We start from the raw sequence: 288,358 nt of genomic DNA on the forward strand, positions 1-288,358 counted from the left end.
CCTTCGGGATTCTGTTCAGAATCCTTTCGGGATCCTGTTCAGAATCCTTCGGGATTCGGTTCAGAATCCTTTCGGGATTCAGGTTCAGAATCCTTCGGATTCTGTTCAGAATCCTTTCGGATTCGGTTCAGAACCTTTCGATTCGGTTCAGAATCCTTTCGATTCTGTTCAGAACTTTTCCGGATTCTGTTCAGAATCCTTTCCGGGATTCAGGTCAGAATCCTTTCGATTCGGTTCAGAATCCTTTTTCGGTTCAGAATCCTGGAGTTCGATTCGGCACAGAATCTCGTCGGGATTCGATTCAGAATTCTTTCGATTCTGTTCAGAATCCTTTCGATTCGGTTCAGAATCCTTTCGGGATTCCGTTCAGAATCCTTCCGATTCTGTTCAGAATCCTTTCGAGTTCAATTAAAATTCTTTCGGGATTCTGTTCAGAATCCTTTCCGATTCGGTTCAGAATCCTTCGATTCGATTCAGAATTCTTTCGGGATTCTGTTCAGAATCCTTTCGGGATTCTGTTCAGAATCCTTTCGGGATTCTGTTCAGAATCCTTTCGGGATTCTGTTCAGAATCCTTTCGAGATTCTGTTCAGAATCCTTTCGGGATTCTGTTCAGAATCCTTTCGGGATTCTGTTCAGAATCCTTTCGGGATTCGGTTCAGAATCCTTTCGGGATTCGGTTCAGAATCCTTTTGGGATTCTGTTCAGAATCTTTGTGAGATTCGGTTCAGAATCTTTTCGAGATTCTGTTCAGAATCCTTTCGGGATTCTGTTCAGAATCCTTTCGGTATTCTGTTCAGAATCCTTTCGGGATTCGATTCAGAATCCTTTCGGGATTCTGTTCAGAATCCTTTCGGGATTCTGTTCAGAATCCTTTCGGGATTCTGTTCAGAATCCTTTTGGATTCTGTTCAGAATCCTTCGGGATTCTGTTCAGAATCCTTTCGGGATTCTGTTCAGAATCCTTTCGATTCTGTTCAGAATCCTTTCGGGATTCTGTTCAGAATCCTTTCAGGATTCTGTTCAGAATCCTTTCTGGGATTCTGTTCAGAATCCTTTCGGGATTCTGTTCAGAATCCTTTCGATTCTGTTCAGAATCCTTTCGATTCTGTTCAGAATCCTTTCGGGATTCTGTTCAGAATCCTTTTCGATTCTGTTCAGAATCCTTTCGGGATTCTGTTCAGAACTTTCGATTCTGTTCAGAACTTTCGATTCTGATTCAGAATCCTTTCGGGATTCTGTTCAGAATCCTTTTGGGATTAAGTTCAGAATCCTTTTGGGATTAAGTTCAGAATCCTTTCGGGATTCGGTTCAGAATCCTTTCGGGATTCGGTTCAGAATCCTTTCGGGATTCTGTTCAGAATCCTTTCGGGATTCGATTCAGAATTCTTTCGGGATTCTGTTCAGAATTCTTTCGGGATTCTGTTCAGAATCCTTTCGGGATTCGGTTCAGAATCCTTTCGGGATTCGGTTCAGAATCCTTTCGGGATTCGGTTCAGAATCCTTTCGGAATTCGGTACAGAATCCTTTCAGGATTCTGTTCAGAATCCTTTCGGGATTCTGTTCAGAATCCTTTCGGGATTCTGTTCAGAATCTTTCAGGATTCTGTTCAGAATCCTTTCGGATTCTGTTCAGAATCCTTTTCGGGATTCTGTTCAGAATCCTTTCGGGATTCGATTCAGAATTCTTTTCGGATTCTGTTCAGAATTCTTTCGGGGTTCGGTTCAGAATACTTTCGGGATTCGATTCAGAATTATTTCGGGATTCTGTTCAGAATCCTTTCGGGATTCCGTTCAGAATCCTTTCGGGATTCTGTTCAGAATCCTTTCGGGATTCGGTTCAGAATCCTTTCGGGATTCGGTTCAGAATCCTTTCGGGATTCGGTTCAGAATCCTTTCGGGATTCGGTTCAGAATCCTTTCGGGATTCGATTCAGAATTATTTCGGGATTCTGTTCAGAATTCTTTCGGGATTCCGTTCAGAATCCTTTCGGGATTCCGTTCAGAATCCTTTCGGGATTCTGTTCAGAATCCTTTCGGGATTCGATTAAAATTCTTTCGGGATTCTGTTCAGAATCCTTTCGGGATTCGGTTCAGAATCCTTTCGGGATTCGATTCAGAATTCTTTCGGGATTCTGTTCAAAATCCTTTCGAGATTTTGTTCAGAATCCTTTTGGGATTCTACTGTCCTGACGGGATTCTGTTCAGAATCCTTTCCGAATTCAGTTCAGAATCTTTTCCGAATTCAGTTCAGAATCCTGTCAGGACTCTGCTCAGAATCCTTTCGGGATTCTGTTCAGAATCCTTTCGGGATTCGGTTCAGAATCCTTTCGGGATTCTGTTCAGAATCCTTTCGGGATTCTGTTCAGAATCCTTTCGGGATTCTGTTCAGACTCCTTTCGGGATTCTGTTCAGAATCCTTTCGGGATTCTGTTCAGAATCCTTTCGGGATTCTGTTCAGAATCCTTTCGGATTCTGTTCAGAATCCTTTCGGGATTCTGTTCAGAATCCTTTCGGGATTCTGTTCAGAATCCTTTCTCGGGATTCTGTTCAGAATCCTTTCGGATTCTGTTCAGAATCCTTTCGGGATTCTGTTCAGAATCCTTTCAGGATTCTGTTCAGAATCCTTTCGGGATTCTGTTCAGAATCCTTTCAAGATTCTGTTCAGAATCCTTTCAAGATTCTGTTCGGAATCCTTTCGGGATTCTGTTCAGAATCCTTTCAAGATTCTGTTCAGAATCCTTTCGGATTCTGTTCAAGAATCCTTTTCGGGATTCTGTTCAGAATCCTTTTCGGGATTCTGTTCAGAATCGCTTTCAGGATTCTGTTCAGAATCCTTTCAGTGATTCTGTTCAGAATCCTTTCGGATTCTGTTCTAGAACCCTTTCGGGATCTCTGTTCAGAATCCTTTCGATTCTGTTCAGAATCCTTTCGGGGATTCTGTTCAGAATCGCTTTTCGATTCTGTTCAGAATCCTTTGGGGATTCGATTCAGAATTCTTTCGGGATTCTGTTCAGAATCCTTTCGGGATTAAGTTCAGAATCCTGTTGGGATTCAGTTCAGAATCGTGTCTGGATTCGGTTCAGAATCCTTTCGGTATTCTGTTCCAGAATCCTTTCGAGTTCTGATTCAGAATTCTTTCGATTCTGTTCAGAATACTTTCTGGAGTTCTGTTCAGAATCCTTTCGAGTTCTGGTTCAGAATCCTTCGATTCGGGATTCGGTTCAGAATCCTTTCGGGATTCGGTTCAGAATCCTTTCGAGTTCGGTTCAGAATCCTTTCGGAGTTCGGTTCAGAATCCTTTCGAGTTCGGTTCAGAATCCTTTCGGGATTCTGTTCAGAATCCTTTCGGCATTCTTTTCAGAATCCTTTCGGGATTCTGTTCAGAATCCTTTCGGGATTCTGTTCAAAATCTTTTCGGGATTCTGTTCAGAATCCTTTCGGATTCTGTTCAGAATCCTTTACCGAGTTCTGTTCAGAATCCTTTCGGGATTCGATTCAGAATTCTTTCGGGATTCTGTTCAGAATTCTTTCGGGATTCGATTCAGAATTATTTCGGGATTCTGTTCAGAATCCTTTCGGGATTCCGTTCAGAATTCTTTCGGGATTCTGTTCAGAATCCTTTCGGGATTCGGTTCAGAATCCTTTCGGGATTCGGTTCAGAATCCTTTCGGGATTCGGTTCAGAATCCTTTCGGGATTCGGTTCAGAATCCTTTCGGGATTCGATTCAGAATTCTTTCGGGATTCTGTTCAGAATCCTTTCGGGATTCCGTTCAGAATCCTTTCCATTCCGTTCAGAATTCTTTCGATTCTGTTCAGAATCCTTTCGGGATTCGATTAAAATTCTTTCGGGATTCTGTTCAGAATCCTTTCGGGATTCGGTTCAGAATCCTTTCGGGATTCGATTCAGAATTCTTTCGGGATTCTGTTCAGAATCCTTTCGGGATTCGGTTCAGAATCCTTTCGGGATTCTGTTCAGAATCCTTTCGGGATTCTGTTCAGAATCCTTTCGGGATTCGGTTCAGAATCCTTTCGGGATTCGGTTCAGAATCCTTTCGGGATTCGGTTCAGAATCCTTTTGGGATTCTGTTCAGAATACTTTTGGGATTCTGTTCAGAATCTTTTCGAGATTCTGTTCAGAATCCTTTCGGGATTCGATTCAGAATCCTTTCGGGATTCGATTCAGAATCCTTTCGGGATTCTGTTCAGAATCCTTTCGGGATTCTGTTCAGAATCCTTTCGGGATTCTGTTCAGAATCCTTTCGGGATTCTGTTCAGAATCCTTTCGGGATTCTGTTCAGAATCCTTTCGGGATTCTGTTCAGAATCCTTTCGGGATTCTGTTCAGAATCCCTTCAGGATTCTCGTCTGAATCCTTTCGGGATTTTCTTCAGAATCCTTCCGGGATTTCAGTCAGAATCCTTTCGGGATTCTAGTCAGAATCCTTTCGGGATTCTAGTCAGAATCCTTTCGGGATTCTAGTCAGAATCCTTTCGGGATTCTAGTCAGAATCTGATCTAAATTCTTTCTAGTCAAAATTCTTTCGGGATTCTAGTCAGAATCCTTTCGGGATTCTAGTCAGAATCCTTTCGGGATTCTAGTCAAAATTCTTTCGGGATTCTCGTCAGAATCCTTTCGGGGTTCTCGTCAGAATCCCTTCAGGATTCTCGTCAGAATCCTTTCGGGATTCTCGTCAGAATCCTTTCGGGATTCTCGTCAGAATCCTTTCGGGATTCTGTTCAGAATTCTTTCGGGATTCTGTTCAGAATCCTTTCGATTCTGTTCAGAATCCTTTCGGGATTCTGTTCTGAATCCTTTCGAGGATTCTGTTCAGAATCTTTTCGGAATTCTGTTCAGAATCCTTTCGGAATTCTGTTCAGAATCCTGTCGGGATTCTGTCGGGATTCTGTTCAGAATCCTTTCGGGATTCTGTTCAGAATCCTTTTGGGATTCTGTTCAGAATCCTTTCGGGATTCTGTTCAGAATCCTTTCGGGATTTTGTTCAGTATCCTTTCGGGATTCTGTTCAGAATCCTTTCGGGATTCTGGTCAGGATTTCTGTCCAGAATCCTTTCGGGACTCTGTTCAGAATCCTTTCGGGATTCTGTTCAGAATCCTTTCGGGATTCTGTTCAGAATCCTTTCGGGATTCTGTTCAGAATCCTTTCGGGATTCTGTTCAGAATCCTTTCGGGATTCTGTTCAGAATCCTTTCGGGATTCTGTTCAGAATCCTTTCGGGATTCTGTTCAGAATCCTTTCGGGATTCTGTTCAGATTCCTTTCGGGATTCTGTTCAGAATCCTTTCGGGATTCTGTTCAGAATCCTTTCGGGATTCTGTTCAGAATCCTTTCGGGATTCGATTCAGAATTCTTTCGGGATTCTGTTCAGAATCCTTTTGGGATTAAGTTCAGAATCCTTTCGGGATTCGGTTCAGAATCCTTTCGGGATTCTGTTCAGAATCCTTTCGAGATTCGATTCAGAATTCTTTCGGGATTCTGTTCAGAATTCTTTCGGGATTCTGTTCAGAATCCTTTCGGGATTCTGTTCAGAATCCTTTCGGGATTCGGTTCAGAATCCTTTCGGGATTCGGTTCAGAATCCTTTCGGGATTCGGTTCAGAATCCTTTCGGGATTCTGTTCAGAATCCTTTCGGGATTCTGTTCAGAATCCTTTCGGGATTCTGTTCAGAATCCTTTCGGGATTCGGTTCAGAATCCTTTCGGGATTCTGTTCAGAATCCTTTCGGGATTCGATTCAGAATTCTTTCGGGATTCTGTTCAGAATTCTTTCGGGGTTCGGTTCAGAATCCTTTCGGGATTCGATTCAGAATTATTTCGGGATTCTGTTCAGAATCCTTTCGGGATTCCGTTCAGAATCCTTTCGGGATTCTGTTCAGAATCCTTTCGGGATTCGGTTCAGAATCCTTTCGGGATTCGGTTCAGAATCCTTTCGGGATTCGGTTCAGAATCCTTTCGGGATTCGGTTCAGAATCCTTTCGGGATTCGGTTCAGAATCCTTTCGGGATTCGATTCAGAATTCTTTCGGGATTCTGTTCAGAATCCTTTCGGGATTCCGTTCAGAATTCTTTCGGGATTCCGTTCAGAATTCTTTCGGGATTCTGTTCAGAATCCTTTCGGGATTCGGTTCAGAATCCTTTCGGGATTCGGTTCAGAATCCTTTCGGGATTCGGTTCAGAATCCTTTCGGGATTCGGTTCAGAATCCTTTCGGGATTCCGTTCAGAATCCTTTCGGGATTCGGTTTCACATTTCAAATAGAAGTCCATTCCAGATTATCTTGGTTCACGATTAAAGTTTTAACAACTCAATATTTAGTACTGAATCATCAGGAAGAAAATGAGTCCATTGCCCGCGGGCAATAATCTAAGCACATCTGTTGCTTGAAAATGCGATGGAGTAATAAGCTTTCAAGATCCTTCCTCACCGAGCAAGACGGACGCAAAACAGAACAAAAAAAATCACCGCACTCGCTGCTTTCAATTTCACAGAAGATAAAATCTCATTTACATATTTTTAATTACATCAGCTATGGAAATCTTCGCCGTGGAGCTTTTTTCCAGGACGCTTTCTGTTGTTTTTCCTTCACTCCCCCTGGTATCATCTGAAACTGCAAATCATCATATTCCACTAATCCGTGCGCCATGACTACGTCCGTCTGGCAGCCCGCGGGAAATCCTTTCACGTGCAAAATTTTCAGCAACAAAAAAAAGTGTTCACTGGGAAGATAATTACTTTCACTCTCTACGGTGTGCTTTCTCGGTTTCATTAAGATTTTCTCTGGATCGTTTGCTTGTTTGCGTTCGGTCCCGGCATTCCGGAGAAAAATTTCATAATAGCGCACGCTTTCCCTTTTTTCTCGCCGCGCCGTCAGGGGGCTTGTTGAATCCGAGATTTTTAATAAAGCAAACACTCCGGTTGAAATCTTCTCTGTGTGCGAGAAATGTACGTTTCTTTTGAAGTCACGTTTGATACTAATTAGTCAAGTTGGGCTCTTAATGAGAGTATGGCTATTTATAGCAATCAATTTTGTTTGCTCTTCAAGAGGATATCAACGACTAATTAAGAGCTAATGTTTCTGTGCTCGATAAATCAAGCTATTCGCAAGCACAATAAATCCTTCCCAGTATTCTCTACTCAGCTTGATAAATATTTTCCTAGCATTCTTCGAACAAACACAGATCCTGTGAAGAGCAAATCCTTTCAGCATTGCCACCGCAAACCAGCTCCGGACCTAATAAAGCATACCGCCCCATGGGAACGACCATGGGCCGAAAAGCATGGTCGCTTCTCCACATGCGTGTTCACATTTGCTTCCCATCCGCTCCCGGGTGGCAGAAAATCCTTCCAGGAAGCACCAGCTTTCGCAGTAAATCCCCAACATCCACACCGCAGGCTATCAATTTGGACAAAGGACATTTCTCGCAAAATTACGTTCCTGCCCTGCCTGCCCTGTGCGGTTGGCCGTTTTCCCTCCGAGCTCCGACTAGGTAGAAGTTGTAAGAAGCTGAGAACTAGGAGCAGGACGGTCGATGTTTTCCGATATTGGACCGTAATCGAGGCACGATGGAAGGCCATTTACTATTATAATGTCCGAGGATGGGGTTTACCGGGTCGTGCGGGTTTGGGGACGGCCGGACCGGCTTGCATTGTCTTTGTGTTGGATGCTTTTATTATTGAATTACTGGTTCGTAAATCATAAATTTATTTTCCCATTTCGCATTATTGGATGGAATATATGGTCGAACGCCAATGAAGGCGTGGTGTGACCGATTTGCAAGTGTTTATTTCTAGATTTAAGTTGTTAGGTTAACTACATGCGATACATGCGTTGAATTATGTAGAGCTGATTGCCATAAATAATCTGTTATAAATTCGAATAAAAAGACGAAAAACACAAATAACAGCAGATAACAGTCAGCAGAAATAAGGACTCTGAGAATATTTCGTATCCAGATTTTGATATAAATAATTTTAGGAATAAATCTTCATTTGGTAGGCTGACCAGATCATTTCTGTGAAAAAACGGGACAAACGCACTTGCAAAACGGGACATATAGAAAAAAAAATCGCTGCGAAAATTTCAAAATTTTATGGACTCAATTTTCATTTTCCATGTAAGCAGTTAGACTTAATTTTTCGAGTGAATCATTCACCACCATTACCTTCTATTGTATTAAGTTATAAAAAATACTAAACTACAAATATTTCACTCTTCAAAGGGGCGCGGAAAAACACAAAAGAATAAAAAATCACGCATTTCTCAAAATATTTTTTCATACCGGTCTGGTCATTAGAGAGATAAGAAAAAATAATTTCAAGAAAAACAATCTGTCAAAAGACAAATTCAAAAAGAGTAATTGGGTGGGATTATTGAATTCTTAAACCGCTGAAACCCTTTTTATGAATATAAGTGCGGAAAAATCTACGGACAAGAATAACAACAATCTCAACACGGAAAGAATATTAATTAAATGTAATTTAAATTATTTCCATGAACATGGTTGGCACATGTAAATAAATGTCAAACCTAATAAATTCACAGCCCTTTTTGATCGAAATTGATTTATATGACGCTAAAAGTAGCCTCACACCTCGGGAATCTTGTCCATTGCTTTTTTCCATGTGCTTCCAAAAAGGCGGAAGTCGTGCAATTTTGTCGCGAAAAGTAAAACAAATCCTGGCTAATCTATAGGCTGGTTTACAGTTCGAACTCTCGGAGATATCCACCGGATTGTATTTTGAATCGGGCCGAAATTCTAATTTCCTATAATGGAGTCCCATAAATCTCGCCCACACTTATGGAAGCGAAATTTGCAGACAACCTCCTGATCTGTAAACTAGTCTTAAAGTACGGGAGGACCGAAATCCGAACAAATTTTCCCTCGGTTTGAAACTGCCTTAAACTTGATTTTGAAAAGCTGATTTATGAATTATTTTTTAATGTCGTCGCGCCTCGTTTTTTGTTACAGTGGATGGTTTCAAAATATTTAGAATTATTCAGAAAGACTAAAATGTAATAAAGAAAATATGTAGAAAAGCAGATTTAAAAAAAATAGAACTTACTTCCCAAGAAAAAAAATCACTCAATCAGGAAATTAGAATGTCTGTTCCTGCGCTTCATTTCATTGACGTTGAGGCGTGACTTGATTTTCAGGATAAATGTACTTGCCTACCAAGTTACCGATTCAATTCAGTCCACTGATGAAATTGGCCAAATTTTAAAGCCTTCGAAAAAAGCAGAAAAAAGAAATTACAAAAAATTATGAAATAAAACTGTACGAAAAAATCTCCCATTGTCACCTGTTGTCATTAACTCTTAAAAGCCTTAAGAAATGTATATCCATGCAAAATAAATAACGGCATAAATAGCGTTCTTTTAAAAGCAACACTAATAATATAACATCTCACATTTGTCCACTTTTGGGTTTTGTCCACTTTCTTTGTATTTGGTTTTAGATTACTGCCTAAAATATTGTATTTGTTTGAATAATATTTTCGAGCTCTTTGGAAGAATCCGTGTTAAACTTATACCCATAAAAAAATTCTAAAATAAAGTTAAAGAAAAATCTTTGAAAAAATCAATGAAAAAACGGGACAAATTGAAGATTTTTCAAATTACGACGGGACAGCACAATAAGGTCCAAAAAACGGGACTGTCCCGTTAAATACGGTACGTATGGTCAGCATATCATTTGGCCAACTTGCATGTAAAATGAATTATGGCCATCTTTTATGAATTTCGTATTAGGTTTATGAGCTATTTTGATTCTAAATTGATTCGTTTTGAAGTACTATCAACCACTTTGAAATTTAAATACATTAATGTATGAAGGATTTAAAAATCCTGAGAAAAATTACAATGTTTATTGCAACATAGTCGTTAGCAAATTAATAACATTATTCAAAACCTGATTCAAATCAAAGCACCATGAAACTGCTAAATTAGACTATCTGACAATTTGCCAATTGACAATAACTAATGTTTCCTGAAATCTCTTGTCTTTTCAGGTAAGAACCCTCGAGTATAATTCGAACGATAGATGAGCAGCCGCTCGGTAAGAGTAAGTTCAGTCTTCCACATACATCGGTCACACACAACAGTTATACTTTAGCTCCAGTTGACAGCAGTGCAGACCATACAACTCCTATTGCTTCCACGAAACAAACATCTTGGCGACAGTTCCCGGGCAGAAGCAATAAACAGAATAACAAAACATGATATGGACTTGATTGATATAAGAGATAAAAGAACAGGCAACAATATCAAAAATTTGCACCGAAATATCATTTAAATATCAAGATATGCTATGGATAAGAACAAACTAATGGCACATGATATTGATCACTTATTACAAATAGCATAACTTGATCTTCTCATGATATTTTAGTGCAAAATATTGATATTATCGTCTGATCTTTTATCTCTTATATCAATCATGTTAATATCTCATTTTGCTATCTTATCAACATTTGATATTATTGAGCTATTTTCTTCTACTCGGGTTGCTGTTCAGCTCCCTGCAACAGATACAGGGCACTAAATCCGTGGTAAACTTCACACATAGCGCGGTAGATTTCGTGGCGGTTTTTGGACTCGGAAGTGGACTTAGACTTGCTGCATACCGTCATAAGCAGCAGAATTTGTTGCAGCTTCTCCAAAGATTCAGAACAGCATCAAAACGTCCATAAAAAAAGGTGTGGGTAATGTTTGTGTTCCTTTCAACACTCTTTAAATAATAGCCAGTGTTATATTGGTTGAGTGCTGTACTAAGAGGGTTCATGGCAAGGCAAAATCATATAGAACTGAAGGTATCGTCTGATGCTGAGAGTTATGAACCGTTAAACCTTTTCTCCATTGGTAATGTGTAGGTACAAATGCAGTACTTTAAGCAGGTACGAGTGAGGTTTTGAGTCGTACGCCTCCTGATAGTCGATATACGCCATTAGGGTCTCGCCGACATTTCTCACTAACACGAACGCAGGTTCGTGGTTGCAAACAAACCCATTTGATTTTGCCGTGACAGCTGCTCGTGGTTGCAAACAAACCGAGTAAAAGTGTGAGTGAAACGTGCGTGTACGTACACGATCGCTGAAAGCCTAATTCTCTGGTTTCTTTGCTTGTGATTGACCTACCCGACAAGGACTGCGTCAATGATGACCTGCTCCTTGCAGCCTCGTCGGTTGCGCGGCAACCTTTTTGTTTCTCGGTCTCCTGGGTGTTGACGTTGCAATGTGTTTGCATCTTCTTCGTCATTACCAATGAAAGCTTTCGAATGACTCATAATTAATCTGTACTTGGCTGAGTTCAAAGTGTTCCGATCCTTCGGTAGAAGAATAATGACACCCCTACTGATGATTTCTGTTTACTGTCCAGGGTCATCAAATGCCGTGTTTAAGCATTGCGCCATCCATCCGTGCGAAGTTCAGGCGATATCACATTTTTAACAACATTGCGAACAAGCTTTGTTAATCGATTCCCCTGCTTGTAACTACTGTGTTAATCGATCGATTTCCGACCGCAAGTGTGGCGATACGGATCTTGGTGTCCTGTGGTTGCAGCTACGTGGGTTTGTTTACGTGTTTTTGTACTTTGAGGCGTTCGTGTCCACCTCTCTCATCTTGCGGGTGCATTCGCAATTCCAACGTCCTTATAGCAACTACTACCACAGAACACACGATAAACTGCAGCTCTTCAAGGTTATCTACAGTTTAAGGAGTTTGGATGTTTACTCATCAACTCAACTCATCAACCGATAAGAGTACGGCAACTTGGGTATCCGGTGTCGGGACATGATGTCTGTTTCAGGAAACTGTGTAACTGCTGTGCTTATATGATATTATATGTATTTTCTTATATGTATTCTCTTCGGAATGATAACAAAATTCTTTCCATAATACTGGCGGGATTCTATTCTTGTCGAGATTCTCTCCGGGGTTCTATTCGGATACCTGGTGGGATTCTTTCCATAATCCTCACAGGATTCTCTTTATAATCGGGATTCTTGCAGAATTATTTTCCGAAGCCTGGCGGGATTGTCCCCAAATCATTGCGATTCCCTCAGAATCCTTGCGGAATTCTCTCAGAATCCTTGTGGGATTAGCTTCAGAAACCTGTCATGATTCCTCTCAGAATCCTGTCGTGATACGTTTAAATAAATTGCTGGGATTTCGTTATGAATTCTGGCTGGATTCTTTTCAGCATACTAGCGGAACACTTTTAAAATCCTAGTAGAATTATTTCCGTAATCTAGGCGGGATTCTCTTAAGAATTTTGGCGGGACGATATTCACACTTTTGACATGATTATTTTCAAAGTTCTGGCGGAATTATATTCAAGATCCTGGCAGAATTCTTGATAGGATTCTAACTAGAGTCCGGACGGATTCGCTTCAGAATCCTGGCGGGATTGTATTTCGAAATTAGGAAGCTCACCGTTTTTTTTTTAATCCTGGCAGAATTCTATTAAGCTTCCTGTGCCTGATTGGAATAACTGTGGGAGTTATCTCTATAGCAGTGTTCTCTCCTAATGCAATTTTCTCCAGATTCAGGGCGGGATTTTGTTTAAATCCTAGCGGAACTCTCTTCAGACTCATGGCAAGGTTCTATTCGGAGTCCTGGTGAGATTAATCCTGGCGCGATTTTCTCTATATTCAAGACGGGTTTTTTTCAGATTCCTGGCGGTATTCTCTTCAAAGTCCTGGCGGGATTATTTTCAAAATTCTGGTGGTATTTTCTTCAGAATCTTGGCGGGATTCTCCAGAATCTTGACGTAATTTTCTCAAAATCCTGAATCTCTGTCCAGAATGCTATTATGATTCTCTTCAGAATAGTTGTGGGATTCTCTCCAGAATGCTGATGAGATTATCTTCAGTTTCTATTCAGATTACTGGTGGAATTCTCTTTAGAAACCTGGTAAGATTCATTTCAGAATCCTGGGGTATTCTGTTCAGATTTCTGGCAGGACTCTCCAAAACCTGGACGATTTTTTTCAGAGTCTTGGTGGGATTCTCTCCATAATACTGGTGGCTCTCTCTGTAGAATCCTGGCTGAATTTTCTCAAGAATCCTTGAGCTTTCTTAGAAAGCTGGTGGGATTTTCTCCAGAATCCAGGCGAGATTCTATCTAGAATCCAGGCTAGATTATCTTCAGAATCTTGGCAGGATTTTCTTAAGAATCTTATCGGGATTTTCTTCAGAGTATTGTCGAGATTCTCTTCAAAATTCTGGTGGGATTCTCTTCAGAATGCTCTCTCTGTAGAATCTTGGAAAAATTTTCTAAAGAATCCTGGCGAGATCATTTAAGGAATCCAGGCAAGATTTTCTCCCGAATCCTGGCGGAATCCTAGCGGGGTTCTCTACAGAATTTTACTTTTACTTATGGATCCTGTACACCTCCGGTGGTGCAAAGGGCCGACTTGAAAGATCTCCATCCTGAGCGATGCCCGGCTATCGCTTTAACCTGTTGCCAGGTTAGATTTCGGTCGACTTCTTTTATTTCTTTATTATTTCTCTACAGAATCCTATTGCGATTTTCTCAGAATGCTGGCGGAATTTTCTCTAGAATCCAGGTTAGATTCTCTTTAGAATCTTGGCGGGGTTTTCTTTAGAATCTTCTCGGGATTTTCTTCAGAATATTGTCGGGATTCTCTTTGGAATCCTGGTGGAATTCTCTTCAAAGTTCTGGCAGGATTCTCTTCAGAATATGGGCATGATTCTTTCCAGAATCCTGGCGTAATTATTTCAAAATTTTGGCGGGATTCTCTTCAGAATCCTGGTGGATTCACTCCAGATTTGTGGCGGGATTCTCTCAGAATCCTACCGGGAATCTCTCTAGAATCCAGTCTAAATTTTCTTCAGAATGTTTACATGATTCTTCACAAAATCCTGGAAAGATGCTCTCCAGAATCCTGGCGGAGTTCTCTCAGAATATTGAAAATTTTCTCCAGAATCCTTGCGGGATTTTTCCCAGCTTCCTGGTAGATTTTTTTTCCATAATCCTCACGGGAATCATTCCCACTTCCTGGCGGATTATCTTCAGATCCTTGGCGGGATTTTCTCCAGAATCCATGCTAGATTTTCTTCAGAACCCAGGCATAATTTTCTTCCGAATCTTGTCGGGATTCTCTTTAGAACCCTGACGAAATTTTTCCTGAATCCTGGCGTAATTCTGTTCAGAATCCTGGGGAGATTACTTTCAGAATCCTGGCGGGATTCTTCAGATTCTTGACGGATTTTTCTCAGAATCATGTCAATATTCTCTTAAGAATGGTAGTGGAATTTTCTCCTGAATGCTGGCGGGATTCTCTCCAGAATTTTGGCATGATTCTCTTCATAATCCTGCCATGATTCTCTAAGAATCCAGGCGGGGTTGTCTTCAGAATCCTGACGAGATTTGCTCCAGTATCCTGGCGGGATTCTTTTCAGAATCCTGGAGGGTTTCTTTCCAGAATCCAGGCTAGATTTTCTCCAGAATCCTGGCATAATTCTTTTAAGAATCCTGGCAGGATTCTTTTCAGAATCATCGCAGATTTTTTTTTTCAGAATCCTGGCAGGATGCTTCTGAGGATCTTGGCGAGATTCTCTCCAGAATCTTGGCGAGATTTTCTCCAGAACCCTGACGGGGCTCTCTTGAGAATGCTAATAGGATTTTCTGCAGAATCCTGGCTGGTTTCGTTTCAACATCCTGGAGGGATTGTCTCCAGAATCCTGGCAGGTTTTATTTCAGAATCTTGGCGACATTCTCTCCAGAATCCTGGGTGGGTTCTTTTCAGCATCCTGATGTGATTCTCTCAGAATCCTGTAGTGATTTTTTCGGAATGCTGGCGGGATTTTCTTTATAATCCTGGCGAGAGTCGCACATAATCTTGAGGGATTCTCTCAGAATCTTGGCGAGACTCATTCTGAATTTTGGCAAGATTCTCTCTGAACCGTGGAAGAATTCTCTTTAAATTCCCGGTGGGGTCCTTTCCAGAATGTTGGCGAGATTCTTTTCAGAATCCTGGCGGAAATCTCTGCAGAATTCTGGCGAGATTCTTATCGGAATTCCAGCGGGATTTATTGAGAAACCTGGTAGATTTTCTAAGAATCCTAGCGGGATACTTTCTGGTGGGGTTCTTTCCTGCAGAGTTGTCCTACACAGCGGAAATCTTTTCAAAATCCTGGCAGGATTCCCTATAGAATCATTGCGAGATTCTTTTCATAATCCTGGCAGGGTTCACTTCAAAATTCTTGCGAGATCCTCTCAGAATCTTGGCGCGATTCTCTTTACAACCCTTGAGTGGTTCTCTCCAGAATCCTGGTGTGATTCTCTCAGAATGCTGGTGGTTCTGTGTTGCAGAATTCTGGTGGATTTCTTTCCAGCTTCTAGGCGAGATTGTCTCCAGAATCCAGAATCCAGAAGTTTGGCAGTATTCTTTCCAGAATAATGGCAGGATTCTCTTCAAAATCTTGATGTGGTTCATTCCAAAATGTTGGCGGGATTCTCCTCAGAGTTCTGACGAGATTCTCTACAGAATCTTTGCTGGATTATCTCCAAAATCCTGGTGGGATTTTCTTCAAAATTCTGGCGAGATTCTTTTTAGAATCCTGGCGGGATTCTCCGCAGAATTACGTTGAGATTCTCTTCGGAATTCGGCGGGATTCTCTTTAGAATTCTAGCGGAATTTCTTTAGAAACTTGGCAGATTTTCTAAAAATCCTAAAGGGATACCTTCTAGGTGTGTGGTACTAGCCAGGATGGTAGTGAACATTATGACGTGTGCTGAATATGGCATGATAAACCTCCATGCATATACTTACCGTGAGCCTTTTCCTAATCATCCAAGTAGCCACGATGCTGCCTTACCTCAATCAGTTTCTGACTGTCAAACAGACTGGACGAGCAGCTCGGAGTGGCAGCTCGGAGTGATCTCTTTCCGCCGGTATTTAAGTCTTCACAATGGCGATCCTGCCAGCAGAATTTTCACGATTTTCAGAACCTAAAAAAAACTGGGCAAAAAGAGATCACTCTGAGCACAAATTGCAGTGTTTGTGTAAGTGTTTTTAACTTATAATGACTAAAGTGATTTTATTTAGCGGTTCAGCAGATTTGTTTGAAGCAGTAAGTATGATTGATAACGGGTCAGAAAAACCGCGCAGATAGCAGGTCGGTTGGACTGCATACAAAGCGAGTCGATAAAACCCCGTGCAGATAACGGGTCAGAAAGACCGCGCAGGAAGCGGGTCGCAGAGACTGCGCAGGAAGCGAGTCGGAAGGACCGCGCAGGAAGCGAGTCGGAAGGACCGCGCAGAAAGCGGGTTGGAATGACCGCGCAGATAGCGGGTCAGTTGGGCCGCGCAAGTTGCAGGTCGGGAGGACAGAAAGCCGACAGGTCGGACAGGTCGGAGAGGCCGCGCAGGAAGCGGGTCGGAGAGACCGCGCAGGAAGCGGGTCGGAAGGACCGCGCAGAAAGCGGGTCGGAATGACCGCGGGTCGACCGGGTCGGAATGACCGCGCAGATAGCGGGTCAGTTGGGCCGCGCAGATATCGGGTCGGAAATACCGCACAGATGGTGGGTCGGAAAGACCGCACAAATTGCGGGTCATTATGACCGCGCAGATATCGAGTCGGGAGGACCGCGCATGTATCGGTTCATTAGGATCGCGCAGATAGCGGGTCATTAGGATCCCACAGATGGTGGGTCGGTAGGACTGCGCAAAAGTAGTCTTATAGGACCATGCACCAGAGTTGATAGGACTGCACAAAAGCGAGTTAATAGGAGCGCGTACAAGTTGATAAGTTGAATCATCTCTTGGAATCAATGTCGACAATTTGTGATTATTGTTTTACGTTGTTGAGATATTGTGTAGTGTATCAAATTATGTGTTTGGGACACTGTGATGAAATAAATTAATAAAGAAATAGCGGTTGAATAGAACCAAGACCATATAAGGTATTCATTATCGCGCATAACTAGTCAACAAGGTCAGGTTTAGCGGATGTGTGCTACCGCGCAGAATGATTAAACAACGTCCTGTCACGGTCGCCAGCTCTGGTTCTCACAAGTTCTACTACCATTTTCACGGGTCCTACAACAGATTATAGGAGTGATTCTATAAGTGAGGCCATTTTGCCCCGAGGGTGCATTATGCACTATTCTCCCCTACCTAAGATGGCAGTGGCATCACCGGTGGATAGGAAACCTTGGGCCAACAACATACTGTTCCCAAAACATCAATTTGTTGGAGAATCCAACAATGAAAGAATACGGACATGGAACGTATTAACCCTAGCCCAGCCGGGTAAATTGACACAACTTTCCAATGAGGCACGCCGCATGAACCTTGAGATCTGAGATCTGACTGAGGGAAGTCTTTTGGCCAAACTTCTGAGAACACAAATGCCATCGGGACAAATTCTGCTATTCTCTGGTTTACGGGATGAACACGCTTCCCGGAATAGTGGAGTTGGCTTCCTACTAACCGCCCAGGCACACTCTGCGCTGATTATGTGGGAACTTATAAATGAAAGGATAATCCAAGGATAATCTGTTACCAAGTTTAAAATACGGGTCCGAAACCTTACTATGATCGAAATCTTCTTTTCATTGGCATCACTGGGACATTTCCGCCTCGCAGCTTAGTGTTCATTTAGCACTTCTACACTTATTAACTGCGAGGTTTCTTAGCCAAGTTACCATTTTTACATTCGTGTATCTTGAGGCAAACACGATAATACTTCTATGGTCAAGGAAGTCGAGAAAAAGTCCAACCCGAAAATGTCCCAGACCGGACCGGGAATCAAATCAAACCACCTTCAGCATGGTCCTGGTTTGTAGTCACGCAGCTTGCCGCACGGTCAAGCCCCTATAGAAATCTAAACTGGCAACAAGTTAAAGCGATAGCTGCCATCACTCAGGGTGAAGCTCTTTGAAGTCGGCCCTTTGCACCACCGCACCGGGTTTTACAGAGGACCCATAAGTAAAGTAAGTCAATCAAATGAAATGAAGTTTAAAAGTAACTATAATGTTTTGAAAATATGCTAAATAACTAATACTAACTATTATTTTGAAATCAATCATAAATGAAGGCGTAAACATATTTTTGCAAGAATTTTATATTGGAAATCTGACGTATACTTTTTTTTTGGAGAGGAAGGTGGATGTGTGGTACTAGCCAGGATGGTAGTGAACATTATGACGTGTGCTGAATATGGCATGATAAACCTCCATGCATATACTTACCGTGAGCCTTTTCCTAATCATCCAAGTAGCCACGATGCTGCCTTACCTCAATCAGTTTCTGACTGTCAAACAGACTGGACGAGCAGCTCGGAGTGGCAGCTCGGAGTGATCTCTTTCCGCCGGTATTTAAGTCTTCACACTAGGGGGAGGGGTTTCTTTCCTGCAGAGTTGTCTTACACAGCGGAAATTTTTCCAAAATCCTGGCAGGATTCTTGTGGAAATCGGCTTCAATGCTGCCGACCAGATTGTACCGACCGGATTATTCACCTGCTGCTCTACTCCGACGTCCTGTCCGCCCGATGGTTCGAAGAAAATAGAGGGGGAGTCATGGCTTACTATGCGCTGATTGAAAACCGTAGATTACTCGTGCATAGTGCAATCTATAGATAGTAGAATCTGTAGATGAGCGAAAGCATGGCTGAGTCGATTTTTTTGACCGTGCACGCGCGCATATGACGTCACAGCCCTTAACATTTCCATTGAAATCGTGACGTCATGCTCGTTTGGAGACACGTTTGACAGTCGTTTGGAGACAGAGGATTTATCTTCGCTCATCTATATATTCCACTATCTATAGTGCAATCGTTAAAGGGATAGATGAATCCATATTCATTCATCTGCTAACATGCTAGGGCTATGTCTCTCAAAACACGCTAAGGGTTACCCCTCAATTCAACAGAAATATTGCGGAATTCACAGATTTCTCTTCAAAATCCTTGCGAGATCCTCTTCATAATCCTGGCGAGATTCTCTGCAGAATCCTGGCTGGATTCGCTGCAAATTCCTGTTTAGATTTTCCTCATAATTCTGACAGGATAAGATTTTCTTCTGGAAACTACCGAGGTTTTTTTTTGGGATTCTGGAGTTGTTCTCTGTGAACTTGTTGCACGAATCTCTTAGGAATTCTTGTCAGGATTTAACAGTCCTCAGGATACCAGGATTTTGAGAAAAATTCCGCAGGGATACCGTTGAGAATATCGCTGGGTTTCAGAAGACAATCTCAGGAGGATTCGAAACGAAACCTGTCAGAATTGTGAAAAGAATCCGATTTCAAAGAACATCCTTTTACTGTTTACAACAAAAGGAAGACAGCACGATCAGCAATTTTCAAAAATAGGTGGACAAGGGACATGTATTCGAAGTCAAGACCCGCCAATACTTCCCTTATAGGTTTGGTTGCTTTCCTCGGACACGGAGATATTTAGTTAGCGCAGATCTGGCCACGATGCTCCTCGCACGCCCACACGACATGGTCAATGTCCTGATAATCTGCGCCGCAAACACAGAAATTGCCTTCTGAGAGCCCCCCTTGGAAAAGATGTGCATTTAAAGAATATTGATTGGACATTAGACGACACATGGTTCGAATGAAGTCTTGTCCCAAATTTAATTTTTTGAACTATGGCTGCTTCGACACCTGTTGGCGAATTGAATACAACCATTTACTCATCTCCCCATTTGACCATTTTTGTTGCCATCTGATAAAGGTTTCCTGACAAACTAATGATCCTTCTAAAGTTCTGGAAATTATTTTTAAAGCTTTTAGTTGTAAATTATTTAGAGAAAGTTCAGCCGAGAAATTTATTTGCAAGTTCAGCTGAGCCTACAGATTTTTTTTTTCAAATTAAATATTTTTTGCCTTTCTCGTACAACAAAGTTGTACCGAAAGGCTATCATTTCACTCGGAAAACGAACTTTTTATAGAAGCATCGGAGACCCATAGTGTTATATACCAATCAACTCAGCTCGACGAACTGAGCACATGTCTGTCTGTCCGTGTGTATGTATGTGTGTATGTGTGTGCACAAAAGCTAAGAAAAACATTAGACAACTTTTCATATAGTAATCTTTAACCGTTTTTCTCGCAACAAGTTTTATTCGATAGGGGACAAAGCCTTGTTGATCACTATTGAATTTCATAACTATCGACCGCTGCTTTTGAAAGTTATGAAGAAAATGGTACATCGAATCATATATGCCCCTAAGGTTGGTGTCTTGACTAAATGCGAGAAAGGCAGCATCACTACTCGTTTTTTTTTTATAAATTTAAGGCGAATTGTTCGCTTGTGCAAAATAATTTGAATAGTTTCTGTGGCAGGTATAAGCAACGGCCACTCCATTCTTACTGCAAGTGCCACAGGAGGAGCGTTTTTGGCACTAAGATAGCCACATTGTTGCAAGTTGAACCTGCTTGATCGTACAATTTGTGCTACCCTGACAGAGAATTTCTTGTGGTGTCAGCGTTTGCTTTCTACGAGTTGGGGTATGGCGAGTAGGAATACTATTCCATTCGAATATGAATATTCAGCTCGAAGTTTTCTGTGTTTTATTTTGTAGCCACAGCCATTGTTCCTTTCAAACAGATGTAACAAATTGATCTCTGTGTTAAACAACATTAAATTATAGGTTGTTTGTAATTTACACGTGGTGCAATTTCACAGATCATATTAAGCCGTATCGACCTGAGCGAAGAAAAAAAACAAATTGCTTTCATGTTGTCAATTTTTGACGTAGTGGTCTGGATCTATCATTACTATGCTAGTACGGGATTTAGAACACATCTTGGGACTTGTGATGAGATCCTCTTATCCCGAGTTATTCCGATGGGTCATTGTGTAGGAGGCAGTTTTTGGCCAAAACTTCTTCTCTGGCAATATGTAGTCCAATCCAACAAAATCAAATTAGTCATTTTTGTTGTGAAATTTGTAAATACAATGTTGCTGTTGGTTCGCATTAAAATGTGGTGAATGTCATTCATGCCAAAGGAAATCCTCAATTCGCATTCGAGTTTCAACTTTCTTTTCGCCAAATTAAATCACACTACATCAACAGCCCGTACCGTATAGGTCTAACAGCCATCACGACTTTAACTCGGCATTCACTGCACAGACCGGCTGGTTACACCGTATTTTATGTACATCGAGACGAGGGCCCTCATCCCAAATTAAATTCACTCGCATCGCGACACTTCAAGCGTCAAAAACTCTTATCTTTTCCCTGTCATAAATCGCATTTGAGCGTTTATGCCAGCCTTGCTTGTATACACAGCTCTGCACAAAACAAGATTCGCCGGATTCGTCTGTGCAGATATATGTAAGAAAGTACCTACGTTTGCTTAGCGGTGTGGTGGCGGTGGTAACGGCTGCCGGTACATCACATTCGCATCGTTCAGCCATCCGAACGAGTTATTTTCACTTGCCAAAAATAAGATTTCCTGCTTCAGCCATTCCCGCCCGCTTCGCCCCACTGGAGGAATGGATTTCATTTCAATCTAATTTCTTCGCCACACTCCGAGGGACGCGACAAGTTATGATCAAGTGATACCGAGCTCGCAAATAGACTTCTCACAATTATTTGCAATTGAGAGCCCGGTTTGGCACGGAAGAAACACATTTACCCATGCGGGTATTCCTGTTTCGAAAATTGTCGCTTCTACTGGCGAAGAATTTGTAATGTTTATGGGATGATGAGACTTGTGTAGTGGTGCGTTTTCTGCTTGGAGTGTTTTCCACCAAAGCGTGTTAATTGAGCTACAAGTTATTGCTGTATTCATCGCTGACAAGCAGATTAGATTCGACGAAAGAGTTTCCACTTGAGCAAGACTTCAAAACCACCCTCTGAAAGCTAAAATCCTTAGTAACAGCTGCCGCCTACACATCAGTTTGACATTTGACATCTTCCTCCCGCACAGGAATAAAATGTAAGCCTTAGAGCTTCATGACGATGACGACGACGACGACTACGGTGTTGTTGGCAAGCATTTCACGAGTCAGTGCACTCCTGACAGCACACATGTTTTTCAATTTTCCCATTCCGGTCGGGGATCGAATCAAAAGTCCTCCCGCGCTCGGGAAAACTTCGTTCGGGGAAAAGTGTCCCGACCAGGCAGAGTTCTGTGCGGTGTGCAGTTATCGACCTGAAAATAAAAACATGTATCAGCCAACCATAATACGATGTTTTCTCGCCAACATAAACCAGGGCAATGCATTTCGCTTGTCATGGTCACTCTCAGTCATTGCGTTTGCCGCCGTCCTCGCTGTCCTCGTCGGTGTCGTCGTCGTTGCGGATCGATGTTGCTACATTTGAACGCTATGGAATTTATAAATTCAATTACCCCTCCCGCCTCACCAACGCATTTCGGGCGGCACATCCCTTCAAGCGTTAGGGCAGTTCAAATTTTAGAACAATTCTTGCGTTGCAGCACTCATGTCTCTATTGTAGTCCGCCCTAGTGATCATACGCCCCATTATCACTGCTTTAGTGGGTGAAAGAGATATGATACCGGACGGGGATGCCACTCCGAAAGATACCATATCGCACGCCACCCAACCGCCGCCGTTGCCGCCGCCAGATTGCACTCTCTTTGGGGACACTTTGCGGGAGGAATGCTGCAGTTGGGGCGGCGGCGGTGCTGTGGCGTGCGGTTGTACACATTTATGGTTAGCCCACCAGCGCAGCGCAGCGGTGTCCATCGAAGTCCGCGGTGCGTGGTGTTGTGAAGTCGTGTACGTACACATGTGCGGGTTGTCGGTTTAATAAATCAATTTAATAATTTGTTGAACCAATTACGCGCTGTTTGATACACAGTCATTTAGGTGACGGCAGGCCTGGCTCTGAATATTGCACGGAGTTCTTGAATTATCGTCTTACAGTAAACTTAGTATCAAGATTCAATACAGATAAGCCTCCTAGTATTATACGTTTTGAGCTAAATCGCTTTTATCTTTTCAAGTATTTTTAATCTTTCAAATTATTACAGAAGTTTCCGACCAGTGTATTGTTGTTTTAATGTTATAAATAAATGCTAGTAGATTTTCCTGGAGAGAACACTGATACTTGAGGAGAAGTATTTGTAAAACATTCAAGCTGTCAAGTTGTCAGCTACATGCAAATCCTGACCCAACGAATACCCTTCCCAATATCCAACTTTTTGCAGGGCATTTTGGCAAATTTATAAACAGTGAAAGAGTAACAGATAAATTTCTGGAAGTAAAAACTAGCAAAGATAGCAAGAAATCACAGGTAAACTTCGATATAACATACATTTGGATTTCAAAGTTGTACCTTGGATCGAATTGTACGTTATATCGAAACATGAATATTCATTCTTATTTTACAGTACTTGAATGTTGTTCAACCTTGTACTTTGTGGAACAGGTTTTTTGCGAACAATTCCTACAAATTTGTTCGAATTAAAGAAGAAAAAATACCCTTGTTTTGGTGATGTCGACTGCTTTCTATGTACTTTTCAGTGATTTATTTGGCGTTTCAGTCTGGTTTACTAAAACCTATTCAAATTATATGTGAACACTGTTGTGTTTACACTGTTTACACTTTGAGAGATTTCTTTAGGAATTCTTTCCTTACATAAAACCATACAAAATAACTGAATTCTATCCGACAATTTATTGGAAGAATTCTTCCAGAAATTTACTGTACTAAAGAAAGAAATAGTTTCTGAGGGGTTTCCAAAAGGATTTCCGAAGGAGTACTTGAAGTATTTTCCGAAGGAATTCCTGAAATAAAGCCCGAAGGAATATCAGAAACAACTTTTGAAGGCATTTCTCAGAACATGTTAGAAGGAATTTTTGATGGAATTTTATCGAAAATTTCAAAATGAGCTTTGGAAAGATTCTAAAATAAATCAAAAGAATTTTTAAAGGAGTATTCGATGGTATTTCCAAAAAAAAATTCAAGGATTTTCCTAAGAACTGTTAAAAGCAGTGGTCCCCAAAGTGCGGCCCTCTAAGCCTTTTTCTGCGGCCCGCGAAGGATTTCTGAGAATACACTACATGTGGACCATTAATAAGCATTATATGTCAGGAAAAGTGTTTTATCATTCCCAATATTTCGGTGTACTCGGGAACCGGTCGAGTTCACATCATTATGCAAATTTGTATTTAATCGCAGATTTAAAAGATTTAAAGGTTGAGCTACAGGTAAAAATAATGTAATAATGCTTTTATTTTTCAAATTAAGTTTTGGCAAAGTTGAACTGAAACTTTGTTGGATTATTATTTACATAAAATACGTTGACTATCAACGGTGTCAGGCCATTAGGCCGAAGGCCGTTAGGCCGAAGGCCATTTGGCCGAAGGTCATTAGGCCGAATGGACATTAGGCCGAATGGTCATTAGGCCGAATGGCCATTAGGCCGAATTAGCAAAAAGAAGAAAAAGTGAAAAATGAGAAGTTCTTTCTTCACCTTAGGCCTCCTTCCTTCTCCCTTCTTGCACTTTCCTTCTTCTATCTGTCTTCTTCCTTTTTCCTTCTTCCTTCTTTTTTCTTCCTTCTTCCTTCTTTATTCTTCCTTCTTCCTTCTTCCTTCTTTCCTTCTTCCTTCTTCCCTCTTTCCTTTTTCCTTCTTCCTTCTTTCTTCTTTCCTTCTTCCTTCTTCCCTCTTCCTTTTTCCTTCTTCCTTCTTCCTTATACCTTCTTTCTTCTTCCTTCTTCCTTCTTCCTTCTTCCTTCTCCCTTCTTCCTTCTTCCTTTTTCTTTCTTCTTTCTTCTTTCTTCCTTCTTTTTTCCTTCTTCCTTCATCCTTCTTCCTTCTTCTTTCTTCCTTCTTCCTTCTTCCTTTTTGCCTTCTTCCTTCTTCCTTCTTCCTTCTTCCTTTTTACTTCTTATTTCTTCCTTCTTCCTTCTTCCTTCTTACTTCTTCCTTCTTCTTTCTTCCTTCTTCTTTATTCTTTCTTTCTTCTTCCTTCTTACTTCTTCCTTCTTCCTTCTTCTTTCTCCCTTCTTCCTTCTTTCTTCTTTCTTCTTCTTTCTTCATTCTTCCTTTTTCCTTCTTCTTTCTTCCTTCTTTTTTTTCCTTTTTCTTTCTTCCTTCTTCTTTCTCCCTTCTTCCTTCTTCTTTCTTCCTTCTTCTTTCTTCCTACTTGTTCCTTCCTTTTTCCTTATTTCTTCTTCCTTCTTCATTCTTCTTTCTTCCTCCTTCCTCCTTCCTTCTTTCTTCTTTCTTCTTCCTTCTTGCTTCTTTCTTCTTTCTTCTTCCTTCTTCCTTCTTCCTCCTTCCTTCTTCCTTCTTCTTTCTTTCTTCTTCCTTCTTCCTTCTTCCTTCTTGCTTCTTCCTTCTTCCTTCTCCTTCTTCCTTCTTCTTTCTTCCTTCTTTTTTTTCCTTTTTCTTTCTTCCTTCTTCTTTTTCCCTTCTTCCTTCTTCTTTCTTCCTTCTTCTTTCTTCCTTTTGCTTTCTTCCTTCTTCCTTATTTCTTCTTCCTTCTTCCTTCTTCATTCTTCTTTCTTCCTCCTTCCTCCTTCCTTCTTTCTTCTTTCTTCTTCCTTCTTCCTTCTTCCTTCTTCCTTCTTCCTTCTTCCTTCTTCCTTCTTCCTTCTTCCTTCTTCCTTCTTCCTTCTTCCTTCTTCCTTCTACCTTCTTCCTTCTTCCATCTTCCTTCTTCTTTCTTCCTTCTTTATTCTTCTCCCTTCTTTCTTCCTTCTTCCTTCTTCCTTCTTCCTTCGTCCTTCTTCCTTCTTCCTTCTTCCTTCTTCCTTCTTCCTTCTTCCATCTTCCTTCTTTCTTCTTCCTTCTTCTTTCTTCCTTCTTCTTTCTTCTTTCTTCCTACGTCCTTCTTCCTTCTTCCGTTCTACTTCTTCCTCACTTCGCACTACTCACTTGTCACTCCCCAGTTTGCATTCGGCCTAATGGCCATTCGGCCTAATGACCGTTCGGCCTAGTGACCATTCGGCCAAATGGCCTTCGGCTCAATGACCTTCGGCCTAACGGCCTTCGGCCTAATGACCCAGCATCACTATCAGCAATTCTGTCAACGTACTTCACTCTACGAAAAATATTTAACGAAATTAAGATTTTTTTCATGTCTAGAATCCTGAATAGATTTTGTTCAGAATCGCGAACACATTTTGTTTCGAAACCCAAATAAATTCTGTTCAGAATACCATTTGGATTCAGATTCTGTTCAGAAACTTTAAACGGATTCTGTATGAATTCCAAATGGACTATTATCAGAATCTCAAACAGATTCTGTTCAGAATACTACACGTAAAAAAATCATACGAATTTCCAAAGGATTCTGCCTCGAATCTCGAACGGTATTCTGTTCTGAATCACGAATGGATTATTTTTAGAATTCCAAACGGATTCGTTTTAAAACTGCGAACGGATTGTGTTCAGAGTCCCGGGCGGATTCTTTTCAGGATCTGAAACGGATTCTGATTAATATCTCAAAGGGGATCTGTTCAGAATTCCAGGAGGATTCTGTTCAGAATCTCGAACGAAAGATGCTATTCTCGTGTCAAGTCCGCTACTGCAAAAACGTTACAATAGACTAGAAGTCAGCTACGGCGATAAAACATGTAGAAAGAAACCCATAGTACATAAAAAATATAATTTTACTTGAAAAGGATTCACAGGAGTAGAACATTTTGTTCAAATATACAATATTCTGTAATATTCAATATGACCTGAAGAACAAATGTTGCAAATATACTGCGGCCCGCTTCAACAACTTAAAATTTTTGTGCGTTCCTTGATATTAAGCATGCTGGGGACCACTGGTTTAAAGGAACTCCGGATTTCTTTAAGAATGTGCTATGAAAATTATGAAAAAAAAAAATCCGTAGGAATTTCCAGAGCGATTTCTGAAAGAATTGCTGAAACAATTTCAGAGGATCACGCGGATCACGCGGAGGAATTTCTAAAGAACTACCTCATTTCTTCAATTTCCTAAGGAGCTCCTAAATAAATTCCTAAAAAAATTCAAAGAAATTTCAAAACCAATTTCTGAAGAATTTCCAACGAGAATTTTCGAAACCTAAAAAAAATCCAAAGGAATTCCGAAAGAATCCCCAAAGAAATTTTTGAAGGGTTTCCGAAAGAAATTCCAATTTTTTTCCACAGGTATTTCTAAAGGAGTTTCGGAAGGTATTTCCGAAGAAATTTCTAAAGGAATTCGTAAATGTGTTTCCAAATGAAGGATTTAAAGAATTTCCGAAATACTTCCAGGAGGAAGTTTTGAATTCCGAAGTAACTCCTGAGGTAAAATCTAAAGCAATATTTAAATTGCTTCTTTCAATTTTCGAAGCACCACCCGGAGGAATTTGAAAATTATTTTAAGATTTTCTTCCGAGGTTGTTTCCGGATCGTTTTTTCGAGTGAATCCCTGAAGGAATTTCTGAAGGAAATCTTGAAGCAATCCTCAAATAGATGGTTGTAGAAATCTAAGAATGACGGAAATTTCTTCAGGGCTTCCTTCCAAAAAATCTTTTGGAATTCGTTCAGAAATTTCTCAGGAATTTCATAGAATTTTGTTCTATAATTTTGGAAGGAATTCCTGGGAGAATTTCTAAAAGTATTTCTCAAGGAATTGCCGAAGGAATTCTTGCAAGAATTTCCGGAGGTCCAAAGTAAATTCGTTTTTAAAGAAATTCCCGAGAATTTGATATGGAAATATTGAACTAAATTCTGAGGGATATTCCGAAGGTATTCCTGGAAGAATTATCGAAGGAATTTCTGAATTAATTTTCGCAGGACAATTCTAGCCGAGAAGAAATTCCTGGAGAAATCTTCAAAGGAATTTTCGAAGGAATTTTAGAATGCATTAACCCTGCATCTTCCAACTTTCATCGAACTGTTTCAACAATAAAAAGAAATATTTAGCGCATTTGCATTGAATAGCTTATAGAATCAATTTTGCGTAAAAATAATGGAACTATTGAAAACAATCAAGTAACTATTGATTTACAATAAAAACTTTTTTTTCGTTCTTCACTAATTTTAGCTATGCCAAAAAACTTTTGTTGTGCCATTCTTTTCAAAGATGATTCCTTTCTATTGAAATCGTTGAAAAAAATCGTGGGAAGGAAAGGGTTAATGGTGAAATTTCCGAAAAAATAATTACATGAGGCTATTTCTGAAGGAAATCCTGCAGAAAACTAGGAATGTTTTCGGAATTCCAGTATTTCTGTGGAAATTCTTTTTAAAGTTTCTTTCTAAAATCCTTTAGAAATTCCTTTAAAAAATGCTTTCGAAAATTTCTTTTTTCTATTTTGTTTCGAAAATTACTTCAGATGCTTCAGTTCAATCAAAGGTAATTGCCTATTTCCGGGGATTAAACCACCCGACTTGGACGTTAATTTACAATGTTATGAAAACTCATATGTGAATATGTACGTTATGTGGAAGATATTGATTTGGAAAATGTATTGGAGGTAACCACTTTCCCTTCGATGGGACTCGAACCCATGACCCTACAGTACGCTAGACTGGTGCTTTAACCAACTAAGCTACGAAGGACCTCCGTCGGCCTTCGCAACCTAGCGGCTACTGAACGAGCTCGAGATTCCCAAATAGGACGCATAGTCAAATCACTCGCAATGCATTTATCAAGCCAATACTTCCACATGTGTATTGTACACGTCCACATTAGAGGAGCGTGAGTATTTAGAATGTCTGGCGGCTTTACACATTCTTCATCAGCAACGGTACTGATCAAGTATTGGCTTGATAAATGCATTGCGAGTGATTTGACTATGCGTCCAATTTGGGAATCTCGAGCTCGTTCAGTAGCCGCTAGGTTGCGAAGGCCGACGGAGGTCCTTCGTAGCTTAGTTGGTTAAAGCACCAGTCTAGCGTACTGTAGGGTCATGGGTTCGAGTCCCATCGAAGGGAAAGTGGTTACCTCCAATACATTTTCCAAATCAATATCTTTCACATAACGTACATATTCACATATGAGTTTTCATAACATTGTAAATTCAGATGCTTGTTTCATTCCTTTATGAATGCAGTCGAAGATTATTGATTTGAAAATTTCTTCTGAAATTCATTCGAAAATTCCTACAAGAATTCCTCCCTACCCTCCCTACAAGAATTTCCTCTAGGATTATTAAAAAAATCCTATGCATATTTCAAGCTTAGATCTTCAATACCAATATCTTACTTGATATTGGCTACTTTAGACCTGAAAGCAGCCCGACATCAGTTCTGACTTCGACAGAACTTTTGCCCAATATCGCAAGACATTCGTCCATTAAAGAAAAAGGAATGATTGGGTTGAGGGGGAGGGGGTTTGGAAGGGTGATAGACTGCAGTTCTTTAATTTTTATGGTGAAATAATTCCCCATAGCTCCTAGAATTTAAAAAAATGACAGTCTGCAGTGTGTCAAAATTTTCTAAAAACCCATAGAGGAAGAATTCTCCATAATCTCTAAAGAGGTAAATCTTTAGATTTCCTAGGAAGGAATGCCCCAAAATTTCTGGGAAAGGAATAGCCCTGTAATTTTGCAACATGAGATTCTCAGAGTTTCTGGAGAATAAATTCCACCACAATTCCGCGGAGAGGATTTTCTCAAAATTGAAGAAAAAGGAAGCCTTCAAATTTCTTAGAGTGACAATTCCTCGAAATTCTTTGAGTTAGAGTTTTGTGGCAGGGTTCCCAGAATCTAGAAGGGTCTACTAAAAATGGTACCAGGAGGATTTCTTGGTTTGTACCAGTTATGTAAACAGGTGTTCGCTGATATTTCTAGCTCTTTCGTGTGAAATCGTTCAATGGTGATTTTGTCATCGTCAAAAAATGCTATGACGATCACCGTATCGCACCATTTGTTGACACATTACATCAAAATGTCTGTCTATCTTGGAAGCCTCATTACAAGAGACTCGTAAGCCTCTTCTTGAAAGGCTTGGAAGTCTTCTTTTCAATAGGCTCGGAAGCATGAACTTTATCAAATAGCCGGAGGTAAGGTGGCTCAAAAAACACTTTTACAATTTTTTGATGGGCCGCCCTCTTATTCGGTTCTATTTGATGCCCTGATGCTCTGGACAAAATTTTAGCCAAATCGGTCAACGTTTGGGCGGTGCTAAACTCGTTGGAAGTTTATATGAAAAAATGTATGCAGAAACATCCAAAAACAGTGATTTGCAGTTGGACGGCACAATTTACGATCAAGAACTATGATACACATTCAGTTCTTGTAGAATTAAATACAGAATGTTATGCCGAAAACCGTGAGAAGATTAGAGTTTGCCCGGCTAAGTTATTAGTATTTCTCTGAAGTGGGGTTTGAGCATTATCATTTCCTCCCCCTTCCCTACATTGACTTGCATTCTGACGTGGCAGGCGCCAGTACTTGTACATTGAAGATGTGTGCTAGTCCCAAGCAAAACATCTGTTGGTTCCCTGTACAAAAACAGCTGATCTGGTCATAATGGAGTAGCAACTACGAGCAGTCAATCAAGCTCAAGCTTATTTGCAAAAATTTTCAAATTAGGAGGTGGTATTGCCATAGGAAAAATTTGACCAACGAATTTCAACAACGGGTAGTGCACAATAGTTTCATATCCTCAAAAAAGGTCCGCATGCAAAATTTCAGCTCAATTTTTTTAAACACGAAAATTTCCCAAGGGTTGGGGGTGTATGGGTGTACAGGAAAATTTCGACATCGAATTTTTATTTTTAATGCCAAATGTCTAAGAAATGCATGAAACGTCAAGATCTGGCGTCACCTTGAAAAAAAATAGAAAAAAAATACTTTTTCGCACTTAAAAAAATTTGATACTTGCAATTTTATGAGAAATCAATTTTTTTATGCCAAATGTCTGCTTAAAACGTCAAGATCTCGTGTAACCTCGAAAAAAAATGTTTTTGAAGTTAATAGAGGGGGTCAAATGCAATTAGTAAGTGACAAAAACTTTGTTTTGAGAAAAATGGGTGCAAAGTTTTTCAATATTTTTTTGTTTCATACAAATTATATGAAGGTTCAAAAAAGTACTCATTTTATGTGAATTTTCACATTTATTATCAACATCGTACAATCTATATCTGCATATTGCCGCAAAGCTCTAGAACCAACGAATTTTTTGATATAGTCAACTCAATTTTGACAAAAATGTCACTTACACCCCTCTGCTTCAGACCCCCTCAATTGACTTTTTGGGACTCTGAAAATTTTTGGAACTTAGTTTTTTTTTTCGAAATCGAATTTTTTATGCCAAAGGTCTTTCAAAAAATTGTTCAAGTGATAGCACCACATCTCTACGTTTCATGCCTTTCCAAGTCTCAAAGTCATTTTTTTTATTTCTTTTCGAGATAGCACCAGATCTTCACGATTCTTGCCTTTCCAAGACATTTGCCATATAATAAATAAAAATTCGATTTTGAAATTTTCCTGTACATGTACCTGTTCGCCCTCAGGGAATTTTCGTGTTTCGAAAAAGTCTTGATCAGACACTTAACGAAGTCCGATTGAGCTGAAATTTAGCATAGGGACTTTTTTTCGAGGAGATGAAACTTTTGAGCACTAGCCGTTTTTGAAATTCGAAAAGACAATTTTCATTGGCATTTTTGCCATTTTTCGTCATTTTCGCTTAACGTCTTCCCAATAAGTGAAAAAAAAAAGTTTTCTTGAGAAATTGCAATGAAATATTTTTGTTTTGTTTAATTTGTCTGTTTATTCCAATGTAGCACTTCAATAGCTGGACCTTGTAATTTGCATCGATACAATTCCCTGCACAATAAAAAATGAGAGATAGGTGATTGATTTCACTGAACATTACAATAAAAGGGGTGAATCTGGTCATGTGATACATTTTGTTATATGAGAGGGGGTGGTCAAAAATGGCAGCAAAATAAAATTTCCATGAAGAATGAGAAATTTTCCATTAAAACAAGGAAATTTCCGGTAAAGAAATCAAGGTATGACAAAAAAATAAATATAGAATTTCCATATACAGTTGAGAATTTTCACAAACCAAAAACAAATTATCACTTTTTAAAGCAAAACAATTTTCCATGACGAAGGGGTCATCTATGAAAAAATGCTCAGTTTAATTGCTTCTTTATATTTCTTTAACCGATTCATAAGGATGGGTCACATATGACCCAAAGCGAAAATCAGCTGTCAAAAATCGGTTTTACGAGATAGAGCCTAGCTTTCTTCAGCAAAAATCTTCAAAATTGACTGTTCTATCCAGGAAAAATATTGAACAGGTCAGGATATGGGCACTGGGATGATCTAGAGCATCCAAACTATCCTTGAGTTGTGATTTTGATTATCTGAGGAATAAACACCATACTTTACCATATTCTGGTAAAATACTGGAATCCGAAATGCGTTATGATCTTCGCCTGTCCAGCGATACAATAGATCTATTTCAATATCTACGACGCTCCAAACAGTCCTTGAAGTCAGATCTCGATATTCAAATCGATCAACAAGAAGATCTACGATATTCCAACTATTTTTATGAGTTGGAATAGCTCCCGGGACTTCGGTACATCATACAGAATTCGTTAAACGGCTACGACACTACAAACTGTCGATGAGCTCAGTTCTTAATATTCAAATAGATCAACAAGAATTCGTTGAATATCTACGGCACTCCAAACTGTCCATGAGTTCAGTTCTTAATATTAAAATCGATCAACGAGAAGATCTACGATGCTTTTACTACTTTTATGAGTTGGAATAGCTCCACGGTACTTCGTTACAAGAATGAAGGGCTATATGAAAATTAGTCATATGAATGGCCAGATTATCCAAAGTTGACTTGTTAGTATGAAAATAGACTATTTGTGCTAATTATAAGGCCACCACTGTATACGTATTGAGCAAGTTGTGGGGTTTGAGTATATTACCATCAGCGTGTGATTGTACATTAACACTTCAGCGTGTCGATCAGTGCGCAGCAAGCCATGACTCGTCCTCTTCTCGTCAGACCTCCGTGGTGTGTACACGCACCCACGGAGAGTTGCTGTCACAACAATTTGCTCCGGCTATTTGGGGCTACACACAAGTAAGTATGAGTAACGCCTTCGTAGTGCAGCTTACTCCAATTATTATCGATTATGGAGTAGCAACAATTTACATGTACAGCTAGTCATCAACGGACGCCGTGGTTCCCGTAGACCAAGTTTTATTCTGTAACACTATGCGACAAAAGGAACGAAAAAATGTCAATGCGAAGTGTGTAATAACACGTTTTTTGGAGGTACGTACTGTGTAATGATGTCCATGGGCCTATTCCATCTATCAAGCAAGTTTGGGATCCTGAGCATCACTCTGAAGGTCTTGTATAGCTTCAATTTCCAGACTCAAGAATATTCTGGAGTTCCATAGTTGTTCTGAGAATACTGTGATTGCAATTTAATGTCTCATGGGGCTTCTTCAACTAACACACAAGCTTGGAAACCTATGAATCGCTCTGTTGGTCTTGTAGACCTCCAATATTTGAACTCAAAAATAGTTTGGAGTAACTTTGATGTTCTGGTAACACTGCGATTTAATAAAAAAAAAAGTTAAATTATGTCTCAAGTAGTATTTCCAGCTTCAAAATAGGATTGAGATCTAAACCCAAGGAAGGTTTGGAAGCCTATATATCGAAAAAAATATTTACCCCCATATTTCTACTTTTTCATGGTTTGCATCCGTTTTTGAAGCAGTATGTCCAAAATTTATGTTAAAACAAGGTAAAAAAAATCTGTTTCAAATCGATTAAGGAAATTTTCATATTTGTATTGCTATTTATTAAGTGGAAAATTTTAATTTTTTTATGGAAAAAAAAACGTTTATCTTGGAGCTTTTTGATTTCTTTATGGAGTTTTTTTTTCTATTTATTTTTGTTTTGTAGAAAATTCTTAATTGTTTATGGAAATTTAGCATTATTTGTGGAAATTTTATATTTATTTGTTGCTCATACCCTGATTTATTTATTGGCAATTTCCTAATTTATTATGGAAAATTTCTATTTTTTTAGAGGGAGTTTTTATTTTAGTCGTAAAAATCCAGTTTTATGTGTTACATAGTTTGTGCGAAAGCCTTATAACTAGAAATGAAAAAAAAAACTTAAATTATCTATAAAAAAAAACTATGTTTAAAAAAGCATAATCAAAGACCAAATAGTGGAGGAACTAAGCCAGTCTTGACTTTGTTCACTTGATTCCACAAAATATATGATTTATCAAGCTTACCTCAAGGATGCATGCGGTAGCTCTTGGCGTCTATTTTACATCAATTGTGTTTCCATTGTAGAAAACTTCGTCACTGTGCTCTAAAATTATACCTCCAATAACTGGTACACTGTGCCAATAGTTGCGATATTTGTTAATTTTTGTTCACTTAGTTATAAATCCCATTGTTTTCTATGATATGGGAGTCACTACCGCAACAATTGGTACAAAGACAATAAAATTCTAATGAAAATTAATTATACTTTGTCAGTGTTAAGACACGTAATGTTACCAAACAACAATGTGGGTTGCTGCGTTTAATTCGTATTTTCTGCGTAGAAGACAATACCGCAACTATAGGTACACCAACAATTATCGGATCATTTGCTCTATATGAAATCCTACTGCCAAAATAGTCTTTTCATAGCCATCTGCGTGAACAAATTCCATTCGATGGTGCGCTGCTTCATCTTTGACGACATGAGACATTTCCATAGGAAATTCTCTGAACAATTTCCGGTAAAACTTCTACTTTCGATGCAAATCTTGGAGGAAGTTGTAGGAAAATTCCTAAATGTGTTTCCGAGATCCAAAACTCCTGATACAGGATAACGGGTTTTAGACCTGTTACATGAACTAATTGGTATTTGGACCCCCTTGTGCGAATAAAATGGAACATAAATTTAATTTTGTAAGTTCAATAACATATTCGGTAATTATATTCAATTACCAACCAACAAACTTAATGAAACATGTTCATTGTTTATTTCCCCGAAATCCCGTCAATATCGAGTGTCAATTTTCATTTCACCAAACCACTTATTTGAAATAGCGAAATTCCCCGAATTAAATTCATTTATCTCAAAACCCTAATTGCATCACGCAGCCGAGCGAAAATTCCGCAAAATCCAGTGCACAATCCAGAAGCGAATTCCACTTGCCAACGCGACGACGACGGCATTAAACATTCATCAGCAAGGCTTTATCTGCCTGAGCTGTCACCGAATTCTAGTTTTCTCGTCATTTTATTTCACTTCCATTTTTTTGTTTGCTGTTTCGTAGTGCTGCTGCCAGCACGCGAGCGCATCTATTTTTACATTGCAATCCTCAATCCTCTCATCCTCAACGGGATGACAATGCTCCAACAGAGATAACAATTTCATGACAGGATGAGGACCGGCCGCTCCAAAATTGTGGAAACGTCGACGCAAACGACTACAATAGATTATGCCAAAAGCATTTTCTTCTGCCAGCTGAACAGAACAGAGTGAAAAAAATGGGTGAATGACTGAATGAAAAATCACAATCCAGCCACCCAACGGCAACAAAGTAATAATTCTTTGTTGGTTTATGGGAAAAGTATATCCGAATAGATGTCATTTTTTTTTTCGTTGTTCATCGGAAACGAGGAGAAAATCTCAATTTCACGTCAACCTGAGCCTCGTTGTTGCTGTTGGAAAACAAACTTTTCATCTGGTATCGCTATCTGGGTTGGAAAAATTACCTTTTCCTCCTTTGTGATGCTGTGAAAGAAATGTCTCCGACTCCGTCACCGGCGGTATGGAAAATAGGAATGCATATCTCCTGAGAAAGATAATCAATGAGATTTATCTTCGCAGTTGTACTGATTTATGGCTGCCGTTTCTCAATCCTGCAGATCGATTCCACACTGCTATGCGTCTCTCTATAATCAAAGCATTGTGGGTGCAATTATTCCTACGATGGAACTGAAGCACAGTCGTCCAATGCGATTGCAATTGCCCTGTGTATCGGAGCTTCGGTTTTGCGTGTACATTAATAATCCACAATGCAAGCAAGCAACCATGGAATTGATTCCTCATACAAACGGAGCAGAGCCCCAATTAGTAGCGACTCCTCCGCTCTGTATCAATTCTATATGCCTGTGGATGTTTGTTAGACTGGACTAAAAATGCTATAGATGATTTTTAGTTTCAATATAAGCCCTTGTTTCAATTTGTTAACGCTTACTAGGAAAGCCAAGTAGTGTGACTATGAGGATGGGTTCTGCACTGTACAACCAACTCACAAAAATTACCTCCCTCTGCACTCCCTTACTTGGAGCTGGGCCAGTCTAATGTCTATCAACTGTGAACTCAATGCGTCCTGCCATTATTTGCGGTGGAGTAAAACTCGCACCACCCTTTTCCTCGACAACGTCGTCATGGCCTGCAGCAACAGTCCAGCCATCAGCAGCAGCCAGCTCCGTTGATTACGACTTACACGCAGCTTCATAACCCATCTCGCAGGACCACCCACCCACCAACAATGCATACGATAGCCGCCCATTTGGTTTGTCGGTGCGATGATTATGTTTTCTCTGAATTACCCCCGCACCCGAACGGGAACTAACCGAAGCTCAGACAGACAGAGTAAATTGATAGAGCGAAATGTTGTTCTAAAACGCACTCACTGCCCCCTTCTAAACTTCACTCCCCCTGCCGGCAACTGATGTTATAACTGAATTTAGTATCAGTGCGCAAAAGTTATGGCACCAAACCGCATTCGAAAGCTACCGAACTAACCGAATCGAATGGGCACTCTGCAGCTTGGTGGTTGAGCCGGACAACGATCGACGGTTGAATTCGATGCAGGTCATTATTATGGTGGAATTAGTTCTCACCTCCGACGGAACTACGTGGTTTACTCGGCACCGATTTAGCGAGAACGTGTTTGCACTTTGCCGAAGGATGTGGAGATCGAGAATCGGGATCCGTTTCCGCAATATGATGAAGTGGAATCTCTGGCATAGTGTGTGCATTGTGGTTACGCATTTAGTTGTTTTAGCCCTGACGGCATATATAACGGTACAGCTATGAGCTGGTGTTTTATCAGTATGTAGTCGCTGCATAGATTTCCTCGTGCTCAAATCCAGTCCGTTGCAAATATGTAATTAAATAAAGATGTAATTCATTCAAGCTTTCGCTTTTTATTCAAATCTCCATAAGATAGGGTATATGGCTCAAACCTAAGCCTACTATTCTGTGGTTGAGCACATTTATCGATTTAAATATTCATATATTGAAGATCTAAACGAAATTATGTCACCAAACGGCTTTCTTTCTTTTGGTTATTACGCTAAGCAGTCAAAAACAACAATAATGGTTCAAAATCTATCATTTAATCCATCAAAAGTTTCATGCTTTTTCAGCCCATGAAATGTTGGTGCATTATTCACTGTAAATTGTTTGTATAAGCCGTAAGGTACACAAAATAGTAGTTTGTGCAACTAGTTGCAAAAAGATGATTTTTTCAGCACGAGTTGTACGTTTATCCAACGAGGCTTGCCGAGTTGGATAAATACTATGAGTGCTGAAAAAATCGAGTTTTGCAACGAGTTGCACACGCTATTTTTTGCAATGACGAAAAATGGGCTTTAATATGACAAATCTATACCAAAATTGTACAATCGAATTTACTCCACATGATCATTCATGCGAATAAATTATGTTGCGGCAGAGAACAATAAGATTCCATCTTATCTGCCAAATTGAATAGCTTGAAAAGCTATGAAGCGATGGATGCAATTGCCTTTGGAAAATTGTGATGTCATGTCCAACAAACCATTTCATTTATTACGAGACGCTTAGAGTACACTATTGAAACACTCACCCAACTAATTCAGCTAAAAGTAGTCATGTAACTACTGTCCCAATGTAGGTTTTTCATTATAGCATCCAAATGAGTGCTATAATGAAATTTATGCAACCCATTTGAGTTGCATAATGGTCATTAAAGCACCCATTCTGTTGGTATGGAAAAGTAGGCCGTTTTATCACTCAAATGACAACTGTAAACCAGGTATTATGATCAGGAATTGCAAAAAAAGATATTTTAGTTACTAGATAAAGATTGTCGCTTCGGTTCCCTTTGTTCTGCTGTCCGGAACATGTTGGGTACCAAGCTGTCAAATCGTATGGATTTTCCTTCTTTGACATTTAGCTCCCATATCCTCGCCAGCAAAAGATGTTCCGGACAGCGACGACAGCGACAATCTTTTTCTAGTAACTAAAATATCTTTTGTAGACAATTATAATGTGCTGCTTCAAGTAAAAATCGTCAGCCGTATTTGACAACAAGTGTTCTAATTTTGTTCAAAAAAGTTTTGGTTAATTGTGTCACAATACTAATAAAAATTGTGAATTTAATATGAATGCTAAAATAGTGTGATTGTTATCCGTTCATCTTGTGTGCGAAAATAGGTAGGTCTTTATTGGGCAAAAGAAAAATCTCTTACACTGCCTGCCTACTTAGGTGGTTGCTAACAAACCGAGTCAAAGCAATTTATCACGCAGGTTTATTTATCAGTTGAAGAAGTGCATGAATCGTGCGTAATGTTAGTAAAGTCGGCTCGATACACTTTTTCAATAAAGAATTGATAAATATCTCTCTACAAAACGATGCATTATTATTGAATTATTGAGTAATGTGCGTGATGAGCCATCATTGCATCCAGGCCTAACATTACATCCCGTTACGATATTTATTCAAATTTTCATCGGAAATTCATCCGACTTTCAATCAGGTATTCATTCAAATTTCATTTTTCGTTTCATTCACTTCAGAAATTTATTCGAATCTTTATAGGAAATTCATTTGAACAAACATCGGAAACTCATTCGAATTTCTGTCAGAAATTCATTTGAATATTCATTCGAATTTCAATCGAAAATTAATTCGAAATTCCATTGGAAATTCATTCAAATATTGATTGGAAATTCATTCGAATTTTTATCGGAGATCCATTCGAATATTCATCGAAAATTGATTAGGATTTCCATTGAAATTTAATCTTGATTTCCTATCTTTGATTTTTCATTCGAATTTCCATCAGCAAAATTATTCGTATTTCCATCAGGTTATTTATTCGAATTTCCATCGGAAATTCATTCGAATTTCCATCGGAAATTCATTCGAATTTCCATCGGAAATTCATTCAAATTTCCATCGGAAATTCATTCGAATTTCCATTAGAAATTCATCCGAATTTCCATTGGAAATTCATACGAATTTCTGATGGAAATTCAAATGACTTTCCGATGGAAATTCGAATGACTTTCCGATGGAAATTCGAATGAATTTCCGTTGGAAATTCGAATGAATTTCCATTGGAAATTAGTATGAATTTCCGATGGAAATTCGAATGAATTTCCGATGGAAATTCGAATGAATTTTCGATGAAAATTTGAGTGAATTTTCGATTAAAATTCGAATGAATTTCCAATGGAAATTTGAATGTATTTCCGATGAATATTTGAATAAATTTTCGATGGAATTTCAAATGAATCTCCAATGGATATTCGAATGAATTTCTGATGGAAATTCGAATGAATTTCTGATGAAAATTCGAATGAATTTCCATCGGAAATTCTAATGTATTTCAAATTGAAATCCGAATGAATTTCCAATGGAAATTTCTGCTGAATATCAAATTAAAATTTTCCGATGGAAATTCGAATGAATTTCCGATGGAAATTCAAAGGAATTTCCGATGGAAATTCGATTGAATTTTCAATGGAAACTCGAATGAAATTCCAATGGAAACTCGAATGAATTTCCAATGGAAATTCGAATGAATTTCCAATGGAAACTCGAATGAATTTCCAATGGAAATTCAAATTAATTTCCAATGGAAATTCGAATGAATTTTTGATGGAAATTCGAATGAATTTCCGAAGAATATTAGAATGAATTTCCGCTGAATATAAGAATGAATTTTCGATGGAATTTCGAATGAATTTCCGATGGAAATTCGAATGAATTTCCGATGGAAATTTGAATGAATTTCCGATGGAAATTAGAATGAAATTCCAATGGAAATTCGAATGTATTTCTGATGAATATTTGAATGAATTTCCGATGGAATTTCTAATGCATTTTATTCGAATTTCCATCGCAAATTCATTCGAATTTCCATCGGAAATTCATCCGAATTTCATTTGAAAATTCATTCGAATTTCCATCGCAAATTCATTCGAATTTCCATCGGAAATTCATTCGAATTTCCATCGGAAATTCATTCGAATTTCCATCGGAAATTCATTCGAATTTCCATCGGAAATTCATTCGAATTTCTATCGGAAATTCATTCGAATTTCCATCGGAAATTCATTCGAATTTCCATCGGAAATTCATTCGAATTTCCATCGGAAATTCATTCGAATTTCCATCGGAAATTCATTCGAATTTTCATCGGAAATTCATTTCGAATTTCCATCGGAAATTCATTCGAATTTTCATCGGAAATTCATTTCGAATTTCCATCGGAAACTCATTTCGAGTTACCATCGGAAATTCATTCGAATTTCCATCGGAAATTCATTCGAATTTCCATCGGAAATTCATTCGAATTTCCATCGGAAATTCATTCGAATTTCCATCGGAAATTCATTCGAATTTCCATCGGAAATTTATTCGAATTTCCATCGGAAATTCATTCCAATTTCCATCGGAAATTCATTCCAATTTCCATCGGAAATTCATTCGAATTTCCATCGGAAATTCATTCGAATTTCTATCGGAAATTTATTCGAATTTCTATCGGAAATTCATTCAAATTTCCATCAGAAATTCATTCGAATTTCCATCGGAAATTAATTCGAATTTCCATCGGAAATTTATTAGAATTTCCATCGGAAATTCATTCGAATTTCCATCGGAAATTCTTTCGAATTTCCATCGGAAATTCATTAGAATTTCCATCGGAAATTCATTCGAATTTCCATCGGAAATTCATTCGAATTTTCATCGGAAATTCTTTTGAAATTCCATCGGAAATTCATTCGAATTTCCTTCGTAAATTCATTCGGATTTTTATAGCAGATACATTCGAATCTTCATCGGAAATTCATTCAGATTTCCATTTAAAATAAATTTTGATTTCCATCGGAAATTCTTCCGAATTCAATTTCGGAATTTCATTCGAATTTCCATCGGGAAAACATTCGAATTTCCTTAGGACATTCGTTCGAAATTCCATCGAAAATTCATTCAAATTTCCATCGAAAATTCATTCGAGTTTCCATCAGAAATTCATTCGAATTTCCATCGGAAATACATTCAAATTTCGGTCGGAAATTCATTCGAATTTACATCGGAAATTCATTCGAATTTCCATCGGAAATTCATTCGAATTTTCATCGGAAATTCTTTTGAAATTCCATCGGAAATTCATTCGAATTTCCTTCGTAAATTCATTCGGATTTTTATAGCAGATCTCATTCTAATATTCATCGAGAATTCATTCGAAATTCTTACGAATTTCCATCGGAAATTCATTTGAATTTCCATCGTGAATTCATTCGAATTTCCATCGGAAATTCATTCATATTTCCATCGGAAATTCATTCGAATTTCCATCGGAAATTCATTCGAATTTCCATCGGAAATTCATTCGAATTTTTCATCGGAAATTCATTCGAATTTTTCATCGGATATTCATTCGAATTTTTCATCGGAAATTCATTCAAATTTCCATTGGATTCATTCGAATTTTCATCGGAAATTCATTCGAATTTCCATCGGAAATTCATTCGAATTTCCATCGGAAACTCATTCGAATTTTCATCGGAAATTCATTCAAATTTCCATTGGATTCATTCGAATTTTCATCGGAAATTCATTCGAATTTTCATCGGAAATTTATTGGAAATTCATTCTTATTTCCATCGCAAATTCATTTATTCATTAGAATTTCCATCGGAAAATCATTCGAATCTCCATCGGAAAAGCATTCAAATTACCATCGGAAATTCTTTCGAATTTCCATCAAAAAGTCATTCGAATTTCCATCGTAAAATCCAAGATGAATACACAGCTAGGTGTTTCAATCTGACCAATTAATGGGCGAGATGAAGGCGGGGGTGAAAAGTTCATTTTCGGTGCAAAACATAAACAAACCGGCTGGCTCTCCCATACTAAAATCCAAGATGGCTGAATCGTGAATTTGGCAGATTGGAACACCTAGTGGTGTATTCATCTTGGTAAAATCATTCGAATTTCCATTGGAAATTCATTCCAATTTCTTTCGAAAGTTTATTCCAATTTCCGTCGGATATTCAATCCAATTTCCATCAGAAATTCATTCGAAGTTGTATCGATTATTCATTCGAATTTCCATCTAAAAATTCATTTGAATTTTCATCAAAAAATTCCTTCGAAATTTTCCACGGTGATATAAATCGAGATTCCACGGATAGTTTGTTTAATTTTATCACCTACAAGTTTTTTATATGTCAATTTTTTTTTCAAAAACACACTTTATCCTTCTCCCCATGAAGACATCAGCGACTTGCCGAATCTCTGGAGCACTTTCAACGATTGTTGCATCACCTCCAAGAATTTCTTAGGAATTTTGTGCAATCCACATTGTGCTGCACCAGGTTTCAACACACTGCCGAACATGTACTGTGATTTGAACTGGTTTAAAACACTTAACAACTGTTTGATTTTACCTTTCATGGTTTGATTTCATGGAAAATATAGCACATTTTGTTTATTGATCTAAGTAATACAACTTTACAACACAACAACACTTAATTATTGTAAATAGTTGTGAGAAATAATTGTATTGTGTATCATTTGGAGAGAAATTGTATTCTGTTGGTACGAAAAGACGAAGAGGTTTTGCGCCCATTTGAGAGAGAACAAAAAGAGTTCAACTCAAACGGGCTTTTCCCTTTTCCTAAAAAATAAACAAATAAACAAATAGTCTAATTCTGTAAAATGATATTTTTGTGATTAAAACTTTTTAAGACATGTTTTAGGCTGAGCAACGTCTGTTGCTGAAAAGGCAACATATGAGAACGAATGAACCATCAGCCCAAAACGTCAGGGCCATATATTAACTGTCAAAGGTTGAGTCAAGTGCCCTGCGGTGTTTTGCTAGTGCGTTTGAATCATGTTATTCCATACGTCAAACATGACCGAAAATGTGAAGCATTTTTTCAAATTTCAAATTAAACGATGTTCCTTTCGACTTTTGAGTCGGAAGAAAAACTGACACGTTCAGGATGAATAACTTCATTGTTCTCTGAAAGAAAATCGAACATCGAATCTTCATTTAAGGACCCAATTTAAAAAGAAATACTGGAAATTGATAAAGCAAAGCTCTGACGAATTTTCTGAGAAACTTTGGAAGAAAAGTCTAAATGAAACCCATGGAAAAATGCGCTCATGGTGGATCGAATAAGTAAAAGACGATTTGTAGATTTGAAGCAGAATAAATACTAAGAGACTTCATAGCATAGAGGGTCTTCAAGCATGGAAATTTCTGTTGTATCAACTTTATGATACATTTTATTTAAAAAGAAATTAATAAAGATTTTAGAAATAATATTAGTTGATATCAGTTGCTCTTTCAAATGTCGTGTCAACTTTGTCCCCATCGGGGATATCAACTTTCGAGAAAAACGTAATTTTGGCAGAAAAAACGAATACAACTTTTGATCGGCAAAAGATATTGAACATATTTACACATCAAAAGTTGCATTTTTTTAGCTCCAAAAGACACACGAAGATGACTTTTCCAAAAAATCGAAAACAAAAAAGAAAGTAGATAAAAAATACTGTTTTTTAGGGACGTATGCTGAAAAAGTGACGTATGCGTCATTTTACAACATACATGTTTTTTTTATTTTTCTGTTAAACAGTACGATGAATACTACTCGTTAACACCATTTTTGAAAAATGGCGTATACGTCGCTCAGCGAGATTACGGCGGTACAGACATTTTTTTAGGAACTAGCTGCGCTTCAATTTTGTAGGACATTACATGTCAGTATTCCGTAAAAAAAAAGTTTTGGCGTAAAATGCATATTTTTTGTATTAAATTGTATCCTGGACCATAGTGCAATGACCCGCCCACCCCATCTATGATCTTTCCCTTAGGATACAGAAATTGTGTTCCAAATTTTGTTGAAATCGGTCTAGGGTTTCAGGAATTACACTAAATTGTATATTTTCTAAACAATACCCCTTCACCCACCCAAAACTTGTTTTCTCAGTAACCCTCTTTCCTTCCATATCGTCTGCCTTAGTATGCCTTGCCTGCCTGCCTAATCGACGCCTTAGTATAGAGAATATTTATACTAAATTTACTCAGCACAGGGGTTCAAATTTTTCATTTTTCAAATTATACCCCTCCCCACATGCCTTTCTCCTTTTCTCAATGACCCAACCCCTCTGTTATCTTCTTCTTAGGATAGACAATATGTGTTTCACGTTTGGTTGAAATCGGTCAATCTAATGTGATGCCAACCTCACAATGAAACATGCAACGATCTTCATCAAAATAATGACAAATTTTTCATATGTAAATTAGAAACAGTAAAAACATTTATTTAGTACTTGTTTAATGAATTGTTTTACATGTTTGTGAGACATGTTAGTAATAGAATTAGTTGATCATATTTATGACGCAATGTATTATAAACTCATTTCATAGACATGCAAAAATAAAATAGAATAAAATATTTGCAAGTGTCTAACACGTCGGAAAAAAAATATAATACAATTAAAAAGCTTTTTTCAAATAATTGTTTGAAATTCAAATTTTTATATTTACTCTTGCGGATTTTCAGATTTTCAATCAGTATTTTATTGTTTCACCAATATTGAAATATTTCATTTTTCTTTTTCTTTCAGGTAAGCCAGATTAAAACACAAATTCGCTCCTCTTATATACAGTGCTCTGTAAGTAAAAATATCCACCGTTAGGTTAATCTTTCACAATCAATCTCGAATTGACCTGCAGTTTCCATTGTACTTCTCCACACTTTTCCGTGAACTAAAGCGAATAAAACCCGGACCCTTTTGATCCCTCTGTTGTGCAATGGGAAAGAAAGGATTACACCACATATCCATCTTCAGTCGCCCACAAAACGGGTCACCTACCGGTGGATGATGATGGCGCACGCCTTGAAGAATTGATCCACCAGGCGCGACGACGACAACAATCAAGAAAGCATTCGAATGTTTATTACCTTATAGTCCATCCAGGGGGTAGGTTGGTTCGTAACCTACCGGGCGGGCGGGGAGACAGATTGTCATTTTGAATCACTTGCCAAGCCCCGACGGATCCGACGGTGGAAGCAACAAAAGGCTACCCGGTGCCTTTCTGGGGCTATTATAGGAAGCTGAGATGGTGACGGTTAATCCCATGGGTTATTCAAAAGAGCAAAACACACAGTTCCGTGTGTGCCCTCGACGCTCGCTGTCTTTTCATGGCTGCTCAACAGTTTCCCCCCATAGTAATGATCACAAGTAGGCAGGCTGCAGAAGCCGGCGATACTGTTCGCCCGAGAGAGCAAGAGATTAGTGTGCTAATTTATAGCGGTTGTGTGGTCCTAAGGCAGGCGCTCTTTAGGCAGCACCATCATCCTCCATGTACGGGTCGATGCCGGGCGAGCTGGACCGAAAATTTGTCCCCGACGACGATGCGATGACCTGCTTCCATCTACTACTAATACCACATTAACGAGTGATGATCCTCTCGTATTACGAGGGAATTTTTTCCTTGGCTTTCCAATTGAAACGAACCGAACGGTGGCGAAGACGTCCACCGAAATGGGGAATATCCACTGCATTTAGTGGGGATTTATCGAAATTTAATAGCAATTTTTGGCCCATTACAGTTTGTAAATAAGCAGGTGGATTAAAGTTTCCTCCGAGGCGGAGGTTGTTTGTTTGCCCACTTGTGGACACTGATAGAGGTGGATTAGAGCGACGCAGTAATTTACTGCGTTTTGTTCCGCGTAGACGAACACCAACCATGCGGTGGGCGTACTGAAACTAACATCATCATCACGCAATCGCCCATAGCTCGGGCATTCTGCGCGTGACAATGGTCACTAATTGAATAAATCGAATGATGAGCGGCCCGTCGGTATCCACACTGCGCAGTCATGAAATGGCCATGAATCATATTACCATTGCTGGGGCTGCCGCTGGAACCTCCCACTCAAACGCAACGGCTGTAAGTGTAGCAGCGTCTGGAGGAAGACTACCAACAGCCAGCATCAGCAGCGTCGAGAATCTCGAGGGGTTGTGCGGAATGGTGATGAGCGCTCCATGGATTAATTCGTTCAGCTTGATCAAGGCTTTGCGCTCCTCCCACTCGCAGTCTCTCTTGGAATTGGCTTTGCATTGCTTGGCTCACTGGCATCGGGTTAAGCCACGGTGGATTAACGCATTACCACTTCATTATCCGGGGAAAGAAATGGATACGGGTAGGTTTTGGTTGAAAAGATGTTTTCAATATCACGTTTTTGCTGGAAAAAGAAGTGTGACTGGTTGACCACTTCACTTCATGCGCCTGGAACTAGTGGATATCTATGACGATTGTTTAAAAGAACCTAATGCCGGAGAATTAGTATGGTTGGAGCGTTTATGGCTTCATATAAGAAGTGTTAATCTGAAATTCAGAATGATTTTTTGAAGTTTCCAAAATTATCCTTTAACAACTGTTGGATTTGGAGCTCGGGGACTCGAACCGTTACCTACAGAGACGGAACTGCTTGAGCGGTCCAGAACATGCAAGCCCCGGAAAGTTAAGACTGAGATTGGAAAAGATTTCATTTCTAAAATTGGATTCTGAAGGGATTCTTAGTAGTTCTCGAACGTATAATACATGACACATGCTGCTAGATTAGATGTTGGTTGTTAAGAAACTCTTAGAAAGAATTTTATCAATAAATTTGTATGTTTAATTGATGTAAGTTCTTGCGTGAAGCATTTCCTGAAGAAATCTATCGAGGAATTCCTAATGCTGGATGAATTTTAGATGGAACTTATAAGGATATTTTGACATACTAACACAAAAGTTTCTAATAATAAAAGCTGGTTTCAGATGATTTTTTAATGAAAACCTAATAATTTAAAAGGAACTTTAGTGAAACTTTCAATTTATGAGAAGGCTGTGGTTCGAGAAATCGAGAATCGAGTTCGAGAAATATTTTAAAACTAACTTAGAAAAAAAATTGTAAAAAAAAATCCTGGCACTCTGACAATCTTTCTGGTGCACGTTTGGGAGAATCCTTAAGGAAGTCTAGTAAACAGTCTGACGTGGATTTTTCTGGTACATGACTTCGAGAACACTTATTTTTAAAATTGTTTGTTCTCGAAGTCATGTATCAGAAAAATCCAAGTCAGACAATTAACGTCAATCTAAATAATATACTAGGAACAAACACAGTATTTTCCCCTGATGAAGACACCATCCTCGTATCGAAATATCAGACAAATATACATCTGGTTCCTATCCTTCAAGACTGAGTAGCGGGTCTTGAAATCGGAATAAAAAGTAGAAGGTTGCATCCGAGACACGACCGTTCTGATTTGAACCAATTTGTTTTCCATAATACGCCTATCCAATCTCAAGCAGCAATAAGGCTTATGATTTGAGCTTTGAAAAATATTTGTCTCGGCTCAACCTTCTCTCGTGTAAAATTAAGATTCTGCAAAGAACCCATTTGTTTTCAGTAATGCTTCTTTCCAATCACAAGCAGCGACAGAAACCGAAGCAGAATCTAGAGAAAATTTCATTTCATTGCTACTGACCTTAACGTTAGCCACTCGATAAGTTGCTGGTAAAACGCGCTAGACACCATCAATGCGAATCAATTTTCGCAGCATTTCCCTCCGAAGAGCGCTTGCGCTGCTACCGACGTCAAGCGATAATAATTTGCCCTTTGAAGAAGTAAAAGAAGAAGAAAATGCATTTGCCCTGGTTATGTACGAAAGCACTGGGATCAAACGAACGAAAGGCGGAGCAAGCAAGCCGGTGCCAAAAATACGGCCCCCAAAGGGGCGGTGCCTCGGTCTCCATGCAAACGTATTCTGACCAGCCGAAGTCTGTTTTTTTCGACAGAATCGGCAGGACAGTTGCATTGCAGCGCCAAACCAGACATCAAAGGCTGTGAAAAGGCAACAGCGATGATGGTTGCTACGGCTGGCGGCAGCAAGGCTCAGAGAAACATCATCAAGGGCGTCTCATCGAAGGCTTCGAGCATCATAAACAGCCTTGTAAAAGACACCTTCGTGCGTATCGAGCTGACCAAGTCTGTCGTCTCGGAGGGTTCCAAAGTTGTCAAAGTAGTCAGCTCCTAGTGAATGAACGAGGACGTAGCTCCACTTAAAACGGCCCTTTTTAAGGCCCCAGTTCCACACAAAAATGAAAAAAAAATTCGTACTGCGCACGCAGGAAATAAAAATTTTGAAATGAATTTCCACTTCACTGCTACTGATGCCACTGTCAGCCAATTTATGATTTGCCGCTGGAACACGATAGACGTCATCCATTCTAATGTGCAGTGTCTTCCTGCAACGGCGCTGTTGAACTAAATCTGAACTAAACTTAAAAATCCCTCCAAGGAGCGCATGGGCTGCTACCGACAAAGAATTTCGCCCGTCACAAAGTGATTATGATTTGCATTTTGATAAAATTTTTGTCTCGGCTCAACCTTCTCTCGTGTAAAATGATTATTCTGTTTCCAATGACGCGCCTTTCCAATAAGAAACAGCAAGAATACCGAAACCAGAATCTTGAGAAATTTCTTCCCTTTCTTCTAATAAAATTTTGGTCCTGAGAAGAATCGATTTTTTTTACAATGCGGCACTAACAGTAACTAAACGATAATCCGAAGATTGCTGCTTCTGATGACGGCCTCTCGATGATCGACTTTCTGCTGTTACGGGCGTCATCGTTGTGTCCGCTCTCCGAGAAAACTTAATTGAACTGAGGATTAGAGTCCAGCCCGTAAGTTGCACGATTTTGATGTCTGTGCTTGCAATGCACATACGCGATTGGTTAGTTTACCGATTTTTCACAGTGCCTGGCAAAATTCAATTTTTCAGTAGTTTGGCACCTTGAATGCATTTTTTCGATAGTTGAGCAAAATCTTAAATCGATTAATATCAAAATCTTTAAAAACGGTCTCAGATTTGAATCTGCAGAATGACCCCCCTATTTTCCCGAAGGACGTAATCCTACGTAAAAATGTACAGCCGATTCCGTAATTGTTCATTTTTATTATTATTGTCTATTGTTTTGGACTGGCTCATCTCTACGAACATTTCATGTCATTCAAACTGAACGCGTTTTTTTGAATAATGGCTAATGTCCTAAAATTCCGCTGTAAATTGACGAAAACAATAAATAAGAAATAGATTTTGGAAGTCAATAAATACATGTTGATGTAGCCGTAGGACGAAGGAAAACGGAAAAAAGTAAAAGGAAAGAAGAATTAAAAAATAAGGAAGCTCTAGTAGCACAGTTCAGATCGATTTTGTTGAAGAAACTTCATTTTGACTAGATTTGGTCGCATATAAGTTGCAGTGACTGGTATATGACGAGTATGCTACTCGGGAGGAGTGGGAAGAAGTAATAAAAAGAAGGGAAAATAAAGTTAGAAAAAAGAATAATGATGAAGAGAGGAGAATGGAGTAAGAAAGAAGAAAAAAAGAAATGAAGAGAAAGGACGAAGAGAAATGGGAAGGGGAAAAGAAGATAGGAAAAAATAAGTTAGAAAGAAAGAATAAAGATTAATTTCTCCTTCTCAATTCTCTCTTCCCAATTCCCACTACCCACTTCTCACTTCTCGCTTTCCACAGTCCATTTTTCACTTTTCTTTTCTCACCAGTTTTTTCCTCACTTCTTTTTTCTCGCTTCTCACTTCTTACTTTTGTGAGATCTCACTTCTTACTCTTGTTTTTTCACTACTCATTTATCAGTTCTCACTTATCATTTCTCGCTTGTCATTTCCCATTTTACACTTCACATTTCTCATTTTTCACATCGCACTTTTCACTTCTCACTCCTCCCTCAATCAACTTCCTATTTTTCACGTCGGAGAGATCAGTAGTTATCGACCAGGCAAGACGTATTTTTCATTTGTGCTGTCATTTTTTCTGTTTTCTTTTCAGGTTTGAAATTATCGAAGAATTTATTTTGAAAGATTTCGAATATGATAACATCGACTGCGGTATGCCAGCCCACATTCAAAAAATGTTCGAAAATCTTAACTTCCATAGGGTTTCTTACCCCATTCCCTGCCTTATTTATTTGATATTTATGACAGGAAGCAACTTTTCCTGAATTTCTATGGCCGTGCAATACTGCAGTGGGGTTCACTTTTGCTTAAAAACAGATTTTCTTGGTAAACATCGCCTGAAAAAGCTTTTATTTGATTTAAATCAACGATGTGCAGCACTCATTTCAGTTATAGCGATTGCATTTCCGGCCCACTTCCAAATCAGTACCCGGCCTAAGCAAAATTTCGCTCAATCTCTCAACATCTTACTCTCATTCTCTCTCGGGACGGTAGAAAATGCGACGTAAACAAAAATATGCACGTTCTGACACCTGAACACTCGAGGTGTGGGGATGACAAAAGGCCGACCTACTAAACCCACACAAGTAACAGAAGGTTGCTTGGGTTACCCTCTCTTCTAATGCCCTGATCCCTCCGGAGCTACCTTCTAATATTACTTCTGGAGAATAGGCAGTACTAAGCGTACTCCCCCCAAAACGGCACGTCTGAGCCCTTTGGCTTCCATTTGACCATTTATCTTTTGCTTGTGCCATTCAGCACCATATCCTATTTCTTTTCTTTTTTTAGCCATTTAGCTCTCTAAGTATTCGCAAGCTGCTCAGATAGCCCCCGGCGGCGGAGCTATCCCACCACGACGGGAAGTTCCCCGCCGTCGGAAGCTCCCCCGTAACCAACAATCTGTCTCAACGGGTGACCGGGCGAGTGCCGAGATCGATTCAAAGATTCCGGGAGGAGAGAACTTCCGGTTCAATGGTGCCCCGACGACCCAAAGCTGGTGCATTCGTACGTAACGGTCTACTTAGCTGGTCCCTGGCAGTCTACCGATAACCGATAACCGACTTTCGATGCCCTTGAGCCATTCAGCTCCCACCACCTTAATCGTTGAGTCATTTAGCTCCCGCCTCGGTCGCGATCTCGAACGACTCGGGTAGTCCCCAGCGGCGGATCTGACTTACTCCGACGAGAAGTTACCCAAAAGTGGAAGGTCCCCCGAATCCCACCGTTTCGCCACGTTTTACGGCTACGCGGTCGCCGCAAGCTGACATAGCTGGCATCAGCGTTTTCATACATAAATGACATATATTTTACGCGGCGAAGTACTCATGGGCCGATATCCGGCATGGCGGCCTGCTGCTGTTCCGTGCGCCAACTTCTTTGTAGGATGTCGGCTATCCTGGACGTCACTCTTGCGACCGCTCTCCATTGTTCAGGGTTCTGGCGCATTCTTCTGACGATGTTATCGGTGGTAGTGTCCATTCCGCATGACTGCAACATCGCACCGGGACCACGGGGACTGGGACCGTTTCGAACCGGGACCATGTGAACAGGATGTGCTCAGCCGTTTGGGTCACGTCTGGACATTGCGGACAGGCGGGGGAAGCCGCATTTCCGAACTTGTGCAGGTTCCACCTGAATCACCCGTGGCCTGTTAAGAACTGAGTCAAGTCAAAGCTTAGCTCTCCACGAGGTCTGCTAATCCACGCAGACACACTTTGGGACAAGGCGTTGTGTTTACCTTTCCTTATCCGAGTTGTCCCACTCCCTCTACCGTTTTGTTACCGTTGCTGCTTTGATATTCCTGCGAGTATTACCGGTGCCCATGAGGGCGTAGCACTCCTCGTTTTCCTCCACCTCCAGTTAGATAAGCATCATGCCCGCGAGTACACATGCCGCCTCGCGAGATTCGGTGCGATATGCGCTGATGACTCTCAGGCACATTAGCCTACGTGTACTCTCCAGCTTTCGCACGTTACAGTTTGCGCTCAACGCCGACACCCAGACTGCAGCTTCTTACTGCGCAACCGTTCCTCTACTAGACTTATCGAATACACGCAAAAAAAGCTTTCATAAATTCGTGAACTAATGAATTCACGGAGTATTTTTTTGGGAATAACAGTCACGGATTCGGGAATACAGTCACGTTGTCTGGAACGTTCTGGAAAACGTGACTAGTGTTCCCGAATCCATGAATTAAATCACGGTGTATTTTTGCTGGTTCACGAATTCGGAAACGCTTTTTTTTGCGTGTAGGTTTTAGTCAATTCGAGTTCCTCGATGGACTCTCCGTATACGGTCATGGTAACGTCATCGGCGAATCCCACTAACTTGACTCCTGGCGGAAGCTTCAATCCCAGCACGCCATCATACATCACGTTCCACAGTAATGGACCCAAAATTGATCCCTGCGGGACGCCTGCCGTGATGGGGGTGCTAATCAAGCACTCGTCTGTCTCGTAGATCAATACTCGATGCTGGAAGTAGCTTCTCAGAATCAGCACGCACTGTTGAATGCATTCCGTACGTCGAGTGTTATAACTGCACAGTAACGTATACCGCGTCGCTTGCATTTGATGGCGACCTCTGCAGTGTCAACCACCACCGATTCGAAGGCACCCAGAGTGGACCGTCCGCTCCGAAAGCCGAATTACTCGCTCGATAATCATCCTGCCTCCTCCATGTACGGTGTCATCCTGTTTTGGTCTATTAGACAGATTGGTTTGTACGCTGAGGTGTCTCCTGGTGGCTTGCCCGGTTTCGGTAACAGGACCAAACTCTGTCTCTTCCATATATCCCGGAATGTCCGCTCGTCCAGGCACCTCTGCATGGCTGACCTGAACTTGTCTGGATAGGTCATTATGGCTGCCTTTAACACTCTATGCTCGGGTCCCGTCCGGACCAGGTGCTTTACTCGGGTCGAGGCACTTTTCCACCGTCGTTAGCTACTCCACCATCACCATTGCTACCTCTTCGTCATCTGCTCCTATTCTCGCTGCTGGCAGCCAATGGGTTGGGCCGTGGTGCGGGAAAAGTACGTCGATGATCGTCTTCAGCTTCGTTGGAAAGTGTTTCTTGCTCTCTTTGATCGCCTTGTTTAAAAACGAAGGTTGGAGTCGTACATTTGTATTCATGACTATTTGACTTTGCATCGACATTCTACAGTATTTTTTTTATATTATCTAGTTTTTTTATACCAATTTTTTGCTGAATCCTAGAATGGTTTCTATCATTTAGTAGCTTTTGCTCGATTATTTGGAGGTTTGTTGGTGGCTCGATACGCTGTGTCAACTTTGCTTGACATCCAAAAGCTACGGAGTGACAACCCTAGTATCTTTTTTTTATATATTACTAGCTTTATGTACCCGGCTTTGTTCGGAATTTAAAAGAAAATTATGCAATTCAAATGTCTTATTGCGGCACCAAAGGCACATAAGTAGATAGTATGACCGAAAGATAGATCGATACGTAGATGAGTAATTCTCGCTGAAACCGGGCCACTATTTGCACGAGGTTCTTAAAAATGTCTAAATTTATATTCTTTCGAAAGCTTTCGGCAAGTATATTAAGGATCCGAGTTAAATTCTTCAGAAAGATGAACCCCTCGTTAGTTATACACGAAATTATTTTAATGGACCCCTCGATTTTTGTCAATTCTTGACTCACAAAAACTGTGTTAACTCCAACAATTCTCAACCGATTATAGAGATCAGTATATCGTTGGAAAGAGGAACAGTGTATCCTCAATTTGCAGTAATAAAAATATTAGCAGCCATATTGAATTTGGCCGCCATCTTGGATTTGTTTTTGAAAACTATTTTTCCGCCAGGTTCGCAACCACCAATTTTTAATATTAATACATCAATTAAAAGCTTAGCTTATATTGTGCATTGTGTCCGAAAATCTCAGGTGTATGTTTTTTCTATCAAAAGTTATGTACTATTTACCAATACCAAAATTCTTGAATTATTTCATGCAACAACTTGAATATGGCTCCGTTATGCTCAAAACTTTTGAGCCCATAAAATACTGTTGAGGATATGCTTTTCATTTTTGAAACATATTTGGCTTAGAATAGTGTATGAAATCAAGGAACTAACGTTGTAGTACCATATTACCCATAAAAATAATGTTCGTTGGTCAGATGGCCCTTCAAAATATAATTTGGTAAATCGTACATAACTTTTGATATAAAAAACATACACCTGAGATTTTTGGACACAATGCACAATATAAGCTACGCTTTTAATTGATGTATTAATATTCAAAATCGGTGGAAATCTAAGATGGCGGCCAAATTTAATATGGCTGCTTCTATTTTTATTATTGAAAATTGAGAATACACTCTTCCTTTTTCCAACGATATGCTGATCTCTATGATCGGTTGAGAAATGTTGGAGTTATGACAGTTTTGGTGAGTCAAGAATTGACAAAAATCGAGGGGTCCATTTCAATTATTTCGTGTATAACTAACGATGGGTTCATTTTTCTGAAGAATTTAACTCGGATCCTTAATATACTCGCCGAAAGCTTTCGAAAGAATATAAATTCAGGTATTTTTAAGAACCTCGTGCAAATAGTGGCCCGGTTTCAGCGAGAATTACTCAGATGCAAATCGGTGTGTACACTACGATCGGTTTCTCAATACTCAATAGGGTGGTTGTTCCGGTTTGTCTTTGTGCCCTACTTGGCGTTAGGCCGTTTGGCTTAATACTACAGTAGGTTGAACATTGCAACTCTCTGGCTGAATATTACATAGGTTCTTTATTCCTCTTTTCTCTCTTCTTTATTGCTTACTTCGGCCTCCATTGTAACTCTTTATTTTTCCTACTTTCTTCGACCTTTTTTGTATTATTATTATTTTTAATTTTTTTTCCATCTTCCTTAAGGAATTTGTTAAGAATTTTAAATAATTTCTTAAGAATTTTAAAGAATTCTTTCTCCTTATTTTTTCCTGGCTTTCTTTCTTCTTTCATTTTCTTTTGTTTTCTGCTTCCTTCTTTGTTACTCTTTGTTCTTCCTTCTGGCCTTTTCTTTTTCCTTTTTCTTTAAGGAATTTCTACAGTGAACTGAACGCCTATAGCCGTATGCCGGACCGTCTTCCCCGTCTTTTTTAGGTAGTTAAGTACGATGGCTTAGGCGCCACTCCCGATGGCTTATGCGCCACTCGACCGTTTTTAGATGTGCCCGACCGTTGAGACTCTCTAAGGACGAAGGTTCCTTTTTACCAATGATGGAAGACAGGTGGCTAACTTAAATTGCGCCTGTGAAGGACGCTACTAGTAACGACTTAATAAAATAATTGCCAGTTACCCAGGTACAACCGTCGGTCAGTGATGAAACAGTGTAGAGGGGGTTTATCATACCTGGTAAAGCGACCAAATTTTCCCTCAACCCAATCGTGTCGAATTAGAGAGTGGCCCGATTGGTTTCGGAGCCAATCTCCCCAGTAGAAAAATACTACAAAAAAAACTACAACGAAAAACGTACTACATTAAATAACTTCAACCAGTTTCACTTCATCGGGACCTCAAATAACAAGCACTATACAAATGATTTCAGTCTGCAGTGTTTATGGAAATGTTTCACGACATGTAAAAGTACAGCGAAGCTTTTATCGGTAATTTATTGGAATTATTTAAATTTACAAACACTAGTGTTCTTCTCGGTTCATCTTCTGCCTATCTCTTCGCTTCTACCATTCTTCACCGTCTTTCTCATTAATGCCTAATTCTGGGCTGCCCAACGTACGGCCCGCGGGCCGGATGCGCCCTCGGCTCCATTTTTGGTGGCCCGCGACGTGTAAGAAAAATGACCTCATAATCCGCCAGCTTTTCTACCTGGCTCGAGAAGTTTATTAAATTATTCATTATAAAATATGTAATTATTAAAACAAAGCTCGCGCTGTACAATCAATAATTTTAATTTGAAATGAAAATATTTTACATAATTTGAAATGATTGCATGTGGAACATCGCGTTTTCCATAAAGATTGATCAGATGATGATGTTCACGTTGAAAAAAGGAAGGCTGTTTTGCTTAATTTGTTCGGAAAGTTTTCTATATTGAAGGAATAGAACCTAAATCCAAGCATTCTATGAAATATGGTATTTGAAAGCGCTCAAGTAGGAAACAAAAGTTTATAGAACTTCAAAGGTTTCAATTTAAATTTTCATTTGTTGATTCAAATTATTGGTACAATGGATTATTAAAGCAACAAACTCTCTTTACTCAAGCTAAAACGAAGTCAGAAAATGCAGTACGGGCCAGTTTTGCTGTTAGTAAATTTTTGCAAAACGGATCAACCTTTCCAGGACGGAGAACTTGTTGAGGAATGAATTTCGGTTGTTGCTCACATCGTGTCCTAAGGAAACAACCTCCTTCAGTAGCATTAGTTTGCGCGGAATACGATGAAGAGTAAAAGTTCTCGCAGAAGATATGAAAGCTACGTTACGTAAAAAGGCGCCTGCTTCATATTCTACTCTCTCGCAAACGATGAAAATACTGACGTGAAAAACGTGGCAAAGGTGGCTGTCTTCATAAGGTCATTTTCAAATGACAGAGAAATTGGCAGCTTTGATGATGATTTCTCAATGCAGGGAACAACTAACGGGAAAAACCTTAAGGCTGTTAAGACCTGTGTAAAGGATCTTTTTTTATCTTTCAAAAACTTAAGTGACCTTACGATTGATGGAGCACCAGCAATGACAGGAAAGAATAATGGCCTTGTGATAATTCTAAGCAAGGGAAAGTAATCACATAGGTACGGCGATATTTCCCTGCCATTGCACAAAAAAAAAATATATATGCTAAAACGATCAATATTCCTCAAGAATTGACGCTCGTTATTAAGACAATTAACTTTATCAATGTTTCAAGGGAATTCAACCCCCACCAATTATAAATTATGTTGACGGAAATGAAAGCAGAATACGGAGACTTGTTGTATTATTGCGAATTTCATTGGTACCATGCTTGAGAGATTTTATTATTTTCGAAAGAAAATGGCACTATTTCTACAAGAAAAAGGAAACCACTGCCCGAGCTGAATGATTCTGAATAGATGAGTGACTTGACTTTTCTAGCAGATATCGCCAAATATCTTAATGACTTGAACATAAAGCACCTTGGCACAGTGGGTTGCTGAAATCTGGTACATTTATTTCATCCTGTTGAAAACAGTTCATGCAAATGTGCTGGTAAAGTAACGAAATTTCAATTTTTTAACATCCAGTAAACGTTGTAAATAATTTAATTTAATGTTTCAAATGGATCTCTAATGCAATGACTAATACAAAATAAACAAAAAATATTGTTTCAACGCATATAAATCGTGTTTAGTTTTTCTGAAAAAAAAAACAATGATTGTATTTTATATATTTAAAAAGTAATGTACAAAATATTTTCTGGCCCGCCAGCAACTGTGAATTTCAAAAATTGGCCCGTGGCTTGAAAAGGTTGGGCAGGCCTGGCCTAATTGGTCGGTCCCTAGCCTCCTATCGTGTGTGCTCTCCTGGTGTGGTTCACTCAGCAAAAACGTACAATGCTCTCGTAATCGGTTCTCAACATATTCTCACGGCGAAACCGTGTCTTCGCCTAGCAATGGAATAGGGCTATGTTGCGGCGGAAAATCGCATGCGCATGCATTTAAGAAGGGAGTAGGGACACGGCAGGTATTTTCGTCTGTTCGTCATAGTCTCGAAAACCAATAAAAAAGACGTTTTTTTTGTAAAACTCATACGTACCAAATCGTAAGCTCAGGAGAAACGTTCTGCTATAGTGGAGTTCTAGCAAATGTACGTTGCTTTCGTTGGTTTTAGCCCCTACGACGATGGACGGAAATACCTGCCGTGTCCCTACTCACTTTGAATGGACGACTTACGCGGCGTCCATGTGATAGATGCACTTGCGGACGATGGCGGTAAAACTACACGCTGATCGCCGGCGGATGCAGATGCTGCTACGGCTGGTATCGAATCGCTGTTCGTCGAACGGATGGGATGTACTTCCGTCTCATCTAAGGCGCGACGCGACACGTGCGTCGATATTCGGTCGGTCGTCACCAACGGAACGGAAAATGGTTGCCTTACTTTCTTCTTCTTCGATGATGCTCTACCTAGGGCGCGTTGATTGGCGATCGCGTCCCTCTTCCGGCGTGCCCCGGGGAAACCTCGCAATCTGATGATGGGGTCAAGAATGGCCTCGATGGTTCGTTGTGGGTTGTCGGGCGTCGTAGCGGCGGCGTGGTCACGGATCTGTCGTTAGCAACCACCAGCACACACGATAACACACCGTTCAACTATTGCACACACGACTAATTAGCTACGCTATCTTACACATACTACCACGGCGCGAGAACACTGGCGAGAACACTTGGGCCACTCTTGTTTCTTACACGGATCAGTTCGAAGTCAATCTGATCCGCTTCATATTCCTCAGATTAATCGCCGAATCAATTTCGTTACCGGAAATCACGAAGGTAATTTCGCGATACCGACGGTTGCTCTCATGCTCATAACAATCATTTCGCGCATATTCGCGTCTCTTCACACGAACAGCCTAAGTTAGCCACCTTTCTGTCCATGTGAAAGGGGCTTCGGGAAAGGTCAAAAAATCCCAACAGGTCGATGCATGCCGAAGCTCATATGCAAATTTTGCGGGATCAAGCAATTTGGGTGGCTTACGCAATTTAATCCCACGGTATCTCACCATCTGAGTTGGATCTCATAAATTATTTAATTCAGGGCAAATGCAGAAATTAACGCGAATGAACTCTCTCTAGTGGTTTCTGTTTTCCTCCTTAGACTGGTTTAAATTTTTATTTAACTTTATTGATTTAATTACTTCAACCGTGAAAACGAATGAAACATTTAACAAGAAACTAAGAACAATAATAACAATTAGAATATTTACAATAATTGTAACGACCCGAAGGCTCGTTACACGCCGTCGTGGACAATGTTTCGAAAGGTGACATCAAGATCTACATGGACGACTTCAATGCGAAGCTCGGCTCCCGCAATACGGACTTTGAGCGTGTCATGGGACGTCTAGTCTTGGAGTGAAAACGGAAGAATTCTGTGGCAATATAAGGATATGGTGATAGGAGGATTGCTCTTTCCCCATGATGGACAAACCAGGGGGAGAAGGCGGAGCACTGAATCCCTACCCCAACATGTGCGACATCTGGATTTGGTTCTAAACTGTAAACAACAGTGTTAATTCTCTACCACATTTTTGTTATGGCGAGGCAATTTTTATGCACACTTTTGTTTTCGATATTTTATCAAAATTAAACACTCAATCATGCAGCAATATAACGATATGGTATGCTTGAGATACCTGCTTGATTATAGGGACTCGAAAAAGAATTTATTTGCAGTAACTAACCAAATATAAAAATGTTCGCATTAACGATTGTGCCCTAACACCGGTTCTAAGCTTCGATGCAGAGTACACGAGCTTTGTTCGCCATTGACAGGCGTATGAGGCCCTTGAGACAAACTAAACATTAAATCGACCACATCTGCATCTGCCCGAAATGGAGACGGAACCTTTTTGATGTCCGGAATAAACGCAGCGCTGACATCGCATTTGACCATCACCTTCTTAATGGCGAGATCCGATTACGCATTGCTCGGACGGCGATTCAACACACGCCGACTAGAAGATCCAGCTGTGAAGAGATCGTTCATTGAAGAACTTGGAACTCGGGCAGCGGATGTTCCGGAAGGTGGCAGTGTAGAAGAGCAGTAGACGGCCATCAAGAATGCCTTTATCGAAACAAGCGAGAACAACCTAGGTGAGCTGCGCACTCAGCGGAAGGGGTGGATTACGGATGCAACCTGTCGGAAAATCGAGGAGCGTAGAGCAGCAAAGGCCGTGATAGAGTAAGAGCTAGAGCAGCCAAGTACGAGTCCCGTAAACGGTATTCGGATCTAGATGAGGAAGTTTAACGTTGCTTCAGACGGGACAAGCGAGCGTGGATGGACTCGCTGGCCGACGAAGGGGAGAAAACTGCAACAACTGACGATATTCACGACGCCTGAGTGGAGCAAGAATAAATCCGAGGATGCCGGTGAAAGACGCGACAGGTCAGTTACTCACCGACGCAACTGAGAGAAGATCCATAAAGTACGTCACGCAAAAATTGGCGATTTTTGAACTCCCCCCCTACCCCCTTTGTCACACTTTTTGTATTAAATCTCTAAAATTTTTGTATGAGTCGTCACGCTGCTTGGAACCCCCCCCTCCCCCCTAAGAGCGTGACGTACTTTGTGGATGGCCCCTGATCAGCTGAAACGTTGGTACGAGCACTTCGAGCAACTACTTCAAGTTTCGACACCGCGTCAACCATCAACATCTCGGCTTGAGCCGCCAAGGGTACGAAGCATTACCCGCACCAACTTCGAAGCTCCATCATTGCAGGAGATTGAACCAGCCATCCGAAGGATGAAATCCAACAAAACTCGTGGGATCTATCGCATTTAAGCAGAGATGCTCAAAGCTGACTCTTGACTTTCTCAAGACTTCAAGAGTTGAGAAATAATTTCTTAGTTGCTATCGTACGAACTTGGAGGCCTTTCAGCCGAAGGGCATAGAATACAGTCCACAACCCCAACCGAGCATACTGGTGGTTTTTCCAAGCAATCCTTCAGTGGGAAGGTGCCGCTGTCGAGACCAATATTCCGACAGTTTCCGCTAACCGTCCGTGATCGGACACTGACCCCGTGCTATCTGCGCAAATGTTGCATCAGCTTTCCTGCAATATCTGGAAAATCACAACCTTTCCGGCTGACTGGATGCAGGGCGTCTTAGCGAAGGTCCCAAAAAAAGGGGGATCTGGCTGTGTGGGACAATTGGCGAGGTATCATGTTCTGTGCAAAGTTATCCTAAATCGGATACAGGAAAAAATAGATTCGACTCTCCGACGGCAGCAGACAGGATTCCGCCCAGGAATCGCGTGTGGACCATGTTGTCACGTTTTGAATTATCCTGGAGCCAGTCAACGAATTCCAAGAGTCCCTCTACCTGGTATTCATTGACTACGAAAAAGCATTCGATCGTCTAAACCACGAAAATCGCCTTAGACGCAAGGGAGTTCTGGTTAAAATCGTCGGTCTCATCCAAGCGCAGTACAAAGCTTTTACGTGCAGAGTCCTGCATAACGGTGCTTTGTCTGACCCCATCCGGCTAGTCGCTGGAGTGGGGCAAGGATGTATTCTATCTCCGCTACTGTTCCTCATCATAATCGACAAGATCGTGGTGCGATTGACCGTGTGCCAAACGGTGGGCTGCTCTGGCAGACCATTACTATGGAGCATCTAAACGACTTAAATTTGGCTGATGTTATTGCTCTACTAGACAACGGTGCTGTGATATGCAGAATAAGCTTAACAACCTGGCCACACGCTCCTCAACGGCGTCTCACCATCAACGTCAACAAGACCTAATCGTTGGATGTAAACACAAACAACCCCTCCAACTTTACGGTAGCAATGGAGAAGGTCGAACATTTTCAATATTTTCATGAACCTCGTCGAACATTTTCGAGATCAGATGAGGACATGTTGATACTTTTCTAATATCCATACTAATTGGTAAAACGTAGAAGTTTGCATAGGACACATTACTCCGCCCTAGCACAGCTTTCTTCCCGTGGTAATTGTGGTGATACAGAGGTATTCTCGGTCTCTGGTAGCAACAATAACCACACACTAACATTTCCTTTCTTTCCCAACTGACTTTAAGGACTTGGTCGGTGCCATTATTGATTAACATTTGGAACGTGCACTGCGAGAATAGATGGTAAACCCTAACCACTATTCAATCGGATCGAATTGCAATTTGCAACACCTCTGATTGATCTGTACAGTCAGTTTAAGCTAATATTGGAATGACTAGCAAATGTTCGACTGAATATCTCAAGCTCCAAGGATAATTCTTTCATCTCCAAAATTATTGCTATAATCCCATGACTTTAAACATAATTTAATTGGAATAAAAATAAAAATATCACCGACAAATTTCTATAGTAGAAAAGTCTTTTTAAATGAAGGATAAACGCTAGATAAAAATTGTTACCAAACATTGGAAACTCTGTGCCACAAAATCGATTGCTCAAAACCGTAGATGTTGATTTAAATTTCTAATGCCATGTGATTTGAATACCGTCCCATACACAACCGCATTAGCATGTTTCGAAATCCTGTAGCAGCAAAACTTCGAAAAACACTTCGCTCACACAAGCTAACCCAATACTCGAATTTCCTCTTTTTTGTGTCCCGAAAAACACATTTTCAATTCCCAGCCAGGCAGCAGACGTGGCTACAAATCGAACATTGCTCAACTCGTGCATATTTCATATCGCTACTGCCTGTGTCATTCCGGAGTGCCTTGGCTGTCGAAAATAAAACTTCCCAACTGAGATGTGAATTAAATTTGAATTGAAAATTTGTTGCACATATCGTTCACCTACTCAGGACTTGATTCCCCCTGAAAAACGGGGGGTTCGCCTCCTAGCTTCCGGGGGATCCCTGCATCCACCACGGACCAATGTGAATGATCACATCTGACGGAAATCGCTCGGTGGCGAGTGCTATCCGATCCGAAGAATAGTAATCTCCTTCAGTCTGGATTTGCGAGTTCAATGGGGTTCGAGAATGGAGTTGCTGAACTCGATTCCTGTATGCGTTCCATTCTTCCTGGTAGTTCTGTTTCGCAACAACTTTGACGGTAACGACACGAGACGACACAACAGTTGTCGAGTGGAAAACGGAAGACAGCTGCAAGGTTTAAAAGTGTCGAATCTGCAGCTAAGAACAAGGCTTTGGGCTACCGGGGTGGCAGCGGTAACGATTGCAAAATGAGAATAAATATTCATTACTCCGCGCCGCTCGGTTGTTACCGTCTGTCGCTGAAGTTTGTAGTTGCTGCCGAGTGCATGCAAATAAATGCATTCCGATGATGATTTCTGTGGATCGTATGTGATGCTACCATTGGAACCGATTCCGGAGCGGTATGGAAATTTTTCCGAACCACATAGACGCGACTTATGGAGATTGTGTGCTCTCTGCAGTCGACGACGTATTATTCCGCCATCAGTATAAAGGAAAAAACTGGAATTTGGAAAACGATGAACATTTCGTCTAGAATTGTGGCTTTATTGTAGCATCTGTTAACGTCTCACACAACGCAATACGATAAACCGAGTTTATGAAATGCTGTTATAAGTTTTTGTGACCTTTGTGACATTTCTGCTCTCTCACAGGCTGTCCCAATAAATCCGTTTTTTTTGCATAAGCCATAAGCTGTTGAAATAATATCAAGAACAACTGAAGCCTTACTCCTATTTGTATCACTTCTTCTAGACGTATGAGTGAATACTGAAAATAACCGTTTTGTATCTTTCCATTAAACATACGATTAAAATAAATCAGAATATTCCTCATCCGTCAAGTTTGCTGAAGCTTCAAAAGTCACACTCGACCCATAAATCTCCACCTAATCTTACTTCCGCCTTCCCACGGTCCCATGATACAGCACCCGTCAAGTTTCCAGCAGGACTAAATTTTCATCTCACCCGTCACATGTTCCGAGCATCATAATCGCATCGTAGGGGATCGCCCCCGTAGCCATGTTGCTGCCATTTAAACTTCCATTTAATTTTGATAAATCGCTTCCCCTCTGCCGTATCAAGATACTCGCTTTTCTCTAATCCAGTCCCCCTAGCAGCCAGTAACTCCAGGGTCCGCACGCGGGACAAAGCTCCGTAGCTTTCTTGGACGGGGAACGAACTTTTGCCCAACCCCCGGAGGAACATCCTGTGTCATGTGCCCGGATTTGACTCAGCACCTCCGCACCGCCGCCCGCCTTATCGCACCGGGTTAAGGCGCTCGGTAGATTGTTAGAGCTTAAATTTCAAACTTTAATCAAATCTGCCTAGTCAGGTTGATGTTCCCAACCGCCTCCAACCATGCCTTACACTCGGTCTGGCATTGCCATTTACGAACCATACTTGTCGTCGTCGTCACTTGGTTCCTGTCAGATAAAGCGCTTTACACCGAAATGCCTGCCGGGCATCAATTGCAGACACAAACGATAGGCACAATCGGAGGTCCTCTGGCTCTGTTCGGCAAACTACGAGACGAAAGTTGTCTATGCCAGCAAAAAGGCTGCCAGGTCTGATTGCAGTTCGAGTCTGCTCGATGCCTCCCAAAGTTGAATAGAACAACTGTTTTCCCAAAAATCTAATCCGCTTTCGGAGCCTCCTTCCCTAGGACCTAACCATCTGGTTGGTTCTGGTGTACGTTCCTGCATGGGAGCGACGAAATCTCCAATAAAGTGGAAAATCCGTCAGACAAGCCGACAGCTCGATTCAAGCGAGAGAGACTTATGGTTTACACTGATAAAGATGTCAGTTGATAGGGCAGGATGATCCATATGGGTGGGTCATTTTTTTGAAACAATAACGGAATAATACTGATGATGTTGTTGTCTGTAAGATAAATTCTTACTTTTCCGATGATTTTTTCTCTAAAATTCTCTAAATTCCATGCTTATGCCGTAGGTCGGCGTTGAATACGTGAAAGTGAAGCAGCAACTGCTGAAGATCGAATCCTATTGCACATAGTACACACTCTATAAAGTAATGTTATTAAATATTCTTTTTTCATTTATTTTATCTATTTTATCTGGTATTGCAGAAACTGGTCCATATTGGCGAAGCATATGACATGGCTGGTCTAAACATGTGTTTGTAAATCAAAACTTTGTTTTAAAGACACAGCTTTGTTTTTCTATTTTTTAAGTGGCACTTAATACATTTGACTTAAATGCTTCCAATGTGACTTTCAAAAGTTGAATTTTGATCTAGCATACTTACGTCCTAAATGTTTATCTTTGCTAGACCAATTAATTGGAACCTTTTCATAGTGTCAATATGTCTGCTAGAAGCTTTCAAGTAAGAAGCTCTCGGCATATGTGGAAAAATTTTAAGCTGAGTTTTTGAGGCATTCGGGGAAATTTAACATTTTTTCAAGCAAGTGGAAAAAGTATCAAAACTAAAATCTTCTACAAATTACAATACAAACAAAAATGTTAGACACCCAGATGGTAGATCAGGTGAGTCCGAAAAAAAAATCTTACAATAGGAGCACAGTGTTCTGTCTTGTGGATACCAGCCCTTACAGGTAATCTATCAGATTTCGATTTCTGATAGTTAATCTGCAATAGGTGATCTGATAAACAATTTTAAAATTATACGGAGGAAAATTAAAATCCATAAATTTTAAGATCAAACATTCATGCCGACTCAAGTTCAAGGCACTGAAAATGGCCTTACTGTTAGAATCAAGTAGGGGGAACTAAATGGGATAGTACGAACTCGTCTTATGACATGTGAAGACATTCCTCTGAAATCCCAAAAAAAATTCTAATCACTGTCAAATGCTTTCTCTATATCAAGAAGAGCAACTCCAGTCGAATGTTCTTCAGATTTGTTAAGTTGAATTAAGTCTGTTTCACTTAATAACTGATGCATATCAGCAAAAATTTAATTGTCATTAATTAGAACCATCATCTCATTTAAAATGATATTTTCAAATAGCTTGTTTGAAGAAAGTAAACTGATTGGGCGACAACTAGAAGCCTTAGCTGGATTTTTGTCCGGCTTCAAAATTGGTACCACTTTGGCGTTTTTCCATTTATCTGGGAAGTACGCCAATTGGAAACATTTGTTTAATAAATTAACCAAATAATATAGCTCTCAGGAAGTTTTTTTTAATAAGTATGTGGAAAATACCATCATCGCCCGGGGCTTTCATTTAGTATATTTTTCTAGTGTTACATCTCACTTCATCCAAATTGAGTGCGTAATTAAACGTGTTACGCTACTTTCACAAGATCCGGGTGTTCAGCACTGATTTATGCGGTCGGATAGTGTATCAATTATTGATCGATCGTGTTTTGAGTGCGCGTATGCTCGTGTTTTCTGCCGGACGCACAACGATCACGCGTTCATCAAAATGTTCAGTTCTGCTTTGTACGGATGAGTTAATTGGAGGCCGTCCAGAAACCACGTGGTCATGTATGGGGGGAGGGGTTTTTTTTTGAAAATGATCACGATAAGCCACATGGGGGGAGGGGGGTGTTGCTCTCGAACCACGTGTTTTTTTACACGAAAAGCTTTTAATGAATAACAATAGCGATGTAAAAATACAAATCATTATATTATTAAACGCAAAGCGCATCTTAGGGTCGATGCCCACGTAGCGTCTTTTTAACTCAGCGTTAAAAGACGTAGGTGTGCATCGAAAATAGTAGGTAACGCAGCGTCGGTCGCAACGCCGATGCATATCTGCGTTATTTGACCATCTTAGCCTTAGATCCTATTTCCATAAAAAAATAAACGAAAAAACAAGTTGCGATTCAGTCTCAATTTTCACAAAAAAAAAATTGGAAAGGAAATGGGAAATGGAAATGGGAAAATAAAAAAAAATCCGTTGCGCCACGCCACCGCCGCAGATGGTTTTTGGCATCACGCCGCCGACACTTTTGCATCAGCGGACTGCAGCTACAATTTTGAAAAATGTTCATGTTTTTACAATGGGTTCTTTTACAAATTACGTAACGCTGAAGGGGGAGGGAGGGGGTTAAGCCGAAATACATATAATTTTCGGTGGAAAAAAATGTTCCTATTTTCATATATTTTATACATTATAATAAATTTCTTCGACAAGTTCTTCCGAATCTTCACCAAAAATTGTTCTTCATTTCCAAAAGAAGGTTTTCGAACATTTTAAGGAGTACACTTCAAAATGTTCAGTCTCCAGTTAGCCTTGCGAGCAAAGGCGTAGGATTGCCAATCCGGAGATGGCAAGTTCGATTTTCGTTCATGTCAATTTAGAACTGAGGAAACGCTAATAGAATATACTAAGTTGAAAAGTAGACCAACTTCCAGTTGGAATGTGGAGCCATAGAAGAAGAAGAAGACTTCTAATTTTTTCAAGAAAAATTCTTCTGAATTTCAAAGAGATATTAAACAGCTAATGCCACATGAAACACTTTGATATTTCCGTTGATTTTTTTTTTGCTTTTAGATATTTTTGTTCAAATTTGGAATTTTGAAATAAAATTTTCCGGAATACTTTTTTACGCTCTTTGTGAATTCTATCACATTTTTTTAAATTATCCTAGTTTTTTTATTCGAGGCATTATTTAGAATTTCCACATAAGAGTGTATGGATTATCTCCAAAAAAATCTTTGGATTTTTTTCAAAATTCAAAATTTCACCGGGTTTTCAATCTTTTTCGGGAAGTCATTGAGATTTCTTTGTAGGTTCAGCTAAATATTGCTTTAAATCTTTACCATGCGAAGATGCACAGGAAATGATTTTAAATTTTTTTATGAATTTTCACAGAAAATTACCTAATTCATCAGAAAATCTTTAAAATTTTGATTTGATTTTTTAAGGAATTCCTACTGGAAATGCTTCAAAAGTACAATTTTTTCGTTATTTCCACTTGTAAAAACATCGGAATTTCCTCAGGAAATTCATTATTGGTGTTTCAGATGAACTTTTTTCGATTTTCTACTAGAAAATTTTAGGAATATTTTGGTATATTCCGAATAATTATTTTTGAAAATTAAGAAAACTACTGAATATTTCTAAGAATTTCTTTTGGAAATTCATTAAAGTTGCCCAGGATTTTGAATAAATCTTCAGAGATTCTGTAAAAAAGTAACCTGGATTTTTTTCTAATTTATACTGGAAATTTTGTTTTTATTGAAATTTTCATCGTAAATATGCATTTCGGATCCTTCTACAGATTCTTCTAGTTCTTCAAAATTTCTACCGAACATTTTTCGGAACTCTTCCACAGAATTTCGGAAAAAATATCGTTGAAATTCTAAAGGTTTATCCGTGGAGACTTTGAAGAGTTTCTTGTCAATATTCCGAAGGGTTTCCCTTGCAACTTCAGAGTAATTATTTTTAAAAATTCAGAAGATCTTGGAATTTTAAATAAATCCAAGCAATAAATGTAGGCAATAATTTAGGCTTAAGAAGCCTAGTTTTTATGATATTGAACAAATGGGATAACTGATCGATTAATCGAATCGATTAATAATGCACCTAAATATTCTAAATGCACAAAATTCGAGTAGTGCGTATGAAAAAGGTTATGAGAAGCTTGGATTTAAAAAATCTACATGAAATTCTAAATAAAATGCTTTTTAAATTCATAAAAGGGTATTAGAACTAAGGAGATTCCTGCGATATGAAAAAAGTGTTCCAGAAAAAAACACTCCAATTCCTAAAACAATCTAGGTTAAAAAAAAAGTGTTATAATAACGATTGAAATTGAATTCCAAAACAAATCTCAACCCTTTCAGGACGGATGGGTCAGCTAGGTCAGCGGATGAAGAGCTAGGCCATCATTTTCTTTAGCAAAATTGTTCATTTAGATATTGGCTTTACAGAAAAAATATCAAATCAAATTTGACTGACCCTGAAAACACAGATATCCGAAACCTTGGGAAGATTTCGATTCTAATGAAGTTGAAATGTTTGAATCATTCTGAGCAGTCAGATAAGATGGGTCATCCTGAATGTTAAGCTAGTGATTAATATTCAGGAATACGAGTTGCTCAAGGTATTCCAAAACGTTCTCAAGTTCAGCCCTCGATATCTACCAGATCAATCAAGACTTTTGCAATGTCCTCATCATCGGTATATTCCCAAACCGATGCAATAAGCATATGATACTAATTTCCATTACCATGAGATCCAAGAGACAAGGTACCCAAAATTATCTTGAGTCAACATGAAGTTGCACAATAACAATGAGGTTTGTTCGCAAACTTTTTTGTAAGGCCTTAGAAGCACTGGGTTCACGGACTTGAATGATTAAGTACCGTCGTGCGGGGCTTCTTTTGAAAAATCAGGGGCTACTTTGGACATTTTAAAACAAGAATTTTAACGAAAATTACTATAAAATTGTCATTATCACCAATCGGGTGTCTTGTTTATAGTTGGATGGCAACTTTCTGTTTCAAATTTGGTATTTTTTCCGTTTATTTTTTTCAAAAAATCAAAAATCCAAAGTAGCCCCCGGAATCAAAAGAAGCCCCGCACGACGGTAGTTCAAACATTACGACTTCCAGGACGTTTTGTATAACCTAAAATTACTACAGACTTGTATAAATAATAATTGAAGTCATATCAAATGACCACGATAAACCACATGGGGGGAGGGGGGTAAAATTCTTCAAAAATATGACCACGTGGTTTCTGGATGGCCCCTTGCTTTGTACGAAGATGCAAAATAATTATTTAGTTGCTTACCAAGCAACTTCCTATAGGTTACCTTATCATCTAATCAACTATCCCTTTCCTGTGACGCTCACGGAGACACAGAGGATTGCTCGGTCTCTTGCAGCAGTAGGTGTCGAATTGATTTTCCTTATTATTGTATTTAACTGAGAGGCTTTAGCTCTTGGCTGGCTCACCTCTAAGTAATTTTCCTCTTTTAATCCTGTGAGGGCATGGACGGCAGATTTATTGGTCTTGAAATAATGAAACTCCAAAGCATGTACACATGTAATATAGAGTAAAGAGTAAAGAGTAAAGAGTGAAGAGTAAAGAACAAAGAGTAAAGAGTAAAGAAAAAAAATAAAGAGTAAAGAGTAAAGAGCAAAGAATAAACAGTAAAGAGACAAGAGTTAACAGTAAAGAGTAAAGAGTAAAGAGAAAAGAGTAAAGAATAAAGAATAAACAATAAATAATAAAGAATAAAGAATTAAGAATAATCCCAAGAAGACTATTCAATTGTTGAGCAGTGCATATTTGTTGTTTCTCGGCCGCAATCATGATTAGCAACTACGATGTGTACGGTAATTCAAGTTAAGCTAAGCTAAGATACATCTCACTTTATCCAAATTAGTTCCAATCGAAGGGTCAAACTAATTTTCTTGATCAAGAATGTCTTCGAGCCTGATCATCAATAGGACTGGTGAGACATGGACTAAAACTATGGGCACTCGTCATTTGTTAATTAATTTTTTTTCTTTCTTTTAGCGCTGGAATTGAATTCTGAGGTTTTTTAAAAAAAGAATTTCAGTCAATTCTTAAAAGGGTTTCGAACTGGGGTCCAACTTTGAGATATTAATCTCTAAGTAAGATTTTCTCGGAATAGCAGAGTGTTTTTTAATTTATCGGTCATTGAGGATTATATATATTTTTCCTAGATTATGTCCGACGTTAGCACTTGGGTTAATTGTCTAGGATTTATTTTGTGTATCGGAGTGTAATCTTCGGTTCTGGTTGAAATAAAACTTGCTCTGAATTGGCAGTCCCATCCAAGCAAATTTGAGCGAGCTTCGTCGTTTGTATAGTTCAAAAACAGAAGGATTTAAGAACCCAAACATATTGAATTTTCCCCAAAGTTTTCCCAAAATTGCTGTAAATGCCAAGTCCCAAAGTTTGTATAAACTTATTTATTCAACTTATTATAATAATTTGTTGGTGGCAATATAGTTGCCACTGCCTTATGAAAACTCCATCACAATGTTTTGAAAATTAATGACTGTATCGCTTGTTTGTAATAGTGATGCAATTGGTACGGAAAAGTACAGCAGCGATACATAAATTTTATTTACAACTGGGTGAAAATGGGGTGTTAAAGATATGCCAGCTGAACATAATGTTGCCAGTCTTGACGAAATGTTCATTTTATATCATAACACATGTTCACGGTTGGAATACAGTCAAAGCAGCCATTAACGACGCAGCGGAGAACGATGTCGGATATATGGGACGAAGTCGACGGAACAATTGGTTTGACGAAGAGTGCAGAAAAATTCTGGCGGAGAAGGACGCAGCGCGGGCGGTCGCGCTGCAGCAAGGTACCCGGCAGAACGTGGAACGTTATAGACGGAAGCGGAGACAGCAGACCCGCCTTTTTCAGGAGAAGAAACGCCGCCTGGAAGAAGCGGAGTGCGAGGAGATGGAACAGCTGTGCCGTTCTCAAGAAACACGCAAGTTCTACCAGAAGCCCAACGCATCCCGCAATGGCTTCGTGCCGCGAGCCGAAATGTGCAGGGATAAGGATGTCACCTTTAGTGAATGAGTTCGTGGGAAGATCAAGCCGGCTTCGTTGACGACCGCTCGACAACGAACCAAATTTTTATTATACCGCAAATCCTTCAAAAAATGCCGTGAATACCAGGTCCCAACGCACCATCTGTTCGTTGATTTCAAGGCGGCATACGACAGTATAGACCGCGTAGAGCTATGGAAAATTATGGGCGAGAACAGCTTCCCTGGGAAGCTTACCAGACTGATCAAAGCAACGGTGGATGGTGTGCAACACTGTGTGAAGATTTCGGGCGAATACTCCAGTTCGTTCGAATCGCGCCGGGGACTAAGACAAGCTGATGGACTTTCGTGCCTGTTGTTCAACATTGCGCTAGAAGGTGTCATGCGGAGAGCCGGGTGTAACAACCGGGGTACGATGTTCAACAGATCCAGTCAATTTATTTGTTTCGCGGATGACATGGACATTGTCGGCCGAACATTTGCAAAGGTGGCAGAACTGTACACCCGCCTGAAACGTGAAGCAACAAAAGTTGGACTGCTGGTGAATGCGTCATAGACAAAGTACATGCTTGTGGGCGGAACCGAGCGCGACAGGGCCCGCCTAGGAAGCAGTGTTACGATAAACGGGGATACCTACGAGGTGGTCGAGGAATTCGTCTACTTCGGATCCTTGCTAACGGCTGATAATAATGCTAGTCGTGAAATACGAAGGCGCATCATCTGTGGAAGTCAGGCCTACTACGGGCTCCAGAAGAAACTGCGGTCAAAAAAGATTCGCCACCGCACCAAATGTGTCATGTACAAGACGCTTATAAGACCTGTTGTCCTCTACGGACATGAAACATGGACCATGCTCGAGGAGGACTTGCAAGCACTCGGATTATTCGAGAGACGGGTGCTTAGGACCATATTTGGCAGTGTGCAAGAGGACGGTGTGTGGCGGCGAAGAATGAACCACGAGCTCGCCCAGCTCTACGGCGAACCCAGTATCCAGAAGGTAGCTAAAGCCGGAAAGGTACGATGGGCAGGACATATTGCAAGAATGCCGGACAGCAACCCTGCAAAGATGGTGTTCGCTTCCGATCCGGCAGGTACAATACGACGTGGAGCGCAGCGAGCGAGATGCGCAGACCAGGTGCAAAACGACTTGGCGAGCGTGGGGCGTATTCGAGGATGGAGAGATGCGGCCTCGAATCGTGTATTGTGGCGTCAAATTGTTGATTCAGTGTTATCTGTTTAGATGTAGATTAAATAAATTAATGTTCACGGTGTATCAAATATATGGGTACTAGCTTTATGTACCCGGCCTTGCTCGGAATTGCCAGTTTGGTTTTCAGTTTTTTTCACCATCAAAAAAAGATAAAACCAATTGGTCAACAGAGTAATTGTGCTAACTTATTGATACTTCATCATTTGATTTAAAGAAGGCTTTTGGAAGCATTGACTGATCTTGAAAAAGAGATCGTTGGTTTGAATAGCCTTATTCCGGGCAAACGTCAATTGCTAAAGACGGAAAAACATCCACCGATGCTTTATTCCGGGCAAACCCCCATTTTTAAAGAAGGGATCACACTCACCATTGCCTTATTCCGGGCAAATGCCTACTTTTAAAGAAGCAATCACATCCACCATCCAGATGGAAACAAATGAATCATTGCTTTTCACTGTGCAAACCATGATTCCGATGAAGGGTAACAATTACCATTGTTCTATACCCAGCATGCTTTCTATGAAAGGTTTTTCTGATGCTGTTCATAAATATCCCAAATGCCCTTCATGTCGAATGACCTTAGGCCAAATAGTGTTATGTTAATGGCCTGCTTCATTCAGGAATATGTCATTTCCAGGGAAATGTCATATTCTGGGATATGTGTATCGGTAAGAATCATTTTTGGGAAATATCATTTTCGTTGAAGTCATTTTCGGGGAAATGTTATTACCGGGAAAATGTTATTGTCGAAGATTTGCTATTTTTGAGGAATTCAGGAAATTTGTTTTCGGAGCACTGTACAATGTCAAAAAACCTCGAATGAACTAAATAAGAGGGATTTCATTTCATTTTATTTTTTTAATCTTTGTTAAGGTGTTTTTTTAATCTACAGACTAAGTTCAACACCGGAGAGGGATTTTAAATTTAGTCATTTTCTAAACAATACCCAACCCCAATAACCTCCCGCATTCCAAAAGTGTCTCCCAGCCTCTCTATAATAGTTTTGGGCAGAGATTACGTGTTTACAAATTTTGTGTGAATTTCCCCATTCAGTAAAAAGGTATACTAAACTGTTCGTTTACTAAATATACCCTCTTTCTCATTCAGCTATGACACTCCCACCCAGTCTGACATAGTCTTCCTTAAACTGAGAATATGGGTTGCAAATGTGGTGGACATCGGTAAATGGGTTCAAAAGTTATGCTGAATTGACCGATAACTAAACAATACCCCTCTCTCACACCCTCTCTCTTTTAAAATGACCTACCCACATCCAGTAAAATTGTTTCCTTAGGACATACAATATTTGATACAAATTTGGTTCAAATCGGTCATTAGATTCAAGACTTACATTGAGTTGATCGATTGCTGAACAATACTTATCCCCCCATACCCTCCCTCTTTAAAAGAGCATCCTTACCACACTACCGTCGTCTCCTTAATATGAAGAATGTGTGTTCCAAATTTGGTTGAGAACGGCCAATGGGTTCAGAAGATACACTGAGTTGATCAATAGCTAAGCAATACCCTCCCCCCCCCTTTTCTAAACAGCAATCTTAACTCCCCAATCTTAACTTAGCATCCCTAACCCCCATCGTCGTTTCCTTAAGATAAAGATTGTGTGTTCCAAATTTGGTTGAAATCGGCCAAGGGGTTCAGAAGGTACACTGAGTTGATCGATACCTTAGCAATACCCCTCCCCCCATACCCTATATCTTTTCCAAAGAGCATCCCTAACCCCCCTATCGTCGTCGTCTTAAGATAAAGAATATGTGTTCTATATTTGGTTGAAATCGGCCAAGGGCTTCAGAAGGAACACAGTTGATTGATAACTAAGCAATACCCCTCCCCACCACACCCTCCTCCTTTTCCAAAGAGCATTCCTGACCCCCCATCATCGTCTCCCTAAGATAAAAAATGTGTGTTCCAAATTTGGTTGAAATCGGCCAAGGGGTTCAGTAGGTACAGTGAGTTGATTGATAACTAAGCAATACCCCTTCCCACCACACCCTCCCCCTATTCCAAAGAGCATCCCTGACCCCCCATCATCGTCTCCCTAAGATAAAGAATGTGTGTTCCAAATTTGGTTGAAATCGGCCTAAGGGTTCAGAAGGTACACTGAGTTGATCGATGACTTAGCAATACCCCTCCCCCCATACCCTCCCCCTTTTACAAACAGCATCCCTAACCCCCATCGTCGTCTCCTTAAGATAAAGATTGTGTGTTCCAAATTTGGTTGGAATCGGCCAAGGGGTTCAGAAGGTACACTGAGTTGATCGATACCTTAGCAATACCCCTCCCCCCACACCCTCCCACTTTTCTAAAGAGCATCCCTAACCCCCCTATCGTCGTCTCCTTAAGATGAAGAATGTGTGTTCCAAATTTGGTTGAAATCGGCCAATGCGTTCAGAAGTTATGCTGGAACATACATACAAACATACATACAAACATACAAACATTGAGTTTTATATATATAGAATAGAAGATAGATAGATAGATAGATAGATAGATAGATAGATAGATAGATAGATAGATAGATAGATAGATAGATAGATTGATCGGTTAAAAAAAAATTATACACCACTTGGAATGTAACAGAAGCTTACTTAACATGTTTAAATATTTATTTCTGGTTTATTTGTTCATTCTGACAAACAGAAATGATTTTTTCCAATAAATAAATCTAGCAACGGTGAAGAGATGATTATTTTTTTGAGAATGCGTATACGTTGTAGGGGAAGGGGGGGCAATATGCGCTAGCTAAGCAAACACTGCTTTATTGTCTTATTTGTAACGCTATTCATGGGTATTTTTACATTATGCAACAGTTAAACAAGATAGCTAGTTGATGCCATTCAAAAATTGTTAAAAATCTCAATCATATTTATAATATTCACATTTCAAAAAAGTGGTGATATTCTGTTGCGTTTTGGGGCCTCTTCCCCTATTGCTCGGGTTTATAGATTTTTTTTGCGTAGATTTGGATGCGTAGATTTTGTACACTTATTGCGCTAGTTAATTTGAGTTATTCGCATTTCATTGCATTCACAAAAAGGTCGTCAAATATGTCTCAGTTCGATTTTTGGAAAGCAGTTTTCAGCAGTTTTAAATCGTGAAAAGAATTAATTGGTAGGGTCAAGATTGATTACTGTTTATAGAGCCTTAACCCTCTAGCACCCGCATTTCTGTTTTCGCTCAAAATCACTATTTTGCTTTCAAAAATCAATCTGAACACGTATCGAGCAATTAAATTTTTGTGTTCGCGATTTCATCAATTTCACATTCTAAATTTTTAGCATTTTGTTTTCTAGTTTTTTATCCAAAAAAATAATTTTCTGAAATTCATCCTTTTTAAGTTTTAAACTTATTAAGAGTGATTTGTTTATCGGCTTTATCGGTCAGTTCTACTCTTGAACTACGGCTTGAACAAGTATGAAACGATAGAATGTGAAAGGGAGGCATGAAGACCATCTATCAGGGTTTGCAGAAATCGCTCTCAATAGATAACATGCAACGATAAAAGAAAGGCAAACACTGTTCCGAATCGTAACAAGACATGATAACAAATAATTTATCAAACTGGTATTATACAGAATCGAATAGGCCCCCACAGAGAAGTGATGATTCTTGCTTTGTTCTCGCTTATTTTTGTGTTGTGCGGATCGCACTGCTTTGTAGAACAACCTGAAATTCATGATCAGAACCAGTGTTCCCCGCGTTATTTTCGTATATATATACAGAGATGATAAGTGAGAGACTTTTTTATTCTCTTTTGGATTCAATCCTTGCCACAATCGAAGCGTGAGTCTTCTTGCCAGGACGTTAGGCTTAGATTAAGTTAGTGCTATGGAAAACACCGTTCCAAGACAGGCATTCTCCACAAAATAATCAATAAAGAGCAATAAAAAAAATAAGGAAATTTCCATAAAAAATACAAAAAAGCAATTCAATTGATTAAATTTTCCATGAACTTTAAGCGCTTTTAAAGAAAGGGTCATCTATTAAAAAAATGCTCAGTTTTATTGCTGTTTCATATTTCTCTATGGAAATTTTCATATAAAATCTGTATTTTGTTGTTCCTGGTTGGAAATAATTTGTAATATAATGAAGAAATTATGCGTTCGGAATTCCACCTGCACAAAGTACTCGTTTTCTACTAATTTTACGAATTTGATACAGATTTTCTAGGCATTCTATGCCTTACGTATTCCATAGATTCTCCAGACTTTACAGATTCATCATGGAATGTGGAACATTTTCCGGGACGCCCGGTATTGCGGGACAACTAGGCTGAATCCAAGACGTCACGTTAAGCTAAGCTTCCACGAAAAATTCCGGATTTCCGTGGGAAAATTGTTTAACTTCCCTCGGAAAATAGTTCTGAAACGTTCTCCCCCGGTATGTTTATTAGTTTGACAAGAAAATTTTCTGAATTTCAAGAAAAATGCTTCTTTTGGATTTTTTTTGTTTGGATTATGGGTCAAGAAAAACTTCTCTGTAGCAGTTTTGGTGATACGCTCAAAGCTGTAATAGATAGTGTATGTATGTTTCATTGTGGGTAAGATTCGTGTGCCATTAGACTTTACAATTTTACATTAATTTTCCCCTTCCAAGTATTCAGTGAAATGAGCTCGTAGCTATTTCTGCTAACAGGTCTTACTATAGATATAGCACATTATGTTTAGCTTGGCAAAAGAGGTTTTCGGTTACACTTACAGTCCTATTAAAAATGAATCGATGTCGAAATACCTAGGGGATGCAAAAGAATAAAATACTGCATAATTTTTACTACGAAACGCAATCTTACAAGTCTTAAACTGATACTGTAGATCATTAGGTAGAAAATAACGATAACATCAAAGAATTCAATAAGTTTTATATTATTAACAAGTAACCGTTCATAACGCGCGGTAAGACGCGCGGCTACAAAGCAAGACCATGCTGAGGGTGGCTGGGTTTGATTCTCGGTGCCGGTCTAGGCAATTTTCGGTTTGGAAATTGTCTCGACTTCCCTGGGCATGAAAGTATCATCGTGCCAGCCTCATGATATACGAATGCAAAAATGGTAACCTGGCTTAGAAACCTGACAGTTAATAACTGTGGAAGTGCTTAATGAACACTAAGCTGCGATGCGGCTCTGTCCCAGTGTGGGGATGTAATGCCAATAAGAAGAAGAACCGTTCATAACACGTTTTAAAGCGCTCGGTGGCAATCCATATATGATCTCCTCATTATCTACGTTTGACGTCGGCTCATCTCTTTTGTATTGTGTTTGTTAAATGCATACTGTTTCGCTGTCAGGGGATTCCCCGCTTTACAGTTCAATCCTGTTGGTTCGAACACTTCATTTAAATTGTCAAGAGAAAATCCTCTAGAAGCATTTTGGATTTATGACTACGTTTTTCCAACAGATGACAAACTATGAAATATTGATATATCAGAATCTCGCCTTCCTAACTTTCTTTTTTTTTGTATTTTATTGTATTCCTATCCGAATTTCAAATAATTGAAATCCATAATTATCGGATTGATTTTTATCACAATTATCACAATTTGTTTTTTGTCACAGTTCCATTTGAACCCCATCGGAACTCCATTGTAATGATCTTTTAAGCTTCATTATAGTAATAGCATTTAAGACCATCCAAATTGTATACGAATGTAAGGCTCTCTTAAACCTGGTATCACGAAAGTAAACCTCCAACCGCCTGCAACAGAATGCGTATTATAGGACATGATCTAAATAGTTTGGATTGACAAAAACCATATTGCTCGCACATAAACAAACATAACTCACTATTCACGTTTATCTCCGCCTCCATTGGTACTTTTGCATCTTTTACGCTCAAACGACTTTGCAATTTTCATAGTTAGCAAACCTCGACTCGAACGACCCAGACAGGGTACGAAATTTCTCAGAAATTTTAATGTGCTGATGATGCCGAAAATGTTCCTAACCCATCATCGTGCTCGTTTGGGCCGTCGTCTGCGTCTACGACAGCATCGATATGAAAAATGAGCTCATCTATCTGTTGAATCTCCGCACATTCGTTGTTGTCACGCCGGTTCGAGGACGGAAGTCGTTTCGCACCCATCGAACACGAAAAAAAAGAAGATACAACAATCAAACCCAACAGAACGAATCTTTTTTGTCGACTCCAGCAGCTATCTTGGCGAGTCATCTCTGATGTCCCTCGTTCGCCCCACGGCACCCCACAACAGGGTGATGATGTATGGGCCACACTGCCTCGGAGTTCATCGTGGACAATGATCGCATGTGGCCCCAAACGTAGACTTTCACTAATTCGGAATAAATCACCAACTAATTTAGCCTCCGGACCCTTCAAACGACGCCTCGTCCAATCTCCCCATTTGAACATTCAACACGGAAGCATGCTGATTAGCATAGATAACTATCGAACTATGTTTTGTGTTGGTTTTTTTTCTTTCTTGTTATCTCCGCAGCAACAACATCGTACAGAGACCGAAAAAGGGACCTTTGGCCTGAGCTGCAGATGGCCGCGCTGGACCACAAGCTGGCGTGAAGCCATAAATTGCCGCTGCAGGTCCAAGGAGTGCGCTCGAAAACTGATTAATGGCAATAATTTGTATCTGTTGGACGACGGACGGCAACTCCCCGGCAATCTGCCGGGTCAGCTAGCACCGGGCACTCGAGTAGGTTTATGATCCGTGAAGTTTTGGATAAACAGTAACACAATGATGAAACGACTGTTTGACTACGGTTGATGGCGGCCAGCAAGTCACAGCCTCAGATGAATCATTCCGGAGGTAAAGTTTTTCCCACACAGTGCACTGCAGCAATCCAACCAACAACAACGGAGGAGAACCTTGAATTCAGATTTCCGCAAACAGTAATCCGTTTGGATTTATTGAATGAATCATTACTGTTCGTTAATCCGCACATTAGGACGCGTACCGAGCGGTGGTAATCGCAACCCACCCACGTGACCCGCGCAAGGGCAATCTGGCGCCATCACCAGTTATAATCCGAACATTCGCAGCGCGGACTATTAGATTTCATCGCCCCCAGTCGCGCTCTGGCACGGTTTGGACTCGGTCGGTAGCTCCGCGCAGCTGCATTAGTTCGAGATAGAACTTGATTCGTTAGTTCTGCCCCGGTTTGATCTCCGTAAAGCTGTCAGCTATCGTAGGCTATTGCGGGTGGACTAAGTTTAACCCCCGCACTTGATGAAAGCAATCTGAACAATCTGGCACAAAGCATGTCAAGTGAGCCGCACGTCGTAAAGAGAAACCTTTGTCTGGTGTCATACTTAGGGGTTGAATACTGAGAGCTACTGCTAAAGATTAATCGTACTCGGTGGTTTATGTTTATTGAACTGAATGCGAATGATCTTTGCGTTTGATCAAATGTACAGTTTATAGCGTAAAGCGTATCGCTTGTTTTAGGTTTATGAAGATATGGAATTATTGACGCCCAATAAAATTAGTTACTGATGATTGTGAACAGCTAGTCCAGGAAAATACAAAACTGCACTAAATGACATTCGCATTCAAAAATTTACATATCAATCTCATCAAACCCCATTAACTTTGCGACAAAATAAGTTCCATGCATTACCGTGTCTAATTTTAAACTAGGCTAAAAGTTTGCGGAAACGGGTTTTGAAGAAACCATATCGTTCATTCATGCACTTGAACGTTTTATTTACATACTTGCATTATTCATATTTCCACAAATTTTGTTTAACTTTCTTGATTACATCAACGTTATTTCTTCGGCAAAAATATATATGCGATTTATACCATCACAAGTATTGCCCTCCGCTTGCTATAAAATATTCATTCATTCATTTATTTAGTAAACATCTAAACAGATAACACTGAATCGTCTCGTACCTGCCGGATCGGAAGCGAACACCATCTTTGCAGGGTTGCTGTCCGGCATTCTTGCAACATGTCCTGCCCATCGTACCCTTCCGGCTTTAGCTACCTTCTGGATACTGGGTTCGCCGTAGAGTTGGGCGAGCTCATGGTTCATTCTTCGCCGCCACACACCGTCTTCTTGCACACCGCCAAAGATGGTCCTAAGCACCCGTCGCTCGAATACCGCGAGTGCTTGCAAGTCCTCCTCGAGCATTGTCCATGTTTCATGTCCGTAGAGGACAACCGGTCTTATTAGCGTCTTGTACATGACACATTTGGTGCGGTGGCGAATCTTTTTCGACCGCAGTTTCTTCTGGAGCCCGTAGTAGGCCCGACTTCCACAGATGATGCGCCTTCGTATTTCACGACTAACGTTGTTGTCAGCCGTTAGCAAGGATCCGAGGTAGACGAATTCCTCGACCACCTCGAAGGTATCCCCGTCTATCGTAACACTGCTTCCCAGGCGGGCCCTGTCGCGCTCGGTTCCGCCCACAAGCATGTACTTTGTCTTTGACGCATTCACCACCAGTCCAACTTTTGTTGCTTCACGTTTCAGGCGGGTGTACAGCTCTGCCACCTTTGCAAATGTTCGGCCGACAATGTCCATGTCATCCGCGAAGCAAATAAATTGACTGGATCTGTTGAAAATCGTACCCCGGCTGTTACACCCGGCTCTCCGCATGACACCTTCTAGCATAATGTTGAACAACAGGCACGAAAGTCCATCACCTTGTCTTAGTCCCCGGCGCGATTCGAACGAACTGGAGTGTTCGCCCGAAATTTTCACACAGTTTTGCACACCATCCACCGTTGCTTTGATCAGTCTGGTAAGCTTCCCAGGGAAGCTGTTCTCGTCCATAATTTTCCATAGCTCTACGCGGTCTATACTGTCGTATGCCGCCTTGAAATCTACGAACAGATGGTGCGTTGGGACCTGGTATTTTTGAAGGATTTGCCGTACAGTAAAGATCTGGTCCGTTGTCGAGCGGCCGTCAACGAAGCCGGCTTGATAACTTCCCACGAACTCGTTCACTAATGGTGACAGACGACGGAAGATGATCTGGGATATCACTTTGTAGGCGGCATTAAGGATGGTGATCGCTCGAAAGTTCTCACACTCCAGTTTGTCGCCTTTCTTGTAGATGGGGCATATAACCCCTTCCTTCCACTCCTCCGGTAGCTGTTCGGTTTCCCAGATTCTGACTATCAGTTTGTGCAGGCAAGTGGCCAGCTTTTCCGGGCCCATCTTGATGAGCTCAGCTCCGATACCATCCTTACCAGCTGCATTATTGGTCTTTAGCTGTTGAATGGCATCCTTAACTTCCCTCAAGATGGGGGCTGGTTGGCTTCCATCGTCCGCTGAACTGACGTAGTCATCTCCTCCGCTGCCTTGACTTTCACTGCCTGTACTCTCAGCGCCATTCAGATGTTCCTCGTAGTACTGCTTCCACCTTTCGATCGCCACACGTTCGTCCGTCAAGATGCTCCCATCCTTATCCCGGCACATTTCGGCTCGCGGCACGAAGCCTTTGCGGGATGCGTTGAGCTTCTGATAGAACTTGCGTGTATCTTGAGAACGGCACAGCTGTTCCATCTCCTCGCACTCCGCTTCTTTCAGGCGGCGTTTCTTCTCCTGAAAAAGGCGGGTCTGCTGTCTCCGCTTCCGTCTATAACGTTCCACGTTTTGCCGGGTACCTTGCTGCAGCGCGACCGCCCTTGCTGCGTCCTTCTCCTCCAGAATCTGTCTGCACTCTTCGTCGAACCAATCGTTCCGTCGACTTCGACCCATATACCCGACGTTGTTCTCCGCTGCGTCGTTAATGGCTGCTTTAACTGTACTCCAGCAGTCCTCAAGAGGGGCCCCATCGAGCTCACCCTCTTCCGGCAACGCTGCCTCGAGATGCTGCGCGTATGCAGTGGCGACATCAGGTTGCTTCAGTCGCTCTAGGTCGTACCGCGGCGGTCGTCGGTACCGAACATTGTTGATGACGGATAGTTTTGGGCGCAGTTTAACCATCACCAGATAGTGGTCAGAGTCGATGTTAGCGCCACGATATGTCCTGATGTCGATAATGTCGGAGAAGTGCCGTCCATCAATCAGAACGTGGTCGATTTGTGATTCTGTCTGCAGTGGCGATCTCCAGGTATACCGATACGGGAGGCTGTGTTGGAAGTAGGTGCTGCGAATGGCCATATTCGTGGAGGCGGCGAAATCAATTAGTCGTAGGCCGTTTTCGTTCGTCAGCCGGTGAGCGCTGAACTTTCCAATAGTCGGTCTAAACTCCTCCTCTTGGCCAACCTGAGCGTTCAAATCTCCTATGATGATTTTGACGTCGTGGCTTGGGCAGCTGTCGTACTCACGTTCCAGCTGCGCGTAGAATGCGTCCTTATCATCATCAGTGCTTCCGGAGTGTGGGCTATGGACGTTGATTATGCTGAAGTTGAAGAACCGGCCTTTGATCCTCAACCTGCACATTCTTTCATTGATCGACCACCACCCAATCACGCGCCTTTGCATATCGCCCATCACTATGAAAGCTGTTCCCAGCTCATGTGTGTTGCCGCAGCTCTGGTAGATGGTATGATTACCTCTAAACGTTCGCACCATTGATCCCTTCCAACAAACCTCCTGCAGCGCTACGATGCCGAATCCACGGTCCTTGAGCACATCGGCGAGTATGCGTGTGCTCCCGATGAAGTTGAGAGATTTGCAGTTCCACGAACCGAGTTTCCAATCGCTAGTCCCTTTTCGTCGCAGTGGTCTTCGCCGATGGTTCCGGCCCGTACTCTCTTGTTGATTGTTCGTTGCTTATGATTTTTTAAAGGCTGGCTTGCAGGGCCTGACACCAAACCCCCTAAATTTCCGGAGGACCATTCCTCCTTATTTCCGGTGGACCATGGTGCACAGTTTCACTTAGAGTCCCTCGCTGGCACTCGGACAATGATCAGCCGCCCCTAACATGGAGAACAGACGCTGTTGTGAGCCGATCCTGACATGGAGAACAGACGCTCAATAAGATTTGCACCTCCGGAGAGGAGCAAACCCCCCCCTTCCCTGTCAGCATACGACCATAGTTCCCACCGGGGTTGGTTACCCGATCTTCCCTAAGGTTGCTCGTATCCCGGCCAGCACCGCGGGGAGGTAGGGATAGGAGTTGCTGGGTAAGAAGCTAAGGACCGCGAGATGGGGTCTATTTTATTCCTTCAGGTACGCGAAGTACCAATGGTACGCTTTACCCAGCATTTGCCGTGCTATAAAATATACTTCTATAAAAAAAAATTCTTCATGCCTGCCGTATCCTAACGGAACTATCAAATCTATAGTTTCGTCTCTAATTCTGTCATGAACATGTATGTCTAAGTTTGGAAAATGATATTAGCATTTCCATGTCATTGTCAATCATTTAACGTAGATATAATACACTCATATTATAAAAAATGCTAATTTATGTTTTATTTTTTATTTTTTAAAGAATGAACATGAAAACTATGGGGTGAAAGACCGGAGCAAAAACTCTATTTTTGAGGAAGCTTCACCCAACGATTCGCTCGATTTTTCTGCCACAGCACTCGTGTTTTCGTTATCACTGACGAATTTTGTAGAGGATAAAAATGACAATGTATCCGAATCTTGAGATTAAAGGATAAGTAATTTTAATGGATGCGGTACGAGTGTTTCCTCAATATTAGCTAATGCAATTTTTGCTCACCGCTCTCATTCTGTAAAAGAAATCTCTGTATACTGTCAACATTTTAATCGTATGAGAAGCGTTACTAAAATTTCTGAAATTCAAAACAAAATTTTGAGATGTTTGTTTGATGTAATTTAGCCAATGAAACCAGTTGGGATGAAAGTGTGAGAAACGAAGAAGTTTTTGGTAACTATTACAATGTTTTTAGGGATGATCGCAATTATCAATTGTCTGCTAAAAAATCAGGTGGTGGTGTTCTAGTAGCCATTTCTACAATATTTAACTCTGACTCTATCAAAATGTAAAGAATTTGAGCAAGTATTAGTTAAAAGTTATCATATACTACTTCAAAATAACAATCTCATATGTTTTCATCTGTGTACTTTCCTCCAAGTAATGCCCGTAGAGGGATTCTTTTTTTGCTTTTTCTGAACAAATTTTATCTTGTTTACCACCAGAAGTTAAAATTCACATATATGACGACTTCAATCAACGTAAGATCGCAGCAAGCCATGCACGCGGATGGTTGCTTTTGAATTTGCTGTCACGTTTTTGTTCGTTTCCGCAAGAAATAGATTCGGCTGATGTCTATATTTTGGATGTATACTAGAAGAAAAAAGTTTAAGTAATAAAGTATGAAATTTACGCGTTTGGTGACCTTAAATAAAGTGCATTTCTTAATTGAGTGCGCGGAATCATTTGTGTAGTTTGTATACGAGGATGTCTTCGATGAAATATGTGTGGATGTGCGATAACAGAGCGTTTCGTACACAAACGAGTATCTAACTACGTCCGACTCAAATCTATTTTTTTCGCAAGTTATAATATCGATCGCGGCAGTTTATCGTGGGGAAAAGTTTCAAGCATTACTCGTGAATCAGAACATAACCGAAGATCAAACTGTTCCTATCAAAACTTTATTGTAAAAGTGATTTAAGAATCTGCTTACCCAGGGAAGCCAACTTGAATTAACGAAAAGTAGCGAAAACATTCAACTGTTGTGGTAGCATTGGGTTGGTATACGTATCAATACACGTCTGGTTCATTGCAACGGCAGTAGTGTAGTACCGGTAGTACCATTTCATCTGTTTTTGTTTTGCTCTGTGCATTGCACGCTTCACACACAGCGGTGCTGTATCGGATAGAGTCTCGAGTCTCGGTGCGTTCAGTGGTCTCAAAAACTGAAACACTGTAATTCTCGCTTAACTTTTCAAAAGGTCCTAAGTAACATTTTTTTCATGATTTAATTTGAGTACTGCAATCGAAAGCTTTCATATTGGTCTGTTGATTGCAATATTCAAATTAAATCATAAAAAAAATGTTACTTAGGTCTTTTTGAAAAGTTAAGCGAGAATTGATGTGTAGGATTCTGGTTTGATATCGGCTTTAGCGACGGTACGTAAGTAGTTTAACTTTCAGTGAGGACATCGGGAAACCTCTGTGCAATTGAATTGAGAGGAAACAGTGCATTTGTACGTATATCATCACTTTGTTATTACCTCATTTGTTTTGTTAGTAGTGAAATTCTTTTCTAGTTCGGAATCTTCAATCGAACAGATTTTTTAAATCATGAATACATGTAAAGCCTGCGGTAGGAATCCGGGGAGATCAGACAGAAGTGTTCTGTGCAGCGGGTCGTGTGGAGGACTTTTCCACCCTGGATGCGTTGGTCTGAACTCCACCAACTTCAAAGCTTGGACAGCCAATGTGGGCCTTCTTTGGTTCTGCGACAACTGTAGAGTCAATTTTAACCCCAGCATAATGGATCGAGAATCAGTAATCATGAAGACGATGCGGGATCTTCTACTTCGTGTCGACTCTATGGATCTAAGGATCGGACAGTTCGAGAGAATTTGAAAACCCTCTGCAACTTACTATCAATCTCCACTTCAATGCGCCGCGATTCCAACATTTCATCCAGACTACAGAACTTTTCGTCAACGGGACCAGCACTGCATGATCACTCCGAGTTCTACAACAGTATTGACCGCTTCAATTTGGACCTTTCTCTTCGATCGAATGCTGCAAATATGACGTTAACTGGTGCTGAAGGAGAAACTAATGCTGACTTGATTGGCGATGAATCTAGTGATCACATTAATGTTTCACCGCCTTGTCGATCCAGAGTTACTTTTCCTGCCAACAATAATGTAAATTCTGCTGATCCCACTACCTATGCCGCTACCGTCACAAATTGTGCCACTGCCTCCACTTCCAAAGCAACTAATGACACCGCTGCTGCCCCCGTTATCTACGCTACAATGAATACAACAAGCTCTGACACAAGTACAGCCACCACTTCCGTCGCCACCGCCCGTTCTGCCGCTACAAACAGCTCCGTCGCCACCACCCACTCTGTCGCCACCATCAGCTCCGTTGCCGCCAAAAACCCCAATGCCATAACCAACTCTAGCTCGTCTCCACATACTGTCAACAATGGTATCAATGGTATCAATCATCAAAACGTACCTAACGGTTTGCCTGCGGATGAGCAACAGAACTGTCGTCTGCGTGTAGTAAACAGAAGCTATCGTCGAGAAACATCCGCTGATAATCTGAAATCGTTCTATGTAACTCCCTTCCATGTTGAACAAAACGAAGAAGACGTCCTGGAATACCTCCGAGAAACACTCAACGTTGGAGAATCCACGCTGAGATGCGTAAAACTAGTGCCGCGCAACAAGGACATCAGTGAACTGTCGTTTGTTTCTTTTAAAGTGTCTGTGTCCGATGATTTGATTTCATTCATCAATGACAGATTCTACTGGCCAGAAGGCGTTGAAATCCGTGAGTTCGAATCAAAAAACGAGAAACGTTCAATTCCTCTAATAACAACATAAATGCCAATGTACCTTCCCATAATATTTCTCATTCAGAAATTTGCGATACAATTTACGATTCAAAAATTGAACTCCATTACATGGATTACAGTCAGGTGCAATCCCTGCTTCAAAGACGCTCTAAGAATTTTTTGAAAATTGGTCTACACAATGCCAGAAGTTAATTAATAACATAGCCAACTATCGTGCGCTCCTAGAAAAATCTGAACTTGGTGTTTTTGCTGTCGTTGAATCGTGGCTTAAATCAACTCATACAAACAAAATTGTTGAGATAAGTGGATATAACATCATCAGATCTGATCGACACACGAAGAAAAAAGTTCGAGGAGGGGGAATTGCCCTTTATTTGAAGAAGAATTTAAAGTTTACTGTCATCTCTAAATCGGGAAGCGAGAGCGATATCAATTACCTTTTCGTTAAACTTAAACAAGCCAATCTAGTCTGTGGAATAATATATAAGCCACCCGACATAAACCTATCTAAATTACACGTCGTATTCGATCTTATTTCTGAAATCTTCGCTACTGAGCCTAATATCTTGGTTGCAGGAGATTTTAATGTTAACATGATGCTAGAAAGCAATTTAAAAACAAGAAACATGTGTGATCAAATAAATGCACTGTCCTTTAAACTAATTAAAACTTTCCCTACCTGCCACAAGGTTGGCTGCACATCCTCTACAATCGATCTATTTACAGGAAACTGCACCAGTTTTATCAATAATGTATATCAATCATCTATTGGAGGTATTAGTGACCACGACTTCGTGTGTATTGATTTCAAATTCAGGCATCCTAAAACATGCTCTGAGGTGTATTGGGCTCGCGATTACCATGAAATTGATAGTGAATCATTCATCTCAAGCTTACGCAATTCTAATTTTGACATGATGTACCAACACAATGATGTTAATGAGAAACTTAATTACTTTAACAAGCTGTTTGTATCGATAATCAATCAACATGCTCCTTTGAAAAAGAAAGTTGGAAAAGACCCTAATTACCCTTGGTTGAATAATCATATTAAAAAAGTTTTTAAGAACCGTTCTGAGGCCTATGAGTGCTGGAAACGAGATAAAAATGATGATCGCAGGTGGAATAATTTTAAACGATTAAGAAATCTTGCAAACCGAGAAGTCATACGTGCGAAAAGAGAGTATTTTACAATCAATCTCAGTGCGGACCTTCCAGCCAAACAACTCTGGCGTAACATAAAAAGACTTGGACTGAAAAATTCCAATTCTAAAATGGGTGGCGGCGATGTTACTGCTGAAACCCTTAATAACTATTTCATTTCACATGCTTTGCCGTTTTCATTCAATGAACATATCAATGATTCAGCATCTCAAAACAATTTTTCATTTAAAGGAGTCACTAATGATGAAGTTCTGTGTCAGTTTGCCGCAGCTTCAAGTGATTCTATAGGTGTCGACCAAATTCCATTAAAAATGTTAAAAATGTCCTTAAATGTTATTTTGCCTCATCTAACAGATCTGTTTAATTCATGCATCACTTTTTCTGTGTTTCCCGAACACTGGAAAACAGCAAAACTTATTCCTATTGAAAAAAGTGATAGTCCTTTTACTGAGAAAGATTATCGACCCATCAGTATACTTTGCGCATTGTCCAAAATTTTTGAATCAATTCTTTCCAAACAGCTGAACGAACACCTCAATCAACATGATCTTATTTGTGAATCACAATCAGGGTATCGTAAAAAATGTAGTACGATAACAGCTTTGATTAAAATCGAAAATGATATTAGAGAAGCTATGGACAAAAAACTAATTACTTTGATGTCATTGTTGGATTTTAGTAAGGCATTTGACTCCATCGATCATAAACTGCTCTGCAATAAACTTTCAAGTAATTTTCTTCTTGATTCACCTTCAGTTAAGCTGGTGTTTTCTTATTTGTCAAACAGATTTCAATATGTTGAATTTGACAATAAACAATCAAATAAAAGGAGTCTCTCGTGTGGTGTACCTCAAGGTTCAATACTAGGTCCATTGCTTTTCTCAATGTATATAAACGATTTATTACTTGTATTGTCTTTTTGCAAATTTCATTTATATGCCGATGATTGTCAATTGTACCTTTCCGCGCCACCAAGTTGTGTGTCAGATATGGTTAGAAAAATGAACGAGGATATTTGCAATATTGTTAGGTGGTGTGAGCTAAATGGACTTGTGCTAAATACAAGAAAAACTCAAACAATTATCTTTCGATCAAAGCGTATGTCCAAAATGAATGCACCGTTAGTGAAAGTTGGGGACGATTTTATACAATATTCTGAAACAGTTAAAAATCTTGGTATTGTTATGGACTATTCCTTGGATTGGAATGCCCAGGTTAATTCAGTAAGTAGGAAAATTCATAATGCTCTACATTCACTATCTACTTTAAGGCAATGCACTCCACAACATATTAGAAAAAAAAATGGCCATATCGCAACTGATACCTATTTTCGACTATGGTGATGTTCGTTTTGGTCTTTTTTCACTGAGGAACTTAAAAAAACTTAATTTAGCCTTCAATACTGTTACTCGGTATGTTTTTAATCTTAAAAAGCATGATCATATATTGAATTATGCAGACTTGCTGTTAGGTTGTACGTATGATCTTCACCTTAAGCTGCGTACCTGCACCCAAACTTACAAAATTCTAAATAATCCCCCAAAATACCTTGAGAACTTTTTTACGTATGGGCGATCAACAAGAGCACCCATACTGATTGTTTCACGATGCATGACTAATTATTTGAAAGATTCTTATCGTCATAGAGCCGTCAACATTTGGAATAATTTACCAACTAATTGCCGACTTCAGCGCAGTCTTCATCTGTTCACAGAGAGTGTGTCTAATTTTATAAGAAATAGGTAGAATACATTGGCACTCGTGAAATAATTATAGTTCCATATACTTTGAAAACCAATAGAGGTTACTTATGTGGCTATGTAGATTATTATTAAATAAATAAAAAATAAAATAACATCAAAAATGCCTATAGGATAAATAATGAATTGCTCAGCATAGCTCTGGAATTGTTCCTGGACAATAGAAATGATTTTCACTTCCTCAGTTCCATTATCCGGAAAAGGATCAATTTAGTGAGATTATGTCAATATGATTCCAAAACTAAATACGCGCTGAATTTTAAAATTCGGAAGTTTGTTTATGGATTCAATGACTTATTGCACGTGAAAGTGACCTCGGACTGAACGTGAGTTACCAGGCATTCTGAAATGGGTCACTGGAGCTGCAGTAGAGCTAACACCTTCTAACTCCCGGGCTAATACTGACTTCATTACAAACCCTAACAAACATTTTTAGTTGAAGAAGACTATTTTTAATCTTTAACCTTTTGTCTGTGCCCTAACCCCAGGCTACTTTGAAAGGCTGCTGTTTTTTTTATATTTCAACCGAATTTCGTAATTCTTTGTAGTTTGGTAAAACTCGCCGAGATCTTTTCGCTTGAAAAATCTTGAAAATAAACGCTACAGGCTAATTTTATTGAAAAAGTTACGTCTTCTGTGCTCTGGGGTCTTATTGACCCCAAATTGAAATTGCTATAACATTTTGGTTGTAAGATCAATTCCGGATTTTTTGGGCTGTTTTGAAAGATAATTTAATCATATTTTAGAACGTTACCTGAGATTGACCATAGGTGGGCGGGTACCTCGCGGGAAGGGGTTTTCGTAAAAAAGGGTACGAAAACAATGATTTTTTATCCTTATTTTGCTTATATCTGAAAATCCTACCCATTTTGAACTGAACTTTTTCAAAACGGTTATGCAGGAAGGCGTGCATTGTGATATAAGGCATTGATTAGTTTAGAATTTGGCCGCTAGGTGGTGGTGTGTTTTAACCCATTATTTTAGACTACTCAAGATACTCCGATATATGGAATATTATACATTGTAAATATTTGTATCGAACAAATATGGAATTTGTAAAGATGATGTCTTTAGCAACGATCGTATAGTTGGAATGGACTGCCCTGTGATGGAAGAAGTAATTAGGAGTTTTACAAATAGGTGGCGTTAGTGTGCTTGCAATATTCTTATATGTATGAAATATGGCTCTAGCTTATAATCCTTTGTACCTACGCTCAAGTTGTATTCGGCAAAGTTGTTCAGGATGTCCAGGACTACAAAGCGGTGCTCAGTATATTGAGTACTTCTTCCAAAAAGTGGCGCTAGTGAGCAGTTGTATTTGAGTATATTGTTCCATGTAAGATCTGATGTATTTTGAGGCATAGTATTTTTGGCAAACATGAATGTTGCGGTAGGGTATTCCAAATTTTATTTTCATTCGACATGCTCTAGTGATGCAAATGTTAGAATGCTTTCACAGTATATGTTCTCGGCCATCCAAGAATTCTCTGGAGTTGAGGCCTTTGAGTCTTCATGAGTAACCAAAGGTCAGCCATTCTGTTTCATATGAGGTACATACTCTTAGTGTTACTATGGTTAGAATTCATTTTATGTGTCCAAAGGCCATTCTAACATTCTAACCATAGTATCTCTAAGAGTATGTACCATATTTGAAACAGGCTGACTGATCTTCGATTACATGTGTAGATCCAAAGGTCTTAACTCCAGGGAATTCTTGGATGGCCAAGAACATATACTGTGAACGCATTTTATTCATTTTATCACTAAGAGCATGTACCATATTTGAAACGGACTGGCTGACCTTGAGTTATGCGTGTAGACTCAAAGGCCTTAACTCCAGAGATTTCTTGGGTGGTCAAGAGCATATATTGTGAACGCATTTGAATTTTGCTATCACTAAGAGTATCTACAATATTTGAAACATAATTGCTGATCTCTAATCACGCTAATAGACTCAAAGGCCTCAACTCCAGGGAATTCTTGGATGACCAAGAACATTGTGACGCCACAATACACGGTCGTGGGTCGTGAAAAGTCGTTTTGCACCTGGTCTGCCCATCTCGCGCGCTGCGCTCCACGCCGTCTCGTACCTGCCGGATTGGAAGCGAACACCATCTTTGCAGGGTTGCTGTCCGGCATTTTTGCAACATGTCCTGCACATCGTACCCTTCCGGCTTTAGCTACCTTCTGGATACTTGGTTCGCCGTAGAGCTGGGCGAGCTCATGGTTCATTCTTCGCCGCCACACACCGTCTTCTTGCACACCGCCAAAGATGGTCTTAAGCACCCGTCTCTCGAATACTCCGAGTGCTTGCAAGTCCTCCTCGAGCATTGTCCATGTTTCATGTCCGTAGAGGACAACCGGTCTTATAAGCGTCTTGTACATGACACATTTAGTGCGGTGGCGAATCTTTTTTGACCGCAGTTTTTTCTGGAGCCCGTAGTAGGCCCGACTTCCACAGATGATTCGCCTTCGTATTTTACAACTAACATTGTTATCAACCGTTAGAAAGGATCCAAGGTAGACGAATTCCTCGACCACCTCGAAGGTATCCCCGTCTATCGTAACACTGTTTCCCAGGCGGGCCCTGTCGCGCTCGGTTCCGCCCACAAGCATGTACTTTGTCTTCGATGCATTCACCACCAGTCCAACTTTTGTTTCTTCACGTTTCAGGCGGGTGTACAGTTCTGCCACCTTTGCAAATGTTCGGCTGACAATGTCCATGTCATCCGCGAAACAAATAAATTGACTGGATCTGTTGAAAATCGTACCCCGACTGTTACACCCGGCTCTCTGCATGACACCTTTTATTGCAATGTTAAACAACAGGCACGAAAGTCCATCACCTTGTCTTAGTCCCCGGCGCGATTCGAACGAACTGGAGTGTTCGCCCGAAATCTGCACACAGTTTTGCACACCATCCACCGTTGCTTTGATCAGTCTGGTATGCTTCCGAAGGAAGCTGTTCTCATCCATAATTTTTCGCGCTACGCGGTCTATACTGTCGTATGCCGCCTTGAAATCAATGAACTGATGGTGCGTTGGGACCTGGTATTCACGGCATTTTTGAAGGGTTTGCCGTACAGTAAAGATCTGGTCCGTTGTCGAGCGGTCGTCAACGAAGCTGGCTTGATAACTTCCAACGAACTCATTCACTGATGGTGATAGACGACGGAAGATGATCTGGGATATCACTTTGTAGGCGGCATTAAGGATGGTGATCGCTCGAAAGGTCTCACACTCCAGCTTCTCGCCTTTCTTGTAGATGGGGCATATAACCCCTTCCTTACAGTCCTCTGGTAGCTGTTCCGTTTCCTATATTCTGACTATCAGTTTTTGCAGGCAGCTTTTCCAGGCCCATCTTGATGAGCTCAGCTCCGATACGATCCTTACCAGCTGCTTTATTGGTCTTTAGCTGTTGGATGGCATCCTGAACTTACCTCAAGGTGGGGGTTGGTTGAATTCCATCGTCCGCTGAACGGAAGTAGTTATCTTCTCCAATGCCTTGACTTTCACTGCCTGTACTCTCAGCGCTATATCAATGTTCCTCGTAGTGCTGCTTCCACCTTTCGATCACCACTCGTTCGTCCGTCAAGATGCGCCCATCCTTATCCCTGCACATTTCGGCTCGCAGCACGAAGCCTTTGCGGGATGCGTTGAGCTTCTGATAGAACTTGCGTGTTTCTTGAGTACGTCACAGCTGTTCCATCTCCTCGCACTCCGCTTCTTCCAGGCGGCGTTTCTTCTCCTGAAAAGGCGGGTCTGCTGTCTCCGCTTCTGTCTATAACGTTCCACGTTCTGCCTTGCTGCAGCGCAACTGCCCACACTGCGTCCTTCTCCTCCAGAATCTGTCTACACTCTTCGTCGAAGCAATCGTCGACATCGACGAGTTACCTTGATTGGTCTATATCCAGGGGATCAACCAAGAACCATTTCATCGATGACTACTTGGATAGCGTCCACACGGTCGAGGAAGCAGCAAAGCTAACGAGGAGGCTTCGAATTGCACGGGCTGTTTAATTCGAGAGAAATTTTGATTCGACTATTGGAAAGATCAACGCCCACCGGCTGGCGAACGAAAACTGCTGGTGGTTGATTGATTTCACCATCTTTAAGAAAATGGCCATTTGCTGAACCTACTTCCAGCACAGCCTTCTTTACCGACACACCTGGAGATCGACGACAGTACCTATCATGGCGCTAACATTGTTTCTGACCACTATACGTTATCAAAAATACTCGGTATCGACGACTGCCTCGGTACGACCTATAGCGGCTGAAGCATTGCGCAGCACCTTGATGAAACGTTGTCGAAAGAAGTGTCTCTTGAGGACTGCTGAAGTACAGTAGAAGCAGCCATTATAGCGACGCAGCTGAGAGCAACAATTGGTTCTACGAAATATTAACATATGCTGGTGGCCATGCTGCAGAAAGAGACCCTACAGAATGTGGAACGCTGTAGATGCAAATGGAGACAGCAGATTATCCTCTTGCAGGAGAAGATACACGGCCTGGAAATAGCGGAATGTAATTAAATGGAGCAGCTGTGCTGTTCTATACAAATACGCAAGTTCTATCAAAAGTCTTCAAGCGGGCCTCGTTGATGAGCTCTCGGCAACGGACCAGATTTTCATTTTTCGATAAATCTTTCTTTAATGCCATTCAAACCAAGTCCCGGTGCACCATCTTTTAATCGATTCCAAAGGCGGCAACGACAGTATAGACTGCGTAGAGCTATGGATGAGATGAGATCAGTTTTTTAGAAGCTAACAGAACTAATAAAAGCAACTAACCTGACTATATGAAAAGCTTAAAAAACAGGAATGCAGTTCACAGCTTTCTTCGAATCAAAAGCACGCCTGGTAAGTAGTCATCAGGAAGTTAAAGATATGTAGCTCTTGGTTTTCTTGTCAGTTGTTGCTCTTGAAAACCACTCAAAATGTGCTATAAAACGTGAAATGCTACTCGACACAGACCGCAACCAACTATGTGAAGTGTAGAGCACAACCCATTCCTCAATGGGTCATTGTCGCAGGGCGGCAACCCTGAAAAAAAGTACACCGTGTCCACGCCGTAGAGATTGCACTTGGTTAATAAAATAATAGCGGAACATTAACATTCTTTCTTGGATAGCAGGACAGGTTTCTTTTCTGCCGAGTTGGTACCGACGACGACCGGCCAATCGACCGCCCCACTATCTGCGCTCGCTCGTGGCATCATCATCGCGTAAAGTTGTCCTATTCAGTCTGGTCGTCGTTTTGCTGTTATTGCTTACTGAGCACTGACACTGTTACTTATGCTCCGACGCTGGCGCTGATGCCCCAAGGCGACACACGGGCAACGGGATAATCCAGCCCCGAAAGCGCATGCAACCGTGAAAATATTTAGATAAGAGACCCGGTTCGTTGCCCGCTTCCTCGGACGCGGTACAACTCCACGGTGAATAAGTGTATGCTTCTGGCTGTTTCTCCGATACCTACCCCAGTCCAATATTTTTTGCAGCACCCGCCAACAGGGGAAGGAAGGAAAACAATCAATTGACCATAAATTTTAATCTTTCGCCAATGATCTTGGTCCGCGTGCCGAAGAATTGGAGCATCGTCGTCGTCGTCGTCATCATCATCGTTGAATCCAATATGGGCATATCCCGTACTGGCTGACTCTGGGCTAGATTTGCGGAACAAAGGATGGTAGGAAAAGTGGGCTCGTAAAAATAATCCCCTCGTTCGGCGGCGGTCTATGACTTTTGCCTACGAACGGCGCAGAGATTAAAGTACCTACCCGGCCATCATTTGGAGCTACGAAACTGGCCTACGGTAGCGCATTGTTGTTGAGGAGCTGCCGCAGCAGCCGGTGCTCAAAGGATTTGAGCGATGGATATTATGCCTCAGGATAGTTTCCGTTTGAAGGTTGCTGCTTGGGAAACGAATGGAATATGGGATCTAAAGTTCAGTTTTTAGATCTGAATAGACCATAGGCACAGTTGGAAGATTTAGTCGGTCCAGTAATGCTGGAAGTAAAATTGAAGCACTTAAAATAGAGCTGGTTAAAGCAAATCATATAAAGCCGAAATGTATCGAATATGTGTAATAAGAACTTATAAACAACACTCAGGAACTCGCTTAGAAGTTTTTGAAGATATTCGGAAACTCTCATTAAATATTTTCGCAGCTCCCTCCAACTCAATTAACTTGCCACAGAAGATTTTGCAGTTAATGTCTGTTGAAAAAATGTAAAGAAACCCTTCACAAGAACGTATAAATTGATGTACATACTTATTTTTAGCTATTCGAACTGTTAATGACATTTCATCAATAAGCGTACCACAAACTCGTCCTTTTTTCATTGTTTCAAGAGCACCAACCGGTGATTCCTACAAATTTCCATTTCCTCGCAAAAAGCTTCATCTCAGCCATCTCGAGTGTGATGTATTTAATCACCGTTTTGCTAATTGACTTTTCCCAACGAACGCTTCGGTTGGTGAGGCAACGAAAATATTAATCATGTTTGCTACCCGCACACGCGCGAGTGTATCAACACTCATTAGTGCTGCTGTTCTGACACCCAGACGAGCAGCAAGCTGGAAAATCCTTTCGCGCTTCAGAGACTTGATAAGTTGCGATGATAAATGGCTTTTCCGAGAGGGCGACACACCCACAGCCCCGTAACGCAGGTAGATAATATGCTCGGCGCTTTGCGTTCCGGCTGCTTGGGAAGTGAGTTCTCCAAGCGCAAGGATTTTCCTGCCGAGGAAGTTTCACATGTGGCCAAAAGTGTGGAAGGATTTCTTCGAAGTTTTTCTTAGAAAACGAGCAGCAGGTTAAAATTTAATTAACACGAGACGGGAAATGATGAAAAGATTTTCGGTAATTTAACTAGAGATGTTGAAGTTTTGTTTGAAGCTTTTTCAGAAAGTTGGAATAGACAAAAAACGCTCGCATGTTAATAATGAGAGATAGTTTAGCGAAGCATTTTCTTGCGGAATCAATACTGCTTAGTAAAATCTTAATTTTTCTGTGACTTTTAGTACTGCTCCAGATTCATCCACAAGCATAGAATTTCGAATATTATTTCTCAGAGTAATCTTCAATCAGCTCAAATTCTCAAGATGATTGGCGTGCCTGCTGTTCAATCCAGATGGTTTACTGAATTTCTAATTCTGTAGAAATAAAATCAAACATTACCAGAAATCACAAACAATCATTCAAACAGCAAGATTTCACTGTAGACAATTCCCGCAGCAGCGCGACTGCTCCGACAAATAATAACTTGTTGAACTAAACCAATGAATAAACTGTTGTAAACAAGAATTATGATTGACACTCTTGCCAGTCAGCAGCAAACATGTATTCCTCCCGGAGTTCCGCAGTAATCCCTCAGCAGAGCACTGGTTGCGAGACGGCCATGGCGTAAAATTACCCAGCTTTGTCGTCCACCCCGTTGGCCACATGCTTCAGAGTCGTTCCTCTGCTGTCAGGCAGCTTATTTGTCGTCTCGTCCCCAATCTCAGCTCGTCTGGCTTTCAGCTAGCTACCGCACCGGTCCGTCAGCTGGCTGCCCAGTCTGCTCTCATTGCCACCGCATCAAGCAAAGTAACTGCAGTAACTCTTCATTCCTCTACGGAGACCAACTCAGCGGAAAATGTGCAATCTTTGTGGTTCTGCTGCACTGCTCACAAAAGACCGCATGCCATGACTGTCGAGATCCATTTTGCTCTTGTCACGTGTTGGATCCCACGAGATTTACACCACTCCGCTTGCTCGGGCTTTGACCAACCGACCAACCGACCTACCGAGGGAACCAAAGACACGCAATCTAAATTTAAGCTTTGTCTTAGCAACACTTTTCGATTTGAACTTTCTCACCCTCACCGACGGGGGGAGATCCCATCTTGCGGCGGCCATGGTCCGCATCCTGAAATGCCAAATAATCCATTTTTGGAGAGCGTTTTGCATTATTTAGCGTTTTGCACACACATTCCGCACACCTGAATGCGAAATGCCATCAAGATGTGACCTCGCCGCCGCGTTGACTAAATAAATCGTGCTCCGGGTCCAACGTACATAGGTACCTAACCTAGAAACTTATTTAGCTGATGATAAAAAAAGTCATGGTGGGCCTTTTATTTAGATGGTTGGAAAAAAAGAGCGGCGAGCCCTTGGCGATGCACAGTGGCAGAATAGACTTTTTACAGTAGTTTAAATATATAAGAAACTTCATTTGTGTTTATTTTATTTCAATCAATAAAATTGTTTAGTTGGTCAAATCAGGATCGACACAGTTGTTGATATGTAGTTTAAGACAGATACAGTGCAATTATTGTCTTGAGCAATTTATTCAAATGGTACAGTCATTTAAAATAACAAACTCTAAAAAATCAGTTTTTAGTGAGGTTTTAAGTGCTTTCCTACTTGCACCATGTACTCAGCCGCCCCCTCCCCCTTCGTTGGGGTTGAACTTCCGTTTCTGTGTCATAATCGAACCACTCGGCTGCTCGCAAATCAAGTTTCGCCACAGCACGTTGTAGAACTTCTCCACTTGTTTGTGCAACCGCCCTCCCTATTACTCCAGCTTGACTAGCATAAACTCGTTCGACACGCATCCTAGTCCAAAGGTTTCGAAACTTCTCGTCTTCAATCACAGATAGTTCACCTTTTTCAGTCGGCCGCATTTCTTCTCCACCAATCAGGGTTTGCAAAAGTGTTTCAAAATTGGGAAAGGGTCGTTTGGACGAAAGCCATTTGCCCATATATTTGTCATATGGCCCAATAGGTCATTTAACTGAACAGATCTTTTGTACGAATATGTTATTTGCAGGGTTCCGACTTTTCGTTTCAATGAGATCAAAGCAAGCATTTTTCGGGCCTTTGGAGATTTTTTTTATTTGTTTATTTTGAGGATCATCTTTCACCCATCAACTTTTCCCTAGAATTAACCTATGAAGATAAACGGAAATCTTGCCTATCCAGCTTTTTACGCGACAGTGCCATAAACAGGCCTGGTAGCGGGTCACTTTTTAGTGACTTGGTCACTTTTTTCGGGCAAGTTACTAAAAAGTCTCTTTTTTCGACCTCAAGTCACTAAAGTCTCTTTTTCTCGCAAAAAGTCACTATTTTCAACTATTTTGAAACTATTGACTATTTTTGAATGAAGCTTTATGTATAAGTCGGATGATGCTTTGTTCACGGCGAAAATGAAATTACGGATCTTGGAAAAATGATCGCTCTGAAACTTCGCCAGCCATTTTACTCGATGCTCTTATTGGCATTTCACCAGTAGCTAATTGACCTTTCCAGTCAACATTCTTTATTTGCTCAATCGATTCTTTATTTTATTTAAAGTCAACATTCTCAAAAAACCCATATTTTTTGACGCCCCTAAGTATTTTTAAAATTTTAAACAAAATATTAAAAAAGTGTTGTTTTTCAAGATTGGGCTAACATTCGCCGGATTTTGGACGAATGAAATTTTCAGACTGGTTCACTCGTGCAGCATTTTTTCTACTTTTGTTTTCGATTTTTAAAATAGACGCTTGAGAGAGAGTTGAAAGATAGAGAAAGAAAGTGAGACAATCAAACGAGATGTAATTTTTGACGGGAAAGGATATAGATATTATATAAAGGGAATAAAGTCTCCCTAATTTTGAAGATTGCATGCGCTAAGATACATCGAAAATGAGAAAAGTAGTTAGAGTCTGCCCAGTCTCCCCTATCAATTGCACTATTGGCGGTTCAGATTAATCTTTTCAATGTTAGATATTCTTCCTGGTGCTTCAGGGAAATCAATAGTTGATTAAAGGCTTGTTATTTAGTACATACCTAAAACAAACATGCTTATCAGTTTTGTTATAACAGAAAATTGTTTTATCACAAAGCTCGTGCTTTGAATCATAGGGGCGTAACTGCATTAATCCATTGCTCTTCGTCGATGTGTCGACTTTTTATCATTGTAGTGAATTGCCGAAGATTTAATGGTTTGGTGTGTTAAAGGATGATTGTATCTTGCACCAGACGCAACAATCACGGTTGTAACTGTTGAGTTATTAACGAAGTTATGATTCTCGACGCGTGATATTTTGGTAAAATAAAAATATTTATTTTCAAATCGAAATAATGATATTTGCATCTATGATTGTACTGCAATCGAATTAAAAAGGCGATACATTAAATATGTAAGGGATCCCCAAAGTAATTTTGTTGTAAGAACATGGAAAAATAGAAGCCGTTTTTCCCTCCCAACATCCACTTCGCTCAATATTTTGAAATTTTTCAAAAAATATTGTGATGATAACTTATATATTTTAAATAGCATAAATGTAAAAGATTCCAATCGTGATTTTTTTTAGATTTTGTTAGATTCGTTAAATTTTGGTAACTTTTGAATTTGAAGACGAGCCCGACGGTTCTGCATTATAAGCAGGAGGTTGAGCTTTCAATCCCAGGTTCGTTGTAACTGAATTTTTTTTCGTAATTTTTGTTTCGTTTTCTACCAAAACGATCCGAACTGATGTTCCTTTCGCACTAAAAATTCCAAAAACTTCCGAGGCACCTACAGCAAATCTGCATTTTTCTTAAGTAGGTCCCCAAGAGCTTCCAAGTTGGGGGCGATCCGGCGTTCCCCGATTGCCAGCTCCCCCGTCCAACGTTACATTTTGACTTCGTGATGACTCCGTGTAGAGTTGAATCCATAGAACGACCAGGTGGGATCCCCATGCTGGTCCCAAGTATCTTCCAGTTGGGGGCGACCTAGCGTTCCCGGATTTGCAGTTCTCTCGTATAATCGAAGTCGATAGTCACGTCGTTTCCAAATTTTCTTTTTCGTAAATCGATAATGACATTAGGATAATGCGTTAAGTGGTAATAAACCAATCGACGAAAAGATATCCATCTTTTGTGGAGCGATGGTAGTGAGCCGTTAATCAGTTTTGGCTCAAAGATTCGGCCAATGATGGGTTGTTTCGGCTGAGTAGTCGCATTAAGCCGACCGATGAATGAAGGTCCTGTTGTGGTTGCCATTTTCTTGGAGTGTTTCCGTTTGTGGCTGAGAGATGGTTTTGTCTTATAGTTGTGTATACCAGTTCAAGTAGTTCAGGTAGTGATAGTCCAGTTGTCCACCGGCACCCAGTTGCCGGGATTGTGGATTAGGTATTCACCCTGGCTTGATTCCCGTTTTGGCTCAGAATTGGGCCGATGATGGGCTGCTTCAGCTGAGTAGTCAGCAGTAAGCCGACCAACAGAGGAAGAACCTGTTGTAGTTTTGATCGAATGGTAGGTCAACCAGTTGATGTTGATCCGCTGTTTCCGTTTTTAGGTCTCATGTCCAATAGAGCAACGAAAGGCGTATCGCTCCCAGGACAGCCGGGAGGGATCCTCATTCCGGTCCCAATAGCTTCTGATGGGGGGCGTCCTGGCAATCCCGGGGCCGTCATCCTCCTGAGCTGTCCGTTAAAATCGATAGAAGGAAATTCTGGCAGCAGACCTACCAGTATGGCAGTCCCGTCCTGGTGACCTATTTTTGGAGTGTTCCCATTCGTGGTTGAAGGAAAGTTTTGTCTTCTGTTTCTGTAGACCAGTCATCATAGCTAGCGGAACTGTAGAGTGATAATCCAGTTGTCCACCAGCACCAATTTGCTGGGATTGTGGATTAGGCATTCACCCTGGCTTAATTTCCACATACCGAGTTAGGTGTTATTAGTCGTCTTTTTGGGCTGTTGGAAATATCGACAGTTTGAAGCTGACTGTGAACCAATCAAGGAAGAGTTTTCTGTTTATTATGGTGCAAGGATAGTGAGCCACTGAATAGTTTCTGGACCAGTATTACTTGCGATGATTAGCTGATTTCAGCTGAGTAGTCGGTAGTGAGCCGACCGACGAAGAACGAGTCTATTGTGGTTCCAATCTAAACGTTGGTGGAAGGCCAACCAGTTGATGTTCATTCACTGTTCTCGTTTTTGGAGCTCATGTCCAATGGAACCAAGGAAGGCGTATCGCTCCCAGGGTAGCCGAGAGGGATCCCCATTCCGGTTCCAACAGCATCCGGTTGGGGGCGCCCCGGCAGTTCTGGGGCCCTCATCCTCCTAGGCTGACCGTTGATTCGATGATTGTCCGATGAGTCTGACACCGTAAGGATATGTTTGAAGCTAGTTGACTCATGTTGTTGGTTAGCTCCTGTCATTATAGGCTTCTAACCAATAGAGCAGAGGAAGGCGTATCGCTCCCAGAACAGTCGGGAGGGATCCCCATTCCGGTTCCAACAGCTTCCGGTTGGGGGCGTCCCGGCAATCCCGGGGCCGTCACCCTCCTAGGCTGTCCGTTAAATTTGATAGAAGGAAATTCTGGGTGTTCTAGGTTCTAGGTGTTCAGCTAATCCAGTGATCGTAATTTCCACACATTCTCACTAGAAGAGAATGTTCATTCAAGCAGATTTTTGCCTAGAAATCATTTTTCGGGAAAGAAAAACAGGTCTTACGAGTGATAGATAACCATGTTTCGCTCACTTCAAGTGGTGCAAACATTTGATTTGCTCGCAGGACTACTCATAGTTTTGAGCTTGAGTTTTGAATGATATTTAGTAAAATTTCCGTGGGATAAAAAAAATGGGCAAAAGTTAGCGTGCACGATTTTCGATTCTCTTTTGAGTTCGTTATGAGAGAGTGGGGAGTAAAGAATCCGCCACAAATTACGAAAAAACATTCGACAAAAACCACGACCTTAAAACGTTAAATTCCGTCTCATCAAAATTGCAATTGAAACTGAAAGTCACTATTTGGTCACTTTTTCTGCCACTGAAAGTCACTATTTGGTCCCTTTTTTCGTCAGCTTTGGTCACTAAAGTCACTATTTTGAGCGGCATTGGTCGCTACCAGCCCTGCATAAAGCTTTGAATCACCCCTTTTGACACATGCTGCGTTCACTATAATTTTCATAAAATTATTTTGCCAATCGATGTTTACTTGAAATTTACAAGTGAAAACCTTTGACTGTCATAATTTGGTTTGGAATTTTCATGTTTCTGAAGCCTGTTTTTAGATTTAAAACAATTATTTCTTTTAGACCATAATTGTTTTTAAGGTTTGCTTCTTCTACATGCCCGATTTAGGATAACTTTACTCGCCTTTGGGGGTACGCTGATGGATATTTTTCTCGAGTTTTCGTGCAAGGACACGCGCATTGAACAACAGTATTTATTGCTGCAGCATTAATTGTTCAAAGGTTTTTGTCCCGATTGTTTATTATGTGATACTTATCAAGAAGACTGGAACCTACAGAAGTCCCCAATAAATGCTATTAAATGTTCGTAATTTGGGTTATGGCAGGACGTTATATTTAATCCCTATATTGTAATGGACTTATTTCAAGATCCCTAATCAATTTGTGGTTACAGAATGCTCTAATGAAAACCACAAAGCGGCCTTTTAAATGTTCCAAAATTCTCTGAGAAAATCTGGAAGTGACCCTTTCATTCATTTTTGCTTATGAAGATCGTCCAATGTCATATTGCCGGGCCGAGAGTGGGAAATAATTCGAATTCCCAGCAAAATATAAATTTGTTTCAATTTTTTCTCTATTTACAGAAAAAAAATATTAACAAATCCTATTATGGGAATAATAAAAAAATATGCATCACTCCTAGTGCTCTATACGAAATTATATAATATGTATGTAATTGTACACGACTAGTGAAGTTGTAGGGCTGAAATGCTTTTTGGGAATGAATCGCCTGTCGGAATAGCAGACATAGAAAAGACTACGTCCAGTTCCCGCACAATCTACTTCCGCATTGAATAAGGAAAGTTCCGTGCTCGCATAGTGCCGATAATACAGGGTAAAATCTACGGCCTTCCGGTAAGCTGTAAAGACTGAAATGGTCATTCAGGTCTTCCGATATGGGACCATGTAAAAATATTTCGTGAGTCGGTTGATGCGAGATTTCGTTCTTATCTTTCCGACAGCTATTTTATTCTGTTTCGAGTTTATGGCGTTCAACCATAATCCTAAAAAGGAAAAAAAAAAGTCTTGACTTGAAAACATTAAATTATTTGTTCCACATGAGCTACTACCATTTGCATTGATGAATCCACGAAAAGACTCGAATATTTGATAAAAAGAGCAAATCAACGTTTGGCGGCAATCGAAGTGAGAGGAAAATGGTTATCACTCTCCAGGTTGTTTTTCTTTCCCGAAAAGCAATTTCTCCTCGAAAATTTTCGTGAGGGAGCATCCTGTCTGTCCTGTTCTCCTGAGATTGAGAGAGCAGTACGAACTCTGGTTATTTGTCCAAACAGGTTATTTGACCGATCTGGTCAACAGTGAGTAGTGAGACGTCTCCCCCAGGTCCATCATCATACCGCCATCTTCGTCTGCCGCATCGCCATTCAGGTGCTCTTCGTAGTGCTGCCGCCACCTTTGGATCACCTCACGCTCGTTCGTAAGAAGGTTCCCGTTTATGTCCTTACACATATCAGGCTGTGGCACGTGGCCCTTACGTGAACGGTTCAACTTCTCATAGAACTTTCGTGCGTTATCAGCGCGGTACAGTTGCTTTGTCTCTCCACGGGCTCGATCTTCCTGCTGGCACTTTTTCCTCCGGAAAATCGAGTTTTGTCTGTTCCGCGCCTGTTTATATCGTTCCTCGTTCGCCCTCGTGCGGTGTTGCAGCAATCTCGCTCATGCTGCATTCTTCTCTTCTACTAACTGCTCACATTCGCCAGCATACCAGTCGTTTCTCTGATCCGGGGGCACCGTGCCAAGTGCAGCGGTTGCGGTGCTACCAATGCAATGGCGGATCGAATATCTCTCCAGCCATCTTCGCGCCTAGCTGCTCTTCCGTTGGGAGTGCCACTTCCAGCTGCTGCGCGTATTCTTGGGCTAGTCTACCGTCTTGTAGCCGCACAATGTTAAACCGCGGCGTCCAACTTCGACGCGTGTTGTTCACCGTCGAGAGTTTTGAGCGCGGGCATACTGCAACGAGGAGGTGGTCGGATATTCGCAGTGCGGTAAGTGCGGACGTTCGTGATGTCGGAGAAGAATTTACCGTCGATTAGAGAGAATTGAATGTGTATAACAAATAAAATGAGAAACGTAATTAATAAAGCAATATCCCGATTTTTTCACCCCCTAGTGAATTTCGGGGTGATAAAATAGGGAATGTGATAAAATCGGAAAAAAATATTTTCAATTTTTAATTCATTTTACAAATATGAATCAGTTTATGTATTGAACAGGCAAAATGCTTGTAGGGTTCCAGTTATTTTTTGTCGAAAAGGCTTACAAAATCCTGGACAGGCACATTGGACATTGCGAATCATTTCAGAGTGCCACATGCGGTGAAAGTTATATCATGAAAATCATGGTTGTTTGTATTATTTGCGGTATTGTATTATTTACGAAAATAAAAAGAACGACTATACAAAAAACGCTTAGTATAAATTAGTAATACGGTTACCAATATATAGATGATAACAAAGAAATACATCGATAATACGAATTTATATAAAAAGGAAAGGAAACGAAATTATACTTTATGATCTCCAAGGACAAACAGCAAGGGCCCGGGAATTGTAACTTGTTGCAGATGTTTGGGAAAGGTCCGCACGGTTCAAACACACCAACGTCACGTTGGCAACGTGAATTCGAATGCTTTCTCCGGCACGGTCCGCACGATTTCCGAAAAAGGCTCGATCAAACATGATTTACTTCAGACCTGTATCCGATCCATTCTTGAAAATTGTCCGTTTTTGAAAACTTTATAGAAACGGCCGAAAATAAATTAGAGAGAAAAAAAATGGCAACGAAACCAATAACACGTCTGGTCCATTTCATCTCCAAAGTATTAGCAAAATAACATTGATATCATAGGTATTTCACCATCAGTACCTAATATTTTGCTATTTCAGTAGCTTCCGTATTCGTTTCGTCCGCTGCTGATCCCCACGCCCAAGAATTCCTCTAATCAGCTCATACATGTCTATTGTGGATTATTCAATCAAAATTTAACCAAAAATCTATTGATGAATTATCCATTTGACTACATTACCTGTTATCGGCTGAAATTCGCTTTCAACATTCGACTAAATGTCTTTTCGAACAAATGTCCATTCGACTAAATGTCATTCAACTAAACGTCATTCGACGAAATGTCCCAAAGCTATGTTGCGCCCTTACCCTAATGTGGTTAAATATTAGTAACACAATAACCAAGTTGATCAATCTGTTTCATAATTTTTCAATTACAGCAGCAGCTACCAGATCAACCTGGCAGCTTCGTTCAAGGTCGGGTACATATAGACTTATGCAGGGGTTCATCGAATTCACTCACCCGACGGATTTTGACATTTGAGCGGGTCGTCTTCTCGAACAAAAGTTCATTTTGCGTTCATTATGCGACCCGCTCAAACGTCATAATTTCTTGTGGGAGTTCATTTTGCGTTAGTCTATAGCTAGTTGAAAAAAAAATGAGAAGTAAGAAAGCAAAAGTACAAAGCAAGAAGTGAAAGAGTGAGAACTGAGACGTCGAACTTCGTACTTGTCACTCATAATTTCTCACTTCTCACTGTTGAAATTCAAAAGAGCAGGGAATCAATATTCGAGCAACGCCTAACAATATACTCTTTGTCATCAACAGAGTTTGTTCCTGACAAACGCACCTAGCGACAAACCTTTATCAGAACCCGAACATAATATGACAAGAATAATTTACCTTGCGTGCTCTGATATTTCTGAGAATACGATGCTAATTTTGTAATCATTCTTCGATTCTCGAATATTTCCATAAAACCCAAAACTGTGTTGGCATAAAACCGGAATTTGCTAGAAATAAAACAAAATAATTGGATGAAAAGTTAGCAACAAAATTGTCTTCTTTTTTGTTGCTGAAAATTTTTTTCGGATCTTTGTCATTATTATCTCCGACAAAAACGAAGCTTTATCGTTGGTTCTATTTTCTCGCTTGTTTCGAATGCGCATTAAAAAAATGATTCCCTGCAAAAGAGCGATGAGAGAAATAGTAAAAGAAGAAATACAGAATCATCGTCTTCGACCAGAGGCCGCACATACTGAAAACTTACCATCTAGCATTAGACAACGGACAGGACATTTGCACAACACCCAGTGGACTAATGAGAAATTTCCCGCTTCGCGAAAAAAATTCTCCATTCCAGGGCGGGAATCGAACCCACACTCCACGGCATATGCGTCTATACACATGGTACGAACCGTGTCACTTCTCACTGCTTATTCCTCACTTTTTACTTGCGTCTCATTCCTCATTTCGCATGTCCCATATCGGATTTTTCACTTCGCATTTTTCAGTTCTCACTGTGAAAATTGAGAAGTGCGAAATAAGGAATGCGAAATGAAATACAAGAAATGAGCAGTGAGAAGTGAGTCACTCCACTTCTCACTTTTCATTCCCCACTTCTCACTATTCATAGAGATACTTCTCACTTTTCACTGTGAAAACCTGGCAGCGTGAAATGAGAAATGCGAATTGTGATGCGAGAAATGAGAAGTTACCTCATCTCTCACTTTCTATTTCTTACTTTTCACTGTAAAATGTCGGAAATGAGGAATGATAAATGAGGAATCACTTTCACTTCCCACCTCTCGCTATGAAAAATCTCATTTCTTACTTCCTATTCCCCATTTCTCATTTCTTTATCAGTTATCAATCGCTTCAGTTTTTCTCATTAAATATGGTTCGGCCAAATGACCCTTTCTAACGAAAAATCATTACGGCCAAAAAACTTCATACGCCAAATGACATGGTCGGCGTAACGACGTTTTAGGCCAAATGGCCTTTTCTGCCAAACGTTATTTTCGTCCATACAACTTTTTTTCGGCCAAATGACTACTCCGGCCGTGTGTGGCTTTTGGCCAAATAACATTTTCTTCCAAACCGTTTCGGTCAAATGGAATTCAGCTAAATGACTTTTGGACAAACGATCTTTTGTGCTAGGACGTATGCTTTCGGAACAAGCTTTTTTCCTCATCGTACATATTTCTTCTCTTCATCGCGTTCTCTTTGAAAGAGGTTCATTTTTCTTCTGTCATATTTTATTAATTTTTCTTTATTTTAATTGCTCCGTACTTTTATTTTACGATTTTCATTCCATAATTCATATGTGTCCTACTTCCAATCTCACTTTTACCCTCTCTGACGTAATATTTCTTATCAGACTTGACAACTGTTTTGAATTCGCTAGACTGCCGCGATTCGATCCCATGTCGATTTTTCATGATTTTGATTTTCTTCCAGAAATAAGCATAAAGTGATCTCATCTTTTAGAAAAACTTTTAAAATAATAGGCTTTGTTCTAGAAATCTTTAAATCAAAACCCACTTGTATTGTATAATCTAGCTCTTTATTCGTATAATATGTAGTCTAGACCTTTTCATGTTTTCAAAAAGTATCAAGAATTCAACCGGTCAGCCCAGAATCACAATTCATATGCTAAAATAAGCCTTCTGTCAAATTTTCAGCTAATTCGGATAAAATTTCGAGGTGGCTCAAGACGATTAAATGTTTTTGGGCTACTTTCAATTTTCGAAAAAATCTAAATCCTTGTCAGCTTGCATAATCAAATTCAAAAACAGTGCACATGTGCTTTTGTAAAACTTGAGTGGGACTCTTGGCCCAGGATCACTACTGGTTGATGGCTCTGGCCGAGAGCCCCCAATCGCACCATACCTGTCCAAGAGAATTGCGTGAGGAACTTTCGAGTGAAAAAATAGTCGATTCCACTTAAATATTTTTGCATCAGTTTGTCATCTTCCAAAGATTTGTCCAAAGCGCTCAGTTCGATCAAAGAATCGACAGGGGAAAACACATCCTGCGCGTTAGATTTCACGGGAGTAGTATCGTTTCGAGATGTACGGCAATTGCAATGGGTTATGGCATGGTTATGGTTTGAATTTTTGCTATTGCCATCATCAATTTGCCCTGGTTATCCATAATAATACGTTGATTTTCCAGCACAGTGTCCAAGTTGTTGATGTCAACGCCATTCGACATGTATAAAACTTGAGATGGTTCACCTTGTACTGCTGTGACACCAGAATCAATAGTTTCCGTAACATACAACACTTGCTGATCGTCCACAGGATTCATAATCTAAAAACGGTCATAAGTGTCTTAAACCTTTCCTAAAAACTTCATCGGTATCACTTACGTTTGCTTCAATGTCAGGATTAGGTACAGGAGCTCTTTCCACTTCACGTTCTTCCGATGCTCTTGTATGTACAGAAATATTGTCCTCAAGTTCGTTGAAATTTTTAGCTACATATACCTTGCTCGATGATTATTGACGCAAACGCTTCTTTGGAGGTGGCAGAGGATAGTTTACGACATCAGTATCATTCCTTGTTTCCATCCGATCGAGTTCGTCATCAGCTTCCTTGCGTGATGGAAACTCCCTCTTCCTAATGCAATTCATTTTCTCCCATTTTTCATTAGGAATAGAAGTCTCAATCTGAGACAATTTGCCCACCAAATGCTTTTTCGGCCACCATAATACTCCATTCGCCTCCTCCATGGACTAGTTTACCGGTTGGGGACAAAAACGCACAAGCAACTGGATATTATCACGCAAAAATTGCAGCAAACCAAGTCGGGCATATTACCTAAGTATCACTTTATTTTACTTAATTAATTTAGAATATCCAATTTTATCCTTACTTAATCTATAATATAATACAATTGTTTTGCTCTTACCACGTTTATGCATCATATATAATTTCTAAAAACTTACAATATTTTTCAAATTGGATGGGCAAAATCAGAGTACACAAAAATCTAGTGTTATTATTTTTGATACTGCTTTTATTCTTCTTTTTTCATCAATTCAGGATTCAAGAACTCTATTCTAAATTTACAATTCAAAACGAAACATATTAACTGAATCCAACAAGGAAATTCCTCGATGAATAATTGGCTTTTCCATCCTTGAAGACAACTACTTATATAAAGCATGCTGATATTGAAGAGACGGTCTCGCTGATCCAGGACAAACATGTGGAAATTCGGTGAGAGAATTCCATTATATATATTCCATTGTATATATATAACATCGAAACTATATGATTATATAAAAGTACCATCAGGGCACCCGATTGAAGCGTTTTGGATAGGAAGAGTGGAATCGCCAACTTCCTATTGTTAACATCTCGTGGATAAAGGGCGGGCTCTTCTCCCCATCTATTGGGTCAATCTGGAAAACGAGGGCTAGATTATATTATTGTATGTACGAACTTTCTTCTGGAAGGAGATTCTCTATTCATCCCGTGGATTCGCATAAGTGTCTCTGCTTATGGAACCACCCCACCCATTTTTGGCCCTTCATACAGGAGTTTGATGAAATATAAACAATAATATAATCATGATCAAATCGTTTGTCAGATATGGCCAGTGCTATCGGCAGGTGCCTTGCTGCAATAGATGGTAGTATCATCATCATCATCATCATCACTTTCAATTTTCGAAAAAATCTAACAGAATATATAAACGCCGAAAATTATCGCATCAACTTTTAAACGGAAGATTATGGTGTGCTCTACAAGTCTTGGTAACATTGCGATTCGTTCCGTTTACGTTTTGACCATGTTAAAGTGATTTGCAATCTTTTAAGTGCAAAAAAACACTGTTTCTCTCAAAAGTCTTGTTCTACAAAATTCCTAAATTAATATCAAATCTTTGCTAATTTATTAGATTATTATTGCTTTTTTTCCCTGGACATTTGAGTAATATAATTGCCAATGTGCGACTTACCGTTAAATTCTTGAAAATCAGAAGCTGAACCTTTGTTCTAAATTTGCACGTTAGGATTTCTTCAAACAAATTGTTTGAATACCTCAAGAACACCTTAAAATAAAACAGACATGGGACGCTTATGCGAATAGGGGCAGTGAAGTTGAATGAAATCACCTGAAGTAAAATGCTGCGAAGGAGTAGAAGCGTGAAGTGTAGCGTCGGAACTATTGACGTGATATTTTCCTTCTGTGATCTGTGACTCACTCGTTGAATGTGAAGACATTTAATGATTCTTTATTCATCTTTCGATACTTTTACAACTTTCTCCTACATAAGGTGTTTGAAGTCGTTCTGGTTTAATTAATTGATAACCAATCGTGATGATATGAATCTGTACCCACATGGTTGACTTCATTACTTTTTCGCATTACATAAATATTCTATTCGTATTGTTTGGGAACATATTTTTTGCGACATGTGATAATTTTTAGTTATAAGAGAAATTACGATATGGGTAACTATAAAAGATCTAAGAATGTGGTTCACCATCACCTAACCTACGACCATAATTGACCCTTAGGAGCCTTGAGTAAGCCCTAAACCAATTGGCCGAAACGTCAGGAATGTAAATAAAAAATCGTTCTTGAGCCTACACATTGAAAAAGCCAAGTTATCCTGAAGTAAAATGCTGAAAATGGGTTAGAAACGTGTTTCACTTGAGTTATTAACGTGATATTTTACTTCCGTGTTTTAGAAACTCCTTCATTGGTTTAATTTATGGATCACCAATCGTGAGGATGTGAAATTGTTCCCACCTGGTTGGCCCAATTACTTTTTTCGCATTATTCTATATAAGTTATTTGGGATTTTGGAAACATGTTTTTGTCGTCATTAGATAATTTTTAGCAATGGTAAAAAATAAGGCATTCACAAAGGCTAAGAATGTGGTTCAGCGTCGCCAAACCTCCGACCACTGTGCCCGTTCACTACCAGAGATAAGATGAATTCGCGTGTGAGTGGGTGCGGTCCTTAAACCCAACCGGACAGCAACTGCAACGTCGCCTCTGACTGCAGTGCATACAGCAGTGAGTGCAGCAGTTCCAGAGCCTGTCCGCCCAGCTCAGGTAGGGGTACCATCATCGCATCGTTCCGTATGACCGGAAGCTACCAGCAGAAGCTGTGCTTCTACCTTTCTTCGGTTGCAGTTTCAAAAAGACAACAAAGGGCGAACGCTGTTTTCAGAAACAAGATCAAACACCCGAGCATTGGGATTCCGGTTGGTGGGAGTGCAAGTGGGACGGTTTTGGTTGGAATGTAAAACGGAATATACTTGTAGTGTACGTCTAGTGGTGGATAGAGGGCCCCTGGGGGCGAAAGATTGCATTTTTGTTTTTCTCTGATAGGGCGGGCCAATGACTTGGGAGTGCACTGCCACAGTTTAGGAGGCACTCTATGGGATTGGTATTCAGGAAGATGAGGTTTCTGGTTTCTGATTGTACGCGCTGCATGCTTTCTTAGGGTTGGCTCTTTGTGGGCGGTTGAATAGATGCGGTTGCTTCCGGGCTTTTCTCTGGAATTTGTTAAATTGTTTCGAATTTATAAATTACGAAGTTTTCCGAGATCAATCGATATGATATCAATGAACTTATATGTTGTTTATTAGTGCAAAAAAGATTATTTCCTTTTTCTCCATTGTATTCACAGAGCCCCTTATTTGCAGTGCTTTTCCAACGACCAGTTATATTGCATCATCTAATGCTTTTCCCATTTCTTTCTTTTGCAGCTCAATATCGCACACCACGCATCACGGAACACCCCAGCGATGTCACCGTCCCCAAAGGTGACCCCGTAACGCTAAACTGCCAAGCAGAGGGCAAACCTCCACCGCTCGTCCAATGGTACAAAGATGGTGACCTTGTCAAGCTGGACTCCAATCATGTGCAACTGCCGACGGGTTCGTTGTTTTTCCTGCGAACCCTCCACAGCAAGAAAGAACAGGATGACGGCGTTTATTGGTGCGAGGCCAGCAACAAAGCTGGAAAGGTTTACAGCAGAAACGCCACGTTGCAAGTGGCCGTGCTGAGGGACGACTTTCGGTTGGAACCTAAGAATACGCGGGTGGCGGCAGGAGAGACGGCTTTGTTGGAGTGTGGCGCCCCTCGAGGGAACCCAGAACCCAGCATAAGTTGGAAGAAGGACGACGTTCAGCTGGATCTGGATGATTACCGGCTCAGTAAGGATCTGGCGCGGATCCGAATTGTGGATAGCGCGAACCTTCTGATTAGCGACGCTCGGCCAGGGGATGCTGGTCGCTATCAGTGTGTCGCTCAGAACATGGTAGGCTCACGGGAGAGCACCTACGCCAAGCTGACCGTTCAAGGTAAGAATGGCGCCAATTTGGTTGGTTCGTTAATTGGAAGGTGATAAATAAATCACACTTTGGTGAAGCGTGAACGCTGCCCAATTTGCATTTAAAATTTGCCTTCAAAAATATTAGGACTTGATGGCCGTTAAAATGAAATACGACCGCGGAGAGGATGCTAATTTCCGATTTTAATTACTGCTCTCTGATATTGGCTGATGTCGTTATGAAACCCAAACCGCATGGACCCACGATGACATAAAAGACGATAAATCTGTGCTGCTGGGAGTAGTGCCCTGTTCCAAACATCCTCTGTCGAACTAATCAGCATATTAAATTGAATTATCGTTTACTATTGGCAATGAGCGGTCGTATATCAAACGATTAAACGGTGCCTATTTTCATTCCCACAGTTGTAAGTTCTGAGGCTAATTTATGACAGTTTTAATCAGTTTGATCATCACCGAACACAACAACCGCAAACCACGGTCCCGATCACAAGATGATTAATGAGTATAATTTTCTCTTTTTTTGCCAACCAACAGTTAAGCCATACTTCATTGGCAAACCAAGTGACCTCACCGTATTGGAAGGAAACCGTGTGCAGTTCCAATGTGACGTGGGAGGAGATCCCTTTCCGCAGGTGTTGTGGAGCAAAGAAAACGGGCACATTCCGGTCGGACGAGCGGAAATACTGGAAGAAGATCGTAGTTTGGTCATCCGAAATGCAACCCCGGACGACCGGGGTCAGTATATCTGCGAGGCTCACAACAGTGTCGGACAGATCAGCGCCCGAGCGAATTTGGCTGTCAACAGTGAGTATTGTTTGGAAAACTTATCGATTTTCTTTCAAATTGTTTGGCATGTAAACAGCTGCAACCGCGTGTCCTTTCATCTTCCAGCACAGTTTGCCAAAACAGTCAATACACAATTTTGTCATTCTTTCTTGTTCAAATATTTAACGCCATAGATGCCTTATCAGGAAGCAATTTTATTGCTCGACAGACGATAATCCCCCCGCAACTCACGATAAAATATCATTTTTATGAGCGACACCGGTCGCGTTTCGTGTCGCGCTCCCTCATTCGTGTGCTAAACTGAATCAGTACTTGATTTTTACAACCGGTGAGACATATTTGATTTTAGCTTCCGCCCGGCTTCCGAACTTAAACTCAAACTTACACACGCAGTTTTTTATTGCCCCAAATACCACCCCATTTATTCCAACCAAGTGCGAACCGAAGTTTACGATCACCGCTTTACGTCTTTTTCTTCCTCGAAACGCACCACCCGCTCCCGCAGCTCCACCGAGTTTCGTCGTGCGGCCACAGGATCAAAGGGTTGTGCCGAATGGGGTGGCCACCTTCCGGTGCGGTGCCAGCGGAAGCCCCCCGCCGTCGGTGTTCTGGACCAAAGAGGGCTCGCAAACGCTCATGTTTCCGAACAACTCGTACGGCAGTTTGCAAATCTCCGGACAGGGGGCACTGCAGATTCGCGGCGTCCAACGCGAGGACGAAGGATATTACGTGTGCTCGGCGCTGAGTGTGGCGGGGTCCGTCACCAGTCGGGTGTATTTGCAGGTAAGGATGTTTTTGCCTTTCTCGTATTTTAGTTTTAATTTGAATTGGGCCACCAATTTATTTCAGTCACATTCGCTAGAGCGAGTAAAGTAAAGCTGTCGTATTGAGAATTGAAAAAGTTTTACATAAAGCTCAAAATTTACCCAAGGGCTGAAAGCCTCCCAAATAAAGACAATTCAATTCGAAATTTACCCATAATTGAATTGATGCTGGAAATATCTTTCGATGAATTCAAAAGGATCAAACACTCTCAAATTTCTATAAATATGATAAGCAAATATTTGAAGGATTTCCAAGTGAAGGTTTGTCTCTTGTTCTTTATTTTGCTGAGTTCATAATAACATAAATTGATTTATTTTGAGAAATAAAATAGAATAATGAACATTTTCAGAATAATTTCATAGATCAGCGGTTCTCAACCAGCATGTACATGTACCCCTGGAGGTACCTCGGACAGAAATGCGTAATAGCGGATGTATTACAATTCATATGCAAACTTGTTGATAAAGATTTGATGGTTGTAGTTTATTTTAAAACTTTGTATTGTACATAATATGCATGGCACCACAACCAGTACAGTGTATGAAGGGCTATAAGACAAAAGATCAAAAAACAAAACGTCGAGTGACAAAGATCTAGAATCTAAAGGAAGAATGGCTTCATTTTAGAGACATGAAAACTCCTTTTCCGAAAAGCTCAGTGGAGGCTCAGAAGCATTCTTTCAAGAGGCTCAGAAGCCTCCTTTCAAGAGGCTCGGAAGCCTCCTTTCAAGAGGCTCGGAAGCCTCCTTTCAAGAGGCTCGGAAGCCTCCTTTCAAGAGGCTCGGAAGCCTCCTTTCAAGAGGCTCAGAAGCCTCCTTTCAAGAGGCTCGGAAGCCTCCTTTCAAGAGGCACGGAAGCCTCCTTTCAAGAGGCTCGGAAGCCTCCTTTCAAGAGGCTCGGAAGCCTGCTTTCAAGAGGCTCGGGAGCCTCCTTTCAAGAGGCTCGGAAGCCTCCTTTCAAGAGGCTCGGAAGCCTCCTTTCAAGAGGCTCGGAAGCCTCCTTTCAAGAGGCTCGGAAGCCTACTTTCAAGAGGCTCGGAAGGCTCCTTTCAAGAGGCTCGGAAGCCTCCTTTCAAGAGGCTTGGAAGCCTCCTTTCAAGAGGCTTGGAAGCCTCCTTTCAAGAGGCTCAGAAGCCTCCCTTCAAGAGGCTCGGAGGCCTCCTTTCAAGAGGCCCGGAAGCCTCCTTTCAAGAGGCTCAGGCCTCCTTTCAAGAGGCTCGAAGCCTCCTTTCAAGAGGCTCAGGAAGCCTCCTTTCAAGAGGCTCAGGAAGCCTCCTTTCAAGAGGCTCCGGAAGCCTCCTTTCAAGAGGCTCCAGCCTCCTTTCAAGAGGCTCAGAAGCCTCCTTTCAAGAGGCCCAGCCTCCTTTCAAGAGGCCTGGAAGCCTCCTTCAAGAGGCTCAGGAAGCCTCCTTTCAAGAGGCTCAGAGCCTCCTTTCAAGAGGCTCGGAAGCCTCCTTTCAAGAGGCCCCGGAACCCTCCTTTCAAGAGGCCCGCACGCCTCCTTTCAAGAGGCTCGGAAGCCTCCTTTCAAGAGCCTCGGAAGCCTCCTTTCAAGAGGCTCGGAAGCCTCCTTTCAAGAGGCTCGGAAGCCTCCTTTCAAGAGGCTCGGAAGCCTCCTTTCAAGAGGCTCGGAAGCCTCCTTTCAAGAGGCTCAGAAGCGTCCCTTCAAGAGGCCCGGAAGCCTCCTTTCAACTGGCTCAGACGCCTCCTTTCAAGAGGCTCAGAAGCCTCCTTTCAAGAGGCCCGGAAGCCTCCTTCAAGAGGCTCAGAGCCTCCTTTCAAGAGGCTCAGAAGCCTCCTTCAAGAGGCTCAGAAGCCTCCTTTCAAGAGGCCCGGAAGCCTCCTTCAAGAGGCTCAGGAAGCCTCCTTTCAAGAGGCTCAGAAGCCTCCTTTCAAGAGGCTCAGGAAGCCTCCTTTCAAGAGGCTCAGGCCTCCTTTCAAGAGGCTCAGGAAGCCTCCTTTCAAGAGGCCTGGAAGCCTCCTTTCAAGAGGCTCGGAAGCCTCCTTTCAAGAGGCTCTGGAAGCCTCCTTTCAAGAGGCTCAAGCCTCCTTTCAAGAGGCCTGGAAGCCTTCTTTCAAGAGGCTTGAAAGCCTCCTTTCAAGAGGCTCAAAAGCCTCCTTTCAAGATACTCGGAAGCCTCCTTTCAAGAGGCTCAGAGGCTCGGAAGCCTTTTAATTAGAGGCTCGGAAGCCTCCTTTCAAGAGGCTCGGAAGCCTCCTTTCAAGAGGCTCGGAAGCCTCCTTTCAAGAGGCTCGGAAGCCTCCTTTCAAGAGGCTCGGAAGCCTCCTTTCAAGAGGCTCGGAAGCCTCCTTTCAAGAGGCCCAGCCTCCTTTCAAGAGGCCTCAAGCCTCCTTTCAAGAGGCTCGGAAGCCTCCTTTCAAGAGGCCTGGAAGCCTCCTTTCAAGAGGCTCAGGCCTCCTTTCAAGAGGCTCAGAAGCCTCCTTTCAAGAGGCTCAAGCCTCCTTTCAAGAGGCTCAAGCCTCCTTTCAAGAGGCCTGGAAGCCTCCCTTCAAGAGGCCTCGGAAGCCTCCTTTCAAGAGGCTTGAAGCCTCCTTTCAAGAGGCCTGGAAGCCTCCTTCCAAGAGGCCTGGAATTCTCCTTTCAAGAGGCTCAGAAGCCTCCTTTCAAGAGGCTCAAGCCTCCTTTCAAGAGGCCTGGAAGCCTCCTTTCAAGAGGCTCAGAAGCCTCCTTTCAAGAGGCTCAGAAGCCTCCTTTCAAGAGGCTCAGAAGCCTCCTTTCAAGAGGCTCAAGCCTCCTTTCAAGAGGCTCAGAAGCCTCCTTTCAAGAGGCCTGGAAGCCTCCTTTCAAGAGGCTCAGGCCTCCTTTCCAAGAGGCTCAGAAGCCTCCTTCAAGAGGCTCAGGCCTCCTTTCAAGAGGCCCGGAAGCCTCCTTTCAAGAGGCCTGGAAGCCTCCTTTCAAGAGGCCCGGAAGCCTCCTTTCAAGAGGCTCAGCCTCCTTTCAAGAGGCTCTGGAAGCCTCCTTTCAAGAGGCCTGGAAGCCTCCTTTCAAGACGCTCAGAGCCTCCTTTCAAGAGGCTCAAGCCTCCTTTCAAGAGCTCAGGAAGCCTCCTTTCAAGAGGCCTGGAAGCCTCCTTTCAAGAGGCTCAGGAAGCCTCCTTTCAAGAGGCTCAGAAGCCTCCTTTCAAGAGGCTCAGGAAGCCTCCTTTCAAGAGGCCTGGAAGCCTCCTTTCAAGAGGCTCAGGAAGCCTCCTTTCAAGAGGCACAGAAGCCTCCTTTCAAGAGGCACGGAAGCCTCCTTCAAGAGGCTCAAGCCTCCTTTCAAGAGGCCTGGAAGCCTCCTTTCAAGAGGCTCGGAAGCCTCCTTCAAGAGGCTCAGAAGCCTCCTTTCAAGAGGCTCAGAAGCCTCCTTTCAAGAGGCTCGGAAGCCTCCTTTCAAGAGGCCTCAGAAGCCTCCTTCAAGAGGCCCGGAAGCCTCCTTTCAAGAGGCTCAGAAGCCTCCTTTCAAGAGGCCTCGGAAGCCTCCTTTCAAGAGGCTCAGAAGCCTCCTTCAAGAGGCCTCCAGCCTCCTTCAAGAGGCCTGGAAGCCTCCTTCAAGAGGCCCGGAAGCCTCCTTCAAGAGGCTCAGGAAGCCTCCTTTCAAGAGGCCTCAAGCCTCCTTTCAAGAGGCCTGGAAGCCTCCTTTCAAGAGGCTCAAGCCTCCTTTCAAGAGGCTCAGCCTCCTTTCAAGAGGCTCAGAGCCTCCTTTCAAGAGGCCTGGAAGCCTCCTTTCAAGAGGCTCTGGAAGCCTCCTTTCAAGAGGCTCAGAAGCCTCCTTTCAAGAGGCTGGAACTCGGAAGCCTCATTTCAAGAGGCTCGGAAGCCTCCTTTCAAGAGGCTCGGAAGCCTCCTTTCAAGAGGCTCGAAAGCCCCCTTCAAGAGGCTCGGAAGCCTCCTTTCAAGAGGCTCGGAAGCCTCCTTTCAAGAGGCTCGGAAGCCTCCTTTCAAGAGGCTCGGAAGCCTCCTTTCAAGAGGCTCGGAAGCCTCCTTTCAAGAGGCTCGGAAGCCTCCTTCAAGAGGCTCGGAAGCCTCCTTTCAAGAGGCTCGGGAAGCTTCCTTTCCAGAGGCTCGGGAAGCCTCCTTTCAAGAGGCTCAGAAGCCTCCTTTCAAGAGGCTCAGGAAGCCTCCTTTCAAGAGGCCTGGAAGCCTCCTTTCAAGAGGCTCAACTCGGAAGCCTCCATTTCAAGAGGCTCAGAAGCCTCATTTCAAGAGGCTCAGAAGCCTCCTTTCAAGAGGCTTGGAAGACTCCTTCCAAGAGGCTTGGAAGACTCCTTTCAAGAGGCTCAGAAGCCTCCTTTCAAGAGGCTCCAGAAGCCTCCTTTCAAGAGGCTCAGAAGCCTCCTTTCAAGAGGCTCAAGCCTCCTTTCAAGAGGCTCAGGCCTCCTTTCAAGAGGCCTGGAAGCCTCCTTCAAGAGGCTCAGGAAGCCTCCTTTCAAGAGGCCTGGAAGCCTCCTTTCAAGAGGCTCAGGCCTCCTTTCAAGAGGCTCAAGCCTCCTTTCAAGAGGCTCAGAAGCCTCCTTTCAAGAGGCTCGGAAGCCTCCTTTCAAGAGGCTCAGAAGCCTCCTTTCAAGAGCTCAGAAGCCTCCTTTCAAGAGGCTCGGAAGCCTCCTTTCAAGAGGCTCAGAAGCCTCCTTTCAAGAGGCTCGGAAGCCTCCTTTCAAGAGGCTCAGAAGCCTCCTTTCAGAGGCTCAGAAGCCTCCCTTTCAAGAGGCTCAAGCCTCCTTTCAAGAGCTCAGAAGCCTCCTTTCAAGAGGCTCAGAAGCCTCCTTTCAAGAGGCCTGGAAGCCTCCTTTCAAGAGGCCCGGAAGCCTCCTTTCAAGAGGCTCAGGAAGCCTCCTTTCAAGAGGCCTGGAAGCCTCCTTTCAAGAGGCTCCAGCCTCCTTCAAGAGGCCCTGGAAGCCTCCTTTCAAGAGGCTCAAAGCCTCCTTCAAGAGGCTCAAGCCTCCTTTCAAGAGGCTCTGGCCTCCTTTCAAGAGGCTCGAAGCCTCCTTTCAAGAGGCCTGGAAGCCTCCTTCAAGAGGCTCAGAAGCCTCCTTTCAAGAGGCCTGGAAGCCTCCCTTTCAAGAGGCTCAGAGCCTCCTTTCAAGAGGCTCAGGCCTCCTTCAAGAGGCCTGGAAGCCTCCTTTCAAGAGGCTCGGAAGCCTCCTTTCAAGAGGCCCGGAAGCCTCCTTTCAAGAGGCCTGGAAGCCTCCTTTCAAGAGCTCGGAAGCCTCCTTTCAAGAGGCCCGGAAGCCTCCTTTCAAGAGGCTCAAGCCTCCTTTCAAGAGGCCTGAAGCCTCCTTCAAGAGGCCCGGAAGCCTCCCTTCAAGAGGCCTCAGAAGCCTCCTTTCAAGAGGCCTCAGAGCCTCCTTTCAAGAGGCTCAGCCTCCTTCAAGAGGCTCCGGAAGCCTCCTTTCAAGAGGCTCGGAAGCCTCCTTTCAAGAGGCTCGGAAGCCTCTTTCAAGAGGCTCGGAAGCCTCCTTCAAGAGGCTCGGAAGCCTCCTTCCAAGAGGCTCGGAAGCCTCCTTCAAGAGGCTCGGAAGCCTCCTTCCAAGAGGCTCGGAAGCCTCCTTCCAAGAGGCTCGGAAGCCTCCTTCAAGAGGCTCGGAAGCCTCCTTCCAAGAGGCTCAAGCCTCCTTCCAAGAGGCCTGGAAGCCTCCTTCCAAGAGGCTCAAGCCTCCTCCAAGAGGCCTGGAAGCCTCCTTCCAAGAGGCCCGGAAGCCTCCTTCCAAGAGGCTCGGAAGCCTCCTCCAAGAGGCCTGGAAGCCTCCTTCCAAGAGGCTCAGGCCTCCTTCCAAGAGGCTCAGGAAGCCTCCTCCAAGAGGCTCAAGCCTCCTTCCAAGAGGCCTCGGAAGCCTCCTTCCAAGAGGCCTGGAAGCCTCCTTCCAAGAGGCTCCAGAAGCCCTCCTTCCAAGAGGCTCGGAAGCCTCCTCCAAGAGGCTCGGAAGCCTCCTTCCAAGAGGCCCGGAAGCCTCCTCCAAGAGGCCTCAGAAGCCTCCTTCCAAGAGGCTCAGGAAGCCTCCTTTCAAGAGGCCTGGAAACCCTCCTTTCAAGAGGCCTGGAAGCCTCCTTTCAAGAGGCTCGGAAGCCTCCTTTCAAGAGGCTGGAAGCCTCCTTTCAAGAGGCTCAGAGCCTCCTTTCAAGAGGCTCAGGAAGCCTCCTTTCAAGAGGCTCAGGAAGCCTCCTTTCAAGAGGCTCAGAAGCCTCCTTTCAAGAGGCTCGGAAGCCTCCTTTCAAGAGGCCCGGAAGCCTCCTTCAAGAGGCCTGGAAGCCTCCTTTCAAGAGCTCAGGCCTCCTTTCAAGAGGCTCAGAGCCTCCTTCAAGAGGCCTCAAGCCTCCTTTCCAAGAGGCTCAGGAAGCCTCCTTTCAAGAGGCTCGGAAGCCTCCTTTCAAGAGGCTCGGAAGCCTCCTTTCAAGAGGCTCGGAAGCCTCCTTTCAAGAGGCTCGGAAGCCTCCTTTCAAGAGGCTCGGAAGCCTCCTTTCAAGAGGCTCGGAAGCCTCCTTTCAAGAGGCTCGGAAGCCTCCTTTCAAGAGGCACGGAAGCCTCCTTTCAAGAGGCTCGAAGCCTCCTTTTAAGAGGCTCAGAAGCCTCCTTTCAAGAGGCTCGGAATATTCCGTAAGCCTTGGTTGATACCGTGGGCTGCACTAGAGAACGTTTTTAAAAACTTCAGCATCTTGTTTTCCTGAAAATTGATCACTGTCTTAGTGATCAGGATGACTCAACTTAATTGAGTCCTGACAGATACGTATTTCGACCTCAACAGTAAGGCCGTCTTCAGTGTCTTGTACTTGACTCGACTCAAGTCAAGTCAAGTACAAGACACTGAAGACGGCCTTACTGTTGAGGTCGAAATACGTATCTGTCAGGATACAATTAAGTGGTGGAATTCAATGGGATTGTTCAAACTCGTCTTATGACAGGTGAAAACATTCCACTAAAAAGCTCAAAATAATTTTCTTATCAATTGAGTGTTTATAATTATCAAACAATGAGCTATAGGATCCAAACATGCTCGCAGAAGTGAAATCTTCTAAAGGTTTTGGATATCTGGATCTTCAGGGTACAGTCAAACTTGGCCTTAAATATTTTTCCTGTGAAGCCGACATCCTGATGAACATTTTTAATGTAGAAAGGGGGATCTAGCTCTCTTCTGTGATTTTTCGCGGCCAGTTCAAAACGCTGGGCACATTAGACCCATCCGTTCTGAAAGGGTTACGTAAGTAGCAAAGGCCTCAACTCCTGGGATTTTTCAGATGGCCGAGTATATATACTGTGAACCCATTCTAATCCTGGTAATCGCTAAGAGCATGTACAATATTTGAAACAGGCCGGCTGATCTTTGGTTACGCGTTTAGACCTGAAGGCCTAAACTCCTGAGATTTCTTGGATGGCCATGAACATATACTGTGAACGCATTGTATCCGTGGAATTACTAGAGCAGGTTGAATACAAAGAAAATTTTGGAAGACCCCACCGCAGTATTTTCGTTTGCAGAAAATGTTATGCACCAAAATACAACATATCTTAAAGGAAAAATGTAATCAGTTAATAACTGCCAAATAGTGCCGCCTCTTGAAAGAAGTAAGCATTATACTGAGCACCACTTTGTAGTCCTTGAAATCCTGAACAACTTTACCGAATGCAACTTGAGTGTAGGTAGGAAAGATTTCAAGCTAGAGCAATATCTTGCAAGCACACTAGCTCCACCTATTTGTAAAAATCCCAATTACTTTCTCCGTTGCAAGATAGTCATGTTTACAAATTCTGATTTTTTGCGATAACAATAATTGCAATATAGAATATTCCACATTTCGGAATATCTTGCAAAGTTAAAAATGATGATTTCATACATACCCCCCAGCGGCCAAATTCTAAACTAACAATGTCTCAAATCGAAGCACACGCCTTACACAGTACAACTTTCTTGAAACGACACAGTTTAAAATGGCCAGAATTTTCAGATATAATAATTGTATTGATTTTGTACCCTTTTTAAGAAAACCCCTCTCAGCGAGGTACCCGCCCACCTATGGTCATTCTTAAGGATCGTCTTAAAAAATGATTAAATTATCTTTCGAAACACCCTAAAAATGTTACCAATTCATTTCTGTGTATTATGGTGGTCCTGACAAAGAACCGACTTGTGCACGCTCCGTGAAATCTCGATCGTAAATGACGCACTGTTGCGGCTGTCGCGACCGCCATAAGTGCAACCGAAGCGAAAATTTTTTTTTCGTCAAGTCCAACGTTACTGGGATCGCTTCCAGACGGCCAAGGCTCCAGTGGAGCGGTGCGCTCCCCGTAAAATCTCGGGCGAAAATTACGCGCACCTGCAAGACACGGATTTTTTATGCACAGAGAAAATGAAGCGGTGGGTCAGAAGGTCCGTATCTTACATTAGTCTGATGTCCGTGTTGGGGATGCATGAACGAGGTAATCAATAGTTTTAATACAATTGGCAAATTGGTGGGAAGTTTCGAATTGAATGATACCTTAATCTAAAAATTCCATCTTATCTTTCGAGCCACTATTACCGTTTGAAATCTTACATGATTTCGTAACAGTCTCCAATTTTGAAAAATTCATTTTGCACCCTTTATCCGACCCTTCCCTTTAGACGAATTTTACGTCAAAAAGCCAGTAAACAATTAAAAGCATATAGAAAAGTTATTGCATGGAAATCAATTATTTAAAAGCAAAACATGGACAAACATAAGAACATCAATTGTAAAGTGAAATCAAAACATACAACAAACACTGTATTAACGATTTTCTGTATTCCATCAACAGGTCACCTCATCGCTGGACTCCATCATACCGCCTCTGCTGCAACTTGTCCCCACGAATCAATCCCTGCCGACCGGTTCAAGTGCCATCCTACCGTGTCGCCTTGCACAGTCCTCCTCCGTCGGCCAAAGTAACTCGGTCGACGACGGTGGCCACATCGTCTGGGAACGGAACGGTTTCGAGCTATCGCCGGCATCCTCATCGCGGTTCACCCAACAGCCAGCCGGCTCCTTCAAGATTGACGGTAAGTCCTTGCCCCCTCCCACCACGTCAACCGAACAAACACAACTCAAACGAAATCATATTTCCTTCGAACAAAGAGGCTTGGCATCCATCATGCGGAGGCGGTAATTTTAATTCCATCGGATGGGCGCGCTCGCCAAGGCCTCTTCAGAAATCAGCTCCTCTTCGTTCTGCGGCTCGGTCGAAGGCTGCCGGGTTGTTGTAGTCTTTTGAAGAGCCTTATCCTATTCGCACATTCTCCTTGGCTTCCTGTGCGCTGTTGCGTTCCTGAGTAATAGGCATTAGGAAGCAGCGTGTGCGGGTAATGAGATCTCAGGCACTTCTCTCAACTGGAACAAAGGATTGCGCAAGGAGCATCCGGATGATGCTTTCGGCGCCTTTCTATACTCTCCGCAATAAATAAGAAATGTTTCTTCAATTTGTTTGTTTTGGAGACGCCTCATGATTTAAAATATGTGATTCTACAAATGAGGATAGCATTGTTGTTTTGAAAACCTTTATATTTTGAAATTATTCTTTTGAGGAGATTCCATGATGAAAAATTAAATTTTATTCTATTTCATTCGAGAATTATGGAATTTCATGAAAATTAAGCATTTATTTTAGGATCGAATATATTTTTTCTCCCCCTTTATCGACAATCCTCCGAGTCGAGGCGTGCGAGTTTGAGTACCACCACAATCAATTCATCATCATCGTCGTCGTCATCGTCGTTGTCGCCGTCCGTCATTATCTCAAGCCGATTTTCTTCCACCCGTATAGGGGGATCTAAATTTCACCATTCCGATCCGTCCCTATTCTGGGCTGGGGCGAAATGCATCCTTATTTGACAGGATCTTATTTGAATGACTTAATTGATGCATTAACACATGTTGCACAATGCTGACTCGAGACGATGCCAACGTCGTCGTCGAAGCTCGGAACGTCGGAGGTGATGGGCAAATAGTCTGTAAAAGGCAGCTTTTCTGCCAGTCGACGACAGCGGACATGAGCTCCATTATGGTGATTGCTAAGTATTCGTTGGAAGGGATAATGTGCGCAATTTTGAGCGAGGATTTCAGTCGAAAACAATGGACCTTCGTTCGCAATTTTCAACTAGGGTTGGGTGAAATTAATATTGAGAGAGTGAACCTTTTTGCGTGACTTTCTGTGGAAACCATCGTAAAAGTAGGGGAGAATGTTTAATTACGGATATCTCTGTTGAATGTTGTGGGATGATTTTTGACGTTTTTGATGGACAAATAAAGAGAAGCAAAAGATTGATAAGGGATAGCTTGGTAAATATAAAAAAGATTGATAAGGGATTAATTGAAATATTAATTTTATGCTGCGATAAAAATAACTTTGGAAAGGATGAAAAAATCATTTTTAACAATTGATTTGATATATGTGTTTAGAATGATCTGAATGACCTTCGTAAATGTTGGATTCCTCATCCGACGCTACTACTAAATCAGTAAAATCCAAAATAAACTTCAAGAAAATATTTGAAGCCTTCCAAACAACTTTGTAGCATACGATAGATCTCCATATCTCTCAGATTTCGTTAGAACTAGCTTAACTGGTAGTCTCATGTACACTAAAGTCGCCAAGTTATACATTTCAAACTAAATTCATTTTAACCAAAATCAATCAAATAAAAACCTTGGTATTTTCTAGATTGTCAACCCTTTTCTCGGCAGTCTCCCAGACACGCCTTGTGGTATTGCAAACCACAAACCATTTTCCAGCGGTCTCCCACGCTTTGTGATTTTTCAAACCACAATCCATTTTCCAACGGTCTTCCAGACGCGCTTTGCAATTTTTCAATCCACAATTCATTTTACGGCGGTCTTCCAGACACGCTTTGTGATTTTCCAAACAATAATCCATTTTCGAGTGGTCTTCCACACACGCTTTGTGATTCTCTAAACCACAATTAATTTTCCAGCGGTCTTCCAGACGCGCTTTGTGATTTTCCAAACCACAATCCATTTTTCAGCGGTCTTCCAGACAGACATCATGCACGCGTACAAAAAAGGATGAGCATGAGCAACGACTGCTACGCGCACATAAAATTTAGCGCACGCGAGTGTCAGGAAGCTTGTGTACCTCACATTAATATTGGTGAGTCGCATTGAGACATCTCAATGCGATCAGCTCATGCGCTGTTTGCCATGGTAAACCTTTGTAAACAACAGCGAAGGTGCGTAAAACAGCTTGGGCGGGAAATTTTCATTCAATAAAATCGTCGCCTAAGTAACGCCAGATATGCATTCCTAGCGCATGAGATGAGTCTCATGAGACGTACATTGAGACTCGCTCACTCAGATTTTTAAGCGCGCGCTAGCTTCTCTCGTCGCACTGAATCGGTGCTACGTGAGCTTTTGTAGCTCATGGCACACTGTCTCATCCATGTATACACGAGAACTAAGAGATTCTGCTTCCAGACGCGCTTTGTGATTATCCAAAACCTCAATCCATTTTCCAGCGGTCTTGAAACACCCTCTTTATGATTTATGACAAACCACAATCCATTTTGCAGCGTTTTTCCAGACGCAGTTTGTAGCAATACAAATCCATTGCCTTGTGTTTTAATCATCAAATATTTTAACACATTGGCACAATAACAATTGAATTCAACTCACCTTTTGAAATCAGCGTCAGGATCCAATGAATAACCTGGCAGGATCGCCAAAATGTGTGGCACAAATGGCCGGAGCGAATTGTTATGACAGCAGCTCTCCGTGGGTGCGTCGTGCGTGTGCACGCCATGGAGGTCTGATCAGAAGAGCCCGAGTCATGACTTGCTGCGCACTGATCGACACGCTGATGGTAACTTACTCAAACCCCACAAATACTATATCTTCTTCCTCTTCTTCTTCATTTGCATTACATCCCCCACTGGGACATTGCCGCCTCGCAGCTTATTATTTAATTTTTCATTTTATCGGATTCGTTCTTGCTGCATAATTTTAAATAATTTTGTTTTTTTTTTCTTCGATATATTTTAAAAAGGCCTGACAGTCCTCGATCGATTTTGCTCCAGGATGTTCCTTAATCCTATCTGAATCACTTTTTTAGTTACGTATACAAACGAAGTTTTTTAACGTGACTTTTTTTATGTTTATGTTGGGATTTGCGTGGTTTTTTTTGCGGATTTCAGGTTTTACGTGATTTTTTACACGGAAGAAAAAAAGTACCCAAAATTGAGTATTTTTAAACTTACTTTTGAGTAATTTTTTCTCTTCTCTTTCATCCACTCTTTCTTTTGTTATCAAAAACAAAAGAGCCAAACAATCCAACGACGCCAGTACAATACGGGAAGCCAATTTTGAGTTTTATTACCTGAGGTCGAAATTGAGTGAATTAAACTTAAATTTGGGTCAATAAATTTTCCGTTGGGTACTTTTTTAACATGGGAGTAAAGGCAAACTACTTCGACCCTACTTACTCAATTTTGGCTTCCCGTACGGATGTTCGAGGTTGGGTGAATTAAACTCACTTTTGGGTAGTTTATTTCTTCCGTGTACGCGATTTTTTGAAAAGGTGAAAAAAACACGTGAAAATCGCAAAAAAATGGTTTTTGTTCGATTTTTGAAAATATCGTTTTTTACGCGGAAATCTGCTTTTACGCTGTTAAAAAAAGTCTTTTTCGAGGGAAAACGAGGGTGTCTAACACTCGTGATCGATGAATAGAATTCAGAAATCAATTGTTGACGCCATTTTGGAATCCAAGATGGCCGATCAAAATTCATGTTTGTTGCAATTTTGTGGTGATTACGGTGGCGGATCATTACGAACGACATTTTGCCTAACTTGCTCCCCAAAGAGCTCGTCGGTCGAGGTTGTTCGAAGATAAATTTGGATCGTGGGCGGTCGATAGACGATTCAATACCTCCGACTGGTGGTTGCTTATAGGTGGTAGAATCGAGCCACTGCTGTATACCCCTTTGCTCCGATATTGTGAGAGGGTGCTTTGGGTTATAAACGTTCATGCGTAATGCATAGTATTTATGCACTCCTATATACATCCCTGATCCACGGCCATCAAAGCAGGCGTTGTTTGAACGATAAAGAGTCGTCCTCTTTGTCGTTCGTGTGCTGGGCGACAGTGTGCGCTTAAAGGTTCCCCAAAACACACGCGGCGCGACAATTAGTGGCAAAACTCCAACGAGGCCTGGATGCCCTGACAGAGTACCTCACCAGCTGGAAGATCTGTATCAACGCGGCGAAGACCCAGGTCATCATTTTCCCCCACTCCAAATCCCCTAAACTTGTTCCGCCTGGGGACTGTAAAATCATCCTCAATGGCACGACTGTGGAATGGGCCAATGAGGCCGGCTACCTTGGCTTGCCCCTCGACAGCAAGCTTATTTTCAGGCAACAGGTTGACAAAACGGTGACAAAGTGTAACGTCTTGTTGAAACTACTGTACCCTTTGCTCAACCGCCGGTCGTCATTGTCCCTGAAAAATAAGCTTGCTGTCTACAAGCAAATCATCCTCCCTGTGATCGAATATGGCATGCCGGTCTGGGAGAGCTGCGCTAAAACCCACCACCTCACACTTCAACGGGTCCAAAACAAATTCCTGAGGATGATCCTCAGCACCCTCCCAGGACAAGAACATCCGAGGTCCACCGTCTGGCCGGAATAAAACCTTACATGAACGCTTTGGTGAGTGTAAAGAAAAGTTTAGGGTCCGTTGCTTGCACTCGGACCAAGAAGCGCTTAGGGCGCTAGTTCCAATCTAGGTTATCAAATTTTTATTGTAAATATTAGTGTACATAGTAGTTAGGTTATCAAATTTTAAAACACACTAGCGCCTCCTGAAGGCCGTCATGATACATTATATTTTAAAAATTAAGTAGAAACATATAAATAATAATAATAATAATAATTAAAATTGAAGTTGGAGGGCCAAGCCGGCCGATCACTGTACATGTCAAAAATAATTGTAAAACAAAAAATGTGTAAATAAAGAAGAATTTTACTACTAGTTACTACTACGCGGCGCGACAATGGCGACGCGGTTCTATCGCTTGGCAACTGCGATTCTGTCGCCGCACAATGGTCGGTTTCGTCAAATTTCACGACATAAATCGATAAGTCGAAAATCATCAGTGCTAGAGTTTTGACGTCTTTAGAAGAAATGATCTGCGAGAAAAGATCTATTTTTGGTGAAAATTTCCATTAGGGTGGCCCTTTTGTGAACTTTTTTTGTAGATTTTTTCTATTAATCTTTTGAGTTGGGAGATCATTTTATTCTACAAAGTTGTACATTAGAGTGATTCAAATTTTGACTTTTTCGCTCCCCTGTGCTTAAACGATTGTTTTTGCTATTTTAATAGTCCTCCCAAATTTTTAGCTGATTTGGATGTAATTTGGTTGTGCACGTGCTGTTTGAAGGTTGTATGAAAATTACTATGAGAATTGCCACTTATGTAAAGGATCGTTTCGTGAAGCAGCCCAGAATCTATTTGAATATATTTAATGCATCGCCATCATAGATCCTAAGCTGAAAGTCAGTTGTTGTTGCGAAGCAATCTGACTTTTGTGAGCAAAATTATAAAGAAAGCAGAAATGTTCATTATTGATATTGATGTTATTCTTTTACGTGTTAAATTGAATTTACCACAATTCAGTACTTCCCTAATAACTTTTGTTGCCAGCATCAAATCGTTCATCAACAACGACGATATTTTCCCTTGTTAAATTTCCTATGTTGCTAATGTATTCATACATTTTTAGAGCTTAATCAGCAATGATGGGGAACGGGTTTTCACAAAAGTTACTGTTTTCATAGTAATTTTCATACAAGCTTCAAACTGCTTGTGCTCAGTCAAATTACATCCAAATTAGCTAAAAATTTAGGACGATTATTAAAATGGTAAATGTCATCGTTTAAGTATAGGGGAGCAAAAAAGTCAAAATTTGAATCACTCTATTGTACATCATTATGTGGACAGGACACATAACACCTAGTAGACCGGTGGAGAATTTTTCGATCACGATAGGTTTTCTTCTTACCGGGGCCATGTTCCAAGGCCCATGCGTCTAGACGATTGACGTTGCTAGCGACCCAGGGCTACTCTTTTTGATTTGAACGGGAACGTTTTCTGGGAGCAAGTTTTCTCACTGGTTCGATCCGGTGAATGATATAAACAATATTCTTACATAATTTCGAAAATTCCTATACACTTTTACCGGGATCTCAGCAAAATGTTAAACTGCCGTGCCACAGCAAACATGCTCTTTGTCAAGATTTCTGTCTATATTCTGACAGTATCGAGTACAGCAGCACTCAGTAGAGATCCCTTTTTGTCTTTCTCATACATATTATAATTTCTCGTTTTATAATACAGAGTATATGGGAAGGCTATTGGACTTACTTCTGATAGAAAGCCCAGAGACCCATAGTTGGTATATAACAATTTCCAAGATTAATCAAATCAGCTTAACGAATTGAGGTGATGTCTGTATGTGTGGGTGCTTTTTTTGGCAATGGTTCCCATTAGGAAATAAATTTAGAAACATCGATTTTTCCATAAATTGCTGCAATGCATTCAAATCAACGCAAATAGATGTGAAATGATGGAAATAGTGGAATTTGTTCTTCTAAATTGATATTTTTGCCTTTCTGATGCCTTTTTTTATTTATTTTTTTAAATTATTTGCTAGAAAAGCACCACCAAGGCCAAAGTGGATTAATCTATCTGGGTTTAGAAGATAGGTTTACTGAAAATAAGAATTTGACGAGCTTGGTAGTTGTATGGCTATCGCTTCTGCCTCATATGCAGGAGGTCGTGGGTTCAATACCAGGCTCGTCTCATTCCTGCTACTTTGTATTCTTTCTTTATATATTTCTCATGTTCTAGCAATCGCTAGAACAGGAAATGGACTTCCATACCGTTTCCATTTCTATCCTACACCTTCAAAATGACTATTGTAGCAGTAACTGCTAGAATTGAAAATGAACGGAAAGCTAGTTTCCTATATCCAACTAGAACTCCATCAATTGCTTTCTCCTACCACACTGGCAACTCGTGAACCAAGACGAACCTATAAGATTCTATAAAATTCCGCAGGAACTAGTGGTAAGTGCAGAGGTATATTCGGATTGTAGTGGGCGAGTGAATGCATCATCAATTCCTCCCCTTCCCTACATTGACTTACATTCTGACGTGGCAGGCGCCAGTATGACCTAACAAATGAGATCACCAGTACTTCTACAGTAAAGATGAGTGCTAGTCCTAATCAAAACATCTGTTATTCTCTGTGCAAGAACAGCTGATCTGGTCATAATGGAGTAGCAACTACGGGCAGTCAATCAAGCTCAAGAAGCTCAAGCTCAAGGTTTACTGAAAATGAAGTCCTAGCTTGCTTTTTTACAGCAAAAGACTGTAAGAGCGAACAGGCTGTTGGTACTGTTTGACTATCAATGCGAGAAGGTAGAGAAACCATTAGACATATGAACATTACTTAGATAAAAATGGATAAATGACTCCTCAATAAACCATGTTGAATTTTTTTTATTTTTTCCCTATATGTGCGCTTTTCATTATTTTCATGGAGTATGGCCACATAGGTTGTAGATTACAATCCATATCTCAAAAGCTTTTTGGACGAAGCAACAGTTAGAGCTTAAAGTCTTTTGCAGCAGTCTGTTAGAATGTTAGAACGCAATGCTTATTATAAAATAACTTAATTGATACTTGAAATGATGTTGAACATTGTATATACCAAGAAACTATTCTCTTCGTTCAAATAAAATACATTTTTACATAATATGAGCTAATTTTTCAGAGGATCGAGTCCAGTGGAGAAGGATACTCCATTCGGCGTAGGTTCATCGAAGAGCTGTAGCCCATCAAGTATCAAGTAAGTATGAGCTAATTTCTACATAATAGTGCTCAAAACATTATCAGGTACAATGTTCTGAAAACTCATATGTGAATATGTAGATTATGTGGAAGAAATTGATTTGAAAGTTGTAGTGGAGGTAACCACTTTTCCTTCGATGGGATTCGAGCCCACGACCCTCAGTCTCAACGAAGGGAAAGTGGTTACCTCCAATACATTTTTCAAATCGATATCTTCAGAACATTGTAAATTATAATGTCCAAGTCGGGTGGTTTAATACCCGGAATATAGGCAATTAACTTTGATTGCACATTATCAGGTACTTTTTAGTTTTCCGGGAAAATTTTGGAGAACCTACCGGGAAAACCGGGAAAAACCCGGGAATTTATTTTGTCGACAAGAGTGGTCACCCTGTCGTTAATAAAGATTATAATAACAACACGCCAAACTTGAAAAAATGTATTCTCAATCCAGTAGAAAACCGGAATTGGGGCTGGCGAAGTTGGATTTTTCTCACAATCCGTACGTTAAACCTAACTTCGGAAGTGGTGCGCTGTTTTCATATCGCGAAGCGTTATTCAGCGCATCACTTCCGAAGTTAGGTCCAACCCACGGATTGTCAGAAAAATTCAACTTCGCCAGCCCCCAATTCCGGGTTTCAACTGGATTGAGTATAATGATATTTGCAATCGTTATCGTCTGAAATTGATTCAGCTGGAGTTTATCCAAAAGTGTATATATCTCTGCAGTGACTGAAGCTATCAATGAGTGTTGTCATGATGGCAAATATTTGCCTAGGCTGCCTGAATAAATCTACTATGCAAATATTTCACTAGTTTGGATCCAAAATTCGGTGTTATTACAAGTGATACGATATCACGGAGCTGCTTGTGGTGGTCTGTGTCTGATTGATATTTCGATGAGTCCGCGTTTTAGCTGGACTATGACCCCTGGACTATGTTGTTGTTGCAATTTAACTTTTTTTCGCCATGAAGGTATCCTACGCTACTTTGCCCAAGGTGTCTCAAATAGACCAACGCAAAATAAACTTACCTAAGAAATTGTGACGTTTGAGCGGGTCGTATAATGAACGCAAAATGAACTTTTGTTCGAGTGAATTCTGCTCAAGTGTCAAAATCCATTAGGCGAATGAATTTGATAAACTCCTGCACAGATCAATGGAGACGATTTTCTGCGTCAAACAAGCAAAACTGCCATGTTGAAGGAGCTGGCCAGGTTTGATTAAAAAAATATAGCCTCAGCCAATTTTTTTTTCTGGAAAATTTCTCATTCTTTATGGAAATGTTATTTTGCTGCCGCTGGAAGTCCACGCTACGACTCTGAGTAGGATAGATCCGTAGCCATCCAGAAGATTATTCTCGACGAGCGATAATTGCGGGCCAACATTGGTTTAGTTCTAACGTATTTTGGAAAGACTTCACCCAAAACAATTCTGTATGACATTCTTTGTGTTAAGCATTTTGTATCACATATCGCATTCAATCCCATTAGAGAATGTCATACTTGTTAATACAGCTCATTGCATTAAGTCTGTTCATTTATTTGGTTTCGATCAATACATCCAAACGAATCTCGTTAACTCCTCCTAGAACAAGTATATGAATCGTGTACAGCAATAAAACTTTAACCCACACAATCTTTCCGATTCCATTTAGCTTGATAACGGAAAAGGACACAAATATGCACGGTGCTTATTCCACTCGTATCACTCATTGCTATCCCTGTTACCCTTCCACTTGTCACATCCGCATAGCATGAAACGTGGATAATGATTGCCTTTGGTCGCGTCGTTCCTCATCTGATAAATAGTCCAGATGGTTAGCGCGTCAGTCAAGATGTGCTTAGTGTGAAGGGTCCGGGTTCAATTCCCGCCTTTGATCCAGTTTTTTGTATGCTTGCTGAGGTTGTCGAAGTATACAGTATTTCACTCCTCGATGGGGGGAGTGTAAAATTAGATTCAATGCAGACACTAACACATAACCAGTTCTTATTTTCTCGTGACCGGAGACCTAATACAAGGGCCTGCCGTTTACTTAATACAATCTGTGCATATGTCGCAAATTATGACAAACTGTACGCGAAACTAATGCGAGATTGCAATAAAATGTTGCAATCTCTGGTTGGGTGTTGTCATAGTTTGTTCAGGAACTATTCTCACTAGAAACATAGACTGGGGGCGAAACATCCCATAAGATGCTCATAAAGCAAAATACAGCTACTGTTATGAAGAGCCTAAAACCTATTTTGCGATAGAGCAAATTCAATTGTACACCCAAAACAATTCTGTGTGACATTCTTTGCATTAAGCGTTTTATATTAAATCTCGCATGCAAACCGATCAGAGAATGTCATACTGGTTAATACAGCTCATTGCATTAAGTCAGTTTATTTGGTTTCGATCAATACATCCAAACGAATCTCGTTGGCTCCTCCTAGAACAAGTATATGAATCGTGTACAGCAATATAACTTTAACCCACACAATCTTCCTGATTCCATTTAGCTTGATAACGGAAAAGGACACAAATATGCATGGTGCTTATTCCACTCGTATCAGTAATTGCCTTCCACTTGTCACATCCGCATTGTATGAAACGTGGATTATGATTGCCTTTGGTCGCGTCGTTCCTCATCTGGTAAATAGTCCAGATGATTAGCGCGTCAGTCTAGACGAGCTAAGGGTGGAGGGTCCGGGTTTAATTCCCGTCTTCGACAGATTTTTTTTGTATTGTTGCTGAGGTTGTCGAAGTATACAGCTTTTCACTTCTCGAGTTGGGAGTGTGAAATTTGATTCAATGTAGACACTAACACATAACCAGTTCTTATTTTCTCGTGACCGGAGACTTAATACAAGGGCCTGCCGTTTACTTAATACAATTTATGCATATGTCGCAAATTATGGCAAACTGTACACGAAAGTAATGCGAGATTGCGATAAAATGTTGCAATCTCTGGTTGGGTGTATGTATTTTGTTCAGTACACGACGTTCTAATGGCAAAAGAAATGTAGAAAAAAAAATTGTATATTTTAGTCGAGATTCAGTTATCAATTTCAAATGTGTAAGATTTGTGCAGAATGCTGTAATATATTTGCATGACATGAGATTCTCGAGAGAAATAACCCAAGAATAGGCCGAAATCCACCGTTGCCGTATAGCCAAGCGCACAGCCAAGAGCGATGGGGGATAAATCAACAAATACCTAAAATAATTGAGCACGATTTAGTTGCATTCCCCATCGGCGTATGTTCTTCCAAGCTCCACGCTCATGGAGCTGCCAGTGCATTTGAAATGCCTACAATGCCCGCTGAGTAGACCAATCGCAATGACTGATGATTTTCGGTTCCATTGAATCCGTAGATAACGACCACACGACCTTAGGCTTCGGCAGAGGAAAAACGATTTCTCCCAATCAAAAGTGATCCAAGAGAACGACGACGACGATGCGGCATGATGATAGCGAATTTCTATGATAGTGATAGGCATCTCTGTTTGGTCGAGTTTGCTGCAGCCAGGCGGAGCCATCTAATCCACGACCTAGGCGAAGACTTCGACCAAGATACCGGGAATGTGTGCATAATTATAAATGCACAATCTCGCTTCCAAATAACAACCGACCACGGAGCAAAAGCCACAGCAGCCTGTGGGATGCAACAGATCCCACCTCACTGTGGTGGTTGCTCGGAATCGTTCTGATGGCGGCGGTGATTCATTGACAGTACAAAAGCTCAATCAGCTCTTAAGCATCATTAGGTTATCTCTTCATCGGATCTTGATTCTTTTCTCCCGAAGACGACGACGACAACAACGACGGCCAAGACTCCATCTATTGCGGGCGCGGTGCATCTCTGGTTTCTTCTTTGTGCGGAAACTTTCATCTCATCTCATCATCTCTGGGACCAGTCGGCAACTTGACTGTTGCCGCCCTGTACAGTGATTCTTCATTTTTGTCACGTCCTGATTCTATTAGAATCCCTATTTGAATACATTTTAATGCGAATGACGATACAGATATTGTATGATTTCCATGGTGTTTATTTCATCACGCTCACCAAGTATAAAATCAAGCAGTATTTTAACTAAAAAGCTCCAGTTTCTTAAGCTTAAATAATCTAATTGAGAGAACATTCCGTGAATGCAATTGCCAATGTTTTCAAAACCGAGCAACACCTGTACCAAAAGCTATTTCAAGAGAAACTCGCTGGAACAAGTGATGGCCAAGCCGCGTCGCCTCCACATCCGCCAGCACCATCACAGCGGCCCAGAGAGCGATGATGGGGGAAAGATAATTTGCATAATGACATTTAATTGAAAAGTCTGTTTTCAACTGAATGCAACCACAACGACAACAAACCGTTTCTAGAATAGAACTAAAATGCTCTTTTAGGCGAGGACGACGACGCCGCCGCTAGTTAGTTCGCTATGTTTTCAGTTCAGGACTGTGAGCGAGCTCGTTAGAGGATGCAACTCAATTGTCGACGGTGTTTTCGTCCGTGAAATTTTCTTCTGGGTTCCGCCCGAGCGCAAGGAATAGCTACCACCACGGGCACGGGGGCGAGACGAGCTGAGTGGTGCATTCAAATACAATGACAGTGAATGAAAAGTCCTGGATGTGCTCTCGGAGGCAGTCTGGTTTGATTGATTACAGTTTAATTTGTTTTACATTGTGGAAAAACGCTTGTCGCAAGTGCTTTCGGTTGGGGTCGGGAGATTCAATTACTGAAGCGCGCGCGGCAAAGAAAAAGGGTATCTTTCTCGGTTGAGTAGGGACGACGACGGCGCGGCAGAAGCACTTAATGACGATGATATAATGCTATTTAAGTGATTCGTGCTTTGTCTGAATTTGTGGGATCTTGTGTGAATTCATTACTGAGCTAGATGAGGGAATGTTTTGAGGCTGTGTGATGATTATCTCGGCTAGAAATGAGGGAGGAGAACGATTGGGACAACAGATTTGATTGATCAATGGAGATTGATCGCTTCTATGTGAATCATACCATGTGGGGGAAGCATGCTATCAAATATGGCTAAATGATGCTGTTTACAATTTATTCGCTTTAGAGAGGATTGGGTCAAAATTTTACAGATGAATCATGATTTGAAATATAAAACTTCATCAAACAGCGTAGCAGACAATTTGATTGACGCTTTATAAAACTTAAAACAGATTGTGAACTGAATGTATCTGTTATTTATCCGTCTAAAAACATATTGGATCAATTTATTCGAACCTCGACTTCTAAAAACATGGAAAATTCTTAAAACCAATTTGTTACTTATTTGTTACTTCAAGATGAAAGGACTTTTCTGACTTGAAATCATTTTCAACTGAAAAGCCGGATATTACAGGTTATTTAACCATTAGTTTATATCATTTTCGCTAATTAATGTTGAAAGCTAAAATAAAGCAGAAAGCTTTTGGAACAAAAAGGCTCTCAGAGCAAAATTAATACGAAAAAATTAATTAAAGTATTGAATTCTTCAGGGCAAAACGACTTATAGGATGTTAAAATCATAACGACAGAAATCCTTTTTCGATATCGGTTACAATTTTTATCGGATCCAATAACAAATGGTCGGTGAAAGAAAACATTTAGCTATTTTTCACCTAAAGAACAAACTGAAACGTCAAATAAATCATCGAAAAGTACTCCACTAGCCTGCAGTCGACATTAACAAGGCATAAATGCCTTCAATATGAGAAAACCTTTGAGGTTCTCTCGGCTTAGATAATTTTGTCTTGAAATTTGTTTTGTCGATGTGAATTTTGATGTTTTAATGTTTCATACTTAATTTTCCTAAGATATCTTTTGAATAAGAAGCTACAGAACATTTTTAGACCGTTTAAGACGAACCAGTTGTGTTAGAAGTAAAATGAGATATTGGACCTGTTAGCCGGGACGGTAGGGACGGGGTTGATAGCCAGTGCTCGATTTAAGACCCCGACGAAAGCAGTTAACCGTAATCATACCCAGTCTTTTGCATGGTGACTGATCAGCATGTAACTTCGGCTTACTTATTGTAAAAGTCTGGATAATTTAATGTAAACCGACCGTAGATTCAACATTGGCCATATTGGATTCCATACTAATAACTTACTGTAAGTAACTGTAACAGTCCTGGATGCCTAAAACTTCATATTACAATACCAAATTTACAAAACGACTTTCCTGCTTTTGTAAACAATGATTCAAACGTCGATTTGACGAATCTGATAGCACTCCCACGCAAATCAACATCATCAACACGTAGGTGAAGGCTTATGCTACCTGTTGATGGTGTTGGTTTGCGTGGGAGAGCTATCAGATTCATCAAATCGACGTTTACAAAAGCAGATAAGTCGTTTTGAAAATTTGGTATTGATTGTTAGTATGAAGTTTTTAAAAATTAATCGATTTTCAACATACCTGAGGTTTTTGTTAGGGAAATGCTAACATCTGGATTTCCTTATGAGAAAAATAGAAACAGGACCTCATATTTTTAGGAGTTGTTTCGACCTGACGTGCAGATTTAAAGTTTAATGCCAGTGACTGCAGACCGCATCGTGCTTTCGTGATGTGCGGTTCTTTTCTCTATTTTCTGACGGAAGTTTTTAATACTACCAGAAAATATTTTAATTTCAATAGTGCTTCTCAGCGCTATTTGTATCTACTGATCCCGCTACGATCTTTGCTTGGACCGGTGCCTTCGTTTTACGTTGGACCCGTTTGCGGAAGTAAAATTCCGACAAGCGGTGGTAATCATGCAGAGACACCGTTCTGGAAAAAAAACCTCTTAGAAGGTCACGTCTCCACGCTCAGCAATGAGCATTAACAAAAACAAGAAAAAGGGGGAATCTCTGAATTCTCCACTTCTTTCTAAGAAACAAGGTTTCAAGACCGCCTGCCAAAGCGCGGAAAAATAGAAGGAAGCTGAAGATTTCAGATGTTCCTTCTAACTCTATCATTGGAAATAATTCTTCTCCTATCAAACTGAGCAATCAGTTCGATTGGATTAATGATAAAATTGAACAAATCGAATCTACCTCTAGCTCAGGTGATTCGATCCATGCGAAAAAGCAAAGAATTCCGCCAATTGTGGTATCTGTTGCCGAGTTTTCTGGCTTTGGGAATTAGATTTTGAGTAACCTTCAGGGGATCAAGGTTTCATTTCAGATTGCCAGGAAGGGTGACTGCCGCGTTTTTCCGGGATCCTTTGACGATCGCAAACGTCTTCTTCAGTATTTAACTGAGAAGCGGCATAAATTCTTCACATACGACGACAAAACTGAGCGATTGTTCAAAGTCGTCTTGAAAGGTCTCCCCAGCGATGATAAATCACTGGATGAGATTAAAATAGAAATTTCTCAATTACTTGGATTTTCACCGGTCCAAGTAATTAAGATGAAAAGAAATCTCGCTCTGGTACTTCCCAGAGGGATATTTCTCAAGAATTTTATTTTATTTATTATCAGTTCATAATGTGCACATTGCCATTATAACTGAAACATATTTATCGTCATCGAAATAGATCCAAATTATTTTATTTACCGAAACGATCGTCTTGACAGCGCCTGTGGTGGGGTCGCCATTGTCATTAATAGACGTATCAAACATAAATTATATTCTTCGTTTGAAACCAAAGTTTTCGAAACCTTGGGAGTTTCTGTTGAAACAAATTTTGAACAATTCTCTTTTATTGCTGCCTACTTGGCTTTTCAGTGCAATGGGCAGCAAATGAATTTGTTGAGAGCTGATCTTCAAATTCTAACTCGCAACAAATCCAAATTTTTCATAATTGGTGGCTTCAATGCCAAACACCGTTCATGATGCTCAAAGCAATTCCAACGGCAAAATTTTATTTGAAGATTGTTCTGCGGGATATTATACTATTCAATATCCCAATGCACTATGGTCCAGGATACAGATTTACGCGGAAAGATGCATTTTACGCCAAAACTATATTTTTTAGAAAAAACTGTTGTTCTACAAAATTGTTCGAAATAGTAAGGCCATCATTATGGTTCTACCGAAAAATAGGGTGGCCCATCATTAAAAAAAAATAGAAAATATTTTTTTTATTTCTCGGAATATTGACATGTTATGTTCTACAAAGTTGTAGCGTAGCTTATTCCAATCAATTTCGCTAAAAAAAAATTTCTGTGACTCTTAAGTTGGCTGATTTAGAGCAATTTTACCTAATTGGATTAGGGTGTACCTTAAAAAACAGTATTTTTGATCTACTTTTTTTGTTTTAGATTTCTTGAAAAAGTCGTATTCGGGTGACTTTTAGAGCTCAAAAAAATGCAACTTTTGATGGGTAAATATGCTCAATATCCTTTTCCGATCAAAAGTTATAATCGTTTTTCTGTCAAAATTACATTTTTTTCATAAGTTGATATCTCCGGTTAGGGCAGACCAAAAAAATATTTTTACACGGCATTTGAAAGAGAAATTATTATTCTTTATTATGTCCAAAAATTGGGGATACGTTATTTTTTTATCTCAAGTTTAATCCATTTTACTAAAATCATGTTTTTTCAAATAAATTATTATAACTCGACAACGGAAGAAGATACAGACGATATTCTTATAGCAAAACACGCGTTTTGAAAAGCCCCAAAAGTCTTTAGAACATGACATTCGTGAGAAATGAAAACTAAAAAATCTACAGCTTTAACACTTTTATAAGATTTATCATTATCATCGTATTGCAAGTTTTACGAGAAAAGATGTATTTTCGGTCTGAAGCATACTTTTAAGAAACAAAGTTTGTTCTACAAAGTTGTTCTGGATACTTGGGCCCTTATTATAGAGTTACCGAAAAATAGGGTGTGCCATTTTATAAAAATGTGAAATTTTTATTTTTTTATTTTGCGGAATATTGACATAAACTGTTCTACAAAGTTGTAGCGCAGCTTTTTCCAATCAACTTTGCTATATAAACTTTTTATGTAGCTCTCAAGCTCACTTGTTTAGAGTAATTTTACTTACCAGGATTAGGGTGTCCCTTAAAAAACAATATTTATGATCTGCTCATTTCAATTTTTATTTTTCACGTATGTCACCTTCCGAAGACTTTTGGGGCTTTTTAAAACGCGTGTTTTGCTATAAGAATATCGTCTGTATCTTCTTCCGTTGTCGAGTTAAATCAATTTTTTGAAAAAACATGATTTTAGTAAAATTGGTTAAACTTGAGATACAAAAATAACATATCCCCAATTTTTTGACACAATAAAGAATATGAGTTCCTCTTTCAGATGCCGTGTGAATATATTTTTTTGGTCTGCCCTAACCGGAGATATCAACTTATGAAAAAAATGTAATTTTGACAGAAAAACGATTATAACTTTTTATCGGATAAAGATATTGACCATATTTACCAATAAAAAGTTGCATTTTTTTGAGCTCTAAAAGTCACCTGAAGACGACTTTTTCGAGAAATATAAAACAAAAAAAGTAGATAAAAAATACTGTAAAATACGGTAAAATTGCTCTAAATCAGCCAACTTAAGAGCTACAGAAAAAGTTTTTTAGCAAAATTGATTGGAATAAGCTGCGCTACAACTTTGTAGAACATAACATGTCAATATTCCGAGAAATAAAAAAAAAATTCTAATTTTTTTTATATGATGGGCCACCCTATTTTTTGGTAGAACCATAATGATGGCCTTACTATTTCGAACAATTTTGTAGAACAAAATTTTTTTCTAAAAAATATAGTTTTGGCGTAAAATTCATCTTTCCGCGTAAATCTGTTTCCTGGACCATAGTGCAATGGCCCAACTTGTTTTTCATCCACTCGAAATCCTTCGACAATTGATTTGGTTTTAACGGATTCAAGTCAGCTGTGTGGCCAATTGGTAACTCATGCTGACTTCGACTCTGTTCACCTTCCTGTGACATTTGAAATCTCACAAGAAGCCATTTATAATTCAATCAGCTCTACTTTTAATTATCATAGAGCTGATTGGGATCTATATAAAACGTAAATCGATAGGAATTTTTGATGTTGATATTCCTCTCGATACAAAAAGTGATATTGATAATGCTCTCGTACCTTTGACAAATTTAATTGTCGTAGCCAGAGGCATTGCAATTCCTAAATGTGAAATTACAGGGTTGTTACGACTACGCGGATTTCGCGATTTTCCCGGATTTAACGGTTCTCGCGAATTTGGCGCGGATTTACATAACGATTTTGGGACTTCGCGCGGATTTGGCGCGGATTTAGTTTAAGGGGAAAATTAAATAAATAAAATGCTAGATCTCAGGATGTTTATTTGAAAATTTGTTTTATGTCTATCTAGATGGGCTTCATTTTCGTTAGCAAAAGTTATTGAAAACAAAATTTACGTTTGCAATCAATTATTCACATTATTTTTCGGATATTTACAAGCCTTTATTGAATGCCAATGCCAAATAAATGTTAAGAGAGAAGGGGCGCCACTTGTTGTCATTTTTAATGCATTCTGAAAATGACGCATTCAAAACATGTCTGCTTAAGGACATGAACATCCATTTTTTATCTCGGCAGTTTAGTCGTAATTCCAAGATATTTGTCGGTTTCTTATTGATTATTCCTTTTACGATAAACCACATAACATGATATATCAACCGTCTAAGACGAGTTTAATACTTTCCATTTAATTCCACTACGTTTTGTTATCTTTGCAGATACGTATTTCGACATCAACTGTGAGGCCGTCTTTAGTGTCTCGTACTTTGCTCGTACTCAGTCGAGTCAAGTACGAGACACTGAAGACGGCCTCACAGTTAAGGACGAAATACGTATCTTGAAAGATAACAAAAAGTAGTGGAATTGAATGGAAAGTACTAAACTCGTCTTAGACGGTTAAATACATTCCACTAAAAAGAGCCTAAAATATTTTTCTGAATATATATTATTTTTCGTGAGGAATTCTCCCATAGTGTAGATCATTTCATATTACTTTCATAGCATTCATCCAGAGCCAAAAAGGATATGCAGCAATTGAAAACTCAAAAATGTTCCTTGATGTTATGCAGATGCCTCAATTTAATACCGTTTTAACTCAAATCCTGAACATGACTCATATTCCGACCGAACACTGGTGTTTTAGCGCCCTTAAAATATAATTTCCATCGGTTTTTCGATCTGAGAATTACAAACGAATTCAAGCTCCTATGGATAGAAAAACAGGAATAAAACCAAAATGGGCTTTTTAAAACGAGTGTTCGGAATATAAGTCACGTTCAGAATTTGAGTCAAAACGGTAAGTGTTTCCGCAGAAATTCGTTCAAACATTAAAAGGTGATTTTCAAAAGATATTTCTGTTGCAATATTTTCGGATAACTCCGATTACATTTTTACAGGAATACCCACAGAAAAATTATGAAACCTCCTAAGAAAATTTGACAAGGATTCTATGAAGAATTTAATAAATAAATGTCTACAGCCTAAAGAGGATTTTGGCAGCATTTAGAATCCGAGAAATTATAAAAAAATGAGAGAATTTCAGCTGAAATTCTTGAAGCGCTGACCGCAGGAATTACTGTGAAAAAGTTTGCAATAATGTTGCCTTGAATTTACGAAAGAATTTCCGGAATGTTATCCACTGGTATTCATCAAAGAATGTCTTCAGAAATTTCCAAACCGATTTCCACGGAAATTCATGAAGGAAATTCCGAATGCATTTCCGGAAGATTTTTTCCCACATTCACAGATAAATTTTCGTAAGAATTTACGTTGCGATTTTCTCAAACATTTTGTTAGCGGTAATCACAGGAATATCACCTTTCTAGACCTTTAAAACCTTTCTAATTATGCTTCAAATTTAACGGAAGATTTTTCGAAACCTTTTACGCAGCAAGTCACTCGCAGTCAATTTCTGCATGAATTTCCAAACCGTTTTCCGCTGGAATTAATGAAGAGATGCCCACATGTAGTCTCCGAAGATTTGCCGCAGGTTGTTTTTAAATAATTTACTTGAATTTATAACAAAATTCCAGAATGAATCTCCGCATAAGTTTCCTGGGGAAGAATACCGGGATTAATTTAGACATATATTGTCGGAAATGTTTTCGAAATTATGGAGCGACTTCTGCAGAAGTTCCACAAGCAGTTGGATTGTTGCAAACATTTACATGAAAATTTACACGATAATTCCCGGAAGATTCACCGTACGATTTCCCGGGATGAATCTTCGCACGAATAATGAATTTCTGCAGAAATTTTTGCAGATATTCTCGGTGATTTTAGTTTTAATTGTAGTAAAAAACGACACAGGAATTTCTGCTGAAACATTGCGGTTAAATTGACGCCTAAAAGTCAATTGGCGGAATTAATGCAGGAATTAATCACAATAATTTAAGGAGGGCTTTCCGCACAAATTCCTTACTAATTTTCGCTGGAGTAAAGGCAAATTATTCTCCAAAATTTCCGCAAATATTCCTCTAAAATTTCCGAATGAATTTACACTTCAAACTCACGATTCTTACTTGCAAATTAATGGAGCTTGTGCAACTATGTTAGATTATGTATTTTTTGTTTATTGATACAAATTAAATGATTTTAAAACAAAAGTTTTATTTAATAAACTAGGTTGTATAGTCTGATTCCTTAATCTCTTTCATTACTTCAGAAGAAATTTCCGTTTTCAGCAGATTATTTATTATTTGCAAGTTCATCTATAATCAATTATTATCAAATCTGCCCTAAATATTTCTTGTATATCAATGCATCTTTGTGCTGAATTCCACTGACAATAACGGAACAAAACATGTTCAAATCATCATCTCATTTAAAAAGCGGTGTGTCCTGAAATAGTTTTGGCTATTTAGTTCTTGTTTACTGCTTCAGTATTTCTAGTGGTGAAAACGTTAAGGGTTGTTAAATCAACTGCGATTTACTTAGTCCTATTTTCAATTTGGTACAAACATGTGCATTTGCTTAAAATTTAGTTCTGGGTCGCGCGGATTTGGCGCGGAATGGATTTCATGTCGCGCGGGAATGGCGCGGATTTGATTTTAGTCGGCGCGAATTTGGCGCGGAAAATATTTCAGGGTCTCCGTAACAACTCTGAAATTAAATTTAACTCCATTATTATTGACGACAATCTTCAGCTACTATCTGTCTTAGAAATGTGAGGCGGAGGCAATACCAAAGAACTCGCAATCCCGCGTTGAAAGTTATTTGGCGAGATTTGCAAAATAAATTAAAAAAACGTTTAGCTATTCTGAGAAATACCAACTTTGAGAATAATGTCTCGAAGTTGGATCCTAGTTCGAAACCCTTTTGGAAATTAACGAAAATTCTTAAAAAACCTCAAAAGCCAATTCCAGCGCCTAAAGAGGGAAATAAAATTTTATTAACAAATGGCGAAAAGGCTCAAAAATTTGCTTAGAAGTTCGAGAGTGCCCATAATTTCAGTCTAGGTCTGACAAATCCATTAGAGGATCAGGCTACACGGAGCTTCGAAGACATTCTCAACCAAGAGAATGTTTTTGACCCTTAGTTGGGAACTAATTTGGATGAAGTGAGATCTATTACTAGAAAATTTAAGAATATGAAAGGGCGGGTGATGATGGTGTGCGGCCTAGTTCTGCCGAACGAGCCATCACGGGTGTGCTGTATTATCGCGCGTGCGACTCCGTTTGTTGTCCCACGAGGAAAGAGGCAAAGTCATGGCCTGCTATTTACTAGTCAGTGTTGGCAACCAAACCGGTATACGATATTTGCATATCTGTCATCAATGCACTCTAAAAGTGAACTGCCCAACTCCTTATATATCTCAATCTCACCCTCACAGATGGTATTTTCTACATACTTATCAAAAAACTTCCTGAGAACTCTTTATTCTTTTTGGTTAATTTATTTAACAAATGTTTTCAATTGGCATACTTCCCAGATAAATGGAAAAACGCCAAAGTTGTTCCAATTTTGAAGCCGGACAAAAATCCAGCTGAGGCTTCTAGTTATGTCCCAATCAGTTTGCTTTCTTCAATAAGCAAACTGTTTGAAAAGGTTATTTTAAATAGAATGATGGTTCATATTAATGACAATTCTATTTTTGCTGATGAGCAATTTGGTTTTCGCCATGGGCATTCAACCACTCATCAGTTATTAAGAGCTACGAATTTAATTCGACTCAACAAATCTAAAGGATATTCGACTGGAGTTGCTCTTCTTGATATAGAGAAAGCATTTGACAGTGTTTGGCATGAAGGTTTGATTGTAAAATTGATGAATTTTAATTTTCCTCTGTACATCATTAATTCATTTCATTTATTCAGACTAAGGCCGAAGTGGCCTGTGCGGTATATAAGAGTCTTCTCCATTCGGCTCGGTCCATGGCTACACGTTGCCAACCACGCAGTCTATGGAGGGTCCGCAAGTCATCTTCCACCTGATCGATCCACCTTGCCGGCTGCGCACCTCACTTTCTTGTGCCCGTCGGATCTTTGTCGAGAACCATTTTCATCGGGTTACTGTCCGACATTCTGGCTACGTGCCCGGCCCACCGCAGTCGTCCGATTTTCGCGGTGTGAACGATGGATGGTTCTCCCAACAGCGAATGCAACTCGTGGTTCATTCGCCTCCTCCACGTACCCTCCGCCATCTGCACCCCACCATAGATGGTACGCAGCACTTTCCTTTTGAAAACTCCAAGTGCGCGTTGGTCCTCCACGAACATCGTCCAGGTCTCGTGTCCGTAGAGGACTACCGGTCTAATGAGCATTTTGTAGATAGTCAGTTTTGTATGGCGGCAAACTCTATTCGATCGGAGCGTCTTGCGGAGTCCAACGTACGTACGATTTCCAGCCACTATGCGTCTCCGAATTTCTCTGCTGGTGTCATTTTCGGCAGTCATCAGTGAGCCCAAGTACACAATTTCTTCTACCACCTCGATTTCGTCACCACCGATGCAAACTCGCGGTGGGTGGCTCACATTGTCTTCTCTTGAACTTCTTCCTATCATGTACTTCGTCTTCGACGTGTTGATGACTCGTCCGATCAGCTTGGCTTCCCTCTTCAGTCTGATGTAGGCTTCCTCCATCTTCTCAAAGTTACATGCCATAATACCTTTGTCGTCGGCGAAGCCAAATAGCTGGACGGACTTATTGAAAATTGTGCCACTCGTGTTAATCCCTGCTCTTCGTATTACCCCTTCCAAACCGATGTTGAATAGCAGACACGAAAGACCATCACCTTGCCGTAACCCTCTGCGGGTTTCGAAGGGACTCGAGAATGCCCCTGAAACTCGAACCACACCCATCACTCGATCCATCGTCGCTTTGATCAACCGTGTCAGTTTATCCGGAAATCCGTTTTCGTGCATTAGCTGCCATAGCTGGTCCCGATCGATTGTATCATAAGCGGCTTTGAAGTCGATGAATAGATAATGTGTGGGCACGTTGTATTCGCGGCATTTCTGCAGTACTTAGCGAATGGCGAACACCTGGTCCGTGGTGGAGCGTTCGCCCATAAAACCCGCCTGGTACTGCCCCACGAACTCCCTTGCAATTGGTGCTAGTCGACGTCATAAAATTTGGGAGAGTACCTTGTAGGCGGCGTTCAGCAATGTGATTGCGCGGTTGTTGAAACACGACACCTTCCATTTACTCCTGCGGCAAAACTTCCTCCTCCCAAATCTTGGTAATGGCCCAGCGTAGCGCTCTAGCCAGTGCCTCACCACCGTGTTTAAATAGCTCACCTGGTAGTTGGTCAACCCCAGGGGCTTTGTTGTTCTTCAGCAGGCCATCACCATACCGCCATCTTCGTCTGCCACATCGCCATTCTGGTGCTCTTCGTAGTGCTGCCGCCACCTTTGGATCACCTCACGCTCGTTTGTAAGAAGGTTCCCGTTTATGTATATCATTAAACTGATCCAAAATTATTTATTAAATCGCTCACTGCAGGTAAACTATCAGAATTCTAAATCTGATACATTACCTGTAAGAGCTGGTGTTCCCCAACGCAGCATACTGGGGCCCATATTGTATAACATTTTTACTTCTGACTTACCTGATTTACCACCAGGGTGTCAAAAATCTTTGTTTGCAGATGACACGGGCCTTTCCGCCAAAGGACGTAGCCTTCGTATCATTTGTAGTAGATTGCAAAAAAGTTTGGATATTTTCTCCACTTACTTGCGAAAATGATAAATTTCCCCGAAAGCTAATTTTCCCATATAAGTCGAGATCTTCTTATTTGAAACCTTCTAGAAGACATATTGTCACTATGAATGGGGTTCCAATTAATTGGTCTAACGAAGCCAAATACTTAGGACTTCTGCTGGACCAAAAACTAACTTTTGAAAATCACATTGAAGGCATTCAAGCCAAATGTAACAAATATATTAAGTGTCTATATCCACTTATAAACAGAAAATCAAAACTTTGTCTTAAGAACAAACTTTTGATTTACAAACAAATTTTTAGACCTGCCATGTTGTATGCTGTGCCAATATGGACTAGTTGCTGCAATACCAGAAAGAAGACACTCCAGAGGATTCAAAATAAAATTTTGAAAATGATTCTGAAGTTGCCTCCGTGGTATAGTACCAATAGAATTTCTAATATTGAGACATTGCAACAAATGTCCAACAAAATAATTTGCAACGATTACCTCCTTGTACCCTTAGTATAAATAAGTTTAACTTTAGTTTAAGTTGAAAACATTCAACCAGAGGAAAATCCGAACTGCCAGAGGCAATTGAAATGTGTTAACAATAACTATGTAACATAGCAAATAAGGATGATAGTGTTAAGAAAACACGGAACACCTAGTCTAATAGATGAATGTATGTATTAGATAATTAGCAAATATAATTAGTTAAAAAAAAACTTCAATGATGCGATCACAAAGTGATTTTCCACAATATTTTATGATCATTAATCGATGAGTTTCTGATGCTGACTTTAGCAACAAACACACACAATCAGTGGACTTCACGAAACGAACATGGCCAATATATGTTTGAACATTTGCATACCCAACAAGTGGGTTGGAAAAGTTCGCTAGTTGATTCACTTGGCGAGCTTCTTAAATAAAACTCCGCATGCCACGCTGATTTCTTCCCCGGGTAAAAGTTCAGTTCAGTATATTTTTGTAACGAGTCGAAAACCTCTCCACCCATCGCATTTCCTATAACTAGGTAGCTTCACCTATTTTCTATCCTTGAACGCCACCCACAATCATCCTCTTTGAGTAAGTAGACTCTATTTGGTTCGTTCGCGGACGTGGATGGAATAGCAACAAACGTGATTTATTCATCTAGCGGTAAAAGCGCTTTCCTAGTTTTGATCAACAAAATGTACTTACAATTATTAATAATCAATTATTGCAATCCAAAGTGTGTTGCCTACACAGTAAAATCTTAATCATGTTTTCCTCAGAATACGTATTTTCAGCTCGGAATAAATATGAATAAAATGTTAACGTAATTTGGCATGCCAATTGGTTCGTTTCTTTTTAGAAGTGAACATATATCCTCTCGGTACATCTTGTCGACCGAGAAACGCAAATAGAAGGTGGTTTATTTGAAAGGATTCTTCCGGAAATCTACACGGACCAAAATTTTCAAACCAAAGTGGAGTGAGGTCCCATAAATTGGGCGCTTCCTCTGTTGATATGAAGCTTGTCCCCGAAGGTCTACGTGTGGGGTTTTTCTCCAAACGAGTTGTTTGCGCCGGATGAGATGTTTACCTTGCGAACAAGTTCCCGGAAAGGCAGGTGAAAAGGCGAAATGGTTGCAAAGATCCTTTCGAAGTAGTACGTAATCCCGAAGCCGATCAAAATCAACTTCTGCTAGGCACGACTTGGCAACTCTACTCTTCATCGAAGGTAATCACGGAACGTCGCCATCGGAGGAGTTTCAATACATTAACGTCGTTATTCCGACAACGAATTTTCCACGAATAATAGGCGGTACACCTTCTGGGATTGCTGACTTCATTAAAAACTTTTCCAATTTCACGCCCTTCCGAGCAGCGAGTGACCGGCTTTTTATTTCCGAAGCCATTGTTGTGGGCCATTATACCGATCATTATTCTGCTCACTTGTATGGAGCATTTTTTTTTTCGCCGAATTCCATTGAAGAAGTTCCAATGCGAACGAGAATGTTTATCAAAATCTATTCCAGCAATCAGATTCCTGTTAAGATGGAGGAGAGGGAAGAATAATCGGACTTGATAGAAGAAACGATAAAATCACATTTTATGGTCCATTCGATTCCCCCACTTTTAGAATAGCTGAAACTTGTCTCACACTCTGTCGATCCGCTAGTCGTTATTCTTGTGAATTTTAGAAAACAATCGAAATAAAACAACTTCCCGCACGCTGGACCGATAAGAAAACACCCAAGCAGTACATCACCGAAGGGAAATCTAGAAATTGGGCTCCCGTTTTTTTTCTTGCCTTTCTCGAACCACTGATAATGAGCTGGCTTGGGATGAACATCGGCATCAGAATCGGAATCGGTTTGGCGGGGTGGGGATTGATGACCTTTTTCGGTGACCATGCGTCGCCGTCGATGTCGGCTCGTAAAAGCGAAAATCTATTATCGCCTGTACGCACCATTAAAAGAGGCGTAGATTTACGACTCGGTTGGACATCCACTGAATGAACAGGAAGTTGGAGCTGATGAAATGAGTTGCATTTTCTTTGATTGGAATTTCGATTGGAACGCAATACAAATTACTTTCTTTGGAATTATGTTTGTCAGATCTAATAGGTGGCGTGTATAAATTTAAGCTACAAAGCAAGACCATGCTGAGGGTGGCTGGGTTCGATTCCCGGTGCCGGTCTAGGCAATTTTCGGATTGGAAATTGTCTCGACTTCCCTGGGCATAAAAGTATCATCGTGCCTCATGATATACGAATGCAAAAATGGTAACCTGGCTTAGAAACCTCGCAGTTAATAACTGTGGAAGTGCTTAATGAAGACTAAGCTGCGAGGCGGCTCTGTCTCAGTGCGGGGATGTAATGCCAATAAGAAAAAGAAGAAGATGAATTTAAGGTTAACGCGGTAAGATGCGCCACTACAAAGCAATACCATTCCCGGTCATGGTGTAGGACATTTTTTCGACTTCCATAGGTATAAAGGTGTTATAGTATCAGCATCATGATATTTTAATGCAAAAAATGTTACTTTGCTTAGAAACCTCGCCGTTATTAACTGTGGAAGTGCTTAACACTACGACTACCGAGATCAGATTTGAAGGAAAGTTAAGGCTCAAATTGCTTTATAACCGATTCTAAAGATTTTTTTACTGACCTTTTACCCATCTCATATATTTTCATAATATGTACTAGTATTCGGTTAAGTCAATGAATTTTAGCATAGATCCATTCCATTACCGTGACTATAACAACAGTGTCGTCAAGTGTCAGAATTGGAAAAGAATCATCCGTCAGTACAATACAAATGCGCGTTCCAAACGAGCAGGAAACCTGCCAAATGTGACACATGGCGGTACTCTTCTGGTGGGCGGTAACGTGGGTCGGCGTGGGCTATTTTTATGTCTCAAAAATTTCCCGAATTTTTTCGGAAGCTCCTCAAAAAATTATCCTGGTATGGTATTGAGTCCCTCCAGGATTTTTTTTTCCGGAATTTGCTCTAGGAATTCATCCGATAATTTTTTCTGGAATTCTCCGGAAACTTACTGCAAGAATGAACCTGAAACTTCTTCAAAGGAATTCCTTCGTAAACTATTTCTCCGGTTCTGAATTTCCTTCGAAAGTTTGTCAAATTATTATAAAAATTTCTTCAGGAATTCCTTCAAAAGCTCGACCAGGAATTCCTCCGGAAATTTCAACTAGAATTTTTTTTAGAATTCTTTGGGAGTTTTCTTCAAGAAATTCGTGGGCTTCGTGGCCGTGCGGTTAGCAACGTCAATAGTCTAGACGCATGGGTTATGGAGCGTGGGTTCGATTCCCGCCCGGTAAGGAGAAAACTTTTCGTGATCGAAAAATTCTCCACAAGTCCACTGGGTGTTATATGTCATGTCCGCTGTCTAGGTGTTAAGTGTTCAGTCTGTTCGACCTCTGGTCGAAGACGGTGTTCCAGTCTTTAAATCTTCTGAATGTTCCTTTAGTTAGAACAAGATTTTATTCTAGAGTTCGTTCAGGAGTATTTCCAGAAGTTCTACCAGAAAGTTTCTCCGGCAGTTGCTTCAGAAATTCTTCGGGAAGTTCCTCCAGGAATTCGTCCGGAAGTTCATCCTGGAATTTGTCCGAAAGTTCCTCCTCCGGAAGTTCTTCTAGGAATTTCTCCTTCCTCCGGAAAGTCCTCCAGGAATTCGTCCGGAAGTTCCTCCTGAAATTCCTCCGGTTGTTCCTCATGGAATTCCTCCGGAAGTTCCTCCTGGAATTCCTCCGGAAGTTTCTCCTGGAATTCCTCCGGAAGTTCCTCCAGGAATTCCTCCGGAAGTTTCTCCAGGAATTCCTCCTAGAATTCCTCCGGAAGTTCCTCCAGGAATTCCTCCGGATGTTCCTCCCGGAATTCCTCCGGAAGTTCCTCCGGAAGTTCCTCCAGGAATTCCTCCGGAAGTTCCTCCAGGAATTCCTCAGGAAGTTCCTCCAGGAAGTTCCTCCGGAAGTTCCTCCGGAAGTTCCTCCAGGAAGTTCCTCCGGAAGTTCCTCCAGGAAGTTCCTCCGGAAGTTCCTCCAGGAAGTTCCTCCGGAAGTTCCTCCAGGAAGTTCCTCCGGAAGTTCCTCCAGGAAGTTCCTCCGGAAGTTCCTCCAGGAAGTTCCTCCTGAAGTTCCTCCAGGAAGTTCCTCCGGAAGTTCCTCCAGGAAGTTCCTCCGGAAGTTCCTCCAGGAAGTTCCTCCGGAAGTTCCTCCAGGAAGTTCCTCCAGGAAGTTCCTCCAGGAAGTTCCTCCGGAAGTTCCTCCGGAAGTTCCTCCAGGAAGTTCCTCCGGAAGTTCCTCCAGGAAGTTCCTCCGGAAGTTCCTCCAGGAAGTTCCTCCAGGAAGTTCCTCCGGAAGTTCCTCCAGGAAGTTCCTCCGGAAGTTCCTCCAGGAAGTTCCTCCGGAAGTTCCTCCAGGAAGTTCCTCCGGAAGTTCCTCCAGGAAGTTCCTCCGGAAGTTCCTCCGGAAGTTCCTCCAGGAAGTTCCTCCGGAAGTTCCTCCAGGAAGTTCCTCCAGGAAGTTCCTCCGGAAGTTCCTCCAGGAAGTTCCTCCTGGAAGTTCCTCCAGGAATTCCTCCGGAAGTTCCTCCAGGAATTCCTCCGGAAGTTCCTCCAGGAATTCCTCCGGAAGTTCCTCCAGGAATTCCTCCGGAAGCTCCTCCAGGAATTCCTCCGGAAGCTCCTCCAGGAATTCCTCCGGAAGCTCCTCCAGGAATTCCTCCGGAAGCTCCTCCAGGAATTCCTCCGGAAGTTCCTCCAGGAATTCCTCCGGAAGTTCCTCCAGGAATTCCTCCGGAAGTTCCTCCAGGAATTCCTCCGGAAGTTCCTCCAGGAATTCCTCCGGAAGTTCTTCCAGGAATTCCTCCGGAAGTTCCTCCAGGAATTCCTCCGGAAGTTCCTCCAGGAATTCCTCCGGAAGTTCCTCCTGGAAGCTCCTCCGGGAATTCCTCCTGGAAGTTCCTCCAGGAAGTTCCTCCGGAAGTTCCTCCAGGAAGTTCCTCCGGAAGTTCCTCCAGGAAGTTCCTCCGAAAGTTCCTCCAGGAAGTTCCTCCAGGAAGTTCCTCCGGAAGTTCCTCCAGGAAGTTCCTCCGGAAGTTCCTCCAGGAAGTTCCTCCGGAAGTTCCTCCAGGAAGTTCCTCCGGAAGTTCCTCCAGGAAGTTCCTCCGAAAGTTCCTCCGGAAGTTCCTCCAGGAAGTTCCTCCGGAAGTTCCTCCAGGAAGTTCCTCCGGAAGTTCCTCCAGGAAGTTCCTCCGGAAGTTCCTCCAGGAAGTTCCTCCGGAAGTTCCTCCAGGAAGTTCCTCCGGAAGTTCCTCCAGGAAGTTCCTCCGGAAGTTCCTCCAGGAAGTTCCTCCGGAAGTTCCTCCAGGAAGTTCCTCCGGAAGTTCCTCTAGGAAGTTCCTCCAGGAAGTTCCTCCAGGAAGTTCCTCCAGGAAGTTCCTCCAGGAAGTTCCTCCGGAAGTTCCTCCAGGAAGTTCCTCCAGGAAGTTCCTCCAGGAAGTTCCTCCAGGAAGTTCCTCCAGGAAGTTCCTCCAGGAAGTTCCTCCAGGAAGTTCCTCCAGGAAGTTCCTCCAGGAAGTTCCTCCAGGAAGTTCCTCCAGGAAGTTCCTCCAGGAAGTTCCTCCAGGAAGTTCCTCCAGGAAGTTCCTCCAGGAAGTTCCTCCAGGAAGTTCCTCCAGGAAGTTCCTCCAGGAAGTTCCTCCAGGAAGTTCCTCCAGAAAGTTCCTCCAGGAAGTTCCTCCAGAAAGTTCCTCCAGGAAGTTCCTCCAGGAAGTTCCTCCAGGAAGTTCCTCCAGGAAGCTCCTCCAGGAAGTTCCTCCAGGAAGTTCCTCCAGGAAGTTCCTCCAGGAAGTTCCTCCAGGAAGTTCCTCCAGGAAGTTCCTCCAGGAAGTTCCTCCAGGAAGTTCCTCCAGGAAGTTCCTCCAGGAAGTTCCTCCAGGAAGTTCCTCCAGGAAGTTCCTCCAGGAAGTTCCTCCAGGAAGTTCCTCCAGGAAGTTCCTCCAGGAAGTTCCTCCAGGAAGTTCCTCCAGGAAGTTCCTCCAGGAAGTTCCTCCAGGAAGTTCCTCCAGAAAGTTCCTCCAGGAAGTTCCTCCAGGAAGTTCCTCCAGGAAGTTCCTCCGGAAGTTCCTCCAGGAAGTTCCTCCGGAAGTTCCTCCAGGAAGTTCCTCCGGAAGTTCCTCCAGGAAGTTCCTCCGGAAGTTCCTCCAGGAATTCCTCCGGAAGTTCCTCCAGGAATTCCTCCGGAAGTTCCTCCGGAAGTTCCTCCAGGAATTCCTCCGGAAGTTCCTCCAGGAATTCCTCCGGAAGTTTCTCCAGGAATTCCTCCGGAAGTTCCTCCAGGAATTCCTCCGGAAGTTCCTCCAGGAATTCCTCCGGAAGTTCCTCCAGGAATTCCTCCGGAAGTTCCTCCAGGAATTCCTCCGGAAGTTCCTCCAGGAATTCTTCCGGGAGTTCCTCCAGGAATTCCTCCGGAAGTTCCTCCAGGAATTCCTCCGGAAGTTCCTCAAGGAATTCCTCCGGAAGTTCCTCAAGGAATTCCTCCGGAAGTTCCTCCAGGAATTCCTCCGGAAGTTCCTCCAGGAATTCCTCCGGAAGTTCCTCCAGGAATTCCTCCGGAAGTTCCTCCAGGAATTCCTCCGGAAGTTCCTCCAGGAATACCTCGAAAAGTTCCTTCAGGAATTCCTCCGGAAGTTCCTCCAGGAATTCCTCCGGAAGTTCCTCCAGGAATTCCTCTGGAAGTTCCTCCAGGAATTCCTCCGGAAGTTCCTCCAGGAATTCCTCCGGAAGTTCCTCCAGGAATTCCTCCGGAAGTTCCTCCAGGAATTCCTCCGGAAGTTCCTCCAGGAATTCGTGGAAATTTTCCAGAAGTTCCTCCAGGATTTTTTCTGGAAGATTCTCGAGAGTTTACTCCGTAATCCCTTCCAGGATTTTTCCGTAAATTCCTTCAGAAATTTCTCCAGAACGTCTTCAGAAATTATGGGTCGTAAGCACTTATGGGGGGAGGGGCTCTGTTAGTTTTTTATGCTCCATAATAAAAAAATGATTTGTATGAGAAAAAATCTTACATGGGGTGGTGTGGGGTTTGAAAAAGCGATTTGAACTTTGAGATTTCCTCAAATTTGATCTCGGTGTTGGCGTATTAATAAACACTGAGCTGCGAAGCAGCAGTGTCCCCGTTGGAATATGAGGAAATTGAAGAAATAGACGAATGTGTATTTATCGAGACATCGGTAATCCGAAATAATAAAATTGTTCAATAAATTAAAATGTAATGAAATAATTTGCAGTTTAATTATTGGATTTCTTTTCAACATAGAATACCCGAATAATAACTAACTTTCATTCATATATATAGTCTGTTACATGTCACACCTAATCCATCACAACACATAATTTTCCAACCCATCGCCTTGGTTCCTAGAAGCTTGACTATCAAAATTGGCTACCACCACGCCTCCCGAACGTTTCCTACGCTCTAACCTACAAATTAGATGCCATTTCCGGTCGCTGCATGCTTGACTGGGTCCATCGTTCCTAATTTCGCCCAGAACCTCCTAAACCATTTCAGCCGTAATAAACACCTTCACCGGTACGGTACGCGTACGTACCCACACTCACACACACACATACTCCAATCCCGCATATTGAACGGATCGTTGCGCATCGATAATTTTTGGGAAAACTTCCGCCACCATCATCATCATCGGTACCGAACCGACCATCATCCGAGCCTGAAGCGCTGAATCGCTAGAACGGAATTCAAATTTTTTGAGCCGGATACAAGTGCGCGGCTTTCGGGTGAAACCAATAAATTGAGCTCCCGGGTTTCATGGGCCATGGAGTGCCACGTGAGCACGGCCCACGTTCATGGGAATAATTTTGGCCTGCGTTTCTGAATGATTTATCGGGGTTTGTTTCTTCTTTTCGGTAATTTTCGATAATTTTTGGTGGGTCTTTGTTCGATCGGTCACGCGTAAAAAATTACATGGTAGGGCAGCATACTTTCGTATGTGGTAAATAAGATATCATTTTAGGGCTCGATTTAATTAATTATGGGTTTTTAATTGATCAACAATTTTAAATCACAAATAAGAACAAAAGTTTAGGCATAAGAATTGAAAACGACATAAATTATAGAACCACACAATGTTCTTTTAATTTGTTTTCAAAACTCCTTAATGACATCCAAACAAGTTTGAAATTTATCGTTATGGAGGTGCGAAATTTTCAATAAATCTCGAATATAAACGTTCGCCCTTCTTCTTAGCCCAAACCAAGGAAGTCATTGTGTCATTATAACCGATCAGGGCTGTTATCGCCGGAATTACACTCGTTATCATTTATGCTTCGGCCTTCGTCTTATTCCAATCATCACCATAATACTTTTGCTACCGTGCATCCCCTTTCCCTGACAATCAGGGGACCCATCTCCTTCGGAATGATTTTTACCGCTGTTCCGCCAACGTCGTCGGCAGCACTCCCCCACACAGCTTCACCGTGAAACATTTTTACGATCTCAACAGTAGTGGCCCTTAAGCAACGGTGGAGGCCATTATTTGTCAGCATTTTCTTAAACTGACGATGCCCTCCCCTGCCAGGCAGCTCCCGGCAGTGGTTGTTGTTGATTCCCCCCAGAACAAGTGGGTATCACCTTTATTACGCTACGAAGACAGCGCAGCCAGTCGTGCATGCTCGCCATGAAGGTAGGCGGAAAGGTAGAACATAGGTTCCTTGTGCATACAGCGTCTACCGCCCAGTTTCGCTACGAGACGGACTATTTATGGTTATTACGAAGGACCTACGCGACCCGACGACCGACGGGAAACGAAACGACAAAGACGATGGGGATGTCGACAAGTACCAATCGGTATAGTGCCCCGCCGACCGTAAGCGGCTACTTCAAGCGATTCGACCGGGCGGTGTGAAGTGATTGGTACTAATAGGTGGCCACTCTCGGAGTTAATGGGTCTGTCCAGGGCATGAGGGTGATGATGATGACGATATGGTCAATGGCGGAACACTTATTTTGATTATAGACAAACTACTGGGGTTCGGAACGGAAGGAAGATTCAGGTGAATTAGGTGCTCAGTGAAAACTAGACGTCCTTATTTTTGACAAACATTTATATAAAATAGGTTGTAGCGCAGAGCACGATTTCAACTCAGCAATCTATAAAGTAATGGACAAGTTTTTGTTGCAAGAACCCAATTACTGAGACAAACTGATATTATTTGGCTGAAATTCAATCGTAGTTGTTTGTGATCATTTGCTCATATTGAGATAGGTGGGTATACCCCGTTAGGCATAAGTGCGTTAGGCATAAGGGCAATAGGCATAAGTACGTTAGGCATAATAGACGTTACAGCATGACGTTATCGAATTGTTTTGCCTTTACGATTCTGACTGATGATGTAGAGAGCAGACTTCATGTATGCCTGAATGGAACTGAACCAATCTGAATGGAACAGTTGAGTCTGTTTTGCCTTTTCAATGAGAACGTTTCCAAACTTTGATGTCATTCGTTTTGCTTTAAATTGCATTTCAATCGATTCTTCATAGTGTTTACCAGATCGAACACCTCAGTCAGCCGAGGGAATGTCTTTCACTAAATCAGCGTCTTGCCTTTGTCCCAACTTGGTGATACAGTTCTGTCATTGCCTCAAATCAAATGTCCTTGCTACGACTTAAATAGGATTCTCAGTTTTGATTCTCACCTGATTTGATCATGTCGGCACCAGGCCATCCAAACTCAGTCTACTTTGAAAGGTTTCAAATCGTCCATAGAACCCACTACTGTCAGATATCATCCAAATGTCAAATTTCGAAAGTTCTATTCAAATGATTTTTACCAATTTCGAATTATGAATCTGAGTTTTTCAATTTGTTCCATTGGTAGATCTGCATCAAAGACAAACACGTTTCCAACAATTCCTTCCCCAAATCCCATGAAACTGTTCACTCAAATACATTTGTCTGTCATCCGACGATTCATTCCCATAAACATGCTAATACTCCCGACGGCTCTGGCTCCCACTCCACTCTGCATGCAATCCTGAACAATGGCAATTTTAAATCCGAAGGAAAACCTTTTTAATCCTGAAGATTGATTCAGTTGAGAAATGTCTTCATCGTACCACAAATCGCATTGAAAACATATTTTGAATTCAATATACCTATCTCGGGTCCACGACGTTAGGCATAAGTACGTTAGGCATAATAGACGTTAGGCATAAGGGATGATAGGCATAATGGACGTTAGGCATAACGGACGATAAGCATAATGTACGTTAGGCATAATGGACGTTTGGCATAATTCTGCCTTCTTTCCTTCTTTATGTCATGGGCTGTTCTTTGGGTCATTTTATGCCTAACGTCCGGTATGCTTAACGTCTATTATGCCTAACGTACTTATGCCTATTGCCGTTATGCCTAACGTCCATTATGCCTATCGTCCGGTATACTTAACGTCTATTATGCCTAACGTACTTATGCCTAACGTCGTGGACCCGAGATAGGTATATTGAATTCAAAATATGTTTTCAATATTTTCTAACTAGAATTTGTAGTACACAGTACAGTGGTTTTTATATTACTGAGCAACAGACACCCTTCCTTTTACATTGTATTCCAATAATTTGATTATTGATTCCCCTTTCGATTAGAATATATTTTTAATGAGAACGAGTAGATTGCACTGTAGTGAGTATTAAAATAAACGCGATGATTTTTGATTTGGTTCTACGTTTAACCTTATAGTGCATTAATGAATAAATGCAATGATAACTAATTCTGTAATGATCAAATGATACTGAGGCTGTGCCACCGTGCTTATGTGGTTTCACCATAGATAGTGGAACGATAAGGCACGTAACCTACCAAATCGAATATTTTCCCCGAAATACAATTATATTCGCCAAAATTGTTCTAAAAACTGATTTTTCTAGAATTTCTTAGAGTTGTTTTCTATTTTTTTTGTTTTTTGAGAGATCAATTCCTTCGGAAAATCTAATAAGGTATCCAAAAATTTTATTGGAAATTACTTCGTAAATTCCGGTAATAATTTATTCTGAAATTCCTTTGCAAAATCTTTCCGAAAGTCTTTCGGGTTTTCCTTTAGACATTTTCTCGATTATGAATTATGACATTTCTCCAGGACTGTCTTCGATATTTTTTTTTCTAAAAATCTTTCAGAAACTCTTTCCACTTCAGGAATGATTTAGAAAATTACGCCATTAACTCCTTTTGACATTCCTCCAGGGACTCCTTTTAAAAATCATCTGAAAAGGCCGTAGAGTATTCATTCGGAAATTGTATCGGTACTTCTTTTTGCTTTTAGTAAAACATTACAAAATTCTCTTGCAGGAATTATTCCGGAAATTCAGTTTTTCAGATTACTTCCGGAAATTTATAGAAATATTATAAACTAGTTGACCCGGCAGACGTTTTCCTGTATAGTAGGCGAGAATGTGCATTCCGAACTGCCCATGCAAAGTTCCCATAGGAATCACAATTTTAGTTATTCACGGTTTGCTCAACTTCCTCGTAATTTTCCCATTAGGAAATATCATAAAAACCCGTCGGAAACTATAACGAATGTTTCTGCTGAAGAAACGAAAAAAATCCATCCAGCCGTTTTCGAGTTATGCGGATACGAACACAGACCATTTCATTTTTATATATAAGAAGATAGAAAATATCAAAGGAATTGTTTGAAGAGTTTCTCATGGAAATGTCAAAGGAATTTCCAGATGAAATTTCCGAAGGAAATCTTGAAGTAATTTTTGAATGATTCTTAAAAGCATTTCTGAAGAGATTTCCGAAAGAAATTCTTAACACCATACTCCATACCATAGAATCATACTCAAATCTCAATCATCAAGGCTTCATGCACGAGCCAACTTGCTTGCGATTCTGTTGGGAGAGCATCGTACTTGAGTTTCTCGAACACAATCGCATCGCTTCGCTCAATCGCGGAAAAATGATTTCGCTCTAAATGTTTTGTTTACTTATGGATTTGTTATCCATTATTTTAATCGGAAAAGTTAATTCAATGAAGAACATGTAAAAATCATGCAATGATGCAAATCGCGATTTGAATCATGAGCCACTCTCTGGGCCGTGATTCTGATGGGATTTGACTCACGCATGATTTGAATCGCCGATGAGATTTGAGAAATTTAGATTCTACCAACACTGAATCAGAAGGTCTTATTTCAAATTAAATTTCCAGAGGAATGTTCGAAGAAATTTCTGAAGGAATTTTCGAAAGAATTCCTGGATGAAATTCCTAAGTGAAATTTCCAAGATTTTTTTTTCTGGATTATCGGAAAGGTTTTTAAGAAATTGGGAGAATTTGTTTAATAAAATCTTGGAATAATTGCTGATGCAATTCATTAAAAACAAATTGAAAGAATTCCTAATTCAAATCATCAGGAATTCTCAAAGCAATATCCAAAGGAAATCGTAAAGAAATTTATGAAAGAATTTCCGATAGATTTTCTGAGAAATTTTCAAATAAATTTCGAAAGGTATTTCCGAAAACAATTTTGGCTTTCCGAAGAACGCCTGAAGTTATTTCCGACGGATATCTCCTAAAACAATTTCCGTAGTTATTGCTGGAGAAATTTCCGACGGATTTTCCAAAATAATTCCTAAGGGAATTTCCGAGGAAACTTGTAAAAAAATCGAACGGAATCTTCAAATTGAATCCTGAAGAAATTTCCGACATTCCTTCAAAAATTATTTTTAGAATCAAATTCTTTGGAAGTTTCATCGGAGATGAATCCAGCAATGACATAGGAGCAGTACTGAGATTTTCGTTTTCATTGAGAGAGGTCACGCGATTTTTACATTTTATTCTCTTCTGCTTTCATAGAAAACATGAACAATGAAAGGAATTCTGCCAAATTTTCACGGATTTTTATTTCATGAAAGCGCATCAAACTATTGTAAACAAGCTGTTTGTTTTCAATAATGTTACTTCTAACTCTAAAATCAAAAACAATACAATCATTTTATCGATTAGTCATCGTTATTTGCACAGATCTATTGAAACTATTTAGAAATTTAGATTTCAAAACAAAGCAACATTCCTATCATCACTGCTTGTAATGTGACAGGTGACCGGGAGACGGCTACATTTTCATTTGGTCTCTTGAAAATGAAAATGCAACTGTTTTCGTTTTCACATGACAGTCACGAAAACTACCAGTACTGCATAGGAGTTTTCTCATAATATTCCTTCAAAAATTCAAAGAAGAAATTATAAGAATAAATCAAACATCCATTCGGAAATTCCTTAAAAAAGTGTATGCATTGCATATGTATAGTCGACTCTCTTCATCTCGATGTTCTATATCTCAATATCCCTCCCTATGCCGATGGTTTTCTCGGTCCATTCAATCTACTTACACTTTTTGGCTTTCTACATCTCAATACTTCTCTATCTCGATGTGTTCTAATCATATTTTGTTCAGGATTCACTCTCTTTGTGATCAAATATTTAGGCTACTAGATCATCTTTCGACAATAACAAACACATCAACAATAAGAAATGAAATTTGTTTTGTTGCCGTTTTCAATAGAAACGAGCTTCTTTAGATCTAGTTACCATTTCAATTTTCCTTCCATTCCTCGATCTCTCCATATCTCGATGGTCCCTTCAATATCGAGATGTGGAGAGGCGACTGTATTAGATTGCAAATGGCACTTCAAATCCTGTGATCAACATGTTTTGTTCAGGACGGTACTACTATATGTGTCATATGTCAGTGTTTTCCATCACAGTAGCCCAATTTTCATATCCAGTGAACAAGCAAACCAAAACAATAAATTTGATATACAAGGTACCGACCATATCGGTCAAGCAAAATCCGGGTTACTATGGTTGAATCACAAATTCAAATGCTAATGCTAATGTTCACAATTGCTGTATGGAACAACAGCGCCTCTAGCTGGGTGACCATATGAAATTTTCCTAAAGGAGGACAATTCACTCAAATCGTAGCGAAAAAGGAGGACATTTGGTTAAAAAGGAGGACATAAAAAATATCGAGAGAATTTTGATTTTAAAAACAATAACAAGAGATCGTATATCAATGCGAATAAGTGCACAAAACGCAGTCCATATACGTACAACGTGCGTGAACTCCAATAGAAAAATGTGCCTATATCGCCTCCACCTTGTTTATTTATTCACTAGCATATGCAACTTTGTTTTAGCCTGGGGATACGACATTTCTTCTACTTCCTAACATTACATCTTTAGATGGAATATTTCCAACTGTCGTTATAGTCTATATTAATCATTTTCCAGTTATAAACTGCAAGCACCTTTTTTGTAATAGTAAGATTTTGGCTTCATTTATTTTTAAAATCAACTGGGACCAAATGTAAAATAGTATTATGATGGTATTTTTAGCGATATTCCACAAAATTAACAAGAAAAACTCATCGCATATAATTCTGAACATTGGGGGTAAAAAATAACTTTAATAAAGAAATTTTAAAAAATGAACATTTGGCAATAGATATCTGACAGAACATTAGGTTCTATAAGGACCGAGCACAAGACGCTTAGTAGACTAGTGGAGATTTTTTTCTTGAAAGTCATTGAGAATCACAATTTAAGTCATGTAAAGGAGAATGATATCGTTAACTGTATCACCAAGTTCTCGATTGAAGAAATTCAAAATATATACACACAAACAGACATCACCTCAATTCGTTGAGCTGAGTCGATTGGTATATAACACTATGGGTCTCCGAGCCTTCTATCAAAAGTTTGGTTTTGTAGTGATCATATAGCCTTTACGTATACTTAGTATACGAGAAAGGCAAAAACAACTCAACTGTTCAGATTAGTTCAGATTTTTATTCCATTCTAGCCATGGCATAGAGCCTGCTCTTTGCATCACATAGTCAAGAATCGTATAGGTAAAGGCAATTCGATAAGTTTTTACTCAAAGAAAATTTTGAAAACATTCGCATTTTTTTAAATCTATTTTTCCCAATTCCGATTCTTCTGATATTTTCGACACCTATCTTAATATTACTCAAGCATTTGTTTTTTGATATTACCATTGATTTTATACAAAAACTTGAAGGAAATATATTTAAATATATATTTCATATTAGAAAGCAAAAACGCAAATGTGTGCAACATGAATAATTTGCGAATGGGTCTCTGTTGCAATATTGTTCAATAAACTAGAATTTCTACAGAAAAAGTTAATAATTCAACTGTTTTTTTGAAAATATTCAAAAAGGAGGACATTTTAGTGCAAAAGGAGGACATCTGATTTGTAATGAAAAAGGAGGACACGTCCTCCTTTAGGATGCCATATGGTCACCCTACCTCTAGCGTTCTAATACTTAGGCTAGTATTCCTGGAAGACTTCCCGGAATAATTTCTGTAGGATTTTCTGGTGCAATTTTAGAAGAAATTCCTGGAGGAATTTTCAAATGTGAAAAGGAAGGAATTTCCGAATAACAAACTAATTAGATTTTGAACAAGAGTTTCTAAACGAATTTCTGAAAGAATTGATGAAGGAATCCACGAAAGAATTTCCAATGGAATTTCCAAACAAATACCTATTGGAATTTTCATATAAATTTCTTGATTTCTACAGGAATTCCTTCGTAAAGTACTTAAGAATCTCCTGCAAGATCTAGTTTGGGAACATCTGAAGGCATTTCTCCGGGAATTCCTTCGAAAATACTGACAGTAATTAAACACAACCCTGTTTTGAAACTGGAATTAGGACCAATATCAGGCATGCAGTAAATCTATCATCATACTTTTTCGAATATTCTCAAGATTTCCTTGAGAATGTACCTCAGGAGTTGCTTCGGATATTTCTCCAGTACCCATTCATCCAGGTGATATTTCATAAATTTATAAAAAAATTAATTGGGAAAATCAACCCTCAGGGATTAAAAAAATACCCTCAGAGATTGATTCGTTTAGTCTTCCAGAAATGTTTTCAGGTGTGCCTTCAAAAATCTCTCCAGGAATACTTCTTTTAAGAAGTCTTCCTTCCGATCCTCCTGAAAGGAGGTTTCCGAGTGTCTCGAAAGAAGGCATCCGAGCCGCTTGAAAGGGGGGACCCCAGCCTCTTTTTATTTCTTAGCAGTGAGAAGGAAACAAAGCAGTCCGTGCAGTGCCCCTTAGTGGCGACTAGAGTCCTGTAAGTAAGAGTACCGACATGTGCTGCATTTGGCAGGTCTTCTTTTCGTTTGATACACGATTTTGTATGGGAATGACAGATGAATCATATTCCAATTCTGACAGTCTCCACCAGCGGAGACTTCCGAGCCTCTTGAAAGCAGGCTTCTGAGCCTCTTTAAAGCAGGCTTCCGAGCCACTTGAAAGCAAGCTTCCGAGCCTCTTGAAAGCAGGCTTTCGAGCCACTTGGAAGCAAGCTTCCGAGCCCCTTGAAAGGAGGCTTCCGAGCCTCTTGAAAGGAGGCTTCCGAGCCTCATGAAAGGAGGCTTCCGAGCCTCTTGAAAGGAGGCTTCCGAGCCTCTTGAAAGGAGGCTCTGAGCCTCTTGAAAGATGGAGGCTTCTGAGCCTCTTGAAAGGAGGCTTCCTGAGCCTCTTGAAAGGAGGCTCTGAGCCCTCTTGAAAGGAGGCTTCTGAGCCTCTTGAAAAGAGGCTTCTGAGCCTCTTGAAAGGAGGCTTCTGGAGCCTCTTGAAAGGAGGCTTCTGAGCCTCTTGAAAGGAGGCTTCTGAGCCTCTTGAAAGGAGGCTTCTGAGCCTCTTGAAAGGAGGCTCTGAGCCTCTTGAAAGGAGGCTTCTGAGCCTCTTGAAAGGAGGCTTCTGAGCCTCTTGAAAGGAGGCTCTGAGCCTCTTGAAAGGAGGCTTCTGAGCCTCTTGAAAGGAGGCTTCTGAGCCTCTTGAAAGGAGGCTTCTGAGCCTCTTGAAAGGAGGCTCTGAGCCTCTTGAAAGGAGGCTTCTGAGCCTCTTGAAAGGAGGCTTCCTAGCCTCTTGAAAGGAGGCTTCCTGAGCCTCTTGAAAGGAGGCTTCTGAGCCTCTTGAAAGGAGGCTTCTGAGCCTCTTGAAAGGAGGCTTCCTGAGCCTCTTGAAAGGAGGCTTCTGAGCCTCTTGAAAGGAGGCTCTGAGCCTCTTGAAAGGAGGCTTGAGCCTCTCTTGAAAGGAGGCTTCTGAGCCTCTTGAAATGAGGCTTCCTGAGCCTCTTGAAAGAAGACTTCCTGAGCCCCTTGGAAGGAGGCTTCTGAGCCTCTTGGAAGGATGCTTCCTGAGCCTCTTGAAAGGAGGCTTCTGGGCCTCTTGAAAGGAGGCTTCCTGGCCTCTTGAAAGGAGGCTTCCGGGCCTCTTGAAAGGAGGCTCTGGCCTCTTGAAAGGAGGCTTCTGGGCCTCTTGAAAGGAGGCTTCCGGGCCTCTTGAAAGGAGGCTCTGGGCCTCTTGAAAGGAGGCTTCCGGCCTCTTGAAAGGAGGCCTGGGCCTCTTGAAAGGAGGCTTCCGGGCCTCTTGAAAGGAGGCTTCCTGGCCTCTTGAAAGGAGGCCTGGCCTCTTGAAAGGAGGCTTGGGCCTCTTGAAAGGAGGCTTCCTGGCCTCTTGAAAGGAGGCTTCCTGGGCCTCTTGAAAGGAGGCTTCCGGGCCCTCTTGAAAGGAGGCTTCCTGGCCTCTTGAAAGGAGGCTTCTGGGCCTCTTGAAAGGAGGCTTCTGGCCTCTTGAAAGGAGGCTCTGGGCCTCTTGAAAGGAGGCTTCCTGGCCTCTTGAAAGGAGGCTTCTGGCCTCTTGAAAGGAGGCTTCGGGCCTCTTGAAAGGAGGCTTCTGGCCTCTTGAAAGGAGGCTTCCGGGCCTCTTGAAAGGAGGCTCTGGGCCTCTTGAAAGGAGGCTTCCTGGCCTCTTGAAAGGAGGCCTGGGCCTCTTGAAAGGAGGCTTCCGGGCCTCTTGAAAGGAGGCTTCCGGGCCTCTTGAAAGGAGGCTTCCGGGCCTCTTGAAAGGAGGCTTCCGGACCTCTTGAAAGGAGGCTTCCGGGCCTCTTGAAAGGAGACTTCCGAGCCTCTTGAAAGGATGCTTCCGAGCCTCTTGGAAGGATGCTTCCGAGCCTCTTGGAAGGATGCTTCCGAGCTTCTTGGAAGGATGCTTCCGAGCCTCTTGGAAGGATGCTTCCGAGCCTCTTGGAAGGATGCTTCGAAGCCTTTTGGAAGGATGCTTCCGAGCCTCTAGAAAGGAGACTTCCGAGCCTCTTGGAAGGATGCTTTCGAACCTCTTGAAAGGAGACTTCCGTGCCTCTTAAAACGAGGCTTCCAAGTCTCCGAGCCTCTGGAAAGAAAGATTACGAGCTGCTTGGAAGGAGGCTTCTGAGACGCTTATAAACATGCTTCCAAGCCTCTTGCAATGAAGCTTTTTTGGAGAAATTCGTCATGCTTCCTTTAGCTTCCCAACGTTTTGTCCTTTTGATCTTTTGTCCCACAGTCTTTCATTCATTGTGTTAGTTATGGTTGATATGATTCAACAGGCTTTGATATACTGATCGTCATGCATATGTATTATGTACAATATAAAGTTAAGGAATAGAAAATTACACATTAATCAAAAGTTTGTCAATAATGGTTTCTTATTGGAAGTGTAATACATCCGCCATTTCGCATTTTTGTCCGAGGTACCCCCTGTGGCTAGCAAAGGTACTCCCAGGGGTGCATGTATCCCAGGTTGAGCACCGCTGTATTACTAAGTGGAGACGATAGAGAGATGAAGATGAAAGGAATTTGTAGGAAATTTGAGTTTAATTTGACTTAATAATTTATAACAGCTCAGTATCAACCTTTTGAACAGGAGATTAGTCGATACTTACATGATCAGTCGGAAAAAGCTGTGTAAGACTATGTTGTTCACTTTTTTGTTTCCAAGTCCTCTGATCACAGAAACACGTCAAAAACACACAAAAAAACAAAATTAGATAACTAGCACATTAATGGTTGTGAGATAAGAATAATAGACGGATTTCGCGCCAACCCTTCTATGGGGCTGGCAGCACCATCTCAGAATCGAATGAAACTTGGTGCGCATAAAGATATGGTATTTTTAAGCCACTCTGCATACTTAGTTTTTCAAAAATTGTCAAGAGTAACATTTGAAAAGGGCCTATTTTTTTCTCATCGATTTTAAAAAAAACCGATGTAACTCTAAAATGACAAGACCTACAAAAAAGTGTTGTAAATAAAATAAAACATAAGTTTTTTGTCATTTAATTGCAATTAAATTGATTTTTTTGTGGTGATTCAATTATCCGGAGGATTCGATTATCCGGAGTGAAAATAAAATCGATACTCCGGATAATCGAGTCTGACCTCTATTACAATTAAATATCACTTCAATTTCGTTTCGGCAACATTAGCCCGTTTTCAAAGCAAATATTTGTTTTTTTTTTGTAAACTCAATTGTTTTTAAACTACTTCGATACAAAAAGTCAAAGAAAATGTAAACCCTTTTCAAATGTTGGTCCACAAATATGTTAGATTATGGTAAATTGCTTCCTAAACAAATTTTTATACGTCCAAAATGTGTCGTTGGTTGATGATAGGCTGCTGAACCTATATTTGGCGCTGTAGGCATAAAACACGCTGATAAATTTTCACTCAATATGGATATGGAAAAAGTTTTTGTTGGAAAAACTTTTTTTCCTTAAATATGTCACAGGAACATTATTCCCAGAAAAGTTTGATACTTGAAGTACCTATCTGCAGAAAAAATTTCATCGATTTCTGAGATGAGTTTTTTTTGTAATATCGATTTTAATTTTTGAAACTAATTTTTTTCAGTGTAGAAATCGTTTTTTTATTTTTTGGATTTTTTTCCAAAAAACTTCAGGGAATTTCACGACAGTCCGCCATACAACACCTTTTTGTAGGTCTTGTCATTTTAGAGTTACATCGATTTATAAAAAATCAATGAAAAAAAATTAGGCCCTCATCAAATGTTACTCTTGACAATTTTTGAAAAACTAAGTATGCAGAGAAATACCATAGAAAATACTTTAGAAATACCATATCTTTATGCCCACCAAGTTTTATTCGATTCTGAAATGGTGCTGCCAACCGCTGGTCGAGTTGGCGCGAAATTCGTCAATACCTTGTTCTTATATAGGGATGCTCAAAAATCTTCTATACGTGCAAAATCTACAATTGAAATGAATTATTCACTTAAAACTACATTATTCACTTTTTTTATTCCCAACACTGTATACCTGGCCTGAAAACACATATCGTTGCCGAGGAAACTATGAAAGCGCTGATTTTCATCGGTGGTTCTCAACCCCTTCAACTTTTGCATCGTTTATAGTTTGTGATGAGTTTAAAATGTAAACTATTTAACTTATAACTATTCACTTTTTGCTAAGTTTCCTTCGAATCTCGAATATTTGATCAGTTCGTTATTAAAGTATTACTTCCAAATTATAATTTAAAATTGATTTCGAGCTCTCAGCAAGTTTTAAAATGATTGACTTAAACAAATTTTACAGTTAATCGATTTCATTGTGATGTTTTCATTGACGATTTTTCTGACTACTCAAAGAACGAATATTTCAAGTGATCGTACAGTAGTGGGCCCTCATAGAAATCCCGGACAAAACCTGATATTGCGTTCAAAACTTCACCACAGAGTAGTTTTGAAGCGTTGAATTCATTTTTAGGTTAAAATTGTTATCCTACATACTTTATGTTATCCAAGGTCTTCCGCAAGCACAAGCCCTAAGATCTAGAACAAAGACAGCGTCCTCATTCTAACATTGCACCAGTCAATTTCCCGCTTTGGCGCAATTCACCACACGAATAATCGGAAAGTAGACAAAAAAATAGATGTTGACACATGATACCAGATCTTTTCGAATCTTTCCCGAAAAAGTTTAGCCAAATTTCATTTTTTCCATACATCTTTGTTCGGGAGACACTTTACGGAATGAACTTCAACCAGACACCAAAAATTAAATTTACACACTGCCACAAATTAAATTTAAATTTACAAATTGCCACACTGCCATATTAGCAAAAACCATTTTCAGCATTAGAACTAAAAATCAACAAATAAAATAAATAAACGATCTGCACATTGTCAACCACTGCAGCAATAGTTCAAAGGAATACCACTCGACTGCATCTTTTTCTCCCGCCCACAGCTCATAATCACCTAACCACAGTCTTCTTGAGGTGCGGTGAGCCCCACAGTAAGCCTCACCAAACCATAAACCTGTCAGGACAGTGAAAACCCGGTACGTGTCGACCCTGTAGGTCCCATTTTACTTCGTCTAGAATTGCAAATCTCGCCCACATCAAACTGGGAACGCAAAAGGATGTGTTGGATTCTGCGGAAACAATGAATTACATTTTATGTGTGCCCCTCCATGGCAGAACCGTTTCGCACACACTCACCGGGCGCTATCTCCCCGCATTCCGACGGCGATAGATACCTTTATCTTTTACCACCCACTTGCACGGAAGACCTTCTTGACTGAACCATGCTTTCCCGATTATATTTAACCAATAAAGCTTACATATTTATACGCCTCTCTAGGTTTTCCGGCGTTACCGACTGTCTCCGGCTTCAGCACAATATTTTAAGGATTTCAGGCGAAGGATACCCGTTTTGCACACAAAGTGAGAAGTGGATTCCATTCTCCCACTGACACACCGAGTGAAGCTTAAAAACCCGGAACACCGGGACAGATCTACGGCCAACTAAAATACCGGAGTTTGTATTCGAGTGTGTTGTTGGTTGTTGTGCTTCTTCGAATCGAACTCACTTCGTAGGAACGGGGAGCTTTTGCTTGCAGTGCAGTTCCATGTTCAGACCCACCCACCACAGAGAAGTCGTCGTCGTCGCCGTTGTTGGTTGCCGAGAAGTAAGTCTCAATTTGAATTTGAGAGCAAAACGACGACCATTTTCCATTAGTGACTGTCAGTGCATGTACGGGAAAGACCGATGCAATATGCAGCAGAGGATGTTCCGTTGTCGTTTTTCCGAACTGTGTTTGGTTGGTGAGGGTTGAATTTCCGATTTGGGAAGAATCTTGAGCAGGAGCTGGCGGGGTTGGCCAAAGAAAATTTTCAAGTGCTCGTTGAACATTGACTGGCTGTTTTGTATTGGTTACTCATATTATTCCTGTTCAATAATTCCGATTGCCATGCAAACGTTGGTATCGTTGTATACAAAAAATGCGGACAATAACGATTTTTAGGATTAGGGTGATTCAGTTAGTGGAGTATGTTTAAGATTTGTAGACCAGAAACAAATAAAACAGAATTTATTGCCAGAAGAAATATTTCTTTAGACAATATATTCTGTTATGTAATGCTATGGGAAATGTTTTTTTTTAATTTTAGCTGTGAATTTTTCTTTTCAAAATTGCTTTGACTTAAAAAAAAACCTTTGCGATTGGATTTAACATTGTGAAATAACGTTGACTATCCCCCAAAGGAATTTATGTTGTAAGACCAAACCACGAGTCGTTCGTTTTCCCCAAAACTAACAATATTGTATACAAATCATGATAAATAATATTGTGAAACAAGATTTCGGCTTCGTAACGATCCAAGGCAAATGAGCCTACCATAGTAAAAAAAATATATTTATAAAAACTGTTGTTGCTGATTTGTCCTCGTTTTAAAATGGAGTTGTTCGAGCAATCATTTGATAGTTCGCAGCATGGTTGGAAAATATCAAATCAATTTCCTTTTGTTTTCATGAAAAAGCCAGGTCAAAGCTGGTCTAACAATCCAAACCATCTAAAATCTAATCCAAACCAAAATACAAACCGATTTAATCCAAAACCAAGGCAATTCAATCCAAATTAAATACAAATCCAATCCAATACTAATTCAAATCAGAAAACTAATTCAAATCCAATCCAAAACAAATCCAAATCCAATCCAAATCCATTCATAATCCATTCCAAATCCAATCCAAATCCAATCCAAATTTAATCCAAATCCAATCCAATTCTAATTCAAATCAAAATCTAATCCAAATTAAATCCAAATCCAAACCAAATCCAATCCAATCCAATCCACATCCAAACCAAATCCAATCCAATCCAAACCAAATCCTATAAAAATCCAATACAAATCCAATCCAAACCAACCAAACCAATCCAAACCAACCAAACCAATCCAAACCAATCCAATCCAACCAACCCAACCAAACCAAATCCAATCAAAACCAATCCAAACCAATCCAAACCAATCCAAACCAATCCAAACCAATCCAAACCAATCCAAACCAATCCAAACCAACCAAACCAATCCAAACCATCCACATCCAATCCAAACCAATCCAAACCAACCAAACCAACCAAACCAATCCAAACCAATCCAAACCAACCAAACCAATCCAAACCAATCCAAACCAACCAAACCAATCCAAACCAACCAAACCAATCCAAACCAATCCAAACCAATCCAAACCAATCCAAACCAACCAAACCAATCCAAACCAACCAAACCAATCCAAACCAATCCAAACCAATCCAAACCAATCCAAATCCAATCCAAACCAACCAAACCAATCCAAACCAATCCAAACCAATCCAAACCAATCCAAACCAATCCAAACCAACCAAACCAATCCAAACCAATCCAAACCAACCAAACCAATCCCAAACCAATCCAAACCAACCAAACCAATCCAAACCAATCCAAACCAATCCAAATCCAATCCAAACCAACCAAACCAATCCAAACCAATCCAAACCAACCAAACCAATCCAAACCAACCAAACCAATCCAAACCAATCCAAACCAATCCAAACCAATCCAAACCAATCCAAACCAATCCAAACCAATCCAAACCAATCCAAACCAATCCAAACCAACCAAACCAATCCAAACCAATCCAAACCAATCCAAACCAACCAAACCAACCAAACCAATCCAAACCAATCCAAACCAATCCAAACCAACCAAACCAATCCAAACCAATCCAAACCAATCCAAACCAATCCAAACCAATCCAAACCAACCAAACCAACCAAACCAACCAAACCAACCAAACCAACCAAACCAATCCAAACCAATCCAAACCAATCCAAACCAATCCAAACCAACCAAACCAATCCAAACCAATCCAAACCAATCCAAACCAATCCAAACCAATCCAAACCAATCCAAACCAACCAAACCAATCCAAACCAATCCAAACCAATCCAAACCAATCCAAACCAATCCAAACCAATCCAAACCAATCCAAACCAATCCAAACCAACCAAACCAATCCAAACCAATCCAAACCAATCCAAACCAATCCAAACCAATCCAAACCAATCCAAACCAATCCAAACCAATCCAAACCAATCCAAACCAATCCAAACCAATCCAAACCAATCCAAACCAACCAAACCAACCAAACCAATCCAAACCAATCCAAACCAACCAAACCAACCAAACCAATCCAAACCAATCCAAACCAACCAAACCAACCAAACCAATCCAAACCAATCCAAACCAATCCAAACCAATCCAAACCAATCCAAACCAATCCAAACCAATCCAAACCAATCCAAACCAACCAAACCAATCCAAACCAACCAAACCAACCAAACCAATCCGAACCAACCAAACCAATCCAAACCAACCAAACCAATCCAAACCAATCCAAACCAATCCAAACCAACCAAACCAATCCAAACCAACCAAACCAATCCAAACCAATCCAAACCAATCCAAACCAACCAAACCAATCCAAACCAATCCAAAACCAATCCAAAATCAATCCAAACCAATCCAAACCAATCCAAACCAATCCAAACCAATCCAAACCAATCCAAACCAATCCAAACCAATCCAAACCAACCAAACCAATCCAAACCAACCAAACCAACCAAACCAATCCAAACCAATCCAAACCAATCCAAACCAACCAAACCAATCCAAACCAATCCAAACCAATCCAAACCAACCAAACCAATCCAAACCAATCCAAACCAATCCAAACCAATCCAAACCAATCCAAACCAATCCAAACCAACCAAACCAATCCAAACCAATCCAAACCAATCCAAACCAATCCAAACCAACCAAACCAATCCAAACCAATCCAAACCAACCAAACCAATCCAAACCAACCAAACCAATCCAAACCAATCTAAACCAATCCAAACCAATCCAAACCAATCCAAATCCAATCCAAATCCAATCCGAACCCAATCCAATCCAAATCCAATCCAAATCTAATCCAAATCCAATCCAAATCCAATCCAATCCATATCCATTCCAAATCCAATCCAAATCCAATCCAAATCCAATCCAAATCCAATCCAAATCCAATCCAAATCCAATCCAAATTCAATTCAAATCCAATCCAAATACAATACAAATCCAATCTTAATTCAAATCCAATCCAAATCCCTATCCAACACAATCCAATCCAAATCTAATCGAAATCCAATCCAAATCTAATCCAAATCCAATCAAAATGCAATCCAAATCCAATCCAAATCCAATCCAATTCCAATCCAAATCCAATTCAAATCCAATCCAAATCAAATCCAAAACCAATCCAAATCCAATCCAAATCCAATCCAAATCCAATCCAAATCCAATCCAAACCAATCCAAACCAATCCAAACCAATCCAAACCAATCCAAACCAATCCAAACCAATCCAAACCAATCCAAACCAATCCAAACCAATCCAAACCAATCCAAACCAACCAAACCAATCCAAACCAATCCAAACCAATCCAAACCAACCAAACCAATCCAAACCAATCCAAACCAACCAAACCAATCCAAACCAATCCAAACCAATCCAAACCAATCCAAACCAATCCAAACCAATCCAAACCAATCCAAACCAACCAAACCAATCCAAACCAATCCAAATCCAATCCAAACCAACTAAACCAACCCAAACCAATCCAAACCAATCCAAACCAATCCAAACCAATCCAAACCAACCAAACCAATCCAAACCAATCCAAACCAATCCAAACCAATCCGAATCCAATCCAAACCAACCAAACCAACCAAACCAATCCAAACCAATCCAAACCAATCCAAACCAATCCAAACCAATCCAAACCAATCCAAACCAATCCAAACCAATCCAAACCAATCCAAACCAATCCAAACCAATCCAAACCAACCAAACCAATCCAACCAACCAAAATCAATCCAAACCAATCCAAATTCAATCCAAACCAATCCAAACCAACCAACCAAACCAACCAAACCAATCCAAACCAACCAAACCAATCCAAACCAACCAAACCAATCCAAACCAATCCAAACCAATCCAAACCAATCCAAACCAATCCAAACCAATCCAAACCAATCCAAACCAATCCAAACCAACCAAACCAATCCAAACCAATCCAAGTCCAATCCAAACCAATCCAAACCAACCAAACCAATCCAAACCAATCCAAACCAATCCAAACGCAATCCAAACCAATCCAAACCAATCCGAATCCAACCAATCCGAACCAATCCAATCCAAACCAACCAAACCAATCCAAACCAATCCAAACCAATCCAAACCAATCCAAACCAATCCAAACCAATCCAAACCAACCAAACCAATCCAAACCAACCAAACCAATCCAAACCAATCCAAACCAATCCAAACCAACCAAACCAATCCAAACCAACCAAACCAATCCAAACCAATCCAAACCAATCCAAACCAACCTAATCCAACCAAACCAATCCAAACCATTCCAAACCAATCCAAACCAATCCAAACCAATCCAAACACAATCCAAATCCAATCCAATCCAATCCAAATCCAATCCAAATCCAATCCAAATCCAATCCAAATCCAATCCAAATCCAATCCAAATCCAATCCAAATCCAATCCAAGTCCAATCCAAATCCAATCCAAATCCAATCCAAATCCAATCCAAATCCAATCCGAACCCAATCCAATCCAAATCCAATACAAATCCATCCCAAATTCAATTCAAATCAAAGTCCAGTCGAAAATCAATAAAAATCCATTCCACTTTCAAGCTAAATGCAATCCAAACCTAATTAAAAAAAATCAAATTTAATTTAAATCCATTCCAATAATCTAACCCTGACGAAAGCAGCAATTATTATAGTTATTAAAAAGACAAAATAGAAGTTTAGTTTCAAGATGCACTCTAATGTTATTTCCATAACGAATTCATTATCACAACACAAAGATCTACAGACAGTTTTCTCATTTCGAAACATTTTTGCTCATTCGACAGCAGTCATATCAGATGCATGCTATCATGTTAGATCCTTTTTATTGTCATTCTGTATTATACTCTTCCGGAAATCTGGACGGAGCATTGTTTAACGCATAATGGTTTTACTTTTTCCGGTTATACAATACTCATGTCCGAAAAGAAGTTGAACCAGCATAAACATTTCGTTCCACATTTTTGGACTTGTGCAAATAATTCTGTTTTATATCTTCAGTGTTCATATTCTTTCCAGTCGAATGTCGTACATCTTGCAGTGCAATATTGCATCTCCGAAAACCTTCACACCCATTCGTCGTCTCTCTAACGTTTGGAGTCATCCTATGAGAGTAGGAGCTCAGTACTGAAGCATTAACTAAACATTTGTTCAATCGGTACGATTCTAACCCGCAAACCAAACCTCTATGATTTATGTTTTCAGATTTGCAAGTTCAGGACAGTGGCTGGTATCGGTGCGTTGCACGAGTTGGACAAACGATAGCATCGTCCGCCTGGAGTGCATACTTGACGGTAAGTGCGGAAATCCTTTCGTAGCATGACCCCTTGCCAGTGTCTTTATAAACTGAAGATGAATGTCAGGCAAACACAATCTATGAATAAATTTGTCGAATGTGTTTGTTTGAAATTCCAGGCGCAAACGGAATAATTTTCTTTAATTCGTTGGTCATTATTTTCCTTTCATTGCTTTTCCTGACATTTATTACAGGTCGAAGATAATCTCCCCACCTCGCAACAGCGCATCTTCAACGGCGAGCTTCTCCCAGCAGCGCCCGGCTCGCCGAAAGCCCTCAACATCACAAACAGTAACGTAACCCTGGCCTGGCCAATTCGCAGCACCAGTGGCCCTCTGCTCACCTACACAATCGAGCAGTACGGTCTGGACGATTCCGACAACCTTCCTCCAACGTCCTCGCAAACGGCTGGCGGTTGGCAGATTGCCCTTCGTCAACTGGCTGGCAACACTGCCACCGTCACTGGACTGCGACCGGAGACGTCCTACCTCTTCGTAGTCCGAGCGGAAAATGCGTACGGCTGCTCGGGGCCATCTGCCATTTCGGTGCCGATTCGCACGCTGTCATCCGACGACCGGGTGACAGTGCCCGCCGAGATGGAAAGCGCCCGGAACGTGCTGAGTGGAAAGGTGAGTGTGAAAAGGGTTATTTTTGACGTTTGATGAATGAAATTTTGAAAGTGGAGATGTGCGACAGCAAATCCGCCTGTGCCATATTTCAAATTTAATAGATTTTTATGATAGAATGAGGTTTAGATTGAATTCGAGTTGGTCCTACAAAAAGGAAAAAATCATGTCGGAATGTAGATTGCATAACGCCAAATCATCTTAACTTATTTGTTGTGATTTATTGGATGACCTACATTTGAGGAAGACGTTCCTTCACGGAAACTCCCATGATTTGATTCCTTCCACATATTCGCTGACGGTAGAACTCATTTCGCAGCATGATTAATGTGATGTGTCTCGTGACACTTGCGTGTGTGTAGTATCTATCGGGGTTGAAGGAGGAGAATTGACTGACATATGGCAATCACTTGGGTGGGCTTTGTCATGCCAACAGATGGGGCCAAAGATGCAATTCCGATGATAAGTGGTCGGAGCTGACGAGAATGAATCGTCCTTGAGCACGTCATCCAATGCCATTTCTCTTTTGCTTCTTTCCCGCAGATTTTGGAACTGATTGACATTATCCCGCTATCATCGACGTCGGTTCGACTGGAATGGCTGTTGCACGTGAGCACTTCTGAGCAGTTCGTCGAAGGATTTTATGTTCGCTATCGGGAACTGGACTCGCACTCGCAACGCTACTCAATGCTTTCAATACCAAACAACGAAATCGAACAGCATATCATTACCAACTTAGCCAAATTTACCAAATACGAGTTTTTCCTCACGCCATACTTCAAAAACCTGGAAGGTCAACCAAGCAATGCCCGAATCGTACAAACTATGGAAGACCTGCCGTCAATCGCTCCGGGAGGCATCCAAACCGGAATGTTGAACTTGACGGCGGGTTGGGTGCGATGGAGTCCTCCACCAAAGGATCAACTCAATGGAGTTCTGCAAGGTTATAAAATCCAAGTCAAGGCCGGAAATATTTCCAAATTGCTAGCGCAGATGACGCTGAATGCGACCACGACTTCGGTAATGCTCAATAACCTGACAACCGGGTCGAGCTACAGTATCCGAGTTGGCGCGTTCAACAGAGTAGGACTCGGTCCCTACTCCAAGCCGGTTCACCTAACGATGGATCCCTCGTTTGTGATCGTTCCGCAGGGGGTTCACAACAGCTACAACGACTACGAAGACTTTCGGCATCACAATTTTCTGCACGAGACGTGGTTTATGATTTTCGTTGTGCTGTCTTTGTTCATAATATTGCTGTTCACTGTCATTGGTGGGGTGATCTTCTTCAAGCGGCGTCAGGGCTTGGGTAAACCCGTGGTGACAGTCCCCATCGGAGCCAGAAGTGACCTTCCCAATCTAAGCGTTTCGAGGAAGGATAATGGGATTTGGATCGACCGCGGGTGGAGGACTTGCGATACGGATAAGGATTCCGGGTTAAGTTCCATAAAGCTGCTGGAGGGGAATCAATTATATCCGAATCAAGCTTTGTCCGATGGAGGCACAGATTATGCAGAGGTAGATCCGAGGGGCGTGACCTCGTTCTACAACTGCCGAAAGGTATGTTTAATTGATCCATGATTCTTGGGATTGGATAGAATAATCATTTTTTTTTCGAATTCTCAGTCTCCGGAAAGTCCGACTCCGTACGCTACGACCATGATCATCAATGGTATTCCACATAGCGAAAACGGTGACCTGAGCTATCAAGGTCACGACACTTTTTCATCCACGTCTTCCAGTTTTCGATCATTCTACGGATACCCAAGACCAGTTGTTAACAGCAATCAAGGTAATTGATAACAATCTTTCTAGCCACATTTTATTTGAATTGCGATTCTTATTCCCCCCAACAGTTCCACCGAACTGGGTCGACTATCTTCCTCCGCCGCCGGAGCATCCGCCACCGGCTCATCAACCGCTGGATATCAACCAGCTGAACCACGTCTACCCGTCTGAATTGGTGGGAACCATGTCCAGCTCGCAGGCCAGTTCCTACTGTTCGCGACGCACCAGTGGCTACAAGTGAGACCTGGCCCCGCATCGCACCCACAATCACTACCTGATCAGTCCAACGGATGCCTTCCCGCCGAGCCATTTCTTCTACTAGCGATCGCCACCAGAGGGCGAGGAGGGCTTCCGGCAGCGATCAACAGATGTTAACGACACTTACTTTTGCGGCAGATTTCAATCGAATTGAAAGAAAAACGGAACCATCACCACCGACAGCTGGGGGGAACAACGGCCTGCACGACAACCAACAATACGAGATCCCCAGAAATGTTCCGCCGAAGACAGTTAACATCGCCGACAATTACGGGCTGGAAGCAGTTGAGCCCTTATGGTAAGTGGATGACTAATAATGACTTCGTTTTTCGGGTTTGATTGGTTTTGAGAAAAGGTTTCATCAGTTCGGTCAAACAAATTTTATCGTACCATAAATAGCCCATCGATTTACGTAGAAAAAAATATTAGAATTATTTTGGAAACTTTCTTTTCGAGTATTTTATTGCAAAATAATTTCGTCCCTGCACATTACATATCATGCGTAATATACATCAAGAACTGAGAGACTGGAAGATAGAGAATAAATGGGTAGGAAGAATGACAGAGAGACACTCTGGCTGAGCGAAAAAAAAACTGTCTATATAAAGAATACACTTTCTGATGAAAAGACACTGTCTGAGAATGAGACCCAGCTATGGGAAATCTCACTCACTCACACGAACCACACCGATTTAAAATCCCTATCCATCAGCGAATACACGATTGCAAAATGAATGCTATTCAACCCAAAAGCGAACCAACAAACGATGAATACCTACTGAGTGCCCTCCAGCAGGAAGAAGTGAAACCACAAATAGTGCGAAAAGAAATCGAGAGATGAGAATGAACCGATGTGTAGTGAGTGCAGCAGAAAACACTGAGTTGGACTCAGAAGATTGATTCAATTTAGACTCAATGATTCGTTTTGCGGCCTGATTCTTTCTGCCGAATCCTCACTCAACACTCAATTGCGATTCCATTCGTTTACGATCCGTATGTAAACAAATACTCGGCTACGCATCATTTGCTATCTGTGGGAAAGATCCGGTGATGAATTTTGTCTGTTTGTTTTTTGGCATGATTCGTTACTAACTGAAGCCAAACGGCAGACAATCGAAATTGAAAATTTCGGAAGGGCTCGTGTACAGTTGCCTAATTTGCGATTGTGTGTAGATGCGAGTGAAAGTTTAGCGCTAAATGAACCGATTTTTCCCATACCTGATGAGAACCCGTCTGAAAAAAATACTATGTCTGAAATAGAGACACTGGAAAAATACTCTATGGGAGTATAAAACCAGCCCCCTGAAACGGCTGTCATCTGCATACAATATGATTGAAGCCGAAAACAAGTTTGTAACCAAAGAGTTGAAGCATCAGGATCAAATAGATGAATTGAGTCAACTGAAAAGTAGGTGTGCTGTCTCATATCTCATAGAAGCAGTTCAATAATTATCGATTAACCCTGCTTGCAGGGCAAGATTACTTTTGATAGATTTACGTTTTAATGGTTTTGGGAGGTGCACCAGCCTTTTTTAAGACTGGGCATTTTTTAAAACTTCGAACTGGCACTTTCAAGTTTAGGGTAAATGTTCCATTTTGGACTCCTAGTGGAAGTGCTGCTCAATATCCGCTTACATGTTTCAAGTAAGACCTGTGAAACAAGCTAAAATCACATAATTTCATAGATGAAAGTCTTATTTATGAAAAGGAAGTTTGAAATGGGCATCGGATGTTTATAAATCGCTGAGATTTTTAACTAACTGAAATGAAAATATTCTTCGTTTTGGAAAGTGCAACATATTTTGGACGCCCAAATGTACACATTTTGGACACCCCCTTTTAGTCTGTTCAAAAATGAATTTTCAATTTGCGCAGGTCAATTGAGCTAAAGCAAAGTCTTATCTTTCGATTGACATGCATCAATGAGAAGATTGCAGCGATTTAAATTTGTAATTTCAACATAATCTGATTGTATTCGTTCTGAGTTATTCATTGATCAATGCTTTGAAGCGTAACGCTTGCCCTCTTGAAAAAAATGATTTCATTAAAATTTCATCCAAATATCATTATTTTCGAACAGGAAACTAGTGTAACACATTCGCAGTAATCTTATTTACATAAAGACCATGCGGGATTTAGCAGCAGCATTGAATTTAGTTCAGATATCAATAAAATGTCAACAGGAGGGTCCAGAATATGTAGGGGTCTAAATCAAGTTGGTTACCCTAATTTTTCGGTTAATGAGACGGACCTTGATGTTTATTTTCATTCGGATTCTGATAAACTTATTTCTCGAATGACCTTAGCCGGTCTTGTAAACAGACTGTGAAACAATATCAAATTTCCGGTTCAGACATCCCTAAATTGTCATGATAATCGTCATCGTCAATCGATAATTGTCATCGAATGATAATTGACAGAGTTACAAAATATTTATTTAATTTCGCACAAAATTTGCTTAACGCAGTTAATGTGGTCATCTACAGCATCTTACGAGCGCTAATGGCCGCTTATTTTAAGCTATTTTAGTGGAATGTCTAGAAGTAATTTGATTAAAAACGGAAATATTATCCTTAGACTTGTTCTTCATGCAACCTTTATTCGCCAATAATGCAATGACAAACGACACAAGGCAAACGTTAAATAGATTGCACCTTACCAGAACATGTGAAATTGTGGCGGCTATCAAAATTAATTAATTGTTTTTTTTTTCGGTGATAATTTCGGCTGATTTTGATGATAATAATATTGTGGCAACTATTACCGCACGTAAAATGCTAGATAAATGACGAAAACAGAACAATATAACTTAAGTTATTGAAATTTAAGTTTTCACGATCGAAAATCATTTTGCGATACATAATTAAATACCCGCGCGAAATGTACGGTACAATATGAACGGAGCTTTAAACTTCAAGAACAGCACTAGCGCCACACCAACAAACGGTGGCTTCAAGAACTAGTGCTTGTTGCACGGGGTTGTATAAAACGATTCAATCCTAAATAAACACTCTGTTTGAGAAAGAGACTCTATCTGAAAAAGAAACTCTGTCCGAAGAAAAGACTAAAAGAGAAAAAGATTCTATCCGAAAAAGCTAACCGTTTGAGAAAGGGACTCTATCTGAAATACAGACTCTGCGAAAGAGATTTTATCCGAAAGAGACACTCAGTTGGAGAAATAAAACTCTGTCCGAAAAAAATACTATGTTTGAGGAATTACAATCTCCTTAAGAAAGAGACCTTGTCTGAGAGAGCGTATCTGTTCGAGAATAACACTTTGTCTGAGAACGATCTCTCTCTCTTTCTTTCTCTCTATTTCTCTCTCTGAGAAAAAAATCCCTGTCTGAGGAAAAGACTCTGCCTGAGAAAACTACTCTGTCCGAATAAAAACATTGTATTTTAAAAAAGAGATTCTGACTGAAAAAGATACTCTGTCTGAGAAACAGATTCTGCTTGAGGAAGATATTCTGTCTTACTAAGAGACTCTGTCTGAGAAAGCGACTCTGGAGAAAAGGTATCTGTCTATGAAAACGGCACTGTTTAAATAAGATGTCTGAGAAAGAGCAAGCTTTTTTGCCGAAACAGACTTTGTCTGAGAAAAAACCTGCCTGAAAAGAAAAACTCGGTCGAAGAAAGAGACTACGTCTGAGAAGGAGATCCTATCTGAGAAAGAGGCAGTGTCTGAAAAGACGATCTGTCGGAGGATAGATGTAGAGAAAGACACTTTGTAGGGGAAAGTATCTGTCTGCGACACTATCTGTGAATCAGTTTGTGAAAAAGACAATCAGTTTGAGACAAAGACAATCTACTTGAGAAAAATAAACATTATTCGAAAAAATAAGTCTCTGTCTGAAATAGAAACTGTCGGAGAAATAGGCTCTGTCTAAAAAAAAAGCTTTCACTGCGAAGAAAACTCTGCTTTAAAAAAAACTGTCTGAGTAATAGACACTGACTGAGAAAGAGACTGTGTGTGAAACACTCTATTCGAAAAAAGGCGCTCTGTTTGAGAAAACGAATCAAGACTCTTTTTGGAAAATAGATTCTGTCTGAAAAAGAGAAAATAGATTCTGTCGTAGAAAGATTCTTTTTGAGAGAGAAACTTTGTGTGAGAAACAGACTCTGTTTTAGAAAGTAAGCAAGTAAGTCATTCTCAGATAGAGCCGCTGCCTAAGACTCAGAGAGACTCTGCCTAAGAAAGTGACTCTGTCTGAGAAAAGGACTCTGTCTGAAAAAGAAACTCTACCTTACGAAGAGACACCTGGAAAAAAGACTCTGTCTATGAAACAGAAGCTTCACTTCAAAATAACCTCTATCTGGCAAAGTGAATCTATCCTAAAAAGACACTCTGTTTGAGAAAAAGAGCCTGTCCTGAAAAAATAACTTTGTCTAAGAAAAAGACTCTGCCTGACAAAGGCTCAGAGAATTTGACTCTGTCTGAGAAAAAGACTCTGTCGTAGTAAGAGACTCTGAGTGAAGAAGAAACCAGAGTGACACACATGTTGCAAGTTAGTTGCCGCAACCAACTCGTGTGTGACTGAATTCGGTCACAATTAAGTTTGGCTGAGAAAGATTCTCTGTCAGAGAATCGAACTCTGTCTAAGGAAGAGACACTGTCTGAGAAAGAAAATCTGTCTCAGAAACAGATGTCTGAGAAAAAGACTGTGTCGAAAAAAGACCGTGTCGGAAAGAGGTTGTGTCAGACTACATATGTTAGAAAGAGATGATATGTGAGAGAGAGATGATGATATGTGAGAAAGAGATGATATCGACTGAGAAATAGAGATAAATACTGTGGAAGGAAGAGACTGTATGAGGAAGAGGCTCTGAAATTGTTCGAGTGAGTGGGTGAATGAGCGAGTGCGTGAGTGAAAGAGTGAGTTAGCGAGTGAATGAATGAGTGAGTGGGTGAATGAGCGAGTGAGTAAGTAAGTGAGTGAGAAAGGGAGTCCTAGTAAGTTAGTGTACACTGGATTCTGTTTTTACACGATTTACAGTTTCGCAATTTTACATACATTCTAAATGTTGAATGCATTTTAATTATCATGTGATTTTTCTTTGATTTATTGATATTATTGATATATTTGATATTATTTTGAAACATGTTGCGAAGATTTTGGTGCTAAATTAAAGTCACACGATCAAAAACACGAGCGAAAAAAAATCGTGTAAAAACAGCAAATGAGTGAGTGAAAGATAAAGTGAGTGAGGAATTGAATAAGCGAGTGAATGAGTGATTGAGGGAACTAGTGCGTGAGTGCTTGGGCGAGTTTGTGAGTGAGTGAATGAGCGAGGGAGTAAGTTAGTGAGTCAATAAGCGAGTTAGTGAGTGTGTGAGTGAATGACCAAGAGAGTTTTTTTTTTCCTAAGCGATGGAGGGGGAATCTGCTCAACAGACATCCTGGGTTGTCCAGGAAGTGCGGGGTTAGTGACCACCTCCGACAGCAAACGAGGGAGGCAGTAGACTGGCCCAAAATGCATGAAATCCTGAATTTCAAACCTTGCACCCTTAAATGACAGTTTGGGGGTCCCACAAGCTCCCCTGAAAATTTCAGCTCATTCGGTCCAGTGGTTGGCGTGCGCAAATGGCTCAAAGTTTGTATGGGAAAAGTGATATAAATGTATGGAGAAACGCAACCGTTTCAGTTTTTTGCTTCTAGGTGGCGCTGTAGTCGACGGATTCCTGTTGTGGACAAAATGTAGAACCTTTTTTATATAAGGAAGCGACTGGTGAAGACCGAATGTAAATCTCTTTGAAATTGGCCAAGTTATAAGCATCCAAAGTCGAGGGTTTCGAGCGTGTCCCCCAGGGGTGTTTAAAATGAGAGCAACGTACCACCGACCATTGCGGCGGCGATGCAGGCGTATGCAGGCGTATGCATTTAATTTCGCGGTGCCGTGCGAAATTAAATGCATGATTATCAAGCATTCTCGCGAATTTTTATCCGATTGGTAAATACTTTCCGTACTCTGTACAGTAGTGTAGCTAGAGAGGGAGGGGGTGAATAAGGGGGGGGCAAGGGGGAGGATCTTTTTTGCCTTTCTCGTATACTAAGTATACGGTAAAGGCTATATGATCGCTCCAAAAACAAACTTTTTATAGAAGGCCCGGAGACCCATAGTGTTATATACCAATCGACTCAGTTCGACGAATTGAGGTGATGTCTGTGTGTGTGTGTGTGTGTGTGTGTGTGTTTTTTTTTTTTTTTTTTTACAAGGGTTAAAGGCCATCAAAAATCTGCGCGACAGACACCTTGAGCATCCACACTATGCTCGAAGGCGAACAGGGATGGGCTCCTCCCGACCTGCTAAAAATGTGCCTCCCGGATAAACCGGGTCCCTTATCCTCCTTGCCTCGATCCCCCGGGACCACGGGATGCTGCGACTACTTCGGGAGGGCTGTGCTCATGCACTTCTTCTAAAATTCCGACCCTTAGCTTAGACTAGTCCGCCGACTGATAGACTGATCCATTGCTACGTTGTCTCGATCCCTCTTCGGCGGTCGTACCACAAACTTCCTGACTCGAATCCTCCTGGTTTCCCCCGGCGTCGAGCGAGGGTGGCCCACCAGTACCGGTGAAGGAAACTTCCGCACTGATGGTGCCCCGACTACCGGCGGCTATCGCAGGGGACGCTTTCGCGCATTGCGCCGTCTTCGTCTTCGGGTTGCAGAGGTGGTCCGACAGTTCCGGTGGTGGATGACGTCCGCACTGGCGGTGCCCTACATACCCGAAGCACTTCCTTCTTCTTTCTTCTTTCTTCAGCAGGTTGGCAATTCAAGTGCCGAGGTCGGTCCAACGATTCCGGTTGGCAGAAGACTTCCGGTTCGCTGGCGCCCCGACGACCCGAAACCAAACACTGCTCACTGTGCTGGATTTCGCTCCAAACCGACGCTTATTTGCCTGTCCCTTCTCCATTGACGCTGCAGCTCTGACAGTATTTGCGTCACGACTCTGCTTACTGCATTCCACGTACCCTCATCGCGACACATTCGCTCTGCGATGTTGTCCGCCCGTAGGGCAGGCATTCCTCTACGTACTTCCGCAAACCTTGGGCAATCGAATACCACGTGTTCTGGAGTCTCCTCTATGTTGATACACGCCGGGCAGAATGGCGATGACGCATGGCCACACCGATGCAGATAGTGGCGGAAACAGCCATGTCCGGAAAGGAACTGTGTGAGGTAAAAGTTCACCTCTCCATGCTCCCTATACACCCACGTCGACACATTGGGGATGAGCCGGTGGGTCCACCTTCCATTATCCGCATTGTCCCACTCCTGCTGCCACTTCACCATAGAGTCCAGTCTCACCGTCTTCCTCACATTTCTGGTATCTCTCCGTTGGTAACACTCGATATCCTCTGCTAGGGTTATGCAGATTGGAATCATCCCTGCGATAACGCAAACTGCCTCCGAGGAAATGGTTCGGTACGCACTCGCGACTCGAACGGCCATTAGGCGAAACACGCTGTTCAACTTTCTGCGGTTACGTTTCGTATTGAGCGCAGCTCCCCAGGCTGGAGCTCCGTACCTCAGTATCGAGGATGCTACTGCTGCCAGAAGACGCCTACTGCTGCTTTTAGGACCACCCACGTTCGGCATGATCCTTGCAAACGCACTGACCATTTTAGATGCCTTTTCGCAGGAATAGTCTACATGGGTGTTGAAATTCAACCGGTCGTCGATCATCACTCCTAGATGCCTCAAAGCCCGCACGGACGGTATGTTGTGCCCTCCTATGGTAAGCTGGATCCGCTGGATCTCGCGGCAGTTGCTAACCAGCATCACTTCTGTTTTGTGGTGAGCAAGCTGCAGTTTGACTCCATTCATCCAGTTTTCAACTGCGTCGGTCGTCTCCGCCACCAGCATTTCTACCTCTTCCAGCGACTCTCCGGTTATCGTTAGAACGACATCATCCGCGAATCCGAAAATCTTCACGCCTTTGGGCAACTTCAGTTTTAGAACTCCGTTATACATAATGTTCCACAGCGTCGGGCCTAGAATGGAACCTTGCGGAACACCTGCGGTAACCCTAATCGACTTCTGCCCCGAATTCGTTTCGTAAACCAGGATCCGGTTCTGGAAGTAACTTTCAATGATTCTACACAAGTAGTCAGGAACCCGCATACCGTGCAGCGCTGCGGCGATAGCCTCCCAGCTGGCACTGTAAAAGCGTTTTTGACGTCAATCGTTACTACAGCGCAGAATCGATTGCCGCGCCTCTTCTTCTTGGCCGCTTTCTCTGAAACTTCAATGACCGTCCTGATTGCGTCCACCGTCGATCTGCCTTTTCGGAATCCGAACTGCATTTCCGATAAGCCGGTCTCGCCTTCAGTGAACTGCGTCAGCCGATTAAGGATAATCCTTTCCAGAAGCTTCCCAGTGTATCCAGCAGGCATATGGGCCTATACGATGCTGGATTCCCCGGCGGTTTCCCTGGTTTCGGCAGCAGCACTAGTTTCTGGATCTTCCACCTATCCGGAAAGTTACCATCTGCTAGGCATTTCTGCAGCACCATCCTAAACAAATCTGGAAACGCCAGTATCGCAGTTTTTAGAGCCACGTTTGGAATTCCATCCGGACCCGGAGCTTTCTTCATCTTCAGACCTTTCGCCACTGATGACAGCTCGTCGTTGGAGACTTGCATACCTGCAATGGTTACTCCGTCTTCATCTACGTACGGTGTAGGTGGCCACATCGTAGAATCATGCTGCGGGAAGAGACCATCAACGATGATCTTCAGCTTGTCCGGACACATTTCCGCTGGCGTCGCTGGACCCCTGATCCTCGCTGTTACGACCCGATAAGCGTTGCCCCAAGGATCAGCGTCAGCTTCTCGGCACAACTCCTTGAAGCAGTTGGATTGGCTGACTTTAATCTCCCGTTTGAAGGCCGATCTAGCTTCACGGAAGATTATCTTACGCTCCTCTCTGACTGTTTCAGACCTTGCTCTCTGAAAGTGTCTTCTGGCTCTGAGACACGCAGCACGAAGGCTAGCAAGAGTATCGTTCCACCAGTAATTTAGCCGCCGGCTTTTCCTTGGCTCCAGTCTCCTTGGCATCGTCGCATCGCATGCCCTCGCAAGAGTTTCTGTTAGCTCGTCTGCATCGAGATTTGTAGCGCCGCTGTCCGCTCGGAGTGCTTCGATAAAAAGATCTTTGTCGAAGTCCTTCGCCTTCCATTTTCGCCCGCTATTCCTAATCTCTCGCCGTACCGTCGGCATTCGTGTTCCAACACAATACCGGATCGCCTGATGATCACTATGCAATGTTCCTCACCAGCGACGGACTGCAGAACGTGACGTCGATGATGGACTCCCTGCCATCTCTGCGAAATGTACTAACGGTACCTTCGTTGCACAGCCTGACGTCCAGCTTTGCCAACGACTCCAGCAAACTGTAACCTCTGGGGTTAGTCAGCCTGCTTCCCCACTCCACTGCCCAAGCGTTGAAGTCGCCTCCTATGATTACCGGTTTTCGGCCGATCAGCTTCTCCGTGAGTGAGTTCAGCATCCGGTTATACTGCTCCAAAGTCCATCTTGGGGTGCGTAGCAGCTACACACGAAGATCCCGTTGATTTTGGAGATAACGAAACTCTCGCTTGAGCTATCTACCACTTCTTGAATAGGGAATTTGCCCATCACTTGGATAGCTGCAATCCCCGATGAATCCGCCACCCAGTTGCCGTTGTCAGAAGGGATCCGATACGGTTCAGCAAAAATTGCCACGTCACACATTGCTTTCTGTTGTCGACTGCCACAACAGTTCCTGTGCGGTGTCGCAATGATTGAGATTTAAGATCTTTGGAGATTGAGATCTCCTTAAATCCGGCCCACCATCGCCTTCTTGTATGCAGGGCATTGGAAGCCACCCGTCGTATGGTCGTTTCCGTCCTCCGGTTTGCAGAGCAGGCATCTTGGTTGCTTCGTGCAGTCCCTAGCAACGTGTCCTTCTTCACCACATTTCCTACATAGACCGGATCTATCCGGGCCTTTGCAGTTTCGCGCCTGGTGGCCAAACGCCATGCATTTGAAGCATCGCTCCATCTGCTTGGTGACTCGTGGGGCGAATCTCAACGGGCACACCGACCATCCTACTTTTACCTTGCCCGCCTCCACCATTTGGTTGGCAGCCTCTGCTGGTAGTCGTATCGCTGCTACTTGTGTGCCACCGTACGCTCTCCTCAGTCGAATCGTCATTTGCACTTTCCCCAGCTTGCATTGTGAGACCAGTGCATCCCTCAGTTCGTCTTCCGTCGTGATCTCGTCCAGGTCTCTGCACTCGACCACTGCTTCCTGCGTTAGAGCTCTTACGTTACCGTCACTGCCCAATGAATTGGCAATGAGCTCCCGGAAGGCCGAGCTCTTGATCGTGGGATCCTTCTTCAGCTCGAACAGCAACTCCCCCTTCTGGGTACGCCTAGTTCTCACCACTTTCTCATCCAAGTCTTTTAGCTCCGGGTCCTCTCTCACTTTCTTCAGGATCGCTGCGTACGACGTTTTATCGCTCGCTTCTACGATCAGGGCATCACCTTTAACTCTCTCCCGAGGAGAACGACGTTTTTCTTGTTTCTTCTGTTCCTTCCTCTTTTCCACATTCTCCTTCTGCTGCTTCCTCTTCTCCCGCTGGTTTTCCACGGTCTGCCACTCACCATCCTTGACACGTTCCTTCAGAACGCTGGCAAAGTCTTGCACGTTCCGTTGCTTTTTCGTGCCTTCCTGCTCTCCAGGCGAATCCCTTCCTCGTTTTTCCGTGCGAGTGGTTCGGGGATTTTTGGGTGCCTGCTGTGTCTCAACTGCTGTATGCTCCGCCGCATCTTTCAGCACCTTTTCAGCTGCTTCGGCTTTCTTTTTCAGCGCGATCTGTACCTGTTGTAGATAGTCGCCTTATGATCCCATGGGTGCCTTTGTAAACAGTGAGGTCCATGCAAGGGTTGACTCCGGTGCCTTATAACACCGTGTTCAGAGCCGGATCGGTGTAAATCAGGAATGGTGCATCTGAACCTACTACCCACCGGTATAGGTGACAGGTTTTGAGCGTTACCGGAGGCCTGCCAGGTTGTTTATCGGGACGGAGGCAGACGAACCATTAGCCTGCTTGCCATTTCAAGAAGATGTCACTCTTTTTACTCAGGAAACAGAATAGCTCGACTGTCAGCCCATATACGCCTAGTCCTATCCATAAACCGAGAATCGTCCAATGTCGTTTGCCGTGACCAGTATACCATAATCAGGATCTTACTGGTATGAATCCTGATGTGCCGGTTGGCACTCCTCTTGGGCTTGTGTGCTTTGAGCGGCGCACGGTCGCTGTGATAGGGCCTGCTTGCAGACACATGCAGCTTTTTATAGAGGATCAACAGAGCCCACTGTCAAACCCCACCACATCCTAGACAGGCCCCCTAACTCGCAGTGGCCATGGGGAGGGGTCGTCAAGCCCTTGGACATAGTCCCTGCTGCCCCTTGTGTGTGTGTGTGTGTGTGTGTGTGTGTGTGTGTGTGTGTGTGTGTGTGTGTGTGTGTGTGTGTGTGTGTGTGTATGTGTGTATGTGTGTGTGTGTGCGCAAAACTACTCAACAAAATGTCACTCATTTTTCGGGCACTTATCCTCAACCGATTTGCTCGCAACAAGTTGCATTCGACGCAGAATCCTGTCCTATTGTTTCCTATTTGAAATTGGCCAGATCGAACTATGGGATCGAGAGTTATGGCCAAAATACAAATTCATACGAAAAAATCGCGTAAAAAATGTCACTCATTTTTCGGACACTTATCCTCAACCGATTTGCTCGCAACAAGTTGCATTCGACGCAGAATCCTGTCCCATTGTTTCCTATTTGAAATTGGCCAGATCGAACTATGGGATCGAAAGTTATGGCCAAAATACAAAATCATACGAAAAAATCGCGTAAAAAATGTCACTCATTTTTCGGGCACTTATCCTCAACCGATTTGCTCGGAATAAGTTGCATTCGACGCAGAATCCTGTCCCACTGTCTCCTTTTTTAAATTGGCCAGATCGAACTATGGGATCAAAAGTTATGGCCAAAATACAAACTCTTACGAAAAAATCGCGTGAAAAATGTCACTCATTTTTCGGGCACTTATCCTCAACCGATTTGCTCGCAACAAATTGCATTCGACGCAGAATCCTGTCCCATTGTTTCCTATTTGAAATTGGCCAGATCGGACTATGGGATCGAAAGTTATGGCCAAAATACAAAATCCTACGAAAAAATCGCGTAAAAATGTCACTCATTTTTCGGGCACTTATCCTCAACCGATTTGCTCGCAACAAGTTGCATTCGACGCAGAATTCTGTCCCATTGTTTCCTATTTGAAATTGGCCAGATCGGACTATGGGATCAAAAGTTATGGCCAAAACACAAAATCATACGAAAAAATCATGTAAAAAATGTCACTAATTTTTCGGGCACTTATCCTCAACCGATTTGCTCGGAATAAGCTGCATTCGACGCAGAATCCTGTCCCACTGTCTCCTTTTTTAAATTGGCCAGATCGAACTATGGGATCGAAAGTTATGGCCAAAATACAAAATCCTACGAAAAAATCGCGTGAAAAATGTCACTCATTTTTCGGGCACTTATCCTCAACCGATTTGCTCTCAACAAATTGCATTCGACGCAGAATCCTGTCCCGTTGTTTCCTATTGAAAATTGGCCATATCGGACTATGGGATCGAAAATTATACCATTTTTGCCTTTCTCGTATACTAAGTATACGGTAAAGGCTATATGATCGCTCCAAAAACAAACTTTTTATAGAAGGCCCGGAGACCCATAGTGTTATATACCAATCGACTCAGTTTGACGAATTGAGGTGATGTGTGTGTGTGTGTGTGTGTGTGTGTGTGTGTGTGTGTGTGTGTGTGTGTGTGTGTGTGTGTGTGTGTGTGCGCACAAAACGACGCAAAAAATGTCACTCATTTTTTAGGCACTTATCCTCAACCGATTTGCTCGCAACAAATTGCATTTGACGCAGAATCCTTTCCCATTGTTTCCTATTGAAAATTGGCCACGTCGGACTATGGGATTGGAAGTTATGGCCAAAATACAAATTTATACGTAAAAATCGCGTAAAAAATGTCACTCATTTTTCGGGCACTTATCCTCAACAGATTTGCTCGCAACAAATTGCATTCGACGCAGAATCCTTTCCCATTGTTTCCTATTGAAAATTGGCCAGGTCGGACTATGGGATCGGAAGTTATGGCCAAAATACAAATTTATACGTAAATATCGCGTAAAAATGTCACTCATTTTTCGGGCACTTATCCTCAACAGATTTGCTCGCAACAAATTGCATTCGATGCAGAATCCTTTCCCATTGTTTCCTATTGAAAATTGGCCAGGTCCGACTATGGGATTGGAAGTTATGGCCAAAATACAAATTTATACGTAAAAATCGCGTAAAAAATGTCACTCATTTTTCGGGCACTTATCCTCAACAGATTTGCTCGCAACAAATTGCATTCGACGCAGAATCCTTTCCCATTGTTTCCTATTGAAAATTGGCCAGGTCGGACTATGGGATCGGAAGTTATGGCCAAAATACAAATTTATACGTAAAAATCGCGTAAAAAATGTAATTCATTTTTCGGGCACTTATCCTCAACAGATTTGCTCGCAACAAATTGCATTCGACGCAGAATCCTTTCCCATTGTTTCCTATTGAAAATTGGCCAGGTCGGACTATGGGATCGGAAGTTATGGCCAAAATACAAATTTATACGTAAATATCGCGTAAAAATTGTCACTCATTTTTCGGGCACTTATCCTCAACCGATTTGCTCGCAACAAATTGCATTTGACGCAGAATCCTTTCCCATTGTTTCCTATTGAAAATTGGCCACGTCGGACTATGGGATTGAAAGTTATGGCCAAAATACAAATTTATACGTAAATATCGCGTAAAAAATGTCACTCATTTTTCGGGCACTTATCCTCAACCGATTTGCTCGCAACAAATTGCATTTGACGCAGAATCCTTTCCCATTGTTTCCTATTGAAAATTGGCCACGTCGGACTATGGCATTGGAAGTTATGGCCAAAATACAAATTTATACGTAAAAATCGCGTAAAAAATGTCGTTCATTTTTCAGGCACTTATCCTCAACCGATTTGCTCGCAACAAATTGCATTCGACGCAGAATCCTTTCCCATTGTTTCCTATTGAAAATTGACCAGGTCGGACTATGGGATCGGAAGTTATGGCCAAACCACCTTTTTGCCTTTCTCGTATACTAAGTATACGGTAAAGGCTATATGATCGCTCCAAAAACAAACTTTTTATAGAAGGCCCGGAGACCCATAGTGTTATATACCAATCGACTCAGTTCGACGAATTGAGGTGATGTCTGTGTGTATGTATGTGTGTGTGTGCGCACAAAACGACGCAAAAAATGTCACTCATTTTTTAGGCACTTATCCTCAACCGATTTGCTCGCAACAAATTGCATTTGACGCAGAATCCTTTCCCATTGTTTCCTATTGAAAATTGGCCACGTTGGACTATGGGATTGGAAGTTATGGCCAAAATACAAATTTATACGTAAATATCGCGTAAAAATTTCACTCATTTTTCGGGCACTTATCCTCAACCGATTTGCTCGCAACAAATTGCATTCGATTCGACGCAGAATCCTTTCCCATTGTTTTCTATTGAAAATTGGCCACGTCGGACTATGGGATTGGAAGTTATGGCCAAAATACAATTTATACGTAAATATCGCGTAAAAAATGTCACTCATTTTTCGGGCACTTATCCTCAACCGATTTGCTCGCAACAAACTGCATTCGACGCAGAATCCTTTCCCATTATTTCCTATTGAAAATTGACCAGGTCGGACTATGGGATCGGAAGTTATGGCCAAACCACCTTTTTTTAATAGAAAAATCAGAAAAGAAAAATGTAACCTATTTTTCGGACACCTAACCTTGATCGATTTACACGCAACAAGTTGCATTCGACGCAGATTCCTATCCCATTGTTTCCTATTGAAATTTGGCCAGATCGAAATATGGGATCAGAAGTTATGGCCGAAACACCATTTTTGCCTTTTGTTTACAAAGTATACAAAAAGGCTACATGTTCGCTCCAAAACCAAACTTTTACAGAAGACCTGAAGACCCATAGTGTTATATACCAATCGACTCAGCTCGATGAACTGAGATGATGTCTGTGTGTGTGTATGTATGTGTGTGCGCACACCAAAAGTGCAAAAAGTTTAGCTCACTTTTTTGGTACTTATCCTCAACCGATTTACTTGCAACAAGTTCCATTCGACGCAGGATCCTGTCGCTTTGTTTTCTACTGAAAATTTGGACGATCGGACTATGGGCACAAAAATTATGGCCAAAATGCTTTATGTTATAAAAAGCGCGTAAAAAGTCTAGCTCATTTTTAATGCACTTACCCTCAATCGATTTACTCATAACAAATTGCATTGGACGCGGAATCCTATTCTATTATTTTCTATTGAAAATTGGCCAGCTTGGACTATTACCTTAGAAAATATGGCCAAAATACTTTTTGCCTTTCTTGTGCTACAAAGTTTTACCGAAAGGCTATAATTTCTCTCCGAAAACGAACTATCGGATGCTTCCACACTGATACACTTCCCTCCCTCTTCATACGGGAGTTTGGCAGCAGAACGGCCACGAGATTTATATCATAACAAATATTGCCCTCCGCTCGCTTGATGGGAATGACATTTTCATTTTCTTTTTGTGTAGTCAGAGCTTCAGTTTAACAAACATCCAAATGTGATATCCTTAAAATATATAACTGGGTAAAATACAACAGGGGTATGTACATCACAAAGATTGGAAAAGGAAAAAAAATATCTTAGCTACTAGCTCATCTACTTTCAAGCAAACACATTTTACGAAGGTCGAGAAAGGCACCATCACCGCTAGGTGGATTAATCTGGGTTTTTTATGGAAAAATCGCTAAAAAATTGTCACTCATTTTTCGGGCACTTATTCTCAACCGATTTACTCGCATTAAATTGCATTCGACGCAGAATGTCTCATATTTTCTTATTGAAAATTGGCCAGATCGGACTATGGGCTTAGATATTGTGGTCAAATTACTATTTATTGTGAAAAAGAGTTCAAAAAAGTCTAGCTCATTTTTTCAGCACTTCATCTATTCCCCCCCAAGCAACACAAGTTCAACAAATCTGGTTGCAGTAACCATATAGTGACTGAATCCGGTCATATATAAGTTACTGTGATTGATGTGCAAGATGTGTGCTTCTCAGGTCGCTCGCAACAGATTGCATTCGACGTAGAATCTTGTCCCATTGTTTCCTATAGAAACTTGGCCGGATCGTACCATTGGGTCAAAAGTTATGGCAAAAATACTAATTTTAAAACTACAAAATAAAATGCCATTTTTTGCTCTTATGCTCATCCGATTTGTTTGCAACAAATTGCGTTTGGCGAGAATTTTTTTTATGCATATAAAAAAATATGAAAAATAAGACCAATCCACATATTGGTGTTATTTGAGATTTTTCCAAACCTTTTGAACGAACGAGAAAGGCACCATCACCGCTAGGTGGATTAATCTGGGTTTTTTTTAGTAGAAAAACACATCCGGGATATTGTGCGATGTTTAGTCTCGCAATTTTCTGGCGTAGTTTTATCTTCGAGCTAGCACGCTAAAAAAAAATTTACTCAAAATTGACATAAATTGAAGAACTCAAAATTTGGTCAAGTTTGATTTATGCTATAGTTTAGAGTTCAATTTTCGAAGCGTGAATGGAAATACACGAAACAAATTAAGTACTTCTTCCATTTATTTTGTTAGCCTCAAATGAAAATATACAGCCATCCAGTTCCAACATTATTGATATGATCCCTCAAAATTACCTTATATTTGGTAGGATCGTTCCTTATAGAACAATATTGGACCCATTTTATTATCTCCTTTATGCTGACCAATTTCAATATAATTCAGAAAAATCGATCATTTCAGGAATTTTAATTTTTCATAAAATTGTAACTCCCAAATCATTGGGCCTATTTGTTGTATTAACAAATCCTATAAAAATTCTTTATTTCTACAGGTATACATCGATATAACGTTACTAATTTTTCACTCTTCAAATCGTTGTATCTCCAAAACCACTGGTCCTGCAAGAAAAATGTGCTTCTTGCTTTTGTGAAGTGATATTTGATCGTGCAAGTGGAATACATAATTGAAAGTTTTAAAGGTGTAAAGTTGCCTTCAAACGGTGATGTGCTTGGTCGGATGCGTTTTATAATGAAAAATCAACACTTGAGTATAAAACCAGCTGCTAAAACTGTAGTAACTGAACTTCAAATTTTTTGGGAGAAATATAGAATTCCTCTAATGCAACACTACAATGCTGTTGTTAAGCTCCTAAAATTATTTAACAAAATGCGAGCAATTATCAAACAATCTTCTCACGCGGGAGATAAACAGAAAGAGCAAGAGTCTAGTTTCATTAATAATTTGGATCGATTGTTTGACATTGCTCGATGAAATGCATTAAATTTGATTAAAAACGATAAGGATAAACAGTTCCTTATTCTGCAAAGGGAAGTTGGAAGGCCTGGATCTGCCTTTGCGAGAGTTAAAAAAGGCAAAATCGAAGAAGAACCAACAACGGAACCAGAGCCTTCCTTGGAATCTCAATCAGCTACCAGCGTTTTTATTATTGATGGAGGAGATACGAATATAATCAAATAGGATGGTAACTTCTACTATATGTCAATATTGTTATGTCTTGCTTCCAGATGAGAAACCCTCCACTAGTAGAGCGTTTTTCGAGCGAAGTAAATAAAAAATAATTACTCCTATACTAGCTGCCATCGATAAGTTGACTTCTTGTACGCTTTCGGATTTTGTTTCTCAAAACATGATGAATTTTTTTGAAATTTCTGGAATATCTGCAAATTTTCTCAAAGGAGATCCTAGTATATGGGATGTATTAGAAGAATTTGTTGAAAGTAGAAATAAAATTAATTCATTTTTGGTAGTGAATGACTGTGCTGAAAGAGGAGTTAAACTAGTTCAAGATTTTTGTGAAAAACTGACAAAAAATGAAGATCAGCTTCAATATCTTCTCAAAGTTGTTCAACAGCATAGGCAAAATTTTCCAGGTTGCACTCGCTCTGTTATAAAGGAAGGCCTAGCAGTTGAAATAAATAATTAATATAGGTATAAGTGTTGTTTGTTGATAACTTTGTAGTTTTATACAGTTAATAAATTATGCTATAAACATTAAAACTGTTGTTTGAAAAATATATAACTTATATAATATCCCAGGTCTCTCTGTCTTTCTGTCCTTCTGTCCCTCTGTCTGTAACGATTATATCATATCGTTCTAAAATTGATGCAACGGGCATCACGATGTCCGAAAACAACTCGTTACAAATATTTCATGAATTTTGTCTCCCCTAAAAACTTCAGCTCGTTGGCTTCAGTGGTAAGTCACCCCCTCCCTCTCTAGCTACACTACTGTACAGAGCACGGAAAGTATTTACCAATCGGATAAAAATTCGCGAGATTGCGTGATAATCATGCATTTAATTTCGCACGGCACCGAATATGCCTGCATCGCCGCCGCAATGGTCGGTGGTACGTTGCTCTCATTTTAAACACCCCTGGGGGACACGCTCGACACCCTCGACTTTGGATGCTTACAACTTGGCCAATTTCAAAGGGATTTACATCCGGTCTTCACCAGTCGCTTCCTTGTATAAGAAAGATTCTATATTTTGTCCACAACAGGAATCCGTCGATTACAGCGCCACCTAGAAACAAAAAACTGAAACGGTTGCGTTTCCCCATACATTTGGATCACTTTTCTCATACAAACTTTGAGCCATTTGCGCACGCCAACCACTGGACCGAATGAGCTGAAATTTTCAGGGGAGCTTCTGGGACCCCCAAACTGTCATTTAAGGGTGCAAGGTTTAAAATTCCAGACTTTTCACTTTTTCCATATAAGCTTGGGCCACTCTAGTGAGTCAGCCAGTGAGTAGATAGTGAGTGAGTAAGTTATAGATTGAGTGAGTGAGTGAGTGGGTGAATGAGCAAGAGAGTGAGTAAAAGAGCAAGTTGGTGAGTGAGTGAGTGAATGAGCGATTGAGTAAGTGAACGAGTGAGCGAGTGAGTCAGTGAATGAAGGAGTAAGTGAGTGGGTAAGTAAATAAGCGAGTGAGTAAGTGAATAGGCAGGTGAGTAAATTAAATAAAGAACGGGTGAGTAAGTGAGTGAGTAAGTGAATAAGCGAGTGAGCGAGTGATTGAATGAGTGAGTAGGTGAATAAGCGAGTAAGTAATAAGTGAGTGAGAAAGGGAGAGAAGGAGTAAGGTAGTGTATAAGCGAATGAATGAGTGAAAAATAAAGTGAATGAGGAAGTGAATAAGCGAGTGAGTGATTGAGGGAGTTAGTGCGTGATTGATTGAGGGAGTTTGTGAGTGAGTGAATGGGCGAGGGAGTTAGTGAGTGCGTGTTTTCTCTTGTTTCGGAAAGGCAGAACGATCGCCTAAATATTGTGTTCTGCATAGCGCGGCCGGTAATAAAGTTAATCAGTTCAGTGCGTGTTTTTTCGGAGTAGCCATCAAGCAAACGTTGTGCAGTGCGTGTTTTAGTCGTCGCAAAGTAGTTAAGATATCGAATCAGTCTTCGGGAAAATATGTAAGATGCGCGTTGCTTGTCCGTTTTTGTATCATCATGAATATGGCGTCGTTCAAAAGAAATAATTAGTCGCTTACCAAGGCTATTTACAATACATTTCCCTCCCAACAAACATACAATTCCTTTCCAGTGCGCTCATGAAGACACAGAGGATTCCTCGGTCTCTTATAGCAATGAGTGTCGAACTAATTTTCCTCCCCTTATCCTAATCGACTGTAAGGACGTGGCCGGCATCGTTATTGGTTTAGAATTAAAGAAACTTCGAAGCATGTACACGGATAAAAATATAAAAGCTAAATAGATTAAAAACCAATCTAATATTCTGTCTATCCACTCATTACAATGATTAAATTGCCAATAAGCTGTGCATGATTATTCTAAATTTAATCATTGGACTGCTTATTACATGTTCAATAGAACCGCGATTAATGGCAATTTATTTCAGTTAATTGATTTTATTTCCAGAATTTTTTTTTTTTTAAATTACGTTTTGGAATTAAGAAGACGTAAATATTTGTTTCAGAAATTATATTTTTTTGGAGCAAATGTTTCTACATTTTTCTGGTGGATAGGTGTCGTAGTCAGGGTGAAGGTAATCTCGTTTTGAGCATTCTCGACTGATGAGATATTCCATCAGCGCTTCGTAATCTTCTACCCAAGTGATTATATGGTTGACCCAAAAACATCTGTTTTTCCTCCAGTGTTAAATGGAGCAGTATCTGATACCTGTAATGAAGGGCAATTTTATAAATAGGTAATTTCGTCTACGAGAAGATTCACGGTTTTCCTACCTGTATCTTGCTGAGGAATTGGAGCTGGAGAATAAAAGTCATTATCGGACCGGAGATATCCTGACCACGGTATACAGAAAACAAGGTAGCCTTGTTAGAAAAATGACACTTCGAATGTGACGCATGTTTTATCGCCACATGTTGGAGAACAAAAGTAAGCATGCTGCGACCGTAGAGCATCGTCTCGGTCCAGCTTGTGCGAAGATAGCAGTGACGTCACATGTTTATATTCAAACTGAATGTTTACATACGTGATGAGCCTGCCTTGTTTTTTGTATGCCGTGATCTTGACGAAACACACTGTTCTTTGTTCTCGATCCGGAAAGGTGGCTATAGATGTTAGTGGTCTAGGACTGACAGAAACTCGACTCGTTGATGATTTCGCCTCCAAATACAACAATGTTGTTCTAAAAAAGTCATCATCGATGTTGTCGATCGAAATTTGATCCGTTTGGCACTCGCTTAGACGTATTTAGAACCAAGGGGCCGTCCTTAGCCGTGCGGTAAGACGCGCGGCTACAAAGCAAGACCATGCTGAGGGTGGCTGGGTTCGATTCCCGGTGCCGGTTTCGGATTGGAAATTGTCTCGACTTCCCTGGGCATAAAAGTATCATCGTGCTAGCCTCATGATATACGAATGCAAAAATGGTAACCTGGCTTAGAAACATCGCAGTTAATAACTGTGGAAATGCTTAATGAACACTAAGCTGCAAGGCGGCTCTGTCCCAGTGTGGGGATGTAATGCCAATAAGAAGAAGAAGAAGAAGAACCAATATTATATCCTTCCCGGAAGAGGCCGTAGACTTCGAGGAAGGCCGCAAACACGATGGCTTTCTGCGGTTGAAGATCCGATTCAGCTTCCCTCTGACGCGGTATTCTTTATTGTTGTTGCGTAGCAATAAATCACAATAAAAAAAACGAATATTCTAAAAAATTATAAATCAGATCATGTAGCAATAAACTTTTTAACCCATTACCTATTATTTCGGCCGATCCTATTAAAATTTAGAATATGGATGCTAACTTAAGAAAAAAAATGTCAAGTCCCGAGAGTAACTTGATAAGCAATTGGATGATTAAATTTTAGAAAAGCATTACAATGCATAGAACAAAATCATGCAATTCTAATTTAAATCGTTGAAATTAATAAAATTCAATAAAGCTTGAAAAGGAATAAAGAATAAGCTAAATAGCTTTTTCATTTGTATCCGTGTACAGTGAGAATAGCTTTCTAGTCCCAAGAAAACTATTCAATTGGTGAGCTGTGCATTATTTGTTGTTTCTCGGCCAATCACGACTAGCAACTACGATGGGTACAGTCAATCAAGCAAAGCTAAGCTAAGAGTGAATGAGCGAGGGAGTAAGTTAGTGAGTGAATCAGCGAGTTAGTGAGTGCGTGAGTGAATGACCAAGAGAGTTAGTAAGTGAGTGAATGTGCAAGAGAGTTAGTGAGTGAATGTGTGAGATACTGAGTGACTGAGTAAATGAGAACGATATTGAATGAGTGAGTGAGTGGTTGAGCGTGAGTGAGTGTGCGAGTGAATAAATAAGAGAGTGGGTGAGCAAGTGAATGAACGAGAGGGTGAATGAAGAACGAGAGAGTGTGTGAGTAAGTAGTACGTGAGTGATTGAGTGAATAGATAGTGAGTCAGATGGTGAGTGATGGAGTCACCGGAGGGGGGATGAGCGAGAGAACGAGCGAGTCAATGAGTGAATAAACAAATGAGTGGTAAGTGAATAAGCAATTGACTGAATGAATGAGTTGTTTTTTTTTTTCGAGATAAACTATTGCGTCCATTTTATTGAACTTTTGTAGTATCTCCGTGTCATTTGTTTAGTGCATGTCTTTCTGCTCCATTTTTATTGAGAAGAAATGAAGTAGTCGTTTTCTATTCAGATATTTCTTAACGCATGCTGCGATGCAGCAAAGCTAGATTAATAAAAATGACAATTGTGCGTTGCTTTCGAATTGAGCGGGGTGCCCTTTAGCGATGTAATACTTTACCAATTCAATACGGATTTTTTTCGTCGTATTTCAACATAAATTTTGGACATTCTGGAAAAGTAGAAATATGGAGTTATTTTTTTTAGATCTTCTAGGGCTTCCAAATCTTCTTTGAGTCCCCAAGCTTTCTTGTTAGTTGGAATTCCTCCAATGGACATCGTTACGTACACAATACGTACGAAAAAAACGTGTTATTATGATCACAAACATCGCATCCACATTTTTGTTGTTTCTTTTATCGTCAATAGTGTTATAGAATTAAGCTTGGTCTACGGGTACCACGGCGTCTCTTGATACCCAGCTGTACATGTGAATTATTGCTACTCCATAATCGATCAGAATTAGAGTAAGTTGCACCCCGAAGGCGTTGGTACTCTCTTACTTACTTGCTTCATACTTATTATACATATTATATATTTTATACATATTGCAGTATCCTCAGTCAGAACTGCAATTGAGATGACAGTCTAACCAATAAATGAGGATTGCGTACCTAGAACTGAATAAAGGTCGCAACACAGTCAATCGATAATATAATTGGTTTCAGTATTGCACGGAAGTGGATGATACTAAGACCAACATTTATATGTAAGAGTAAAGTACGTTTGAATAATATCACAAAATTCCATTTCAAACGCTTTTCACCATACTTATCCCAAAATGAATTAAATGTAATAGCTAAAACATGTTGCTAAAAAAATCTATCTATCAGTTCCTCTGCAACCATTTGATGTGATTCTGCGAGATCGTCAACAGAAGGCGCTCCAATAAAACTTTCGAATCGACACGTTAAGCTCTGGTGCAGTGCTGCAAACATTCAGCACATTAGGAGTAAACTTTTCGAAAGCAGTGTACCAAAAGGAATCAATAGTTAAGTTTCTCAATAATAATCTTCATCATCGAAAAAATATTTAGTAGACTGGTAACAGGTCATTGTTTTTTTTCCAAGAAATGCACAAAGTGCGTCACATCCTTACTGGGATGAGGGCGTCTGGGCAGCGTGACGAATAATAAAAAAAATAGAGGTTCATTACAAGAAGTTTGGCGAAGGGGAGAGGGAGAGGGGTGATTGTTCCGCATGACACTGTATAGATCTTCCCTAGATGTCCTTCACCATACAATTTTTTGGCGGTAAAATCATGCTAGACTATTTTACATCTTGTTGATCGATTTGAATATAGAGAAATGAACTTAAGAACAGCCGTACACATTCAACGAATCCTATAAAGTGTCTATAACGGTATAACGAAGTCCCGTGGAGCTTTTTCAACTCATAGAAACAGTGGAGACCTCAATGATCTTCATATTGATCGATTTGAATATTGGGATCTGAGCTCAAAGACAGTTGGAGTGTCGTAGATGTCGAACGAATTCTGTGGTGTGTCTATAATAGTGTAACGAAATCCCGTGGAGCTATTACAACTCATAAAAATAGTTGAGACATCGAAGATCTCCATGTTGATCGTTTTGAATATTCAGATCTGTACTCATTGATAGTGGCAGAGACTATGTCCAAGGGCTTGACGATTCCTCCCCAGGCCATCTGCGAGTTGTGGGGCTTGCCTAGGATGTGGTGGGGTTTGACAGTGGGCACTGTTAAATTCCTATAAAAACTGCATGTATCCGCAAGTAGGCCCCACCAAAGCGACCGTGTGCCGCTCAAAGCGCACAAGCCCAAGTCCTGGTGTTAGGTGGGACGCTAAACAGCCCTGACACGACGACACGACAGGAGGTTTGCGCAGGCCCAATAAGCCGCCTGGAAAACCAATAATTACGAACAATATAAGAGATAATGCGACTCGATATAATCGGCAAAGACCTAGGCGACGAATAAAGGATCACGATTGGAAGCTTGGAACACGGAACTGCAAGTCGCTAGGCTTCGCAGGTTGCGACGTTGCAGGTTGCTACGATGAATTACATCCCCGCAACTTCGATGTCGTAGCGCTGCAGGAAATCTGCTGGACAGGACAGAAAGTGTGGAAAAGCGGGCATCGAGCGGCTACCTTCTACCAAAGCTGTGGCACCACCAACGAGCTGGGAACCGGCTTCATAGTGCTGGGTAAGATGCGCCATCGTATGATTGGGTGGCAACCAATGAACACAAGGATGTGCAAGCTGAGGATTAAAGGCCGTTTCTTCAACTATAGCATCATCAACGTGCACTGCCCACACAAAGGGAGACCCGACGACGAGAAAGAAGCGTTCTACGCACAGCTGCAGCAGACATACGATGGATGCCCACTGCGGGACGTCAAAAACGTCATCGGTGACATGAACGCACAGATAGGAAGGGAGGAAATGTATAGACCGGTCATCGGACCGGATAGTCTGCACACCGTATCGAATGACAACGGCCAACGATGCATAAACTTTGCAGCCTCCCGCGGAATGGTAGTCCGAAGCACCTTCTTTCCCCGCAAAAATATCCACAAGGCCACATGGAGATCACCTAACCAAGAAACGGAAAACCAAATCGACCACGTTCTAATCGACGGTAAATTCTTCTCCGACATCACGAACGTCCGCACTTACCGCAGTGCGAATATTGAATCCGACCATTACCTCGTACCAGTATGCCTGCGCTCAAAACTCCCGACGGTGTACAACACGCATCGAAGTCGGACGCCGCGGCTTAACATTGGGCGGCTACAAGACGCTAGACTAGCCCAAGAATACGCGCAGCAGCTGGAAGTGGCACTCCCAACGGAAGAGCAGCTAGGCGCAGCGTCCCTTGAGATATTCGATCCGCCATTGGTAGCACCGCAACCGCTGCACTTGGCACGGTGCCCCCGGATCAGAGAAACGATTGGTATGACGGCGAATGTGAGCAGTTAGTGGAAGAGAAGAATGCAGCATGGGCGAGATTGCTGCAACACCGCACGAGGGCGAACGAGGCACGATATAAACAGGCGCGGAACAGACAAAACTCGATTTACCGGAGGAAAAAGCGCCAGCAGGAAGATCGAGATCGTGAAGAGACGGAGCAACTGTACCACGCTAAGTTCTATGAGAAGTTGAACCGTTCACGTAAGGGCCACGTGCCACAGCCTGATATGTGCAAGGGCATAAACGGGAACCTTCTTACGAACGAGCGTGAGGTGATTCAAAGGTGGCGGCAGCACTACGAAGAGCACCTGAATGGCGATGTGGCAGACGAAGAGGGCGGTATGGTGATGGACCTGGGGGAACGCGTGCAAACTAAAACCCTTTTTAAACCACCCGTACAAAGGGAATTTGTGTGTGGCAGCTGTCAAAAATGTGCTTTGAAAAAAGAGAAATAGATTTGCAGAAAAATAATAACAAAATGAATTGTTGATGCCAATCATGATAAGAATGACTACCAAATATTATTTTTTTAGGATTGTTTTTCGATGTAATTCAGTCGAAATTAAGTGCGCGTTCGATTTCATGGTGAAAGGCGGTGAAAGCTAGTGAAAAAATTAGCTTATACACCACGTGCCAGCGAAATTATGTAGTTCTGGCCTGGGCAATAAATTAAAAATAGTTCCAATAACAATATTATACAAGTCTACTGAAACTGTTGATATTCCACCACAAAATATTTGTAATTAATATCAATTAACTGGAAAGTGCTTTACGCGGTGAAAATATCGTTTAGTCATGAATTCCAGTGATAAATTTCACGGACTTGAAAAGGCTTCTCCATTTTCAACATGGCCATCATGAATTTCGATCAGAAAAATATTGCTCTTATTTTTCACCGTTATAAACTCTTCGCAATACATATATTCTTATTGGGGTTGTTCATTTGACCACATTATGACTACAAATTGTAGCTTCATTCGTACTGTAATCAATCGGCATATGACGTTTGAAGTTTTTTCAGCGGATTTATGAATGGTTTATTAATAGCAATAAGATCGCCATTAAAACTAAGCAACTAGCCATGGTGATTGCTTTCATAAATCCGTTATAAGAATTGAATAAATCCAACCAGCATGGAAATTGTTACTTGGGTCGTGTGTCCCATCTACAAAAAGGGCGATAAGCTGGATTGTAGCAACTACCGCGCAATCACATTGCCGCCGCCTACAAGGTACTCTCCCAAATTTTATGCCGTCGACTAGCACCAATTACAAGGGAGTTCGTGGGGCAGTACCAGGCGGGTTTTATGGGCGAACGCTCCACCACAAACCAGATGTTCGCCATTCGCCAAGTACTGCAGAAATGCCGCGAATACAACGTCCCCACACATCGTCTATTCATCGACTTCAAAGCCGCATATGATACAATCGATCACGATCAGCTAATGCACGAACACGGACTTCCAGATAAACTGACACGGTTGATCAAAGCGACGATGGATCGGGCGATGTGCGTAGTTCGAGTTTCGGGGGCATTCTCGAATCCCTTCGAAACCCGCAGTCTTTCGAAACCCGTGATGGTCTTTCGTGTCTGCTATTCAACATCGCTTTGGAAGGGGTAATACGAAGAGCATGGATTAACACGAGTGGTACAATTTTCAATAAGTCCGTCCAGCTATTTGGCTTCCCCGACGACATAGATATTATGGCACGTACCTTTGAGAAGATGGAGGAAGCCTACATCAGACTGAAGAGGGAAGCCAAGCGGATCGGACTAGTCATCAACACAGTACATGATAGGAAGAGGTTCAAGAGAAGACAATGTGAGCCACCCACCGCAAGTTTGCATCGGTGGTGACGAAATCGAGGTGGTAGAAGAATTTGTGTACTTGGGCTCACTGGTGACTGCCGAAAATGACACCAGCAGAGAAATTCGGAGACGCATAGTGGCTGGAAATCGTACGTACTTTGGACTCCGCAAGACGCTCCGATCGAATAGAGTTCGCTGCCGTACCAAACTGACAATCTACAAAACGCTCATTAGACCGGTAGTCCTCTACGGACACGAGACCTGGACGATGCTCGTGGAGGACCAACGCACACTTGGAGTTTTCGAAAGGAAAGTGCTGCGTACCATCTATGGTGGGGTGCAAATGGCGTGGAGGAGGCGAATGAGCCACGAGTTGCCTCAGCTATTGGGAGAACGTTCACACCACGAAAATCGGACGACTGCGGTGGGCCGGGCACGTAGCCAGAATGTCGGACAATAACCCGGAGAAAATGGTTCTCAACAACGATCCGATGGGCACAAGAAGGCGAGGTGCGCAGCGGGCAAGGTGGATCGATCAGGTGGAAGATGACTTGCGGAACTTGCGTAGCCATGGACCGAGCCGAATGTAGAAGACTCTTATATACCGCACAGGCCACTTCGGCCTTAGTCTGAATAAATGAAATGAACTCATGGATAGTTTGGAGTGTTATAGATGTTCAACGAATTCTGTTATGTATTTATAATGCTGTAATGAAGTCTCATGGAGCTATTCCAACTCATAAAAATTGTTCAGACATCGAAGATCTTCATGTTGATCGTTTTGAATATTAGGATCTGCACTCGAAGACAGTTTGAAGTGTCGTAGATGTTAAACGAATTCTGTGATGTTTCTATAATGGTGTAACGATATCCCGTTATATGCTATTCTTATTTCTCTTTTTTCTATGGGTCTACATTCCAACTTGAACTTTGCCTGCTTTTCAACTTAGTATTCTATTAGCATTTCCTCAGCTGTTAATTGGAACCTTTCCTATGGACACCAGTGCATGGGTATGTATCTTGTGTGGCAAGTACAATAGATACACTATGCTCAGGGTGTCGAAAAAGTTTCCAACCCGAAAACATCTTACTCCGGACCGATAATAGAACTCGCCATCTCCGGATTGGCAATCCTACGCCGTGGAGCTATTACAACTCATAAAAAATATTTGAGACATGGATAATCTCCATGTCGATCAATTTGAATATTCAAATCAGTACTCTAGGATAGTTTGGAATGTCGTTTATATCGAACGAATTCTGTGGTGTGTCTGTAATGGTGTAATGAGGAACCCTGGAGCTATTCAAACTCATAAAACTAGTGGGGACATCGTAGATATTTTTGTTGACCGATTTGAATATTAATATCTGAGTTCAGGAACTGTTTGAAGTATCGTAGATATTGGAAAAGATCTTGGAAAAGAGATACCTTGGGCTAATAATGAGTAATTTTGGTACGTCGACCAATTGGGAGTAGATTGAAAGCATCATAGACTTTAGAAAACATTTTATTTCAATTTGAGACAATTAATAATTCGATTTAACTATTCTTTAGAGCAAGATTACCGGTGGTGAGTTTAAGCCGTTTGGTAGCGCAGTATCATCACTTGACACTTCACCGGTCGATACTAAACGCGCTGCTATAACAGTAGCGCGACTGACAGGTGACCAAATTTGGTAGCGCAATAAGAGCGCTGCTATTTGATGAACAGTCAACTGTCAAACGTCACCGGTACGGAATACAGCAACCAAATTGAGAGCCGAAAATAGTGACCGATACGGAAACGAGTGACGAAACTAAAATGACAGCGCTGCGCGGGTGATTAAAATGCCCGCGACCGATAATGATGCTCTTATAGAATAACGAACTCAAAAGAAATGCTTGATAATTCAACTTTTTTTTTATTTTTTCATCCCTCACAGGTTACCAGCAGGCACATTCTCCGGATTGAGCATTCCCGCTCTAGAAAATGGGAACGATTTTTGCGATGAAACCGTGCCGCTGGATGAGCAAATCCACTTTCAAAGTGTAAAAAGTTCTCTACCAGAAAACGGCGCCAATGCTGAACATATTATTTAGATAAAATAGAAAGACACTGCAATTCATTCAGACAAGATATATTTACAAAAACATAGAATACAAAATGCTTGGAAAGCGCACATTCATAATACGAGCAACAAAACCAAAAAACGAACTAATTCCAACTAGGGACAGATGAGTAGTGAATATATTTATTTATCAAAACTTCAAACGGACAGACAAAATAAATACCAATAGAAAGATTTCATAAAAGCATAAACATGTTTGTAGCCTACGTCTAATTGACTCTGATGACAATTCCTTCAACTCTTCTTTAATTTTGTTCATCCAATCAATAAAAGCAAATACACTGTTCCCGTATTACCTGAGGCTGGAAGCGGATTTTACGGCAAAACACATAAGCGTAAGTATCGGGTTATTCATTTTGATGAGTTAAATCGCATTGAACAGAATTCTGCTTTCAAACGGTTATTCCGGTCGAATTTTTGATTTTACAAATAGGTAATTGACACATTCCAGCGTAACGCGACACCATGAGGAGCCGACTCTCAGCGAGCAATTAGGTTTGCATTCGAAAATTAGCCTCGGGGAAATATGATTAAACAGGTGTAAAATTATCCTCACTAAATTTCCTTTCTGATAGTATATTCATTTTGAGATTTTTCGCTTTGAATAGGGTAAAATGCCCGATAGTGGACCCCCTAGTAGCGAAATTTTGCTCTTCCTGGCATAAGGAGTGGAAATTTTCAAAATATTTATTTTGCGTGATATCTAATACCAAGCTCTGCATCTCCTCTTCACGATACATACATGAAACACTCAAATACTCGACGTTATTCGTTGAAATTAACATTTCAAAGTCTGACTGAATTCGCCCTATAGTAGACCCCCTGGGGGCCCATAATAGGAAATTGCTTCCCCATAGTCGACACTTCATTTGATTTTTATGTTCCGTTTCGAAACGTTCTTCTTCCCTATTATGGACCCCCCAAAATATTCCTATAATGGACACTCTCGTGTTTATTTTTTATAGAATTGTAAAAAATCATCTAAATTTAGTTTCCATAGCATTTCCAATGCATGTAATCAAATCATAAGACTGTAAGGTAGGTTCTCCCGATGGAATTTCATAGCAAAATGTTTACATTGTGCTGTAATAATGCAAAAATGGCTGGAGGGTCCACTATTGGTTGGGGGTCCACTATTGGGCACTTTACCCTATGATAAATATAGCGCACTGCATTTCGTAACGCGACACCATCGCTGAATTGCACTTTTTCGCATTTTGAAATGCAATTGCGTTTTTCAGCTCTGGTATACGGTTTGGAGTCTCGATTTATTCTAAGCATTTCTCGTATACATCAACAGAAATGAGGCTGTGAATTAAAATCGCAGGAAAAAACGGAAATTATAATGAAAATAACTGAACTGATATGAACACCGCTGCGTTACGCTGATCGACAAACAGTCTCCTGCAAATGGTGTCGCGTTACGCAAACATGTTTATCGTTGATAGAATACGTAATTTCAGCCGATTTCGATGCGACATGTTATTTTAGACACAGAATATTATCACATTATCTATCGTTGAATGTAGTTCGAGTTGGTGGTTACGATCTGGAGTTTCAGTTATCAAAGTTTGAGGGACTAACCGGCACAAATATAGAACTGAACCAATTCCATTTGTATCACATATTCAGTTTTAGAAACAAATTAAATGGTAATGGGTTTTCCTATTTTTATATTGGTCACACCCAAGTATGACCCGGATCGGTTTTTAAGTACGTGATCAGACGATCGATCCCCCTAGAAGTGAGTTTTTTTTTACACTGAAAAGTTCTATATTGCCTTTTTTCTACGTTAACCATTTTGAAAGGTGCATGGTGTGGCGCTAGTGCTGTTCTTGAAGTTTAAAGCTCCGTTCATATTGCACCGATTACATTTCGCGCGGGTATTTAATGATCGCAAAATGATTTCGACCGTGAAAATTTAAATTTCAATAACTTAAGTTATATTGCTCTGTTTTCGTCATTTATCCATAATTATCATCGAAATCAGCCGAAATTATTACCGAAAAAAGCCAATAAATTAATTTCGATAGTCGCCACAACTTAACATGTTCTGGTAAGGTGCAATCTATTTGACGATTGTCTTGTGTCGCTTGACATCGCATCGATCATCATAATCCTCATGAATTTATCATTATTGACGAATAAAGGTTGCATGAAGAAATAGAACCCCATGAAAAATCTTCCCGACTTCCCCCCACACGGAAGAAAAAAAGTACCCAAAATTGAGTATTTTTAAACTTACTTTTGAGTTATTTTTTCTCTTCTCTTTCATCCACTCTTTCTTTTGTTGTCAAAAACAAAAGAGCCAAACAATCCAACGTCACCAGTTCAATACGGGAAGCCAATTTTGAGTTTTATTACCTGAGGTCGAAATTGAGTGAATTAAACTTAAATTTGGGTCAATAAATTTTCCGTTGGGTACTTTTTTAACATGGGAGTAAAGGCAAACTACTTCGACCCTACTTACTCAATTTTGGCTTCCCGTACGGATGTTCGAGGTTGGGTGAATTAAACTCACTATTGGGTAGTTTATTTCTTCCGTGCAGACTAAATCGGTTCTCGTCGGTAGCATCGACCGATCTTGGATCCGACGAATTTATAAATTGTTTCACCGAGCATTATGGGATTTTTACAGGGGTGCTAGCCGACGCTAGTGAGATTGAGCTTTTATGTCGGGCAGCCTGCGTTCGCGGCGCTGAGGCGCGTTTTAAATCTTTACACACGATTTCAACGAAATTTTGTTCGAGCATCCACGTCTGTTCTCAGTGAAATAAGTTTATCAGAATTCGAATGAAAACACACATTAGTTAAGGTCCGTCTCATCTACCGAATTAAACTTGAAAGTGCCAGTTCGAAGATTTAATAAATACCCAGTGTTAAAAAAGGCTGATACACCCCCCGAAACCATTAAAACATAAATCTATCAACAGTAATCTTGCTCTGCAAGCTGGGTTATTCGATAATTATTGAACTGCCACTATGAAATATGAGACAGCACACCTACTTTTCAGTTGACGAAATCAATTCATCTATTTGATCTTGACACATAAACTCTTTGGTTACAAACTTAGATAAATTAATCTACGTGTACATGTACGTGTCATTGACAGGTGTTTTATGGAACACTATTGGAACCTTTTTCCTTTATATTTGATCTGATCCAACTGGAAGTGGATATCGCATTCTGGATAAAATTTTGCTTTAAACTGGACCATTTGTGTGTTGACAAAATAATAGTTTTTGGAAGCATAATGGACTTAGCGTAAAAGTCAGGAGATGAAAAATAATAACTATCGAACTGCCAATGATCATGCACCGGAAAGGTTTTTTTGGCTGACGAGAAACCTAACTATACTGCCCATGTCGCATTTGAATTTGCATTTGAATTTTTGCCGATTATGAGTTTAATCAAAAGATATTTTAGTTACTAGATAAAGTAATGATATGGAAATGCTAATATCATCTTCCAAACTTGGACGTACATGTTCATGATAGCATTAGAGGCGAAAGTATAGAATTGATAGTTCCGTTAGGATACGGCAGGCATGAAGAATGTTTTTATAGAAGTCGATTTGAAAGCGAGCGGAGGGCAATATTTGTGATGGCACATATCGCACGACCTTCCTTCTGCCAAGCTCCCGTATGAAGGGGGAGGGAAGAATATCAGTGTGGAAGCTGATATATCTCCACTGGCCAGTGTATTCGGCCTTTAGTGCTACGGCCCATGCCGGTACGCCATAGCGGATGATACACAATGATACACCCGCTATCAACCTACGCACTTGACTATGCGCCGCCGATCTGTTGGACATCATGCGTGATAAAAATTTTATCACCAATGAAGCCCGCTGACATGCATAATCGACGTGGCTAGTGAAATTGAACTTATCGTCGATCATCACGCCCAGATACTTAAGAGACCTCACGGAGTTAACTGTGCAGGTCCCCACTCTTATTCTCGCTTGCTGCAACCCATGGCGGTTATGCACCACCACGACTTCCATCTTGTGGTGTGCAAGGGACAACCGCCTCGAGTTGAGCCATTCCTCCACTCTGCCAATCGCGTATGAAGCCTTTAATCTGACTTCGTCGACAGTGTCTCATGTTACCTCTAGCATTACGTTATCCGCGAAGCCTTCTATTTTCACACCGGCCGGGAGACTTAAGCGCAATACTCCGTCGTTCATAATATTCCACGGGAGCTTGGCAGAAGGAAGGTCGTGCGATATGTGCCATCACAAATATTGCCCTCCGCTCGCTTTCAAATCGACTTCTATAAAAACATTCTTCATGCCTGCCGTATCCTAACGGAACTATCAATTCTATACTTTCGCCTCTAATGCTATCATGAACATGTACGTCCAAGTTTGGAAGATGATATTAGCATTTCCAAATCATTGTAAATCGTTTAACTTCACGTAGAAGTAACACACACGAAATCATTAATTTAGTGTACTAGATAAAGATTATCGCTTCGGTTCCCTTTTTTCTGCTGTCCGAAACATGTGTGGTACATACCTGTCAAATCGTATGGATTTTCCTTCTTTGACATTTAGCTCCCCTATCCTCGCCAGCAAAAGATGTTCCGGACAGCGACGACAGCGACAATCTTTATCTAGTAACTAAAATATATTTTGTTTAATCTTAAGGGTCTGTCTCATTTGGAGAATTAAACTGAAATTAAACTTAAAAGTGACATTCCAATAATTATCGAATAACCCAGCTCGCAGAGCAAGATTACTTTTGACAGATTTCGAATCATTTTGTATCGATGTCTTATTTGAATTGCTGAGGAGCACCAGCCATTCTTATGACCGGGTTATTTGCTAATTTTCGAACTGTCACTTTTAAGTTCAATTCTCCAAATGAGACAGACCCTAATGGGCCAAACACAATTGATACGTTTGCGTGCGTTTTGACAGTTTTCCCATGGAAAAACTGTCAAAACGCACGCAAACGTACCAATTGTGTTTGGCCCATAAGAGTCCTAGGTAACCTAGAATTAAATCAGTTTAGTAGTGAATCAAATTGGGCATTTAATTTTAATATGAATCTAAGACATGCATCTCTCAGCAGCTGCCCTAGATTAGTTTAAGTTCAGATTCAAAAGCTCAAAACTGTTGCACAGCTTTGTTCTATTTTCTGCAGATTGAATCACGAGATTCAAATATTTCTTTTATGTTTTGGCGATTGAAAACGTTATTTTTACTACAGAATTCGGATCAATGCACTTTGCAATAACGCGGCATTTCTGAGCAGCAAGATAATTATTTTATTTATTTAAACAAAATTCAAACATTATTTTGCTTCAGATTCCAACGAGAATAGTGTTCTAAAATGTGAAGGAAAAATAAATCACTGCTGATCAATCAGTTAATTGGTTTGCAGTCTCATTTTTTCTACTTGCAAAAAAATTGGTTTTCAAATAGAAATATTCATTAGGAATTAAAGGTCCACTCTTTATCACAATGCCAAATATTGTCTAATTATTTCAGACATCTATCAAACTGTTTAGATATCGACATGGGTATCAGGCAGACTTGACAAATTTGTTATTATTATTAATTTGGTATTTGTTATTGTGACAAAGACAGTGATGATAACTTTTGCGTTATATCGAAACATGTGTATCTGAAATGAACGAATCAGAGATAATTGCAATAAAGTTTTTAAACATATTTTAGATGGTGGCTTTTTCTTTTAACAACAGCTTAAAATCGAGCTTCAAATAAAAATACTGTTTATTTATTTTTTATTCGAATTAAATCTGCCCTCGAGCGATATTGTCGCATGAGTCACTGTGTTCCGTGCTTAAAGCCACCGCTTGACAGCTAGCACCAAGTTTATCACCAAGTTTTCGGCTTCAATCACATTGTATGCATCAGATGACAGCCGTTTCAGGGGGCTGCAAATGACACACCCCCAATTTTGTTACGCTATTCATGTACAAGCCCTAAATTACTTGAAAGAAACCATTGTGATACTGTATCAATAAACCGAAAGCATTTTATCCCTTATTACAGAAGCACATTCAATTCGCGTAACGCGACACCATATTTTTGTACCATGGAAAATGGTCCGATTTTGGATCTTAATACATGAAAAGAAAGCTCTTGACGAGTACTAAGAGAATCCGAAATATTACTTTTCCAATGTTTGTACCTTTTGTCTTGTATCAATTATACGACTATTTTCGTAACGCGACACCGTTACAATGTCACTGTTTTTAAAGTACAAATATTTCATGTAAACTAAAATTTTCGAAGCAATACAATGTGCACACAAAAAGATCATTCAAAACTGTATTTAATTACGTATTTATCAATACATTTTCAAAAAATGATTAGGGAGTCTTTTTTTATACTAAGAGTCTGCTACTTTGATTGGCTAATAAACAATGTTCCGAAAACATTTTTCAGTGGAAGAAATGTTTTTCTTGTAATTCAATATGTATGTTTTCCTGTCCTACAGATATTGGATCCCAATTTTTAGTTTGAAATTTTGGTCCCTTGGTGTAGAAGTGCGTGGATTGTGTCAATTAGTTAGAATGTAATTCTCAGAAGCATTGACGCACTGGATACCATTTGTTGAATCTTCCAATTTGTTGGACTACTAATTTGAACAATTTATTTTTAAGAGTGTAATGCATATCAGAGACTTATAAAATTTGAGAAGAAACGAGAGAAAAGAAGAAGGCATGTATAAAACAAAAATCTTGTTTCGATAAGTTGTTATACATTTTATTACAAATACATAATGCTTATATTTTGATCTAACAAATCATTTCAAATCGCATCGAATAACTAATCAATACTGCTGAGCATATATTCGCCACTGCGCAATCGGTGTCGTTTTCACCTTTGACGAAGCCCACTCCTCATATTTCGTGTGAAACATCACTCCGTCGAAAGGAGGATCTTCCCTGAATTTCTGCAGGTTCAACCCAATGCAACCCATCGCTTCAACTACGAGTCGGTACATGGTCTGATAGAAAAACACCAACCGAAACGGGCGGCTTTGCACCTTGGTAGGAATTTCCATCGTTGCGGGATCATAGTCATCAGTCACCACCTGATATGCCACGTGCAGCAGCAAATCGGCCTCGAACAGCTGGAGGACGTGGTTCTCCATCAAATTGCACAGAGTGATAACAGTCGGAAGCAAAGGTCGTAATATGGGTTTAAGTTGACGGTAGTCTAATCGTTCGGATACGATCCAGCTAATTAGTTGCAGTTTTCGATCATGGAGATTTTCCCGACAGCCGGATCGGAAGAAAAAGCTCCGGCAAAGCAGGTGGTACATCAGTGGGTGGAAATTCCACAAAGAAGCGTTGGAGTTTGTGTTTGAGCTCATGATCAAGTTTGATGACGAATGGGTGCGTGTAGGACTTCCGATGCTCAACGCGGTGATACAAAACAATCCCGGCTGTACGCAAGTGAATGCGGAGGGCGAATTTGGGGAGTCGTTCTCCCAATTCTATCCTGCGCATATCAACCGGTCCAAACGAAACGGTGTAAGGCTTCTTGTGCCAGAGTTGATACATGAACTTGTTGGGATGCTTTAGGAAAATCTCTCGCATTTGAGGCGATTCCTCGTGATTGGGAACTGTGGAATAGTCCTAAAAAACTTGGGGAATTAGTGGCGACGTGGAATACAACTTGGATAAAAACTTACCGTTTTGTAGAAATCCAAGCTGGTTTGGAAGCGATCCTTCACATGCGCGTTACGCGGTCCGAACGCCTGTTGCACAACTTTGCTCACATCTACTGATTTTGGCCCCTGACGAATGAATCTGGCTACGTTTATCATCTTGTCCGAGTATTTTCCAAGTCTGTAGTGGAATCGCTTCAATTCTTCAAGCGCCACAATATCGTTACCACAAAGAGTCGCGAACAACGGCATTTGCGCAAAATTTAATCCCAAATGCTTCAACAACGCCTTACGATTGTACTCCAGCGTGTCCAAACTAGTGATGTCGAGATCCCTGGATGACCAATACTTCCAATCACCATCGTAAATCAGAAAATCGGAGTCGTTGGAAATAATAGCCAGAGCGTTCGCTTTACAAGCGAACGCAGCCAGCTCTTGATCACACTCCTTCTCCAACGAAACGGTCAATCTACCGTGCCTTCGGGCGAGATATTCTATAGCGTAGCAGCAAGACGGAGCTTCGTGGTTTGCCAGAATCGCTTCTACATCATCGCCCATATCAACAGCATCGATCAGCTCAAGCATCTCCTGATATCCCCTATCCCGACGCTGGGACCATGTATCAAGCTTGAAGTCCAGCACACTTCCATCCACGAAGAACTCCAGCGTCACATCAAGAGATTTAAGCTTTCGCAGGAAACCGTCGATAATCCAGAAGCCTACATTAAAGCGCGCACCGAATATCAACGATTCTCTATCTATTCCCATCAATTCGCCAAGCAAGGCCCACACATCGACGACTATCACTGGAAGCGGAGGATCCAACGTGGCATCCGCTGCGTTGTTGTGGTACTTCCTGAAGGTAAAAAAATTAAATGATTGAAAAATAAGAAATCAAATGATTGGAAATAAAAATCAAATCGTACCGAACTTCATCAGCAATGTTTACTTTGGAACAACCGTTATCCACCTTGTTGCGGATGAAATGATCCAAATGTTTAACACCCATTGTGTGTTTGCTTAGAATTCGCGAAATAGCCACCGAAACAACTTGACTCAATCAACTCAATCGCAACGCAAGGGCAGATTCAACGGAATAAACAAACTGCTGCCACTTTACTGCACTGCTGCTAGGGATCCTTATAATGAGAGATATGCGAAAGCGGCCATTATGAGCCAATCGAGCATTGAGAACTGTCAAAACGTGAGCCATATGAACGTTGTTATTGTTGCAGATTGAGACGAGGTTGAGAGGTATTGAGAAAGATTTTAAGAAAAGTTTCATCGAATAAACAATTTGTTTTACTTTCGCGAGTAGAGGTAATTTAGTTTATGCATCGTGTTTCGCCTATTTTCATTTCACTTTTATTTTAGTGATAATGTTTATTTAAACACTGTTAGTGGACAGACAAACATATTCCAAATTATTATTAAATGCAAAGTCATATACAAGCTTCAACATTTTGCGCTGCGGCAAGTGCTGGAAGCGTTTAATAACAAAAGTAACAGCGTTGCTAAATCTCGCTTAACTTTTCAAAATGACCTAAGTAACATTTTTTTCATGAATTAATTTGAGTACTGCAATCAAAAGCTTTCATGTTTTTTCTGTTGATTGCGCTATTTAATCGTCTGGAAAAGTATTTGCATATCTCTCATTATAGGATCCCTAATATACCCCATAAAAAATCTTATAATATATCGATATATCGACTTTCCCCCCGACTAAATCGGTTCTCGTCGGTAGGATCGACCTATTTTATTCCCGACGAATTTATAGATTGTTTCACCGAGCCTTATGGGATTTTTACATGGTATACTACCGACGCGACGCCAAACGAAATCGGTAGACTAACGTCTACTATATCGAGTGAACAATAGGTCAATTTCGATTCAAATGATGTGTGACGAAACCAGACCAAATAGAGTGATTAATCGAGATTTTAAATTTTATTAATCAGCAATCCAGATCTAATCTAGAGATTGATCGGTGTGGAAAATATTGAAATCAGACGAGATATGGTGATTAATCAAATTATTTAATTTAATCATGGAGCGAATCAGATTAAGTCTATCACACCAATTTTTTTTCGCTGGAATTCAGCAAAATTTTGCTGGATTTTGCCGAGCTGTAAAACCAGCAATCCATCCAGTAAAATTTATTTTGCTGTTCCTCCACACGGAGAAACACGTTTACTCATTAATGGGTACTTTTTCTTTGCTATCTCTTTCCCTCTGCTGAAAAATTTACCCATTTTGAGAGAATAAGTGGATCTACTCATTTAAATGAGTAAATCCACTTATTCTCCCGAAATGGGTAAATTTTTCAGCAGAGAGAAAGAGATAGCAGACAAAAAGTACCCATTAATGAGTAAACGATTTTTACCGGGCAGCAAACGTGATGATCATAAAACTGACAGGTACATAACTGTATTTTCAGCAATGTCGATAAGGGTTTGCTGGACGGTCAGTAATATCAAAATCAAAATGATTTGCTGTATTCCCAGCAATTTAATCTCATTAATGTTTATACTGAAATGTCAGTACAATGTAAATCAAGAAATCAAGAATTAGGAGTAAACTAATAATATAAATTATGGGAATGAGATAACTTCTTTGGACATGTAGCAGTTAATAAAATCCTCGTCAAAATCAAAGTTGCAATACATTTTTGCTTGATCGACTGCTGATACATGTTCTAGAAGATTAACCTCATTCACAAAATTATTTTGTTTCACTGACATGCATCACTTTTTATTTCCAATCATTTTATGTTATAGCAAATTAACTCAGTATAAACAGCTTATTCCAAGCTAAAGGTTACATCTCTCACGGTAATGGATGATTTAGAAATGTCTGGTTAAAACAATGAAAAACGGCTCGCACGGCAAAACGCGGAAATGGAGAAAAATGGTGTCCGAGCTCCTTTCGGGTGTTCTGACCAGGCTATAGACATCCCTATCTAACTCCCTTAGCCTAAAAATAGCCACCATGTCCCGGGCACAGTGTGCAGATAGACCGCTGTCAGTTGCATGAGATGTCAACAATCGTCAACAACACCAATGATTGTAGCTTGATAATTAAAAATATCCACAACAATAAAAGAGCAGGATTTATTTTTAAATTCTGCTCAAGCTTTTCATGGTGAAATAAAAGACAAATTGTTGTTCTCCATGTAAGTGAAATCAAAATTGATCATGTAGATAAGTTTTGAATCAATTAAACTCATTAGTCACATTTAATGAATATTCCCGATTAAAGTTGCATATTGAAGAAAGCTGAATTTGGATGTTTTATGATGTTAAGCTTTTTTAGATTTGACGTACGTTGCTCGGCGTTGGTGTTGGTGTTGGCTACGCTAAACATGAGCTCTTAGCATAGGCCTGGTTCTGACGCATGACTTCAATTTGACAGATGAACAGGTTGCTGGATTTCCAGCAATAACTTGCTTCTGCTGATTTTCAGTAAATCATTCAAACGATTGCTGGATTTCAGCAAGCAAATTTATTGCTGGTTTACAACCAGCAAACTGTTTTGCTGGAACGAGAAATTAAATTTTGGTGTGATAGATTGATAGGTGCGTAAAATAATGAAATCAGGATGAAATACACTGAAAATATTGTCAACTGGTTTTACACATGAATTTTCACTAATTGATGAACACATTGAAATATCGTGTATTTCCAGTTCCAAATGTCAAAATGCAGATCGTTAGATACATTTGAATTTCTTGAAGAATGATAATGCGAAACACGTTAAATTGACATGCACTCCAAATAATCTAAACGTTGTTTCCACCTGAATTTTCAGGTACATTTTACGTGCACACGTAGCTGCAAATGCTTCAGAAAATTCAGGTGAAACTTACGTGTCCGGTGAATTTTATCCAAAATTCAGGTAGAACTTACCTGATTTTCACGTAGAATGAGAATTCTATCAAAAAATCAGGTAATAGTTACGTGAATTTCAGGTGGAAAAAAATCTACGTACTTTTTCAGGTGGAAACAACGTGCAGATTTTTTTGGGTGTGGAATAGTAGACAATTTCAAAAGCGTTTCACGTTCAATTTTAAGGGATTACATTTTCTTGCGCAGGAAAACAATGAATAAATCTAACCAACAAAATAATTATTCAACATAAACATATTCTTTATTTGATTTCATTGTTGTTAATGCAATTGAAATACATGATGACATTTGCGATAAATTGGAATTTTTTCTGATTGTCATCATTTAGCTAAATTGTTTCTGATTATTGCTATAATTTAGCTAGATATTCCTAAAGATTTTCACACTGATTCACCAGCTTATAGCCTGCAGTTTTCCCAGACAATCTGAGAATCAAATCCTTATAGATACTTCCGCAGATTTTTTTTTATAGTTTACCACATGCATCTCAGTTGCGTGTTGAGCGGCCCGTCTGGAAAATCGTTTTCCCACATGAAACTTCCGTAATCGCATAATCAATACACTCTGGAAATAAGATTTTGTTTGATAAATAAATTCCGATAAAATTCAGGCCTTAACTCACCTTTGTAAATGTGCATACTCGTCCAGAAAATGTTGAATCGGAATGGATGTATATGTGGTAACAAAGTAAATCAATTTTCAAGAACGTCGAAAACTGTTTTTAAATTCTCCCAGGAGGTAATATCACTGAGCGCCATGTTCCTGTATTCGCCAGATGCATGAACTGGTGGAACGATGTTCAAAACACGTTGAATTGAACAGTTTTTGCAAGTGGTTCAAATTCAATAACATTAATACAGAATCGAACGTGGATTGTACATAAAATTGGTGAGTGATGAAACACGTTCAATGCACGTGAAAAAGAACACTATACAAGCGTGTACAATATTTTCAGTGTAGGGTGTTTAATCGGGTTCATATATTTCATTATGGAGCAGATCATATTAAACCTGTGGATTGACCGGTGTTGAAAATAATAAAATCAGACGAAATATGGTGTTTAATCGATTAATTTAATTTAATCCTTCAGTAAATTAGATAAAATCTATAAATTGATCGTTGTTTAAAATAATGGAATCCGACGAAATAGGGGGATTAATTGGTTTATCAAATCGGGTGGCATGTGTGTCGTCGCAGGAACTTCAGGATTCTGTAAAAAAGCAGAAATTATGGAGTTAACTGGGGATATTTCTTGATTGGGGTAGTCTCATGCCTCGGAAAATTGATACGCGGATCTTATCCTCATGTATTTTCAAAGGGGCGAGATACAGAGATACACGAATTTTTCAACAGTTTATCAACACTTAAATTTTATGATATTTTAAAAACAAGCTCATGATCGCATATTTGTAGCACTTGCATTTTTGTTGATTTTGAAAATCGTCTGTATTCAAACATTTCTCTAGGAATCAGAAACATGTTCAAATCGATCAAAAGTGATTACTTACCTTTATTAACCGCTTACTACCGGAAATCCTTCCTTCTAGGATGTCCCGGAAAATGTCACGACCTGAAAATCTTAGCAGAGATGATTATATTCACTTAGTTAAATATCAAATACAGTGATCGTTCGCTAATTGGGGCACGAGCTCCCCCCAACTAGCGAATGCCGTTCGCTAATTGGGGCGTTTTGACAAGCGTCAATATTGTTTACTTTTTGCATTGAACAAAGGAAAATTTTACGCGCCAGAAAATATCGATCCCGCCAAACACGGAAACAAAATGTCAACGCGTTTTTGACATCACATTCTGACGTTTAGCTGCTTTTTAATTGGGTTTCGCCCCAATTAGCGAACCCCCAACTAAAAAGCGCCCCAACTAGAAAAAACCCAATTAGCGAACGTTCACTGTATTATATGAAATCAGTAGACTAGTTTCTTATTGGCCTGATTTGCCTCCCTGTGTCGCGTATCATCTTGTAAATAAATAAACACCGTACAGACCGAATTTACTACGGCAAACACTCCGTTTTCCGAATCTCTCAGCATCACTTGGAGTATCCGGAAATCAGCATACCGAGATAGTCAATTTAATCACTACGGATAAGAACCAGTTAGGAGAGAAAAGTATTTATGTGGACGTTTTAAAATTACCGTATGAAATTCCTCCATTCCTCCGCGGATTTTAAGTCGTGCCGGTGCCGCGCCGTGCTATTCATTGAGAGCATCAGCACCACGTCGCTGTAAAGGATCGGGTCCAGTTGGGAAGAATTTCCGCATGTCGATATCTCGTCTGAATCGCTTGTGTCTGGCTACGTCCATTCCGTTCCGACTTTTTCTGTGACCAGAACAAACAGTACGAAACGAAGGCTTGAATTAAAAAAGATATGATTATTTCCCCTATTAATAAAAATATAAACAATTTAAAACAAAAACTCTTACCATTCATCCATCGGAGCTTCCACCAACAGTTTCTTCAGTTGTTTGTTTAAAACTTCAACTTGTTTTTCACTCATTAATGAGTAAACACAAGGAACATGGAAATGGGTACAAAATATGCATTATTTATTTTTACTCTTTAAAGAGTATTGCTGGGTTTACAGTGCATGTAAACAATTTACCCAAAGCTGAGTTTAATTTATCCAAAGCGGACCTTATTCAACCCAAAATAGAGAATATTGATTTCACTCAAATTTGGGTTATTGGGCTGAGCAACCTCGGTGAGGTGTTTGCATCTTGCTCTAGTTTTGATAGCAATCATGGGAAAGAAAGGGAAAACTACCCAAATTTGGGTAAATTTTGTCTGCTATATTCTCATCAGTGCGTATATTGAACTCAAAGTTTGGGTTGATTTATCTGTCCGTGTAGTTTGCCTTTAATCCCATGTAAACAATTTACCTAAAGCTGAGTAAAGGTTCCCCCAAACACACGCGACGCGATTCTATCGTTTGGCGACAGCGATTCTGTCGCCGTTGGTATGGAAGCATAAATAGAACATTGCCTGCAGCGACCCAACGATAGAATCGCGGCGACTAGTTGTCGCCGTCGCGGTGATGAAATCGCTTAGGTCTGGGGGAGCCTTTTATTGTGGATTTATTGTACGTCGATTTCCCTATTGGACCCGACCGTTCGAAATAGTCGCTCCTTGAACGGTCGTTGAAATCGCCGTTTTCATCTTCACACCCATCTTCATAGTAAAATCTGTCAAAACTGACAAGTCTGCCACGTGCTTTTTGCTGTTTCCCTCGGACTTCTCTTTCTTTTTCCGATGTTTTGACATCTGTTTTGATAGACAAGGAGCAAAAAACAAGGTAATCTACCAAACATTTATTGAGTTTGGCAAACCTTGCTGGAAAAACGAACGTTTGAAATAGGCAAGTGAACCGACCTTCGAATCCATTGGTCAAGTATTGTGGATTTACTTGTTGTTTCTGTGTTTGGCGGGATCGATATTTTCTGGCGCGTAAAATTTTCCTTTGTTCAATGTAAAAAGTAAACAATATTGACGCTTGTCAAAACGCCCCAATTAGCGAACGGCATTCGCTAGTTGGGGGGAGGTCGTGCCCCAATTAGCGAACGATCACTATGTATCTGGTTTTGTTTTCCAATGCTATTTTTAGTTTGAATGATTTCTTTTTGGAATTTTTATGTTCATTGAAATGGATAAACACAAGAAAAATTAAAATAATAGGTAAATATGTTTTCGAAAGCTTTGTTCTATATCTTCATTGTTTATACCAAATTCCCTCACCCTCGTATAATTTCGTTGAATATATACCCGCATAATGAATAACAGTCTACAGTGCGGTTGATATGATACATGTGAATTAAGGAGTAATGTCACAATCCATGTTATCATCAATTTATAATTTGACTACATAATTTTATTGAATTTATATTATAAACAATTATATATTCAAGTTCCCACAAGTAATTAATATACAACATATCGTCTCTGTACAATATTTATTACTTCATAATAGGTTCTACTTGATCAAAAAAACGTTAGTTAACTGAAACAAAACTATAATGGGGATAAACACGATATGGTCTACCGTTTTTACATAATTGTGTATCGTTTACGGCAATCATAAATACATCGCGGTATCACACGCACATCTCAATATTATACGGTTTCAAGATAAAGGTAAGATATTTCTTTCAGTTCAGTGACAAATGTGAGTGTGGAAAAAAATGCTGCTCTTCGCCATTTGAACGGCAGGCATGTAGAATAGGACACAAGTTTTAATTTATCGGAGAGGAAGATTCGTGTTTTAAATTGTTTAGGAAAAAAGGGTAAGTATACACAAATACCTAATCGATAAAGTCACAAATTGACTTCAAAATAAAAACTGTGTTGAATATCTAATTGCAGATCCAGTTAGCAGAACCCTAAAAATGATTTTCTTCATTTTCCAAATGTCAGCAATCACGCGGTCATACACTGTGTACAGGTACGTACTTCTTGAATATTTATTAAACCAAGGATCAAACCCCTAATTTTTATTATATCATGTATTGCAGACATCATCGAATTTCGGGAAAATGGGCAATAGCCTGCTCAAGTGATTAGATGAATGATAACGATGTGTGGAGTGCGAAGTATGAGCCGAAATTATCCACTTGAATTGAAAAAAAAAAACTAAAATGATTGAATAAAAACAGTACTAAAAAAAATTGTATTTATTTTCGTTCTCCCTCTGCTTTGCCCACCACACCTAGAAAAAAATCAAAACATCAATGGTAACAGTACAATGGATTTAAAATATATGGTCACATTATATGCGTATGGTATCCCGTATAGTTCTTCTCGTGGAACATAGATTATTTAACAACCACATGACATGCTGTACGCCGAAAAAAATGTACTGGAAAACGACAAGTTTTAAATGGTAATTCTAGATTGCTTTGAGAATAGGTCGTATGTGCAAAAGAGAGATTCTCTTTGTTCACGCTCTCTTTCGCTAATGGTTCGGCAAGTTTAGCATTTTCTGCTACATTTTCACTTTAGCACGCTAGACAAAGTTATTGTCTTTAGATATCTGCCAAAAAATCCAACATAAATTTGTGTATAGCTTTGTAATAATCGAAAGAGAATGTAACCGAAGAGAGGCTCTCTTTTGCACATACGACCTATTCTCAAAGCACTCTAGAATTATACTTAACCGCCCATTACCCAAATAATTATTTGGTCGATTACATCATACCGCACTGTTGAAACAGTTTATAAAATGGGTAGCTTATCATTTCAGCATACAGTATACAGAAGAGTGGTGATATCGTTATTTATCATCATGAATGATCTGATTTGTCTTCCGGATATAGTTCAGGATTATGCGGGTAAACACTAACTTCTTTGAGTCTCGAACTGAGATGCCTTGCCTTGTCGTTAAGGTGAAGCGTTGTGACACTCAAATTGCAATGTGATTGTGTCATATAAATCATCAGCCATGGATTTGCACTGGTGGAAACTTCCAATACCAATTCAGTAAGCATACACGTGGGGTTAATTTTTTGTTAACATCCGACAACAGTAAACATTGCACGCATTCGGAAGATTTCAGCCCAATTTGGAAGCAGTATTAATCAATACAGTCTAAGCATGAGATTAACTGATGGAATTTGTCAGAAAAGCATCAGTTTTTCTTTGGTTTAGGTGAATATTTATGAATCATGTTTTCACGATGCTGGCTGTTTATGTTTACATCCTCAACTGTTGTTGCCAGCTGCTCAAACGCACCAGTAATAAGATCATTTTTTGCCCCGATTTTTCAATTTTTACAATGCACCCCAAAACAAAATCAATAAGTTATTATAATTGCATCAATACATAATGCGTTAGGAAAAGATTGATTAATTAAATCGATATTTTACATGTTTCCGCCATGATTTCACAATAGTTCATATCGACATCACTGTTTGCTGCTGATCAATGATTGCTTGCATACGACGCTACCGACGACGTGCAGAGTGTTGAAACCTTCGACGTCGTTGGCATAGTGCGTTACTGGGGGGAATTTTTTCACTTTGTTCACTTGCTTATATATCTTCCCTAAATTAGCGCTATGTGATAATAACATCATACCGCCGCATAGATTGAACTTAGACCTAAGTCAAGATTTACTTTTTTAGTGAGAAGGTGGTCAGGTATGTAGGCAATATATGAATTAAATTTATCTGTGCATATCGGGGTGGGTGGGTTGGTTGATTGTTTGACTGTGTTGGTAAGCCGCAAGGCAGCCATTCTGAATGACATGGCATGAAGCCTTAACGCTGAAGTGCTGCTCTGCTGCCTGGGCCATACGGGATATTTATTAATCCGGCGATAAAAGGCCAATTTAATTTAGTTTACTTATTGCGCATAAATCCCAAAATTTTATTCCCACCTTTGGGTTTCCGCGCCGAGCACTCAGCGCAAGACTCGGCGACAAGGGGAAAGTTATAAAGTTGGTAACCCTGATTTTTGACAATTAATGTCGATTAATTATGTTAGTGTACCGATGTCAAAAAATAGAACTTTTAGCTGATGTCAAATGTCAAATGCAAGTTTTGACAGTATTATTCATATATGAGTGAAAAACATGTATTGTCGGGCCGCCACCAAACCGGACCGCGCGATTGAGCACTCGCGCTGCGACGCGAGTCGCGACAATTTGAAATATTTCATTAGTAGTGCGCATCATGCACGCATGGATGTACTATCATGCGCACTAATCAGTAATGAGTTGCGACGTCTGCTAACTGCAGATATTTCATTTTATTGAAAACAAATTTTCGATTTTCTACTATACACGGAATATAAAAGGTCTATCGGGGAAGCAGTCGCTGAAGACAAATGTCACTGTCTTCAACAACGAAACGAAAAGTTCCAATGCCAAAAGCAATACAATTTCCATTTTAGATAATCTGTGTTGCCAGTATGCATGTTCTAGTCAAAACATAAGTTCTCTTAAACGCATTAGTATAGACTATAGATAGTGGAATATATAGATGAGCGAAGATAAATCCTCTGTCTCCAAACGAACTGTCAAACGTGTCTCCAAACGAGCATGACGTCACGATTACAATGGAAACGTTAAGGGCTGTGACGTCATATGCGCGTGTGCACGGGCAAAAAAAAATCGACTCAGCCATGCTTTCGCTCATCTATAGATTCTACTATCTATAGTATAGACTCATATATACTCTCTGGTTATTGTGTCTATTATATTGAACAGTTTAGCCTATATATATAAATATATACACAGAAAGAAATATCATCGATGCAATTAAAAAAAACCATTGGTTAAAATCTCGGTTAAAATAAAAAGTTTCGTTGGTTCTTTTTCGTAGAGAGCTGCGAAAAATCAAAATAAGAGTACGCCAACTGTTGATTAAAAAGTTTCTCACACCTTTGCTGAGACCCTAAAATTAAAAGTTCAAACTTTCAAAATAACTTTTAAACTGTCAAATCAAAACAGAAACACCTATGGAAATATACTGTAAGGGTCTGTCTCAATTGGATAATTAAACTGAAATTAAACTTAAAAGTGACATTTCAATAATTACCAAATAACCCTGCTCGCAGAGCAAGATTACTTTTGACAGATATCGAATCATTTTCCATCGATGTCCTATTGGAATTGCTGGGTAGCACCAGCCATTCTTATAACGGGGTGATTTTTTAATTTTCGAACTGTCACTTTTAAGTTTAATTCTCCAAATGAGACAGACCCTAAATATAAGAGTTCGATATTTTTACTTCAAATAATGATGTTGTTGAAATTATTCGTAGTTTATTTTATTTAATTAATCAAATGAAGAGATTTTAAAATCCATTTATTATATTATAATTAACGGAAGTATAATTTTTTTTATAAAAATAAATATAATCAAAAATACTCTTAACACAAACGTTGGCACTTTTAACCTTGTAACATCTTCCGGGAGCATACCTCGCTGGCCTCTCTCTCGATCCGATGCTGACAGGTCTTGACCCATGATTAGCTTCGCTGAAACAAATCATACAAATAAAAATTAGAATATACATCACAGAAAAACATAAAAAACACGAGTTACACGATTAACTTGTAGTAAGTATCGCAATAGTCAAGTTGAAAACCGAAATAGATGACTATCGAAGTTGATTTATTCTCGCAACCCCTACGTTAAACCTAAGTTCGCTAGTCTAATTAGACTAGCGCGCCACTAGCGAAGTTAGGTTTAACGTACGGATTGCGAGAAAAATCCAACTTAGCTAGTCCCGTATTCCGGTTTTTAGCTTAATCGAGTATATTTCAACATGTACTTACTTCTTCCAACGCTATAGATATTTGTTCCGGGGATCCGGAATTTGGCCAGACTTGAGCCACTGAAACTTTGCAAGTCAATTCAGCAGCCATTCCATTGGCTAACTTATCTGCCTAGCTTGCCTGACCAGCTCGTCGAAGCCTGCAAAGATCGATTGAGGACAAAATGGAAAACTATTCATAAAACATACTTTTGAAGAATTAGATAAATTACCTTGTTTTTCCTTGCATTTTCGGTTTCTGTATGCCGCAGAGCGGCTGAAGGGAGGGAAAACGGCCGACTGGGTTCTCGGAAGTGATAGTGTCACGTCGATCGTGGCTCGCTCTTTTGCGATACCTGGAAAGTAAATAGAAAGATAGGTATATGATACAGCTTCGGGTTTTTCAATAATGATAGACCTATACCTTTTATTTATGGCAGCCTTTCCCAAATATTCGGCAAATGAAATTTAAAAACTCTGATGCTGCGCGCATCGCGGACATAAACTTTAATGTTTTGTTTTTATTTTTGCCGGTTGTGCCACAGACACTGCACAAAATAACATATAAGTTTTTGTTCGCGATTTGACAGATTTATAATTTTTACACTAAAAGAAAAAACTTTTAAATTTACACTATAAATAGATAAAAACAACTTTAGAATTAAAAACATCACTTTTACAGTGACGGAAAAACTTTTAATTTAACGAAAAACAAACCATTTTTAAATGTAAAGCTCAAACCATTTATTTACATAATGTTTGTTCTTTGTGTGTACGGACCCGTGTACAAGTGATCGAGGCCCAAATCCGCGGGAAATTTTTCTCGCACTGAATACTCCACTCTACCGTATTGTCGGAGTACCGAAGATAGATCCTCATCCGGTATTTCTGGTGGAAGATCAAACACCCGTACATACCGTATGTTACTTCCCGCAACAATCATTCGAAAGTCCACAGTCTTTCCGCTCGAATAACAAAACTTCCGTGGTTCGCGATTCTTACATAACACGTCCTGCATGGTATCCGTCGAGTTAAATTTCCCGCATAAAGATCTGTCTTCAGACGTTTTGTAAACAGCGTCCATAAGCTTTACATCAGTGTCCAACTGTTTTACAAAACCCGCTATCTAAGCCCATGTCGAACGGGGAGCAGAGAGCGGAAATCGGATTGCACTGTATTCGCAAGCATTATGCGAACAACGAACGAATGTAACCAAACTGAGCACACAAAACGCAAAAAACTTCTATTCGGTACCTACCGTACCTATAATCACGCGTAGAAAACTTTTCGCTCTTCCGACTACACCGACAGCAAAATGCAAATCGATCGATCAACCTTGCCCGCTGCGCACCTCGCCTTCTTGTGCCCGTCGGATCGTTGTCGAGAACCATTTTCACCGGGTTACTGTCCGAAATTCTGGCTACGTGCCCAGCCCACCGCAGTCTTCCGTTTTTCGCGGTGTGAACGATGGATGATTCTCCCAACAGCTGATGCAACTCGTGGTTCATTCGCCTCCTCCACGTACCGTCCGCCATCTGCACCCCACCATAGATGGGACGCAGCACTTTCCTTTCGAAAACTCCAAGTGCGCGTTGATCCTCCACGAGCATCGTCCAGGTCTCGTGTCCGTAGAGGACTACCGGAGACGAGTTTGTACAATCCCATTTAATTCGACCATCGAACATTAATTTTTTTAGAAATGTCTCTTCTCCGTGGAAACTTGATCTTGCTGAGCGCTTGGAAATCTACCTACAAGTACAAACGCGGTTGTTGAATAAAGATCAAGGAAATTGTAGCTCCTGGCTCTTCAAGTTTATACCTAAGCATTAAGCGCAACAAGCGAGTAGACGTAAGTACCGTACACGAAAAAAAAATTTCATAACGAATGTATAAGAAAATCTTATATATTTTTGCCATTCAGCATTTCTAATGAAACGTATGCAACACCATATGTTAGCTATAAAAAACAAACCATAAAAAGCATAAGCCTAGCTTATGAGCATCATTCATATTGAATAATGATGAGTATTAGGATTATTCATGGCATGTATAAGCTTATCCTAATGAATGAAATAGATATGTATTTTGATTGGTTTTCCCATAATTTTAAATCAAATTCAATTTCGAGGAATAATAAGAATTAAACAGCACAAGGTTAGCATTTAGTCATTAATAGCATTTTTATTGGCAGCTCATGAAATATCCCACTTGGAAGGATATCTAAAAGAGAACAGGAATCTACCTGGATAAGATGCAAACCACATTAGTCAAGATTCATTTTCATCTTAGGCTCGATCCAACTCCCTTTTAAGCTTTTTATGTGTGTGTGTGTTTACCCACACTCTAGTGAATCGAAACGGTTCTGTCAAAAAAAATCTCATTCAGTCAGTCCGTACCGTAGTCCGCGGCGTCCGTGCATGTTCTTGCATCGCCATTTTATTTACTTCGTTTTCCGCCAGTGATTGTAAAATTTAATTATGTGCATTGCCGTGTAATTAACAATAACAGGACATAAACACCCTAGGTAGCTAAAATAGTTTTGGATTGAGGATTTTATGTTAAATGTATATTAAATTATATGAATTTTATTATTTTCCAATGGCGCAGGAAGTATCAAATAACGGAACGAGGATTGACCGATCTGGAACTGGTTCTAACGGCAGATATGCTTGCCGAGCGGCGCAAGACGGAGGCAATTGTAGCATTTGCGATGCGGCATTAGAATTGCCGAGCTGCGGAGCCATCTTCGAACCCACGCGGAACCAAACTCATGCCGACGTTAACGTCCACACCAAACCGTATGCTGAGGACTTCTAGGAGAACCATCAGGCCCAACATGTTTGCACGTGAACACGGAGCCACATTTTTTCCGGAGAAAACCAATAATGGATCATGCTAGAGATCATTATAAACCGGACACTGTTTGCCTGTCGACAATGCTCACGAGGGCTCCGAGCACAGCTTGTATTGCGCCATATGGAGCAGCAATGTCAAAATTTGGAGAAGAAATTCATGTGAACTTCAAGGCTGAACACTTCGACCGGCTCATTAAAACACACATCCTGTCTGAGAAAAAGGGAATGCTGTGGGGACTCGGATTCATTCGGGAATCCTGTGGGGATTCCTACGGGAATCCTGTAAAGATTCCTTAGGAAATCTATGAGGAATCCTGTGGGGAGCCAAGCGTTCGTTTGTGGCGAATTCAATATTAAGTAGGCGCAATATTTAACATGGAATGTGTATTCATTACTAGGAGGGAAGAGAACTTCACTTCACGCGCCATTTCGTTGTTATCGATTTTGTTTATTTTATTGCAATTTAGTTGTATGTGCAGCCTTTTAAATCGCATAACATTGCATTTCGATGCTATACAGAGCATAATGATAATTAAAAGTACATCAAATATTTCTTATTACATGCACATAAAATAGAAAATTGGGTCTCTGTTTAGATTCTATGCGACTTGTGCACATAGAATGTATCATTAGTTTAATTTGAGTGTAGGTACCCATGTCTCTATAGACCCTTTAAGTACTATATGTTAATCGAAAAATCCGAACTGTAAATGACTTTTGAAAAAAGTTATAAGGAAATTAGTAATAGCAATGCCATGACATTTTTTTGACATTTCCCATCACTGATAAGATATCTCTACGTTACCTAAGAGAATCGATCTGTCAAATCCCTTCCGGCTCAAACGGTCTACTCGTCTAAAATTTGAGGTAGACACCGGTTTAAACGGTTGTTGCATTTGAGGCGGATTTGAGGTCTGACAGGTTCTAGAAATCGACCAAAAATATCTAGGAGACTCATTTTTTTGTCTCAGAGATATCACGGGAGATTTCTAGAAGACGTTTCCGAGCGGGATGTTGGCATAACATCTTGTATCAACGGAATAGGTATGCTGCGGGAGCGGGAGAGCTTGAGATTCAAGCATTCAGAATGCTGAAATGAAAGGGAAGAGGAATCAAGTTATAATTTGTTAATATATATTTTAATGCTAGTACGGAAATCGATAGCATAATATGTACATCAATATCATACATACCTATAGATTCTTAGCCGTAGCTAATTCTAGCTGTTTCTAGGTGTCTAGGTGTCCCCATTGTGCCTGTTCCGTGCGAGTTCCTCAGGGGTCTTTTTTGACCGAAGTCCTCTTGTACGAAAGCCTGACTTAACTCGTAAATCTCGGATACTGTTTAGCATAATCTGGAAAATCAATGTGTTATTATGTAGAAAGTTTCATTATATAATGAAAATGAACCTACCTTTATTAACCATTGCGTGAGATAATTATCTCCACAAGTCCCGATCGCCATGTTATTTTTCACTCCACGCTTCAAATGAAAAAGTATAAGTGTACACGCTTAGTTCAGTTCACGCACATATGGGTGAACATTACCTATAATCGCCAAAAAGTGCACATACGTAAATATGGGTGAAGTGACCTAGTATACTAAATATGCCCTATACACGCTTAGTTCAGTTTACCTATAAATAGGTACTTGATTCACCCATATTTGGATAACCGGCGCATTACCAATAATATGGGTGAACTGTACGGAGAAAATCGGTAAATTTCACTCATATTATCAGTAACCCGACTTTACCCAAATATGGGTGAGAAGGAATTACTAATATTTGGATGAAAAAAGCGACTTTCATTTTTCAGTCAGTCAGCTCAGTGTTGTGTATTTATTAAGTTTCACAATATTCGGTCGCACGAAAAACGACAAAGTTTGCCGTATCCATATAAGATTGGTTATACCGATTATGCCGGTTATGTAATTATCTGGTCCGTAAGTTCTGGATACCCGAGCAAAAATGAATAACTAATTGATAACAAATTCTATTATCCGGTTATCAAACATAATGATAACTGAACTTGTTATCATTTTGGCTGAATTAACAGCCAACATAACAAAAATGATACCACAATTTTGTTCCTGAAATAACTACCTGAAAACAAATTATGTTATCACTGATACCAAATTGATAACATATTCTGTTATACATGTTATTTACTCAAATAACTAATTTAGTTATTATTTAGTTATCAGCCATCACTGTTTTATCGACCAAAATAGTTAAATCTTCTTTGCCGACTTCATTACGCATTGAAAAAAATGTTGGCATTCACTGGGATTCGAACTCGAATCGAGTGATTGTACGGCGTCGTCTCTAGGAACTCACCCAATTACGCTTTCTTGAAGAGCAGGAGAGAAGAACACTACGCTTTCTACGATCTTGCATTTACTGAAGATTATTTATAATCCAACCATGATGCCATGACCATTTATGTAAATAACAGTCGGCTGGACAAAGTGCAAAGCAGAATAACTTATTAATAACAAACTTAATTATCCAGTTATATTGATAACTAGAATTGTTATCATTCTGGTCGAATGACAAGTCAACTTAACAAAAATAATAACCGAAATGAATTCAAAATAGCGAATCAGCAATCAGTTAGCATAAATACGGTTCGTCGTCCTTTTATTGAATACATTTTGTTTTCAGTTGTGACCAATTAAATAATAGGCTTAGGATAGTTTTTCTCTCGAATACTAACAATCATTAGGTTTTAAAGCAATTATTAGCAGCGCCATGCTGTAAATCGTTATAGTTTATAGGTTATAGTTTCAAACTAAAAAAAACTAGACTAAATGAAAATTTCGTATGGGTACCTAGTCCACAACGTGCATTTTCGCCTACAATGTCTGCCGGGTCGACTAGACATATTTAGACATAAACATATTTTTTGGGCTACTGTGATACACCTTCCAAAGGATTTTCTATTTCACATCTCGATATTCCCATGAGTCCTTTCAACATCGACTATTGGAGGTTTGACTGCAGATGATCTTGCTCGTTTGCGTTCAAATCTAGGTTTAAACTGTCAATAGTTGAGCAATTAGTCTTTGGTTGAGCACATTGCTAGATCGACTAAAGTGCGAGCATGATTGTTTTCTCCACAACACACCAGATCGTTGCAATTTCTTGATTATCTGACACTTCCAGTTAAATTTTCCGCTTCCCCATATACATAAGCACTGTGAATCCCAAAACCAATTCTAGAGTGCTTTGAAAACAGGTCGTATGTGCAAAAGAGAGTCTCTCTTTGGATCTATTCTTTTTCGATTATTACGAAACTATACAAAAGTTTACTTCGAATTTCTTGGCAGATATCCAAAGACAATAGCTTTGTCTATCTTGCTGAAGTGGAAATGTAGCAAAACATGCAAAAATAGCCGATATATTAGCGAAAGAGAGCGTGATCAAAGAGAATCTCTCGTTTGCTCATACGACCTATTCTCAAAGCAATCTAGAATTATATTGCGGTTAGTCAAGACTATTCACCGTTCCTGAATTAGCACATGCCATTGGATCACATGTTCCGGAAGCTGCAAGGCCATTTTAAGTTCTTATTAAACTACAACGCTTGGTTCTCAGATACATATTTCATTATTCAATGACACCTGAAATGAAAGTAAAGTTAATAAGGAGGAAAATTTCAACTTTTGTGCAAATTCCTTTGTTGACAGAGAAATAAACACATCAGTAGATATCGTTAGTAACGAGAAAAATCACCGTCTGCTTAGACGAAAATTTCAGTTCAGTGTTTGGAAACAGCTCATGTCACACTATTTATAGCATAGGCCGAATACATTTAGCAGAAGTTAGTATTGTGCCTTGCAACAAAATGACATCTTTCGTGATCATTTGGCATTCTGGCAGATCTGGCATTCATCGCTACAAACCACCACATGGTGGTCAAATTTTCAAAATTATCAAACTAGCTTTTTTGCTACAGGTATGTTTTTCTTAGACGACTACTTGGCGCTTATTTTTGAATGCGTAGAAAAATAAGCGGATGAGTAGATTTTTTTATGCGCTGTATAATATGTTTGAAAGAATAGAATGCTTAGCCCGATATCCGAAAGACGCGAAATTTAGAAGAAAATACCTAAATTGTATTGATAATAAATTTTGTTATTATTCAGTTAGGGAAGATCCATTAATTACGTAACGCAAAAATTGGGCATTTTCAACCCCCCCTCCCCCCTATGTAACACTTTTTGTATGAAACATCTGAAAATTTTGTATGGATCGTCACACTTTGCTCAACCCCCCCTCCCCCCTCTAAGCGTTACGTAATTTGTGGATGCTCCCTTATCAGTTAATCACATGATTGATAACTAAATACCAAGTTGATAATAAGGATAACTAATCGTGTTATCAGTTTGAAATCATTTCAGTTATCTGCCTTTGCTCGGGTATTGGATCTGCTATGATTACGAAATACCATACAAGAAGGCAGAAGTGGACCACTTCACGCGATTTTCTGCGGCTGATGTCGGATCAACTGGATGATGGAATACAGTAAGTCGCCCATATTTTATTTATTTGAAAACTTCAATAATATTAGCTATGCTTGCAGTACGAGTAAACAAAAATCATGCGGGGAAAACCCCCATTTCAGCAGTATGGCAGACATCCGAAGCAACGGCAGGCGGCAGGGACCGGTGGTCAAGTTCAGCAAGCAACGATCGTCGTCTGTGGTGTTGGAACCAGTGCGAGTCCGACCGTGGCAACACTTGTGCAAGCCTCATCAATACAGGCCGGACGCGCCCAGCCTGTGGTCTCGACCCCAGCCCGAGTCAGCAGCAAATTGTGAAGGCCATAGTCGCAAGCCCTTTAAATCAGAACATTATCACCCAGCAACATCATCCAAACAGGCAGTACAAGTGCAATCAGTCGGGCAGAAGGTCTCAGTTGCTACGGTTAGTACCTGGTTAGTACTAGTTAGTTGCGCAGCCGGCATCTATTGCCGCTGGTGGACAAATCGTGCTGGGGAAGACCAGTGTCGGACGGTTCTTTCCGGTGTCAGTGTCACAACAGGCCAACCAACGACAGACCGTTCAAGTGAGTATTGATTCTCTACTACATCGAATTGCGATTGATTTTGTAGTTAGATCATAGCCATTAAACCCTTAAATTTATCATCAACATTTTCAGGTTGTGACCGCAACTTCGGCTGCACAAGCAAATGCAGCTGGCAACATCCGAGCCCATGTTCCTACTCAGAACATCGGGAACATTAAGGTGGCCGCCGGAGCGACTTCAGCTCAGCAACAGCAGGCTATTCTGACTGAATTTCAAAATCAGCAGCGCTCAACTGCAAGCTCAGTGCGATTGCAAACGTCCAGCGGATCATTAGCGATGGTAGCGGAGGCACCCGCTACCAGTGCAGCCGAGCTGCAGCAACAGACGAAACAAGTTGTTACAGCTGGTATATCTCAGGCGCAACAGCAACAAACGCAAACCGCAACCCAAGTTCTGCAAATTCAAACAATTTTATCGACTCGATCGGGTGCGAAATGCCATTTGAAACAATGAGTGATATACAACCAGAATCTTTATCGAAATGATTTGCCAGGAGTACGCTGAATACCAGGTCGAACGATTATTTTGTTTAGAACGTACGATTATCTCTATCATGATCAGTCTCTGTGAAGTGTTAGGGTATCAGACTAGCTGAAACCTATTAGTAAATTAGATATGTATGTTTTATAAAATATAATGAATAAATTGTCCTTTGGTTTATCCTCGGGAACCCATTTATATCGGTTGTTTTTTTTTTTTATTTTAAATATTCAATTTAAGGAAATGATTCCGGTGTATCCCGAGGCATATCCTATACAAAAGTATGAAAAAATACCCATATTTGGGTGAATTTTACCTATAAGTTTGCTCCTATCGAATTACCCATATATGGGTGAAGGTCACTTCACCCATATTTACGTATGTGCACTTTTTGGCGATTATAGGTAATGTTCACCCATATGTGCGTGAACTGAACTAAGCGTGTAAGGTATATATACTTTTCATTACGCCATAAAATGCATAAAATAGAAGACATATACACGCTAAATACATGATATGCAAACAAAAAATAATTATTATTGTCGGGAATATTAAAATATATATGTTTATACCCAATGAAACAATTAAATCATATTTAATGAATAAAATAATTACATTTTTTCACGTGTAGTAAATTGTACCTGAATAAGTACCTAGATACATAAATTATTATACCTACCCAAGATTTCCTCCAGCAGTTTCTCCACAAATTCCTCCCGGGATTCTTTCGGGAATTCCTCAGGGCAGAGATTCCCAAACTGTGGGTCGCGATCCCCAGGGGGGTCGTGGGCTGTTCAGTGGTGGGTCGCGAAAGACAAATTTTAATTCATAATTTTGTTACTATTTGGTCCCACAAATCTATTCCATATTTTGAATTAGGATGTAACTAATGATTGGATGATTATAGATATACGATATTTGGGCAAGTAGAAAGAAGATCATTATTGATTTATTGGCATTTATCGGTGAGTACAACATCTAAAGCTCAAAGTAAGAGGGAGCGCAACAATGAAGAACAGTATGGATAGGTGTTGTACTCACCGATAAATGCCAATAAATCAATAATGATTGAGTCATGTACGGTGATCAAAAAAACTTTCCCAATAAGTAGAAAGAAGTCCTATACAATCCAAACTATGCAATCCTAATCCAATTCGAATCCGATCTAAATCCAATCCAAATCTATTTAAAATCCAATCCAAATCTAATTCAAATCCAATCCAAACCCAATCGTAATCAAATCGAAATCCAATTCCAATCTAATCTGAATAAATTTCAAATCCAATCCAAATCCAACCCAAATTCAATTCAAATTCCATCCAAATTCAATCCACATCCAATCCAAAAAATTGACGAATTACTTACAAATACAAGGATGGGATATAAAGCAATTTATTATGATTTGTCCAATCTAACGCGAACTCATTTTTATCTAATTTCACAAAATCTATCCATTTGCTACCTGATGGGTCGCAAGCAATATGGGATTCTGCTAGGTGGGTCGCATATCCAAAAGTATGGGAACCTCTGCCTCAGGGAATTCCTCCGGAAGTCCAGGAGTTCATTCGAAGAGAAATTCCTCTTTCATGCCGAATTCTAGACGGATTTTTTTGTGGGAATATCCATAGAAGCTCTTTTACAATTTGATGATCAATGCATCAAAGTTTTTCGTGAAGAAATTCGCGAAGGAATGTCTGATTTGAAACTCAGAAGAAAGCTTTATATAAATTCATGAATGAATTTCGTGTGGATTTCACGATGGGCTTACTGAAGACATTTTCGAAGGAATTCTTATAAGAGTTTCTTTGGAAATTCTAAATGAAGACGTATTAATTCGTAGAGTTGAAACAAATTGTCGAGTTGGCAAATTTTTTTAAATGGAGTTCTGTAATATTTTCAGACTGACATATTCTAGCCGAAGAAGTTTTAGGAGCAATTCCTTTAATTCCTGAAGAACAATTCCTTTATTTTCTGAATAATTAATTGTTTGACAAGTATTGTTTTGTTTGATCGAGCATACGATGTACAACCAAGGATCTAGTGGTTCCCCAATAAACAATTCAGACTGAATAAGCTACTTTTTTAGCTGAAAAACTCTGATCTGAAATGTCTCAAAGTGTACAAAAAATGCTGAAGGAAGTGTTTTGAGAGCTTCAGCATTAGGTCCATCTTTACATATTCCGGAACGGTGATTCTTCTGCTTCATCATCTTCTTTTTGGCATTACCACTGGGGGACCACTGGGACACTGCCGCCTCACAGCTTAGTGTTCAATTAGCACTTCCACAGTTATTAAATTCGAGGTTTCTAAGCCAAGTAACTATTTTTGCATTCGTATATCATGATGCTAACACGATGATACTTTTATGCCAAGGGAAGTCGAGAAATTTTCCTAGACTGGATCGGGAATCGAACCTTTCAGCGTGGTCTTGTTTTGTAGCTGTACATCTTACCGCACGGCTAAGAAAGGTCCCAGGAACGCGAAAAATGGCGTTTTCGTTACATTTTTCAGATTACGCCAGTGCAGAGTTTTTTTATTCAATTAAAATTCATATCAAAGTTTACTCTTAAAATTAGCCAAACAACACTTTTCAATGGCAGAATAGGATGCTCAGTCAATAACATGATATAGTATGTACGACTATGATGATTTAAGTCAGAAATTTACTGGTTAATGCGAGTTTTCCTGGAAATTCAATTTGTTGTTTGCAGGCTTCGGAATTCTCACTCATATGAATAAAAACCTGCGATTAATCCATTAAGCGGAGTGTGATTTTTCATGGTCCCCCTGTGAGGAAGTATTCTCACAAAAGATATTTTAGTTACTAGATAAAGATTGTCGCTTCGGTTCCCTTTGTTCTGCTGACCGAAACATGTGTGGTACATACCTGTCAAATCGTATGGATTTTCCTTTCTTTGACATTTAGCTCCCCTATCCTCGCCAGCAAAAGATGTTCCCGACAGCGACGACAGCGACAATCTTTATCTAGTAACTAAAATATCTTTTATTCTCACACATCATTTTTATCCGGATAGAATGGCGGGTGATAAATTCGTGAGCGCCGGATCGCCGGATATTTTAATTTTAATCCACAAATTTTCCTTTTCGTCGCCTCACCAGATAAATTTTACAAGCATATTTACAAAAATTTAGGACCGCAACGGGATTCGAACCCAAAACAATTTTAAAATTTTCAGTACGCCCACTATAACCACACCACCACATGAATTGATTGAAAGCGAAGGGAAAAACTGCTGTATTGAACCTTCTACTTATCGTGGCGCATCGTCAGATTCAATCAGCTTGGAGAGGCAAAGTAAGCAGCATTTGATTTTCGCACCATCGCTTGTGCCGGAGTTTATCGCACTGTAATTTATCCGGATAAAATGCATGGTGGAGTGATCAGTTGTCGCGTGAGTGAGTGAGAAATCCGAACCCTGAGTTGTTTGTCTATTAAATCCATTAGAAAAGAATCGGTGAAAAAAGTTAGCTTCTTCCAAAATGCAAATGAATAAGTATTCAAAGTGTTCTTTTTTGTGATGAAGTCTACATGTTCAGAAAGTTTAATCGAAATTTTAGAGGGTGCTGCCAATATTTGTTGGATTTGGGGCAAAATCCCTCCATAGTTATTGTATACATCTGAATAGCTTAGCTTAGCTTAGCTTAGACTGACTGTACATATCAATGGTTGCTACTCCGTGATTGATCAGAACTGGTGCAAATTGCACTACGATCCAAGTGAATAGTGGTTGGGATTTACCAACTATTCTCGAAGTGCACGTTTCAGCAGCTCGAAAATGTTGATCAATAACGGCGCCGGCCAAGTCCTTACAGTCAGTTGGGAAAGGGAGGGAATGTGAGTGTGTGGTAATTGTTGCTACTAGAGACCGAGAATACCTCTGCATCTCCACAATTACCACGGGAAGGAAGTAGTGTTAGTTGGGTGGGGTAATCAGTAACATAGATCGGGATTCACCATGGAAAGTGATATGACCTATGCAACCTACACAGCAGTATTAGCATTTCCTTAACTTGTTCAATTGTTCATTCTTCACGAGAATAAACAATCAATCGCTTAAAGTGAGCGATTTTGCATTTGAATTTCGGATTAGGCGCCCGCGTCATCATTTTTTAAAGTAAGAAAAATAAAAAAGAAACGGGATTAAGATTGAAAATAATTGATAGTAATCGGAAAGCTAATGTCATTCAGCAACCCTTATTTTATCTCTATTTGAGGTTAAATAAGAATGTAAATTTACGTTCATTTTACATGCCGTTTATTTTGCATTACTTTCGCGCGCGTGTGTGTGTCGCTTGCCGTGACCAGTATACCGTAATCAGGATCTCACTGGTATTAATCCTGATGTGCCGGTTGGCACTCGTGTTGGGCTTGTGCGCTTTGAGCGGCACACGGTCGCTTCCCAGTCTACATAAAATCGCACATGGTGCAATACATGATGCTAAATTGGAGACGATATATAAATGTGGAAAAGTACTCCTATTGCCTGCACTTCAGCATCCTACACGACACCATATACGTTCATGTGTTGACTGGGTTTGATAGGGCCTGCTTATAGACACATGCAGCTTTTTGTAGAGGTTTAACAGAGCCCACTGTCAAACCCCACCACATCCTAGGCAGGCCCCCTAACTCGCAGTGGCCATGGGGAGGGGTCGTCAAGCCCTTGGACATAGTCCCTGCTGCCCCTTCCCTCCATAGTTATTGTATACATCTGAATAGTATATTTTCTTACAATGCCAAATCTAATGAGTAGGTAGGCATTACGGCTTGATTGATGCCAATCGATAAACGCTTAAAGAACCCACCATTGCCATTGCAGGGCACTGTATTCTGAACTATCTATTATGGAAAGTGGATCGTTTCGTTCTGTGCCGCGAGGATGCAAAACTAAACTGCAGAGGCGAACCCCACCGTAACGCATTAGCAATCACCTTGATTATTGAGAATGTTGAATAGGTGTTGTCTCAAGTGCAGCCCGTTGTTGTTGCTCGTGATCTGGCGCACTTTGAGTCGAGTTAGGTTTGGTCTGGCGGTAGGGCAGCGGTGCATTAAATCCCAATTGATGATGACGTGGGACGACGACGTCGAATATCGTGGAACAGTGCGTGGATGCACAAGCATCGTTGGCAGACATTGCAGTTGGGATATCGACACATAAAAACCTGTATTTAAATTTGAAATTAATAAGCATAATAATTTTCCGAGATCTCCTGGTTGTGGAGAGTGGAAACGTGGTAAAAACAACAACGCGGCTGGGCGTCGTGTCGTCGTGTACAGCCACTTGGTACCACAGCATGATTCCACAAAGGATTCGGGTTTTTCTCGAAAGCACGAGCAATGGATTTTCATTTGAAAAATATCGACATACTGATGGGTCGCATTGATAGTTTATTGTCAAAGAAATCCATTTGGTAGATGTCGTTTATTAATTGATTATAAAAACTTCAAGATTATTTGGCAGCACAATTTTTGAAGCGGAAGGTTAGTTGCTTGTTCATTTTCAAATGAAATGGCAATGAAATATAAAGTTTTGAAAAATGTTTGAATTGATCAATCTTCGAATGACTAGGATTCCAAGACCTTATGTCAACAGATTCATGAAAATTTTACAAGTGACGAATCTACAAGGAGGGAAAGTATAATTTGGTGACCAAAAAACCAATAACAAATTTTCGCCATCAATCAATAAATGATTGTCACCAATTTGAGTAGGGCATGCCGAAGCGGGAAATTTCTATTTGAAAGAAATATATGTACCAAGTAATCTGAGCATCAAGTAACAAATGATCTCCGAGAAACGCGCATTCATGAAATAGCGATAAAATATATCTTCGGAATGTCAGCCTACCGATCGACTCTGGAACAAGTTGTCCCTACCTACCAGGTGAGCCAGCACTCAGCAGTAAGTTAAACTGCGAATGCGGATAAAAATGCTACCACAGACAGGCTGCACCCATGCAAAAATTTATAGACAACCAATCTGCCACTCCGATAGTATGTCCCGTCGCGTCGCGTCGCGTTGGCAGGCCGGCAGTCAGCAGAGGGCAGCAGACGCCATCGACGATCGCCAACGATCGATCCATTCGGCCCCTCGATACAACGGTCGATGGTGCCGGCTGGGGCTGAAATGCAAAAATCTTGTTGGTGATTCCCACTCATTTGTCGAGAGATTTGCTGGCGACACTGCAGCACTGACTGCGCACGGGGGTTGGACAGTCTGCAATCCAAGGTTTCCTGAAAATAAATAGATAACGCAGTGCCTAATTAGTTGCTGCTGACAGATTGATGAAATATGCTGCGGATCAGGTGGGATTATTTACGTTTGTGGCGTCCGAGGTGACAGACCCCGTTGAATGGAACTTTCTCAGAAAGTTTGTTGCAATAAATATTCGCTAGTTTACCAGAGCTACAAACCATGCTTTCCAGTTACAAATATTCAAGTCAATGAGGTACGTGATTATGTCTATCTTGTTATACGTCCTTGAAAGATCTGACCACTGACCAAATAGGGCAATTCATATGTGTGGATCAAATGGTATCATGTTTCATATAAGGCTTAACTTAATCACCTCATCAAACTCCAATAAATTCAATTCAATTGCATAAAAACAAGCAGAAATCACCCAACCGTTCGTTTTACGAAAGCGAATCATTGTCTCGTTGCATTAATTTGCAAAGGCGGCCCCAGGAATGACGACGACGTCATTCGAACGAACTGGCGCGACATTTCTCGCCTTCGCACTTTTTAGTGCCGCACTTTGCGAAAGGAAGGTATAAGGTCCCTCTATCACGGAGAGGTACCACTTTTGCACTTTAGCCGCCGACCGAGCGCTCTGACGGCAGCCGCCAGGCAAGCATCGAGCATTAGTGAAACACGGTGTCCTACGTTTGTGCAAAATCTTCGGTTAGTCAAGTCGCAACAGTGGAGACCCTCCTGCTGGAAATACGATCATATTTGTATCGAACCTTCGTGTCGTTACAATTATTGTAAATATTATTTTCTAATCATAGTTATTTTGATTAATATTTCTTTCTGTTTATTGTTGGCAATAAAATTAAATAAAAATATCTTGAGGCAAAGTCAATACCTACATAGGTTAAACAAAATATTAAACCGGTCACACACAGCCGAAAACCGCAACTATGATCCTCAAGATAGTATTTTCCCCTTGGACCATCATAGCTCTACCAACACCAGCTCGGGTGAAGATAGTCTGTCAGCATCTTATCCGACCCCAACCCTTCCCTCAGAGGAAAAGCTCTGCCTCGAATGGAATATAAATGGCTATTGAAATAACTTGCCGAACCCCGAGCTGTTAATTAACAACAGCCCTCCATGGGTAATTGCCCTACCTGAGGTAAACTGTTAACCTCCGGTTCTATGAATCGCTCGCTCGGAGAAAGATACAAGTGGGTTACTAAGGGAGGGGCCAACATCTGGCATCCAGCGGCAGTAGGGGCCCTTCAGGATATCCCATTTGACGTACTAGAGTTCAACGAGGATATCCCAGTTATTGGCGTTCGTCTCCGAGGTAGCATGCCAATAAGCGCAGTCAACCTACCGTAGTACCTACCTTGCGGCCCACAAATCAGCAGCTGACCAGGACGTAAAACCTTCATTGGTAGTCGGACGAAACGCGTCGGGTGGTTGAAGCGCGTAGGAAGGCCCTCCGATTTCTTAGGAGACTTCCCGTTAGTCATCCAAGAAAGGTGAGTGCGCTACAAACATACAGAGAAAAACAATACGAGTACCGTGCCGTCATCCAAGAAACCATGAAAAAGCAATGGAAGGACTTTATCTACTTTATCAACTCGGCCCAACCCGCCACCGAACTATGGAATGGAGGAAAGTAAACGCTCCCAGTGGCAAACGTAGTTTTTCCCTCCCCCATCCACCTTGACGTTGAAGATCGCACTATATCAGACCCTCCGGAAGTTGTCAATGCTCTCTGGGATTATTTGGTTCACTTGTCGCGGTAAGTGGGTACCCAGCCGAATTCCAGAGGTTCATCACCACCGGATCCTGCTCCCTCCAGAACTTCCAAGTCCCCTCAGACTTGTCGAGCTCCTCAATCAACCAGCCCTTCTCTGCCACCGGACTTTCATTCGCCCTCGCCAGGGGTAACGGAAATTACTCGATGATCAAAAACCTATCCACTAAAGTCTTATTTCTGGATTTGGTAAACCAATCCTGGTCGGGCCAAATCTTTCCAGATGAATGGCGGCTCAGCCACGTTATCCCAATACCGAAGGTTAGCGTCCTAACCGTCGTCTACGCGATGAAAGATTCGACTTCCATGCTGTTGGGTCTTGGTATGGTGTCCTGGGTACGGAACCGGAACCTATTTTGTCGGCCAAGGAGATATCCATCTGACATCTAGAAGGTGTTCAATCGGACCTGGATACCATAGTTTCGCAGCAACTCAGCGGATTAGGATTCTCGGGCAACATACTGGCATTTGCTCGGAATTTCCTCATAGGGGGATCATTTCAAGTCGTCATCGGAAATCAGTCTTCCGAAATCTATCAGGAAGAAACTAGCGTATCCCAATGGTCGGTCCTGGTGATCACCTTATTTTTGGTCGCCATGAATTGGATCTTTCACTTCCTACCACCCAACGTTTACGTTTTCATTTATGTCGACGACATCCTATTGGTCGTCGTCGGAGACACACCTGGACGCACTCGTATTAGAGCGCAATCTGCCGCTAAAGCCGTCCTCCGTTGTGTCACTTCGGTAGGATTTAGCATGACCACGTAAGTCATCAACTGTCAGGACTGCGCATCAAGTTGTGGGAATACTCCATCCCCAACGGCAAAATTGTTAAAGTACTCGACGTCTCCATCGACCGTGGTCTCACATTTCATTTCTGCTCCGTCAAAGTCAACTGCCACACCAGGGTCAATTTAATCAAAACCCTTTCAAAGCCCCACAGGATCAGCAACAGGGGTATTCGTCTCCGCATTGGAGAAGCCATTATAGACAGCCAGCTTCTGTATGGTCTTGAACTCACCTGAATTGCATACCATCACCTCCTCGACTCGGCTCGGAATCACAAGTAATAACCTAACAGTAACAAATAGTTTATCGGCCGAAACCGCGGCCCTGCTTATCGCTGCCACTACACCCTCCGTCAAACCTATCATAATCCTGACTGACTCCGCCAGTGCTTGGCTGCGCTTCAAAGCGATCACCTTCGCGACAACCTTCGCGTGGCTTCCGGGATATTGTGAAAGGCCAAGGAATGTTACAGGTGAAAATCTGGCTAGTGTCAGCCTTCAAGGCAGACGTTTTACCCCTACGGTTCCCCTGGCTGACGCAAAAACCTGGATTAAAAGAATTTTATTTATTTATTATCAGACTAAGGCCGGAGTGGCCTGTGCTGCACATAAAAGTCTTCTCCATTCAGCTCGGTCCATGGCTGCACTTCGCCAACCACGCAGTCTGCGGAGGGTCCGCAAATCGTCCTCCACCTGATCGATCCACCTTGCCCGCTGTGAACCTCGCCTTCTTGTTCCCATCGGATCGTTGTCGAGAACCATTTTCACCGGATTACTGTCCGACATTCTGGCTACGTGCCCGGCCCACCGAAGTCCGGTGTGAACGATGGATGGTTCTCCCAACAGCTGATGCAACTCCCAGTGCGCGTTGGTCCTCCACGAGCATCGTCCAGGTCTCGTGTCCGTAGAGAACTACCGGTCTAATAAGCGTTTTGTAGATAGTCAGTTTGGTACGGCGGCGAACTCTATTCGATCGGAGCGTCTTGCGGAGTCCAAAGTACGTACGATTTCCAGCCACTATGCGCCTCCGAATTTCTCTGCTGGTATCGTTATCGGCGGTCACCAGTGAGCCCAAGTACACGAATTCTTCAACCACCTCGATTTCGTCACCACCGATAGAAACTCGTGGTGGGTGGCTTACATTGACCTCTCTTGAGCCTCTTTCTATCATGTACTTCGTCTTCGGATTAAAAGAATTGTCATCCTTGATTGGGAGAACCGATGGGTGGCCTTCAATTCCACGCAGCTACGAAGATTAAAGGGTCAACAGTTCCCTGAAATGATATGCCCAGCCAAGGGATCAACAGATAATATCCCGTCTTCGCACCGGCCACACCCGTTTTTCGCATAACTTCGATGGTAGTCCATTCCGCACCTTGTCTGCTTTCTCAAAGACGGAGGGCTGTCTCAGCAAATTTAGTTGCCATCCTGGGTGAACGTGCCAAAATGTAAAAGATTTATATTTTATAATTATGTTGCGAGAGCCACCATTTGCATGGTTGCTCATTCTCGCTGTTTCCATATCAGCCGGTCTCATCGTACCGTATATTACTAGGTAGGTGAACAGTTTAGTGCTGGTGGAGAAGTTCGTGCAAGACATTGACAAAAAAGAAGTTGAAGTTCGTTTGCAGTTGTTGGTAAATTGTGTCTCAGAGTTTTTTGTAGTGCGTGAAGAGGTGGAGGTGTTGCTGGATGAAGCTGCTGATGAGGCAACCGCCAATCCAGATGAACCGGAGAAAGCTTGCAAAGCGAGGCTGGAGAGTGCAGCGAGAAGAAAACAATTTAGCCATTGCTACGGACATGGAGAACCGCTTCTGCACGGCTAAGGCCGCGTTTATGGATCGACGTATTAGAACACTGCCAGCGAACACTTCGTAAGTCGTTGTTAGCGGAATAACCATTTCTTAGGTGAAGCTTCCGGAGACAAAGCTCTCAACGTTCGACGCCACGCTACGACACTGGGCGTCCTACCGAGATGCATTCAGGAGCCTCATTCACGATAACCGATACCTCACTGACATGGATAGGTTTACGTACCTTCGTTCGTCGCTAACCAGCGATGCTCTTTAAGAGGTTAGCTCCGTCGAGCTTTCGGCTGTCAATTACCTGGTGGTGTGGACTGCACTTGATGATCACTACCACAACCAGAAGCTCATCGTCGAGGCATACCTGGATGCCATCTTTAGGATTGAGCCGATGCTGAAGGAGAGTTTCGAAGCGCTAAGCCAGCTTATCAGCGACTTTGAGAAAAATTTCCAGATGTTACAGAAAATGGGGCAGAATACCAATGGCTGGAGCACGATTCTAGTGTACATTGTTTGCTCAAGGTTGGTTGGAGTTACGCTGCGATTTTGGGAGTCGTCGCACAACTCCTAGGAAGTACCCGTCTACCGAAATTTGATAAACTTTCCAAAGAATCAGTGTGCAGTTCTTCAATCAGTTGGATCGAGAAATCCAGTTTCCGCCGATTTGAAGAAGCTGAAGCTAAGTGTCAGCCATTCCCCAACGTCCATTGGTCGGTGTTGCTTTTGTTTCAAACCATTCCATCCTGTATTTTCGTGCAAGCGACTCCTGAAGCTGAAGATCTCGGATCGGTACGATACAGTGCGGAGAAACGGCCTGTGTATGAACTGCTTATCGTCAGGTCATTTTTCCCGGAACTGCTGCAAAGTTTCGTGTCGTCAATGCGGGAAAAAGCATCATTGCCTCCTCCACACAAAGATGAACTCATCCGTTCCATATACGAGGAAGAGATCAATACCACCAAAAGACACAGCATACGCAAACGGAATCACCAACACACCAGAAAGAACCAACCACAAACCACTCCGAACCTTTCACTTCATTGCCAGTTGTCAATACACAATCGCATAGCACCAACCCACAGTTCGCCACAGACTATCTGAACACATTGCAACACACCACAGCACTTCCAACACAAACCAAGACCTCCACATGCCAAGTTCTTCTGTCCACCCCCATAATGCGGATCTGCGATGCCAACGGAAGCTCAATGCTTGCCATGACACTCCTTGATTCCTGCTCGCAGTATTGTTTTATTTCGTCCGAGTTTTGTTGTCGCATCAAGCTTGAACAATTTCCGAACTACCTACCTGTGAAGGGCATCGGTAATACCGGAAGCGTGTCGAAGAAAGCTGTTAGTGGAATAATCCGAATAATTCGGAGTTCGAGGAAGATATGCGGTTTAACGTCCTGCCGAAGCTGACAGTTTCACTCCCATGTGAAGGGTTTGAAACTTGCCAGTGGAATCTGCCGGAGAAAATCGTATTAGCTGATCCTGAGTTCTACCAGACGTCAGACATCGATATGATCATCGGTGCCGAATTTTAGCTCGACCTGCTGCGGGAAGGAAGGTTTAGGCTCAGTGAGAACAGCCCAACATTTCAAAACACGGTTTTTGGTTGGGTCGTATCCGGGCGTATTCCCACGTATTATACACGCTCGATCTCCATACCAGCACATCCACCGCCTTGTGTTCCATGTCCGATCTTCAAGAACAGCTCACTCGTTTCTGGGATCTCGAGAGCTGTCATCGAACAACCCTCAGCTGAAGAAGCTGTATTGCGAGTTTATGCAGGTGTTCATGACAATGGGGCACATGGAAAAGATAAGCGAAGAAAATTTCTCCGGGGCGGCACACTACTTTTGCCTCATCACGCCGTCTTGAAGCCGGACAGCACAATAACAAAGTTGTGTGCTTCGCGCAAAAATTCGTCTGGTTTTTCGCTCAACGACGGGCTAGTGGTTGGCCCTGTGGCTTAGGACGACCTAATCTCGATTCGTGCTCGATTCACTGGCGAATATGATCGCTGGCGTCGACAACCCCGAAGAAGGAAAACTGCTAGTCTAAGACAGAATCGCCCTCACAGACTCCGCTGGATTCATACTACGCAAGTGGAACTCCAACTGTGAAAAGGTGCTAAGAGAGTTGCAGCCTGATCGTTGTGATCATTGAGCAGAATTCGAAATGGACTGGTCATATCCGACTGCAACTGTGAAAACGATAGGTCTCGTATGGCGTACCAAAACCGATAACTTCCGCTACACCATGCCTGAGTGGAGTACAACGTCGGTGGTTACAAAACGAGTTGTGATTTCCGACGCATCCAAGTTTGTCGATCCATTGGGTTTGATAGGGCCAGTCGTCGCCGAAGCTAAAATCTTTACCTAGACCCTTTGGAAGCTGAAACTGAACTGGGATGACCCGCTGCCAGAAAACCTTTAGGGCTTTTGGTCGGACTACCGACGGAATCTTAGTTCTCCGGAATCCATTACCATTCCACGATGGGTTGGGTATACTCAAGAGTGCATCGCAACCGAATGGCACGGATTCTGCGACGCTTCAGATAGCGCATACGGTACTTGTTTGTATTTTCGCTGTTCTTACGTGAACGGTTCTGTGCGTGTCCAGCTAATGATGACCTAGTCACGAGTCGCGCCATTGGAGGACCTGAAGAAGAAGAAACATACTTATTAGACCTCTTCATGTTTTCAAAAAGTATCAAAAATTCAACCGGTCAGCCCAGAATCACAATTCATATACTAAACTAAGTCTCCTGTCAAATTTTCAGCTAATTCGGATAAAATTTCGAGGTGGCTCAAGTCGATTTAGTGTTTTTGGGCTATTTTCAATTTTGGAAAAAATCTAACAAGAGATATAAACGTCGAAAACCATCGCAACAACCTCTATACGGAAGCTTTGGGTGTGCTCTACAAGTCTTGTGAACATTGCGATTCGTTCCGTTCACGTTTTGTCCATGTTAAAGTGATTTTCAAGCTTTTAAGTGCATTAAAATACTGTTTCCCCCTAAAGTCGTTGCTCTACAAAATTCTTGAATTTATGACAAATGATTGCTAGTTTATTATATTATTATTCCTCTTTTTTTCCTGGAAATTTGAGTAATATAATTGTCACTGTGCGATTTATCGTTAAATTCTTAAAAATCAGGAACTGAACATTTGTCAAAAATTTGCACGTTATGATTTCTTCAAACAAGTTGTTCGAACAAAACATAAATCAAATCAATATTTGATGCTTACAACGTTACAACAAACGACTTCCAAATTTTGTTAATTTCACTATTTGTCTGCATGCTTTGAACATTGAGTGCATCGTAGTAACAAGTGAAATCGAAGCTCCTTTGTTTGAACAACTTGTTTAACGAAATCTAAGCGTGCAAATTTATGACAAATGTTTAGCTTCTGATTTTTAAGAATTTAACGATAAATCGCACAGTGACAATTATGTTACTCAAATTTCCAGGGCAAAAAGAGGAATAATAATATAGTAAACTAGCAATCATTTGTCATAAATTCAAGAATTTTGTAGAACAACGACTTTGGGGAAACAAAATTTTATGCAGTTAAAAGCTTGAAAATCACTTTAACATGGACAAAACGTGACCGGAACGAATCGCAATGTTCACAAGACTTGTAGAGCACACCCAAAGCTTCCGTATAGAGGTTGTTGCGATAGTTTTCGACGTTTATATCTCTTGTTAGATTTTTTCCAAAATTGAAAATAGCCCAAAAACACTAAATCGACTTGAGCCACCTCGAAATTTTATCCGAATTAGCTGAAAATTTGACAGGAGACTTATTTTAGCATGAGAATTGTGATTCTGGGCTGACCGGTTGAATTTTTGATACTTTTTGAAAACATGAAGAGGTCTAATACTTATGGACCGATTCCAACATCGTCAAGTTCTGGATTGCGTCGGCACCATCGCGTTGACAAACCTTTGTGGCGAATAAGGTGTCCGAGATCCAGCACCTGACGAAAGGCGGCGTGTGGAATCATGTTGCAGGTATTGAGAATCCAGCAGACGTTCTATTGCGAGGAATATTAGCCACACAGCTGGAGTACCAACAACTCTGGTTTAACGGACCTGTTTGGTTGTATCAAGGTCAAAGCTTCTGGCCTGCAACTCCTGATGTCAGCGTTGAACAGATTAGTCCAGCCTCTCTAGAAGAACGGAAATCCGTAGCCCTGCCTGTACAAGTCGCTGCGTCAAGCGAAATATTATCGCTACGGTCGTCACTATTTTCTCCCGTTCGGCTGGTGGTTTTATCATGCCGATTTCGTCACAATTTGCAAAGAATGAACCAAAACTCCAGGAAACTCGGCTACATTCGCACGCAAGAACACGAAGATGCTTTACTGCAACTGGTTCACCTCTCCCAAGAAGAATGCTTTCCACAGGAAGTCTGTCCCGGGAGGATCAGGTGAAAGACTCCTCCAGAATATCATCACTCAACCCCATATTACGAGATGGCATACTTTGCGTTGGCGGTCGGCTCCGGAGTGCAACTGTTTCGCAAAATCGGAAGCATCCAATGATCATTGATCCACGTCTTCCTCTGGCCTCGTTGGTAATCCGCCATTACCACGTGAAATTGCTACACTCCAGACAACAAGTCGCCATCGCAAGCGCCAAAGAAAGATTTTGGATCCCCAACATCCAAAACCTGGTGCGTAAAGTTCTCCACGAATTCGTCTCCTGCTTCCGAGTGAGGCCAAGATGTTTGGAACAGCTGATGGCCGAACTGCCACCAGAAAGGGTAACACTGGCACCGCCATTCCTGAAGGTCGATGTGGATCACTGCGGTCCGTTTCTAGTTTCCTACCCCCCGCGCCGAAGTACTCGAGCTGAATGCCTCGTTGCGGTATTCGTCTGCCTTGTAACGAAGGCAGTTCATGTTGAATTAGTTTCCGATCTCACAACGGAGGCGTTTTTGGCAGCCCTAAAACGCTCCACCGCTCGGCGAGGACGACCGGTCCTCATACTATGTGACAATGGCACGAATTTCGTTGGAGGAAAGCGGGAACTTCGACAACTGTTGAGCTTGTTTGAGCAGCAGCAATTCCAGAACGCAGTAGCTTCCCGAGCAGCACAAGTCAGGCAAATCTGGTTGCAGCAACTTGATTGCGACTGAATCTGGTCACATATGAGTTGCAGTAACCTATATGGAATATGTGTGCTGCTAGGGTTGCACCAACGCCGCGAATGAATGCATCGAATTCAAGTTCATTCCAACAAGGTCGCCGAACTTTGGCGGTCTGTGGGAAGCCGCCGTGAAGTGCTTCAAGAACGCTTGTAGGAAGGTCATCGGCACTCGGACGCTGTTGTACGACGAAATATAAACCGTGCTCACATAGATCGAAGCCGCTTTGAATTCCAGATCCCTCACGCTCAGTAACGATCCTGGAGATTTAGAAGCGCTCACAGCTAGGCATTTTTTGATACAGCGTCCACTAACAGCCATCGCTGAACCCGATCTGGACAATATTCCAAACTACCGTCTCTCCGTCTGGCAAAGGGCGCAGGGCTGTTCCCAGAACCTGTGGAAAATGTGGACCACATTGTACCTTTCCGAAATGCACAAACGAACAAAGTGGACACGCCAACGTGGCTGATGGACGAGCGGCTTCCACCGCTGCCATTGATCAGGGTAAGATTACTACCGCTGTCAATAAGAGCTGTCGATTGCGAGAAGGTGTAACCGTTGGTCCCATGATGAAGCTTGTAGCTCCTTTACAAGCAAAAATCCCTCTCCCTGCTTATGTCCTATGTGAGTCTTTTGTCATGCAAGAGTTCGACCCTGTCTTCCTAAATGGGACTCACACGCTTATGCTGTCAGTTAGCCACTCGCCCATCAATTTATGTTTATTTGTAGCGGTTTGAAATAGCTAACTTGAATGCAAGAGCAATGTTAATCGCAAAGGAAGGTAACCCACAGAGGGCCGTTAACCACCTTTCGGTTATTTTCGGGCCCGTATCTCACTTTTTCAATTATTTAGTGCTTGGCCTAAATCATATCCGTCTTTCTGTCCGAGTCTTTACAAGGAATAAGAAGTGCGCGTCGTGTTCCTAAATTAAAAGTATTATGTGTAAAAATTGTTCAATTGGTGTAAATTATTAAAACTTTGTGTTATTATAGGTAAAACTTACAAGCTAAACGGCAAATTATAAAATTACAATCTTAAACTAGGATCACAGTAATTAGTACGGTTAGTGAATTTGTTAAGAAAATGTGGTTCTTTTGTAATCTGATTGTTCTATTATTCCATTATTAAAGTGAATAGGACTATTGTCCATAGAAGCCAATAGGTGAAGCCAATTCTGTGATTAGTGGCAAAACTATACAACAAAAGGTAATTTAAGTAAAATAGTAGAATTGTTGTAGTGTGTTTGTGGTACTCGTGGGTTGGGATAAAATAATTTGGCTGAATACTAATGTGCTTTGAACAGGTCCGTACAGCGGGCCTTTTTGTTTTATGTGCGGGTTTCACCTCGTCGCCCTCAGGTGAAACTATACTTCACAGGATTCCGTGTGACGATTCCCAGATCCGAAGGACCGTGAGTCGTTATTAACTCGGTCGAGCCGTGAGGACAGAAATTGTTCCGGTTCTGGGATCTCCATTATTCGCCGGAAAGCCAAGGGACGCGAGCGATTGACAATTCGCACCGGGAGCCAAGATCCCATTGGAGGTATCCCACCAACCCGCCCAACGCTGAACAATACACTGAGACCACCCCGCCCCACCTCCACCACCGTTTTGCCACCGAAGACCGCCATCAACCCACCATCCGAGATAACCACCACGAAGAACAAGTTCTAAGATAAAACCGCAAGTACCACAATCTAGTAATTAAGTGACGTCACTTCAATGATAGGCCAGTTAGGAAGCAATAAAATTGTACATGCAATGAAAATTGTATTTGGTGGTTTAGTTTTGCTTTAATTACCCTAGGTTTGAGTGATTTACACCTTTATTCCTTTTTGTGCGCTTTTCCGTGTTTTTGCAAGGAGTTCTCAGGCCTCGCCCTGTAGAGACCGTTTCTGAAGGGTAGATGTGTGTGGTTTTTGAGCCAATTCCAGGTGAGAGATCTGTGGTTCACACTTCCACGAGAGCAAACATAATTCTTGCAGTTTTCCCCTTCGTTCCCTCTCAAGTGAGCAGGATTGATTGTATGCGTGTGACTCTGTGAGCATAAACGACCCTACGTCTCAACATAATTTCCCTACCGTGAGCAGCTGCTGGCTACAAAGGAGTGGCCGGATTGAGGCGCCTGCTGGAACGAGCATTGCTTGCTTGCTTGATTCTTCTTTTTCGGTTTGGTAGTCCCAGAATTTTCTATCGCGTTCACCGACTTCTCCGGCCCAAAGACCTTATTGTACACGGAGAAGTTGACAGCGTATATCTTCTGACCGGCTGACACCAATGTCTGGAGGTCGGCGATACGAAGAAAATTCAGCTATTTTTTATAATCGATCCGGACATTCTGCATCAGAATTTGGACCTTTTCATGTTCCGGAATGGGAACACTCATTGTTTCGAGCAGCTCCTCCATACTGTGATAGTACTGGAGAAACGTTTCGTTCCGCAACTGGTGACGCATGTTGAACTAGTCTCCGATCTCACAACGAAGGCGTTTTTGGCAGCACTAAAACGCTCCACCGTTCGGCGAGGACGACCGGTTTTCATAATATGTGACAATGGCACGAATTTCGGAACTTTGACAGCTGTTGAACTTGTTCGAGCAGCAGCAATTCCTGAACGCCGTAGTTTGCAACGCCGCAAATGAAGGGATCGAATTCAAGTTCATCCCAACAAGGCATAACTCGCCTCCACTGGTGGTGCTTCGGCACCCGCGGAGGTCATTGTGGCCTTCGCACTCCACTTCTGTTCTACCGGTCTCGGGTCACCCGGGACAGTCTATCGTTCGGAGCCAACCCCTTCAGTCCAAGACTCTTTCCATGAACCCCCAGTCCGAGGTACAAACGCATGTTGGTGATGGTAGTTGTGAACGTCCTCAAGAAGTCCTGTCCATCGAACTCTAGTTTGAGTAACCCGTTTGAGTCGGTCACCGGCTCAGTGTTATTGCATGGCTAATTCATCCCATTTCGTCGAGGTACAACCTGACACACTCGCTAGTCCAGAAGTTGCAGTGCCAATTGGAGTTTGGCCAACTCTACGAGCATCCTGTGACAACCGGATCAGACCATGGCGCGGTATGAGCTCACCGCAACCGTCAGTATTCTTGGTAACGATATTTTTTTTCTTCTTCATTAAAGAGCCCTTGGCTGGTTCACCTCTGTCGTGCCAAAATGTAGAAGATTTATATTTTATAATTATGTTGCGAGAGCCACTAGTGCAAACAGCTGATAGATAGTTACATGGGCGTAGCCAGGATTTCAATTAGGGGGGGGGGGGCAAATTTTTTAGGTCGTCTGAATCGTAGTTTTATAGTAGTTTTATAAAAACACATGAATATTTGTGCTTGGTACTTTTTCCTTCTAAGCTCCAAACACTTTGAAACCAAATCCACAACCAACAGTAAAGGCTGAATCACAAGAGCGCGTAGCGCGTCAGCGTTGAAGTCAGCGTTTTGTACTAAAACGTAATGGCAATAAACGTGACGCATTCACGCCCGGATTCTTCAGGAACGCCTCCAGCAATTTCTTCGGCAATGTCTTCAGGAATTCCGCCATCAATTTTGCCGGGAATTGACCAAAAATTCCACCATTATTTACTCCAAGAAACCCTCCACGAATTCCTTTATAAGTTCTGCAGGGAATCCTTCAGATAATTCTTTCGTGCTGTTTCTCATAAAAAAATCTGAAAAATTGTAAAAATTGTGGAATTGCTAAGAATATTCCGTGGAAATTCCGCAGAATTGCCAATAAACATTCCTGAGAATTTCGCGAAAAATCTTCGAACTTCCTGTGTAAATTCCATATTTTTTTCCGTGAAAGTTTCGAATAATTTCTTGTGAAAATTTCAAAGAATTTCTCCAGGAATTCCACCGAAAATTTATACAGAAATTATACCGAAAATAAAATCAACAATGGAATTTTTGGAGGAATTGCTAGATTAATTCCTAAAGAAATCCTGAAAGAATTCCGGTGGAAACTTCAAGATTTCCACTGGACATCCTCCAGAAGTTTCTTCGAAAATTCCTCCGGGAATTCTTCCAGGAGTTCAACCGGCAGATCCTCCAAGAATTCCTCCAGGATTACCTCCGAGAATTATTCCGGTAGTTCTATCGGCAGTTCCTACGGGGGCTCTTTGAAAATTTTCCAGGAATTTCTCCAGAATTTCCTCCGGGAATGATACAGAAATTCCCCCACAAGCTCCTCAAGGAATTCTCCTTGAGGTCCTCTGATGATGATTATGGTCCTGTCCTTGTAGGGGACAAAGGTTTCAGCTAGACAAGATTTGTCTATAAGATGAATTCTCCAAGATTTTTTTCCGAGAAGTCTTCTGGTAGATTCACTGGCAGTTCCTACGGGGGTTCATTTAAAAATTCTCCCGGGAGTTTCTTCAGAAATTCCTCCGGGTGTTCCACCAGTAGCTCTTCCAGGAGATCATTCAGGCTTTTTTCAGGAAATCATTTAGGCTTTCTTCAGAAAATTAGCTGGAAATTCCTCCCGAAGTTCTTCCGACAGTTTTTTCTGGGAGTTCCTCCGGGAGGTTCTCTAGGGATTTTTCTAGGAGTTTCTCCTGAAATTCCTCCGGGAGTTCTTACGGGAGCTCCTCCGGCAGTTCCTACGAGAATTCCTCCGGGAGATCCACCAGCAGTTTTTATGAGCATTCCTCCGGGAGTTTCACCGGCAGTTCCTCCGGGTGTTCCTTTGAGAAGGAACTCCCGGAGTAATTTCCGGAGGAATTCCCAGAGGAATTTCTGTAGGAATTCCGGGAGAAATTATCAGAGGAATTTTCGGAAGAACTACCGGAGGAACTTCTAGATGAATTTAATGAAGAACTACAGGAAGAATTTCCGGAGGAAATCCTGGAGGAACTCTCGTAGGAAGTTCTGAATGAACTTCCGTAAGAATTCCAGGAGAAACTCCTGGAAAAATTTTTCAATGACCTCCCGGAGGAGCTCCCAGAGAAATTTTTCGAGGAACTTCTGAAGGAATTTGTAGATAAACTCCCAAAGAAAGCCTAAATGAATTCCTGAAAGAAAGTCTGAATGAATTTCCGGAGGAACTACTAGTGGAACTCCCGGAGAAATTTGAGGAACAGCCGATGGAATACCCGCAGTTGAATTTCTAGAGAAACTTACGAAATCTCATTTCCCTTGAAATTCCTGCCAAATATCCTCAAAGAATCCCCTGTGAAGTTCCTGGAGGGATTACTAGAGGAACTTTTGGAAAAACTCCTGGGGGAGCTCCCGGAGGAACTCCCACAAGCACTTCCAGAGGAATTCTCACAAGGTTGTACTGAAATAATTATTGGAGAAGTTCATGAAGGAATTTCTGGAGTAATATCTGAAGGAATTCCCGAAAAAATACCACGAGGAATTAATGCAGAAATTCCCAGATGATATCCTGAAAGTATTCCCAGATGAATTTCTGTTCTTTGTTTGTTCTGAAGAAATTCCTGGAAGAATTCTTGGAAGATATCCTGGAGGAGCTCCCAAATTAATTTCCGAATGAAATTCTGGAGTAAATTCCGAGTGAAGTCCTAATAGAATTTTAGGACAATTTCGCGGGAAAAATCCCGGAGAAATTCCTGAAGAAAGGGAAGAATTTCCGGGAAAAAAAATGGACGAATTCCTGGAGAAATTCCTAAAAAAAAATTCTAGAGGAATTCTTGAAGGATATTCTGAAATAATTGCGGAAAGAATTCCAGAATGTAATTCTAGAGGATTTCGCTATTGAATTTATAGAGGTATTCCCGGAAAACTTCCTGGAAGTTATCCCGGAGGAATTTAAGGAAGAGTTAATGGAGGAATGCCCGAAGCAGTTTCTAGAAGAATTTCCGAAGAAATTAGCAGATTAGCAGATGAAATTATGGAGCGAAATCGGAGGATTTCCGTCATAAATTACTGAAGAAACTTCTAGTGGAATTTCGAATTCCGTAATTAAATTCCGTATGTATTCTTGGAGGAACTCTAGAATGCATTCCTGAAGGAAATGCCGGAGATTTTCCTAGAAGAATAGCCGAAAAAATATCTAGAAATAAAACTGTAGTTGGGGTTTCTAGATAAGGAGAAATTACAATTACAGGAGAAGGATTTTCAAACGATTTTCAGAGGAATTTGTGGATAACTTTCCGGAGGAATTTAAAAGTTCCCAGCTGAGCTTCTAGAAGGATTTCTAGGAGAATTCTTGAGCCCGAAATGTTTCGAGTTGTTTTGAACTTTCATATAGTATGGATCTTGGATACCCTTATAATTTTTTTGGGAATCTTTCGAATTTCAAAAACCTATTTCTGAATATGATTGGATTGTAAAGTGCACATATTTAAGCGAATTCATTTCAGTACCCGTTCAATCATTCCACCATTTACGCGTGCCCATTCCACCATTCCACCATCCACGCGTGCCCTCCTCTGGCTACGCCCTTGGATAATTAGCAATACACCTCCGCCGCGATCGGTACTTTCACCGAGAAATATAACACCTATCGTACTTAGCCTCCCAAATAAATATTGTGTAGTTCTTCAATCGCGTAAAACTAGTGTTTTCGTTAGTGAGCATATCACCGCGCCTCGCTCGTTAGTCGTTACCGGGTTGATTAAGTGGCAGAACTCGTTCTATGTGCGTGAACACTGGGCCTCCCGGACAGCCCAACACGCGTGTAAGTCTTACCCCCGAAAGCGAACGAAAGCTTCCCCTTGTATTTTCCAGGAGTTTTAAGACCAATCCCTCTCAGCGATCAAACAATAATTAATTTCAACTTTATGATCAGCTGAGGAGGGCTTCAACCTCCTTCAACTTGCTCGTCCTCTCCTTCCATATAAATTGTTTAGCTTGCTTTCGCAATGGCGCTAGAAATCGCCATGTTCCGAAGAATATATCTTCTGATGTCACTGCACAATATGCAATCGAACGTTTTTTCCTGAAGCATTGAAAATGCTCTCTAACTTCAAGAGGCGATCCAATCTGCCCTATTGCACAGGAAGATCTGCGTATGTGTTAACGGTGAACCAAACACAGGGGTTTGAGCAAAACAGTAAAAATATATGGCTTACTTACATTAGCGTTTATTTACCCCGGAGATCAGCGCATAATTCTTCTAAACATCATTCAACATTCCAGCCAAAGCAACACCATTAATCAAATCCTAGGAAGAAACTCAACATACCTTTATCGATAGATTCTGTGTTTTACAAATCCAGTAGACTAGTTTTTTTTTCGGAAGGAGAGAACTGGGTTTCGTCCTGTGTTTTATTGGAACAGTTTTATCACCGACCAATATTTTATCGGTTTTTGATGTCCTAGTTTCAAGTATTCTGTCCTATTTAATTTTAATCTGTTATCATAATACAATAAACCTGTGAAAGGTTCCTAGGTTGGACCTGGGGGTGGCTCCGTTTTAATCCCTTTGTTTTCTCCAACTGCCCATCTGGCCTTGGCTTAACTAGACAAATGAAGAACTTTTCCCTGTCCTGTATCGAATTTCTCAATAATAAAGTAATAAAAAAATAAATAAATCTGGGATTATTTCCATGAAAGGCCAGTATTGAACAGTTGAGAGAATAATTCATCTAACATGTTAAACTTTTTAGATTGCCATGAGCCCTCGGATAACTTTTTTTCGTGACTTGTACGACAAAGACATGAAAAGATGAACCAAGAATTATTTTCCCGTCTGATTTCCGACCACTGACACTGTGCCAGACACGGACAGTGGCAATTGCCCCGCGATCTAAGCAAGTACAACAATCGCAATTACTCAGAAAGCGACACCGCGACGACGACGACGACGACAACTACGATGGACGGACGACGAACGGATGATGGTGGCCGTTGTCCCAAATGGGGTTTAGCGCACAGAAAAGTGTCGATTGTCGAGCGAAATTCCTTCAATCAAGTCCACGCGCGCGCTCGCTCGGTTTCAGACAAATTCTCCATAGGACCGTGGCGTGGCGTGTCCCACTCACAGCAGACCCAACCAAGAGGATATCCCACGCCTAAGACAAGCGACACTGAACGGCTAAAGTTCGCAATGATACACAGCTAGGTGCCGATGATCAACAACGCCATGTTTCAGGGACTACGGCTGGGACGGATTGCTGCAGCAGAGAGAGGCAATAAAGCGAAAAGCAATGTCCAATAATTTTATATTTATTGCCTAGGCTCCGTACCACACGTCGATTTGCACTTTGTCGGGCCCGTAGAACTAAATTGTGCTGAAAGGCTATGTTTCTACCCCAAAAACGAACTTTATAATAAAATAATATTAATCAAAAATTATATCCAAGCCATTCCATTGGTTTAAGCATCCAAGTGTATTCGCTAGTTTGATTTTGAGAGACCATAAAATTAAACAATCAACTAGATATAACTAACCAAAATAAAATGGAGTGTCGATTCATTCAGAACCCATCGCCACTAGCTGAATTGATCAGGATTTTTTGTCGCTAGTGTCGCCTGGCAAAGTGTTACGGATCGTCTCTCAATGCTCCATGGTCCTGCGATATGCCATCTCCCACGAGGACGATGGCAAACTGCCAAGCAAGAATGAAAGACGTGTGGGATTTGCGCGACGGACATGCTTTGGGTTGTGTAATGCAATCGTAGTTTACAAGAAAAGTTTTTCATTTGGGCGGTCAATGCTAATTTTCACCTATTCAATGAGGGGGTGAGGTATGATTGGCAAGGAGTCTGTATAAGGAACGGATATGGTAGCTCTAAGTCGTTTGTCGTGAGTGCTGTTTGGTGCTAATAATGGAATAGTTACACGGAAAAGTTTTATTCATACCATATAGATGTTTATATTGATATGAATTCAAGTGAGTATTCTTTCTTCACAGTTTTTATAATCAAATTAGAACATTGATATCCCAAGGATGCATGATTTGTGCGATTTGGATTCATTTATATTTACTCTGAATTCCTACTGAATCTTATTTTGCTTTTCAACTTATTAGTATGTCTATAGTTTTGTTTACCTTACTTCAGCTACTCTTACATATGCTCAAGGAGTACAGTGTTTCCTGGAAAATTAAAGTTAAAGCGTACCTTATTCGTCGAATTGAATGTAATAAGGGATGTTTAATTGGATTTCAACTATGCATAGTTCTCTTCAAATGTAGAGGGGTTGGGGGGGGGGGGGGCTTAAGTTTTCACAAGTTTCATACCGTACAGCCTGCACATACTAATTTACCTTTTCACAATCCTCATAAGTATTTGTTTTTTTTTCAGTGCTTACAAATCCATCGTCCCACATGCGTAAAGCTCATCTGTGAGGCGCGTTCTGACACCTCCACTCGCTCGTCACAAGGCGCAACAGGGAATCGACAAATCTCACGACAATTAATTTCATTCTTTTGCAAAACATGATGGCCGCGTCCCTGTCCCTATCCGGCTACTGGTACCGCTTGTGCCTCGATGAGCATAATCTCATCGCCGTTGTTAGCCTCTGCCACCGGTGTTTATCCATCTTGACTGTTCTCTTATGCCTAGTAATCTTTTGCCCATTCTTTTTTCCAGCGATGAACAACAGGAAATGGAAGGCTCTAATCCAATAGCGAAACCACTGACAGTGTGGCAGGGAAATCACAGATTGTACGTGTCGGTGTCACCTTTGTCACCGTCATCGTCGGCTGTAGGCTTTGGGGAACCCTCATCATGGCCCATAGGTGGATATCGGGCTCTGTTTGCCGCCCGGGAGAGACCCGCACCGAATAAATATCGGCGAAGGAAATTAAACAAACAGCTAATACCTGTCAGCAGCCGCTGTCATCACACGGGAACGAGGCACAACTGTTTGACGTGCGTGTGCTTGGGTTCTGGAGAGTCAAGTCACCTACGACACGGATGACTTTGAGGTCTAAGGTGGGCAAACATTCGGTGCTGCTGGCGGGAACGAAAGCCATGTACTCTGGATGCGCCAGACACAGGATGTGGGATGGTGAATTTAATTTCGCGTAATCGTTTCCGTTGCTAAACAATTACAAATTAATGCATGCATAATGTCCGCCTACAGAGTGTCTTCATCTTTCAAAGAGATATTATGTCAAATGGTTAACTGCCATGATCTTAAATCTAGACTGATAATTATCGAAAATGTATTTAGAACGGTCTTATTGTTATTTGTAATTAACAATATGTTTCATTGATATTCTTTCAGGAGAATTATTTACTTTATTTTATTTTTTTATCTACTCAGACTAAGGCCAGAATAGCCTCTACAGTACATAAAAGTCTTCTAAAAGTCATTCTACATTCTATATTCTGCCTTCACCTAATCGATCCCGGCATTGATCCACCTTGCTCGCTGGGCACTTCGCCTTTTTGTGCCCGTCGGATCTCTATCGAGAACCATTTTCTCCGGGATTTTTTCCGACATTCTGGCTACGTGCTCGGCCCACCGCCGTCTTCCGATTTTCGCGATGTTAACGATGGATCCCAAGTAACAATTTCAATGCTTGTTAGATTTATTTAATTCTTATAGCGGATTTATAACAGCAGTCACCATGACCAGCTGTTATGTTCTATTGGCGTTCTTATTGCTATCAATAAACCTCTCATAAATCTGCTGAAAAAGCTTCAAACGTCAAATGCTGATTGATCTTATGGGCAGCTCTACGGTTGTGACTGAGAACGTAATAAGTCAAAATTTTCAAATTTTCAAAACTCGATCAAAGCCAAAATTTTTGTCCGTAATGTGGTCGAATGAATAACCACTATAAGAATATTTGCATTGCAAAGTGTTTATTACGGTGTTCGTTGAGAGCAACATGTTTTTGTTCGATATGCATGATGGCCATATTGAAAATAGAAAAGCATTTCCAAATCAGTGAAATTCATCACTGAAATTCACTTCTAGACAATATTTTCGCCGCATGAAGAACTTTTCATGCAATTGGTAAGAATTGCAAATATATTGGTGAGGAAAATCAACGGAATAAGTGAATATTTGGGATATGGATGTTATAATTCTGTCCAGTGTACTGCCCAGAACTACATAATTTTGTCGGCGCCTAGTCCTCAATCTCATTTTTTTATTAGGTTTCACAATAAAATTGAACGTGCAGCTCATTTCAATAAATATGTACCAAACAAAAAACCTTGGAAAATATATTTTGATGTTGTCATTTTCATCAACCTACAATCCATTTTGTTATTATTATTCGGTGATGTTTTTTTTCTCTTTTTCAAAGCAACTTTTTTGACAGCTGCCGCAGCCAAATTCCCTTTTTTGCAGGTGGCTTGAAAAGGGTTTCCAGATACTCTTATAATACGTTTATAGTGGTTATCAAGGGTGGGCCACTTGGTCATATCTTACCCTTATAGTGGTCATCAGAAAGTTGTCGTGTGGTCGTGGGTTTTATTGTGAGTTCTTATAATTTGATCTTGAAAACCATTCCAAGAGAAGAATAAAACTTAAAATGTTACTTGGGATGTTTACTCAACAGCTGTTGCAACTCGTGGTTCATTCGCCTCATCCATGTACCGTCTTTCATGCGATTGCTTTTAAAAGCGGCTTATTGGGCCCAGTGCACAATGGTCCCAGAGTCGAATCTAGCAAGACAAAAATGTTTGCGCCAAAACTATTAGTTTTATATATATAGTGCCTTTGGGAAAAAAATCATATTTTTTGACGATTTTTTTTCCATGTAGTGAAATTAGGGTGGTACTGTGGTACCTATGCTTCAGAAGTTCATAATATCAACTTTTAAATTTTTCGGTAAAAACTTGTGCAATGTTCCACAAAGTTGTAGAGCAATTAATTTTGAGCAACTTTGCCGAAGAAACCATTTTTCTATCACTTATGGTCCAAAAGTTATGAGCTTTTTCAATAAATACGTTAGAGCGGTCCCTAAAAATCGGTATTCTTTACATAACTTTTTATACATTAATTTCTCGCAAAAACGAGTAAGAAAATAATGTAATTGGGCCTACAACAAATGCCACACTCGCGCGAACCTACTGCCTGCATTTTTCTGGTGCTTGCTTTGTTCGCGAGTACGGGCAGAGCAAAGTAAAAAAGCAGGGCAGTATTTTGTTCGATAGTAAAAATCACGGTCGCGAGTATTTGTGTTTATTTCGAATTCAATGGATAAATTTCACTTGTGATAAACACAATAACTATAAACAAAGGTGTTCTTGTTCGAACACCTCGAACATCCGTAATAAACATGTTCCGAAGTTGTTTTATGACATTTTGCAAATTAACCCGAATAACTCGCGAAGCTTAACGAACATTTTCCGTGGATCGTTTTTCTGTTTTCTCGGCGAGTAGTAGGTAGGCAAGAAAAAGGCAAAACAAGTGTTCGCGAGTATTTTCCATTGCCTACTTCTCGTTTTATGAGCAAGGTTCACAGATTTCCACCACTGAATTGGGCCTGCGCAAACCTCCTGCTCCTGTCTCGTTGGAAGGCCGTCGTGTCAGGTCTGTTTAGCGTCCCACCTAACCCCAGGACTTGGGATTGTGCGCTTTGAGCGGCACACGATCGCTTTGGCGGAGCCTGCTTGCGGGTGCATGCAGCTTTTTATGGAAGTTTACAAGAGCCCACTGTCAAACCCCACCACATCCTAAGTAGCCAACACAACTCGCTGTTGTCTTGGGAGGAATCTTAAAGTCCTTGGATATAGTCCCTGCTGCCATAACGGGGCATTCGGTCCCATTATTATCTATCGAAAACGGGGACTATCAGATCAAAAGTAACGGCCAATATGTATTTTCTAGGCAAAAAAAGGCGTAAAAAGTCTCGCCAATTTTGCAAGCACTTGCCCCGAGCCTGTGACAAGCGCGGTGTCATCATCATCAATAGACATAGCCCACTGTCATCATTGAAAATCAATATGAAAAAAATAGTGCCAGGGACCAGGGTTGTAAATCAATAAATTATCGTCGGTAATTTAACGCCAACTTCGATAACGATAACGCTTTTACGGTAATGCTTCGTTGACGATAAAGTGAGCGTTGAATTAACGTTATCGTTATCGAGTATTCGTTGATTTATCGATAATTATTGAGTTAACTGTAACATGTACTATAGTTGAAAGTACAAGTATTCACAAGTTGAATTTGCAATATTTATTTAAAAGATATTGTATCGCCTTACAATATTCAGGAACGCCTTTAAATCCTGGAATTAAATTGGGATTCAAGGAGGTCACCGAATTTATCAAAACATTTTTATTCAATCAAGTTCTTACAGAGTCGCAGTTGTTCATAGTAGAGAATCTGAGAGCATTTTTAATGTCTACCTATACTTACACACTCAGTTTTTATTTCTGCATCTCGGCAAAAATCCGCACAGCCGTGCGCCAGCAAAATAAAAAACTGATATTTCAGCAAAAATGACGTTTGTTAGCTGATTTTCGGCAAAATATTTGCTGATTCTCAGCAGTTTTGACAGAAATCTCGGCAAAAAACATGTTTGCTGGGGCACGGCTGTGCGAATCTCGGTAAAAGTTCAATATTTTGCTGAGATCACGGTAAAAAAAATTAAGTCTGTATGTTTAATCTAGCATGATTAACAAAACTTCTGTTATTAAGATCCGGAGCACCCAGTTCTAGATTGCTTTGAGAATAGGTCGTATGTGCAAACGAGAGATTCTCTTTGATCACGCTCTCTTTCGCTAATATATCGGCTAGTTTTGCATGTTTTGCTACATTTCCACTTTAGCATGATAGACAAAGCTATTGTCTTTGGATACTTACTTACTTGATACTTGATGGGCTACAGCTCTTCGATGAACCTACGCCGAATGGAGTATCCTTCTCCACTGGACTCGATCCTGGGCCAATCGCTTCCAGTCGCCCTGAACATTGAGCGCCCTCAGGTCCTCTTCAACTGCAAAAAGCCATCGTGTACGCGGCCTTCCACGAAGCCTGCGGCCTCTTCCGGGTTCTCTACTAAATATTATCTTCGCTTGTCGTTCTTCCGGCATACGAACAACGTGACCAGCCCACCGTAGTCTGCCGTGTTGTATAAGCTTAATAATATCCAGCCCTTTATACACCTGGTACAATTCGTGATTCATGCGACGCCGCCAGATACCGTTCTCCTGTTTACCGCCGAGTATTGTCCGCAGCACCTTACGCTCAAACACTCTGAGAGCTCTCCGATCAGCCTCCTTTAACGTCCATGTCTCATGGCCGTATAAAGCCACCGGAAGAATCAGAGTAGTATACAGCGCGAGTTTTGTTTTCGTTTGCAGACTACGGGACTTAAGCTGGTTACGAAGTCCGTAATAAGCCCTATTTGCAGCTGAAATACGCCTTTTCACCTCGCGGGTAACATCATTATCGCACGTCACTAATGTTCCAAGATACACAAATTCTTCTACCACTTCAAATTTTTCACCATCCAGCACTATTTCGCTACCACCACCACTAATGAACCCACGTTGATTGCCAGCGACCATGTACTTCGTTTTGCTGGTATTGATCGTGAGTCCAATCCTCGCTGTCTCCCTCTTAAAAGGCGCAAAAGCCTCTTCCACGGCGCGGCAATCAATTCCGATAATATCGATATCGTCCGCAAATCCCAGGAGCATATGCGATTTTGTGATAATAGTACCGCTTCTTTGCACACCAGCTCTCCTAATCGCTCCCTCGAGCGCTATATTTAACAGTAGGTTCGAGAGTGCATCACCCTGCTTTAATCCATCTAAGGTAACAAATGACGTCGATATTTCATCCGCAACCCTTACACTTGATTTCGATTCGTCCAACGTTATACGAATCAGCCGTATCAGTTTCGCCGGAAAACCATGTTCAAGCATAATTTGCCATAATTCATTCCGTTTCACTGAATCGTACGCCGCCTTGAAATCAATAAACAGATGATGTGTCTGCAAGTTGTACTCCCGGAATTTATCAAGGATTTGTCTCAGGGTAAACATTTGATCCGTCGTTGATCGGCCCTCACGAAAACCTGCTTGGTATTCGCCGACGAAGGACTCTTCAAGCGGTCTCAATCTGTTGAACAGAATACGGGACATAATTTTGTACGCCGAAATGAGGGCAAATGAGGCCGTCCAACCAGCTAGCAGGCATTTCCTCGTCTTCCCATATTTTCGACATAATATGGTGCAGAACTTCATAAAGCTGCTCACTGCCATGTTTGAGAAGTTCAGCCGGGAGCTGATCCTTCCCCGCAGCCTTATTGTTTTTCAGCTCTTTGACAGCTTTTTTAACCTCATCTAGTGTAGGTGACTCCACAGCTTGTCCATCGTCGCTAATATTTATTCTGTTCACCGAAGCACCGTCACTTCCTCCATTCAACAAAGTCTCGAAGTGTTGCTTCCACCTGGCAGCCACTTCAGTTTTATCTGTCAGCAAATTCCCTTGTTGGTCGTTGCACATGACGGGAGATGGTGCTGTCTTTCTCCGCACGCCATTGACAGACTCATAAAACCTCCGCATATCGTTCTGCTCCATTTTTTCCTGCGCCTCACTAATCACTTGTTCTTCGTACTATTTTTTCTTCCTGCGGTGGGCTCCTTTTTGGCTGCTCTTGCTTCATTGTACCGATCTCTTTTCGATCGGGTACCTGACACCAACATCCGGCTTCTGGCAACGTTCTTCTCGTCTGTCACTCTCTGACACTCCACATCGAACCAACCCGTCCTGGGTCGCCTCTGTGCAGTGCCTACCACTTCTCGTGTTGTTGTGCTCACCGCTCCATGGATCAACTCCCATAGATCGTTGATGTTGTTGCTAACGTTGATTGCACTTATCCGTTCGTCGAGCTTCTGGCGGTACTCAGCCGATACTCCTTCCGCCGACAATCGCTGGATATTGTAACGCATCGTTCGCTGTGATCTTTCGTTCGATACAGTTGACAACCGTGATCGAATTTTACTGACAACGAGGTAGTGATCAGAGTCAATGTTCGGACCTCTGAATGTCCGCACATCGATAACATCCGAGAAATGGCGCCCATCCACCAGAACATGGTCTATCTGGTTGCAAGTTTCACCATTTGGGTGTCTACAGGTGTGCTTTCGGATGTTCTTTCGTGCGAAGTAGGTGCTACTGATGGTCATCCCTCTGGCAGCAGCAAAATTTACTAGCCGTAGGCCGTTGTCATTGGTAGCGGAGTGAAGGCTCTCCCTACCGATTATGGGACGGAAAAAGTCCTCTCTACCGACCTGAGCGTTAGCGTCTCCGATAACAATTTTCACGTCATGCTTTGGGCACTCTCCATAGGCTTTATCAAGACATTCATAAAACGTGTCCTTCACGTCGTCGGATTTATCGTTTGTCGGTGCGTACACGTTGATTAGGCTGTAATTAAAGAATTTGCCCCGTATCCTCAACACACAGATTCGTTCGCTAATGGGTTTCCACCGCATCACTCGCTTCATCTGCTTGCCCATCACTACGAAACCAACTCCATGCTCTGCTTTTTCACCGCCGCTGTGATAGATGTTATACTTGAATGCAGTATTGGTCGTGGGGTCCACGGCTCGGAATTCACGTTCTCCGGATCTAGGGCCCTCCTTAGCCGTGCGGTAAGACGCGAGGCTACAAAGCAAGACCATGCTGAGGGTGGCTGGGTTCGATTAACGGTGCCGGTCTAGACAATTTTCGGATTGGAAATTATCTCGACTTCCCTGGGCATAAAAGTATCATCGTGTTAGCCTCATGATATACGAATGCAAAAATGGTAACCTGGCTTAGAAACCTCGCAGTTAATAACTGTGGAAGTGCTTAATGAACACTAAGCTGCGAGGCGGCTCTGTCCCAGTGTGGGGATGTAATGCCAATAAGAAGATAAGAAGAAGGATCTAGGCCATCGGACTTCTTGAATAGCGGCCACGTTCACTCCAACCTTCTGCAGTTCACGAGCCAGAAGGCTCACTCGTCCAGGTTCATTTAGGGTCCTGACATTCCAGGTACCTAGTTTCCAATCATAGTCCTTATTTCGTTGCCGGGTCGGTTGCCAAAAATAACGTTCTCTTTTTCTTCTATCTCCATTTTTCGTGGTATTTGAGAGGCTTCAGTAAGCTACCTTACCGGGGTCGCGTTACCTACATCGCGATGATGGGGATGCCACCTTAGGTATAGCTGACGCGATACAGCATTTCGTCAGCCGCTGGGTACCAGGCAGACGCTGTTTGAGCCGCATCTCCTGGTGAACAGACGCTCGAGGCGTACCTTCTCACTCTAGCTGATGTCAGAAGGACAACAGTGCCCAGGCTGCACTACCAGCTAAGTACACAACCCTTAGCTGGCGGTCTTTTGTCATCGGACGACCTGTGGAAGCGTGAGATAGGGACTTGTGGGGACCAGAGCTCTGTTGGGCGCTCCTTCCTTGATGTCAACCCACCATTTTGCAGCCCTTGTCTTTGGATATCCGCCATAAAATTCGAAGTAAACTTTTGTATAGTTTCGTAATAATCGAAAGAGAATAGATCCAAAGAGAGACTCTCTTTTGCACATACGACTTATTTTCAAAAAAAAAGCACTCTAGAGTGATATGAATATTTTATGACTCACAGACTAAACTGCTTAGCCTTTTTTTTCCTAAACAATGGAGGGGGAATCTGCTCAACAGACATCCTGGGGGGGGGGGGCGTTGACCAGGTGAGGGGTTAGGGATCACCGAGGGAGGCAGGACTACATCCCCGACCCGCTAAACCGTTTCCATTGCCGCCAAGCCCATAGTCCCTTCGGTACAACCAGAAAGTAATGTTTCAAAGGGGGGCCAGTGCACAACGCACCCTCGAGCTTAGCTGCGTGTCCTTGCAGCACCGAACATCGTAACTCGCTTTTTTAGAAGAACACCATGGTACCGTGCTAGCGCGTTGCCGGCTTTCCAGGTGGCCTTACCACGCCCTATGTCCTCGGAAGGTGGGAAGGGTCGACTTCGCGCCTGCTTCCCTCTGCACGACTGGTATCAAAAATGATGATGCCGCGTGCACCCCAAATTGACCTTTCTGCGATAGGGCCTATTCGCCAGCACACAGAGGGACTTGCCGACGCGGTGCCTACGCCTGCCCCAGCCTTGACGAGGACCCCTTTCCGTCCTCGGGCTCGGAACCCGCCCGGTTGACCGACGCCGCGAAAGCGACGATACCATGTTGTTCTTCGCGCGGCCACTTCTTCGGTAAAAGAATCGAAACCACAGAGCATGCCCACCGGTATGACCCATGAAGCCGACTCCGATCCCTTGGACCACCTCTTATTTGCGCCTGAACTAGCCATCCTTGAGTCCACGCGCCACCTTCGGTGTAGCTCCGAGACGATTTGGGCGATAGCCGATAAAACGGCGTTCCAGCCAACTTCATCTTTACATATTCTCCGAACTAGGTTGTCCGGGGTAGTGTCCAGACCACATGTGGCAGGCATGTGGTCACGCATTGCGCGAAAACGTGAGCACACGAACAACACGTGTTCCGCCGTTTCCTCTAAACCTGCGCACACCAAACACTCGGGCGAGGCCGAGCAAGCCAGCTGCGTTACCTGCACTTTGATTTTGCAGCATGGTTAAACGCCGGGCACATCGAACCCCCCATGGGGTGCTTGCCGTTCACAGCTTTGCTGGAACAAATCAAACAATTGGGAGGGTTCGTGCAGCATTGTGCCTTATGTCCCTCCAATCCGCAGCGTCGGCAGAGATTGCTTCTTCCATTGCTCGTGCCCCGGTTCTAGGCACTTGAAGCAAACTTCGGGTTGCTCGTATATGCGCACAGGGCATACCAACCATCCCACTTTGACGCTTCCTAACTTGACTACCTTGGAGGCGTCCGCTGCAGATAGCCGAACCAATGCTACCTGCGTCCCTGCCGGACCTTTCCGTAGCCGAACGGCTGCGGTGGGCGTCTCCACTTCACACTGTCGCCGCAGTGCCGTGACGAGCTCTTCGACTTCGGTGATCTCGTCCAGGTATTTAACCCTTAGATTCACCTCCGTCGTGAGTGCCCTCACCTTGACCGTCTCGCCTAGGACTTCCACCGCCAACTTCTTGTAGGCGGCGCCCTTTTGCGAGACGCCCCGCTTCAGCTCGAGGATTATCTCGCCCATCCGGGTACGTCTTATTCGACGTGCGTCGGCGCCGAGTTCACCGAGCTTGACGTCACTCCTCATCGCCTTCAAAACATCCGAGTACTTAGCCTCGTCCGCCGTGATGACTAGGGCATCGCCCCTGGAGTGATTGGCGCCTACCCTAGACTTCTTGCTACCCTCATTCGCCTGGGCCTTCTTTTCGGCCCTTGACGTCTTCGGTTTCCTCTTGTTCTTGACCAGGGTCCAGGAGGCGTCATCCCCCTCTATTTCCCTGGTATGGTGCGGCTGAGAACTTTCAGCCTGCCGTAACCCCTTACCACCGTCTTTCCTAGGTGGACGGACCTTTCCATGTCCTTCCTCCCCTGGTTTTGGAGGTACCAGCTTCAGCTTCCCAGCCTGCCGTTGTTCGGGGTAGTAACCCTCCGCGTTTTGGAGCGGCCCACAGGGAGCTCATCCCCTGGAAACTGTCTCCCACGTTTTTGTGTCTGCTTCGTTGGAGCAGTCACCCCCGACGTGCCCGCGAATATATGAGCCTCAGTCTGGGTAGACCTTTGGCACCACCGTCTTCGCTGGCACGCCTTCGGTCGATTCGACCTTGCTCGAGTCCGCAAATCGTTGGGCCTCAGTCTGGGTAGACCTCGACTCCACCGATTTCACGGGTTTACACTTGGCCGTCCTGACCGCCCTCTCCAGCTTGGCGTCCAGCATGGACTTTCGAAGTTTCTGCAAGCTCCTCTTGAGGTCCTTGCTGATATTATGCTTCGATGACGCAAAGTCGATGATGGCGTCCAGCTGTTCCGTCGCCACCTCGAAGGCCGAAAGCCCATCGCGTTTGCGGTTCATCGCCTCCACAAGCCATGGGCCGTCAATAACCCCTACCGGCGTTTTTCTAGCCGAGAGGAAAGTTGAGTGACCCACGCTGGCGCTGCGCACTGAGCTGCCGACTATTGCCTCTGGCCTCCTAGGCGGAGACCTGAACAACCCACTTCTTGCGAAGGGGTTGTCGCCTACACTACTACCACTAATTGAAGAATTGACTTGGTTTTCCATTTTGGTCCCACGAGTTGCTCGGGAAAAGAGGTCCACCACGCCAGAGCCCTGCATGACGCGGTAAGGGACAATTACTGTGGAGGGTGCCCAGGTACCCCACAGACTCCGTCAAAGGTCTATCTCATTATTCCACCCCCCTGGCCATGCATCCCCTCGGCACGGGTCGCTTGACGCCTTGGGATTAGGGGTTAGGGACGATGGTCCCGGTCTAACTCGCAGTGGCCATGGGGAGGGGTCGTCAAGCCCTCGGACAAAGTCCCTGCTTAGTCTAACAAATTCACTGCTTAGTCTAACCAAATCATATTGAATAGGTGACGAGGTTAGTCCACCAATCTGTTGAGAAAATGTTTACTCGGTACTGGCGCTACCTGGAATGCATCACAACAGATCGCTGCATCAAATAAATTTCTAGTACTTGAATCCCAATATATTGCCGAGGGGTCCCGATTCCAGGTGAATATTCTTGCTTATACGATAAGGTTTAGCAAAGGAAAGTCATCATGCTCTCTAATTAAAAGCGTACTTATATTTAAGTGTCACTGTCTCAGAGAATTAAGTCCGCCTGGGTACTGCAAATTTCCACGATCTTTTTATTGGAACATATATGCTGCATAGTAAAAAAAACACTAAACCACCAACAGAGCACCGCATTTTTCAACGCTTCGTAGAGCAGCACGCATTAAACAATAATGTTAGAGTGCCACGCTTCAATCAAAATTAACTCTCATCAACTAGCTGCAAACAATTTGTTTCATTCTTGGCTTCTGTCAAAATTTTACACCAACTTCATTCGCGTAATCTAGTAACCCCATTATCGCAAAATTATCGAGTTAACTTACGTTAAATTATCGAACTCCGATAATAATTCAGTTGATTCATCGTTATCGTAGCAACCGATAACGTTGATCACAATCAACTTTATCGGCGATAACGGTAAATTAACGATTAACAACCCTGCACGGGACATCCTGGCTACGATCTGCCGGTTTGCTACCAGCAAGTTATAGAAATTATGGTTTGCCAATATAATTTTTTTACAAAAAAAAACTAACTTTTTATAGGAGGCCCGGAGATCCATTGTTTATTCTCAAAACTTCACTTATTTTTAAGACACTCATTGTTAACCTATGCACTTACAACAAGTTGTATAGGACAAGGAATTCCATTCCATGGCTTAGAAATGGGCCATATCGGACTATGTGCTCAGAAGTTATGGCCAAAAACTCATAAATTCAACGAGCATTTAGCGTCAACCGATTTGTTGCAAAAAGTTGCTTTTATGGCTCCGTAAAGTGTTATACACGCCTGAGCCTACCAAATAAACGAACTTGGAAATAAAAGTTGCTTTTAAAAGTGCTGTCTTATTGTTTTGTATTGAAAATGTTCTTAAGAGCCAGTTCGCGAGAAGCGCGACCCCCTCTTGTATCGATATTCTCCGATTTGGATGAAATTTTCAGGGTTTGTTCATATATGTAAGGGAAGATATTTTGCAAATTTTCAGATTTTTTCATTGAGGGGAAGTGGGGTAAAACGGCCCTTCAAAAATTATTGTTCAAAAATCGTTAAAACCATAAAAATGCAATAATTTTGGCAATGATTGACCGATTTTGTTTAAATTTTGCACGCTTTTACTACTCAATTAGTACTTTACCAAGTGGTTAATATGGTTATAAAGCTGTTTACTTTAGGAGAAAATGGACTTTTTCGATAAAAAATTGTCGTTTTTCCAAAGGGAAGATTTTTCACCAACAGATCTAGGATAAAAAACGATTGTACGACAATTCCCCGAATAACAATTCCCCGAATGCAATTTCCCCGAATGCAATTTTCCCGAATAACAATTCCCCGAATGTAACATTTCCCCGAATGGAACATTTCCCCGAATGTAACAATTCCCCGAATGTAACATTTCCCCTTCTTTTTGAGTGAGGCACAAGGCGATGGGTATTAAGTAAGCTATGCGAGCAAAGGCGTATGATTGTCGATCCGGAGGTTGCGAGTTCGATTCTCGGTGCGGCCTAAGATGCTTCAGGGTGGTAAGCATTTTCGGCTCCTTGTGCACAGTGTATCCATTGTACACAAGACATTCATGCAATTGGCAGGTACCGGAAAGCTTCCGATAACTGTGGGAATGTCTTCTTGAAATAAACGCGTTTGTCCGGTATATCACAACGGTAGGAGATAAGTCCTTCTTTAGATGATAGCATCGCCCGGTATTAGGGGGAAGAAAGTAAAAGTGTCTTCCTCAAATGAACACATTTGCCCGGTATAAGACAAAGACCATAGATAGTCCCTTCTTTAAATGTCTGGAATAAAGTGAAAGAATGAAACAACGCCTTCTTTAAATGATCGCGTCTGTCCGGTGTAATGAGAATGGAGGAGATAATGCCTTCTTTAAATTAAGGTCTCTCGAGACAGAAATTCTGTCCGCAATATAGCAAAAAGAGGAGATAATTCGTTTACTAAGCAAGTACCACGCTTGCCAGGTATAATGAATGATTGATATGAAGCAATTATATGTTTCAAAACTGCTGTTGTTTTTTGGTGAAATATAATACATTTAATACATAATGCGTAATAAGGGATCTTATATATTTTTTTCCTGGCCAAATTCGCCTGCATCAAAATAAGAGATAAGATTAGTCCTTATTATCATTCTCAATTCATTCATCTTTGCATTATTTCGAGCTAACCTATTTTTGAAGGACCACATCAACCATTTTCTTACTTTTTAAAAATGCCTTCTTTTAAAGAATGCATCACATCCCCCATTATCATATTCAGGACAGATATATGTTATTAAAGAACGAATAATAACATTCATTATCTGGTGAAACACCCACTGAAGAAGGGACACATTTACCATTGCATTATTCCGAGCAGATGCATTCTTTTTAAAGAATTTTGGAGGATCAAGAACTACAAATACTAGCAAAGGCTATTCAACTGATAATCTTCAATAAGACACTTCTGAATGTATCTTTGAACAATGCTTTTTCGGACGCATACAGTCGATTGCGAAGATGTGTTTGCAGGTATTTTATTGTCGGGGAATTGTTCCATTCGGGGAAATGTTACATTCGGGGAATTGTTATATTCGGGGAAATTGCATTCGGGGAATTGTTTCATTCGGGGAAATTACCTTCGGGGAAATTGCATTCGGGGAATTGGTTTTCGGGGAATTGTCGTACAATCTAAAAAACTAAACCCGCAAGGCAATTAAGGAGCTAAAGAGCTTTCATCTCATATATAATTAAGAAGCACCAACTCAAGAATTTCTAAGAAAATCCCAATTTTCTGCAACACTGTTTATTAAAAAAAAAGTTCGCACAATTTTCGACCCTACTTATGTTGATGTTTTCCGATCTGGTGAAAACTGATCAAACTTTTTTGTCTAAGTAGAAATTAAAAATCATGATTTTCCATTAGGGAGTGTACGGTAAAATAGTCCTTTAAAAATATTATATTCCAAAAAAATTCATCAATATTTTTATGTGAGTTCTAGCAGAAAATATATAAGTTTAAAAACACTATTTTTTCTCCCTTCAATTCATCTATATTTTTCGTCTCAGTAGATACGTATATCCTTCGCTGATCTATATTAGATAGCAAACTATTTGCAGAACAATTTTCAACAGAAGTAAAATAGGACCAAAATAAGTGCCTTAAACATTAGCACGTCTTTCGCAAACTGAAACAAAAATGAACGGATTCGGCGAAAGTGCTTGTTGATATTTTTTTGAATCAGCTACAATTACTGTGGTACCGGTACTGATGTTGCTTTTACAGCTGTGTGAAAAAAAAATTATTCTTAACGGCAAATGAGCAATTTCGTAGAGTTTAATCATAGCTTGTTGGTGGAGCTGCTTCTCAGATTATATTTTTCTTTTGTACTTGCATCAGGTTACCATAGGCTTGTTTTTGTAGCTTGTAACGATTGTGCGGTATTCATAACTCTCTTTCATCCTCCATCATTATCAATTTAAACCAAATTCTGCAAACCATCAGTTTATTGTGCAAAAACGTCAAACCGTGTACCATTCATATATTTTGAATTACCAACCTTCAAACTGCTAGCTAATATTACAGAGATACAATCTATACAAAATGTTTGACTGAATTGCACTATACCAGTTCTAATCGGGTGTATATATTTTTAAGGGTTGGCCAATTTTATCTCATAGGTAATAGAATACCCTCGATTCTATGTTTAAACAACTGCGTGAAAAACACTGCAAAGTTTAACAAAGTTGCATTCATTTTGCACGAAAAAACTTTTTTTTCTACAACGAGCTGTTTTTTACACGGAGAGCGTAACTATGTAATGTGTATACTATTGAATAGGATAGAGTATACTATTGTCTGACGATTTTAAAGCACACCCCTCATGAAAATACTTCAAATTTTACAAATTTTAGGATACACGTTTCTACACTCATAGATAAAGTATGTAAATTGTAGATCGCTGAATCAATTAATTAAAAGATTACCAAGCAAAACTGTTTTATTCTCGGCTTAATTTACACCACCTGAAAGTGCTCGAGTACCTTAACAAGACTGTGTAGTTGATGTGTAAAAAGGATGCTTTGAATACCAGCCTTTTTCTCTCAAAATCTTTTCTAACCTTATACGAAAATATTTCCAACCAACCATCCAAGATGTGGTTTGCTAAGAAGTAGTACTTGGGTAGTAACAGCTTGCAATACTTTTTGAGAAATCTATCTATTGCTTTTTTTCACCGAGGAATAGACTACCGTGTTGAAGTACCAAAACAAATGTTCACACTTCCGAATGGATGGAAACTAGCTAAAGCATTGGGTTGTGCTTTACGTCGTTCATGAACCATCGTTCTTGCAGTTAGGACGTCACCCATATATGGAGGAACTGGTGGGATATATTTTGGTGGACAATATTTATGAACGGGAGTTTAAGACGGCGCTAAGTTTACAATACCTCCCTTGGAATATTATATAAATGACATGACTAGATGACCAATTCACGTTATTTTTTTAGATTGAGAGATTGTGAAGTATTTAATTGTTGACAGATAAAAAATCATAAAAAATACTACGCTTGGAAGAATTTCGAAGCAAACTAGCAAAATCGCTAGATCAGTTGTCAGTTGGGTCGGAATAATCAAATCTAAGAAGTGTGGTTTACGATCATCTGGTTTCGTAAAATTATTGATATTTGGAGATCTATTTTACCCCTCTCTCCCCATCCTAATATTTTGCCAAATAGTTTCATCTACATATAGAAATAAATCTTGTTAGTTTCAGCCAGATGCTGAAACATCGATAAAAATAGAGTTGCGATTCTCACAAACTGGCTTGCAAACAAATAGTGCAGCGTGCAGAAACTTTGATTTGATTGATTGTTCTTAAGACGGCGCACTGAAATAAGTTTCAATAAGTTTTCAAGTTAGAAAGGAAATACGTCATATTTTTATACTAATGTATATTCTGCTTGAGCTCACATAAAAAAAATTATGTATTTTTTGACATTTATTTTTAAAGGACTATTTTACCCTAAACTCCCCTAATGGAAAATCCTGATTTTTAATTTCTACTTAGACAAAAAAGTTTGATCAGTTTTCACCAGATCGGAAAGCATCAACATAAGTAGGGTCGAAAATTATGCGAACTTTCTTTTGAATAAACAGTGTTGCAGAAAATTGCGATTTTCTTAGAAATTCTTGAGTTGGCGCTTCTAAATTATATATGAGATGAAAGCTTTTTAGTTCCTTAATTGCCTTGCGGGTTTAGTTTTTTATCCTAGATCTGTTGGTGAAAAATATTCCCTTTGGAAAAACGACAATTTTTTATCGAAAAAGTCCATTTTCTCCTAAAGTAAACAACTTTAAAAATGCAATAAAAAAATTAATAATATTCGAAATTTAAAAACGAAAGCCTGCTAGTACAAGACTTTTGATCAGGTCAAAGAAAGTGTGTTATAATGAGTGAAAATTATGTTTAGTCTCTGTTATGCTCTCCTAGTCCGATTGCAATAGCGCATAGTTCCAAATTTTAATAACGCTCACGGCTAAGTTAACCAACAGGTCTTTTGTTAAAATTTTAGTGCTATGAAAAAGTAAAGAAGGAATACTTACCTAACTATTCTATCCCAAAAAGACACATAATGAATTCGTCGTCCAAATTATTGCCCTTATTCTTAATACGTTGCAAATCATAAAACTTGTTGCACGACACTATCTCACATTGTTTAAAGGGTGCGTGCAACATTCTCCCGATGCCGAACGGTTCCCTCGTTCTCTTCAACAAACGCTTCAAATATGTAGAGAACGTAAACAAAGCAACATAAAGAAATACCTTCAACAATTCCACAGCATAAATGCAATGAACCGGGGCCGCGCTGATGCTGCTTCCAACAAGGGATCAGAAACAGTGCTCTTCAGGCAGTTCCTCTCTGTTTGCGCTAGGCGCACAGTCGTGAATGGGAGAACCCCTGACTATCGGGTCCGCGTTCCGACGGCGTAGCAACTTGACGAAACTTTTCGCTCGCGCTCTCGGTTCTCCCGGCGCGAGGACGTCTCACGCCGCGCCGGCATCCGGTGGACGATCTCGCGCTTCAGTTCAGTGCTCGCCGCCGTAGCATAAACAACACGGACATACGGAAGCGTTGCGTCGCGTCGCGTCGAAATTTTGTTTGGTGAGGACTGCGCCGGGCCGTTCCCCGACTTGTATGAGACTCCTTTGTAGTGGCACCAGCAAGGATCCCTCCGGTGCGTACTGGTAATGAACGTAGGGCAGGGACGCGTAGCTTCAGGAGGGTGGATGGCACTGGGGCATGCGTTTTGAGAATCCTTTCGACGTGCGGAGAAATAGGGTTGCCAGCCGGTCTGGTGTAGTTCCTAAGGTTGTTCAAAAATAGAACTTGGAGGACGTCGCGCGTTCCCTTTGCGGTCTACGTTGATTCAAAGTGCATCGCGTTTCGACGATATTAATAGCGCACGCTGCTCTTGTATCGTTCGCCGGTCTGTGCAGTGCGCTAATGATTTAATTACGGGAAGAGATTAGTGCAATGTGCGCCCGTTAAAGGCTGAGGATTTCTTGGCGAACGGAAGCCGTAGGAAGCATGGGCGTAGCCAGGATTTCGAGAAGGGGGGGGCCAACTTTTTTGGTCTTCTAAATCGTAGTTTTATAAAAACACATGAAACCAAATCGAAACAATAATGATTAAAACAATAATGGATATAAAAATGCGTGATTTATTGCTCATCAGATATTTTTAAATAAAGTGAGAAAAATATTAACGAACTTAGTATTCAGAAAGAATATTAAATCGGCTATAACAATTATTATAAAAATCCTGCATTCTTCCATAAGTTTAAGAAAACTAGAACCATACATCTGAATTTCTAAACAAATCCTCTCTGAAATAATATTTATTATAAACTAGGCAGAAAAATCAATATGCAAGCTTTCTCCAGAAATTCCTTCGACAATTGCTCCTGGCATTCTATCCGAAATTCTATCAGGGATTCTTTAGAAATGCCTCCAGCAAATTTTTCGGCAGTGTCTTAGGGAATTCCACCATAAATTTTGCCGGGAATTGATCCGAAAATTCCACCATTATTAACTCCAAGAAATCTTCACGAACTTCTTTATAAGTTCTGCAGAATTCCCTGCAATAATTCAAATAATTTCGTGCTGTTTCCCATAATTTTTAAGAATAAGAATATTCCGTGGAAAATCCGCAGAAAACATTCCTAAGAATTTCTCGAAAAATCTTCGAATTTCTTGTGTAAATTCCATAAAATGTTCCGTGAATTGTTTCGAATAATTTCTTGTGAAAATTTCAAAGAATTTCTCCAGGAATTCCACCGGAAATTTATACAGAAATTATACCGAAAATGAAATCAACAATGGAATTTCCGGAGGAGTTCCTAGATTAATTCGCAATGAAATCCTGAAAGAATTCCTGTGGAATCCTCCAGGAGTTTCTCCGAAAATTCCTCCTGGAATGCTTCCAGGAGTTCCACCGGCATTTCCACCAAGAATTTCTCTAGGATTTCCTTCGAGAATTATTCTGGTAGTTCTATCGGCAGTTCCTCTGAAAATTCTTCCGGGATTTTCGGCAGAATTGGAATTTATTTAGGCTTCTTCAGGAATTTATATAGATTTTCCACCAGAAGCTCCTCCGAGAATTTCTCTGCGAGCTCCTCAGGGAATTCTCTGGGAGGTCCTCTGATGATGATGATGATGGTCCAGTTACAAACCCCAACAAAGGTTTCAGCTAGACGAGATTTGTCTAGAGAATGAATTCTCTTGTTTCCGAGAATGCTTCTGGTAGTTTCCCCGGGGTTCCTTTGAAAATTCTCCCGGGAGTTTTTCAGAAATTCTTCCAGAAAAATCCTTCGAGAGTTTCTCCGGGAATTCCACCAGCAATTCATCCGGGAGTTTCTCCGGAAATTCCTCCGGGAGTTCCACCAGAAGCTATTCCAGGAAATTATTCAGGATTTTTTCAGGAAATCATTTAGGCTTTCTTCAGAAATTAAGCTGGAAATTCCTCCCGAAGTTCTTCCGATAGTTTCTCTGGGAGCTCATCCGGGAGGTCCTCTAGGAATTCTTCTAGGAGTTCCTCCTGAAATTCCTCCGGGAGTTCTTACGGGAGCTCCTCCGGCAGTTCCTTCGGGAATTCCTCCGGGAGATCCACCAGCAGTTTCTACGAGAATCCCTCCGGGAGTTTCACCTGCAGTTTCTCCGGGTGTTTTTCTGACAAGGAACTCCCGGAGGAACTGCCAGAGTAATTTCCGGAGGAACTCCCGGGGGATTTTCTATAGGAATTTCCGGAGAAATTATCAGAGGAATTCTCGGAGGAACTGCCGGTGGAACTTTTGGAGGAATTTATTGAAGAACTACAGGAAGAATTTCCGTAGGAAATCCTGGAGGAACTATCGTAAGAATTCTAGGATGAACTCCCAAAGGAATTTCCTGGAAGAATTCTTAAAAATCCTCTCCCGGAGGAATTCTCGTAAGAACTCCCAGAGAAATTCTCCGAGCAACTTTTGGAGGAATTTGTAGATAAATGCCTGAAGAAATGCTAAATGAATACCTGAAAAAAAAAGCCTGATTGAATTCCCGAAGGAACTACTGGTGGAACTTCAGAGGAACATCCGGTGGAATACCCTAGAGGAAGAGAAAAAATATTTCTGAAGGAACTTCCGAAATTCCATTTCCCGAGAAATTCCTGCCAAATATCGTCCAGGAATTCCCTGTGAAGTTCCTGGAGGTATTACCGGAGAATTTCTTGGAAAAACTCCTGGAAGAACTCCCGGAGGAACTCACACAAGCACTTCCGGAGGAATTCCCACATGGAAGTCCTGAAATAATTCTTAGAGAAGTTCCTAAAGGAATTTCCAAAAAAATACCAGGAGGAATTAATGCAGAAGTTCCCAGATGAAATCCTGAAAGTATTCCCAGATTAATTGCTGAAGAAAATCTCTGCGGATTGTTCCGAAGAAATTTCTGGAAGAACTCTTGGCAGATATCCGAGTAAATTCCGAGTGAAGTCCGGAAGGAATTCTAGTACACTTCCGCGGAAAATCTCCCGAGAAATTCCTGAAGGAATTCCTGGAGAAGTACTTGAAGAAACTCCCGAAAAAATACCTGTAAGAATTTCTGGGGAAATACTTGGACGAATTCCAAGAGAAATTCATGAGGATATTTCTAGAGGATTTCTTGAAGGGTATTCTGAAGTAATTGCCAAAAGAATTCCAGATTGGAATGCTAGATGATTTCGCCATTGAATGTTTGGAGGTATTCCCGGAAAATTTCCTGGAAGTAATCCCGTAGGAATTAAAGGAAGAGTTCCGAGAGGAATGCCCCCAGAAATTCCTAGAAGAATTTCCGAAGGAATTTCTTATAGATTTACATAGATTTACATAATTTCGGAGGATTTCCGTCATAAATTTTTGAAGAAACTTCTGGTAGATTTTTGGGAAGAAATTCCGTATGTATTGTTGCGGGAGCTAATGGCTGGTGGCTTCGAACCGATGCTTACAGCAAATAAAATACATATTTGTAATTCATTAGCTAAAAAGCTGAAATAATATATTTATTGATAGTTATTTAATGTATAACTCACAATTTCGGTGATTTGTCTGAAGCCGATTGCCTCCTTGCCAACAGAACCTCCACACTCGCTAAACAAGAGGTTTTGTTGTTATTCCTTACACATCTTAATTGGTTTATTTTAGCTAGGGTTGAGTATTATACAATGAGGTGCGAAATGTAACATGTACTCTTGACGGAACTCTCGAATGCATGCCTGAAGGAAATGCCGGATTCTTACTGAAGAGAGAATAGCCGAAGAAATACCTAGAAGTAAATCTTGGAGAGAAGAAAAGATATCTTCAAGGAATTTCCTCGCGAATTTCCTAAAAAAAATTAGTGAGGGGTTTCTAGATAAGGAGGAATTACAATTACATGAGAAGGATTTTCGAACGTTTTTCAGAGGAATTTGTGGATAACTTTCGGAGGAATTTAGAAGTTCCCAGGGGAGCTTCTAGAAGGATTTCAAGGAGAATTTTTGAGCCCGAAATGTTTCGAGTTGTTTTGAACTTTCATATATTATGGATCCTGGATGCCCTAATAAGTTTTGGGAATTTTTTGAATTTCAACCACGTATTTCTGTATATGATTGGATCGTAAAGGGCACATGTTTGAAGGAATTCATTTCAGTACCCGTTCAATCTTTCCACAATTTAGGGGGGGGGGCGACGGCCCCCCCCTGCCCCCCCTTGGCTACGCCCATGGTAGGAAGGAAAAGAGGGCCGTGTCGGTTCCAAGAACGACAACAACTTCGACGTCGTCGGGCCCGGAAAGTGAGATTCAAGCATAAATTTATGCCGTCTTGACATGCAAGCTAGAAGCGAAGAAACCCAAAGAAAGAAGGAGCAAAAGGCATCATCGGCGGCAGCATCTTCCGTGGTACAGGTCTACGACGACGACGACGAGTGTTTATAGTGGTTCGATTCCTGGGAAGAGATCTCCTCAGTGCAAAGAAGCGACGTGGAAGAAGTTGCGTTGAAAGTGAATCTCCCGGATCGAATGGTGTTCAAACAAACCACGCCCGGTTGTCCGTTTGTTTCGGGGTCTGGAATGTGTGTGTTTTATCGCAGGAAGGATGAGGTGTAATCTCGGGTTCAGGGATCCCAAAACCATTATTGGCTGAAGCTACGAAGGAAGCGCCACGCTATAGTGCCTCGTAAATCAAGCCAGTTTTCGACGATAACCTCGGCACAGTGTTTTAGCGGCGATTTACGAGCTTCTATCGACACAATGTGAATCGATGTTTTGCTTTGGTTCGATGCCATTATATCGTTCGAATTTGTTTCCATGGTTCGCCAGTTAAGAAGGAGAAGAAATTGAATAACACCTTTGGAGAAGAGGTCAATACAAGTGCAGAAAGAATCTACGGAAAATCGCAAATGGTCGTCACCTTTCTGCGAAACGAAGAGGTGTTAATGAAGAAATTATTCGCTCTGTAGAGCCGTCTGCGGCGTTGACACGCTGGGATCTGGGTCAAATTTAAGGAGCAGCAATGTTCGATGGTGTGTCGAGTCGTCGATGAAGGTGAGATTTTTTTTTTTTCGAAAGAAGACCACTCGTTGAGTGGGACCGATTGGGGAAGGTGACTTGTAGTCGTAAAATTGCCTTTAATTGCTGAGGCTCTCTTGTTTGCGACTATTAGTGGGTATGGTCAGCAGACAGTTTATTCGAAACATACAGGGCTGGTAGCTAAACAAAATCTATAAGTTAAGTAAAAGGTCGAAACATTAAATTAACAACAATAAATCAAAATGGGATATGGTGTTTTGCTTTATTTCATACCAGTGCATTTGAGGTATCGACGATAAAAATGTGTTATCAAATAAGTTCTTTCAAAACCCTCATCTGTAAGAAGGTGCATACATAAATCATTCATCCGTTAGAATTTCGTGATTGATTTATTATTAGAAGCTTCCAATTGGGAACTTGCTTTACTTAAGAAGCTGTTTGATGCACTTTAAATGCACTTTTGTATTACTTTGGATTGCGTTTGGTATTTCAAATTGATTTCCACTGTACTAAAATGTTGAAGAGCGAAAGGTGGCAGGGTAACGAACAGTGTTGTGCAAAATAATTTTCAAAGAACAATGTTCGCAATTTTTATATGAGATTTTTTTAGGGCCAAAAAGTAGTCGAAAAGTAGTATTTCAATAATCAGTTTTAACCTTCGGTTTGGTGATGCTTTCGCCTAATATGAAATGTTGCATACTTCAAATCAAGATATGATTTTGTAAGGTTTAAATGGTGTTTACATGCGATTTGAAAACGGCAGCAAAATAATATTCAGCAAAATAATGGCAGCAAAATAATCTAAGTCACTGAGGACGACCTTACTGTTGAGGTCGAAATACGTATCTGTCAAGGTACAGTTAAGTGGTGGAATTAAATGGGATTGTACAAACTCGTCTTATGACAAGTGGAGACATTCCACTAAAAAGGTCAACATAATTTTCTTAAAAAAAGAATTTCTATTAAAAATCGTGAAGTAGGCAATCAAGAAACCAGGGTAGAGTTAATTAATAATTCTACATTGAACCAGAAGCAGATGTCAGATTTTATTGCAGTTATGCATTATTTACATGCAGATACTGTATAGAAAATTGACTAATATAGGAATTGTATCCTACAGTACATCCGTGCGTTATACGCCCAGTCCAATTTGATTGAATGCGTCAATTTGATTTTCTTATGGTTGAAATTCAACGTTAGAGACAAGAGAAATTTCAATGAGTCGTCTATAAAAAGTTGCCACTGAACTCGAATGTTTTACATGTAGTCATTTCTGATACTCAAGGATATGGAGGCTTTTTCATGTATTCTTATTCAGAGATTTTACAAATGTTCTTATACACAGATTATATATAGTCAAACTTCCATGAGTCGATATTGAAGGGACCATCGACTCATGGAAAAATCGAGATGTGGAGTAGCAAAACCTTGGAAAGCTCTTTGGAGGGACCATCACAGTAACCCAGAAAATATTTTTTAGTATGGAATAAGTTGCTTCCATGAGTCGATATCGAGTCATAGAACATCGACTCATGGAGGTTTGACTGTAATATAGAACCTTTCAGTCAAATTTTTATAGACTTGGTCAAATTTTCAAGCAATTTTTGGATTGTTTGTACAACTTTTTATAGACTTGGTCAAATTTTCAAAAACCGATACGATATTGACAATTTTAAATGTAAAAATTGCAATTTATACAGAAGAATGCTCCATGAAAAAATCAACATATTTCAATGGAAAGAAGCTCAAAATTCCAATAAATAAATAAATATTGACAATAGATCCAATTTTAAAATTTTCTAGAACTTTTTTCCACGAGAGTTTTAAAAGATTTCCATACAAAAAAAAATCAATAAAGAACAACAACAAAGAATAATTTCTATAAAAACTAGAATAAAGCTGTAAACCCAAGTGAATTTTCCATGAACAATACACGCTTCTGATGATGAAGTATAGAAATGCACAGTTTTATTGTTTTATTTTATTGTTGGGCTTTGCCAACATCGACTTTTTTATGGGAACTTTAGTATTTTCGGGAGATTGTAGCAAGCCATGCATGTGGATGATTACTTTTGAATTTGCTGTTAATTTTTTGTTCGTATTGACAAAGTTAAGAATTTTATTGTCTTGAATAAAGGTGAATAGGTAAAAATTTTGTTTAGTGATCTCAAGTTTTCGTCTTCTTTAACTTTTAATCAAGTTTTATTCTTTACGTAGTACGCATCATAATCGATTGTGCAGTTTACCTGCGGAGATTGAAAAATGTGCGGTTGTGTACCAAGAAAATATGCGTCAATATATGGCTTAAGAAAATTTTGACATTTAATATTTTGGTTAGATTGTTTACTATGAGTTAATTTCAAAAACTTGGATTTTGAATTCCGGAAGTTTATTTACAGATCCATTATGCAAATAATAATGGTAGCATAAATAGGCGGGGCTTAATCGGTATTACTTCGTTCAGTTACGTATTGCTATAAAAAGTATCATCGTGTTAGCCTCATGATATACGAATGCAAAATGGTAACTGGCTTAGAAACCCTCGCAGTTAATAACAGAGGAAGTGCTTAATGAACACTAAGCTCTAGGCGGCTCTGTCCCAGTGTGGGGATGTAACGCCAATAAGAAGAAGAAGAAGAAGAAGAAGAAGCAGTTGACCGAACGGCAATTTTGTCCGTACGTCCATTTCAGCTAAATAAAACCACCTGACGGACAGGTGGGTTTTGGCCTAATAATTTGTTCGGCCAAATGGCATATTCGGCCAAGCACCTTTTCGCCTTGTGTTTGTCGGTCAAATGGCCCTATCTCGTTTGATCGAAAGTCATTCGACAAAAGCCATTTATTCGAATAACAGGTTAGACAAAAGTCATCTAGCCAATTTTATTACGCGAATTAAACGTATGTACGAACGATATTAGGGTCGAAAATGGTTCGATCGAAAATGATATTTGACGGATAGCGACAAACAAAAGCTCATTCAGCCGAATTGTGACCGAAAAGTTGTTTACCCTCTCAGTTTATTTTGGCTGAAAATTACATTTTGTCGAAATTGTCGTTTGGCGAAAGTCATTTCACCGACTAGATCATTTGGCCGAATATGCCGTTTGAGAGAAATTGTCGTTTGGCAGAAAGAGAAATTTGGCCCAAAAATGTTCTTTCTACACACATTTCAGCATTCAAAGTTAATTGCCTATATGCCGAGTATTAAGCCACCCGGGTGGAAATTAATTACTATGTCTGAAACTTGATTATGCATATGTACAACATGTGATAGATTTAGTTCGGAAAAGGTATTGGAGGTACCGCCCTTCGTGGGGTTTGATCCCACGACCCAGTTCGCATGACAAGGTGCTTTCCCTACTACGAAGAACCTCCGTCGTCCACGCACTTAGCGGTGAATGAAACCAAATTCCAGCACCAGGTACGATCTCTCAATACTTTCAGAACTAACTCTCCATATGTATTGTACACATCAATCAGTACCCAATCAGCATGAAAAATCACTTTTTATAACTTTTTAACGAAAACCTCCCCGTGATGTACCCGCCCACCAATAGTCAATCTTTGGTAACGTCCTGAAAGATGATTAAATTATCTTTCGAAACAGCCCCATGAATCTAAAATTGGAAACATTAAAAAGTTATAGCAATTTCAATTTGGGTCAATTTGACCCCGAAAGAACAACGTAGTTTTTTGAGCACAGACAGAAGGTTAAACAAACCATTATATTTAAAATTTCGAAAAAAAACATAAAATATTTTGCTTTGAGATAAAAAAAAAAGTCATATCCTACAAAGATAGTGAATGTATGTTCCAAATTTGGTTGAAACAATTATGCGTAGAAGGATAGTGAAGAAGTTAGGTGGATTCGGATTTTTCGTCTTGATCAAGACATGTCAGCAATTGCTTCATTCAGTCATTCAAAAATCACCATCAGCATGGTCTTGTTGAATAACGCGTCTTACCGCACCGAAGGAGCTAGCCCTTATAGAATTCGTGTATTAAACTTTATTGAAAACTCTTAAAATTCTTCTTGGTTTTGGTTGCAATCAAATGCGATGGAAGCATCTACGGAAGTACGTGAATGATGAAGTCGCCCAAAAATAAACTATTGGAAACCTACAGTTTTTAGTGACTAGTTGATTACTTCATTACTTTGTTTGATGTTGGAGCTGTGAAATACCGTGTCCTATCTCATAAATACTGAAAGAAAATGAAAAGGATTCAATAACTGAAATTGACACATTGTTTTGGAACTCAAGTTATGCTATCAATAGATCTGCTTTGTTTCGATCACTTGGTTCTTGTTTGTAATATGCCAATTAAGAGCTGTTTTTCCCAACGAAAATATTATATTAATAAACTGACAGCTTTCAGAAGATTTCTTGACCTCCACCTCCTACCGGCCAAACCATTACTACATTAGATTACACGTAAATATTTACACCCGTACCACTCCTCAAGCAATTTCCCCATCATCATCCAGAGAGCACAGGAACCATTCCGAGGCTTTCCTCCACCTTGGCTCTGCTTTCACTGTCTCGTCCCGTTCCCAGATCCCCAAACAATCGAGCAAACGAGGCCTCTAAAACTGGCGTTAACATTGTGATATGGGGTATTATAATTCGAACCGGTTTCGCTCATTGTGAAGCGTTTCCAGAGGGATTTGCAGCTTGGACCGCGCCGAACCAACGAAGACAAAGTTTTGAATTCTTTTGTTCGCGAAATGCACTGAGCTGGTTTCCGAAGGGATGGTCATTCTTCGAGTGCGACATAATTGTGAAGCAGCCAAACGGCGCGCGGCTCTGGTGACTTTTGTCCGTCTTGCATCATCACCATCACTCCCGGCTTTTGTTGTGGCTTCTTGAGACACCTTCATTCTCATCCAGATTCGAGCGATGACAGCGCAAAGTCAGGCACGCTGTGTGACTCATTGATGCTAATTGACCCGGGACGTGACTTTTCAGTGTGCAAATGACCATCGATGGATGTCAAAATATTCCTCCGTTTGCGAGTCGGTTTCATTCAGGAAGGTAGGTTTGATTCGAAACACTGAGGAAGTTTTCCTTGATGGGAACAACCTCAAACACGCACCCCCACCATCACCACTAGCAGGAATAATGCTTCCCCTTTCGAGAGCATGAAGGCGCCAAGTATGTTCGTGACATTGTCCCATTCTTCGGCCTTCTGGGCGAAGCACGTGGCGTTGATGTTCAAACACCCTCCTCGAAGGCTGGAGGCACCGCCAACTGACACCGAGTGCTGCTGCTGCCGTGCAAGATCGGACAGGGACCGA

The 288,358-nt window shown here is 41.1% G+C and overlaps 3 protein-coding genes and 2 long non-coding RNA genes across 5 annotated transcripts; 3 read left to right on the forward strand and 2 right to left on the reverse strand.

The window, feature by feature from the left end:
- The first annotated feature begins 85,777 nt into the window (after window positions 1–85,777).
- On the forward strand, window positions 85,778–207,601 carry LOC134222773 (protein sax-3-like). The gene is made up of 11 exons (XM_062701929.1): window positions 85,778–86,672; window positions 112,150–112,746; window positions 113,274–113,543; window positions 114,031–114,308; window positions 123,116–123,356; window positions 175,422–175,510; window positions 175,707–176,141; window positions 176,682–177,698; window positions 177,765–177,930; window positions 177,995–178,482; window positions 207,236–207,601. Exons 1-10 carry the CDS (start codon window positions 85,778–85,780, stop codon window positions 178,165–178,167), a joined length of 4,161 nt encoding a protein of 1,386 aa, XP_062557913.1. The 3' UTR covers window positions 178,168–178,482; window positions 207,236–207,601.
- A 6,556-nt stretch (window positions 207,602–214,157) lies between these two features.
- LOC134221582 (uncharacterized) lies at window positions 214,158–216,190 on the reverse strand. The gene is given in 4 exon segments (XM_062700772.1): window positions 214,158–214,675; window positions 214,677–215,042; window positions 215,099–215,930; window positions 216,001–216,190. Coding segments are annotated over 4 exon segments (1,725 nt in total). The 5' UTR covers window positions 216,084–216,190; the 3' UTR covers window positions 214,158–214,231.
- A 6,957-nt stretch (window positions 216,191–223,147) lies between these two features.
- On the forward strand, window positions 223,148–223,635 carry LOC134221585 (uncharacterized). The gene is made up of 3 exons (XR_009982365.1): window positions 223,148–223,274; window positions 223,354–223,432; window positions 223,503–223,635. It is a non-coding gene; the product is annotated as an uncharacterized LOC134221585 (long non-coding RNA).
- Window positions 223,636–226,785: 3,150 nt separating this feature from the next.
- LOC134221589 (uncharacterized) lies at window positions 226,786–227,966 on the reverse strand. Its single transcript, XR_009982366.1, has 4 exons — window positions 227,672–227,966; window positions 227,481–227,603; window positions 227,270–227,408; window positions 226,786–226,969 (listed from the first exon to the last, which is right to left on the reverse strand). It is a non-coding gene; the product is annotated as an uncharacterized LOC134221589 (long non-coding RNA).
- A 6,548-nt stretch (window positions 227,967–234,514) lies between these two features.
- Window positions 234,515–235,781, forward strand: LOC134221593 (uncharacterized). The gene is made up of 3 exons (XM_062700781.1): window positions 234,515–234,630; window positions 234,689–235,173; window positions 235,267–235,781. The coding sequence occupies exons 1-3, from the start codon at window positions 234,539–234,541 to the stop codon at window positions 235,350–235,352; spliced, it is 663 nt and encodes a 220-aa protein (XP_062556765.1). The 5' UTR covers window positions 234,515–234,538; the 3' UTR covers window positions 235,353–235,781.
- Window positions 235,782–288,358: the final 52,577 nt, after the last annotated feature.

This window comes from Armigeres subalbatus, chromosome 3 (assembly GCF_024139115.2).
Source record: "Armigeres subalbatus isolate Guangzhou_Male chromosome 3, GZ_Asu_2, whole genome shotgun sequence".
Taxonomy (NCBI): domain Eukaryota; kingdom Metazoa; phylum Arthropoda; class Insecta; order Diptera; family Culicidae; genus Armigeres; species Armigeres subalbatus.

What these genes read in the sequence shown, in the direction of transcription:
- LOC134222773 (XM_062701929.1), top strand. Translation starts at nt 85,778, where the DNA reads ATGCGCCGCGATTCCAACATTTCATCCAGACTACAGAACTTTTCGTCA. An exon ending in CGTTCTACAACTGCCGAAAG is followed by an intron (nt 177,699 to 177,764) that starts GTATGTTTAATT and finishes TCGAATTCTCAG; the next exon opens with TCTCCGGAAAGTCCGACTCC. An exon ending in AGTTGTTAACAGCAATCAAG is followed by an intron (nt 177,931 to 177,994) that starts GTAATTGATAAC and finishes TCCCCCCAACAG; the next exon opens with TTCCACCGAACTGGGTCGAC.
- LOC134221593 (XM_062700781.1), top strand. Translation starts at nt 234,539, where the DNA reads ATGATTACGAAATACCATACAAGAAGGCAGAAGTGGACCACTTCACGC. An exon ending in CAACTGGATGATGGAATACA is followed by an intron (nt 234,631 to 234,688) that starts GTAAGTCGCCCA and finishes CTATGCTTGCAG; the next exon opens with TACGAGTAAACAAAAATCAT. An exon ending in ACCAACGACAGACCGTTCAA is followed by an intron (nt 235,174 to 235,266) that starts GTGAGTATTGAT and finishes CAACATTTTCAG; the next exon opens with GTTGTGACCGCAACTTCGGC.